General features: G+C 45.2%; 2 protein-coding genes and 2 pseudogenes across 7 annotated transcripts; 3 read left to right on the top strand and 1 right to left on the bottom strand.

Moving 5' to 3' along the window:
* The first annotated feature begins 5783 nt into the window (after positions 1 to 5783).
* On the top strand, positions 5784 to 6421 carry LOC104663198 (annotated as a pseudogene).
* Positions 6422 to 15213: 8792 nt separating this feature from the next.
* On the bottom strand, positions 15214 to 19816 carry HMGB3 (high mobility group box 3). 2 transcript variants are annotated; one of them, XM_010364315.2, is made up of 5 exons: positions 19732 to 19816; positions 17373 to 17527; positions 16939 to 17078; positions 15849 to 16023; positions 15214 to 15369 (listed from the first exon to the last, which is right to left on the bottom strand). In XM_010364315.2, the coding sequence occupies exons 2-5, from the start codon at positions 17520 to 17522 to the stop codon at positions 15232 to 15234; spliced, it is 603 nt and encodes a 200-aa protein (XP_010362617.1). In that variant the 5' UTR covers positions 17523 to 17527; positions 19732 to 19816; the 3' UTR covers positions 15214 to 15231. The 2 variants fall into 2 exon arrangements, with proteins under 2 accessions (XP_010362617.1, XP_030790044.1); XM_030934184.1 differs by lacking the exon at positions 19732 to 19816 and adding an exon at positions 18492 to 18591.
* A 27175-nt stretch (positions 19817 to 46991) lies between these two features.
* Positions 46992 to 47085, top strand: LOC115898849 (annotated as a pseudogene).
* A 57609-nt stretch (positions 47086 to 104694) lies between these two features.
* On the top strand, positions 104695 to 229644 carry CD99L2 (CD99 molecule like 2). 5 transcript variants are annotated; one of them, XM_010364316.2, is made up of 11 exons: positions 104695 to 104988; positions 171210 to 171272; positions 185406 to 185480; positions 186548 to 186622; positions 199993 to 200061; positions 200190 to 200273; positions 201709 to 201774; positions 218116 to 218154; positions 219598 to 219717; positions 225489 to 225554; positions 226817 to 229644. In XM_010364316.2, exons 1-11 carry the CDS (start codon positions 104922 to 104924, stop codon positions 226879 to 226881), a joined length of 789 nt encoding a protein of 262 aa, XP_010362618.1. In that variant the 5' UTR covers positions 104695 to 104921; the 3' UTR covers positions 226882 to 229644. The 5 variants fall into 5 exon arrangements, with proteins under 5 accessions (XP_010362618.1, XP_030789603.1, XP_010362620.1 ...); XM_010364317.2 differs by lacking the exon at positions 104695 to 104988 and adding an exon at positions 130162 to 130232; XM_030933742.1 differs by lacking the exon at positions 104695 to 104988 and adding an exon at positions 137622 to 137677.
* The last annotated feature ends 359 nt before the right edge of the window (positions 229645 to 230003 follow it).

The following is a 230003-nucleotide window of genomic DNA, read 5'->3' as shown; positions in this document are numbered from 1 at the left end:
TATTTGAGAAGTGTCCTGTTGCCCTCATTAGGTTTAATTACAAAATTTGATCACGGTCCATATTGTATTCTCTAAACGTTGCTCTAGAATTGTCAGTGTTAATGAAGTGGGCCATGGGTGTCTGGAGGCAACCCTGAAAACTGTATCAAAAGTTTGACATCTTTCAAACATTTTTAAAATGGAAAGGCCCTTCCGTGTTCTCCTCACCTCTGTGCACTTTGCTGTTGTGTGGTTGACACGGCATGTTAAAAGATGGTTTCTTGGCTTTTTTTTAAATTTGTAGGTGGTGTGTTAACTATGGTTATTGGCTAGCTTAGAATTCAATCTGAGTTTTTCAACTTATATCGCTATCTAGTTTTGTAAAAAGAAACCAAACAACGAGAAAAAACTCTGATGCTCCTTGCTCGGCGTTGGAGGCTGTGGAGGAAGATTCACTTTGGAGAGGCTAAGCTCCAGGGTGTGTCACTGTTTAGTGTGACCTTTGGACCTTCTGTTGACCTTTCTGGCAGGGGCATCCATTTAGCTTCAGGTTTTTTGTCTTTGTTTTGTATATAGTGACAAGCATTCTGCTGCAATCTTAGCTGTGGCAGAGAGGTCAGCCTGGAATGAGAATTTTTTTTTAAGTGCATAGTTTTTAACTGTTTGTTTTTAACAAACTGTAGAACTCTTCCTTGTCAGCAAAGCAAAGCTCACACTCCGCTCAATGATAGTTCAACAGAAACCCTGCTGTACTAACATGCTTATGGCAACGTTCTGTTATTTTTTTTTTTTTTGTATGTTTGTTTTTATTTTTTTAGAATGCTGAAATGTTGTTGAGTTACGATAAAACAGTATTACATTTTTAAAACTGTTCTCTATTATAACAGTCAATTTCTGACTCAGCAGTGAACAAACCCCCACTCCATTGTATTTGGAGACTGGCCTCGCTATAAATGTGGTAGCTTCTTTTATTACTCAGTGGCCAGCTCACTTAGGGCTGAGATGGAGAGGGCTACTTGAAGCTACTGTGTGGTTTTGTTTGTGTCTGAGTGGCATTCAGATGAAGTCTGGAGGAAGCTGAGGAGCTGGCTAAAAAAGGACATGGCAAGGGTCCCCCCCCAAAGTAGCCTTCCAAGGTAATTTTTAGGAAGGTGGGGTGTGTGTACGGAACAGGGCTATAGGGTTTTAACTGTTCGCCTGCCCCAACTCACCCCTATTTTGTGGGGCCAACATTATTGCTAAACCCAATTTTTCAGAGTGGTGGTTGTCTGTGTCAAAAATGTCAGGCCTGGATTTTTTTCCTGTTCACGCCCCTATTCCCCCCCTACCCCCGTGTCGTTGCTCACTGCACATACCACATTATTTGTGGTGCCCAACATTTGGGATCTTGAGCCTGCTGCTGGTCTCCTGGATGCCAGTGAGGGTATGTGGGATGGGGTGGTGGGGGTTGTCCCTGCCCCCCCCCCCGTCCCCCTCCCCCCCCGTCCCCCCCCCTAGACAGTGGGTCCCGGTCCGGACCAGTACCTCCATTTTTTGTCCTCCTACTACTCCTTTCGAAACAAACAAAACACCCAGGAAAGATTACGCTCCATCTGGCCCACCTGACTATGGGCAGGTGCTAATGCGAATCAAACATTTGTAAGCACTAAATGTATCATGAAAAGTTGAATGGCCTACTCATAAAGTTTAGCTCATTCACTGGAAGTGTAGATTGATGTTCAATGTTAAACTGAAACTGGAAGAAAGACTGTTCGTTGTGTGTCATAGATATTTATAGTGGGTACCTTAAGTTAACAATTTTTAATCCAGGTGTGTGCGTGTCGGGGAGATTGGCCACAGTAGTGCAATGTGTGACACTATGTTTTGCCAGGCCTGTTATATGTATATACAATCATTACTTCTTGTAGCAATGAAAGCATCAGTACTTGTTGTGGTACGTTGCACTGCCCACGCATTAATATCTTGGGTGTCTGTTTATGTTTGAGCTTCGTGAGACACGCAGGAGTGTTTTGTGGTATTAATTTTAAGAGAAAGCAGCTTTTTCTTAAAATTTTTCATCTGTTCAGACATAACTTGACACTGTCTGGACCGGGCGGTGACCTCTCCACCCTGTCGGGTCCTGGATGAGTACAAGTTATGGTCATGGTCACAGCCTGAATCTCTAGTATTCAATAGAACTCTGCCCTCTCCCCATCAGAAAACTGTGCTTGTCCTGAAGGTGTGCTCTAGTTCTGGAAAATGACCACTAATTTATAAATAAACAATATCGGTTCACTCGTCTGGTTCTGAGGTTTTGCCCAGAAGCACTTGTTCCAGAATTGCCCCTCCTGCTTCAGCCATGTCCTTGTCACTTGGCATTCTAAGCTAAAGCTTTAGCTTCCCAATTCGTGATGTCTACTCGCGCCAAAGATATCGCCGAGCTGTTTTCCCCCCGCCCCGCCTCAAATATGCCCCAGAGATAACCAACCCTGTGTCAGAAGGAGTGATTTGTTACGTGTGTCCCTGTCTTATATTAGATGTACCCAAGCAGGGAACGGGCAAAAGGATGGAAGGGGGTGGGTGGGACCCTTTTGGTGCTTACCAAAAGTAAGCTAAAAGCAGAAGTGGGGAAGGAGGAAGTCATGTACCAAAGGATTCTTTGCTTAGGCCAACATGACGTTTTAAAGAGGCCGTCAAGTTTGAGGCGCCCACTTGTCCATAGCTGATGCAGCAAGATCACTACTCAACGGGTTCACACTGTCCAAAGATTGCTCCTCTAATGGATAAGCCTGTTTCTCTGAGATGCGGTAAGTTGCCATGATGTTACCTAAGGCTTAGGCTTAGCTTGATTTCTGGGCCCACTATATGTGTTCTTAAGGTGCCAACCTGTTCCTTTTTTTTTTTTTTTTTTTCTTTCCTCCATTTAAAAGAATAGTACCTACTCCCTCTAACCACCTCACCCCATTCTTGAATGACGTTTTATCCTTCAGAACAAGGCTGTGATGTAGTGACCATTGTCTGTGTCTGTGTGTCTGTTCTTGTCACAAATGTATTTGGGGACGTTGGATGCATTCGTTTTCTGTAATAAAGTTTCTTATCACTACTCTTCCCAAAAATATGCAGTGGCTGTGTCTTGCAATCTGTTTGGATCTAACCGTCTGTCGTTTTGTTGATTATCAAGGTTTTAGAAGTACAAACTTTGTGGTAACCATAGATCTGAACTGCTAACATTTAGTGGAATGATACCATCAAAATGACGCAAGTGTTAAGGACTCCAGAGCCCCAAGATCAACCTCCTGGCCAGAGGCATAAGGAGGAGTTGGCTCTGAAGCCCTGGACCAGGATAAATAGGCAATTTGCAGGATGCTGACGAGCTACTTGATAAAGTGGTTGAGTACTTGTAATCAGCCAGCCCTGACCACCAGGGCACCTCGAGGCCAAGGGTCTGAGCTTAGTTGGCTGACTCAGCCATGCCCAACAAGGAGTTCTGGATGAGAGCCACGGGGACTGCTTGCTGTTCTTGGCTCCCAGTTCAGTTTTCTGTGGGCCCAAGGCTACCTGGGAAGGAAAGGCCATTGAGCCAGCTTGGTAGCCCCAAGCTTCCCTTACTGCTTCAACCAGAGCAGCCTCCCCTGCTGTTTTATATGTGGGGCATCCTACAATTTCAGCTTTCAAAAGAAGCTGGGATACCATATCAATAGAAGGGAAAAAGATCATCTCAATAAACACAAAAACCTTGACAAACACTGTAGAAGGGAACTTCCTCAACCTGAGAAAGGACGTTTAGGAAAACCCATGGATTTATTCATCATTGTATTAGAAGTTCTAGCCAGGGCAATTAGGCAAGAGAAAAAGAGAAAGCATCCAGACTGAAATTGAGAAGACAAAACTATGTCTAAATGTAGATGATATGATCTTGTATACAGATAACCGTAAAGAATCTCCAAATAAAACTGCTAAAAAATGAATTCATCAGCTGTGGTATACAAGATTAACATACAAAAACTAGTAGTGCTATATACCAGTCCCCAAACAATGATAACTAGAAACACTTCTCTTAAATATCTACAGAACATCAAAAGATAAAATCACGTAGGATAACAATATAAGTGCAAAACTTACATAGGGAAAAGTACAAAATATTAAAGACTTAAGGAAATAGACATTCCATGTTCATGAATGGGAAGGGTTAATATTGTTGAGATGGCAATACTGAAATTGATCTAATGCAATCCTGTCAGAATCCCAGCTGGCTTCCTCTAGTAGAAATCAGGCTGATTCTAAATTTCATATAGCAATTCAAGAGATGCAGGAGATACCCAGATCAATCTTGAAAACAGTTGGAGGATTCACATTTCTTGATTTCAAAACTATTAAAACTTTTTTTTTTTTTTGGAGACAAGAGTCCTGTCTCTGTTCCCAGGCCCTGTTGTGCAAGTGGCAACAATCAATAACTCATGCAAGCCTCAACCACCCAGGCTCAAGGGATCCTTCACCTCATCCTCCCAGGTAACTGGGACTACAAGTGTGCACCACTGCACCTGGCTAATTTATTTATTTATTTATTTATTTATTTTTAGAGACAGGGTCTCACTATGTTGTCCAGGCTGGTCACAAACTTCTGAACTCAATTGATCCTCCTGCCTCGACCTCCCAAAGTGTAGTGATTACCACACACCTGTGAGCCACTACACCTGGCCTGATTTGAAAACTTGCAACAAAGCCAGGTGCGGTGGCTCACGCCTGTAATCCCAGCACTTTGGGAGGCCAAGGCAGGTGGCTCACTTAGGGTCAAGTGTTTGAGACCAGCCTGGCCAACATGATGAAACCCCATCTCTACTAAAAAAAAAAAAAAAAAAAAAAAAAAAAAAAAAAAATTCCGGGCATGGTGGTGCGTGCCTGTAGTTCCAGCTACTCTGGCCAGAGGCTGAGGCAGGAGAATCGCTTGAACCCAGGAGGCGGAGGTTGTGGTGAGCCAAGACTATGGCCACTGCACTCCAACCTGGGCAACAGAGTGAGTGAGACTCTGTCTCAAAAAACCAAAACCAAAACTTACAACAAGTCTACAGTTATCAAGACGGTGTAGTACCAGCATAAGGGCAGACATATAGGCCAATACAACTGTGAGTCCAGAAATGAACCCAGACATTTGTGGCCAACTGATTTTTCAATAGAGATAAAAATAACATTCAATGGGGGAAATAATTTTCAACAAATGATGTTGGGACAACTGGATATCCATGTGCAAAGGAATGAATTTTGACCCTTCCGTCACAGTGCATTCAAAAATCAATTCAAAATAGATTAAAGATCCAAATGTAAGAGCTACAACTATAACATTCTTAGTAGGAAACATAAGAGTGAATTTCATGACCGTGGATTTGGCAATGGTTTCTTAGGACACCAGAAGCACATGCAACTAAAGCAAACAATAGATAAATTGAACTTCATTAAAATTAAAACAAAAACTTTTGTGCTTCAAACAGTACCACCAGGAAAGTGAAAAGACAACTTTTACAGAATGGGGGAAAATATTTGCACATCGTATATCCTATAGCGATCTAATATTCAAAATATATAAGGAACGATTACAACTCAGCAATAAAAAGACAACCCACTTTAAAAAATGAGCCAAATATCTTAACAGATATTTCTCAAAAAAAGATGTATAAATGGCCAATAAACACATGAAAAGATCCTCAGCATCATTAGTCATCAAGAAATTTAAATCAAGACTATAATAAGATACTGCTGAACACCCACTAGGATGGTTATAATAATGATAAAAAAGGGAGCTCTTTCCTTTCGCTGCTGCGACTACAGCCATGAGTATGCTCAGGCTTCAGAAGAGGCTACCCTGTAGTGTCCACCGCTGTGGCAAGAAGAAGGTCTGGTTGGACCCCAGTAAGACCAATGAAATCGCCAATGCCAACTTCCATTAGCAGATCCGGAAACTGATCAAAGATGGGCTGATCATCCCCAAGCCTGTGACGGTCCATTCCCGGGCTTGATGGCAGAAAAACACCTTGGCAGAAAAACGCCAGAAAAACACCTTGGCAGAAAAACCCCAGAAAAACACCTGCCCTTGGAAGGGCAGGCATATAAGCATAGATAAGCAAAAGGGTACAGCCAATGCCCGAATGCCAGAGAAGGTCATGTGGATGAAGAGAATGAGGATTCTGGGCTGGCTCTCAGAAGTAAACCGTAATCTAAGAAGATTGATCATACAATGTTCCAAGCCTGTACCTGAAGGTGCCGGGCAATGTGTTCACAAACAAGCGGATTCCTCTGAAACAGCACAAGCTGAAGGCAGGACAAGGCCCACAAAGAAGCTCCTGGCTGACCAGGCTGAGGCCCACTGGCCTAAGAACCAAGAAGCACGGAGCTCAGTGAAGAGCGCCTCCAGGCCAAAAGGAGGGACATCATAAAGAGTTTGTCCCAGGAGGAAGACACCAAGAAATAAAAGCTCCCCTTTTGTCTGTTCATACTGGCCTCCGTGATTACATAGATCAGCCATTAAAATTAAACAAGCCTTTATCTGCTTGCCAAAAAAAAAAAAAAAAAAAAGATAAAAAAGGAAAATAACTAGTATTGGTGAGGATGTAGAGAAATTACAGTCCTGGTACATTGGAGGTGGGAATGTAAAATGGTGCAGTCGCTATGGGAAACAGCTTGGAGATTTCTCAATAAGTTAAACATAGAATTACCATATGACTCATCAGTTCCACTCCTAGGTATACACCCAAAATAACTGAAAGCAGGTATTCGAACAAATACTTGTACATGAATATTCATGTACATTATATTAATTATTAAGTTATTATATTATTGTATTATTATGTGAGACGGAGTCTCACTCTTGTCACCCCGGCTGGAATGCAGTGGCGTGACTTGGCTCAACGCAACCTCCGCCCTTTCCATGTTCAAGCGATCTCCTGCCTCAGCCACTGGATGCGGACTACACGTGACCTGCCACATCCCTTCAATTTCTTGTATTTGTAGAGATGACAGGTTTCTCACAGTTGGTCTAGGGTGTCTTGACTCTGACCTCAGGTTATCCCCTGCCTGGCCTCCACAGTGCTGGATTAACGGTGTGAATCCACAAGCCTGGTGCATGCTACATTATTATTTTTTTTTTTTTTTTTTGAGCAGAGTATCGCTCTGTCCCCAGCTGGATGTCAGTGCTAACTCAGTCTCACAGCAAAACTACTGCCTCCCGGGTCCACCATTTGGCCTCCAGATCCTCTGGAATAGCTGAAGCTACAGGCGCCCCACCACCGCCGGCTAATTTTTTGTTTTGGTATTTTTAGTAGAGACGTTTCACTCACATGTTGCCAGGATAGTCTCAATCTCCTGACCTCGTGATCTGCCCACCTCAGCCTCCCAAAGTGTTGGGATTACAGGCGTGAGCCACTGCGCCTGGCTCATGTACATAATTCTTAATAGCCAAAAAGTGGAAACAACCCAAATGTCCATCAAATGATGAGTGGATAAAATGTGGTATATCCATATGAAGAAATATTGTTCAGCCATAAAAAGGAATGAAGTATTGATACCTGCTACAGCATAGATGAACTTTGAAATAATTATGCTAAAGAAGCCAGTCACAAAAAATCACATATTGCATGATTCCATTTATATGAAATGTCCATAGTAGGTACATCTATACAGAAAGAAAATAGGCCGGGCGCAGTGGCTCACACCTGTAATCCCAGCACTTTGGGAGGCAGAGGTGGGCAGTGAAACCCCGTCTCTACTAAAAATACAAAAATTAGCTAGATGTGGTGGTGTGCGCCTGTAGTCCCAGCTACTTGGGAGGCTGAGGCAGGAGAATTGCTTGAACCTGGGAGGCGGAGGTGCAGTGAGCCAAGACTGAGCCACTGCACTCCAGCCTGGTGACAAAGCGAGACTCTGCCTCAAAAACAAAAAACAAAAAACAAAAAACAAAAACAGATTAGTGGTTACCTAGGGCTTGGAGTTATTGGGGGGAAATGGAAAGTGAATTGGGGGGAAATGGAGAGTGACTGCTAATAGGTACAGAGTTTTTTGGTAGATAATAAAATGTTCCATAATTAGTGGTAATGGTTTACAACTCTGAAGTTTCTAAAAATTTTACATTTTTAAATTAAATTAATTTTTTTTTTTTTGATGTGGGGTCTTGCTCTGTCACCCAGGCTGGTAGTCAGGGGCATGATCTGTGGCTCAACTGCAACCCCACATCCCCGATTCACAAGCTACTTTTCCTGCCTAGCTTCCAAGTAGCTGGGACTATAGGCATGTACCACATTGCCTGGCTAGTTTTTGTATTTTTAGTAGAGACAGGGTTTCACCATGTTGGCCAGGCTGGTCTCGAACTCCTGACCTCAAGTGATCCGCCCACCTCGGCCTCCCAAAGTGCTAGGATTACAGGCGTGAGCCACCACACCCAGTCTCATTTATTTATTTATTTATTTATTTATTTATTTATTTATTTATTTGAGACAGAGTCTCACTCTCTCTCCTAGTCAGGAGTGCAGTGGTTTGATCTTGGCTCACTGCAACCTGTGCCTGCCGAGTTCAAGTGATTCTGCTGCCTCAGCCTCCCATGTGGCTGGGATTACGGGCACCCGCCACCATGACAAGCTAATTTTTGTAGTTTTAGTAGTGACGGTGTTTTACCATATTGGCCAGGCTGGTCTCAAACTCCTGACCTCAAGTGATCCACCTGCCTTGGCCTCCCAGAGTGCTGAGATTACAGGCATGAGTCACCGAATCTGGCCTAATAATTGTACACTTTAAATGGGTGAATTTTATGGAATGTGAATTATGTGTTGCCTTGTAAAAAAAAAAAAAAATTATGGAGATGGAGACCTGACTCTAGTGTGAGGGGATGGGGAGAGTAGATCTAGAGTGGGACAAACCACTTTTTTATTCAGTTATTACTCCTGAGTTTATTTCATCTCTCGCACGCGCGTGCCGTTTCCTCCCCTTCGTGTTTTAGGAGCAGAAGACGGTGGCTGTTTGCTTGTTCTTGTTTTTGTGTTTGTTTCTGAGAAAGGATCTTGCTGTCACTTAGGCTGGAGTACATGGCACAATCACAGGTTACTGCAGCCTCAGCCTCCTGGGCTCAGGAGATCCTCCCACCTCAGCCTCCTGAGTAGCTAGGATTACACGCATGAACCATCATGCCTGGCTAATTTTTTTACTTTTTTGTAGAGATGGGGTCTTACTCTGTTGCCTAGGCTGGTCATGAACTCCTAGGCTCAAATGATCCTCCTGTCTTGGCCTCCCGAAGTGCTGGGGTTGATGGCCTGGTTTTGTTTTCAAGATGGCCGAGACTTTAGGAGTTGTGATCAGTGAGGACATTACCTGTACGTTGCCAGGCCAGGCCTCTTCTTTGAACTCCAGACCCAGAGATCCAATTGCCTCTTTGACATACCACCTGGATGGCCCATTGGCACCTCTAACGCCACATGTTTAAACCTAAGCTCATCATCTTCATCTTTTTCCAAATGTTTTCTTCACCCCAGCCTGGCTCTTCTTTTTCTCATCCTTCATAGTCAGTTCCCAAATCCTGCCAATTGTGTTTCCTAAAATATCATGCATCTACCCCTCTCATTCATGCTGTCAATGTAGGTGAATCTCTCATCTGTAAATTCTCCCATGCTTTCCATCTTTTCTTTCTTTCTTCTTTCTTTCCTTCCTTCCTTCCTTTCTTCCTCCTTCCTTCCTTCCTTCCTTCCTTCCTCCTTTCCTTCCTTCCTTCCTTCCTTCCTTCCTTCCTTCCTTCCTCCTTCCTTCTTTCTTTTCTTCCTTCCTTCTCTCTCTCGTCTCTTCTCTCTCTCTCTTCTCTCTCTCCCTCCTTCTTTCTTTTATGAGATGGAGTCTGTTCTGTCTGTGCTGTCACGAGGCTGGAGTGTCTGGGTGATCGTCGGCTCACTGCAGCCTCTCCTCCCGGCCCGGGTTCAAGCTATTCTCCGCCTCACAGCCTCCTGAGTAGCTGGGAGTACAGGGCACCCCCACACCATGCCCGCTAATTTTTGTTATTTGTAGTAGTAGCGACTGGGGTTTCAATCATCACCATGTTGGCCAGGCTGGTCTGAAACTCCTGACCTTAGGTGATCTGCCCGCCTTGGCCTCCCAAACTGCTGGGATTACAGGTGTGAGCCATTGCGCCTGGCCGGGCTCCCATGCTTTCTTATTTACTTATTATTTTCTTTTTCATTACTTCTTGTTCTTCTTCTTTTTTTTTTTTTGCCCCGTCTTATGCTTTCTTAGGGATAGACTAGAACTTGCATTTTCAGGCTTTTATCCTCCGTGGGAATCTCTGGCTTAGATGCATGCCCTGGTGACATCTGTTATGGTGCCATCTTACCAGGATGTCACAACTGGAGACATACTGTAGCTCAGGTCCTTACTACTGTCATTTGTCCAGATGAATATAACAGCTTCCCAAGTGATTTCCCTGTTTTCCCCTTTCCCTAGTCTATTCCCAGAACTAGTATAGCTACTGACAGTTGGTGCTCAAGAAATATTTATTGAATAGGTGATTAAATGAGTGAATAAATAGGGACAGATCAGGGGAAAGAAAGTTCAGCAGTTGTAGACCATGCAGGGCATTATAGGCCATCTTAAGAATTTTGAACTTTCCTATGATCAACGGAAAGCATTTATTTAAGAATTGTCATATGGGGGGATGTGAGGAGTGGTGGGTAGTGATGTGATCATTATGTATTGTAGTTAATTACTCTGGTAGCTGTGAGGATAATTGATTAGAAGACATGGGGAGGGGCAAGAGTGGAAGCAGGCTGTCAGGATAAGCCCACTGCTGCAAAGGACAATCCTCATTCTAAGTGACTTAAAGCAATAAAAGGTTTACTTCTCACTGATGTTACAGTCCAATAGGAAATTTGGCAGGCAGCCTTTTACATTGTGATTTAGGGATCCCAGCTCCTTCCATTTTGTTGTGCCACCATCTTCAACCCATGTCCTTCACGCCACTGTAGAATGGGTTTTAGGGCCAGCCCCAGAAATGTCATTATATCACTCTTGCCCACATCCCATGGTCCCCACCTGAATTGCAAGAGCAGTTTGGAGATGTGGTCATTCTGTGTGCTTAGGGAGAGAATGAAATGGATTTGTGAACACATAGCATTGTTTCTGCCATTCAGGGAGATGGGATTGGGGTATTTGTGGGAGTCTAGATGAGAGATGCTGGGGCTCGTGTAAGAATGGCAACGTTGAGGATATAGAAAAGTAGACAGATTCAAGAGATACGAGGCTTATTCATCCCACGTAACAGCAACTTACCCACCTCCCACCCCCGGCTTCTGGTAGCCACCATTCTATTATCTGCTTCTATGTATTTAAAAAAAAATACTCCATATATAAGTGGGATCATGCGGTATTTGCCTTTCTGTGCCCAGCTTATTTCACTTAACATAATGCCCTCTAATTTCATTCACATTGTTGCAAAGGACAGAATTTTCTTTTTTTAAAGACTGGATAATACTCCATTGTGTATATTTACCACATTTTTTTTTCTTTTTTTTTTTGAGATGAGTCCCTCTCTCTCTGTCAACCCATAGTTGCTGGGATTACAAGGCTGAGCAACCGCACCCAAGCATATTTCTGAAAAAGGTCCGTTCATTGATCAAGGGACACTTAGGCTGATTCCATGTCTTGGTTATTGTGAATACTGCTGCAATGAACATGGGAGTGCAGGCATCCCTACCAGGTACTGACTTATTTCCCTTGGGTATATGCCTAGAAGTGGGATTGCTGGGTTATGTGATTTAGCTGCATTTTTAATTTTTTGAGGAAGCGCCATGCCGTTTTCCATCCATCACTGCTGTGCCAATTTACATTCCCATCAACAATGTACAAGGGTTCCCTTTCTCCACCCTTGCCAGTACTTGTTTCTTGTTTTTTTTTTTTTTTTTTTTTTTTTGAAAATAGCGATCCTAAGAATTTCGAGGTGATATCTCATTGAGGTTGCAAAGGTTCCCGTTTCTCCACGCTCTTACCAATACTTGTTATCTCTTGTCTTTTTGATAATAGCTATCCTAACAGGTGTGAGGTGATAGGTTGCATTGTGTAGGATGAATATGTCTAGAGAGCAGCTAACATACAGTATAGGACTATAGTTAATAATATTGTATTATTTACTGGAATTTTGTCAAGAGAGTAGATTTTAGGTGTTCTTACCAGGGAAAAAAGTTAACTATGTGAGATGATGGATACGTTAATTGGCTTAAGTGTAGGTGATCATTTAACTAAGTATATGTGTATCAGAACATCATGTTGTGTACCTTAAATATATACAATAATAATAAAATTTTTAAAAAGTTATTCACACTGCAGAAAGAAAAAAAAGGCAAGAGAGCATTTAGGAAATAAGGATTGCTAGAACTTGGTGGGGGATTGGATGTGGGGGATTAGGAAGAAGGAGAAGTTAAAAATGAGTCCAGGCCAGGCACGGTGGCTAACACCTGTAATCCCAGCACTTTGGGAGGCCGAGGTGGGTGGATTACCTGAGGTTTGGAGTTCGAGACCAGCCTGACCAACATAGAGAAACCCCCATCTCTAGTAAAAATACAAAATTAGCTGGGCGTGGTGGTGCATGCCTGTAGTCCCAGCTACTCTGCAGGTTGAGGCAGAGGAATTGCTTGAACCTGGGAGGCGGATGTTGTGGTGAGCCGAGATGGAGCCATTGCACTCCAGCCTGAGCAACAAGAGCAAAACTCTGTCTCAAAAAACAAAAAACAACAACAACAACAACAAACAACAAAGATCTCGTTTTCCCCTCACTGGAGAGTCTTCAAAAGATAAAGCCCTGGAAGGGCACTGTGGCTCACACCTGTAATCCCAGCACTTTGGAAGGCCGAGGGGGGAGGATTGCTTGAGCACAGGAGTTTGAGAACAGCCTGGGCAACATAGGCAAGACCAGCTCACAAATACAAAAAACAAACAACAAAAATAGTTGGGGCATGGGTGGCATGCCCTGTGTCCCACTACTTTGGAGACTGGGTGAGAGAAGGACTTGAGAGCCCCGGAGATCAGACTGCAGTGAGCATGGTCACACCACTGTTGCTCGAGCCCTTTTTGACAGACGTGAACTCTTAGCAAAACAAAACAAAACAAAACAAAACAAAAAAACGGAAAAAGAAAAAAGAGCCAAGAGGAGAAGGTTTGAGAGGGGATCATCTCCAGGCTGCGCAGTGTTCATAAAGAGTAGCGGGTCCAAGTTCACACTTCTCCAGAGGGAAAGGTTTGTAACTTGGAATCACAGACCATTTGTGCTGTCAGTCGAAGCAGATCTCCCTTTCCCTCTTAAGACTTGATTTGAATGTGCATTTTCAGGCTATTTCCCACGAGTTTCCCTCTAGGGAAATCTCCTGCTTCTACATCCTGGTATGATCCGTCTGCTATGGTACAATCTTATGAGGGTGTCAGAGCTAGAAATTTCCCTGTAGGGAAATTAAATCCCTTGGGCTAGAAGGGGGATTCCCCCTTCCACACTCACACTTTTGTTTCTAAACTGGGAGCATTTGTGGAAAAGCTCAAATAACCTTTCTGTTATTGGCCCCGGGCCCCAGTTGGTTTTGTCAATGCACATAGGAAATATGAGATGCACATTTTTCTAGGCTGCGTATTTTGTTCCAGGCCTGTGGTGAGTTTTTGTTTGAAAAGTCTTTTGGAAGCATGTCAGCGGCGATACTGTGGCAATGTTGAATACAAAATTTGACAGTTCCCATTGCAAGATGTGTAGAACATATGATGCTTTTGTCCTCTCTCCAAACCCTCACTAGTTTACATGAAAAAGGGCTGATATTTCAGTGATGAAACATTAGCAGAAGGCTGAAATATGTCACTTAAAAATACTGGGCTAGCCATGATTTTTTTTAATCCTCTTTGGCTGTAGCTGCTTTTAATTTCTGTGTCAATAACTCTCTTCTGCATATATTTAATTTATTAAATAAAAGAAGCTGATTGAGGAGCATAATCCCCAAAGCGTCTACCTCAATTTAGATATTGAAGATCATCCTAAGACTAAGAGGCCCCACAGGATTGTAGAATAAACATCAAGTAGCACAGTGCCTATAAAGCAGGAAGAGCAAGAATATGGATTCCCCTTCCTCATGCTGCTTGTACCCCAAACTCCCAATTCCAGGAAAGAGAACGTCTGGGTTCTAGAGAGGTTAAGTGACTTGTCTAAGGTTACACAGATAGCTGGGAGTAGAGCTAGGATTCAAACTGATACCCATTGACTCCAAAGCCTGTGAACGATGTCTATAGAGTTCATACTACGTGCCAAGCCTCCCACTGGAAGCTAAGGATATGGAAATCGTGGCATTGTGTCATGATCCTGGCCCTCAAGGAATTCATAGACTGCTGCAGTGAAATAGACAATTAAAACACAGTGTGATAATTGTGCTGATAGAAGTCAGCCAAGGCTGGGTGCAGTGGCTCACGCCTGTAATCCCAGTAGTTTGGGAGACTGAGGTGGGCGGATCACGAGGTCAGGAGTTCGAGATTAGCCTGGCCAACATGGTGAAACCCCGTCTCTACAAAAAATACAAAAATTAGCCAGCGTGGTGCATGCAACCTGTATCCCCAGCTATCGGGAAGGGCTGAGGCAGAAAAATCACTTGAACCTGGAGGCGGAGGTTGCAGGTGACTGAGATTGTGTCCATTTTGCCTCCAGCCTGGGCAAGCAAGAGTGAAACTCTGTCTCAAAACAAACAAACAAACAAACAAAAAGTCAGCCAAGGCTCCTAGATAGTAACTAGATAGTAAGGAAGTGGAACAATTTATGCAGTGCCCCATTAGGGAAGTCTTCCTGGAGGAGGAGATGCCTGAGCTATTTGTTAAAGGTAGAAGGGTTAGCCAAATGAAGAACAATGGGAAGAGCACACACAAAGACATAGGAGAAACACAGTGTGTACTGGGAAAGTCCAAGTAGTCTCCTTTCTTGGGAACTATATTAGTTATTTATTGCTGCGTGACAAATTACTCCACATTTTAGTGACTTAAATAATATGTATTATCTTACAGCTGTGTGTGTGTGTCAGAAATCCACTGCTTCACTGGATCCTTTGGTTTGAGGTCTTCACAAGACTGTAATCAAGGTATTGGCCAGGGTTGCTGTCATCTCAAAGCTTGACTGGAGGAGGATTGCTTCAAGCTCACTCACATGATTGTAGGCAGCGTTCAGTTTCTTTCTTTAGAGATGAGTCAATTACGGCGCTCCCCTACTCTAAGTATTCACAAGGAGACAGATCAACAGTTTCTTTATTCATCCTCCTCCTCCTCCTCCTCCTCTTCTTCCTCCTCCTCTTCTTCATCTTCCTCTTCCACCTTTTTCCGGGCAACTTTAGCAGGACCCTTTGCACCATCAAACTTTCCTTTTGACTTATAGTCGGCAACATCCTAGAGGAACAGGGACACATTTCAAATGAGTATGCGGCTGTTTTAACAGAAAGTAGAAACATGCAGTCTTCATCTCAGGTAAGAGGACAGGAATTGAAATCAAGTTAAGACAGTGCTGCTACCATATATATTTCAAGTATGTTTCCATATATGAATTCGGTTCTTAGCCATTCGAATTTAGAAGTTAATGGGTGTTCAAGTGTCCTTCAAGTTACATTAGTAGCACTATCAAATCCTGTTACCATTTTTTTTTCTCTTAAAGAGTAAGCAAAATTTTTCAAGCCTGAAGTTGTTCCCAAAACAAAGACCTGTCAAAAAAAAAAAGCATGAACACGAGCACCCATAGCTACCTTGCAGGGGGATGGGCCCTTGAGTGCTATGCTAAGTACTCAGCCCAGCAAAGCTGCAACATGCCCTGCAACCTACTGATACCAGAGCCACTGCCTGTTCACCAGTCCAGGCTACCAGCCCCACCTTACCTTCTCATACTTCTCCTTCAGCTTTGCTGCCTTAGTGATGTAAGGCTGCTTTTCACTGTCATTTAAATTATTCCACATCTCACCCAGCTTTTTTGCCACGTCTCCAATAGAGATGCCGGGGTTTGTGGATTTGATCTTGGGACGGAATTCTGAACAGAACAGGAAGAATCCAGACCTTGGAAGAATTACATAAATTACATGAGAAACCACAAAAATGTGAGTTTAAGTTGAAATCCCACATTCCTGAGTATCACTCCCTCCTACCACTATGACTTCTCCCTAAAGTGAAGTAATCTATGATACCATATACAATGCTACAAAGTTGTAGGTTCTCAAATGTATAAGGTTAGAAAAATATATGGTGCTAGGCCAGGCGCAGTGGCTCACGCTTGTAATTCCAGCACTTTGGGAGGCCGAGGTGGGCGGATCACCTGAGGTTGGGAGTTTCAGACCAGCCTGACCAACATGGAGAAACCGTGTCTCTGCTAAAAATATTAAAAAATTAGCCGGGCATGGTGGTGCATGCCTGTAATCCCAGCTACTCAGGAGGCTGAGGCAGGAGAATCACTTGAACCCAGGAGGCGGAGGTCGCAGTGAGCCGAGATCACACCTTGCACTCCAGCCTCAGCAACAAGAGCGAAACTGCATCTCAAATACATACATACATATATATGTATATATATCTGTGTGTGTATATGTGTATATAATATATATGCGTATATATATGCGCATAGAGAGAGAGAGAGAGAGTACTATCTCAGTCCCTCAGTTACTGGGAAAGGCGTAAAGAACATACTTCAAGGACCCTGACAACCAAAACTGGGGTGTCTCCTTCACAATGGAAAGGCCAATAGACAACCACTGTGAATGTGCACGCACAGCCCACAAACACCTCAGTCTTAACCACAGACAATGCTGGCGTTGCATCGTAAAGCCCAAGTACAGAATGGTTTGCAGAGGTATCGCCATCTTTTAAGTATCTTTTAAAAAATATTTCATTTTGAAATAAAATATAGGACGACCAAAAAACCAAATCCTCCAAGCAGAAGAAAAGGTATTAATTGTTATCCTGAATCCTATAGTCACTTACGGTGGCCTTTTGGGAGCATTAGGATCCTTCTTCTTCTTGCCTCCCTTAGCTGGTCCATAATCCTTCATTTCCCGGTCATAGCGCACTTTATCTGCCTTTGCCATTTCATCAAATTTAGATTTCTCTTTCCCGGACATCGTCTGCAAAGAACAGGACTTGTTAAATCCCTCGATGCAGTGACACATACCTATTCAGTTTCTTGTGATTTAAGTGGCAGTTGCTAGAACCACTTGCAAAAGGGGGTAGGTAAAGGCCTGAAACCTGTGCAGGGCCTTAAAAAAATAAAAGCATACACACAAAATTCTTAAGCAAAATGATTCTAAGTGAAAGTAAAAGAGGCAGCAAGCAGCCATCTGGGAGAAACTCTGAAGGTAAGTAACCCCAAAGTGAGAAACCCCACTAAGACTACTTTGAAAGGTACAAAAGAAAAATACCTTCCACCTCTCAGAGCACTTCTTGGAAAATTCTGCAAAGTTCACAGGGACCTCCGGGTTTTTCTTCTTATGTTCTTCTCTGCACGTCTGCACAAAGAAGGCATAAGCAGACATCTTGCCCTTTGGTTTCTTCGGGTCACCTTTAGCCATCCTGACTGTGACAGAAGAGAAACAAAGAAATACAATGAGGAAAAGGAAGGAGGAATTGACAAGAACTACAAGATGTACCAAAGGCAGAGCAAAATTGAAACTACACTTGCTGTTAGGAAGTCCCCTTCCCCCAGTGCCCGACACCAGTGGCAGAAGGCAGAGTGGGAAAGAAATCAGCTTCACCGTCGCTTGTCATTTAACTTTTGACCAGCACGAAGCGCGCTGGTTTGCGAGTTACTTCTCAAGAGCGATCAAGTTCTCCAAATGGAGCCGACCTAAGTAGGGTACTCAGCGTTACGTTTACAGAACTGCTACGTTTTGGAAACTACAATCACCAAGTGGAAAGGGCACGGAGAGGACACATTTGGTGGGGGTGATAGAAGCTTGAAATCTATGACTTAAGACTCTCTGGTCATCTGCTGTTACGCAATTAAAAACAACAACTATTACCACTGCTGAACACAAGGCCAAAGCAGAATTATATAGAGGGGATATCTGAAATCGTCACTATTGTTGATGCGTTTTGGCTTATTAAAAAATGGCTTGACAACACGGGAGATCTGGAAAGTGAGCAGGTACCCCGTACTATTACTTCCATTCATCACTTCATCACTATCTAAAGGGGGAGGGTGTATCAAAAGGGCTAGTCGTGCTCATCTGTAACCCAGAACGCAGGTCCAGCCCAGAACACTTTCTCCAAAGTTTCCAAATAAAAATGCAGCTGCGGCATGTCATCGTCCCTGTCCCACCCCCCAGCTTCCCGCCATCTTTTCCTTTTCCCACACCCAAGGTCATCATGTAAAACTAAAGCGCTCCCCTTGGCAGCAGCCGCCCGCGAGGCTGCCCAACAGAGCCCCGCAGCGGCGGCCCGGGCGGGGCGGGGCGGGACCGGGAGCCGGGCAGTCCCGGCCGGCAGCAGGCAGCCCGCCTCGGCCCCCGTGCCGGGTCACCGGGACACCCGTAATTCACCTTCCATTTTGTCAAAAGCCTCCTGATGAAAGAAAGTGCCCCTGAAATCCGCCGCTGTCATCCCCGGGGAACGCGCGGGGCCGGGGGCGGCGGCGGTGGTGGCGCGCGGGGGGTGTGCGGCCGGGCCGGCGGCAGCCGCGGCACTGGTGGCGGCGTCCGCCGCGCCTCGGAGTCCCACTCGCTAAAATGGCTGATCCGCGCGCGGCCGGCGCGGGCGGCGGCGACGGCTGCGAACAAAGCGGCCCGGGCCCCGCCGCCGCCGCCCGCCCGTCGGCCCCCACCCCGCCCCGCCCCGCCCCGCCCGGGCCGCCCGGGGGCTCGGGGACCCGGGGCCGGACCTCCCCGCCCCCCGGCGCGGGGCGCACTCCTCGGGATAACAAAGGCGCCCGTGCAGCCATGACGCTCGGCCGCTCCAGGGCCCGCGGCGGCGCCCCCGGACCTCCGCGCCGCCCGCCCCTGGCCGCGGGCGCCGGGGCCGAGGCCGGAGCCCGCCGGGCGCCCCGCCGCCCGCCTCCCCTGCCCTCGCCGGAGGCCAGCGCCGTGCCAGCCATGTTAGCGGCGGCGGCGGCGCCCGGCGGGCGGGAGGCGAGTGCGGGGCGGCCGGCCCGCGCCCCCCCGGGCCGCCGGGCGCTCCGCGACGGCCATGTTAACGCAGAGCCAGCGGCGTAGCCTGCGGGCCCGTGCGGCGCCGGGCCGAGCCCGGGAGCGAAGTTTGCCCGCGCGGCGGCCCCCGGCCGCGGCGGGCACCTGCCGCCCTCCCCCCAGCGGAGTCCGTCGCGGGCCGGGAAGCTCCCGGCCCCCTTCCCGCTGCCGCCGCCCAGCGCCGGGACGCGCGCCGCCCGAGCCCATGAGCCCACAGCCCGGAGCCCGCAGCCACCCCTCTGCTCGCCCCGCCGCCGCAGCCGCAGCTGCCCGAACATCTGGCCTCGGGGGCCCTGGGTTCCCGGCTGCGGCCCCTGGGGCCGCCACGGGCTGGCGCCCGCCAAGGGGACCGACCCCTGAAAGCGGGGAGCTTGGGGAACGCGTTGGAAAAGTTGAAACACCTGAATTGCTTCTTCCTTCCCGGCCGCCTAGCAAGAGGGAAGGTGGAGGGGGCGGGAAGGGAGCGGGGAATAGAGGCAGGGGGAGGCAGCGGCAGGGCGCGCTCGCGGCGGCGCGGGCCGGAAAGTTGTGCGGGCGCTGCGGCTGCGGCGGCGGCGGCGGCGGCGGCGGCGGCGGGAGCTGGCGGTGCGAGACGTACCTGTATTGTTCGCTAGTCTGGGCAGCGCAAGGCACGACGCGCGGCTCAGCGCTCCCCAGCCTCGCGCTAGCTGCCTCCACGAGAGCCGCCTGATTGGCCAGCGGGCTCTGCCGTTTAAAACAGCCTCCTCGCCTGGCCATTGGCTGCGGGCCTCATGCATATTAAGCAGGCGCGGACGCCCATTGGGCGCGGCTGCTGGGATCATTCATTCAAACAGAACGACCCGCGGGCGCCGGCTACGGAGGCCAAACAGGGAAAGACCTAGTCTCGCCTGCCCGCCCCGCCCACCTCGCCAGCCCCCTCCGCGGACAGAGCTGGGATCGCCAAGGGCTTTGAAGAGGTGGCCCTGCGATTCCCGGAGGCCTCGGCCTCTGGCGTGGGAAGGTGAAGTCCAGCGCCTTTGCGCTGCCCTCTGCTCCCGCCGCACCGCGGCCTGGGCGCCCCTGGCCTCCAGTCAGCTCCCCTGCCCGGGGAAACACCTCTGGGCCCACCACGGAGGGACGATGGTAGACCACCTCTACCCGGTTCGGCTGCGGCGCCGCGAGAGAAACGCGGCTGCAGCTCGCTCCTCGATGCCTGGCGGAGGGCAGCTGCTTCCTCGCCAAGACCTCGGGATTTGGCCCTCGGATCCCGCTGCCCACCCGAAAGGCACCTGATTCCGCTTCTGCGGATCGTGCTCAACTAGGCTCTTTCCACTAAATGCCAGAAAGTCTTTATTTGCGCCCGAAATTGCGGAACCGACGGGCTAAAGGAGGAAAACAAAATTTGGCAAGAGCAGAGAATTTGTGAGAAATTGTAGTTTTGTGGGCAAAGAATAATACTTTTCTTCTTACCCTCTTCTCTGCCTCGGTTCAGGCCCTCATTCCCTCTACTCTCCTGACACACCCTAGAGCGAAGAATTAAAGCTTCGGGAATGAATGAGTGAGTGAATGAATGAATGAATGGGATTTGACTTGATCTCCACTTTGCCACTAGCTGGTGGTATGACCTTGAGCTAGTCACTTCTTTGGGGATTCAGGCAATGTTTTTCAAAGTGTAAGAGCCGCAGTGTCACTTCTGTAAGGGATGTTCTGAAATTAGTGGGGCCTGTGCCTGGATGACTGGCAGGTGTTGCTGGAATTCAATAAGAGGAAGAAACGGCCAGGGATACTAAATATCCTACATTGCATAGGACAGTCCCACGCAAGGAAGAAATATTCCACTTCAAATGCAAGTATCAACCCTATTTGGAAAGAAAGTATCTGAAGGCCCTTGCCTGGAAAGAATGAAAGGGTGAGAAACAGAGCAGTTTAAAGATTGAAGGTTGGAGAAAATAATGCAAAGGAAGAGATGTCATGAGTTTGGTTTTTCTTTTCTTTGAAAGGCCAAGAAATCCAGCTATTTATGAGTCCTATATTCAGAAATAAGCCCCACCAGAACATGAATTTTCCAAATGCTGCTTCCAGAAACCATGGCTGAGTTTGAGGTGTCCAAAGGATCTGGCCTCACGGGGCACCTGCCTCTTCACCCCTAATCCCCTCTTGCCAACTCCTCTGAGCCTCCCAGCCAAGCCTGAGCCCCTGCAGCTGGTGCTGTTGGCTCCCATCATCAGGGTTCCAATCCAGAGTAAAAGGCAAAGATAGAGGCCAAGCGCCGTGGCTCATGCCTGTAATTCCAGTACTTTGGGAGGCTGAGGCAGGGGGATCACGAGGTCAGGAGTTCGAGACCAGCCTGGCCAATCTGATGAAGCCCAGTCTCTATTAAAAATACAAAAAAAAATTAGCCAGGTGTGGTGATGCGCGCCTGTAGTTCCAGCTACTCAGGAGGCTGAGGCAGGAGAATCGCTTTAACATGGGAGGTGGAGGTTGCAGTGAGCCAAGATCATGCTATTGCACTCCAGCCTGGGCAACAGAGCAAGACTCCGTCAAAAACAGAAAGGCAAAGATAGTGCTGCTTTTGACAAGAGCAGGCAGGTATTACATCACTAACCCAGGTCCCCACTACAGACTCAGGAGTTCAGAGATCTTAAGGCCACCTCATCCATCCCTCTATCCTGTTAAAACCAACTGAGTAGTTGCCTGCCTTCTGCTTGCATACCACCAGTCATAGGGAGCTTACCATCTTCCTTCATGGCAGTTCCTTCCATCTTCAGCCACCTCTGAGCCTTAAGGTCAACATTGCCACACAGGGTAATCCCTCACCCTTCAAAGAGTTCATGGCAGGCCAGGCCTTTTCTCCAGACAGCCCCTCCCTGCTCCTTCTACAACCAGGTTCCCAGGGCCTGACCTGCCCGAGCCACTCCCTCTTCCCCTGTCTCCACAAGGCCTAGAGGGGAGCAGGGTTTCCACAAGCGATCTGACCAATACTTGCCCTCTGCCAGAGCACTCTAGACTCAAGGTTGCCAGGCCTTTCTAGACCAGGGATTCAAGCTGGGGTCCAGCTACTGCGCAGCAACTGCCCACGGTGGCAAGTGACGCTTGGCACAGTTGGCAGGCACCATGGTGGGGGAATCAGGGTGGTGCGCCCTTGGATGGATGACGAGGGTCACACAAGCCCATGCCAACTCACAAGCAGCACATGTATGCTCGTACTCATGTATGGGTACACCCAGGGCTTTCCCAGAGGTAGTGGCTTCAAGGGCAAACCAGAGAAATAAGAGCATCTCCCAACCCAAACTGGCACCCGGATACCACCCTCAAGACCCATGGTTCCCCGCCCCACTGCCCCAAAGCTGCCCATTGATCATCTATTTCTCCCCACATACTTCGAATGATGAAAGGATTGCGCTTACGCGCAGGAAGTATTTCCATCCTTTGCATAGGAAGTATTTCGATCTCTGCTCTCAAGAAAGCTACCTCTTATATGGAGTTGAAGCACTTGGCCTGAAGCTAAACTCCAAACTGGTCATTGTCAGAACATGAACTCATAGAACATGACTATGACATCGCTGAGTGACAGAGATCCAAGATGCCTCCCTGCTCCTCCCCATCCCCCCAGCCGCCTACCCACCAATGGAGGTTCCTCACAGCCAGATTTTCTCCTTAATACCCGCCTATGTGCGGCAACATGCCTGAGCAGGGCCTGTGGCGTGGGCTCCTGCCTCAGCAGAAACTTTCATGTACACGTATTGCATGTCTACTAATAAGTAACAGAAGGGAGATGAGATGGAGTGGGAGGTAAGGCTGGAAGAAAGGGACAAGATAGAGGCTTTGGGCTCTGTCACTGACTTCCTGGTATGCCTTTTCACATGTCACCTGAGGGCTCCGAGCTTCAGTGTCCTCTATCAAAGGTGATTCCACCTGCCTCATCCACCCAGACCACTGCCAGTCTTGGTGGTGAGGGAGACTGAATGAAAACAGTCTGCTTGTCACCAAAGGCCAACCAGGAGAGGCCTAAAGACTAGTTTGGAAGGTAAAAAAATAAAAAAAAGAAAGAAAAGAAAAAGTGACAAAAAGCCAGGGATGCCTGGGCACACCCTGGACTCAGGGAGCCCAAGGCAGGCTGCCTCCTCTGCAGCAAAGCTCAATGCCCGTTGGCTTCAGGGTACCTCCAGCAGCAGCACCCAGGTCAGCGTGCAAGGGCTTGAGGGAAGGAAGGATACTCTAGGCCTCTGCCCTGGCCCTACCTGGAAACAGGCAAAGTCCATCCACATAGGAGAACCTCAAACCAGAATCCCTTAAGCTGCTTGGCTGCCTAGAGAAGTTAGGAAAACATTAGAAGTAAATAAGAAATGGGATGAAGTGTGGCAAACGCTATTTAAAGAGGTTTTCAGTTCCTGTCAGTTCAAGGCCCCTAAAAGACTAAGGGAAATCCTCATCGTTCAACAAAGATGAAACCCTGGTCCCCTGGCCCACCCCCTACCCACTCCACCCACCCTCCCATAGTCCCCAAAGTCTTCATTTGGGTACCTTGGGCCAGCCCAGCCTCCTTTTAAGAATCATGCCTGGCCAGGCACGGTGGGTCATGTCTGTAATCCCAGCACTTTGGGAGGCCGAGGTGGATGGATCACCTGAGGTCAAGAGTTCGAGACCAGCCTGGCCAACATGGCAAAACCCCATCTCTACTAAAAATACAAAAATTAGCTGGGCGTGGTGGCAGGCACCTGTAATCCTGGCTACTCAGGAGGCTGAGGCAGAGAATTGCTTGAACCCAGGAGGCAGAGGTTGCAGTGAGCCCAGATCGCACCACTGCACTCCAGCTTGTATGACAGAGTGAGATTCCATCGCAGGGGGCGGGGGGAGGAATCACACCTATAATCCCAGCACTTTGGGAGGCCAAGGCAGGAGGATCACCTGAGGCCAGGAGTTTGAGACCAGCCTGGGAAACATAGTGAGACCCCCATCTAAAAAAATCAATGGAAGTGTAGCCAGAGTAGATATGGGGGGGTAGGGGTGGAATGGGATTGTTGAATAATTTAAAATATATTAAGGGAAGCCAGATGTAGTGGCACCCACTTGTAGTCTCAGCTACTTGACAGGCTGAAGTGGGAGGACTGGTTGAGCCCAGGAGCTCGAGACCAGCCTGGGCAACAAGTGTGATCTCATCTCAAATATATATCTACATATATGTGTGTGTGTGTGTATATATGTATATATGTATATTTTTATATGTGTATATATTTATATGTGTATATATTTTTATATGTGTATATATTTGTATATTTTTATATGTGTGTATATATTTTTTATATATGTATATATATTTATATGTGTGTGTGTGTATATATATGTGTGTATATATATATCCCAGATGCAGTGGCTTACATCTGTAATCCCAGCAGTTTGGGAGGCTGAAGCAGGAGGATCACTTGAGGCCAGGAGTTCCAGACCAGCCTGGGCAATATGGTGAGACCTTGTCTCAAAACAAAGAAATAGTCTGGACGAGGTGGCTCATGCCTGTAATCCCAGCACTTTGGGAGGCCGAGGTGGGGAGGCTGAAGCACGAGAATCGCTTGAACCCAGGAGGCGGAGGTTGCAGTGAGCCGAGATCATGCCACTGCACTCCAGCCTGGGGTAGAGTGAGACTCTGTCTCCAAAAACAAACAAGCAAAACAACAACAACAACAACAACAAAAACCGAAGAAATAAAATAAAATTGTGTATATAAGTATTAAGGGAACTTGCTGTGAAGACCCTACAATGAAACAAGATTTTTCGATATGGCACCTAGGAACCTTTGTAAATTCGGAGTCCTTGTAAGTGCAGATCTTCAGGGATAGGGAGTCTTGACTGGCTTCCAGGCCTTCTCAGGAACCCTGCCGCACACTGCTTAGCCTCCTGTGAACTACTTCACCACCAGGTGCCTCCCCTCGCCCCTCCCTGTTACCACACCCCTGGTCCCCTCCCCTCCCCAGCTGCTCTTGGGTGGAAATTGCATTCCAGCTCTACTTGTTTTTCCCGTAGAGGGGAAAACCTTCTCAGAGGTGGTTCTCTGTTAGAATGGATCCGTAGAGCTGCACCGCTGGGAAGACTTTTCCAGGCCCTCCAACCCAGCCTCCTCGTGGCACAGAAGGCCCAGCGGCCTGGAGATTTGCCCAAGTCCCCACATGGGTCAGTGGCTGAGCCAGGGCGGGAACTCTGGTCTCTTGACCTTTACTAAGTGCCACACTTGTCCTCTCTTGATAGCTTAGCTCCACTGTGGGTGCCGCGGCCTTTGGTGAGCTGGCAAGAGCAGCCAGCGCCCTCCAGAAGAGGTTTTCTGGTTCCAAACAGCGGCGAGAGAGACCCGCGGGGAACCCGGCGGCTGAAACCGGCCTCCACTACCTCTCCTGCCCACATCGCACAGTTCAGGCCGCAGGTACCTAGAGCACCGACGGCGCCTCGGGCCCCAGGCGGCGCGCCCACCACTACGCCGGGCTACCTTTTTTTTTTTTTTTTTTTTTTTTTTTTTTTTTTTTGAGACGGAGTCTTGCTCTGTCACCCAGGCTGGAGTGCAATGGTGCGATCTCGGCTCGTTGCAACCTCCGCCTCCCAAGTTCAAGCGATTCTCCTGCCTCAGTCTCTCGAGTAGCCACCACGTCCAGCTAATTTTTGTATTTTTAGTAGAGACGGGATTTCACCATATTGACCAGGCTGGTTTGAACTCCCAGCCTCGTGATCCGCCCGCCTCGGCCTCTCAAAGCGCTGGGATTACAGGTGTGAGCCACCGCGCCCGGCCTAATTTTTGTATTTTTAGTGGAGACGGAGTTTCGCCATGTTGGCCAGGCTGGTCTCGAACTCCTGACCTCAGGTGATCCACCCACTTCGGCCTCCTAAAGTGCCAGGATTACAGGCGTGAGCTACGGCGCCGGACCAGGCGTCTGCATTTCACCAGATGGCTGCAAGTCCGCTGCCGCTCCCGACTTCCCTCACCCCCTCCCCACCAGACCCCCAAGGCGGCCGGGACGGTGGGAAAGGAGCCACCGGGGCGGCTCCCTCCCACAGCACTGCTCTTGCCCAGGGGTGGGACAAACAGGCCGCCGAGTCCGCATGAGAAAGGAGCCCGCGGAAGCCAGGGCTGATCAGAATGACGCAGGCCTCTTTAGCAGCACCAGCGCCACCACGTCCCTGCTCCGGGCTCCTTTCATATTGAATGAAAAGCGGGAAGTGGGTCAGTGACCAAAGGATTTCCTACTTTTTACTCTCCACGCCAGTGCCTTGTGGGAATACAATCCTAATCTACAAAAAGCCCATCAAGGGCCAGTGACGTGCCAGGCCGGCCGGGGCCTGTGGGGAAGATGGAGATGAAACTGAAGGGCCCTTGACCTTCTAGGCACCGGTCTCCCTCAGAGGAGGGGAAGGGAGCAGAAGGGAGGGGACGCTCCAATGGGATTATCTCCCACCGGCCACCGCATTACCGAACAGCCCTGCCTTGTCCCGCCTTGAAGTCTTCGCCATGCTGCTGGGTTACCCAGTCTAGATTCTCACCTCCAAGCCCCATCCCATCAAGAAGGCCTGCACATGCAGCAGGCTGTAGTCCCCACCCTCCACCCACACAAAGTTTCCCACTGGCTAGTGACTGAGGCCCTTCTGTGTCTACCCCGTGTAATGTGTAAAGGTACAAGCCACTCTCTAAATGGGATTGCAGTTGCCATTATTATTATTATTATTATTTTTTTTTTTTTTTTTTTTTTTTTTTTTTTTTGAGACAGAGTCTCGCTCTTGTTGCCCAGGCTGGAGTGCAATAGCAGCAATCTTTGCTCACTGCAACCTCCGCCTCCCGGGTTCAAGCGATTCTCCCGTCTCAGCCTCCCAAGTAGCTGAGATTATGGAAGTGTGCCACCACGCCTGGCTAATTTTTATATTTTCAGTAGAGGCAGGGTTTCCCCACGTTGACCAGGCTCGTCTCAAACTCCTGACCTCAAGTGATCCGCCTGCCTCAGCTTCCCAAAGTGGTGGGATTACAGGCATGAGCCACCGCGCCCGGATTATTTTTTTTTTTTTGAGATGGAGTTTCACTCTTGTTGCCCAGGCTGGAGTGCAATGGTATGATCTTGGCTCACTTCAACCGCTTGCTTCCTGGGTTCAAGCGATTCTCCTGCCTCAGCCTCCTGGGTAGCTGGGACTACAGGCACCTGCCACCATGCCCAGTTCATTTCGTATTTTTCGGAGAGACAGGGTTTCTCCATGTTGGTCAGGCTAGTCTCGAACTCTGGACCTCCGGTGATCCACCCACCTCGGCCTCCCAAAGTGCTGGGATTACAGGTGTGAACCACCATGCCTGGCCTGCAGTTGCCATTTTTAATTCTTTTTTTTTTTGAGATGGAGTCTCACACTGTCCCCCAGGCTGGAATGCAGTGTCGTAATCTCGGTTCACTGCAACCTCTGCCTCCCGGGTTCAAGCAATTCTTCTGCCTCAGCCTCCAGAATAGCTGAGATTACAGGCGCCCACCACCACGCCCGGCTAATTTTTTTTTTTTTTGTATTTTTAGTAGAGACAGGATTTCACCATGTTAGTCAGGCTGGTCTCGAACTCCTAACCTCGTGATCTGCAACAGTTGCCATTTTTAAAATGCTCCTCATTCCCTCTTTCTGGGCCTGATTCCTGTTTTTGTTTCCTTTTTTTGGAGAAGGAGTCTCCCTCTGTCTCCCATGCTGGAGTGCAATGGCATGATCTCACTCACTGCAACCTTCACCTCCTGGGTTCAAGTGATTCTCCTGCCTTAGCCCCCCGAGTAGCTGGGATTACAGGCATCCGCCACCACCCTAATACTTTTTGTATTTTTAGTAGAGATGGGGTTTCTCCATGTTGGTCAGGCTGGTCTTGAACTCCTGACCTCAGCTGATCCACCGCCTCGGCCTCCCAAAGTGCTGGGATTACAGGCATGAGCCACTGTGCTCCACCTGGGCCTGATTGTTATCATTAAAAGGGGAGCAGGAGCTGCTCTCTGGGGTCTCTTACAGCATCAACATTCCTTTTTTTTTTTTTTTTTTTTTTGAGATGGAGTCTGGCTCTGTCACCCAGGATAGAGTGCAGGGGTGCGATCTCAGCTCACCGCAACCTCCACCTCCCAGGTTCAAGCAATTCTCCTGCCTCAGCCTCCTGAGCAGCTGGGATTACAGGTGCCCACCACCACGCCAGGCTAATTTTTGTATTTTTAGTAGAGTTGGGGTTTCACCATGTTGGCCAGGCTGGTCTCGAACTCCTGACCTCAGGTGATCCACCCGCCTCGGCCTCCCAAAGTGCTGGGATTACAGGTGTGAGACACTGCGCCGGCTGCATCAACATTCTTCACATTGCTGGTGGGGCTTCACAAAAGTACCCCCAAGGCAACATGCTAGTCCTGCCTCCGCCCACCTCCCTCCTCCCCCCCACCAAAATAAACTCCACAAACAGCAAACAAGTCTGAAAGGTGGCCTTGCAAAGGTCCTTTATATGTGACTCTAAAAAGGATGGCATTTGTCATGACCATGAGTGTCAGTCCTTCTTCCCCAATTTCACTCTGCCCTGGACACAGTAGTCAGACGGGTCCTGCTAAATCAAACCTTGTCCCTCCTCAGGGGGCTGGGATGAAGGAAGTCCGGAGTGGACCCGGGGCACAGCTATCTGGTGAAATGCAGATGCCTCGCCCTGGGGCCCGAGGTGCTCTGGGGACACAGAGGCAGGGCTCAGGACACTTTGGGGGCTCCCCATCTCCTCAGGGGAAGCCCCCATCTTTCCAGTGGCCCTCAAGGGTTTGCACAGGTTGCCCTCCCCTCTCCGCCACCCCCCAGCACACACACGTGATTCTATCTCTCCTCACCCTGCTGTCAACCTCACTCAGGAACAGCCACCTCAGGACCTTGCTACCTACCTTGCTGCTTGCTCTGCCCTCTACCTGGGTCACTCTCCCACACATCTACCAGGATCCTGCCCTCACCTCCCTTCCATCTTTGCTCAAATGTGTCACCTTCCCTGAGCACCCTACTGCGAATCGAAATCCCCAGCTCCACATTGCCTGCCTCTCTTTTGCTTGCTTGGTTTTTCCACACCCAATTCACGCCCGCTATGGTACAGCACCTTCACACTGGCTCCCCAGGAGACAGTGAGCGCCATGAGGGCAAGGACCTCAGTCTGCTGTTTTTCACTGTGTCCCCCTATGTGGCACAAAACAGGCATTCCATTATAATTTGTTGAACAAGTGACCGTGTTTTCCATTGACCTTGACCACTCCTTTACCATGTTCTAAGTAGGCCTCAAGGCAAGAGGACTTCCACAGATTCCCAAGGCAGACTCCCCACCCTCAAGAAACTTGCAATGGACGGAGGGCAGACACACCTGCAATGGAGTGTGCATGGAATAAATGCCAATGCCAAATAGAGGGACAAGCAGGCAGAGCCAGCAAAGGCTGAGAGGAAGGCTTTATGTCTGATTGTGGGTGGCGTGGGGTCCGGAAAGGCTTTATGAACAAAAGAGGTAATTTTGAAATGGATGCAGAGAGTTAGTGAGGTTTCCATGGGCAGTAAATGAGCCAATTACCCCAGGCTGTGGGCAAGTTTACTGTGAACTGGTGGGAGGACCTGAAGGCTGGGATGTCAGGGGAGGGGTGCAGTGAGAGCTGCTCTGGGGACATAGAGGTGGGGCACAGCCTGGACAGACCAAGGCTGTTGATGGCAGAGGTTGTCATCCACTGCTTCTCACCAGCAGGCAATGGGAAGCCATGACAGGATTTTTCTTTGAGAGAGAGGATCTCAGGCTGGGCGTGGTGGTTCATGCCTGTAATCCCAGGACTTTGGGAGGCTGAAGTGGGTGGATCACTTGAGGTCAGGAGTTGGAGACCAGCCTGGCCAACATGGTAAAACTCTGTCTCTACCAAAAATACAAAAGTTAGTTGGGTGTGGTGGCATGCGCCTGTAATCCCAGGTACTCAGGAGGCTCAGGCATGAGAATCGTTTGAACCCGGGAGGCAGAGGTTGCAGTGAGCCAAGATCACATCACTGCACTCCAGCCTGGGTGACAGAGCAAGACTCTAACTCAAAAATAAATAAATACACCAACAAATAGAAATAATAAAAAGGTGGCCAGGCGCCGTGGCTCACACCTGTAATCCCAGCACTTTGGGAGGCCGAGGCGGGCGGATCACCTGAGGTTGGGAGTTCGAGACCAGCCTGAACAACATGGAGAAACTGTCTCTACTAAAAATACAAAATTAGCCAGGCGTGGTGGTGCATGCCTGTAATCCCAGCCACTTGGGAGGCTGAGGTAGGAGAATCGCTTGAACCCGGGAGGTGGAGGTTGTGGTGAGCAGAGATCGTGTCATTGCACTCCAGCCTGGGCAACAAGAGCGAAACTCCATCTCAAAGTAATAATAATAATAATAATAATAATAATAATAAAGAGACAGGATATCACTGTGTTGCCCAGCCTGCAGTGCAGTGGTATGATCATAGCTCACTGCAGCCTCCCACTCTCAGGCTCAAGAGATCCTCCCCCCGCATAGCTGGGGCCACAGGTATGCCCCGGCTTTGTTTTTTTGTTTGTTTGTTTTTTGTTTTTTTAAATCAGCTGAATTTAAGACTCTTCTTTTTTTTAACTTTGAAGTTTAGGGGTACATGTGTAGCTTTGTTACATAGGTAAACTTGTGTCATGAGGGTTTGTTGTACAGATTATTTCATCACTGAGGAATTAAGCCTAGTACCCATTACTTATTTTTCCTGTTTCTCTCCCTCCTCCCGCTCTCCACCCTCCAGTAGGCCCCAGTGTGGGCTGTTTCCCACTTTGTGTCCATGTGTTCTCATCATTTAGCTCCCACTTACATGTGAGAACCTGCAGAGTTTGGTTTTTGGTTCCTGTGTTAGTTTGCTAAGGATAAGGGCCTCCAGCTCCGTCTACGTCCCTGCGAAGGACAAGATCTCATTCTTGTCTGTGGCTGTATAGTATTCCATTGTGTATAGGTACCACATTTTCTTTTCTTTCTTTTCTTTTTTTTTTTTTTTTTTTTTTTTTTGAGACAGAGTCTCACTCTTTCGCCCAGGCTGGAGTGCAGTGGCGAATTCTCGGCTCACTGCAAGCTCCACCTCCCGGGTTCACACCATTCTCCTGCCTCAGCCTCCCGAGTAGCTGGGACTACAGGCGCCCGCCACCTCGCCCAGCTAATTTTTTGTATTTTTCAGTAGAGACGGGGTTTCAGCGTGTTAGCCAGGATGGTCTCGTTCTCCTGACCTCGTGATCCACCTGCCTCGGCCTCCCAGAGTGCTGAGATTACAGGCGTGAGCCACTGCGCCCGGCCCATGACGGGATTTTGAGTAAGGATGTGACCCAGTCAAGACTATATTTGAGAAAGCTCTCCCTGCTGCTGTAGGGGATGGGCCAGAGGCAGAGAGATCCTTTAGGAGAGGTTGCAGGCCAAAGCTGGTGTGGGCTTAGATTTGGGATATTGGTAGTGAGGGTGGGGAAAAGTAACTGAATTTGTGCCCCACCTACCCTCCCAGTCACCCTCCAGCCAATAGCAAGCATGACCTTTCTTCAAATTGTAATTCTGAGCATCATGTCAGTTTTCCAATGGCTTCTCCTCTCACTGCGGTAAGGACCCCAGACACGGCCCTTCCCGTCTCTGTAGCCTCTTATTCACTTTTTTTTTTTTTTTTTTTCTTGAGATGGAGTCTCGCTCTGCCACCCAGGCTGGAGTACAGTGGTGCGATCTCGGCTCACTGCAACCTCTGCCTCCTGGGTTCAAGCGATTCTCCTGCCTGAGCTTCCCAAGTAGCTGGGATTACAGGTGGGTGTCACCATGGCCAGCTAATTTTGTATTTTTTGTAAAGACAGGATTTTGCCGTGTTGGACAGGCTGGTCTCGAACTGCTGACCTCAGGTGATCCACCTGCCTCGGCCTCCCAAAGTGCTGGAATTACAGCACGTGGCCTCTTTTTCACTTTTTTTTTTTTTTTTTTTTTTTTTTTGAGACTGAGTCTCACTCTGCCTCTAGGCTGAAATGCAGTGGCACAATCTCAGCTCACTGCTACCTCCACCTCTTTGGTTCAAGCAGTTCTCCCACCTCAACCTCCCGAGTAGCTGGAATTACACCATGCCCAGCTAATTCTTGTATTTTTAGTAGAGACAGGGTTTCACCATGTTGGCCAGGATGGCCTTGATCTCTTGACCTCCTGATCCTCCCGCCTTAGCTTCCCAAAGTGCTGGGATTACAGGCATGAACCACCGCACCCAGCCTCTTTTTCACTCTAAATACCAACTCGGCCTTCTCTCCTTTCCCTCACTGGGGGTGCATACCTGCTATTCCCACTGCCTCAGAGCCTCTCCCTCCTCTCTTATGCCTAAACAAGTACCACTCACCCTCCGGACCTCAGCCCAGTCCCCAACACCTTCCTTGGGAGACTCCCCGACTTCTGGCCTACATTTTCCTTTCTCCTTCTGGTCCTCTTTGTGGTGCTTCTCACAGCCACAGCCACAGCCACAGCCACTGTCTCACGTGGGCTTCCTTGCAACTAGCACAGGAGTGTCTCACGTGGGCTTCCTTGCAACTAGCACAGGGCCTGGGGCCCAGGACACACCAGGAAACGTGGGCTTCCTTGCAACTAGCACAGGGCCTGGGGCCCAGGAGACACCAGGAAACATCTGCTGAATGAAGACCTGAGCAAGTAAAGGAAAGCCTGTGTTCTTGGATACTAGGCGTGGAGGGCACACCCTCTCAGAAGGAGGCAAGCACTTTGTGGGCTGTTTCAGCCAAACAAGGAAGAGGACCTGGCTGAGGAGATGGGGAATGAGGAAAAGAGAGGACTTAATTCAGTCAAGCAGTGGATTCACTGCATATCCATCTCCTTCCTAGAGGGAGTGCCCCCTTTGGCTGCCACAGGGCCCAGCTGGGGACCTGGAGGGAGGAGGGTTCCAGGATCACCCTCCTCTTTATTTCTAAGCACTAGAATCCTATGACTGATATGCAGTGCTAGCCAGGGCTTTGACTTGCAAAGGGAGCACTAAAGTCCGGAAGAGCACTGCCTGTAGGTCAGGCGGGCGTGGTGAGGAAGTGCAGTAGTTGGCTCCATATCCTGTCACTTGCCAGCTATGTGACTTTGGCAAGTGACTTCACCTCTCTCCACCCCAGTATCTTCTTCTTCTTCTTTTTTTTTTTTTTTTTTTGAGCTGGAGTCTTGCTCTTGTCGACCAGGCTGGAGTGCAGTGGCATGATCTTGGCTCACTGCAACCTCCACCTCCTGGGTTCCAGCTATTCTCCTGCCTCAGCCTCCCAAGTAACTGGTACTACAGGTGTGTGCCACCATGCCCAGATAATTTTTGTATTTTTAGTAAAGACGAGGTTTCACTATGTTGGCCAGGCTGGTCTCGAACTCCTGACCTCAAGTGATCCATCCATCTCAGCCTCCCAAAGTGCTGGGATTACAGGCATGAGCCACCGCGCCTGGCTAGTTTTTCCATTTCCACAATGAACCTTGTAATAGTACCTACCTCATAAACGATGGGGATTAAATAAATTAATACACATGAAGTATTTAGACCAATGTTTGGCACAAAAATAAGTGCCCAAGAAGGGTTCACTGTTCTAACAAAGTCATCTTTGGTTTCACTCTTAATTCTTCAGACAGTGCAGAAGAGCAGCCGCTGAAGGCAAATCCAAACCTCAGTGGCACAAGCTTTGAACTGTGCTTTCAACCAAGAGAGTTGCCTTTGCTGGGAATTGCATCTGTCTGTGACCTGAGCTATAGAATCAAGGCACTATGGCTGCGTGCATCTGAACACACACACCCACACCCACACCCACACCCACGCTAGCCCTACTTCAACAAATATTCATGCTGCAACACCTGGTGGTGTGCCGGTCCTGTGTAACCTGTCCTGTGCGGGAAGCGAGGAGGGGGCACTTGGGCCATAGTGCTGCCAGGGTCTGGCAGCAGCTCTTCCAGAGCAAGGACTGAGTTCCATTCATCTCTCAACAGCTCCACCTCCACAGTGCCCAGCCCAAGGCCTGGCACAAAGTACAAGCTGGGTGAGTGCTTGCTGTGTGGGAGAGTTTTGTCTCCAGCAAAACGGACCTGCATTTGGGAAGTGGACAGGTGGGGGTCACCTGCATCCTTGCATTCTGGCTGGACAGGTGATATCACTCCATGAAGTATCTGGCAAATAGCTATGCTGCCAAAACCAAACCAAGAAAGGTACAGTAGAAAGGCTAGTAACCCAGGAGCCATAGGATGTGGCTCTGCTCTCTGCTTTTCTACAGCTTCAAGAGGCTTTGGCAAATTCCTGAGCTTCACTGGTCCTCAGTTTCCCGTTCTGTACAGTCAGCGAGTCTCACTAGATACTGGATCATCTCCAGGGCCCTTTCTTGTACTAATAGCCACTGGAGCATAAGCTCCTTAAAAGAGGGCAGAAATTTTATTTTGTTTTGATTTGATTTTCCTCCTGATGTTTCCCAGATGCCTTGAAGAAAGTCCATTGTATATGGACTTTGCTGAATGAATGGTTGCTGTGAATAGTTGCTGAATGAATGGCTAAAGATGCTGTGATTCTAGGTATGGTTTGTTTTTGTTTGGGGGTTTTTGGTTTTCTTGAGATTAGGTCTCACTCTCTCACTCAGGCTGAAAGTGTAGTGGTGTGATCACAGCTCACTGCAACCTCAAACTCCTGGGCCCAAGTGATCTTCCTACCTCAGGATCTGGGACTACAGGGGCATGACACCACACCTGGCTAATTTGAAAAGATATGTTTGTATTCATAAACAGATCCCCTTTGTTTGGTAATCATCTTTTCTAGCGATTCTGGACAGCTTGGTGTCAGATTCACTGTGCCTCTCAGATCAGCCTGCCTCAAGATGTTTCAAGTAAAAATCTTGCTTTTAAACATGATTTATCTAGATTATCATCTCAACTTTCCATTTACTTTTGGTTATGTTTTTACCTGGTCTGCATGATTCACTGGTTATCAGAGAAAAGGACAATCAGATAAAATGATAAGATTAAGGAACTATAAACAGAAACAGCAAATGGCCCAATTCAAAGCAGAGAACATGATGTGAATGGTAATGATGCCACCTTGCATTTTGTTCCTTAACAGTTTGCCTGGTGCTTGCGTATCTACTGTCTGACTTGCACCCCCTAATGATCATGTGGGATGTTTTGGCATATTTCGGAAAAACTGAAACCCAGAGGAGGCAACTGTTTTGTCCAAGTATACCAGGCCATCTGTGAGAAAACTGGAACTCTGCCTGTCTTTTTATTTTTATTCTTTTGAGACAGGATCTCACTCTTTTGCTCAGGCAGGAGTGCAGTGGTGCAATCATAGCTCACAGCAGCCTCGAGCTCCTGAGTTCCAGTGATCCTCGCCTCTCAGTCTTTGTAACAGGCTTTACTGCCTGGTTGTTTTCAGTGAGCAAACAAACAAGGAGAGGGTTGGATGCACAGAGGGCATTTCCGGTGTCAGTGACCATTCAGGACTCTTCTGCCTGCAGACAGCCAGAGAAAAGGGCAGCAAAGGTGAAAGGGCCTGAGGGCAATTGCTGAAGTCATCAGTTACGTGACCTGCCACTACCTCACCTCAGTGTGTCCCAAACTAAATTCCCCAACCTCAGCCCCTGCACCCATATCCGTGCTTAGAGAATGGCACCATCATCCCCGCAACATCCCGCCTGGCTCTTCCCTCTCCCTCACTTTCCGTATCCAGGCTACCAGCAAATCCTAAACATGTCCGAATCCATCTGCTCCTCCCCACCTCTCACTACCAAGCAGTGATCATCTATCTGTCTCTCCCTTAACTGGTCTCCCTGCTCAGCCATCTCCTATCATCTGGAGGGAACTTTTTATTTTTAAAAATTTTTTATTATTTTTAATTTTTTTGTGGTGACAGGGTATCCCTTTGCTGCTCAGTTTGGCCTCAAATCGCCTGGCTTCAAGCGATCCACCCACCTTGGCCTCCCAAAGTGCTGAGATTACAGGTATGAGCCCCCACACCTGGCTAAATTTTTATGAATGCACATTTTTCTGTCTTGTTTAAAATTCTGGCCTGGCGCAGTGGTTCACGCCTGTAATCCCAGCACTTTGGGAGGCCGAGGCGGGTGGATCACCTGAGGTCAGGAGTCCGAGACCAGCCTGGCCAACATGGTGATTGTCTCTACTAAAAATACAAAAATTAGCCGGGTATGGTGGCCAGCGCTTGTAGTCTCAGCTACTTGGGAGGCTGAGGCAAGAGAATCGCTTGAACCCAGGAGGCAGAGGTTGCAGTGAGCTGAGATCACACCATTGCATTCCAACATGGGCAACAAGAGTGAAACTCCATCTCAAAAAATAAAATAAATTAAAATAAAATAAAATCCTCATGACTCTTCATTACCTTGAGAGAAAGCCGCAGAAAGACCCTTCAAGGCAGGGCACAGTGGCTCATGCCTGTAATCTCAGCATTAGGAGGCTAAGGTGAGATGATCACTTGAGCCCAGGAGTTCAAGACCAGCCTGGGCAACATGGCAAAACCTCATGTCCACAAAAAATAAAATAATTAGCTAAGTGTGGTGGTACATGCTTATAGTCCTGGCTCCTTGGAGGCTGAGGCGGGAGGATCACTTGAGCCTGGAAGATTGAGGCTGCAGTGAGCTATGATTGCACCACTGCACTCCAGTCAGGGCAACAGAGTGAGACATTGTCTCAGGAAATTAAAAAAAAAACCTCCAAGATTCAGTTCCAGCCAGGTTCCTGCCACCAACCTCCCTCGCCCACCAATTGCATACACAGATTTCATGATCCCTCTCAGCACTTCTCCAAGCATTTTGCTCACACTATTCCTGAGGACCAGAATGCCCTTTCTCCTTTATCTCTATGGAGATTCTGCTTACTCTTCAGTCTCAAACAGCATCTTCCTCCTGAGGCCTCCTTGATGCCAATGCCTGCCTTAGATTGAAATGAGCCAGCACAGCAACACAGCGCTTGATTGGCAGCTCTGCAAGAGCCCAGAGCTGAGGGCGGGCTGGGCATTCCAGGTGGTTTGGTACCTGCGGGGCTCTTCCACCAGACCTGGAGCGCCCCCAGGGTGGGAATTCCCTCCCAGAGCTCTGTAGACCACCCATTGCCCTGCAGAGGGTTTGTTCCTTACTAGGAACTCCCAGTAAAATTGGAAGAGAATTAAATTAGCTTGCCGGTGTTCGGGGATGAGGGGCAGCATCATTTGGTACTAAGTACAGCAACCCAAAAACTCTGAGGGAAAAAAAGGATGAAGAGAGAGAAAGAAAGATCCGCAGTGGCCTTGCTGCTGCTGCTGCTGCTGCCGCTGCTGCGGTAGCCTCTGGAAAGTGTCTCTCACCAGCTTTCTGCCTTTAATCTTCAGAACTGGGTGATGCTGGCCCGGGCGCGGTGGCTCACGCCTGTAATTCCAGCACTTTGGGAGGTCAAGGTGGGCGGATCATGAGGTCAGGAAATCAAAACCATCCTGGCCAACTTGGTGAAACCCCATCTCTACTAAAAATACAAAAATTAGCTGGGCGTGGTGGCACGGGCCTGTAGTCCCAGCTACTCAGGAGGCTGGGCACCAGAATTTCTTGAACCCGGGAGGCAGAGGTTGCAGTGAGCCAAGATAGCACCATTGCACTTTGGCCTGGTGACAGAGCGAGACTTGGTCTCAAAAAAAAAAAAACTGGTTGATGCTAATGATGATGATAAGTTAAGGATTCCACAGAAATCCAGCTTCTGGAACACTTGATTGGGGGATCTGGAGGAAAGTGAGTACCAAATCAGGCATCGCCCTCTCTCCTCTGGATCTTGCTCCACTAATGTGACACTTGATTATATGATGAGCTAGGATATGTTGCTAGTTAATTTAAATAGTCAAGGTTGGTTTTCAAATCAGCTCTTAACATGCCAGAGTGTTGAGACTCTATAAATCATATAACTTTCCAAGTGGAAGGACCATTAGCATCTAATGTAAACTTTTCCTTTTCTAGATGGGGAACTGAGTTCCAGGGAGGGCCAGGCGTTGGCTCAAGGTCACATGAATGTTAGTGGCGGAGCTGGGCCCAGAACCCAGGGCTCCTGCCTCATGGCCCAGGGCTCTGCCCACTGCACCACACTGCCTGCCTCTTTCACCAAAATGAAAACTGGAAAACTTCGGAGCAAACTCCAAACTCCTTGATGCCAATGCCAGCCTTAGATTGAAATGAGCCACCACATCAACACAGCGTTTGATTGGCAAGCATGCTGGTGTGTTAGTTGTGAGCTGTGTTGGTTGTGAGCTATATTTATACAGCATCAGGGGAAAAGGAGGCACATCATTCTCTAGGAAAGGAAATAAAGAAAGTGGATGTACATGGCAAGATAGTTCACTTAAGCCTGAGAGAAGTATAAGTGATCTCCCACCATCTCACCTGTCTCCTACCCCAGCAAAGCCACTCCATAAAGGTGGTGCCATTCCTGTTGACCTGAGTGTATGAACTGACCTTTGGAATATACCACTCTGGCCCTCCCTCCAAATGGCAAGGGTGGGGACAGACTTCTCAGGCCCCGCTGATGGATCTTGTTTTACCCAAGCCTCTATTTTTGCTTTGTTTTGGAGAGATGGGGTCTCACTTTGTTGTCCAGGCTGGTCTCCAACTCCTAGGCTCAAGTGATCCTCCCACCTCAACCTCCCAAACTTCTGGGATTATGGGTGTGAACCACAGCACCTGGCCTCCCAAACCTCTTGATTATTATTATTATTATTTTTTTTTTTTTTTTTTTTTTTGAGACGGAGTCTCACTCTGTCGCCCAGGCTGGAGTGCAGTGGCCGGATCTCAGCTCACTGCAAGCTCCGCCTCCTGGGTTTACACCATTCTCCTGCCTCAGCCTCCCGAGTAGCTGGGACTACAGGCGCCGCCACCTCGCCCGGCTAGTTTTTTTTGTATTTTTTAGTAGAGACGGGTTTCACCGTGTTCGCCAGGATGGTCTCGATCTCCTGACCTCGTGATCCGCCCGTCTCGGCCTCCCAAAGTGCTGGGATTACAGGCTTGAGCCACCGCGCCCGGCCACCTCTTGATTATTTTGTATCCAGATGAGTACCCCACCAACTGCACTTCACCTCCAGAAACTCAGAATGGTACGACAGCCTTGCAGAATGAGACTTTGAGCAGGCTGGAATATAACTGAGTTCTGGTGAGGATACCTGCTGATGGGGGTACATCCTAGTGGGCATACAGTCTTGCTGTCATATTGTCTTGAGAGCTTTGAATACAAAATTGTACGAGGGCATGTGGTGGGTGCAGAGGTCAAAAGCACAGGCTTCCAGCCTTCGCAACATAGTGAGATCCTGCCTCTGCAAAAGATGAAAAAATTAGCTGGGTGTGGTGGTGCACATTGTAGCTGTAGTTCCAGCTACTCAGGAGGCTGAGGTGGGAGGATTACTTGAGCCCAACAGGTCAAAGCTGCAGTGAGCCATGATTACACGATTGCACTCCAGCCTGGGCAACAGAGCAGAGACCCTGTCAAAAAAAACAAAAATTAAAAAAAAAAAATGAAAACACACAGGCTTTGGAGTCAGAGAGACCTGGGTTTATGCCTCAACTCTGTCTGTTCCTAGCTGAGCACCCTTGGGCTGGTTGCTGACCCTCTCTGTATCTCAGTTTCCTCACGGGTAAAATGGGTCTAATAATACCCACTTCATAGGATTATTGTGACAATTGTAGGGAAAAAGTGTGGAGTGCACTGTATGGAGGTCCAGGCACATAGGAAGCATTCAATAAATGTGATTGTCCTAGAAAGGTGAATAACGGGCAATGTCTTTTTTTTTTTTTTAGATGGAGTCTAGCTTTGTCGCCCAGGCTGGAGTGCCATGGCGAGATCTTGGCTCACTGCAACCTCTGCCTCCCAGGTTCAAGCGAGTCTCCTGCCTCAGCCTCCTGAGTAGCTGGGACTACAGGCGCCCGCCACCAGGCCCAGCTAATTTTTTGTGTTTTTGGTAGAAATGGGGTTTCACTATGTTGGCCAGGCTGGTCTCGAACTCCTGACCTCGAGATCCACCCCCTCAGCCTCGCAAAGTGCTGGGATTACAGGCGTGAGCCACCACACCTGGCCCAACGGGTGATCTTTCATTCTATTTCTTTCTTTTTTTCTTTTTTTTGGAGGTAGAGTGTCTGAAAAATTTCTATTTCTTTATACTATTTGATACTAATTAAGGAATTACTTTTATGACCAGAAAAAACAGAGTATAAAGGGAGAAAAAAAAAAAACTATGCAACAAAGCATTTTTCAAATAGATCCTAGAAGGTACAAGTACCTGTGAGGTAATTCCGAGGATCTGGGAGTTCTCACAGATGTTATCCCCACTATCAGGGGGTGGACAGGATGTTGCCAGGTCACAGGGCAAAGGAAAGAGCTTAAGCTGGGAAGCCGGTACCAAAACCTGTGGTCCTAACCTGTGCCCTGGGGCCAGCATTTGGTGTTTCTCTTTATATTGCCCTGTGGTTATGCATGGTACATGCTATCTTCTGGCAGGAAAGCCAACCAAAGCAAAACGAAAACCAACTCATAATTTCCACTAGACTTTTTGTTGTTGTTGTTGTTGTTGTTGTTGTTGTTGAGACAGGGTCTCAATCTGTTGCCCAGACTAGAGTGTGGTGGTGCAATCTCGGCTCACTGCAGCCTCCACCTAGGTTCAAGCAATTCTTGTGCCTCAGCTTCCCAAGTAGCTGGAACTACAGGTGCATACCACCATGCCTGGCTAACTTTTGTATTTTTAGTAGAGACAGGTTTTTGCCATGTTGGCCAGGCTGGTCTCAAACTTCTGTCCTCAAGTGATCTGTTCGCCCCAGTCACCCAAAGTGCTGGGATTACAGGGATGAACTGCTATAGTGCTGTGCCCAGCCTCCACTAGACTTTAACAGAAATAAAAACATCTCAGCTCAGGCAGGGCTCTCAAATCTACAATCTTTCATGATGAAGGAGCCAAGTTTGGGTTCCCTATTCCTGAGTCAAATAAAAAGTAATGCTGAACTTTTCAGGTTTTTTTTTTTTTTTTTTTTTTTTTTTTTGAGACAGAGTCTCACTCTGTTGTCCAGGCTAGAGTGCAGTGGTGAGATCTCGGCTCACTGCAACCTCTGCCTCCCAGGTTTGAGCAATTCTCTGCCTCAGCCTCCCGAGTAGCTGGGATTACCAGCACCTGCCACCACGCCCAGCTAATTTTTTATTTTTAGTAGAGACAGGGGTTTCACCATTTTGGCCAGGCTGGTCTTGAACTCCTGACCTCGTGATCCACCCATGTTGACCTCCCAAAGTGCTGGGATTACCTCCAAACAAAAATAAAAAGAAACAGAATAAATAGAATAAAAGAAGGCACCTGGCCTTCTTTTAGGTTCTTTAAGACATGAGAATGTAGAGAAAGCTACTGAGATAGGAATTATCTGGGGGAAAGGGGATCTTAGAACCTTATTTTTGAAAGGGCCTGTGGTAGGCTACAAATTGGTCCCCCAATAGAGATCCACATTCTAATCACCAAAACCTGTGAGTGTTAACTTACTTGTTTTTTTTCCCTCTCTCTCTTATTACCCACGAGAATGTTAATTTAAATGGCAAAAATAAATAAATAAATAAATAAATGAGATTTATGTAGATGTGATCATGTTTAGGATTTTGAGATGGGGACACTATTCTGGATTATCTGGGTAGGTCCTAAATGCAACCCCATATATCCTTATGAGGGAGGCAGAGAAAGATTTGATGCACAGATGAGAAGGTGATGTGAAGCTGGAGCAGAGACAGATTTGAAGACGCTAGTCTTAAAGATTGGAGTGATGTGTCCTTAAGCCAAGAAATGCAGGAAGTTGCCAGAGCTGGAAGAGACAAGGAATGGATTCTGCCTTAGAGCTTCCAGAGGAAACAGGGCCCTGCCAGCACCTTGGTTTCAACCCAGTGATACTGATTTTAGACTTCCGGCCTCCAGAACTGTGAAAGACTAAATATTCCTGTTGTTCAAAGACCCCTAGTTTGTACTGCTTTGTTATGGCAGCCCAGGAAACTAACACAGAGTCCTTAGAGTTCATCTAGTCCAAGGTATGGGTTTTTTTGTTTGTTTGTTTTGAGACAGGCTCTCCCTCTGTTGCCCAGGCTGAAGTACAGTGATGCAGTCATGGCTCACTGAAGCCTCAACCTCCCAGCCTCAAGCAATCCTCCCACCTCAGCCTCTCAAGTAGCTGGGACCACAGATGGGCACCACCATGCCCAGCTAATTTTGTTTTGTTTTTAGTAAAGACAGGGTCCCAGTATGTTACCCAGGCTGGTCTCAAACTCCTGGGCTCAAGCAACCCTCATCGGCCTCCCAAAGTGTTGGGATTACAGGCATGAACCACCATGCTCAATCTCGAATGATTTTCTTAGCACCAAAATCAATTACTTTTCAAATGAAATTCTTGCCTATAGAAACAACAGAGGAGTGATGATTGAAAAAGGAGGTCCAGATCCCCACCTGCTAAATCCCCTCGATGGTGGCTCTTGAAGCACCTCCCAGGACCTTCCACCAACAGAGTGTGAAAACACTTGTCTAGTTCCAACCTCATTGTACAGATGAATAACTTGAGCCTCTAGGGGCTGAGTGATTGGCTGAAGGCCTCCCTTAGCAGGCAGCAAGGGACATTTATGGGGAGGAAAGCAAGGCAAGTTACTCCCGCCTGCTCTCTCATCTTCCCTTGCCTGGTTTGGCCAAATCCATGTCTCCCAAGCAAACAACTAAGAATATGTTGCTGTCTCTAGATGAATTTTGTTTTTAGCACTAGTTTAAGTTTTGAACAGGGACTGCCAACTGTGTCAAATATGGTGAGTCTCAAATGAAATATTTGCTCATGAAGAGCACAGACCTGGAGCAGGCTGTTAAGCCATCTTCGGAGATGAAAAACTATTGCCCGATTCCTCACCTCTATTTGCAAATTGAGTCTCGTGGGTGTGACTGCAACAGTGGGTGTGAGGAGGTGGGCAGGAATGAACAGCAAAGTTAAGCAGCTGTCGGTGAACCCTGAAATATGAATCCCTAAGTGGATCAAGAAGAGCCCAGACAAGAGCACAGCTGAATGCCACATCACATTTTTCTTGTTTTTGTTAGATTTTAAAACATTTAAGGTCAGTTCTGCTAAAAGGCCTTTGTGGAGGATAAAACAAAGGTTACAATAAAATATTACTCCCCTTTTCTCTCTGGCCTTGGTACTAACAGACAAGACATTAAAAGTCAGGTTCTCTTTCCTTCCCAAGCATAGTCAACACAGGATGGCATTTTCTTCCTCCTTCCTTCCTTCCCAAGCATAGTCAACACAGGATGGCATTTTCTCCTTCCTTCCTTCCTTCCTTCCTTCCTTCCTTCCTTCCTTCCTTCCTTCCTTCCTTCCTTCCTTCCTTCCTTCCTTCCTTCCTTCCTTCCTTCCTTCCTTCCTTTCTTTCTTTCTTTCTTTCTTTCTTTCTTTCTTTCTTTCTTTCTTTCTTTCTTTCTTTCTCTTTGAGATGGAGTCTCACTCTGTCACCCAGGCTGGAGTGCAATGGTGTGATCTTGGCTCACTGCAACCTCCACCTCCCGAGTTCAAGCCATTCTCGTGCCTCAGCCTCCGGAGTAGCTGGGATTACAGGCGTGTGCCATCATGTCTGGCTAATTTTTTTATTTTTAGTGGAGATGGGGTTTCACCATGTTGGCCAGGCTGGTCTTGAACTCCTGACCTCAGATAATCCTCATGCCTTAGCCTGCCAAAGTGCTGGGATTACAGACATGAGTCACCGTACCCGATAGGACGGCATTTTCAAAGGGAACTTTACAAGGAGCTATGAGCAGCCCAATGGGGCATTAAACAAACAAGATCCAAACCCTCTCCAGGGGTTAAAAATGGCTGACCATTTACCAAGCTGATTCAGAATTCATGACCGTTTAGATGCCTGTTTCCAGGGCCACTGGACTCATCCCTGCTACTTAACCAAGTGACATTGAGAGAAGTATTGAATCTGGAATCTGGAAAGAGGAAGGCCAGGGTATGTTCCGAGAATGAATAAAATAATGGGAAGCCTAACCAAGACCAGTGGGTGAGCCAACAATGCCAGCTGCCTGCTCAAGGCTGCTGGGAGGGAACACTCAGTGCAGCAGATGGAACACAACTGGCAGGCAACAGCAAATGGCATTGGTGTGGCTTCCTTTGTTCCTTGGTGTTGCTAGGGAGTATGTCCTCTCTCCACTCTGGAGGCCACATGGTTCCACCCTCCCCAAACAGTAGGGAAGGATGAAGGTCCCTAGCTGCCACCCACTGCTGCTACAACTGAAGGAACAATGTGTCTTTTTTATTTATTATTTATTTATTTATATTTATTTATTTATTTATTTTTTGAGACAGGGTATGGCTCTGTTGCCCACACTGGAGTGCAGTGGCACCATCATGGCTCACTGCAGCCTCCACCTCCTGGGTTCAAGAGATCCTCCCACCTCAGCCTCCTGGGTAGCTGGGACTTCAGGCATGGACTGCCATGCCCGGATTTTTTTTTTTTTTTTTTTTTTTTTTCCGAGATGGAGTCTTGCTCTGTTGCCTAGGCTGGAGTGCAGTGGCACGATCTCTGCTCACTGCAACCTCCACCTCCCAAGTTCAAGCGATTCTCCTGTCTCAGCCTCTGGAGTAGCTGGAACTATAGTCGCTCACCACCACTCCCAGCTAATTTTTATATATTTAGTAGAAATGGGGTTTCACCATCTTGACCAGGCTGGTCTCGAACTCCTGACCTCAGGTGATCCACCCACCTCACCCTCCCAAAGTGCTGGGATTACAGGTGTGTGCCACAATGCCCGGCCTATGCCCAGATAATTTTTAATTTTTTTTTTTTTTTTTTTGTAGATACAAGTTGTTACCTGCTATGTTGCCCAGGCTGGGGGACAATATGTCTTCACGCAAAACACACCAGGCACTTCCAGAGGTGGCCAGCTTTCCCCAGAAAGGACCTCTCACAGACTTTTTCTTTCCATTTTTTTTGTTTGTTTGTTTGTTTGTTTGGCTTTCGGGTAATGTTGCTTCTCAATTCATGATATCACCATCATTGGTCTGTGAGATTCTTCTCTGGCTGAATCAATCTATCCATCTCTCCAGTCCTTTTAATTACTGTTTTCCACTCCAATTCTCCTCCCCTCAGTGGCAGCCACTCAAGTGTGTGCTCTGTCAAACTGTGTAGAGGTGTGTGTGTGTGTGTGTGTGTGTGTGTGTGTGTGTGTGTGTTTTCAGTAAACATAAGAGGTAGCAGCCTGGAGACTGTGTTCAGTCTCTTACTGGGTGCTTTTCCACTGAGCCCTGAGTGTGTTAACTGTCCATGCTGCTGTGTGCTCCTGAGTTGCTTGTAACCACTCACTTGCTTCTCTTTTTCCCCAGTGGTGGACACCTGGATTGCCTCCAATTCTGTCTTAGCACAAGCACTGTACAATAAACATCCTTGCATGGGTCCCTATAGCAAGCTCAAGATGGACCCCCAAAGGTATCAAGTCCTAATGCTTGGAGCCTGTGAATGGTGCCTTATACGGAAAAAGGGTCTTCACAGATGTGATCATGTTGAGGATTTTGAGATGGGGAGATTATCCTTGGTTTTCAGGGTGGGCTGGAAATGAAGTCACATGTTGTATTGGTTTCCTGTGGTTGCTGTATCAAAGTACTGTACCACAAATGTGGTGACTTAAAACAACAGAAATCTACTCTCTCACTGTTCTGGAGGCCAGAAGTCTGAAATCAAGGTGTCAGTAGGGCCACAGTGCCTCCGAATCCCTTCCTTGCCTCTTCCGGATTCTAGTGGACTCAGGTGTTCCTTTGTGGCAGCATCACTCCAACCTCTGCCTCATCTTCACATGGCCTTCCCTGTCTCTCCGTCCTTTTGTCCTCTTATAAGGACAGCAGAAATTGGATTAAGGGCCCCTCCTACTCCAGTATGACCTTATGTTAACGAATTACATCTTCAAAGACCCTATTTCCAAATAAGGTCACTTTCTGAGGTTCTAAGTGAATGTGAATTTGGGGGGACACTGTTCAGCCCACTACTATTGTATCCTTATAAAAGAGAGGCAGAGGTAGATTGGACACTCACACAGAGAAGGCAGAGTGAAGAGGGAACAGAGAAAGATTTGAAGATGCTGGCCTTGAACATCAAAGTGATGCAGCTGCAGACCAGGGAAGGCTGGCAGTCACCAGAAGCTGGAAGAAGCAAGGAGTGGAGATTCCCCAGAACCTCCTGAAAGAGCATGGCCCTGCTGACACCTGGGGTTCAGCCGAAGGATACTGATTTTGGACCTCTTGACTCCAGAAGTATCAGAGAATACATTTCTGTTGTTTTGAGCCATTGAGTTAGTGATACTTTGTTACAGCAGCCACAAGAAACTCAGTCCCTTTGTGGACCTGCAGGATAATTTCTTGAGGTTATGCCCAGGAATGGGCTTACTGGGACACTGTGGGCACAGACACGATTTGGCTAAGTGCTACTAGGTGGCTCTCCAAAGCGCCTGCATCCATCTAGCAGGACTACCAGCAGCGACACACAATGGTTCCTCTTTCTGCTTATTCTAGCCAACACTTGGCATCATACAGCTGATTTTTGCCAGTCTGACATGTGTGTATCCTATGTTGTCATTTGCATTTCTCCGATTACTAATGAATCTGGGATCCGAGCATCTCTTCACATACTTATTTGCCAGCCTTTTCAGTTTCTTCTCCTGAGAATTGCCTATGCATATGCTTTGCTCACTTTCCTGTGGGGTCTTTTTCTTGTTGTTTTGCAGAATGTTCTTGTATATTTTATCCATTAATCTCCTGTTGCTTTTAAACAGCAAATATCTTCTCCCCATCTGTTGTCTGTCTGTTAATTCTATCTGTGCTGTCCTTTATGAAAGGAATCCTTAATTTTGCTGTAATCAAACCTAATTTGAGTGCTCATTTCAGCAGTGCATATACTAAAGTTGGAACTATATAGATAAGATTAGCATGGCCCCTGCACAAGTTCACGAAGTGTTCCATATAATTAAAACAAATAAAATACAATAGCAAATCTAATTCAAGGCTGACAACGGAAGGGTGGATGGGTCGGGGACTATTGCGGAAACAGAGTAAGTGCTACTGTGTGTGTGTGTGTGTGTGTGTGTGTGTGTGTGTGTGTGCTATGCATGCGTGCAACCTCTAACTGAATGTCAACCCCCAGGGATGGGTCCATTGCCCAAACTTTAGGCTTAACTGCTCCCCTGCTCCCTGCACTAACACATACAGTTCAGTACAGCAGTTCTCAGACATCCCTATGCACTAGAATCACCCCAAAGGCTTGCTAAAACCCAGATTCCTGGGTGCCACCCCCAGAGTTGCTGAGTCAGCAAATCTGGAGTGGGGGGCCCAAGGATCTGTGTCACCGATAAGCTCCCAGTGACACTGATGTTAGTGGCCCAGGGGATCACTTGGATAACCACTCTAGAGTACACAGGGAATGCCAGCATGTTGCTGAGGCTCTGAAGAAATAGAAAGTATGGCTGCTTGTCAGCTGGCCAAGCAGCACCAGGAAGTGTGAGGAAGACAGGAAAGTCATTTGTAATCACTGAATGCCAGTGCTAAAATGCACCCCTGGGGCCACAAAGGCCACAATATTTGACAGAGGTCAAAAATAAGACCCAAAGGGCGTCAGTTGCCTGACCAAGGTCACACAATTAAGTGGTGGCTGAGATCCAGTGTGGTGGCTCATACCTGTAATCCCACACTTTGGGAGGCTGAGGTGGGAGGATTCCTTGAGCCCAGGACTTTGGGACCAGCCTGGGCAACATAGGGAGACCCCATCAATCAATCAACCATTCAATCAATGATGGCCAAGGCCAGACTGCCTGGTATCAATGCCATTTTCTCTTCACATTCCCCACCCTAGTTCTCCTGAGGGACACATGCGTGCCCCTCCACCGCTTGAGGACTTGCTTTGAAATGGTGGGGGGGTGCCCTTGACAGTCACCCAGTAGTATTTCCCACCAGCATAACCTTTATCACAGCTTGTCCAACAGAAAGAAGCCAAGCAGTACCTAGAATGCATTCGTGTGACATGCAGCCCTGCCATCCCTCATTCCTTCCTTTTTGGGCATTCTGAGCAGCACTGGGGACCATTGGGTGTGTATAGGAAGGGAGCGTGGACTGGCGGATGGGGAGGCGTAGACCGATCCGCCCTAACACCCCGGAAGATTCTATCCCTCCTTGGTTCTGTCACTCACACTGGCAGTAGGGCTTCCTGGGGCCAGGACAAGGGGTTCCTCCTCATGCCCACTGGCCCTGCATTTGGGACCCAATGCCTCTCCCCACCCCCTAGGCAGGAGGGCAGGAGAGCAGGAGGGGAAGGGGACTTGATCCTGGCCTCCTCCTCCATCTGGCAAAGGAGATAGCATATTTTCTGGGCTGGCAGTGAAGAAGAGGGAAGGCTAAAGCCAGGGGAAGCAATCCCTACGCTATGCAGCTCAGCTAGGGGACAGGGCCCCTCCAAGAGAGGAGACTGGCTGGGGAGGAAGGGAAATAGAGAGAGGAGTCGGAGCCTTGAACTCCTGGGCTTCAGTGATCCTCCTGGCTCAGCCTCCCGAGTACCTGGGACTAGAGACACACACAACCGTGCATGGCTAATTTTTTTTTTTTTTTTTTTTTTTTGAGAGATGAGGTTACACTATGTTGCCCAGGCTGGTCTCCAACTCTTAGCCTCAAGTGATCCTTCCATCTCAGCTTCCCAAAGCACTGGGAATACAGGCATGAGCCATGGCACCCAGCCTTTCCACCCCACCTTGCATTCTTCCTCTTACCTTTCAGTTCTGGAAGTCCAGCCTCTCCACTTTTCAGCAAAACATCAGCAGGCTGGGGAGATTGGCAGGGCATTCAGAGACCCCAGTGCCATGGGTTGCCTACCATGCCAATCAGACCTTCCACTACTCACTGGGCCACTGGGCATCCAATTGCACCAAGCCCCACTGGCCTTGGGGCCGCAGAGTGGAGTCAGGCATAGGCCCTGCCAGCTGGGCTCAGGCCTCAGTGCTTGGCCACTGTCAAAGGGCTACTTCGAAACTTTACCCTCACTGTGGATCTTTCCGAGGCCTTTGCATCAAATATCGGGGAATGGGCCAAGGAAAAGGGGCAGGAGGACATGGCCGGGAGTGACCCTTAAGCCCTTTGGCCTGCCAGCCTCTAGTCTCTTAGGCTGCCCTGGCTGTCCACGGCCTCAGCAGCTGCCACCACCACCTGTCCCTGAGCTCACAGGATCTCATGTATGACCTCACATGTTCCTCACAGGCTTTCATTCCTTCATCCAAATGCATTTATTGAGTCCTCACAATTAGCCAGGCACTGAGCTGAGCCCTGGGGTCTTCATAGGCCCTGCCCACAGGATGCTGCTATGAACCAACCCCTCCTTTCCACAGTGGGGATGGTGCTGGCACCACTCCAGCATTCCTGAGTTTCCCCACGCCCCGGCTCTGGCTCCCCCAGTGCTGCTTTTACCAGATTTCCTGGGAGCTGGCTCTGGGCAGTCTCTCTTTCAAAAAGCTGTCAGCTCAACTGGACCTCTGGCCTTCGGCATATGCTCCAATCCCAGCCAGAGAGGAGGGCATTGCCCTTCCCCTGCCAGCAAGTCCTCCAGCCCTGCCAAAAGCCCCACCTTGAACCCCAGGTCCCCACACATGTGCCCTTCCCTCCTCACTACCCTAGCTACTGCCACACACCAACTCTACCCACTCCCAGCTGGCTACATGTCCACACCTTGCCATGCCCTCATCTCCCCCCAGGCCTCAAGTGTCTGGCCAGGCCCTGTCCTTGCCCCCTGCCCCAGACCTAGCCCTCTGACCCATCATCTTGCTAGCAGCTCACGCTGCTCGCCACTTGCTGTCTCCTTGGCTTCCAGATTTTCCTCCTCCCTCCCTGGCTACTGCTTCTCCTGGTCTCATTCAGACTCATCCTCCTTAACCTATTCCTCACGAGTTGACATCCAAATACCAAATGATGGGGAGGATGTGGGGACATAGGAACCCTCAGACACTGCCGGTGGGAATGTAACATGGTGCAGCTGCTATGGAAAACAGTTCGGTTGCTCAAAAGGTTGAACATTTAATTACCACATGACCCAGCAATTCCATTCCAGAGTATATACCCAAAAGAACTGAAAACAGGGATTCAGGAGTTGTATACCAAAACAGGAACTGCACACAAATTTCATTCAGCATTATTCACAATAGCCAGAAGGTGGAAACAATGCAAATGTCTATCAACAGGTGAATGAATAAGCAAAAGGTAGTCTAGCCATACAATGGAACATTATTCAGCCATAAGAAGAATGAAGGCCAGGTGCAGTGGCTGCTTGTAAACCCAGAGCTTTGGGAGGCCAAGACAGGAGGATCACTCAAGTCCAGGAGCTTGAGATCACCTTGAGCAACCTAGTAAGACCCCATCTCTACAAAAACATTTTTTTTTTTTTTTGAGATGGAGTTTCGCTGTTGTCGCCCAAGCTGGAGCGCAGTGGCACGATCTCGGCTCACCACAACCTCTGCCTCCCGGATTCAATCACTTCTCCTGCCTCAGCCTCTTGAGTAGCTGGGATTACAGGCATGCGCCACCACGCCCAGCTAATTTTCTTTGTATTTTTAGTAAAGATGGCGTTTCACCATGGTGACCAGGCTGGACTTGAACTCCTGACCTCGTGATCTGCCTGTCTTGGCCTTCCAAAGTGCTAGGATTACAGGTGTGAGCTACTGCGCTCGGCCTTACAAAAACATTTTTGAAAATATTAAATAAATAAAATTAGCTGGGCATCATGGTATGTGCCTGTAGTCCCAGCTACTCAGGAGGCTGAGGTGGGAGGATCACTCTAGCCCAAGAGTTTGAGGCTGCAATGAGCTATGATCACACCACTGCACTCCAGCTTAGGCAACAGAGCGAGGCCCTGTCTCAAAAACAGAGAAGAAGAAGAAGGAAGTACCAACTCATGCTACAACATGGATAGGGCTTGAAAACATTACACTAAGTGAAAGAAGCCACATGAAAGGACAAATATGGTCTGATTCCATTTCTATGAAATGTACAGAATGGGGACTCCATAGAGATGGAAAGTAGATGAATGGGTGCCAGGGACTGGGAGAGTGAGAATGGGAAGTGACTGCTTCATGGGTACAGGGTCTCTTTTTGGGATAATGGAAAAGTTCTGGAACTAGATAGAGGTGATGGTTGCACAACATTGTAACTGTACTAAATGTCATTGAATTTTACACATTGAAATGCTAAATTTCTTATGTGTATTTTACCACACACACACACACAAAAGCCAGCATTTGTTCCCTTTTGTCCTTGGCCATTCTACACTCTTACTCTGCCTTCAGAGTCCAGCTCCATTCTTAGTGCCACTCCTACAACCTTGTCTCCTGTCCCCACAAGGCCAGGCTAGCTTTCCTCTGCTCCCCTCTGTCCTCTGCCCTTCCATCCTGCTCTTAGCGGCCTGGGGCGTGGTCCAGTTTCTTTCTGCATCCCCAGTGCCTGAAATAGACCTGAAATACAACAGGCGCTTATGTCTATTTGGCCCAAAAGTGAATGAACAAATGAGTCACGTCCTAATCCTTCGTGTTCAGATGGGGAAAGTAAGGGCCAGCGGAGGGGAAGTGACTTACCCAAGGTCTCAGGCTGGCCAGTGTTAGACTGGAGACTAGAAGTCTTGGCCCCAGCCGCTCCACAGGAACCTCTTCTATCCTAACATATCCCTGCCTTCTCACTCCTCAGCATCTTTTCCAGCCTGCCTGCCCTCAAGGGTTCCCATCTCTTGTCCCTGGCTGCTTCTGGGGCCTTGAACCAAATGAGCTCTGGGGGCTTGGCAGTCTGGAAACCCTGAAGTCAGTATGCCCTCCTCACATGACCCCACTTGCTTCTGGTGATTGCACACAAAGGAAACCTGCAGAACCCAAAGGCAACTGGGGAATAGCCCCTGGCACCAGTAAAGCCAAGCCATTCCTCAGACAATGCTCCCTCCATGGGAAAACTGCTGGAAACAGGTGGAAAGGGAAGCCTGACAGTGTCTGCTATCCATTTGGCTCTTAAGGACTGAGTGACCTGTCTCTGCCCAATGCTTTTAGCATCACTCATGCTGCTGCAGGCATGCTCCATTCTGTCCCCAGTGGGAGGAGGCTAGCAGGCAAAACACTGCCTGATGTTTGTGAAGTTCGCAGAGCACAACTGTGCACCAGCACCACTGTGCTCTAGTCTTCCCTCGTTTGCAGAAATGACACAGGTATTGAAACTCACAGAGAGGTCCCAGGAGCAGGCTGGAGGATGAGGACCTCTAAGGGCAAACAGGAACAGGTCGTGGAATGGCCAGAGTTCAACCCAAGGGTGGGTAGAAGGCCAACCTGGACCTCTCAGGCCATCTCGTTCTCCGTAGGAGAGAGCAAGGTGGGAACAACAAAGAAAACAACAAAGAAAAGAATTCTGGAGGCTGGGCGCAGTGGCTCATGCCTGTGATCCCGGGATTTTTGGAGGTTGGGTTGGAGGATTGCTTGAGCTCAGGAGACTAGCCTGGGCAACATGGGGAAACCCTGTTTCTACAAAAAAAAGAAAAAAAATTGCCGGACATGGTGATGCATGCCTGTAGTCACAGCTACTCGGGAGGGTGAGGTGGCAGGATCACCTGAGGCTAGGAGCTTGAGGCTACGCTGAGCTGTGTTCACGCCACTGCACTCCAGCCTGGGTGACAGAGGGAGACTGCATCTCAAAAAAAAAAAAAAAAAGAAAAAGAAAGAAAGAAAATAAAAACCCAGGAATTCCAGGAGGTGCCAAAGAGCCAATCTCATGTCACTTTGCAAAACTATCTGACTTTACCGCTGCATTTCTTCTTCTCCAGGGCCACTGCGCCCCAGGTGTGCTCAGCCCCTGAGGAAGGAGCCCTGGCCCAGGAGTCCATGGGCAGCCCCTCCTCGTCACTGTGCCAAGAGGGAGTGACGTGGGTTTCTGTGCTTCGGCTCACATGTCGTGGGGAAGCAGAGGGAAAGCCAGCAACAGGTCAGAGCTGTGGCTGTGTGTCCAAGGAAGCCCCCCACTCTAGCCTCTCTACTCAGGGCGACAGGAGAGCTCTGAGGGGCCATGCGTGAAGTGCTGGGGCCACTTTACTGACAGCTAGAGGAGCCCACAGGGCTTGAAAGACTCCTGCAGTTCTCCCACAAACCTAAATTCCACTATTAGAGATGTGATCCTTTGAGTTGAACGTTGCCCTCTTTCCTCTGTTTTTTTTTTTTGTTTGTTTGTTTATTTTTGTTTTTGTTTTTGTTTTTTTGAGACAGGGTCTCACTCTGTCACCCAAACTGGAGTGCAGAGACATGATCTAGGTTCACTGTAACCTCTGCCTCCTGGGCTCAAGAGATCTTCCCACCTCAGCCTCCCGAGTAGCTGGGAATACAGGTGCACACCACCATGCCCAGCTAATTTTTTATATCTTTTTTGGTAGAGATGGGGTCTCACCATGTTGCCCAGGTTGGTCTCAAACTCCTGGGTTCAAGTGATCCACCCACCTTGGTCTCCCAAAGTGCTAGGATTACAGACATGAGCTGCTGCACCTGGCCCCTTCCTCCTTTTAAGCTCTATAGTAATATTTCTAATAATGCTTGGCATTTGTACAACATTAGACACCCCTCCTTCATGCTGTCATTGCTCTAGTACCTGGAGGTAGGCAGGGCAGGGATTATGAATCTTACTTTAGAGAAACCAAGGTCCAGAGAGGGCAATGGACTCGCACTAAGGGACCCAGCTAGCCCAGTACTCTTGACCTTGGACTTATCTGTCTCTATCCGTGCAGTCCACAACTGATTGTAACATCTTCTTTCCCCAATACAGGAACAAGCACACAACTAACTCCAAAACAAACCCTTTCTTGGTGGGCTAGAATCTGCATGGAAGCAACTGGGTTTAGAGTTTAGAGTCCAAACCACAATTCATTCAGCTAGCCTACAAACATCTTCTGGAATACCTCTTGTGAGCTGGGTCCCAGGCTAGGTACTTGAGGACTGTGGGGTGGCTAATAATGGCTTCTAATCCCTGAATCCTGTGAGTGCTAGTTTACATAACAAAAAGGTCACTGTGGATGTGGTTAAATTAAAGACCTTGATATGGGGAGATTGTCTTGGATGATCTAAGTGGGCCTTAGATGCTATCACATGTATCCCCATAAACAGGGAGATTTGATGACACATACATACACAGAGCAGAGGACCATGTGAAGATGGAGGCAGAGATTGGAGTGATGTGGCCACAAGCCAAGGAATGCATGGACCCACCAAAGCTGGGAGAGGCAGGAAGGAGTCACTTCTAAAGCCTCCAGAGGAAGTGAGGTCCTCCAACACCTTGATTTTGGACTTCTGCCCCCAGAACTAGGAGAGAATAAATTTCTGTCATTTTTCGGCACTAAGTTTGTGGTAATTTGTCACAGTAGCTACAAGAACAAGGACCAGACTCTACCCTTGAGGAACACCTAGTGAGTTAATCTGACAAATGCCACATCGGGGGCATGAGTGCCCGAATGTAGTCCCTCTTTCATGATCCAGGAATACTATCCTGGGACCAGGGGGATTCTGAAAGGACAGCATCTGCTTTTAACACATGAGAAACCCAAAGCTGACTCTCCCCCGGGTGGAGATCTGGATTTCCTGTAACAGAGCTTCTGGCCCTGCCCCCTACCTTCCACTCAGGTTTCAAGATCACAGGTGAGTATAAAGAACAGATTGATTACCATTCCCAGGGACATTTGCCAGTTAACAGGTGCTAAAGTCTCAGGTCAAAGAACTGAGCCTAATGAAGAAAATTCAGGTCCCTGAAATTCTCTCATCATCAACGTAGCTGAGATGGACCATAATCAAGAGCGATGAGGTAAGGGGCTCACTCCCCACTCCATTCTTCCATGGGTTGTCCAGTGTTGCTTGGGATGGAGAGAGGGAGGCTGGATGTGGTGGCTCATGCCTGTAATATGAGCACTTTGTGAAGCCAAGGTGGGAAGATTGCTTGAGTGCAGGAGTTCAAAACCAGCCTGGGCTCCAGGTGGGCCAGCACCTCCCCACTGGCCAATTCCTGGTCACCCGGAACACACACACACACACACACACACGCACACACTGGCTTGTGTACCCCAGGGGCTCTTCCCTTTAGCTCCATGAAGCCTGCCAGCTTTGAACTGGGGGAAGGGAAAGAAGGGAGCCTAGGTGAAAGCCAGATAGCTTTGCGGGTGATGGAGGTAGAAGTGGGGACTTGGGCTCTTTTCTCAGTTCCCTTCCAGGTAAAAGGGGATTACTGTGGCAGTGGTCCAAAGCTACAACAGCCAGAAGCTTGTAAGGGTTCTTGGAGCCAGCCTCCTGTGCAGCCTAGCAGCCGTGGCAGAGGCTACTGGTCGAGTAATAATCAGAACAATGGTTCCCAGTTACTTGCTCCTCACTATGTACTCATTAATGTACTGAGTAGTTAGCAGGTGTTTTTTGTTTTTTGTTTTTTTTTTTTTTTTGAGGCAGAGTCTCACTCTGTCGCCGGGGCTGGAGTGCAGTGGCCGGATCTCAGCTCACTGCAAGCTCCGCCTCCCGGATTTATGCCATTCTCCTGCCTCAGCCTCCCGAGTAGCTGGGACTACAGGCGCCCGCCACCTCGCCCGGCTAGTTTTTTGTATTTTTTAGTAGAGACGGGGTTTCACCGTGTTAGCCAGGATGGTCTCGATCTCCTGACCTCATGATCCGCCCGTCTCGGCCTCCCAAAGTGCTGGGATTACAGGCTTGAGCCACCGCGCCCGGCCTGGTGTTTTTTTTTTAATTTAAATTTTTTTTTTTTTTTTTTAATAAGACAGGGCCTCATTCATTGCCCAGGCTGGAGTGTAGTGGCGCGATCCTGGCTCACTGCAACACCTGCCTCCCCAGTTCAAGCGATTCTCCTGCCTCAGCCTCCCCAGTAGCTGCGATTACAGGCGTCAGCTACTACGCAGAGCTAATTTTTGTATTTTTAGTAGAGATGGGGTTTCAACAAGTTGGCCAGGCTGGTCTCAAACTCCTAACCTCAGATGATCCGCCCGCCTTGGCTTCGCAAACTGTTGGGATTACAGGCGTGAGCCACCATGCCCGGCCTGCAGGTGTTATTTCTTTGGTGATTTCTATTATCATCCCCATTTTACAGATGGGGAACCTGAGGCACAGAGAAGCTAGGTAACATCTCCAAGGTCATACTACTAGGCAGGGGTAGGAGGCTGCCAGCTCCAACCAGAAAGCTCCTTGAACAAGAAAGCTCCTAAAACTCCTGAAGCTCCAACCAGAAAACCAACAGGCCAGCAGACTAGCTAACCATCCTTCCCGCATCAAGATGTCACCAGCTGGAGTTGACTGGGGAGGTGGAAGGGAAGCAGAAGTCCTCATCCTCACGACTCTGTCCCTTTCCCTGAAGTGAAAGAGCAGGCACCAGTCTCCCACGAGCCCTTGCTGGTTTCAGAGAGTCTTTTCTCCTTCCTGCTGAGGGACACCTGGAAGCTGGGCAGAGGGGAAAGCCTCTGGGCCACAAGAACTGAGGACAATAAAAAGGTCAGTAGTGGGCCCCCTGGCAGAAAGGAGACTGAGGGGCAAGGAGCCAAGTGTTGCGTACAGAGAGTGGTGTCTGGTTGAAGGTGGGTTGGGAAGTAGGGAGGGAAGAAAGCCCAGAAGGACTTGTCTTGAAGATTTAAGTTTCTTACCAACCTGAACTGCACTACTGGAGTGGTAGAGTCCAGACCAATGGCCAAAAACATGGGCTCTGGGGCCAGAGAGTCTGGCCCAGCTCCATCACTTACTAGCAATATGACCTTGGGCACGGCACTTCAACTCTCTAAGTTTGGTTCCTTGGCCATAAAAGTGGGGTGCCCCTAACATCTACTGCAGGAGACTGCAGTGAAAATCAGGGATGGTGGATGTGACACCCTCAGGGCAGCGCCTGCCCCGTACTAGATGCCCCATTGCGATTAGCTGCTATTACTCTTTGGTCCTAACCTCAGTTGCTGTGGACAGCTGAATACTGTCTCCTAAAAGATGTCCATGTCCCAATCCCCAGAACCCATGAATATATATGTGATCTTATATGACAAAAAGGACTGTGCAGATGTGATTAAGTTAAGGATCTTGAGAAGAGGAGAGTGTCCTGTATTATCCAAGTGGGACCACACTAATCACAATGGTCTTAAATAGGGAAGAGGGAGGTAGGAGGTCAGAGAGAAGATGTGATGACACCAGGCAAGCAGAGTTCAAAGTGATGCAGCACTAACCAAAGAATGCAGGTGGCCTCTACAAGCTGGAAAGACAAAGGAATAGATTCTTCCCTGGAGCCTCCAGAAGAAACACAGCCCTGCTGACTAACACCTTTACTTTAGCCCAGTGAAACCCATTTCAGACTTCTGACCTCCAGAGCTATAAGGTAATGTACGTGTGTCGCTTAAAGCCACTAAGTTTGTAGCGGTTTGTTCAACCAGTGATAGGAAGCTAATACAGTTGCTTTCCTATAGGTGCGAGCCTTTCCAGCTGAGCCCGTTACTTTCCCAAGCCTGATGTCCTCCTTCCCCTTGGGGTGCTTCCCTTCCTGTGCAGATTTCTGTCCCAGGGCCTGACAGTTTGGGGAACTGATGAGGTGTGATTCCCGGACCAGCAGCATCAGCATCACGTGGGGACTTGTAAGAAACATGAATGCTCCGGCCCCATCCCAGACCTACTGAATCAGAAACTCTGGTCTGACACCCAGAAATCTGCATTTGAACAAGCCCTCCATGGGATGTTGATGCATACTCAAGTTTGACAACTACTGAGCTCATTTATTTGCATGTCTGCCTCCCTCTCTATAGAGCAGGTAGGGATTACTGCTGCCCAGGGTCACCCTTGGCCAGGAGAGGGACCTCCCTCTATATGTCTGAGTATCTCTGTCCCAGCAACTCTTGGGCCACATTGCCATTCTCTGCTTGTATCTTTCCCACTAGACTGTGAGTTCTGCCGGGGCAGAGGCTGTTTGTTGTTGTTGTTGTTTGTTTTGTTTTGTTTTTGAGACAGAATCTCGCTCTATCGCCAGGCTGGAGTGCAGTGGTACGATCTTGGCTCACTGCAACCTCTGTTTCCCGGGTTCAAGCAGTTCTCCTGCCTCAGCCTCCTGAGTAGCTGGGATTACAGGCACGTGCTACCACGCCCAGCTAATTTTTGTATTTTTAGTAGAGACGGAGTTTCACCACGTTGGTCAGGCTGGTCTCGAACTCCTGACCTCGTGATCCGCCCACCTTGGCCTCCTAAAGTGCTTGGATTACAGGCATGAGCCAGTGCGCCCGGCCTGAGGCTGTGTTTTCTTGTTCAAGGTTGTATGTATTCTCAGCATCTGAGTGCTTAGTAAATGCTCAGTCAAGAGTATCTTACTGACTGAATGAATGAACGAAAGGTGTTCCCCTGCTGCTAGAGAGACACATGTGCCTAGCTGCTCCTGTATTTCCTGTCACCTGGCAGTGAGATTTAAAGGCCTGGTCAAAGGAGTGTGTATTTTTTTTTTTTTTTTTTTTTTTTGAGGCAGAGTCTCACTCTGTCGCCGGGGCTGGAGTGCAGTGGCCGGATCTCAGCTCACTGCAAGCTCCGCCTCCCGGGTTTACTGCCATTCTCCTGCCTCAGCCTCCCGAGTAGCTGGGACTACAGGCGCCCGCCACTTCGCCCGGCTAGTTTTTGTATTTTTAGTAGAGACGGGGTTTCACCGTGTTAGCCAGGATGGTCTCGATCTCCTGACCTCGTGATCCGCCCGTCTCGGCCTCCCAAAGTGCTGGGATTACAGGCTTGAGCCACCGCGCCCGGCCGAGTGTGTATTTTTTAAACACTCTTTAGGTGTTGTGTTGTGTTTTGTTTTGTTTTTAAAAAAAAACAACTCCATCCTGTTCCCCTTTTAACAGAGGGACCAACTTTTCTGCCTCATGGCTTTGTGAACACCATATTCTTCACCCAGATTACTGAATCTGCCTGCTTCCCAGCTTATGAGGACACCCAGGTGGTCCAGCAAGGATAGCCACAGTGACTGTGGAGAGAAGCATAACTGGAATAGTGATCATGCCTCTAGGTTGCATGCAAGACCAGAGCAATCACAGCAAACCAAGGTCAGGGCCAGAGCTGCTACTTCACCTTATATCCCCGTGGCACCTGTCCAGGGCCTCTCACTGGGGTCCTGCTGGGAAATGTGCATTGAATCGAATTGACAGTAATTACCACTGGCTTCAGGACCGGCACAGTGAGAGTTGGCCCTGTCTGCTGGGCCCTCCCCTGCAGCTCTCCTCGGGACCTGGGAACACCCTGAGCTCCACCCCTACGCTGTACAGATCAATGAATCGACTGCCCAAGTAAGCTAAGTGGGTTATGACATGGCTTTCAAAGTCAACAACAAATTATCACTGACTGCTAACAGTCTGTAAAGCACACACTTATGAAGAAGACAGCCAGATTAATCCAACAGGACCCGAAGCAGCCTGTTGCTTCCAAGGCTGGCCTGTGATCTCTGTTGTGCTGGGTCCCCTGCCTTACTCCAGATGTGCTAGGTTAAAAGGCCTATGGTGCTTCGAGTGCTTCTGATGAGGAGCCTGGAGGATAGTGTCATGCAGGAGCCAGAAAGAGGACCAGGCTCTCGGGGCCAGCCCTCTGCTCAGGCTCCAGCCACAGCTGGCATGAGCACTCCAAGCAGGTAAGCAGACCTCTACCAGAGTTCTGAGCCTTCACAGGATGGTGGAGGCAGAACAGTTAGGGGCCAGCTCCAGGCTCTAGACAGAGTGTCACATGTACTCATGGATGACATGACTATTCTTGTTGCTGTCGCCATACACCGCTACATTGCTTCTAGGAATGGCTTCATCTTCTCTTCACTGCCTAGGTAGGAGTTGGGATAGAGCGGCATCATCAATAACTGATTCTGGGCCACTGTAGGGTGCTCCCTTTAGGAAAACTGGGACATGCACCACTGGGGTCCAGTGATATGAAAGTGGGTAATCCTGTTGAAATTGTCAATGGTAGAAAGGAAAGTTTGAGATGGGAATTACACGCAACCCTTCAGGAACATCTGAATCCTCAGAGCCTCCTGCAAATCATGGTTGCCTGCGTGGAGGAGAGGGTGTTTAAAGACCGTTAGAGAAATCCATAGGGTTGAATAGGGCCCATATGGATGAGCAGGTGACCAGCTCAGGCTTCCTTCAGGTAGGGGAGGTTGGGGATCTTCAAGCTAGATGATCTCCCAGGTAATTCCAGCATTTGCTGGAGCTTACAGAAAACAGTCAATCCAGCAATCCCAGCAGGTTACTGGCCAGGACCAGCCATGGATCCTACTCTGCCAGGGTGAGCTACTGTCCAGGACATGATCTTGCTTGTCTCCCCTCCTTCCTTCCCCCCTTCCCTTTGCCTCCTGTCCTGGCTCTTCTTTTTCTGCCCCACACTCCCACCACCTCAACTGTCTAACACCCAGGTCTCTGCCAGGGACCCCACATTGTCTGCCACTTGGAGAGCTCCCTGCTTCTTCTGACCTTGATGAGTTTTCCCCTGTACAGTGCCTCTTCTGATTTCTGGACCTTCATCTACCCGGTGCAGAGGCTTCTCTTTGAGATCCCACTGTCACCTCCACATAAAAAAAAAACCCTCCCTTCAGCTCCCTCTGCCTTCCCCCTCACCCAGCAGCTCTCTCCCAGTCTCTCTTAGTCTCTGCCTAAGGCCTCTCCATCCTGACTTCAGACATTTGGTCTCTAAGTGCCACAGCATGGAGAGGTGTTCCCTGACCTTGGCCATCCTGTGGCTTGTTTCCTCTTCTGCCCCTACCGTAGTTCCTATACCCATTCCCCCTCCCTGGCCTCCCACAACAGCCTCCTCCTAACCGGTCTCTGCCTCCAGTCTTTTCCCTCCTCTGTCTGCTCCCACCTCCCCCTTGAACACTCACTGGATCACTAGAGCCTCTAAATCAAGTGCGAATTTGATCTGCTTGCTCCAGCTCACAGTCTTCACAGCTCCAGTCCCCACAGGGCCCGGTACTGATCCAGATTCCTTACTTCTCCAGGATCTGCCCAAGCCTCTGCCGTAGTCAGCAGCAGCCTCTGGGTGTCTGTGAGCCCCAGTCTGAGAAGCTCTGACCCAGTTTAAACTCCTCACTCTCCGGGGAGGGGAGGGGCAGGGGTGGAAACAAAGTCCAGGGCTCTCTCCTCATCCCATGTCACTTGCGACCCTTTCCTGACACTATGGCCACACACACAGTGCTCTGCTCATTGCTCAGAAAAGGCACAAATTTCTCCTTGCCACTCCCTTTGCCTGGGCCAGACAGAGGGAGCAGGCCAAGGTTATGGAGCAGGGTGGTGTCGGGTTCAGGCAAACACAACAGGCACAGTCAGTCTTTGGCAGCGCCAGGACAGGGTGCTTCAGCAGGTACAGCTGGCAGGTTCAGTAGGGCCATAGCTGAGATGGCCTTTGTGGCAAGGAGATTAGTGGCCATATGGGGAAATTGAGCAAAAAAATAAATACGTTGAGGATTATAAGAACCAGATTTCTTGGCAGGGATGGGGAGGGAAGTGTAAATATGGAAGAGTGGCGTGCAAGAATCAGCTCTGGTTGTTGGATTCAAATGGCAGGAATTGGTGTGAATTCCCAGCTTTAGATAGATAGCTGTTTTTCCCTGTGTCCTCACATTACGGAAGGCGTAAGGGAGCTCTCTGAGGCCTCTTCTTTTTTTTTCTTTTTTCTTTTTTTGTTGAGACGGAGTCTCGCTCTGTCACCCAGGTTGGAGTGCGGTGGCATGATCTCAGCTCACTGCAACCTCTGCCTCCCAGGTTCAAGGAATTCCCCTGTCTCAGCCTCCTGAGTAGCTGGGATTACAGGTGCACACCACCATGCCCGGCTAATTTTTGTATTTTTAGTGGAGATGGGGTTTCACCAAGTTTGCAAGGCTGGTCTCAAACACCTAACCTCGTGATCCACCCACCTTAGCCTCCCAAAGTGCTGGGATTACAGGCGTGAGCCATGGCACCCATCCGGGGGGCCTTTTCTTATGTAGGCATTAATCTCACTCATGAGGGCCCCATCCTCATGACCTAATCACCTCCCCAAGGCCCCACCTCATAATACCATCACCTTGTGTGTAGCAAATTTCAGCACAGGAATTTGGGAGAGGAACATACAGATTCAATCTATAGTAGTGTGTGTGCATGTGCATGATTATACATCCATCTGTTTCCTAGTTCTGTCCACTGAGAGGGCCTAGAAGCAATGACACCCTGGAGGCAACGAGTACACCCAGCACCCAGATCTTAGTTTCTGAATAATATCGTCCACTGAAAGGAACCAGGTTTCTTAAGAGAAATGGTTGATTCCCTGGACAGTGAAGTTACAACATGAACCTGAAACATCCTGTGCTGCCAAGAAAGTAATGATGTGTTCAAAGAACGATGGGACCATGACAAAAGGGGCTTCCACTGACCAAGTCTGGGACAATATGAGCATCAAAATAAATAACGAATTGCATATAAACCATGGAATAGGAGTTCATGAGCTCATGCCAATATAAACAAACAGGCAAACAAATGCGAGAGAAGGGAAGGCCCTTCCTACAGCAGCTAATAAATGTAGAAGGAACGATAGCATGAGAAAATAATAATTTGGCAACCATAACGATAATAACTAATTCAGGCAGGAATTATCAATAGATGCTAAAACTAGTGGGTGAAAGTTTAATGAGGAACAGATATTTATACAATCCTAACATACCTCCCCCTGATGCTTATTGACTATTTATAAATTAATAAGTACAAAAGTCCTGCTAATTCACATCACAGTGGAAAGATCTGACAAATAACACTTTAATCAAGTGATCAAAGTTAACGTTATCAGTAATGATAGCATTATCATTACTCTGTATCATTACTCCATATTACATTAATCCATATTATATGCCACCTGATAAGGTGTACTGAGAACACATCACTCCCAAGGTATTCCAGAGGGAACATCAAGCAAACCCAAACTGAGGGACATTCTATACAAGACTTGGCCTGTACTCTTCAACAATGTCAAGGTCATAAAGAACAAGGGAAGACTGAGTAACTATTCCAGATTGCAGTAGACCAAAGAGACAGGACAACTACATGCAACATATGATCTGGGATAGGATCCTGGACCAAAAAGAAAACCAAGGAAAAAAAAGTTGCTGCTGCTGATGATGATGTTGATGATGATGATGATGATGATGATGTTGATGATGACGATAATGATGATGACGGCAAAGATTTTTGTTTGTTTGTTGTTTTCACTACAAAGAGCATTAATTATTTGGACAATCAGGGAAATTTAAGTAAAATCTATGGATTAGGTAATAATGTTAAATGTTAATTTCCTGATTCTCATTGGTGTACTACAGTTTTGTAGGAGAGTGTCTTTAATGTTAGAACACACACTCAACTATTTAGGGGTAATGGAGTGTATGTCAGCAACTTACTTTCAAATGGTTTGGTAAAAATAATAGTGAGAGAGACAGAGCAGGAGAGATAGAACCATAAGACACATGTGGTAAAATGTTAACAATTGGGAATCTACGGGAAGGTTAAAGAGGTAAAGAGTCCTTTTTGTTTTGTTTTGTTTTGCTTTGTTTTGAGACAGTGTCTCACACTGCCACAGGCTGGGAAGCAGTGGTGCAATCATAACTCACTGCAGCCACCACCTCCTGGGCTTAAGCGATCCTCCCACCTCAGCCTCCTGACTAGTTGGGATTACAGGCACATGCCACCACAGCTGGCTAATTTTTATTTTATTTTATTTTATTTTTAGTAGAGATGTGGTCTCATTATGTTGCCTAGGCTGGTCTCAAATTCCTGTCCTCTAGTGATCCTCCCACCTCAGCCTGCCAAAGTGCTGGAATGGCAGGCATGAACTACCACACCCAGCCAGTAATGAGTTCTTTGTACTATTCTCACAACTTTTCTATAAGTTTAAAATCATTCCAAATCAAAACTTGTTTTTAAAAAGTATGAACTCAGGTCTCCCGCACCACTTCCTTTCTTTTCCTTTCTTGTAAAATACACAAGAAATAGACTTGTATGTTTTATTTATCTATTTATAATGTGGGCCACATATGTAATTATTATTATTATTTTTTTAAGAGCTGAAGTCACACCTGGCTGTCCAGGCTGGAGTACACTGGCTATGCACAGGTGCCATCATAACATACTATAGCCTCAAACTCCTGGGTTCAAGCCATTCTCCTACTTCAGCCTCCCAAGTAGCTGGGAATACAGGTGTGCGCCAGCACAACCTCATGTTTAGGTAACACTTGCAAAGCTATGTTTGGCTTTAGATGAATGAACGCCAGGCACACTGACTTACAGTCACACTTTGGTTGTCCTTCTAACTGCGTATTATTCTTGATCCCTCAACTTGTTCCTCAAACTTTACTTTCTAGAAATGAGAGCCATCCTTAATGCCAAAGCTCCTTTTTCGTGGAGGCTGTCACAAGGCCAGGCCCCACTGCCTGGAGTGTTCTTACCTGCCCCACTTGGGTGGCACCCACAGGGTTGCCCAACTCAGGCCTTACATGGTGAAGAGAATAATGGCCCCCAAAGATGTCCATGTCCTAATTCCTGGAACCTGTGAGTGTGTTACCTTAAACGGCAAAAGAGACCCAGCAGATGTGATTAAGTTAAGGATTTTAAGATGAGAGAATTATCCTGGATTATTTGAGCCAGCCCCCTATAATTACAAATGGTCCTTATAAGAGGGAGGCAGGAGGGTAAGAGTCAGAGAAGAAGATGTGATGGTGGAAGCAGAGGGAGAAGTGATGTGGCCACAAGCCAAGGGATGTAGCCAGCTTCTAGAAGGCATAAAAGGCAAGAAAACTCATTCTCCCCTAGAGCCTCCAAAAGGAATGCAGCCCTGTCTTAACTTTAGTCCAGTGAGACCCATCCGAAATTCCTGACTTCTAGAACTGTAAAATAATAAATTGGTGGCCGGGCACAGTGACTCACACCTGTAATCCCAAAACTTTGGAAGGCCGAGGTGGGAGGATTGTTTGAGCCCAGGAGTTCGAGACCAGCCTGGACAACATAGCAAGGCCCTTGCCCTACAAAAATAACAAAATAATTAGCTAGGCTTGGTGGCATGCACCTAGGTATGGTCCCAGCTACTCGGGAGGCTGAGGTGGGAGGATTGCTTGAGTTTGGGAGGTCGAGGCTGCAGTGAACTGTGACGGCTCCAGTGCACTTTAGCCTGAATGACAGAATGAGACCCTGTCTCAAAAAACAAACCAAAGAAAGTAATAAATTGGAGTTGTCTTGAAACCACTAAACTTGTGGCAATTCCTTACAGCAGCGGCAGGAAACCAATGCACCTTGTTTCCTCCACTCTGTCGAATGTGGAGCTCCCCAGGGCCTGAACCATGTCTTGTCATGTCCCCATCCCTTGCAGGGCCTCTTCGCCTAAACCGTGACCCCTAGTTGGCACTCAGGAAAAGTTTGTTTGAATTCACTCAGCCGGGAGAGGCATTGAGGGCAGGGGGCCATGACAAATATTCAAGGCCTCTCACCCTTCTCTGAAGGAGTCGGGTTTCCTATGGATGTTCGCTTTCTATTCTGTCTGCCTAAGACTGGTCTTGCTTGGCTGTGGTCGCACCACCAGCTGCGGGGATGGTAAATGTGTCTGCTGGGGGTTGGGGTGAGGGGCATTTTAATGCCTGAGAAAGGAATCCCAGGCCCAAAGACTCTGCTCAGGAAGCGTCTGGAAGCCTCCTTACCCTAGCTCCCAGCTGTGCAGGGAGAGATGCTCTTACAATGCCAGGAGGGCAGGGCAAAAGCTGAGAGCTCTGGGACCCTCAAGTCTAGAGCCCAACGACTGGATCCAGCTGGTGCCTACACAGACGGCAGGACCCCAGGTCACGGAGCTTTTCACTCTCCAGAACTGGGGAGGGGAAGAAAGGGGACACCTTACATCCCTGTGTGCATCAGAATATGGGGTAAGGCATAGTTTAAAAGGCGTATTTAGTGATGGAAATGTTCTGAGCAGTGATTGTGGTGATGGTTGCACAACTCCATACATTTTCTAAACATTACTGAATTATACACCTGCAATTTATGGTATCTACATTATACCTCGATAAATCTGTTAAAAAAAAATAAAAAGAAAGCATTATAGTATCTCTTTAGAAAACCCATAAAGAGAGCTGTATTTTCCCAGCGTAAACCACGGGAGGTAAAGTTTGCATTCATATTTTCGTCTGCTGAGGTGTGAGTTTAGAAAGGTGGGGCCCCTTGGCAGCCCACCAGGGACTGGCTGGGGCAGACACTCTGGGGGAGCTCATAGCTCTCCTTTGTGTACAGATGCCACCTTTCTGCCCTCAGGGAGCTCTCAGTAGGGATGGAGAGAAAGTGCAAACAAATACCTGAATGCCCGGGATGCCCAGGAGTGACAAGGATCTGTGTGACCAGGGGAAGCAGACCAGGTACCGGGGACTCCAGAGTAGGGAGAGGAACTGGCAGGAGATGGAGTTCCCGGACTTCAGCCTCTGTGCCCCACCCCCAACCAACCCCCTCCTGCCAGCTGTCTCCCCCTGCGCCTTCCCTCCAGCCTTGCTTCAGCTCAATCCATTACCTTCTGTTTACAGCCTCTTCAGACAGTTTTCCTTGGCTTGATGCCAAGCCAATTTGAATTAATTTTCCAAGCATGACCCTGTGAGTCACTATATTAAATGCCTTCCACATAGTTCTCACTGCTGCACACACACGGTGCATTGGCCAACCATCTGCAATGACAATGAGGTGCCCAGCCCCACGGAGTGGTGCCCAGCACGAGCAACAACATTCCCAAGAGTGGCCCTGGTACAGGCCAGGTGCAGAAAGATCTTCCAGGGCTCCTTGGAAATAAAGTGAGGTGGGCCAACTAAGGAAGGACTGTCCAACAATCAGCTTTCTTTCATTTCAACAGCCTTATTGAGATATAATTCACGTAGCACACAGTCAACCATTTGAGGTGTACAATTTAATGGTTTGTAGTATATTAACGGAGCTGTGCGACCATCACCAGCCAATTTTAGATATTTTTGTCACTCCCCAAAGAAACCTCATACCCTTTAAACTATTTTCCTCCTACGTCCCTCTCCCCCTGACCCTAAGCAGCCAGTAACCTACTTTCTGTCTCTATAGATTTTCCTACTCTGGACTTTCATTTGAATGGAAGTATATGATATGTGGACTTTATTGGTCAGCTTTTCAAAAGGAAAATTGCCAAAGGACTGCAGAACAGCATTTTGGGAGTAGGTGGCTTCCTCCATATTGAGAGGAAGGTGGGCAGAAAAGGGAGAGGCTCTCACCCCATCTTTGCAGGAGTATTTCCAGGTGGGATGTGAAAGGGGTAGCCCTCCACTAGGTGTGAGCCGGTCCCATCCAGCCACAGCCTACCCTTTCCCTCCCACCCTGGGAAAACCTCAAGTTCCTGTGCCCACAGAAACCTACCCTTTCTTGTGCCTTTAACGTATCCCCCAGGCCGGTCTCTCATGGAGCTGCTATCCCAAAAGGAGAGGGAGAGAAGGAGAGCTGCCTGTTCAATTTTCAGGAGGAGCTAGAGGGAGCCCGGTTTTCTTTCGCACCCCAGGAGAAGAGGAGCACACACACACAACATATACACAGGTGCACGCACGTGCAGGCAGCCAGCCTGCCAAAGAGCGGCTCCCCCACCTGCTTACACAGTTCATTTCCTAAAGGGTGCCTGCCACCACAGGAATTTACTGTCGGCCTCTTTCTTTCTCCTTGCTGAAGCAAATTGGCCTTTCTCCAGTTCACAAGAGCATCACAGAGAATGCTGGCAGCCTCCCTGCAGAGTCATCACCTGACTCGCTGTGTAATCCATAAAACCCGAGCTTCTCAAGGTTGGAGGCTTGGAGGCTGTCTGGCCCAGACTGCTACACGCAGCACGACACCACCAAGGGCTCCTCCAGGCTCTGCTTGAACAGCTCTCCCCTCCTCACCACCTCTTGAGGCAGCCCCTTGCCTCCTGGTAAAGCCCTGTAGGAAATTCCCTGCTACCGTGAGCTGAAGCCTGTTTCCCTATAACAACCTTCTTTTGTTCCCATTTTTACTGCCCAGACTTGGAGAGAAAGTTGAATTCCTTCTCTCTTTTATAGCCCTTAAGGAATTTAAGACAGATACTAGCCCACCTCAAGAGTCTTCTCTTGTCCAGCTAAGAATAGCAACCACACCACAACCGTACTTATATAAGCACAGCGTATATTTATTGTACAACACACACACACACACATATAAAATGGAAGAATCAGCTAAGAATCTCCTTGAGCTGCTGTCTGTGTAGGCTAGAGAACCAGGAAAGTCAATGATGTAATTCAGTGTGAGTCTGAAGGGCCAGGAACCAGGAGCACTGATGTCTGAAGACAGGCAAAGATGGATGTCCCAGCTCAAGCAGGGAGAGCAAATTCACCTTTCTTCTGCCTTTTTGTTCTCTTAGAGTCCTCCACAGATTGGCTGATGCCTACTCACAGTGGGGAGGGAGGCTCTTCTTTACTGAGTCTACCAAATCATATGCTAATCTCTTCTGGAAACATTCTCATAGTTACAGTCAGAAATAATGTTTGACCAGATATCTGGGCATTGTTTAGCCCAGTCAAGTTGGCACATACAATTAACCATCAGAGACACCTGTGCTTTTGGTGTCATACCTAAGAAACCATTGCCTAATTCAAGGTCATGAAGATAGACACCTACATTTTCTTCTAAGAATTGTAGCGTTTTAGCTCTTACATTAAGGTCTGTGATCCATCTTGAGTTAATGTTTGTATATGATGTGAAGGAGGAGGTCCAAATTCATTCTTTTGCATGTGAATGTCCAGTTTTCCCAAAACCATTTGCTGAAAAGACTATTCCTTCTCCCATTGAATTGTTGTGGCACACTTGTGGAAAAGCAATTGACCATAGCTGTAAGGTTTTGTTTCTGGAATCTCAATTCTACTCCATTGGATAGACATCCATTGACCTATATGTCTATCCTTATGCCAGAATCCTGCACATGCAATTTTTTATTCAGGGTTATAAAGACAATGTAACTGCAAGGAAGTATTCGCCACAAGACATAGTCTTTGAAGCAGAAATGTTTTTATTTATTTGTTTATTTATTTGTTTGTGGGTTTGTTTGTTTGTTTATTTTTTGAGACAGAGTCTTGCCCTGTCACCCAGGCTGGAGCGCAGTGGTGCAATCTTGGCTCCCTGCAGCCTCCACCTCCTAGGTTCAAGTGATTCTCCTGCCTTAGCTACACGAGTAGCTAGGGTTACAGGTGTGCGCCACCACATCCAGCTAATTTTTGTACTTTTAGTAGACACACGGTTTCACCATGATGGCCAGGCTGGTCTTGAATGCCTGACCTCAAGTGATCTACTCCTCTCAACCTCCCAAAATGCTGGGATTACAGGTGTGAGCCACCGTGCCCAGCCAGAAATGTTTTTAATTTTGATGAAGTTCAATTTATTTATTTTTTCTTTGGTTTATCATATTTTTGTTTCCATATGAAGGAAAATATTGCCAAGGTCGCAAAGATTTACCCCTATGTTTTCTTCTAAGAATTTTATAGTTTTAAAAGTTGTAGCTCTCATATTTAAGTCTTGGATCCATTTTGAGTTAATGGCAAGGATGGCTGGTTTGATTTACATTCTGTTGGGTGCAATGTCTTAATCCCCTAAGGGCTTCTGAAGATGAAGTTCAGTCAGAGCTTCTTTTGCTACAACTTCATCAAGAGATTTGGGGAAAGCAACATATCATCAGCAGGTCCTGAGGAGCCTCCTGCCCCACCCCCACACCTTTGGAGGGAGAGACTGAGCATGGGCAACTTTTTTTTTTTTTGAGACAGTGTCTTGCTCTGTCACCTAGACTGTAATGCAGTGACACAAGTATGGCTCACTGCAGCCTCAAACTCCTGGGATCAAACAACCCTCCAACAACAGCCTCCCAAGTAGCTAGGACTACAGGCACACACCACCATGCCTGGCTATTTTATGTTTTTGCAGAAGCAGCATCTCACTATGCTGCCCAGACTCGTCCCAAAGTGATCCTCTGGCCTCAACCTCCCAAAGTGTTGGGATTATAGGCATGAGCCATCATACTTGGCTGAGCACAGAGATTGTTTTTTTTTTTTTTTTTTTTTTTTTTGAGACAGAGTCTCACTCTGTTGCCCAGGCTGGAGTGCAGTGGCGTGATCTCAGCTCACTGCAACCTCTTCATCCCTGGCTCAAGCGATTTGCATGCCTCAGCCTCCGGAATAGCTGGGATTACAGGTGTGTGCCACCACACTCAGCAGAATTTTTCTATTTTTTAGTAGAGACGGGGTTTCGCTGTGTTGGCCAGGCTAGTCTCGAACGCCTAGTCTCAAGTGATCCACCCACCTTGGCCTCCGAAAGTGCTGGGATTACAGGCGTGAGCCACTGTGCCCAGCCAACATAGGGATTTTTAACCACTTCTCCCCCTTTCAAATGAAGAGACCTAGGTTCTGGCCAAAGGTCACACAGTCGGCAGGTTCACAGGTGAATTCCAATCCATGTTTTCTGATTCCAAATTTCATGTTCCTTCTTTTTTTTTTTTTTCTTTTGAGACGGAGTCTCGCTCTGTCGCCCAGGCTGGAGTGCAGTGGCTGGATCTCAGCTCACTGCAAGCTCCGCCTCCCAGGTTTACGTCATTCTCCTGCCTCAACCTCCTGAGTAGCTGGGACTACAGGCGCCCGCCACATCGCCCGGCTAGTTTTTTGTAGTTTTTTTTAGTAGAGACGGGGTTTCACCGTGTTAGCCAGGATGGTCTCGATCTCCTGACCTCATGATCCGCCCGTCTCGGCCTCCCAAAGTGCTGGGATTACAGGCTTGAGCCACCGCGCCCGGCCTCATGTTCCTTCTATTCTGCCACAATGCCTGCCTACAATGAAACAAGCAAAAATCAGCCGGGGACAGAAAGCCAGACCAGTGGGGCAAGAAGGAAAGATGGTGAGTTCACAGCAGATAACTCAATGAGTATCTGTTAGCAGTGAAGGATTGGACATAGGAGAATTTCTGGGTCTTTTAGAAGAACAGGAGTAACATTTGCTGCAGTGTGGGTAGTTTCTGTGAAAGGGCGGCAGAGCAAGACTCCGTCTCAAAAAAAAAAAAAAAAAAAAAAAAAAAAAAAAAAAAAAAAAGAAGGCCCTGTGAAGAAAAATAAAGGAACTGAGATGATTTCACCTACTCCAAAGGCCTCAGAGTAAATTAATGGTGCTTTTCCAGGATATGGATGTTCTATTCAGAAGCTATCGTACACTTGCCCTGAGACGCAAACAAGAGCAAATAACATGGCCTTCCATCATAGTAGGAGAGATTTAAATTAGCCCCTAAGAAAAGTGGAATTGTTAATTAAGAAGATTCTTTAGTGATGTCCTTGAAACAGTCCATCCACTGGGACCCTTTTAGACTGCCCTTCATCCTCTCCTGAGGCAGGGACCCAGTCAGCCTTGGGCCCATGGTTACCAAGCATGTTGGATGTGCAAAGCAGTGCCCTGGAACTGGAAGCGGTGGAGAGGCTACGTCACACAGGAAAGCGGATTTTTCCTTGTGGTATCTCCAAATGGGAGGATCCTCTACAGAAGACGTAGAATAACTAGGTTGTGAAGTCTCTTCTTTCTTTTCCTTTATTTTACTTTTTTGAGAGAAGATTTCATTTCCATCACCTAAGTTGGAGTACAGTGGTGCAATCATGGCTCACTGCAGTCTCAACCTCCCAGGTTCAAATGATCCTTCCACCTCAGCCTCCTGAGTAGTTAGGACTACAGGCGTGTGCCACCATGCCTGGTTAATTTTTGTATTTATTGTAGAGATGGGATTTTGCCATGCTGCCTAGGCTGGTTTCAAACTCCTGGACTCAAGCCATCCTCCCACCTTGGCCTCCCAAAGTGCTGAGATTATAGGTGCCTGGACCTCTTCCTTCTCTTTTAATTCTCACTGGTAGTCTTCTGAGAGATTCTGTATTAAATATTCTCTCTAAAAAGGAACTGTGGCCGGGCGCGGTGGCTCGTGCCTGTAATCCCAGCACTTTGGGAGGCCGAGGTGGGTGGATCACCTGACATCAGGAGTTCGAAACCATCCTGGCCAACGTGGTGAAACCCCATCTCTACTAAAAATACAAAAAACTAGCCGGGCGATGTGGCGGGTGCCTGTAGACCCAGCTACTCAGGAGGCTGAGGCGGGAGAATGGCGTGAACCCGGGAGGTGGAGGTTGCAGTGAGCTGAGATTGCATCATTGCACTCCAGCCTGGGCGACAAGAGTGAAACTTGGTCTCAAAAAAATAAAAATAAAATAAATAAAAAAGAACTGCACTGTGGTAGGCTGGATAACAGCCCCCCAAGATGGTCTTGTCCTTATCCCTGAAACCTGTGAATATGTGACCTTACATAGGGATAGATGTGATTAAGTTAATGATCTCGAGATGAGATTATTTTGGATTTTCCAGGTGGGCCCAATGTCATCACAAGGGTCCTTTGAAGAGGTGGGCAGGAGGTCAGAGTTGGAGATTTGAAAATGTTGTGCTGCTGGCTTTGAAGATGGAGGAAAGAGCCATGAGCCAAGAAATGCAGGTGGCCTCTGAAAGCTACAAAAAGGCAAGGAAATAGATTGTTCCCTAGGCCTCCAGCAGGAATGCAGCCTTGTTGACACCCTCATTTTAAGATTTCTGCGCCAGGTGCGGTGGCACTTTGGGAGGCCGAGGCCGGTGGATCACAAGGTCAGGAGTTCAAGACCAGCCTGGCTGAGATGGTGAAACCCTGTCTCTACTAAAAATACAAAAATTAGCCGGGCATGGTGGTGGGCGCCTGTAATCTCAGCTGCTCGGGAGGCTGAGGCAGGAGAATGGCGTGAACCCAGGAGGCAGAGGTTGCAGTGAGCCGAGATTGCACCACTGCACTCCAACCTGGGAGACAGAGTGAGACTCTGTCTAAAAAAAAAGAAAAAAAGAAAAAGAAAAAAAAATCTGATAGCCAGAACTGTAGGGTAATACGTTTGTGTTGTTTGAAGTCACTAAATTTGTGGTAATTAGCTACAGCAACAATAGGAAACTGATACATCCATTAAGCTAAAGGCCAGTCTTAGCATTATAGAACAAAACAGACTATGGATAAATACCAATTATCTTAAAGAACAAAGTACAGGTTATTTAGGAAACTCAGGTTTACTTGGAGACTTAGGTTTACTTGTTGTATATCAGTTGAATTCCAGTGATCATTCAAAACTATGGGTGGAACTAACCCAACATAATTAAACAAAACAACCATGTAATAACAAGATAGCTGAGTGTGAGGCCCTCATATAAGTTTAGTAGAATAGGAACTATATATTATATGAGTATACATGTAAGAATAGCACGAATCCATGGCATATTTTTGGACACCTTTATTGAGATATAATTCACATTCTATACCATTCACCAATTTAAAGTAAGTAATTCAATGGTTTTGAGTATATTCAGAGTTGTGCAACCATTACCACAGACAATTTGATTTCATTTTATTTATCTTTTATCTAAAATCAGGATCTTGCTCTGTTACCCAGGCTGGAGTGTAGTGGCTCAGTCACAGGTCATGACAACCCCAAACTCCTGGGCTCAAGCAATCCTCCCACCTCAGCCTCCTGAGTAGCTGAGACTACAGGCACATGACGCCATGCCTGGCTAATTCTTAAAACTTTTTTGTAGACATAGGGTCTTACTACGTTGCCCAGGCTGGTCTTGAACTCCTGGGGCCAAGCCATCCTTCTGTCTCGGCCTCCCAAATTGCTGGGATTACAGGTGCGAGCCACTGCACCCAGCCCTGAAGATGTCTGCTTCTCATCCTGATGTCCTAGCTAAGAGAAGGAAAAGAAATACAATTGACGCTGGATGGGAGGGACTGTCAGCTTTGCTCCAAAGCTGCAAGATATTGCCAAGACTGGAAGGTGTTCTGGGTTGAATCACATTCCCTAAAAAATATGGTAATGTCCTAACCCCTGGTGCCTGTCAGTGTGCCCTTATTTGGAAATAGAGTCTTTGCAGATATAATCAAGTTAAGGTAAGGTCATACTGGAGTAGGGTAGGCCCTAAATCCAATGTCTGGTGTCCTTGTGAAAAAGCCATGTAGCCGAGTGGCTCATGCCTGTAATCCCAATGCTTTGGGAGGCCAAAGCAGGAGGATTGCTTGAGCCCAGGAATTCAAGATCAGCCTGGGTAACATAGCAAGACTGTCTCCACCAAAAAAGAAAAATTTAAGGCCATGTAAAGACACAAGGACAGAGACACATAAGGAGAAGGCCATGTGAAGACAAAGACAGAGATTGAAGTGATGCATCTACAAGTTAAGGAATGCCAGGAATTGCCAGAAGCCACCAGAAGCTAGGAGAGAGGCCTGGAACAGATCCTTCCCTAGAACCTTTAGAGGGAGCACGGCCCTTGGTGACTGTTTGGTAAACTAATAAGCAAATACAGTCAGCCCTTCATATCCTTGGATTCTGCATCTGTGGATTCAACCAACCTCAGTGTGAAAATACTTGGGGAAGCTGGGCACGGTGGCTCACGCCTGTAATCCCAGCACTTTGGGAGGCCGAGGCGGGTGGATCACCTGAGGTCAGGAGTTCGAGACCAGCCTGGCCAACCTGGTGAAACTCCGTCTGTACTAAAAATACAAAAAATTAGCCAGGTATGGTGGCAGACGTCTGTAATCCCAGTTCCTCAGGAGGCTGAGGCAGGAGAATCACTTGAACCCAGGAGGCAGAGGTTGCAGTGAGCCAAGATCGAGCCATTGCACTCCAGCCTGGGCAACAAGAGCAAAACTCCACCTCAAAAAAAAAGCAAAGAAAAGAAAAGAAAATATTTGGGGAAAAAAACACAATGAAAAATAACAATACAACAGTAAAACTACTACAAATTTAAAAATCAATACAGTATGACAGCTTTTTGCATAGCATTTATATTGCATTACTTATTATATCTAGACATAATTTAAAGTATAAAGGAGGATGTTCATCGGCTACACACAAATATTACACTGGGCTGGGGATGGTGGCTCACACCTATAATTCCAACACTTAGGGAGGGTGGGGTGGGCAGATTGTTTGAGCCCAGGAGTTTGAGACCAGCCTGGGCAATATGGTGAAACCCCGTCTCTACAAAAATCAGCCAGGTGTAGTGGCATGCGCCTGAAGTCCCAGCTACTCAGAAGGCTGAGGTGGCAGAATCGCTTGAGCCCAGGAGGCAGAGCTTGTAGTGAGCCGAGATCGCACCACGGCACTCCAGCCTGAACAACAGAGCAATACTTTGAAAAAAAAAAAAAAAAAAAAACACCATTTTATATAAGGGAATTGAGTATCGTTGGATGCTGGCATCTGCAGGGGGGTCCCAAAACCAATCCCCCATGGATACAGAAGGATGACTGTATAGCTCAGACTTTAAGCCAAGCACAGTTGAGGGCACAGGGTAGAAACCCATAAAGGCCTGATGATTGCTGGGCAAGCCAAAAGCTACCTAGGAAAGAGCCAGCAAGGCCCCTGCCAAGGTGAGATCACAAAGCAGGGTGGGAAAATGTATGTCTTCCTGGCTACAAGGCAGAATGTCTAAGGCCCATAGGCCTTTGTTTCTTCCCTCCTCACTTTCTGATCCACTAATAACTCTCAGAGCCTGTAGATGGTCCAGACATGAAAGAGGTGAGAGCTAAGGGGTTCCCCTGGAATTCTTTTTATTTTATGTGATTCCACTTCCCTTGAGGTCTCACTTTAATTTTTCACCCAACACTCCGAGGTTCCTCTAAATTAGCAGGACTTGTTTGAAAATAACTGAAGAACAGATAAGTACTTGAACTAAATCACTAAATCAGGACATTTCAGTCATTTCTTGGAGTAGACCCTGCAGAGTAGATTTGTTAAGACAGTGAACATGTACCCCTTTTAACCATGTTCTGCCCTTTCAGATGCCCAGGCAGAGTTGGGGAGGGCAAGCTCTGCCCACAACTCTAGGCTAAGGGAGCAGGATCCTCTATACTGGGCAAACTGGTCTGCCAGGACTGAACAGTGTGGCCCTCTGCACGCCTTCTGTTATTCCATGGAACATTCCAGCAAGTTCCAGAGCAGGCAGAGCATTGCACATAACAGAGCTCAGTCAGACCAGTGGACTGTCCTTAGCAAGGAGCAAATGGACATGAAATGCCCTGTTCCTGAGCGCATACCTGTGATTGCCATGCCTTTTTGAAGCCGATCACATCAGGAATGTTTTATTTGTTCCCTACAGTTGCTATAACAAATTACTAACAACTTGGTGGCTTAAAAAAACACATATTTATTCTCTCACATTTCTGGAAGTCAGAAGTCCAAAATCAGTTTCACTGGCTCCAAACCAAGGTGTGTGCTCGGCTGCCCACCCTCAGGAGGCTCTAGAGGATAATCATTTTCCTGGTTTTTTCAGCATCTACAGCTGCATTCTTGGCATTCCTTGGCTCATGGGTCCTTCCTCCATCTTCAAAGCCAGCAGCAGCGCATCATGCTTCAGTGGTCACATGGCCCTTCTCCTCTGTGTGCAATGTCCCTCTGTCTCTCTCTCTCTCTATTTTTGGGGGCTTGGGGGTGGAGGGACAGTGTCTCCCTCTGTTGCCCAGGCTGGAGTGCAGTGGCACGATCTCGGCTCACTGCAACCTCTGCCTCCCGAGTTCAAGCAACTCTCCCTCCTCAGCCTCCTGTGTAGCTGGGATTACAGGCGCGCACCACCACGCCTGGTTAATTTTTGTATTTTTAGTAGAGACGAGGTTTCACCATGTTGGCCAGGCTGGTCTGGAACTCCTGACCTTGTGATCCACCTACCTCTGCCTCCCAAAGTGCTGGGATTACAGGCGTGAGCCACAGAGCCTGGCCCCCTCTGTCTCTCTCTTATGAGGACACTTGTGATTTTATTTAGGGCCCATCCAGATAATCCAAGATAATCTCCCCGTGTCAAGATCCATAACTAAATCCCATCTGCAAAGTCTTTTTTGCCATATAAGATCGCATTCACAGGCTCTGAGAATCAGGATGTGGCCATCTTTGCAGACCATTATTCAACTTCCCACAGGAGTAGAGGTGAAACTGTCTGCCTGTGGGTTTGGAATCTACATTGACCAACCCAAACCTTCTGCCCCAAATGGCAATGAAAGAGGCTTCAGGATCCCTCAAGAGACTCTTTTATTGCTGGTCTGAATTACAATGACACCAGTTCCCATTGTGCCCAGGTAAACAGGGAGCACCGCTCCTGAGATCAACAGCAGCCACCAACCACTGGTGTTGTGGACACCTAGACCTCAGGTCAGCAGCATATTCCCTGATTACTGCTTCTTGTTAATATGTCACCTGCTTTTGCTTGCTGATGTATCATGGCACTTTCCAGCCTTCATATGTATGGTAGAGCCCGTTTCAGACACAGCAGAGTGAACCACATCCACTACCCCAAGGAATGCCCTGTCTCAATGCCTACATTTCTTCCAAGGGCATAGTGGCATGCCAGCCCACCAACTGGTCCCCCTAACAACCCTCCTGATCCCTCACTGCCCCAGAATGAACTTCCCAACGCCCATGTCTCCCTACATCACACCCTGATAAGCCCTTCAGTGGCTCCCCATGGCTGACAGCAGGATCAAGTTCTATGGTCCCCACTTGGTTTCAGGGCATTCCATGATCAGGCCCTGTAGATGGGTCAGCCCCATCTTCAACAATACCTCCTTTCTCTACCTACAGCTTTTACTCCCTCCTCCCTGGACTACTTTTGCCTCCTGAAACAAACCATGCAACTGCTACCTTGGTGCGCTTGTTTGTTTGTTTGTGTGTTTATTTTAAATAGAGAATGGGCTCTTGCCATGTTGCCTAGGCTGGTCTCAAACTCCTGGGCTTAGGCGATCCTCCTGCCTTTGCCTCTCAAAGTGCTGGGATTACAAGCATAAGCCACTGTGCCCAGTCTTTTGTGCCTTTGCTGATGACAGTCTCTCAGCCTGGAATGCCTGCATTCTCTTCTGAAATTCTTCAAATGCACTTAGCTTTCAAGGCTTCACTTATTCAAGAGCAGTGAGGAGACAGTTTGTGCCTGCTGGGCATCAGGCTCGCTAAAGCACATACAGCATCTCCTTTAGTCATCACAACAGCCCTACAAAGTAGGAAAAGCTAGTCCTGTTTTCCTCCAGATATGAAAACTAAAACACTGAGATGGAAGGAGATTTGTTCACAGTCACCTAGTGAATAAGTGATGAATTCTGTGGTCAGCTCAATAATGATCCCCAAAGATGTCCAGGTCCTAAGCCCCAGAACTTGTGAGTGTTACCTTATATGCCAAAAGTAACTGTCACATGCGATTGAGTTAAGGGTCTTGAGATGGGGAGAGTATCTTGGATTATCCAGGTCGACTCTAAATGCAATCACATGTGTCCCTTATAAAAGTGGGGCATAGAGAGATTAGACACAAAAGAGAAGATGTGAGAATAGAAGCAAGAGCTTGGAGTGCTGCAAGGAAGGGGCCATGAGCCAAGGAATGCAGCCAGCCTCTAGAAGTTGGAAAAGGCACAGAAACTGATTCTCTCCTGGAGTCTCTAGGAGGCCTGCAACCCTGCCCATGCATTGATTTTAGCCCAGTGAGACCAATTTTGGACTTCTGACTTTCAGAACTGGAAGAGAATAAAAATGAGTGTTATCTTAAGCCACTATGTTTGTAGCAGTTTGTTACAATGGCCAAAGGAAACTAGTACCAAGAAAGAATGTGAGTTTAAATATCTCTGACACCAGAACTCATGTTCATTCTTCTCTCTGTGCAGCTTCCCAAGGGCCACTTCCTCTAGGACAGTTTCCCTCACCACCCCCTCCAAAAGCAATTCTTTCCTTCTCTGTCCTTGCACTTCTGTGTATCTGTTATTCGCTTTCAAGGCCTGCCTGACCCATGCCATTCCCTCAGGGTTGGGACTGGGTGGTGCATGCATCTATGACCCCAGCAACTGCACAGAGGTTTCAAATGCATGCATGAAGGAATTCATGTATGTATAGCTACATACAGCCCAAGGGGGTTGTAGGGGTTGTTTGGGCCCTATGCCCTGACACCAAGGTTATTTAAGAGGTGTCTATTCCTAACACACAGGGAAACCTCATATCAAGGTGCTATATATATATTTATTTTTGAGACAAGGTGTTGCTTTGTTGCCAAGGCTGGAATACAGTGGTGCCATCATTACTCACTGCAGCTTCTACCTCCCAGGCTTAAGCAATCCTCTACCTTCAGTCTCCTGAGTAGCTGGGACTACAGGTGTGTGCCATCATGCCCAGCTAATTTTTTGTAGAGGTAGGGTCTCGCTATGTTGCCCAGGCTGGTGTTGAACTCCTGATCCTCTTGCTTGGGCTTCTCAAAGTTCTGGGATTACAGGCATAAGCCCAGCCTGGATGCAATATATATATATGTGTGTGTGTGTATATATATATGTGTGTGTGTATGTGTATATGTGTGTGTATATATATATGTGAGAGTGTGTGTGTGTGTATATATATATATATATATATATATTTTTTTTTTTTTTTTTTTTTTTTTTTTTGAGACAAGTTCTCACTCTGTCACCCAGGCTGGAGTGCTGTGGCACCACCATGCCTAGCTAATTTTTGTATTTTTTTTGTTGTAGAGATGAGGTCTCACTATGTTGCCCAGGCTGGCCTTGGACTCCTGAGCTTAAGCAATCTGCCCACCTCAGCCTCTCAAAGTGCTGTGATTACAGGCGTGAGACATTGTGCCCAGTCAATCATTTTAAAATTGAGATAAAACTCACCTAATACAAAATTTAACATTTTAATCCACTCTACAACATGAATGAACTTTGTTTTTTGTTTTTGTTTTTATTTTATTTTGTTTTTAAGACAGGGTCTTGGGGTCAGGTGTGGTGGCTCATGCCTGTAATCCCGGCACTTTGGGAGGCCGAGGTGGGCAGATCACGAGGTCAAGAGATCGAAAGCATTCTGGCCAACATGGTGAAACCCCATCTCTACTAAAAATATAAAAATTAGCTAGGCGTGGTGGTGTGCACATGTAGTCCCAACTACTCGGGAGGCTGAGGCAGGAGAATCGCTTGAACCCGGGAGGTGGAGGTTGCAGTGAGCCGAGATCACGCCACTGCACTCCAGCCTGGTGACAGAGTGAGATTCCCTCTCAAAAAAAAAAAAAAAAAAGAGATAGGGTCTTGCTCTGTCACCCATGCTGGAGTACAGTGGTGCCATCTCTGCTCACTGTAGCCTTGATGTCCCAGGTTCAAACAATCCTCCCATCTCAACCTCCCAAGTAGGTAGGACCACAGGTGCGTGCCATCATACCCAGGTAATTTTTTGTCTATTTGTTTGTTTTTGTAGAGATGAGGTTTCGCCATATTGCCCAGTCTGGTCTCAAACTCCTGAGCTCAAGCGATCCACTCCCCTCAACCTCCTAACGTTCTGGGATTACAGGAGTGAGCCACCACACTTGGCCTACAAATGAACTTTGAAAACATTATGCTAAGTGAAATAAACCAGACACAAAAGGACAAATATTGTTTGATTCCACTTATATAAAGTACCTAGAATAGTCAAAATCATTCAGAGAGCAAATAGAATAGAAATCTCCAGTGGGGTCTGGGGGCAGTGATTCACACCTGTAATCCCAGCACTTTGGGAGGCCAAGGCAGGCGGCTCACCTGAGGTCAGGAGTTCGAGACCAACCTGACCAACATGGCAAAACCCCATCTCTACTAAAAATACAAAAATTAGCTGGGTGTGATGGCGCACACCCGTAATCCCAGCTACTCAGGAGGCTGAGGCAGGAGAATCACTTGAACCCTGGAGGTAGAGGTTGCAGTGAGCTGAGATAGCACCGCTGCACTCCAACCTGGGTGACAGAGTGAGATGCCATCTCAAAAAAAAAAAAAAAAAAAAAAAGTCTCCAGGGGCTGGGGGAAGGGAGTAATAGTGAGTATTTAATGGGTATGGAGTTGCAGTATAGGATGATGAGAAAATTCTAGAGATGGATGGTGGTGACGGTTGCACAATATTATGAATGTATTTAATGTCAATGAATCATATACTTAAAAATGGTCAAAATAATAACTTTTATGATAGATATAGTGACAATAATATGTTTAAAAAAGACATTTACCACTTAACCATTTTAAAATGTACTACCCATGGTTTTTAGTACATTAACGGAGTTGGGCAATCACCATTATAAAATCAATTGTAGAATATTTTCTTCACCCTACAAGAAACCGTGCACCCATTAAGGAGTCATTCTTCCTCCCTCTCCCCCAGCCCTGGCAGCCATTCATCTGCTTTCTGTCTCTGTGGATTTGCCCATTCTGCACATTTCATATACATAGAATCATATAACATGTGTCTGATTATGTGTCATACCTTCTGTGTCTGGCATTTTCAATTTAGCCTAATGTTTTCAAGGTTCATCCATGTTGTAGCACAGATCAGTATTTCATTTCTTTTAATGGCTGAATAATATTCCATTGTATGACTGGACCACATTTTGTTTATCCATCCATTGCTTGATGGACATTTGGGTTGCTCCCACTTTGGCTATTATGAATGATGCTGCTATGATCATTTGTGTACAAGTATTCCCGTGAACATGAGTTTTTATTTCTCATGGGTATATATCTAGAAATGGAATTTGCTGGCTCACATGGTAACTATGTTTATCAAGACACAACTTGCAGTAGAATCCAGCGCATCAACTCTGAGTCTCTGAGCTGTTGGAGGACATAGACAGCCTAGAAAACAGAAGGGCAAAGGCAATTGAAAGAATCTCCTTTTTAGCTCATACTTCCGTTTTTCTCCCACCCGAAAGTGGGTCTGTTATTGAGTCACAAAATTGACAAGTTTGAGTTTGAGCACCCCTCTTGAGTTGTGAAATCACCCCAAGAGTAGGATTTCAGTTGGCAGATGGGTGGTCAACTGGTACATCTGGAGTTGACTTTGTCTATTATCTTTCTAATCATCCCTTTAGTCTAGAAAGCCTTTGCCTTTAGAACTGTTGGGCCAAAATCTAAAATCAGCTTGTGGCAGTGCTGTCTCTCAGCCTCCTGGTATGTGAGAATTTGTCCATACTTGATACACAAATAACTATTTTGCTATTGACTGTTCCTCAGCCTGATCTATTCAAGTGAATCTCTTTGAAGACATGCCACCTACAGATCACGGTATTTCAACAACATTTGAACTCTTTCCAAGTATAATCTGTAACAATTTCTTCATTTTCACAATATTTGCCCTTTGAAACAGGCCCCAAGCTTGTGCGTTTAAAGCGGGGAGTGGGATTTAGAGAATGTCAAGCAAGCGAAATGGTTTAGGTTGGTTCGTTCTGTTCTGTGCCCATGAATAGCACTTGATTCATGGACCACAAGTGGAATGTTGAACAGGATAGGCTCGTCATGGGGTACAGTAGAATTAGACTCAGCATACTCTCCAGACTTTCTCTCTCTGACCAGATGGGCAAGCCAAACCTCAAATAAGCACAAATCCTCGGATAACAGTTTATACTTCCAAACAGCCCACAGGAAATGGGACCCTTGATAAGAGAAGCAGCTTCACTTGTAAATTACAAGCATTCACTTACTAACATTTAAATTGACAATTATCGCAGCTTCAAATGCTGGGCTCCATTGGAAAGCAAGTCAAGTTGTTCATCTGTTGGGTTGATGGCTGATCCCTTCTGTGGTTTGCTTACAAGTGAAAACCCTGCTGCTTGTTGGAACCCATTCTGCTTGATTTGGACTTGGCAGAAGTACCCGGTACAAAGGAAAAGACTTTTTAGCAGGGAGAACAGGATGGCAGGTGTGGCCCCCAGGGGGCCACTGAAAAGCCACAGCAGGGTAAGCCACACTGCCCGCAACTCTGTGATGGCACTGAGTCCATGTGAAGGCAGGAGGCCTGGTTTATGTTGCCACTGCCTTCCTGTGTGACCTCGGACAAGTTGTTCCCCATTTCTGGGCCTCAGTCCCTTCCTCTGTAAACACGGGGGCTGAAGCAGATGACACCGAGGGAGGCCCCTGCTCTATTGTGCTGTGCTTGGAAAGCCTCTTGTGTAGCTCTCAATGCAGATCTGATGAAGAACCTGCAAGGACATGGATTACATTTCATTTTCTTTTTCTTTTTCTTTTTTTCTTTTCTTTTCTTTTTTTTTTTTTTTTTTTTTTGAGACAGAGTCTTGCTCTGTTGCCCAAGCTTGAGTACGGTGGCACTATCTTGGTTCACTACAACCTCCGCCTCCTGGGTTCAAGTGATTCTCTTGCCTCAGTCTCATGAGTAGGTGGGATTACAGGCGCCCGCCATCACGCCCGGCTAATTTTGTTTTGTATTTTTAGTAGGGACGGGGTTTGCCCATGTTGGTCAGGCTGGTCTCAAACTCCTGACTTCGTGATCCACCCACCTCAGCCTCCCAAAGTGCTGGGATTACAGGTGTGAGTCACCGCGGCCAACAGCATTTCATTTTCAAGAGATGAAGGGGTGTGTTGAGAAATGTACTTTGGAATTGTGTTGTCTGGAAAGGATAGGCTAGGCCCCAATTCAGCAGCTAGACCCTGGCCTTGATCTATATAGAATCTTAGAAATTGTTTCAGTATGTATGCTTTCCCCATTCATGCTGTTTCTAAAGACATGGTGACTCCTTTTCTTGATAACTAAAAGCTCCTGGCATAAGCTCTCTCAGTCTCACTCTCTGAGCTCTGGATCACAGGGTGAGTGTGGAAAGGTGGGCAGAAAAATCTGTGTATGGTTCCGTTCAGCCCTAGGTGAGACGTGGCAGACCCTCAAAGGTATGTCTCAAATTTGGGCTACACAAGGGACCTGCCAAACCCTCTTTTTGCTTTTCCCTAGCGGTTTTGGAACCCAAACTTTCCGTATTATGTTGGCTCAAACCTCATATGGGAGGTGAGTCATGGGGCCTCTAGGTTGAAAAGGACCTCAAAGGGAGACTAGGCTGGATATCTTGAAGAATGGGAACTCCCTTCCTACAGAGGCAGCTCCTCCATCTTGAGGTTGTTCTGTCCCTTAGGAAGTTCCCGAATCCAGCCAGGAAGGCATGGTGGCTCATGCCTGTAATCCCAGCACTTTGGAAGGCCAAGGCGGGGAGGATCACCTGAGGCCAGCAGTTAGAGACCAGCCTGGGCAACATAGTAAGACTCATCTCTACAAAAATATGAAATTTAATATGAATTTTGTATGAAATTTAACAAAAATAAAAATTAAAAAAATTAGCTGAGTGGGGTGGCATGTATCTATCATTCTAGTTACTTGGGGGGCTAAGGCAGGAGGATTGCTTGAATCCAAAAGTTTGAGTCTACAGTGAGCTATGATCATACCACTACACTCCAGCCTGGGTGACAGGGTGAGACTCTGTCTCTCTTAAAACAAGAAAGTTCCAGAGTCCATCACCCCATAGCTTTCCCCCTTTATCCTTATTTTCATAAGTTGAGGCCACAAAATACAGATCAAATTCCCCAGGAGCTCCCTCCAGGAGTCTCCCTCATCACTCCTTTCCTTTTTACCCCTTAAAGTCATCTTTTTCTCTAGTCCAAACACTCACCAAGATTATTCATTGTATGAAAATTCCAACTTCCATAGGTCAGGTGCAGTGGCTCACACCTATAATCCTAGCACTTTGGGAGGCCGAGGCAGGCAGATCACTAGAGGTCAGGAGTTCAAGACCAGCCTGGCCAACATGGTGAAACCACATCTCTACTAAAAACACAAAAATTAACCGGGCGTGGTGGTGCACGCCTGTAGTCCCAGCTATTCTGGAGGCTGAGGCAGTAGAATCGCTTGAACCTGGGAGGCGGAGGTTGCAGTGAGCCGAGATCACACCACTGCACTCCAGCCTGAGTGACAGAGTGAGACTCTATCTCCAAAAAAAAAAAAAAAAAGAAAAGAAAAGAAAGAAAGAAAAAAGAAAAGAACATTCTAACTTCCCTTTAACATCTTGATCACTGGTTCCTGAAGCAAATCCAGCCTGTCAATGTCTCTCAGAGAGGCTACTGATACCCAGAACAGGACATGCATCCAGACACTGTGAGCTGACCAGGAAATAGTAGGATTATCACCTCTGTCTGTCAAGAACAGAATAAGCTCCTCAGAGGGTATAGGGGTAAAAGATGTCCAGAACTTTCTGTTGTGATTCAGGAAGCATCTCTAACTATCTTAGCCTGTTTTCTGTTGTTTATAACAGAATACCCCAAACTGGGTAATTTATAAGGAAAAGGAATTTATTTCTTACAGTTGTGGAGGCTGAAATGTCCAAGGTTGAGGGGCTGCATCTGGTGAGGGCGTTCTTGCTGGTGGGAATTCTGCAGAGTACTGAGGTGACAAAGGACATCACATGTCGAGGGGGCTGAGCATGCTTACTCAGGTCTCTCTTCCTTTTCTTATAAAGCCACCAGTTCCACTCCTGTGATAACCCATTAATCCATTAAACCATGAATGGATTAGTCCACTCATGAGGGCAGAACCTTCATGACACGATCATCTCTTAAAGGCCGCACTTCACAATACTGCCACACTGGGGACTGTATTTCAACATGAGTTTTGGAGAGCAAAAGTCCTGAAACCAGAGTAATAAACCAGATGTCTCTTATTGTGCCTCCTTCTCTTCCCACCTACTTAGCCAACATAATAACAGTTAAAACAAAACAATACGAAAGGCTATCACTTGTTGAGAGCTTACTATGTGCCAGGCACTGTTCTGTGCACTTTCCGTGTGTATCAATGTGTTTCCTTTACACAAAAACCTTAAGATGTAAGTGCTATTATTTTGCCCATTTTGTAGATCAGGACACTGAGGACCAGAGAGGCGAGGTGACTTGCCCAAGTTTAAACAACCTGGCTGGCTCCAGAGTCCATGCTCTCTACATCTATGACTGGATGACACCTTCTATACACTGAATGAATGACTGTGTGCCTGTAGTCTCTCATTAGCAATAAGCAATACCAGGTCCCAATATTGGCTTCAGGAACCCCGTTCCCTATGCTTTGGGTCCATTAATGCAAGGTCCCGTAATACATAGAGGCAGAGGTCCTGCCCTGGCATCAGGAACGCTAAAGGTCGGGGATTCTCATCCTGGCCCTCTACTGGTCCTCTTGAATGGAGCCCAGAACAATAAGCAGCCCTGTTGGGTTGGCTTGGTCTACCAGCCTTGATTTCAAGGCTAAGGCAGGGTGGAGGATGCAAAAACCCACCCTGTAAAGATCCTCTGGATGAAGGATCTTTATGGCCCCTTCCCACTGACCTGGCCATTGTAAAAAGGATCTGGGGAGCTTTGCCTATTTATAGATATGGTAGAGACCTGGCGAATAGCTCCTTAGACACATTCTGCCAGGACTCACCAGGACAACACAGCTGTTGGGAGTTGGGGACTGCTTGAACCCTTTTTCTGAAGCAGAGTGACTGAGGAACCTATTCTCCCTTTTCTAACTATAAGCCCTGGAGCACACATCTGTCTACCTGAGAGGCAGTTAAGAACAGGGGTATGGAAGCCAGGCTTCCTGGGTTCACATCCTGGTGCTGCCACTCACCGGCTGAGTGACCTTGAGCAGGCTACTTAACTATGCCTCAGTTTCCCCAGCTGTAAAATAGATATTAAAATAGCACCTATCTTAGTCAGCTGAGGCTGCTATAATAAGATATCATAGATTGGGTTGCTTAAACAACAGCAATCTCACACAGTTCTGCAGGCTGGGAAGTCCAAGATCAGGGTGCTGGCAAATTCAGTTTCTGGTGAGAGGTCTCTTTCTGGCTTGCAGACGGCCACCTTCTTGCTGTATCCTCACATATCGACAAGAGAGAGAGAACCCTAGTGTTTTTTATCCTTATAAGGGCACCAGTCCCATCATGGGAGCCCCGCCTTCATGAACTAATTACCTCTCAGAGGCCCCACCTCCTAATACCATCACATTGAGGGTTAGGGTTTTCTTGTTTTTGTTTTTTTTGTTTGTTTGTTTTTGAGACGGAGTCTCACTCTGTCACCCAGGCTGGAGTGCAGTGGTGCGATCTTGGCTCACTGCAACCTCTGCCTCCTAGGTTCAAGCGATTCCCCTGCCTCAGCCTCCTGAGCAGCTGGGATTACAGGCACGTGCCACCACACCCGGCTAATTTTTGTATTTTTAGTAGAGAGGGGGTTTCACCATGTTGGTCAGACTGGTCTCAAACTCCTGACCTCGTGCCCCGCCCACCTCGGTCTCCCAAAGTGCTGGGATTATAGGCGTGAACTACCACACCTGGTGGGGGTTAGGGTTTCAACATAGGAATTTGGTGGGGGGACACAAACATTCAGTCCATAACACTATCTTATAGGGTTTTATGAGAATTGAGGAGTTAATGCCTGTAAAATACTTGCTCAGTGTCTGGTACTGAGTTTTATTGAGATATAATTCACATATCATATAATTCACACACACACACACACACACACACATATATATATATATATATATTTGTTTTGTTTTGTTTTGAGACAGGATATCACTCTGTTGCCTAGGGTGCACTGCAGTAGTGCAATCATGGCTCACTGCAGCCTCAAACTCCTGGGCTCAAGCAATCCTCCCACCTCAGTTTCCTGAGTAGCTGGGACTATACGTATGAGCCACCATGCCTGGCAAACTTTTTAATTGATTTTTTGTGCAGATGGGGGTCTCACTATGTTGCCCAGGTTGGTCTTGAACTCCTTAGGCTCAAGAAGTTCTCCTGCCTTGGCCTCTCAAAGTGCTGGGATTACAGGTGTGTGCCACCACACCCAGCCATTCACTCCTTTAAAATATACAATTCAGTGGTTTTTATATATTTACAAGGTTGTACAACCATCACCATCTAATTCAAAAACATTTTCTTCACTCACAAAAGAAATCCTGCTCCTCTTTGCCATCACCTACCAACCCTCCTCCCGCTAGCCCTAGGCAACCACTTATCTACTTTCTGTCTCTATGGATTTGTCTATTCCGAACATTTTGTATAAACAGAATCATATAATATGTGGTCTTTTCTGTCTGGCTTCTTTCACTTAGCATCATGTTTTCAATGTTAATTGATTTTATAGCATGTATCCGTACTTTAATTTTTTATGATTGAAAAATATTGCATTTTATGAGTAGACCACATTTTGATTATTCATCCATTGATGGACATTTGTGTTATTTCCACTTTGGCTATTAGGAATAAAGTTGCTGTGAACATTCATGTACAAGTCATTGTGTGGATATGTGCTTGCTTTTTTCTTTCTTTCTTTTCTTTTTTTTTTTTTTGTTTTTGTTTTTTTAGACAGGGTTTTACTTTGTCACCCCTCACTGTAGCCTCAACCTCCCAGGCTCAGGTGATCCTCCCACCTCAGCCTCCCAAGTAGCCAGGACCACAGGTGCGCACTACCACACTCAGCTAATTTTTCATATTTTTTGTAGAGACAGGATGTTGCCATGTTACCCAGGCTGGTCTTGAACCTGGCTGCTAGGCCAAGGCAGGTGGATTGCTCCTAGGCTCAAACAATCCACCTGCCTTGGCCCCTCAAAGTGCTAGGATTAGGCCAGGTGTGGTGACCCACACCTGTAATCCCAGCAGTTTGGGAGGCCAAGGTGAGCAGACCACTTGAGGTCATAAGTTCAAGACCAGCCCGGCCAACATAGCAAAAATCCCTCTCTACTAAAAATACAAAAAATTAGCCAAGCATGGTGGTGCACGCCTGTAATCCCAGCTACTCAGGAGGCTGAGCCTGGAGAATCGCTTGAACCCGGGAGGTGGAGGTTGCAGTGAGCCGAGATCACGCCACTGCACTCCAGCTTGAGCAACACAGCAAGACTCTGTCTCAAAAAAAAAAAAAAAAAAGTGCTAGGATTACAGGCATGAGCCACTGCACCCGGCCTGAACATGTGCTTTCAATTAATTCTCTTGGGTATATACTTAGGTGTGGAATTGCTGAGTCATATGGTAACTCTATAGTTAACTTGTTGAACAACCCCCAAATTGTTTTCCATGGTAGCTGCACCATTTTACACTCCTATCAGCACTGTATGATTTTCCACATCCCCACCAATGCTTATTAGTATCTGCCTTTTTGATTACCGCCTCCCTGGTGGCTGTGAAGTGGGATCTCATTGTGAACTAATTGCTTCACTTTAGAGAGTATTTATTGGTTTCATACTGGGTCTAGGTCCAAAAGTGAGAGAGAGCTGGGGAGACAAGGCTTTGGAGAGGAGATAAGTCTTTCAGGATTTGTTGTGAGTGGTCAGAGATAGAGGGAGGGGAGGTGTCCAGGAGGGGAGAATTGCCCAGACTGAGTGTTAGAGGCATCGATGCACCCACTGCATTTTGGAAATGAACAAGTTTGTACCATATACACAGTATCAGAGGTGTAGGAGGCATGCCAAAGGCTGAGACTTGGGTTGCCTGGATGGCAACACTCAGTGGCTTGGTTTTATTTTGAAGATGAGTTGCCATTTATGAGCTGAGGCGTGAAAAGAAGAAATCTATTTTAGGATGACCACTCTGATTGCCATGTGGAGCCCGGGTTGGTGGGTGCAGCAATGAAGGCAGTGGGACCAGAGAGCAGCTGGACAAGGGTCCAGTAATTCCCATTCGAGATGGAGACAGCAGGAGCCAGGTGGAGGTGGTGGCGGCAATGAAGAGTGGGGGGGGGGGGGGGTCCAAAAAGACACAGTAAGCAGACTGAGCAGATCCTCAAGTGGAATACTCTCACTTAGTTCTCTCCCAATCTTTCACTGCAGAAAGATAGTCTTGGAAAAATTGAAAAGTCAGAGTTTCTAAAGGAAAATTCCCACAGGTGATGAGGACGGGGGGTGGGGGACAGGGCACTGCTCATTCCCCCTTACTCTGGGCCCAGGGCCACCCAGCATGCTGGACTCTGATGGAAAGAGTGGAGGTGACAGAGGAAAGAGAGATTCCTGTGCCGGGGGCACCAAATATTCTCCTCTCCACGAAGCCAGCTTTGGCAATGTTCATTTTCCACCAATCATATGCATGGCTCCTAAAGAGAAATGCAAGGTACGATGTGTCCCTGACTTCCAGAGTCTTCCTCTTGAGATAAAATCAACATCAAGATATATTGGAAAAATAATAGAAAATAGAAATGCTCACACAAGGGGATCACAGATGATTCCTTGCTACATTTGTCCTCCAAAGGCTTCAAGAAAGAAGTTCATCTTGATCCAGGGCTCAGGGGACATTCGCATGTGGGTGCCAGGATGGAAAGGCTTAAGAGATAGTACAACAGGCAATGGAAATCACATAGCAAAGGCAAGAAGGCAGAAAGGCATGAAGCCCACTCAGAAAACAGTGAGGTCACCTATTAGGCCACATGTACTGAGGTAGGAAGAGCTCGGCATTGAATGCCAGGCCAAGGCATGTGGCCTGATCCTGTAGGCAATGGGGAGATAGGGGATATTATGTCAAAAAAGGAAATGATCAAGGTGATGGACACTCTAAAGGGCGAGGTACCACTCAGCCAGCAGGGGAAATCAATCTGCCTTCTGATGACAGACACGCAAGTGAGCAATTCTGGGGCTCTAACAGAGACCAGCCACAGAGTGCATGAAGGTACAAGATGGCAAATGTCACCCTCAAGGCCTTGTTATATCTGGACGGGGGCCAAAAAGAAGCATCAGAAAGTGGAGACCTGAGATCAGAAATGGTCTGGATATAGAGGATGATAGCGCTAGAAGAGCCAGGCGTGGTGGCGCACGCCTTAGTCCCAGCTACTCAGGAGGCTTAAACAAGAGGATAGCTTGAGCCTGGGAGTTTGAGGCTGCAGTGAGCTATGATCATGCCACTGCACTCCAGCCTGGGTGAGAGAGCAAGACCCTGTCTCTAAAATAATAATAATAATAATAATAATAATAATAATAATAATAATAATAATAAATAGGCTGGACACGGTAGCTTATGCCTGTAATCCCAGCAACTGGGGATGGCGAGGCAGGAGGATCACTTGAGCCCAAGCGTTTGAGACCAGCCTGAGCAACATAGCTGGGCCTGGTGGCGCGTGCCTCTAGTCCCAGCTACCCTGGAGGCTGAGGTAGGAAAATCAGTTGAGCCCAGGAGGTCAATGATGCAGTGAGCCATGACCACACCACTGCACTCCAGCCTCGACCACAGTAAGATCCTGTCTCAATAAATGAATAAACGAATGAGTGAATGAAGGAGAAGAAATAAACGGAGATGGACAAGTATGCAGGAATCTCTTTCTTTTTAGGACTCTGCCAATGCATAAAAAAAAGTGTGAAAGCCAGATTCAAGGGAGACTGTGAAGAGAGGTTTCAGGGAGCCTGTCACCAGTAAGGCTGGCCTCCAAAGTCCTTCCAGTGCATTCCAGAGGCATTCACCAGAGGGAAGGCGAGGCACAAGAGATGTGCTATGGGCCAAGCAAGTGGTGAAAACTAAGAGTCTACCTGACTGCCCTGAATCTGGAGAGGGCAGTCTTCCATTTTCTTTTCTAAAATGCTTTCCTTAGGAGGTAACATCTTTTAAGTTTTTTTTGATTGTGGTAAAATACACATAGCATAATATTTATCATTTTAATCATCCATAAGTATACAGTTCAGTGGCATTAATTAAATCCTCAATGTTGTATACTCATAACCACAATCTTTATCCAAATCTTTACCCCAACCTTATACTCATTAAATAATAATAACTCATCCCCAACCTTTATTATCACCCCCAATCTTATTCTCAATAAATAATAAGTTTTTCCCCCTTCCTCCCATCTCACAGTAACCTTTATTCTACTTTCTGTCTCTAAGAATTTGCCTGTTCTGAGTATCTCGTGTAAGTGGAATCATAAACTACTTGTCCTTGAGTGTCTGGCTTATCCCACTAAGCATGTTTTCAGGAGTCATTTATGTTGTAGCATATATCAAAATTTCTTTCCTTTTCATTGCTGAATAATATTTCATTGTGTGTATATACCACATTTTGTTTATCCATTCACCTGTCAATGGACACTGGAGTTGCTTCCACGTTTTGGCTATTGTAAATAATGCTGCTATGAACATGCCCTGCTTTCAATTATTTTGGATATATACACAGAAGAGGCATTGCTAGTAATTGTTTAATTCTTTGATAAACCACCATATTGTTTTCCATAGCAACTGTACCACTTTACATTCCCGCCAGAAATGCATGAGGGTTCAAACTCCTCCACATTCTTGCCAACACTTGTTATTTTCCAGTTCTTTTAAAATTATAGTCATCCCAAGGCTGGGCATGGTGGCTCACGCCTGTAATTCCAGCACTTTGGGAGACTGAGAGGGTGTGGATCACCTGAGGTCAGGAGTTCGAGACCAGCCTGACCAACATGGTGAAACCCCGTTTCTACTTAAAAAAAAAAAAAAAAAAAAAAATAGCCGGGCATGGTGGTGGGCTCCTATAAGCCCAGATACTCAGAGGCTGAGGCAGGAGAATCTCTTGAACCTGGGAGGCAGACGTTGCAGTGAGCCGAGATCATGGCACTGCACTCCAGCCTGGGTGAGAACAGCAAGACTCTGTCTCAAAATAATAATAATTTTTAAAAAAGCATAGCCTTTCCAGTAGGGGTGAAGTAGTAGCTGATTGTGGTTTTGATTTGCACTTCCCTCATGATTAGTTATGTTGACCCTCATGTGCTTGTTGGCCATTTATGTCTTATTGGGAGAAATGTCTATTCCAGTCTTTTGTCCCTTTTTAAATTTTTTTGTAGAGACAGAGTCTCACTATGTTGCCCAGGCTGGTCTTGAACTCCTGGCCTCAAGCAGTCCTCCCACCTTGGCCTCCCAAAGTGCTGAGATTAAAGGTGTGAGCCACTGTGCCCAGCCTGTCCATTTTTTAATTGGAATTTTTCGTTGTTGAGTTATAGAAGTTCTTCATATTAATCCCTCATTAAATATATGATTTGCAAATATTTTCTCCCATTTTGTAGCTTGTTGCCTTTTCACTCTGTTGATAACATCCTTGATAGCACCCTCTTAAATTAAATTAAATTAAATTTTCATTTTTTAGAGATAAAAAATAAAAACAGGGTCTCGCAGCCGGGTGCAGTGGCTCACGCCTGTAATCCCAGCACTTTGGGAGGCCGAGGTGGGTGGATCACCTGAGGTCAGGAGTTCAGGACCAGCCTGACCAACATGGAGAAACCCCGTCTCTACTAAAAATACAAAAAGTAGCCGGGGTGGTGGCACATGCCTGTAATCCCAGCTACTCGGGAGGCTGAGGCAGGAGAATCGCTTGAACCCGGGAGGCGGAGGTTGTGGTGAGCCAAGATAGCGCCGTTGCACTCCAACCTGGGCAACAAGAGCGAAACTCCATCTGGAAAAAAAAAAAAAAAAGCAGGGTCTCGCTCTGTTGCCCAGGCTGGATTGCAGTGGTGCAATCGTGGCTCACTACAGCCTTGAATTCCTGGGCTCAGGCCATCCTCCCATCTCAGCCTCCTGAGTAGCTAGGAGATATGGTTTGGATGTTTGTTCCTTCCAAATCTCATGTTGAAATGTGATGCCCAATGTTGAAGGTGGGTCCTGGTGGGAGGTGATTTGATCATGGGGACAGATCCTCATAGATGACTTAGCACCATCCCCTTGGTGATAAATGAGTTCTTGCTCAGTTCACACAAAATTTGGTTGTTTAAAAGTCTGGTACCTCCCCCTCACCTCCTTCTCACCCTGTGATATGCCTGCTCCTGCTTTGCCTTATGCCATGACTGTAAGCTTCCTGAGGCCCTCAGAAGAAGCCAAGCAGATGTTGGTGCCATGCTTGTACAACCTGCAGAGCCATGAACCAATTAAAGTTCTTGTCTTTATAAATTACCCTGCCTCAGGTATTCCTTTATAGTAATACAAGAACAGCATAGTACACTGAGACTACAGGTGTGCACTGCAACACTCAACTAATTTTTAAAATTATTTTTAGGGATGGGGTCTCACTATGTTGTCCAGGCTCATCTTGAACTTCTGGCCTCAAGTAATCCTCCTGCCTCAGCCTCTTAAGTAGCTGGGATTACAGGCACAAGCCACCACACTTAACAATAGTATCTTTGATGTACACAAATTTTCAATTTTGATGAAATCCAATTTATCTATTTTTTTTCTTTTCTTGCTTGTACTTTTTTGGTGTCATATCCATAAGCTTGTTGTTAAATCCAATGTCATAAAGATTTTCCTCAATATTTGATTCTAAGAGTTTTATGGTTTTAGCTCTTAAGTTCAGGTCTTTGATCCATTTCGAATTCCATTTTGTATGCAGTGTAAGATAAGGTTCATGTGGGTTTTTTTTTTACGTCCTCTTTTTGTTTCTGTCTTATGAGAAGTAAGGGGATGAAATGATCCAGTACTAGGCATTGGTTCCAAAGTCACTAAAGAACTAGTTAAGGGGGGCACTGGTCTCATGGCATGAGAGTGGGCCTCAGCTTTTTCATTTGTAGGCTGGGAATAGTACTGCCCCCTGGAGTGGGATGAATAATGTCCCCTAAAATTCATGTCCATCAGGAACCTCAGAATGTGACCTTATTAGGAGACAGGATCTTTGCTGATGTACTTAAAAATCTTGAAATGAGATCATACTTGATTTAGCGTGGTCCTGGTGACTTTATCAGAAGGCCAAGTGAAGACAGAGGCAGAGATTGGAGTGATGCAGCAACAAGGGTAGACATGCCAAGGATTGCCTGACAGCAGAAGCTGGAGGAGGCAGGGAAGGATTCTATCCTAGAGGAAGCATGGTCCTGGTGGCACTTTGATTTTGGACTTTCAGCCTCCAAAACTGTGAGAGAATAAATTTCTGTTGTTTTAAGCCTCTACATTTGTGGTAATTTGTTGCAGCAACCATAGGAAACTAATATACCCCCTCATGGAGTACTGAAATTATTATCATTATTATTTTTGAGACAGAGTCTCACTCCGTTGCCCAGGCTGGAGTGCAATGGTGCGATCTAGGCTCACTGCAACCTCTGCCTACCAGGTTCAAGCGATTCTCCTGCCTCAGCCTCCCAAGTAATTGGGATTCCAGGCGCCCACCACCATGCCTGGCTAATTTTTGTATCTTTAGTAGAGACAGGGTTTCACCATGTTGGTCAGGCTGGTCTCGAACTCCTGACCTCAGATGATCCACCCACCTCGGCTTCCCAAAGTACTGGGATTACAGGTGTGAGCCACTGCACCTGACCGAAGTATTGAAATTATTAAGTATGAGATTTGTCAAGTGTTTATCACAGTGTTGGGCACATTGCCCAGAGCTTCTCAGGTCTCACTCACAGCTGCCAACATCCATGACACAAAGCGGACCCAGCCATCACGTGCCAGTGTGCCCTCCCCAGCCCCACAAGTTCTCTGAGGTCTTGTTGGCTTAAACAGGTGCCTGGCACATCTGTCTCTCTACTAGAGAGAGTGGGGTTGACTGCACTTGAGTTTGAGCCTGGGGTTGGCCGCTGACTTGCCAGGTGACCTGGCTAAAGTCAGTTTCCTTCTCTGAATATTACTGCATCTGTAAGATTGTAGTAATGATAGAAATGGTGCCATCCTCCATGGGTTGCCAGGAGGACTTGACAAGGTAATGCAGATGACAGTGCTTGATACTGTGATCATCAGAGAACTTGGAACCTTAGAGATAGTCTTATCCAACCAACTCAGTTTGCAGAATTAAAAAAAACAAGGCCCATAGAAGAAGAGTGACTTGCCCACAGCCACGAAGTGATCTACTAATACCTCCCCTGCCCCACTGACATCCAAATGAGGGAGGGAAAGTGCCTCAACTGCTGAACACTGGAACCCACAGATCCACCCCCAGTAGTACTTCCCCAAGCTCCAGAGAGGCAGCCCTAGAAGAGAGTGGGTTTCCAGCAGTCAAGCTGAAGAAAGTATTTCAGGCAGTAGAGATTGATCAACCATGCCCACTGTTGCTGAAAGATCTAGTAACAAGAGGACCGAGAGTGGACAAAGGTAGGGGCCAGCAAACTTTTTCTGTAGAGGACTAGATAGTGAATATTCAGCTTTGAGGGCCATACAATCTGTTGCCTCTCCTCGACTCTGACCTGGTAGCACACAAGCAGTTATAGACAGTATGTAAATGAGTGGGTGTGGCTTTGTGCCAATAACACTCTTATGGAAACTGAAACCTTTTTTGTTTGTTTTGTTGATAAGGGTCTCACTCTGCTGTCCAGCCTGGAGTGTAGTGGTGTGATCGTGGCTCACTGCAGTCTTGACCTCCGGGGCTCAAGTCATTCTCCTGCCTCAGCCTCCCAAGTAGCTGGGACTACAGGTGCATGCCACCATGCCTGGCTAACTTTTTATTTTTTGTAGAGATGAGATCTTGCTATGTTGCCTAGGCTAGTGTGGAATTCCTGGGCTCAAGTGATCCTCCCACCTTGGCCTCTCAACTTAAATACTAAATAATGTCACATCATTTTCATGTGTCACAAAATATTCTTCGTTTTTCTTTTTCTCAACTATTCTTTGTTTAGGGATCACATGAAAACAGGCAGTGGACGGGACTTGGCCCACTGGCCTCAGTTTGCCCAACCATGGTCTCAGCTTTTAGATGGATAGAAATGCCTTATCCTATCCCAGGCCAAGTACATTGAAAACTTGGAGAGTAGGGCCCTGGCAAACATAGTTTTCAAAGCTTCCCTGATACCCAGCAATTTGTGTGTATACCCAAGAGAAATGAAAACACATGTCCAACAATAAGCTTGCATGTACATCCATGTTCATAGCAGCATTATTCACAATAGCCCCAAACTGGAAACAACCCAAATGTCTATCTACTGATGAATGCATAAACAGAATGTGGTATTATTATACAATTGAATAGTATTCAGCCATAAAAGACATGAAATTCTGATACATGGTAGAACATGAACGAGCCTCAGAAACATTACGCTCAGCGAAAGAAGCCAGACACAAAAGGCCACATAGTATATGGTTCCATTTATACAAAATGTCCACAATAGGCAAAATCAATAAAGACAGAAAGATTAGTGGTTGCCCAGGGCTGGAGGAGGATTAATGTGGAGTGACTGCTTAATGCGTCTGGGATTTCCTTTTGGGACGATGGGAATGTTATAGAACTAGATGGAGGTGATAGTTGCACAGTATTGCAAATGTGGTAAATGCCACTAAATTGTACACTTTTAAAGGGTTAATTTTACGTTACATGAATTTTACCTCAATTTAAAGGGGGAAAAAAAAGCTTCCTCAAAGATTCTGTCATGCTGCTACAGTTGAGAAACAGGACCAGTGTGAGGAGACAGCAAATTGCAAAGCAAGTTGAACTCACATCTGGATTCAAAGCTCAGTGTTAAGGTGGACTCAGCATAGGATCTGCGAGGGTAGAAGGGATGGGTCCTGAGCCTCTCCTAGGCTGGGAACAGTATGTTCTTTTATGGCATGAGGGAAAAACTGGGGCCAGTCAGGTGAAGGAAGGAAGGGAAGTTATTCCAGACAGGTGGAATAGTGGGGTCAGGGAGGTGACGATTGGGGGTCGGGAGGCAGTGCAGAAGGGAAGCTGGAAAGAGTTAAGGAGTTATATAGGGAGGCAGGGGCCTGATCAGATCATGTGGGCTGTGCAGACCATGAATAGAAATTTGGATTTACTGTGAGTGAGATGGAAGGCCTGGGACATGAGACTGGAGGGTTTTAAGCAAGGGAGCAACATGATCTGATTTACTTTTTAAGAAGCTTCCTGTGGTTGCTGGCTAAAAAACTGGGCTGGAGGAGGCTGCTGTGCAGTTATTCAGGGCAGGGATGAGTGTACACATTCAAGACTTTAGGAGACAGAGTTCTCAGGATTTGGTAGCGGAGTGGGTGAGATCAGGGCAGGGGGGCAAATCTGCCTCCCAGGTTTGGGGCCCTAGCAACTGGGAGATTGGTGGTGCCATTTACTAAGACAGGGGAGCACTTGTGGGAGGAGCAGAGTGGTTTGGGGGCTGGCAATGGGCAGTTCTGTTTTGGACATCGTAATGTGTCTGCAAAAGTTATTTTTGAACAAAATGTTATTGCTGTTAATTGGATGCCGCATTCCACATTTGTGTTCCGAAACATTTTCCAGGAGGTTTCTTGGGCTGCTCCAATTACATGAAAAGACAATTCAAAGAGACCAAATGTTGGTTTCTGTGGTTTGAGTCACCTGAGTGCTTACTTAGGGGAGACTTCACTAGGTAAGTTAAATACAGCCCTATTCTGCATTTGGGAGGTAAATGTTAAGTCCTGTTCCTACAGAGGTCAGGATTTGGAGAAGAAAATACTGCCTCGGAAATATTACAGAGACATATGTTATTTCTTGCCAAGTGCTTATGCAAATTCCATATTAACTCGACTGAGCACTAGAAAGAAATTTACAGAGCAGTCTCTTACATTAGGAAAACATGCAGGTATAAGGTTTTGCCCTGCCTGACTTGACACGCACAGGCTTCCTGAAGATGGATGGGTGTTCTGCATTTAGATTTCCAAGGAAGAGGACGCCTTCCCATGATAATGAGCCTTGAAACGAAGTTGTGACCTACCGGCCTTCGGCATCGTCTTCTTTTCTTTTGGGATCATAGTCACCATGGCCATCATTGCCAATATCATCACCATCGTGTGGTTGTTGGCGGGTTAAGAAAACTCCTCAAACCACCAATGGGAATCCTAACAGGAATCAAAAAAGATGAGATGATTTGTTTCTCATTGAAATTTGTTGCATTACATTACAGAGGGCCCCCTTTGGGAGTGAGCAACTCTGCTGCATGTAAGATGGAGGGATTGGTGGTGGTGGTGGTGGTGGTGGTAGGGGGGTGTCACTCTGCAGAAACACGGCAATGGAAGATGACCCTGCTGTCTGTGAAGCCACTGCTCCTGACCCACCACACTGGGCTGTTTCTGGGACAAGCAGGCAGAGCAGAAGAGTCTCCATGCCACCTCACCCTTCCTCCTGAGCCCAGTCAAAGCATTCCCGGGACTTCTGCACTGCCTCCTCCCTCTCCTCCCCCACCCCTGTCTCTTCTCCACTCTCCCCAGCTTTTCACACTAATGGCTCCTGTCACCTAGAGCATCATTTTCTGGGTTCTGTACAACAGAGTCCTGAGACTCCATGGAGAAATGAAACCATGGAATGTCAACCTGACCTTATCACCCGGCAGCACCACCCCATCTCCAGTTAAAACTCCTGGGGGTTCATGGTCGCCTTTGAGTAGAATCCAATCTTCACCTGGTCTACAAGTCCTGTGTGACCTGGTTCCTCTCATTTCAGTGGTTCTCTCAGAACACGCTGCCGTCTGCAGGCCAAACCGTTACTTCTTTGAGTCAGCTCTACGCTGACCGTGCACTGGGAGAGGGGCCGTACCTCTGTGTTCTCATCACACTGTGTGCTCAACTCTTTAACCATCTGCATCAGACAGAATAATAATTGCCTATCATCTGTCTCCAGCCTTGGACTTTCTTTTCGTCTCAGCCCTGAGAATTGGGCCAGGCCTACACACCTAGCCCCTCTTTTCTATGACAATTGCTACCTCCACCACGTCCACACCAGGAATCCAAACTCCTCTCTCCAGCCCCACAGTCCCCAGCCTCTCTCCCTATATGATGCCAGTAGCACTCCTGTAGACCAGTTCCCTGTCGCTGCTGCTTCATGCTTAAAAGCCTTCAGTGGCTCCTCCTCTGTTCTCAGAACCAAATCTTTGCTCATTAGCATGGCATTCAAAGCCTTGCCTGTCCTTGCCATACTATCAAATCCAAGAGAGGAGAGAATAAGAAGGCTGTGGAGAGGCGGAGGAGACTAAGGGATAATGTGCTTACAACTCAAAAAGTATCAGAGGAAACATTGTTTTAGAATGCATTTTTAGGGCTTCTGTTTACATATGGGGTGTGTTCCAAAAATGCCTATGTATCTGGGCCTGGGTGGGCTGAATATTGTTGGGATAGCCAGTGGTTCCCAGACTTGTGAATTTCACCAATGAGTAGATTTCTTTTTTCTTTAGTTTGGGGACGGTTAGGGTTGCCAACTTCTTTGCAAAGTAAGCATATTAAACAAAACACTACTATCTTTTCATGAAATAAAAGGACTTTTGTATACCAAAACAAGTTCATGATTTCAAGATAAAGGTCAATACTCTAGCCTTAAGGGGGGAAACTTGCCACGACAACCTCATTTTTTTTTTTTTTTTTTTTTCCTCCTGGGACTGGTGAAACTTGACTGTGAAGTCAGGCATTTGGGAAAATTGCTGTAGAGCCTGGTGCGCCCCTCCCTGCAGCCAGTCGGGGCTGTTTGCATGTCCATTGAGATGTAAGTGAGTCTTTGTCTCTTAATTGCCCCGCACGGTGGGGAGTGAGGTGGGAAGGGAGGGTGTGCTGTCCCTTTGTACCCAGCCAGGGCTCTCCAACAGGTTTGGTTAGAGGGATTAAATTCCAAGGCTGTGAGAGGGTAGAGGAAGCCCTGAGCACCAGCAGAGCTGCTTTGGGTCCCACAGCACAGAGGGTGACCTTGAGTTGGGGCAAAGCCTTTGTCCCTGCCCTCATTCCCATGTGGACTCCCTCTTGGCTCTGGCCCCTAAGGATCAGTGGCGGGGTGGATATTAAGGAAGGGGTGCTGTCAGCATGGACAGTGGTGCTCACCTGATGGGCATCTTCAGCAGTGGTGGGGGTGGTGGCAAGGCCCTTCCACAGCTGATTTTGATCATGGGTGAGGGAGGCCACCCAGGGACTCAGCTGATTTGGAATTTATTATTATTTTGTGTTTTTCTGTGCTCTACACATTCAGAGAACATTCTCTAGTAATGTATTACAGAAACAATTCCTCAAAGTATAGTCCTTGGGGAATTTGGAACACAGTCCCATGGATACCTAGCTGGCCCACATAATCCTATTTACCTGAGATTGGTGTAAACCCACCCAGCCCTATATGTGTGCCTCTCCTGTTCTCCCAGGCCACCCTGGTGGCTGTTTGTCCATGCCACACTTCTCTGCTTGGGCCACAGCTTGGGAAAGGTGGACATTTTTAGGAGAGAATCTTGTCAGGCCAAATGGTTTTCCAATTGGTGGCATTTTTCGGGGTATGAGAAGTTCAGGGAGGAACTCGGTGCAGCAAGAGGGTGGGAATAAGGAAGTGGTATGTAGATGAGGCAGGCTTGGGCAAGAGTGGGTCCCTGAACCCATGTGCATTGGTAGTGGGGAGTATATACGATGTGTGGGGGCAGGGAACACAGATAATGGCTTTGACAATTTTTTTAATAATTTTTTTTTTCTCCTGGGAAATACACTTCCAAACTAAGTTGGGGAGGTGCTCCCAGATCATGGTTTTTATTTTTATTTTTATTTTTTATTTTTTTTTTGAGAAGGAGTCTCGCTCTGTCACCCAGGCTGGAGTGCAGTGGCCAGATCTCAGCTCACTGCAAACTCCGCCTCCCGGGTTTACGCCATTCTCCTGCCTCAGCCTCCCGAGTAGCTGGGACTACAGGCGCCCGCCACCTCGCCCAGCTAGTTTTTTGTATTTTTTTAGTAGAGACGGGGTTTCACCGTGTTAGCCAGGATGGTCTCGATCTCCTGACCTCGTGATCCGCCCGCCTCGGCCTCCCAAAGTGCTGGGATTACAGGCTTGAGCCACCGTGCCCGGCCAGATCATGGTTTTTAAGTGTACAATTTCCTGTATGTAAATCAACTGCACGTTCAATTGCAATTCAGCAGGATAGCAGTACCTGACTGAGAGGCTCACTAAGTTCCCAGCAGGTCTTCAGTCTGGCAGGCAAATCAGCCCTCTCTGACTCACATTAACCTAACTTACAAGAGACTGAGAGACAGACCAGGACCAAGATAAGTTATTTTACAAAGGGAGAGGTATCTGGTAGGATAATCGATCTCAGACATTTGCAATATTTTGATTAAGGAAGAACTATTTGTGAGTATCTTTTGGCCACCATGATAAACATTGTCCTTTTCTTTTGGTTCTTATTCCTGTGTCAGAGCAGGTCATCTATGCTCATTTCGCGCTTTAGAGGAGCACACTCTTAAGGTCCTGTATCATCGCCTGCTAATGTTCATCGTTGTCATGGTTCAATCTGCTAGAAATGAGATCAGCAAACTTTTTCTGTAAAGGGTTAGACAGTAAATATTTTAGGCTTTGTGGGCCCTATGGTCTCTATCACAACTGTTCAACTCCACTGCGGTAGCACAAAAGCCACCATAGGGAATACAGAAATCAGTGGGCATGGCTGTGTTCTCATAAACTTCATGAACCCTGAAATTTGAATTTTCTATCACTTTCTTATTGTCTTAATTTAATTTAATGCATTGGTACTGGAAGGGGGAGGGCAGTGGGCGGGATAAGGGCGTGATAGGGGCGTCTCCATAGGTGCGGCCAGGTAAGTCTCGGTCTCTTCGGATTGACGTCACCTGGCGCATGCTCGGTTGATCTGCATCGTCCTGGGCGCGGGCTGCAGTTTCCCGCGCGCGGGTAAGTTGGTGATGAAGAACCCGGAAACAACAGGTACTGCTCCATCTTGTTCACCTTCCTCCATTTTGTCCCTTCTCGCTCACCCAAACACTTATGTCATAACATTCTTTTGATTTTTTTCAACCATTTAAAAATGCAACTACTACTTTTAGCTGGAAGGCTGTACAAACAGCTGGGAATAGGATTTAGCCCATGGGGTGTAGTTTGAGAACTACTCTTGAGCTAGAAGATAGCTCAAGCTAGAAGATACAATGCATATGGCATTGTAGCACATTTAGCAGCTAGAGTTTCAGTTGCGTGTGACTGTCCACTGCATATTGATTGACATGGCCTCAAACTTAGAGGTTTCATGCTTCTCACCTCCTCAGTGTAGATGAGTGTGTATGCATCAGGGTTTACCCATCAGATCCTGAGACTCCTAAAGACCAGAAAATCTAGTGCCCTCCTGGTACAGATGGTACCACCAGGGCCTATGGAATGGCTCAGGGCACTTAGTAGCAAAGGTGGGGCATGCCCACAGCCTGGAATAGACAGTAACCTCCTCCTGACCTCACAGTGGTCACTATTTCCTTAGTCGTTACTAGATTAACCAGTCCCTGCCCTCTGTCACTGTGTGCAGGCTGTTCACTTTTCACCATCTTGTTTAATCCTTAGCACAACCTTGTTGGGTTTAGCCAGGATTTGTACCCGGTCTGGCTCTACAGCACATATTCTTAGCCATTCATCAGCTGGGGTTCCTAGTGGTACCCTCCCCCTTTGACACATGAGACTAGACCTGGCTAACTCCCCAGCTTCAAGGAACCTCCATTTTGCTGCTTTTCCCTCGTTAATTATTAGGTGATACATATGGCATTGTGAGGAATAAATATTAAGGGTAAAATGCCTGGAATATGCCATGGTATAGTCCATGTTCAATAACTACCAGCTATTTCTGTTAATTCTCCAGCTAGAATGGAATAATGTTCCATTCATAGAGTAATTAATGCCCTGAACCTGGGAAGATCCACTCCTTATATGCTGTTTTGTTTCTGCAGCCCTAAGATTCAGGGCAATGGATGTAAGCCACACGGGAGAGTTTGGCTTCAACTCAGGGAGACCCCAGACCCCACTGTTCCTTAGGGGTTGGTGGGAGTCACTGAGGGGGGTGCCTATGGCAGCAAAGGCTGGGTTGGGGGCACAGGAAAGCTGCCTAATGGATATTGAGGGGAGGTGGTAGTAGCCGCCCTCCAAGGAGGATGTGGCCCTGGGCAGCCCGTGCCGCATAATGGCAGGGACAGGCTCACGCCGCCACTCCGGAGAGTAGCAGCGCTTCCTCTTTGTCTTGGAGAGCCGGTTGCAGCTGGGGGCATTTCTAGGGAGCGTTCCCACGAACTGAGGCAGCCGGCGTTTTGCTGGTCGGCACAGTATCGGAATCTGATTTCTTAGGGTCTGGGAGACGGACTCCGTTTGCGGGGGTTCATGGGAAAGGACTGCAGCGCGTTTGTCGGTCATTAAGCACGTTTTTCAGATCGACTCTGCAGATATGAACTTGCACTTTCAGCGCATTCATCACAGCCTCGGGAGAGCTGACCCAGTCCCTACCCCTAGTCTCCCGAGCCCGCGGCGCTTCGGCTCCGGGACGCCCCCCACCCTCCCTTCTCGCCCACCTGGGCGCCCCCGTCCTCGTTTCCTCGAGACGTGTCACTGTTTATCTACCGCAGCCAGTCACGAAAACGGTCCTTTTCTTCAGTCTCCGGTCAGGGTTCCACTATGGCCTCCTGCAGGGAACGGCGGGTGGGGACAGAGTGCGGGGCTCCATGACGGACGGTGTCTGGAGGGGCCCCGAGGGAACAACCCTTCACCGGGAGAACACCAAGGCCAGAAGGGGAAGAGCCCTGCTCAAGGTCACCCGGGAGGAAATCGGTGCCCACCGGCGCTGCCGCCTCCTGCTCTCCGGCACTGGTGACTCACTGCTCCAGGTCTGCGGGGCCACCTCCGAGACTTCGGTCTCGAGGACCGGGGTGGGACAGGGTCTGCGGACCGCGCGCTGCCGCTGGGCCCAGCCCAACCCAACCCAACCCAACCCAACCCAACCCAACCACCCAACCCAGAATTCCCCACCCACCTGGAGCCGGCGGGCCACGCCCCTCGCCCGGAGCCCCGCCTCCAGACCTCGGCCCCGCCCCCGATAGTGCAGCCTCGCCCCGCCCCCCCGACCTAATCCCAGCCGGGGCGCCCTCAGGCGCCGGCTCTCTAGCGCGCCCGACCTCCACTCTCCCGGGGCCGCGCCGCGCGCGCGCCGGCTTTGGGCGGGACCCTGCAGAGGCGGCGGGGCTCCTCCTCCCGCTGCTCCTCGGCCTCCCCTTCGGGCGCTCTCGCGCTAACTGTGCTCCTCCGGGGCCCTCCGCCTGCTCCCAGCCATGGTGGCCTGGCGCTCAGCGTTCCTTGTCTGCCTCGCTTTCTCCTTGGCCACCCTGGTCCAGAGAGGTAAGGCGGGCGGGGGGCGCGCGGGGTCCCCGCCCTGTGGGCCCAGGGGTCGCTCTGCGCATGAGCGGCACGGTCCCCGCCTTGCGGGCCTGCGGTGGCTGCCACCGGCTGGCCCGGCTGTCCGAGGCGGAGCGGCGGGGGTCTGAGTCCCGGGCCCGTGGGGGTTGACTCCGCCGCGGTCGGAGTAGCCGGAGAGGTGGGCTGACGCTGGACTGGAAACAGCGGATGGGTCCCCTAAAATCCTGAACGAGCAGGTGTCACCACTGGTGACAACAGCTGTCTCCAGGAGTTTACCTTTGAGAAAACCTTAAAGAGAGCAGTCATTTTCGAAATTTGCTGCGAGGTCACCGACAGCGGAAGCACCTAGGTGGATTCCTAGCTCCTTTTGTCGGGATCACAGCGGGCATGGGGTGTGGGGGTGGGTCAGCGAGGTGTAGGTCTAACCAGCTCTCTAGGTGCTTCTGCCGTCCGCTTCAGTTTTTGAGACTTTGGTCATGTTTTGCCAAGGAACAGGAGAGAGAAATCCTGCTGAATCAAGGAAGCACGTTTTCTTAGACCCTTTGCTGCTCAAAATGTGGTCCAGGGCCCAGCCGCATAGGCATCACCTGGGAGCTTGTAAGAACTGCAGCATCTCACGCCCCGCCCCCGACCTACTGAGTGATTCTGCATTTCAACTAGATCCGTGGGTAATTCTCTGGCACATTCAAGTTTGAGAAGCATCTTATTAGAATAAATGCAGTCTGTGGTTAAAAATAGGGTCTTAAACATGTACCAACAGAATCTTCTTACACTTATTTATATCCTATGTCCCCATCAGAAAAAGGGATTAAGGGAAACACTGTAATTGAACATGAATTATGCTCCGAGCTTCCTGACAATAGAAGTGAACCCAGCTGGCGGAAAATATATGAGCTCAGGACACACACACACACACACACACACACACACACACACACACACACTTTGTCCTAGTACTGAGTTCTAGTAAGATTTATGTCACATAAAGGAACACTGGAAAACAGTGGATGGTACTAGCCAAGCCACTTTTGCAAAAGATGCAGAAATGTTTTTCATGTGGGCAACCCACCTGGAGTTGATTCACGAAGAGCCACTTAACATTCTACAGAGGTGCCAGGCTCTGTTCTAGGAACTGATGATGCGGTAGTGAACAAAACTGACATTGTCTTCATAGAGCTTACGTCCTGGTCCGGGCAGAAAACAAGCCCAGCATCGAAATCTAGATATATTGTCAGTGCTATGGAGAAAAATAAAGGAAGTTATAGGGGTAAAGAGTTGTTGAATTTTCTTTTTCATTTTCCCTTTAGGATAAAATTTTTATTTTGTTTACAATGCATTTGTGGGAAAAAGTATGATCATTTGATTGACTTGCATCTAATGACATGGAAATCTTGAAAGTGGAAGCACAAAAAAAGTTAGAAAAATGATACTCCCTTCAAAGCTGTCTTCTGAAAGTCTTCAACATTCTGTGCACATTGAGAAGGTGGGGAATAGAAATGATTGGGTCTTGCCGGCACGGTGGCTCAAGCCTGTAATCCCAGCACTTTGGGAGGCCGAGGTGGGTGGATCATGAGGTCGGGAGATCAAGACCATCCTGGCTAACACGGTGAAACCCTGTCTCTACTAAAAATACAAAAAATTAGCCAGGCGTGTTGGCGGGCACCTGTAGTCCCAGCTACTCGGGAGGCTGAGGCAGGAGAATGGCATGAACCCGGGAGGCGGAGCTTGCAGTGATCTGCAATTGCGCCACTGCACTCCAGCCTGGGCGACACAGCAAGACTCCGTCTCAAAAAAAAAAAGAAAAAAAGAAAAAAAGATTGGGTCTCAGATTTGCACGTTACAATTGTTGATTTAAGAGGTGGAGAGGAGACAGAACCAATACATCTGTTTTACAGATGAGGAAACAGAGGTACAGAGAGATGAAGTAACTTGCTTTAGGTCACACAGCAATTGCCAGAATTATGATTTGATGCAAGGTTTGTCCGACTGCACAGTCACTGCCTTTAAGCCCTAGGCATATGCCCTTGCACCTGGAGGTACCCCACTTCGACCACTTAGGGACTATGGGAAAATGAGTTCCCCGAATTTGTTTGCTCATCCATATGATGCCTGACAATCACAAAGGTGTTTTGAGGGGACCAGGCTTAGATCTGCAGCCTTGCTACCAGCTACCACTCCATCTCCTGAGTGCTTCCTATGTGCCAGGCACTTCACATATATTGCTTTAAATTGCCTCGACCATTTTGCAGACTAGATATTATCATTGGCTTTCAGATGAGGGGACCCTGGTCACATAGTTCAGAAGACATAGAGCCAGGATTCAACCCAGATAAGACTGCTACCCAGCGATCTTTTATTGTTTAAATTAAAAAACCCAAAACAGAATAAGCTTTGGTTTCAAGATAAGGGCCCAGTTTTCTGGATTTTTTTTTTTTTGTGAGATGGAGTCTTGCTCTGTTGCCCAGGCTAGAGTGCAGTGGCGCGATCTCGGCTCACTGCAAGCTCCGCTTCCCGGGTTCACTCCATTCTCTTGCCTCAACCTCCCAAGTAGCTGGGACTACAGGTGCCCACCACCACACCCAGCTAATTTTTTGTATTTTTAGTAGAGACGGGGTTTCACCGTGTTAGTCAGGATGGTCTCTATCTCCTGACCTCATGATCCACCTGCCTTGGCCTCCCAAAGTGCTGGGATTACAGGTGTGAGCCACCGCGCCTGGCCAACAGTTTTCTGGATCTTTTGTCCAAAATAAGATAATATGATTTTGCATTGGCGGTCTTCTCCGGGATCCTGGTAGTCTCAGAGCTGCTGCATCAAAATGACAAACACAAAGCAAGTGCCTCAGGCACCAGTTGACTCTCCTTGAGCCCTGGAGTGGCGTTTTGTGTAGGCCTGCTGAGAGCCACTTTATTCTTGGTCCTGGTCTTCAGTAGTGGGATGTGGCTGAGAAATGCTGGCAGACCTCAGAAAGCATGCAGAAGCAGCTCTTCATAATCTGAGAAATCCTTCCAGGCTCTAGCAAGTAGCAAGTAGAGGCTGACTTTAGGCTCCCAGGGGTTTAAAGGGCGATTAACAAGTTATATTTGTTCTAATTACAGAGGGCTTTTCAGTCTGCTGTGTATTTTACCAGTTCCAAAAAGTCCTCTGAGGACAGATATGCTGCCTGTATGTGCCTCCAGAAATGGGAAGCTGTTCTTTTGAGCAGCAGGGAGAAGACTGTCAGTGATGTGGACGGGTAGTAATCTTAACAAGAGCTTCATTTCTGGAACACCTATAGGCCAGGCTCTCAGTGCCTCGCCGCATTACCCTGACCTGTGGCACTGTGACCCATATCACCTCCTGATGTCCATAGTGGCCCTTTTACATAGAGTCTTAAAGGCAACTTGTTGGTAACCCACTTCTCAGATGAAAAATATGGGGCCAGAGAGGTTTAGGAACTTAATCAAGATAATGCTTAGCTGAATTGGATTTGAACTCAGGTTTATCTGCATAACCAGAGCAGAAGGCATGAACACAGATACCTTCAGGGATCAGGCAGGTAATAGGAATGTGAGAAGTGGTCAAGAATAAGCATGATGGAGGGGCTGAGCACAGTGGCTCATGCCTGTAATCTCAGCACTTTGGGAGGCTGAGTTGGCCAGATTACTTGAGCTCAGGAGTTGGAGACCAGCCTGGGTAACATAACAAGAGCCCCATCTCTACAAAAAATACAAAAATTAGCCAGGCGTGGTGGCGTGTGCCTGTAGTCCCAGCTACTCGGAGGGCTGAGGATTGCTTGAGCCTGGGAGGCAGAGGTTGCAATGAGCCAAGATCGTACCATTGCGCTTCAGCCTGGGTGACAGAGTGAGACCCTGTCTCAAACGAAACAAAACAAACACACACATACAAAACAAAAGAATAAAAGAATAAACGTAATGAGCATGTTGGCAAGCCACCAAGTGCCTGCTCCCTTAAAGACAGGTCCAGCTTACACATGGAGTATAGGCTTTAAAGCACACCTGCCCAGTGCTGCTGTGACTCTGTCCCATGCGCCTAACTGCTCAGTGCTACGGTTCCTCATCTGTGAAATAGGGATAACAACACTATCTACCTCATGGGGTGGTTATTAGGATTAAATGAGTAGAAACGTATAAAGCATTTAGCACAGCACCTGGCTCCAAGTGAGCAAGACATTCCAAGCCACATTTTACAAATAAGTGAAGGAAACCTTGAAAGGCATCATTTGTACAAAATGTCCAGAGTTGGCAAATCCGTAGAGACAGAAAGTAGATTAGTGGTTGCCAGCAGCTGGGATGAAGGGGGATGGGGAGTGTGTGCTTAATGGGCAAGGGGTTTCTGTTTGGGATGATGACAATGTTCTGGAACTAGGTAGAGGTTATGATTGCAAAATATGTGAATGTACTAAAAACCATGAATTGTACACTTTAAAAGGCTGAATTGTGGCCGGGCGCAGTGGCTCATGCCTGTAATCCCAGCTTGTTGGGAGGCTGAGGCGGGTGGATCAACTGAGGTCAGGAGTTCAATACCAGCCTGGCCAACATGGCAAAACCCCATCTCTACTGAAAATACAAAAATTAGCCAGGCATGGTGGTACATGCCTGTAGTCCCAGCTACTTGGGAGGCTAAAGCATGAGAATTGCTTGAATCTGGGAGGCAGAGGCTGCAGTGAGCTGACATCATGCCACTGCACTCCAGTCTGGGCGACAGAGCGAGATTCTGTCTCAAAACAAAACAAAAAAGGGCTGAGTTGTATAGGAACTATATTTTCAGTTAAAAATTCACTGGGTACTGACTTGTACACTTTAAAAGGGTGAATTGTATAGGAATTACATTGCCATTTGAAAAAATTCACTGTATAATCCAAGCAGAATAAGTGTGAGAAGTGGCAACATGTTACCCCTGGGTTGGGGTTGTTTTCTTTTCTTTTTTTTTTTTTTGAGACGGAGTCTTGCTCTGTCGCCTGGGCTGGAGTGCAGTGGCCGGATCTCAGCTCACTGCAAGCTCCGCCTCCCGGGTTTACGCCATTCTCCTGCCTCAGCCTCCGGAGTAGCTGGGACTACAGGCACCCGCCACCTCGCCCGGCTAGTTTTTTGTATTTTTAGTAGAGACGGGGTTTCATCGTGTTAGCCAGGATGGTCTCGATCTCCTGACCTCATGATCCGCCCGTCTCGGCCTCCCAGAGTGCTGGGATTACAGGCTTGAGCCACCGCGCCCGGCCTGGGGTTGTTTTCAAGGTCCTAGAGCTTGGTTCGGGGGGCATAAGAGCAAAGTGGGCCCCATGTGCTGGCAGTGCTGAGATGCCAGGCTGAGATCCAGGTAGAAGCCTCATGGGCTGACTTAGGGTATTGGACTGAGCCAGATGGGCCACAAAGGCATCTGCAGGGTTGGCCCAGAGATGCTTAACCCTGCCTGCTCGAGTTCAGGAATGGTCCATGCAACAGTGGCATGATGGGGAGAGGGGAACTTCCCTTTCCTACATGGCTCCAGGGTCACCATTATGGGTGCTAGTCAGTTGCTGCACTGGTCTGGCAGAAGGTCTGGGGACTCTGCCTGTTAGTCTTACCTGCTTTGACTGGTTTTCAGTCTTTTCCTTGCTGTCACAGGTCACATCTCTATCCCTTGCATTACTTTGGACACAGGGTATCTCAAATGTGTTGTTTGTTTCTTTGTTTTTTTGAGATGGAGTCTTGCTCTGTCGCCCAGGCTGGAGTACAATAATGCGATCTCACCGCAACCTCCACCTCCCAGGTGCAAGAGATTCTCCTGCCTCAGCCTGCTGAGTAGCTGGGATTACAGGAGCCCGCCACCACACCCGGCTAATTTTTTTGTACTTTTAGTAGAGACGGGGTTTTGCCATGTTGCCCAGGCTGGTCTCAAACTCCTGACCTCAGGTGTTCCACCTGCCTTGGCCTTCCAAAGTGCTGAGATTACAGGCGTGAACCACCACGCCCAGCCCGTGTTTTTAAACACGTGCACAGAAACTATCCAGGAATCAGCATCAGTAGGCATTGAGGAAGGGCATGAAGTTGCCTTCAGTGGAGATGATGCTGATTAGGCCCATTTTGGCTGCTCAGAAGGGAGTGTTGGGAGGAGCTGGGTTTCATTCTTGTGCGTTCAGGAAAGATACCTTCCAGATACATCGATTTTCCTGTTCTGTTCTTTTCCCCACCTGGTGTTTCGCTTTTTCTGCTGTGTGTTCACTCTTAGGTGTTTTTTTTTTTTTTCGTCGAGATGGAGTTTCAGTCTTGTTGCCCAGGCTGGAGTGCCATGGCGCGATATTGGCTCACTGCAACCTCTGCCTCCTGGATTCAAGCAGTTCTCCTGCCTCAGCCTCCCAAGTAGCTGGAACTACAGGCATGCGCCACTACACCCGGCTAATTTTGTATTTTTAGTGGAGACAGGGTTTCTCCATGTTGGTCAGGCTGGTCTCAAACTCCCGACCTCAGGTGATCCGCCTGCCTCAGCCTCCCAAAGTGCTGGGATTACAGGTGTGAGCCACCACGCCTGGCTCACTCTTAGGTTTTGTACTTTGCACGTTATTCCTCTTCTGCTCTTGGGTGCCTGGGAGGACTGGCTCAAGGGGTTCCTGTCCCCCAATCCAGACTGGGCCCTCCCTGAGGCTAGGTCCACTGACTGGTGAATGTTGGTTTGCATGTAAAAGCTTCACTTCATCATAGACACCTATCAAGAATGGGCCAGAAAATCTTTCACGTAGGCACATCTTCTACATGGAGTGGGGTGGGAAGCTGCAGTAGAAAGAATAGTAATGAGCCCCCAAAGATGTCCACATCCTGATCTCTGGAACCTGTGAGTATGTTAGGCTCCATGGCAAGGGAAATTCAGTAAGGTAGCAGATGGAATTCAGGCTGCCAATCAGCTGACCTTAAAATAATATTAGCCTGGATTATCCAGGTGGGCCCAATGTAATCACCTGGGTCCTTTAAATACAGAAGAGGGAGGTAGAAGAGGCGGGGATTAGAGCCATGTCATATGCGAAGGACTCGCCCCGCCATTGCTAGCTCTGAAGATGGAGCAAGGGGCCAGGAAGGAGCCAAGGACCGCACAGCCTCTAGAAGCTGGAAAAGACAGGGAACAGATTTTTCTCTGAAGTCTCCAGAAGGAACACAGCCCTGCCCACACCTTGAGTTTAGCCCATGAGACCTGGGTTGGACTTTTATCTCTAAAACTGAGACAATAAATGTGTATTGTTTTAAACTGTTGAATACAGTATATTTTGTTATAACTAAAACAGGATGCTAATAAGAAGCTAAGAGTTAGATACTAGCATCCTCTTCCTTCTTTGGAAAACTAGTATGTGATGTTTCCTTACATTGTTTCAGTTTTACCATTTTTAAATCAATCCCTAGAATGCTCTAAGTTCAGTATTTTAAAATAAATGTGCAGAAAATTGGGTTGTAGTGATGTTTTTGGTGCAGCAATGACTGTTTAGAAGCATCTCTGAGGACCCAGGAAGGTAGCTGGATTTCTGGTGTTTGCATTTGATTCCAAACTGCTTTACAAGGAGATGGGAGTCTGTACTTCTGCTTTGGAGCATGGCCCATGCTGCAGGTCACCTGCAGTGGGGGTCACTGGCTGTCTCCAGAGGCCTTTCCCACCCTTCTCCTCCAGTCCTGATGGCCGCACTTGAAGCAGAATGCAGCCTGGGGCCAGCAGACAGAGGGTTTCTGATTTGTGCAGGCCACACTTGCCCCTTCGCTGAGGAGGAGGAGGAGTGTGCTGCCGGCCCGCCTTTCTCCTGGCCGCCCTTACCAGTGCTGTGGCTTCAGCTAATTGTGTCGATTCCCTGTCTCTCAAGTTGGGGATAGGAGTCGGGGTGTGGGGAGAGGACCAGACAGGAATGGGTGCACCTGAATCCCCCACTCCCGCTTCAACCAGTGTTGTTTTTTGTTTGTTGGTTTGTTTCTTGAAAGCAAGTTTATTTTTATTTTATTTACTTATATTATTATTTTTTTTGAGACGGAGTTTTGCTCTTGTCGCCCAGGCTGGAGTGCAGTGGCACAATCTCGGCTCACTGCAACCTCTGCCTCCCGGGTTCAAGTGATTCTCCTGCCTCAGCCTCCTGAGGAGCTGGGATTATAGGCGCCCGCCACCTCGCCCAGCTAATTTTTGTATTTTTAGTAGAGATGGGATTTCACCATGTTGGCCAGGCTGGTCTTGAACTCCTGACCTCAGGTGATCCACCTGCCATGGCCTCACAAAGTGCTGGGATTACAGGCGTGAGCCACCGTGCCCAGCCTGAAAGCAAGTTTAAAAGAATGAAAGAATAGCTACTCCATAGGCAGAACAACTCCACTTCAACCAGTTTTGAGCTTTGTTTTTATTAGTTTTCTACCTTGGGCTTCTCACAAGATGTCAGAATGTTCTGCTGCTTTACAGCAGAAGTATCTTTGAAAACTGCTGTAGTTGAATCCTACAGATACAACACCCCTGTTCAGTGAACATCTGTGTAGAGGACAGGCTAGAAAACATCTAGCTGTCATTGTTAGGTGGTTGTATTTGGGATTATTTTCTAAATTAGAGGTGATACTCTCCACAGGAAGTATTACTGCAGTGTGGAATTTATTTCCACCAAAATAGTGCCCAGGGCACAGCCTGGGCTCATTTTGACATTCTACTTTTTCTTTTTTTTGTTTTTTTATTGCTGCTTCAGCTAGCCTGGGATGGTATAACTATATTCAGTATTTCTTTCAGCCTAAGGGCAGTGTGGGGGAAAAAAAATCTGAGATGTGAATGGCACTTGAGATACTAAGGAAACCCATGGGCTAACCCCAAGGAGGCCAGAGGACAAAGAAGCCCTTTAATGAAGCTCATACCACTCAGTGGCCTGGGGCACAGAGAGTGGATCTGAAGGGCAGATGGCAGGCGGCAGGCCTCATCCTGAATGAGCAGCCAGGACCCATGTGGGGGCACTGTGGGTAAAACAGAGCAGGGTAAAACATGCACCTGCCCTCAAGGAGATTAAAGTCCAGACAGACCTGGAAGCAACTATACATAGTCACATGTATCTTAAAAGACACACAAGGATTCCATTGTTGCTGTAGTGCTATCTGCCAAGAAGACACTTGCCCCCTTTCTCCCAGGTTGAAAGCTGTTGCTGTCGCCTATTGCCGCATAATGAACCTCCACACATTAGTGGCTTGAAACAACTGTTTTACTATGCTCTTAGACTCCATAGGTTGGGAATTAGGATAATGCAGCAAGGATGGCTGTCTCTGCTCTACTGTATCTAGGACCTCAGCTAGGAGGACTCAAATGGCTGGGGGCTAGAGTCATTCGGAGGTTTTTTTTCACTCACATGTCATAAAGGATGGGCTTAGCTGGGGTTGTCCACTGGAACACCCACACGTGGCCTCTCTGATTTGAGCTTCCTTATAGCAAGGAAACTGTATTTGAACTTCTTACATAGCCCCTTTACGTTCTAAGCGTGAGTATTCCAGTAGACAAAGTAGAAGACAGATGGGCCTTTTAAAAAAAAAACCTTTTAAAAACTGTGGTAAAATACACATAACATTTACCATTTTAACCATTTTAAAGCACACAGTTCAGTGGCATTAAATACATTTTTTGTGTGTGTGATCATCACCATTCCCCCTCCCCTAACCCCTGGCGCCCACTCATCTGCTTCCTATCTGGATTTGCCTATTCTGGACATTTCATAGCAACGGAATCAGATAATATTTGTCTTTTTGAGATTGGCTTGTTTCACTTAGCATGATGTTTTCTGGGTTCCTCCCTGTTGCAGCGTGGATCAGTACTCCATTTCTTCTTATTCAACTTACGGTTGAATAGTATTCTATTGTACGGGTAGACCGTGTTTTGCTTGTCCAGCCATCAGCTGATGGACGTTTGGGTTGTTTCCACCCTTTGGCTGTTGTGAGTAGTGCTGCTGTGGACATTCGTGTACAAGTCTTTGTTTGAGCAGCTGTTTTCAATTCTTTGGGATATATGCCTAGATCATGGTCTTTTATGATTTGGCCTCAGAAGTCACTAGCATGACTTTCATTGAATTCTATAGGTTATGAGTCAGTTGAGGGTAGTCTAGATTCAAAGTGAGAACATATATCCTACCTCTTAAGGGAAGAGTGCCAAATAATTCTTAGCCATCATTTGAAACTGCCACACAAATCTCAGATTTTTGGGTCCTGCTGAAATATTGCTCCCTCTCTGGAGCATATCCCAGTTCTCCTAGTTGGGAGTAACTGCTTGTAGCTCTATTGTGATGGCAACTTCTCTCACCTCTCTAGTTCTTTATGAAATAATCACCATGAGGTATATTTGTTAGTGTCCAGTTAGTAGCCTGGCTCCGTGTGTGCCTCTTCATTTTCTGTTCCTTCCCGTGATGCCATGCTGCTGTTGTCAGCAGTCGGGTTCTCTCTCTGAGTGGGGGATGGATCAGCTGATTCTGAGAGCCCTTCAGCACTGATGTTCTGTGGGCTCCAAGTGCTCTTATTTGTACAGGCTTTCTCCATGAGGGAGGCCTCCTTCTGACAGCACAGTGCCTGCTGTGTAGCCTTGGAGGAGCTTGCTGAGTGTAGGTCTCGAGGAGTTTGGATTAACTCTCAAGGTGGGGCAGCCTGGGGATTTGCCCTTCTTCACCTTGAAGAAGAGTCCCTGAGGGCTGAGTTTTTTTGTTTTTTTGTTTTTGTTTTTGTTTTTGGAAACGGAGTTTCGCTCTTGTCGCCCAGGCTGAAGTGCAGTGGCGCACTCTCAGCTCACTGCAACCTCTGCCTCCTGGGCTCAAGGGATTCTCCTGCCTCAGCCTCCTGAATAGCTGCGATTACAGGCATGCGCCACCATGCCTGGCTAATTTTTGTATTAATAGTAGAGACATGGTTTCACCATATTGGCCAGGCTGATCTACAACTCCTGACCTCAGTTGATCCACCTGCCTTGGCCTTCCAAAGTGCTGGGATCACAGGCATGAGCCACCACACCTGGCATGTTTTTTTTTTTTTTTTTTTTTTTTTTTTTGAAACAGGTTCTCACTCTGTCACCTAAGCTAGAGTACAGTTGCACCATCATGGGTCAATGCCACCCCAACCCTTAGGCTCAGGGGATCCTCCCACCTCAGCCTCCCATGTAGCTGGGACCGCAAACATGTGATACCATGCCCAACTAATTTTTTTATTTATTTGTAGAGACAGAATCTCAAACTCCTGGGCTCAAGTGATCCTCCCGCCTCACCTCCCAAAGTGTTGGGATTACAGGTGTGAGCCGTGGCGCCTGGCCTGAGTACTCTCCTAGATAGAGACTACTGAGCAGAGTTTCTCAACCATGGCACTGTTGACCTTTGGACCAGATAATTTTTCTGCAAGGGATGAGGTGGGTGGGTGTCCTTGTGTTGGAGGATGTTTAGCAGCATCCTTGGCTTGCCCACTAGATGCGGGTAGTACTCCCCTCCCTAGTCTTGTCAACCAAAAATAACTCCAGACATTGCCCAGAGTCCCTTAGGGAGTGGGGGGTGGTGAATCACCCCTTGTTGAGAACCACGACTGTAAAGACAGATACAACCATGCCTTGCTTAACAATGGAGAGACATTCTGAGAAATGTCATGTGATCTCATTGTGTGAACGTCATGGAGTGTACTCACATAAGCATAGATGGTATAGCCTACTACATGCCCCTAGGCTACAAACCTGTGCAGCCATGTGACTGTACTGAATACTGTAGGCAGTTGTAATACAAAGGCAAGCATTCATGCATCTAAACATAGAAAAGGTAGTGTGTTGTGCTAACATGTTATGATGGCTACCATGTCACTAAGCGATAAGAATAACTGGGAATTTGGGGCCCCAGTTATAATCTTATGGGACCACTATCGTATATGCAGCCCATCATTTGACTGAAATATATTGCTATGTGGCCCCATGACTATATATTCTTTGTAATATCGCTCTGTTTTCAGTATTCTTCATGAGTCACTAAAGTTTTCTGCCATCATCACATTGCCCAGGACAGACATGTTGGAATAAATCAGATCACAGCCAGTCTTGCACATTGGTATCAGCTCAGACAGTTCTGTTTTTTTCTTTCTTCTCTACAGGGCAAGTTCTAAGCTCAGGCAACTCTAGAAACATACCTTAGACTCCTTGATGAGCTTTCAGGTCACCCTAGTGAGACCATATGCATCACCAATTTGTGTAGTTAGTTATTTTCTGCATAGACTTCCACAGATGGCTCATCTCATCTCTTTTATGTTCACCCTTATTAGTTTCCATTTTAGATGGCGACCTTGTCTTTTTAATGCATTTAATGATTTTCTGCGAACCAGTGAAAAAGAATAAACAGCAAAATGAGCCAAAGATTTGACCAGGCAATTCATGTAGGTAGAAATCAAATTGGACAATAAACATATAAAAAGATGATCAGCTTCATTAGTAATCGGAGAGATGCAAATTAAACTATAATAAGATAACATTACATACCCTCCGGTAGGCTAAAAATTGTAATAAAGTCTGACATACCAAATGTGTACACAGTTACAAGAGTAATACGTACTCTTTGTAGTAAACATGGGAAATGTGGAGAAGTGTAGAAAAAACACAAACCTCGTTACCCAGGGATAACCACTATTAGCATGTTAGAATACAGTATGTCAATAATTTTTTCTATGTTGAAATATGTATTTCACATTATTGGCATCAAACTGTATATAGTTTTCACCAGTATTGTGAAATATAACAGATATAGAAAAACATGCAAAGCCTATATGTACAGTTAACTTTTTTTTTTTTTTTTTTTTTTGTAGACGTGGAGTCTCGTGTTGTCCAGGCTTGTCTGAATTCCTGGCCTCAAGCGATATTCCTGTCTCAGCCTCCTAAAGTACTGGGATTATAGGCACGAGCCACTGCACCCAGCCATATATGTACAGTTTAACAAAAATGTGTAAAATGAAAACCTGTGTCACCACGGACCAGGTCAAGAAATAGAATATTGACAACACTTATACAGACCCCTGTGTGCCCCTCCCAGTCACAGCCCCCTCCCTCCCTGTAGAGGTAGCCACCCCCCCCCGACTTTTGTGCAGTCATTTTCTCCCTTTACTTTATACTCTGCCACCTATGTATGTAGCCCTAAATCGTATAGTTTTGTTTTACCTGTCTTCTAACCTTGTAGAAATGTGATTACACCATGTGTAATCTGTTTTGTCTTTCTCCCAACATTATTGTCGATCTGTTGTGTGTCACTGTAGTTCATTTGTTTTCATTGCTATGTGTTATTCCACTGTTTGTCTACATCACAAGTTGTTTCTTAATCTATTCTCTTATTGATGAACATTTGGATAATTTCCAGTTTGGGGCCATTTTAAGTAGTGCTGCCAGGAGCATTCTTATGCAGGTGCGCAAAAGTTTCTCTAGGGCAGAGGTTCTCACACTGTGCTCTGAGGACCCTTGTGGGGGCCTGTGAGACTTCTTCAGGGGGTCTACAAGGTCCAACTACATTTATTGATTGATTGATTGGTTGATTGGGATGGAGTCTCACTCTGTTGCCAGGCTGGAGTGCAGTGGTGCATTTTCAGCTCACTGCAACCTCCACCTCCCAGGCTCAAGTGATTGATCCTCCCCTTTCAACCTCTGCAGTAGCTGGGACCACAGGTACATGCTAGCATGCCTGGCCAATTTTTTTGTATTTTTGGTAGAGATGGGGTTACACCATGTTACCCAGGCTAGTCTTGAACTCCAAGCTCAAGCAATCCACCCACCTCAACTTCCCAAACTGCTGGGATTATAAGTGTGAGACACTGCCCAGCCCAACTACTTACATATTAATACTAGGATGTTAACTGCCTTTTCCATTCTCCTCTCACGAGTATGCAGTGGCATTGTTTAGAGACTATGTGACATGCAGTATCATCACCCAGATGGCTAATGGAATGTGTGTTTGTATCTTATGGATTACAAATGCCTGTTTTAATTTCTAATATGATAAATATCAATAGCAGTCACTGATATACATAAAAGCTCTTTGAGGTCCTCAATAATTTTGAGTGTATGTAAAGTCTTTCAGGCCAAAAAGTTTGAAAATTACTGCTCTAGGGTTACATCTAGAAGTGAATTTCCTGAGTTATGCAGTATTTGGAACTTGAATTTTATGAGGTGGTACTAAACTGTCTTCCAAAATGGTTGTACCAATTTATATTCCTACCAGCAGCGTAGAAAAGTTGCTGTTGTGCCAGCCTCACCAACGCTTGGTACTGTCAGACTTGACTATGATATTTAGCCTACTGGGGCTTTTTATATTATTGTAATGGTTTCGTTTGCATCTTTCTGGTTACTAATGAGGTTGAACATCTTTTCCTATGTTTATCTTCCAGTTTGGTTTCCTCTTTTAGGAATTGCCCGCTTGTCTTTGGCTCATTTTCCTGTTTACTCTTTCTCTACTGATACTCACTCATGATTCGTTTCCTCATGTGCTTGGTGGTTTGTTTATTTATTTATTTTTTTGGCTGTGTACTGCTTATTGTAATTGAAATATATATCTGGGGAATCTTTGAAGTCTAGGGTAAATTTGCCTTCTTCCAGAGAAGAATTTGTGTTTGGTTTTTGTCAGGTGCCTTGTGTGATTAGTCTGGGACTACCTTAAACAAAGTTTCTACCATTTTCACTTTGTTTTGCCATCATCAAGGCAGCCTTTCTTGCAGTCCTCTGGGGGTAGAATTTGGGAGGGGCATATTTGTTTCTGAGTCGCCCTTGCCCCAAGGGTGTAACACTTTGGGGTCCCAGCTTAATATGAGAATAATTTTCTGTTACATTCCTTTAATGGCCATGGGCCTGCTCTTTAGTCCCCTTTGCCTCCCTTGGAAGATTGTCAAAACCTAAGTCAAAATTTGTCTAGATTGGCAGATGCCCTCAGAGCCTGTGGCTGCATGTGCATGGACTCCTACCTCCCTGGATTTTCCACTGTCTTTTAGGGGTTGTCATGTTTTGTTTGTTTGTTTGTTTGTTTTTTGAGATGGGGTTTTATTCTCATTGCCCAGGCTGGAGTGCGATGGCGTGATCTTGGCTCACTGCAACCTCTGCCTCCCAGCTTCAAGCAGTTCTCCTGCCTCAGCTTCCCGAGTAGCTGGGATTACAGGCATGCACCACCACACCCGGCTAATTTTGTATTTTTAGTAGAGACGGGGTTTCTCCCTGTTGGTCAGGCTGGTCTTGAACTCCCGACCTCAGGTGATCTGCCCGCCTCAGCCTCCCAAAGTGCTGGGATTACAGGCATGAACCACCATGCATGGCCTGTCATAGTTGTTTTTTGCCAACTTGTCAGTTCTTCAACACTTCTAAACGTTTTAAAATGATATTTTAGAATCAACCATTTTAGTTGTTTGTAATGGGAATATTGGTCCAAATAATCTATTCTCCCATTACTAGAAACACAAATTGATATATCTTTGTTTATATAACCTTATATTGTGAGTATCTTATGTGTTATAGTTAAAACATGTTTTGAATATAGTTTTTTTAAAATTTTTTGAGATGGCGTCTGACTCTGTTGCCAGGCTGGAGTGCAGTGCCATGGTCTCGGCTCACTGCAACCTCTGCCTCCCGGGTTCAAGTGATTTCTGGCTAATTTTTAGTATTTTTAGTAGAGACAGGGTTTCACCATGTTGGCCAGGCTGGTCTTGAACTCCTGACCTCAAGTGATCAGCCTGCCTTGGCCTCCCAAAGTGCTAGGATTACAGACATGAGCCACTGCATCCAGCCTGAATATAATTTTTGATGAATATTTAGGTTGATTCTAGGTCTTTGCTGTTATAAATAACATTTCATTAAATATCTTTGTATGTAATATTTGGATGAACATTATTTCTAGTTACAGAGTGAGAGGGAGAGGTGGGAGAGAGAGGGTCTAAACCTTAGTGCTCAGTTAATGTTAACTCTTGTCACCCATTATTACCCGTACACATGGGATGGCTGAAGGACACGTGGAACCATCCTGCCTAATGGCCTTGGTCTTTTCCCTGGAGGAGGAGACAAGGTCTTGTGCTGAGTGTATGAGGAGCCAGGTAGAGAGTTAAGACTGGAAAGAGTACTGTTAGGGACAAAGGGAGCCAATTAAGGAAATGTTGATTGTCAAGGCACCCCAAGGGCCTGGCTTGACTCACACACCCTGAGCTGGCACCTGTGCCAGTGCTAATCAGGACAGTGGTACAAGACTTTCTCCTGCAGTGTGGCACCACCCCAGAATACAGCAAGGCTGCCTGGTGGCAGGATCACCATTCCTGGTCAGTTCCCTCCAAGAACTCTTAATTAAGTGCTGCGTATACATTAGGCATCTTGCTTGGTGCTGGACCAGTGGTGATGCAGGCACTGGCTATGTTTCAGGGAGCTCCTGGTCCAGTGGGATTGGGGGAGTGGGTTCTCTTATCAAAGTTGAGGATTGGCAGGGCAGGGGCAGAGCACTGTGACAGGTATTGCTGGCTCTGGCTACAGTCTCTGTGGTGACCTAGCTGGGACTGTGCCAGGTGGCAAAGGAGGTAGAGCCCATTGAAGCTTCGAGGATGATCAGAAAGGATTACTGAGGGTGGCCTGGCAGCCTCTGCGAGCCTGCTGGGATATAGGTTGGGCCAGGATTGGGAAGATAGAGCCAAGGTCACAGAGTGGGATTTCCAAGGCGGGACAGTTTCTTGTCCAGTGTGGGATGAAGTGAAATGAGAGCCTTTAGTGAAATGAGAGCATGAAGGACACTGGAGAGGAGGAAGGAGGTCAAGGGACCAAGGGCAGGATGACTTGGGGTGGAGAGAGAACCCAGCCACAGCCAGGCGGCTCCCTCTCACTCGCTCTAGCTCCCTCTCGCTAGAAGGGAAGGTACTGGAAGTCAGGAGAGGACAGCCTTAGGAAGCAGGTCAACAGCCAGGTGACTGCAGCCCTCCAGCGTTGAAGTACTGACAAGATTCTAAGAACATCCGTGACAGAACCTAGGAGATGGGAAATCCAGAGAGGTAACTAGAGAATGAGAGTGGGTTTCTTGGAAGGCCCCAATCTTCTCTGTAGAAGAGAAAATAGTGGTAGAAAGTCACAAAGGGACTTGCCCCAAGTCACAGATGCGTCCTTTATATCCACTGCCTCTAAACTACAGAAGGCTTTTTTGTGTAGAGGATTAATTTCCTTTCTCCTCCCACATGTTAAAACAGTTCCATTTTCTTTTACACACTATACGATTCACCTGTTAAAATACACAACTTGGTGGTTTCTACTATATTCAAAGCTGTGCAACCGTCACTCTCATTGTCCAATTTTAGAACATTTTATTACCCTAAAAAGAAACCCTTTACCAGCCCCTCTCCATTCCCCACCTTCCCCCTGGCCCTCAGCAGCTACTAATCTACTTTCAGCCTCTATGGATTTCCCTGTTCTGGGCATTCATATAAGTGGAATGATATAATATCTGGCCTTTTGTGTCTGCCTTCTTTTACTTGGCATGATATTGTCAAGGCCCATCCACATCGTAGCATGGATCAGATATTCATTCCTTTTTATGGTCAAATAATATTCCATTTTATGGGTAGACCACATGGTGTTTATCTGTTCCCCAGCTGATGGACATTCAGGTTGTTTCTACTTTGCAGCTGCTATGAATAGTGCTGCTGTGAACAGTTATGTACAGGTGTTTGTGTGGACTTAGGTTCTTAATTCTCTTGGGTGGAGTTGCGAAGTCACATGGTAATGCTATGTTTAACTTTGTAAGGAACTGTCAGACTATTTTACAAAGTTGCTGTGTCATTTTACCATCCCACCAGCAGTGTAGGAAGTTTCCAGTTTCTCTATGTCCTTGCCAACACTTGTTATTTTCTGTTTCATTTTTTATTTTAGTCATCCTGGTAGGTGTGAAGTGGTAACTCATGATGGGTTTGGGTTTGATTTGCATTTCCCTAGTGACTAATGAAGTTGGGTGTCTTTTTTTTTTTTTTTTTTTTTTTTTTTTTTTTGGAGACGGGGTGTTGCTCTGTCACCCAGGTTGGAGTGCAGTGGCACCATCAAGGCTCACTGCAGCCTCCACCTCCCAGGCTCAACCAATCTTCCCACCTTAGCCTCCTGAGTAGCTGGGGCTACAGGTGTGTATCACCATGCCCAGCTTTTTTGTTTTTTTTTTTTTTAGTTTTTGTAGAGACAGGGTTTCGCCATGTTGCACAGGCTGGTCTTGAACTCCTGGGCTCAAGTGATCCTCCTGTCTTGGCCTCCCAAAGTGCTGGAATTACAAGTGTGAGCCACCACACCTGGCTTGGGCATCCTCTTATGTGCTCATTAGATCATGTGTTCTGGAATAAAATTCTGTTAAGGCAAAGGGCACTAAACCGGGAACCAGGAGGCCCTGGCCCTACCCTGAATCACAGTGAGTGAGTCCTTCATGTTTCTTGTTAGATTTATCTGTTGCCAGGTAATTTATGGTATATCATTCCTTTATAAATGAATCTTACCATTCTCATCTTCCTACTTGAGAGCAGGGACCTTATTGATCAAAGTCAACACTTCTGCTGTATGTTTTCAATTGCCACCTTCTCCCTTTTCTTAATTCTTTCCATTCACCTAAAAAGCTAAAGTTTTCCTTCATCCTGAACATCTCTCTTTCCTCTGCCTCCCTTTTAATAAGCTAGTGCCTTATCTCCTTTCTCCTTTAGGCCTCCACTCCCTGCCTTTCTACCTTACCTGCCTTCAATTCTCAGTCAAACTGGAGTGTGACTTCTGTCATTTGCCCCTCTTGTCTACTGAAAGGTTTCTCTAAGGCCCCCAGGGTACCTGTATTTTTTAGGTTGATTATTGAAGTAGCAGGTCCCAAATAATTGATACCAGTGACCTCTCTGAGGAGTGGAATTGGAAGGAAGGGGTGACTTCACTCTTTGCTGTAGAGTTGTTATTTGGGAGGATGTATATAAGAAAGTCCTTGAATTAGCTTGGTAGAGAGCAGGCAATGGTAGTAGCGTGGCATAGAACTGCTTATTTAGAGTTGGTAGCAGGAAATGTCTACATTAGTGATATCCAAATAATGGACCCTAGTGACCTTTGAATTGACATTGGGGTCAAGCATTGTATGCAAACAGTCAATGATGTAGCTGGGTCATATGTGTACTGCAATTTTAAAAATGTATTTAGATGCTGCTTTGATTAATAAATTGCAGAAATTTTAGAATCTGATAGGGGCAGGCCTTTAAAAAATTACTCTTGTTTTGAAATTTATTTTGCCATGCATTTTATTCATATATAGTTTAGAGTCAAGTTTTTAAAAAAAGTCCATTGGGATTTTGATTGGAGTTGCATTGACTAGGTGAGAGCCTTAGGAAAATCAACATTTTTTTCCTTTTTTTTTCTTTTCTTTCTTTCTTTTTTTTTTTTTTTTATAGTATTAAGTTTTCCTATTCAAACTCAAGGTCTCTATTTAGTTCTATTGTCTTTGTGTTTATGACATTTTTTCAAGTTTATTTTTCACATTGCTTGTTAGACTTATTCTCAAGTGCTTTATGGTATATATTCCTGTTGTGAATGGGACATTTTTCCCCCATGATGTTTTCACGTTTTCTTTCCTTTTTTTTTGGAGGCAGAGTTTTCCCCTTGTTTCCCAGGCTAGAGTGCACTGGTACGATCTTGGCTCACTGCAACCTCTGCCTCCTGGGTTCAAGTGATTATCCTGTCTCAGCCTCCTGAGTAGCTGGGATTACAGGCATGCACCACCATGCCCAGCTAATTTTTTTGTTTTTAGTAGAGACGGGGTTTCGCCATGTTGGTCAGGCTAGTCTTGAACTCCTGACCTCAGGTGATCCGCCTGCCTCGGCCTCCCAAAGTGCTGGGATTACTGCGCCTGGCCCCTTACTATGTTTTCTAAGTGATGATTGTTGGTGTCTGAGAAAGCTACTGGGGTGTGTGTGTGTGTGTGTGTGTGTGTGTGTGTGTATGTGTTTGAGATAAGGTCTTACTCTGTTGCTCAGGCTGGAGTGCCTAGCATTCTTGGTTAGCCACTTTACCTAACAATCTTTTTATTTTTATTTCTCCTAGTTTTATTGTTTTGTATATTTTTAGTGTTGTTTTCTTTTTTTGAGACATGGACTCACTGTTGCCCAGGCTGGAATGCAGTGGTGCGATCACAGCTCACTGCAGCCTCAAACTCCTGGCCTCAAGCAATTCTCCTGTCATAGCCTTCTGAGTAGGTGGGACTACAGGTGCATGCCACCACACCTGGCTAATTTTTAAATTTTATGTAGAAACGGGCTCTTGTTATGCCCAGGCTGGTCTTAAACTCCTGGCCTCAAGTGATCCTCCTGCCTCAGTCTTTCAAAGTGCTGGAATTATAGGTATGAGCCACCATGCCTGGCCTCTCCTAGTTTTGCTCTTGATTCTGTTGGCATTTCCAGGTATATAACCATATTATCTGCAAATAGTGATGACTTTGCATCTTCCAATGTTTTTCCCTTTATAATCTCTTACCTGGTTCTCTTATCTGATTCTACTGGCTATTAAATAATAGTGGTACTAATAGTCTCTTTGCTTGTTCTTGACTTTGGTTTGTGATATGTATTTTTATCACATTAAGGATAAATCCTGACTCCTATTTTTACTAAGGATTTGTCTTTTTAAAAAATCAGAATTGGATGCCAAATTTTATCAAGTGGTCCTTTGGTGTCTCCCAAGGTCTGTCTGCTTCTATTTAACCTATTAATGTGGTAAATTCTATCAATAGTTTTTCTGTATTTTCTTTCTTTTTTTAGAGACAGGGTCTCGCTATGTTGCCCAGGCTGGTTTCGATCACCTGGGCTCAAACAGTCCTCCTGCATTGGCCTCCCAAAGTACTGGGAATATAGGCGTAAGCCACCATGCCTGACTATGTATGATTTTTACATCAGTATTCAAAAGTGAGATTATACTGTAGTATAGTTTTTCTGTACTACCTTTTCCAGCTGTCACTAAAAGAAATGGGTAGTTTTTCTTATTTCTCTGCTCTGGAAAATTGGAACAGGAGAGAAATTATCTGTCTTTTGAGGATTGGCATAATTCTTTTGTGGACTGAGCCTGGTTGATTCTTTTAGAGGGGTAATTCAAAGACAGCTTTCCTGTTCTTCCCCGTGGCATTTTCTCTGTTTAGATTTTGTCTTTCTTCCTGACTAAATTTTGAAAATGTATATATTTCTATGATGATAACCATTTCATCTAGTTGAATATAAGTTCCATAAAGACAGGATTTAAAAAATCTGTTTTGTTCACTGCTGTATTCCCAGGACCTAGAACAGGATAAGGCACATGCTAGGTGTTTGTAAATACTTGTCAAATGAATGAAAGAAGGAATCAATGAATAAAGCTAGATTTTTCCCATTCATGAGCATGGAGCTGTATAAAGCTTTGTCTTACCATTATTTTGATTTGCTTTGTATTAGTAGTTACTATTTTCTCATTCCTAATTTATGTCAGCACTTTTTTTCCCTTGGTTAGGTTAGTGAGGTGATCTCTTTTGGTGAACATTTTTAAAAGAAACTAGGCAGAAGGAGCAAGTCACCTATTAGAAGAAAAGAACTCAGGTTCACTTCACCCTTCTTCATGACAATAATTTGATGCCAGAAGATATTGGGGTAATGTCTCTACTAACTTAGAGGGCAAAAGTGTGTGATCTAAGTTGTCATTCTCATGGAGAGGCAACACAGAAGCATTCTGAAAAATGTAAGGCTTCCTGTACACACGTGTTCATAACAGCTTTATTCCTAATTTCCAAACACTGGAATCAGCCTACATGTCTCATACTATGGAATACAACTCAGTAATAAAAAAGAACTGTTGACACCACAGCAACCTGGATGGATCTCAAATGCATCATGCCACATGAACAAAAGCAGTCTTAGAAGAATTCTGTATTAGTCTGTTTTCATGCTGCTGATAAAGACATACCTGAGGCTGGGCAATTTACAAAAGAAAGAGGTTTAATGGACTTACAGTTCCACATGCCTGGGGAGTCCTCACAAGTCATGGCAGAAGGCAAGGAGGAGCAAGTCACATCTTACGTGGATGGTGGCAGGCAAAGAGAGAGCTTGTGCAAGGAAACTCCTTCTCATAAAACTGTCAGATCTCATGAGACTTATTCACCATCATGAGAACAGCACAGAAAAGACCTGCCCCAATGATTCAGTTACCTCCCACTGGGTCCCTCCCATATCACATGGGAATTCAAGATGAGATTTGGGTGGGGACACAGCCAAACCATATCAAACAAGTACCACATGATTCTAATGTGACATTCTTGGAGTAACACTATTATAGGGATGGAGAACAGAGTAGTGGTTTTCAGAGGTTAGGGACAGGTGTGGGGGAAAGAGGAGGTGAGAGAGAGGTAGGTACCCTTATAAAAGGGCAGTACAAGGGATCCCTGTGAGGATGAAACTGTTCTTTATATTGACTGTGGTGGTGGTTACATAACTCACTCATGTGATAAAGTTGTATAGAACTTAATGAGGACACACAAATGAGTGCAAGTAAAATTGGGGAAATTTTGAATAAGATGTGTGGCTATATCGATGTCAGCATCCTGATTGTGATAGTGTACGATAATTTTGCATAGCGTGATATTTGGGTAAAGTAAACTGAGCTAAGTGTACAAGGGATCTCTTTGTATTATTTCTTATACCTGTCTGTGAATCTGTAATTATCTTAATAAAAATTTCAATTAAATCATGTAATGCTTTAGGAATTACATGTCACTCAGCAACCCTCCTGGAGACATCTACTTAATAGTATAAAACAGCCAAGCAAGAGGGTTGTACTCAGAAAAGGGGAGGCCAAGAAAAGGGGAGGCCACTCAGAAAGAGGTGGCAGTAAACACTGAAGTATTTAAATAGATCTCAAGATAATTGATCAGATAGAGAGAGATGCCTGGCAGGAAGGCCTGGGTTCAGAGCTTGGGAGCCACTCTGAGTTTGGGGACCTAGTTTGTGGAGGGGAGCTAAAATAAAAACTAAAATCAGGCCGGGTGCGGTGGCTCACACCTGTAATCCCAGCACTTTGGGAGGCCGAGGCGGGCGGATCACTAGGTCAGAAGATCAAGACCATCCTGGCAAACATGGTGAAACCCCGTCTCTACTAAAAATACAAAACAATTAGCCGGGTGTGCTGGTGGGCGCCTGTAGTCCCAGCTACTCGGGAGGCTGAGGCAGGAGAATGGCATGAACCCGGGGGGTGGGGCGGAGCTTGCAGTGAGCGGACATCATGCCACTGCACTCCAGCCTGGGTGACAAAGCAAGACTGTCTCAAAAAAAAAAAAAAAAAACAAAAAACTAAAATCATAGGAACAGGTAGAATCACTCTGGGAGGATGGGGGAACATGAAAGATTTCTATTTTTCTGGGGAACACCAAAGTTGAAGAGCTAGACAGAGCCAGATCAGTGAAGGCCACTAAGTAGGAGCGATGAGTGAGTGAGTGAGATAGGACAAGATTCAGAGGAGGAAAATGTTGCGGAGATTCAGGACAAAGTGTTTCAAGGAAGGTTGCCCAGTGACATCAAAGCCAGTAGAGGAGTCAGAAGAATGAGGCCTCAAGCCTGCCAGATGCAAACCTGGGTGTGGCATTTCCCCGAAGGCTCCCTCTCCTGCAATATTCCCCCTGCCTGCCACCCCCCCCTCCCATTTGGTGGATGGCGCCATCCTTCTAGCCTGTATGCTAGGGGACTCACGTAGGTCATCTCACAACCCTCTAACCCCTGCAGCCCCTCTGAACTCTTCCCACTGTCCTTTCTCAGCTGCCTTCCTCTTTTCCTGTGGCCATTCCTTGTCACACACTCTGTTCCCACTCTCCCAATTTCTCCTTCCTCACTAGCATCTTCCTGTTCTGAGAGTGATGGGCTACTAAGCCACTAAGACCTGACTCAGGAGGTTTCCTCTGCCTGAAGGCCATCTCCCTCTGCTCCCAGAGAATGGCTGCTTACCTCTCTAAGCCTAGCTCCAATGCTGCCTACTCCCTAAAAGCCTGCAGGCAGAGCTAGTGGCTGCTGCTGGCATCGGGTAGCACCTCACATGTGAGGCTCTCACAGTCCCATTTGTTTAAATGTCTCTGCCACTAGACAGAGGCCAAGAACTCTGGTTTTCTAATCTTTCTGTCTCCTCTAGTACCTGGTACTCCATAGGTCTTTGGCTTATGGTGACTAAATGGTCCCATGCTGACTTCCTGGTTCTGTAATCCTATGAAAAACATTCACTGCAGGATTTCCTTCGAAATGAAATCTCCTTAGGTCATTGGAAATAGGATTGAATTTGCAGAAATTTGAATCACAGCAGCAGGTTCAGAACTGGTGTTCAAGCAGGGCACCCTTGTCCCTGGAAGGTACATCCTGTTTCATATTTGGGTAGTCAGACTTAGGCCCTGGTTGGAGGCCAGGTGTATTTATAGTGAGACAGGCATGTGACTCACCTCTTCCCCATCTCATGCTCTGGGTGCCCAGCTCCTTCTCATTCCTCTTCTCACTTCCTGTTATGCAGACCAGCCTCAGTTTTAGATGGTAGACTCCAACCTGATTCCCTGCAGTGTCTTACTAGAATCATCTTTATGCTACCTTCCCTGTGAATGTAGGATCCTGAAATGGACTTTTCATTTTTTATGACTTTAAAAAAAATTGAGATACAATTCACATCCCATACAATTAACCGTTTTAAAGTGTACAATTCAATGGCATTTAGTGCGTTCACAAGACTGTGTGTCTGTCGCCAGCTCTGAAACACTTTCATCACTGCAAAAAGAGACCCTGGATCTATTAAGCAGTCACTCCATATTTGTCCCACCTCACAACCCTGGGCAACCGCGAATTTACTTCTAGTCTGGATGGATTTGCCTATCCTGGACATTTTGTGTAAATGGACTCATACTGTATGTGGCTTTTTGCAACTGATCGTTTCGCTTAGCATCATGTTTTCAAGGCTTATCCAGGTTGTGGCATGGATCAATGCGTCTTTGTTCCTTTTTGTGACTGGATTATATTCCATTGCATGGATGTACCACTCCCACTAGAACTCTGCTCTCTGAGGTCATCAGCTGCAGCCACCTTGTTCAAGGATGTTTCTCAGGGCTGAGATCAGAGCTGGGCATCTGTTCTTGCTTGTCAGTAACCAGCTGTTGGATAAATGAATGGAGGCTGCTGGTTTTTTCCCAGTGTCTGGTAACGCTTGGTGATATTCCTCAATGGAGAGCTGGCTGGGAGGATGGGAGTGGACACAGGTAGAGGGGGAAGACTGCATGCTGGAGCTGTAGATGGTGAGTGACCAGGTTGGGTCCAACTGAGCAGGGACCGCTTCTTGGTGCCAGGCCTGCTCAGGCCACTGGCCCCTCCTCTACTGCTTGCTGAGCTTTGCTCCTTCCCATACCTTTTCTTGTTACTATTTGCATTTTAAACAATACCCTATTTAGAAATTAATAGAGGGAGAATTGATGTCTTTTTGATGTTGGGTCCCTCTAGCCACAATCTAGTATGTCTTTTCATTTGTTCAGATCTTCTTTTGTGTACTTCGGTAGCGGTTTGTTTGTTTGTTTGTTTGTTTGTTTTGGTTTTTAAACTGCTCCTTGCAGAGCAGGGCTGCCTCATAGGCAGTGTGCCCAGAGCAGCCTTCAGTAGTGTTGTAAATATTTTTCCACTCATATCTAGTATAGTTCTTTTTTTTATATGTTGAAGTATACTTTACACACAGGAAAACTTTCTGATATTAAGATCTTCAGTAGTCATCTTTGGTAGTGTTTTAAAATTTTGTTTGCTCAGTTCTGGTATGTTTCCTGAACATCTTTTTAATGCGGTATAATTCACATACAGTAAAATGCTAAGATATTAAGATCTTTAAGTTCAGTCAGTTTCAATGAGTGCATATCAAGACAGAACATTTTCTGTCACTCCCAGAATATTCCCTCATGGCACTTCCCCACCTTGCCCCCAGCCCCAGCAACCGCTGATCTGTTTATGAGTGTTTGTTTGTTTGTTTTTGTTTGAGACAGGGTCTCACTGTGTCACCCAGGCTGGAGTACAGTGGCACAATCACAGCTCACTGCAGCCTTGACCTCCCGGGCTCCAGCAATCCTTCCACCTCAGCCTCCCAAGTAGCTGGGACCATAGGCATGTACCACCATGACTGGCTGATTTTTAACTTTTTTGTAGAGACAGGGTCTCCCTACATTGCCCAGGCTTGCCTTGAACTCCTGGGTTCAAGTGATTCTCCTAACTCGGCCTCCCAAAGTGCTGGGATGACAGGTGAGCCGTTGTGCCCAGCCTGATCTGATGTTTATACCATAGGTTAATTTTATCTCTTCTAGAATTTCCTAGAATTGAAACTATAAATTATTTCCTTTTTTGTTTCTAGCTCTTTCATGCAGCATATTGTTTTCAAGATTCAGCCGTACCATATGTATTAGCATTCCTTTTCACTGCTGAACAGTTTTCCATTATGTGCATCTGTTCTATTTATCTGTTCTCCTGTTGATGGACACTTGGGTTGTTTTCACTTTAGAGCTATTACAAATCAAGCTGCTGTGAATATTTGTGTCCAAGGCTTTTTGTGGGTATGTTTTCATTTCTCTTAGATGGAACCTAGGAGTGGGATTGCTGACTCATGGGGTGTGAATATGTTTAACTTTTTCTAAGAAACAGTTAGAGTTTTCCAAAGTGGTTGTACCATTTTCTACTCCTACCAGTACTGTATGAGTTTCAGTTCCTTTGCATTGTATCCAATATTTGCTGGTGTTCAGCTCCTCCGGCTTTGATTTTTCTGTCATTCCAATCTTATCAACCTTCAGTCTAAATCTGTGGATGCCCTCCCTACCTGCCTCCTGTTTCTAGTGCTTTCATGAATATAGTCACTTGTAGGCTGCTTTTCTGATATTTTCCAGGGGTTTTGAGAGATAGAGGATATAAATATGAGTGCTTGAGCAAGAGGTCAGAGAATATTTTTAGTTATCTGAGTAATCTCTGGTGTGGGGTTACAGCTTCAAGCTGAACTTCAAAAAAGGGCCAACTGTTCCCTGTCTTGTCATTCTCTTCCTTTCTGCATTTTCAAAGCAGCAAATAGCAAAAATGATTTCTGTGTCTTCTAAGCCTTCTGATAAAGGAATATAAACCTTTCGGCCCAAGCCTTACTGCACATCCAAGAATAAGTTATTTAAAAGGAAATGGGACTGTTGACATTTCCCACAATTTTATATGTTAAAAATCCTTGTGTGTGTGGGAGGCATAGGGATTGTTTCCCTAGTTCCCGTAGATGCTCAGCCCTCAGCCAGTGTGCCAGATGGGTGCGAGTGCTACTGTCACTCCTTGCATTCCCCCTCTTCTCACAAGTGTGTGTGCACAGTTCTGCTTGTCCCTTATTCAGGAAAATAACTGCTTGCTGCCTTTTCTTCCCGCCTGGAGCAAGGCGGGCTCTCCCAAGAGAGTTAGGGATTCTGGGGCTGCTAGGATGCGGGGTGCAGTGCAGTGGGGTGAGACAGTGGCTCGGGCTGTCACAGCCCCTGTTAAAGGAGGGTGTAGGAGGTGGAGCCTTTCTGGTGGCAGCAGTTCCTGAGCCTGGGAGGAGGGAGGAATATGTGATGAGGACATCCTTTGTGACCAGGCATTAAAATATTGAACATGAGACCTGTAGTTCTGTGGTTTGATGCATTGATTAGTATGATACCTCCACAGAGCAGGGTGACAAATTTGCAACCTCTGCCTCCCTGGCTAAGCGATTCTTCTGCTTCAGCCTCCTAAGAAGCTGGGATTACAGGCACGTGCCACCATGCCCAGCTCATTTTTGTACAAACTGCTTCCTGGCAATTTAGTACCATGAAGACATTGTGACTTGTTTGCTCCAACCTCTGGAAGTATGGCTCAAATCCTGTGCACTCTGTAATTCGTCCGCCTGTCTTTGGCTGTCTGTTAGTCCATCAGAGCTGTATTGGAAGGAACATAAACATGCTTTCACAGAGGGACATGCCAACCTGGGAGGGAAGCCCAGGCAGTAGGCTTGCTGACTTTGAACATCTCCTTTAAGCAGAACTTAGCACATAGCCAGAGAGGGTGGAGTTGGGGTGGGCAGAGCAGGGAAGAAACCTAATTATGCAAATTTTGATCTTAAAGCTTTATTCGTATGTTTCCTGGCAGGCTGTTCTTTAATCTCAAGAGCAAGATTGCTCAGAATTACCATATATTCTAGTTAATTGCATTAAAATTATAGCAAAGGTTGTTTTTGCTATAATCAAGAGTGATTCTGATTAATACTTATGAAATCAAATGCCTCACCAGTGGTGGGGATGAGAACAACCTTGCCAGTCAGCTATTCCCTCCTCGTCTTCCCTCCCCAGGCTTCCCTCCCCAGTCTCCCCTCCCCATCTTCCTCCAAAAGGCCAAAGATACAGACATGTTTGAAAGAGTGTTTTCTTAAAACTACTTGCTTATATGGATAGTCATTTTTAAAGAACACTTCCCAAAGAGGGAGTCTGATTATTTTCTTCTCTCTTTAGTACAAAGGTTGTAAAATAGCTCTTTATTGAGGAAGGCAAAGAGAGGGCCTGAGCAGACGCCTTGGCTGGCAACAGTGACACAAGCACATGCTGTCTTCTCCTGACTGGCTAGCTGTGGCCTGACAGCCATTCAGGGCACTCTGAAGGGTGTTTTCTGTCGAATCAGTAGAGCACCTTGGGAAGATCCAGAAGAAATCTGGAGAAGACACAATAAGACATATACAGAAAACATTAGAATTACATACAAATATGAGATAGAAACAAAATGGAAATGAACTAGAGAGCAAGGTATGTCCAAAGTGCTTAGTGGAGGGACCAGGGTGATGGCAGTGGGCCTGAAGGAAATGACTGGATGCAAGAGGGATTTGTTAGGTCGAATTGACTGGCCTCACTGATGGATTGGATGTGGGTGGTGAAGGGAAGGAGTTGTCATGGGTAATGCCCAGGTTTCTGGCTTGAGGAGCAGTGGTGCCATTTCCTCAGATGGCAATGATTTGTACAGGTCTCCCTGCATACATGGGAGTTAGATGCTGAGAAGTGAACTTACAAGGTGAGATTTCCAGAAGGTTCCTTTGGAGGTTCTTAGACTGGATACAGAACCTAGACATTCCTACTAGTGATGAGAGAAACAGACTCACAAGGAAAGGCATTTCACAGGGACCATCATCAGGACAAGCTCATTTTCAGAAAATACTAAACTTATTATCCAGGAAAGTCTCATTCACTTGCCTTGACCATGAGAGAAACTATTGAAGAGCAGAGAATTTGGCAGATTGCAAAAGAGAACATCACAGAAATCTGATTAAGTATCATAGTCATCTTTGTTTATTGATTCTGATGTAACTCAATTTTAGTCATCTTCTGCCACAAGGCCATCACAAGTATGCTTCCATGGATTCTATTCAAAGGATTGGAGTCTTCACAGGAAACCACCTACATCCCTGAGCCTCTGTCCTCTTAAAACCCAGGCTGATAGCAACAGAAAGTTAAACACCACATGTTCTCACTCATATATGGAAGCTAAATAAAGTTAATCTCGTAGAAGTAGAAAGTGGATCCGAGGATACTAGAGGCTGGGAAGGGTAGGGGGAAGGGGGCAGTTAGGAAGAGATGTGTTAAAGGATACAAAATTACAGCTAGATAGGAAGAATAAGTCTAGTGTTCTATACTATATTAGGATGACTGCAGTTAACAAGAATATATGTTTCGTGTGTGTGTGTGTGTGTGTGTGTGTGTGTGACAAGAGTCTCACTCTGTCGCCCAGGCTGGAGTGCAGAGATCTTGGCTCACTGCAACCTCTGCCTCCCAGGCTAAGCGATTCTTCTGCTTCAACTTCCTGAGTAGCTGGGATTACAAGCATGTGCCACCATGCCTGGCTAATTTTTGTAGTTTTAGTAGAGATGGGGTTTCACCATGTTGGCCAAGCTGGTCTTGAGCTCCTGATCTCAAGTGATCTGCCCGCCTTGGCCTCTCAAAGTGTTGGGATTATAGGCATGAGCCACTACCCAGCCAAGAATATATGGTTTTAAATAACTAGAAGGAGGATATTGAATGTTACCAACATGAAGAAATGATAAATGTTTGAGATGATGGATATGCTAATTACACTAATGTGGGCACCATACATTATATTATTATTATTATTATTATTTTTAAGATGGAGTCTCGCTCTGTCGCCTAGGCTGGAGTGCAATGGCACGATCTGTGCTGACTGCAAGCTCCGCCTCCCGGGCTCAAGCTATTCTCCTGCCTCAGCCTCCCAAGTAGCTGGGATTACAGGCATGTGCTACCACGCCCGGCTAATTTTTGTAGTTTTTTTTTTTTTTTTTTTTTTTTTTGAGATGGAGTCTCGCTCTGTCACCCAGGCTGGAGTGCGGTGGCGCGATCTTGGCTCACTACAACCTCCACCTCCTGGGTTCAAGCGATTCTCCTGCCTCAGCCTCCCGAGTAGCTAGGATTATAGGCGCGTGCCACCTTGCCCAGCTAATTTTTTGTATTTTTGGTAGAGACGGCGTTTCACTGTGTTAGCCAGGATGGTCTTGATCTCCTGACCTTGTGATCCACCCATCTTCGCCTCCCAAAGTGCTGGGATTAAAGGCGTGAGCCACCGTCCTGGCCATGTAGTTTTAGTAGAGACAGGGTTTCACCATGTTGGCCAGGCTGGTCTTGAACTCCCAACCTCAAGTGATCCACCCGCCTCAGCCTCCCAAAGTGCTGGGATTACAGGCGTGAGCCACTGCACCCAGCCCACATTATATTACTATATGTATCAGAACATCACAATATGCCCCATGAATATGTACTACAGTTAATTACTTTGAGGCAAGGTCTCAATCTGTTGCCCAGGCTGGAGTACAGTGGGGAGATCTCAGCTCACTACAACCTTTGCTTCCCAAGCTCAAGTGGTCCTCCTGTCTCAGCCTCCCAAGTAGTTGAAACTACAGGTGTGTCCCACCACACCTGGCTAAGTTTTGTATTTTTGGTACAGACAGGGTTTTACCACGTAGCCCAGGCTGGTCTTGAACTCCTGGACTCGAGTGATCTGCCTGCCCTATCCTCCCAAAGTGCTGGAATTACAGGTGTGAGCCACCACCTCCAGCTGTGTACAGTTATTATTTGTCAATTAAAAAATAAAAGTAAAAAAGGAATGTCTTCAGTAAACATACAGTAATAAGGGAAGTGTTTTTGCACATTAAAACAACAACAGCAGCAACGACAACAACAAAACAGGAGGATTAGTAGGATGAAATAGGTCCCAGGAGCTACCTGGATTTTTTTTCCTTTTGATTTTTAAATTTTAGAACATTTTGGATTTATAGAAGATTGTGAAAATAGCAGAGTGTTCTCATGTGCTACACACCCAGTTTCCCCTATTCAAAAAACTTTATAAAAATTGATGTATCATTGTACATATTGTGGGGGTACCTGTGATACTCTGATACATGTATATAATGTGTAATGATCAAATCAAGGTAATTAGAATAGCCACCACCTCACACATTTATCATTTCTTTGTGTTGAGAACATTATAATTCTTCTCATCTAGCTATTTTGAAATATACAATAAATTCTTGTTAACTAGAGTCACTCTACTGTGTTATGTAATACTAGAACTTAAGCTTTCTAACTGTATTTTTGCACCCATTTAAAAGTTTATTTATTTATTTTTTTAATGGAGACAGGGTCTTGTTATTTTGCTTAGGCTGTTCTTGAACTCCTGTCCTCAAGCAATCCTTCTGCCTTGGCCTCCCAAAGTATTGAGATTACAGGCATGAGCCACTGCACCCAGCCTTTTTGTACCCATTATCTGGCCTCTTTATCCTTCTCTTATTATTGACATTGCAAATTAGTATAGTACATTTATCACAATCAATAAACTAGTATTGATACACTGTTATTAAAGTCCATGTTTTATTCAGAGTTCCGTAGGTTTTTCCTGTGTGTGTGTGTGTGTGTGTGTGTGTGTGTGTGTGTGTGTGTGTGTGTGTGTGTTCCAGGATCCTATCCCCTACCTGGGCATTTTGCATCTGAGAATTGCTGGGCTGAATGGTCAAGAATTCCAAGACCACAGTTTCCCATGTCTTTGGGTTCTCTGCAGGCTGATAGTTGAAGGTTTCCTAAAATTGGTTTTTTATTTTGTTTTGTCTTTTGAGACGGTCTCACTCTGTTGCCCAGGCTGGAGTGCAGTGGCACAATCATGACTCACCACAGCCTCCACCACCCCTGGGCTTAAGCGATTCTCCCACTTCAGCTCCAGAGTAGCAGGGACTACAGGAGTGCATCACCACGCCCAGCCAATTTTTGTATTTTTTGTAGAGATGGGTTTTTACTACGTTGGCCAGGCTGGTCTCGAACTTCTGGCCTCAAGTAATCCTCCTGTCTTGACCTCCCAAAGTGTTGGGATGACAGGTGTGAGCCACCACACCTGGCCCCCTAAATTAGGTTTTTAAAAATACCACTACCCAAACTTCAGTATAGTTTTCATCTTCTTTTTCCTGTTGCTATTGCATCTGATGGAGTTTGAGGTGACTCAATGATTCCATTTCCAAGTAGGTCCATGGAAAAGTGTGCTGTTGCTGGGGATGGAGAGAGTCATCACTTCCTGAAGGCCTCTTGTGCAGTCGCCGTGATGGGCCACGCCTTGTTTGCCCTCCTAGTCTAACCCTCTTGGCTCTCTGATGCAGAAAGTGGAGTTCATCTCACGTCTCAGGTCACCATGGAAGGTGTGCAAGACCCCTCTGTCATTTTAAACATTATTTATTTATCTATCTGTTTATCCATCTATGTAGTCTATCTAATTTGTCAGTCAATCAATCGTAGCTCACTGCAGCCTTGAACTCTCTGAGCCTCTCAAGTAGCTAGAACTACAGGCATACCCCACCCCACCATGCCTGGCTAATTTTTAAATTTTTATAGAGATGGGATCTCACTATGTTGCCCAGGCTGGTCTCAAACTCTTGGCCTCAAGAGATCCTCCCACCTGGGCCTCCCAAAGTGTTAGGATTATAGGCATGTACCACAATGCATGGCCTCACTTTGGCTTGTATTAGTTTATATTCCCCTTTATCCTCCATCTATACTTTTTCCCCCGTCCTCATTAAGCATCACTCTTTTTTTCCTCCCAGTTTTTTCCTGTGGTGAAATACACATATGCAAAATTTACTATTTTTTCTGAGACAGAGTCTCGCTCTATCTCCCAGGCTGGAAGTACAGTAGCATGATCTTGACCAACTGCAGCCTCTGCCTCCTGGGCTCAAGCGATTCTCCTGCCTCTGCTTTTCAAGTAGCTGAGACCGCAGGTGTGCACCACCACACCCAGTTAATTTTTCTATTTTTTATGGGGATGGGGTTTCATGTTGCCCAGGCAGGTAAATTTACTATTTTAACAGTTTTTAAGTCTACAACTCCATGGTATTAAGTACATTCGCATGGTTGTGAAGCACCTGTTCTTTATGTCATTAAATATGCACATATCCTTGTGAAATATGTAGAGTGCAAGTGTGCTTTTTATGAATAGTATTGTGCTGATCTGTTTCCTACTGTTTGCACTCAGAACCGTGTTTTCAAGATCTCTTCATGTTGCTTTATCTGCTTTGTTGCTTCCAATTGTCCTAGGGTGTGACACCCAAGGTATCTCTAGTTCCCTGTTCCACAGTCAGTGCAGCAGCAAGCATCCTTCTCCATGTGCCCAGGAGCAGAGTGTCACATCATGGGGCACACCCCAAGTGCTGCCAGGTGGCTTCTAGGATGACTGCTGGATCATACTCCCACCAACAGGGCCCATGGGCTTCCATATTTCCACATTCTTCCCAAATCCATTCATCTCTTGAATTTTTGCGTTCATGGTAGATGTGAAAAGGTATCTTGTTGTGCTAAGCAGCCGTGATAAATGTTGCACATCTGCAGTGTCATGCACAGTGCTTTGTGCATGTATGGATGCCTTGTTATCTTCTGGCCTGGGAGGGAATCTTTAGTTTGGTCAAATGAAGATGTCATTTGTTACCTGTCATCCTCCTTCCCAAGCTGTGTTCTTCCTGCTTTAAGAACCTTCTCTCAAGCTCCTAGCTTCCAGGAAGCCTGTCGAATTAACTTACCTACTCTACTCCTTACTCTTGATTATTCCAGAATGCTTAGGTAATGTTTGCTTGTACAGCTTTCCTAGGGCTGCTGTAACAAAGTATCACAAACTGGGTGGCTGAAAACAACAGAAATGTATTGTCTCCCAACTCTGGAGGCTAGAAGTCTAAGATCAAGGTGTTTGGAGGGCCATTCTCTCCCTAAAGGCTCTAAGTAGAAGAATCTTGTCTCTCCCTGCTGCTGGTAGTGACCATCAGTCCCTGGCATTCCTCAGCTTGCAGCTGCATCACTTTAATTTCTGTGTCTCCATCTTCACATGGAATTCTCTCCTGAGTCTGTTTCCAAGTTTGTGTCTTCTTATAAGAACACCTCTTGTTGGATTAGGGCCCACTTTCATCCATTATAACCTCATCTTAATTTGACTATATCTGCAAAGACCATTCGTCCAAATAAGATCACATTCATAGGTTTTGGTTGGGTATGAATTTGGGAGGGCACTATTCAACCCAGTACAGTGATACAGGCAGATTTCACTGCAGCAAATAGAAGCATACAAAAACAAACAAACAAACAAACAAACAAAAAACGCCAAAAGAAAGGATGCTCATGCCCCCATCATGAGCCAGCCTGGAAGTTTATGTGGCTGTTCCTCTTGGAGCCACTGCTACAAGATCCACATGGAAAGTGAAACAGATGGCAAATGAATTCTTCCTCCTTGACTTGCTGCCTTTGATTGCTTTGTGCCTTAGTCTTCTCATCTGAAAATAGGAGTGTGATCATCCTACCTTTACATGACTAGTGCAGTAATTTACAAGAGTAGCAAATTAAGTTCCTTGGGGACAGAGTTGACCCCTACTGGAAGCCCCTCCCTGTGGTTTGGGTTCAAGTAACCAAAAGATGTTTTCCTCAGGTAAATAAAAGGCTCTGGTGGTTGGACTGCCATCGTTTGTCACCTTACCTCACACAAATGCCCTGCAAGAACAATAATCGACAGAACCATGGTGTAATGTTCACAAATGCCAGCTTGTAGCAAAGGCATAATAACATACTAAGGTGTGAATTGTGGGCCATAATTAAGGCCTTTGTCAGTCATATTGCCCAATTAGAATATACATAATTGTAAGTAGGATCACTCTTTTAAGAATAAGTGATTGTTGAAAGTGTGACATTAAAGGTTTAACAGAACAGGATATAGAATGAATTCCAAATGGATACTGCAAATCTGTTCAGAACAAAGTTGGGCACCTGGTTGGTGGGTTCCTTCCTTCCTTCCTTCCTTCCTTCCTTCCTTCCTTCCTTCCTTCCTTCCTTCCTTCCTTCCTTCTTTCCTCCCTCCCTCCCTCCCTCTCTCCCTCTCTCTTTTTCTCTCTTTCTCACCTAGTTTCTTTTAAATAGATGCCAACTGCTCTGTCTACTTCTCTGGGGCAGGGGATGTAATTGTTCATGCTATTCCCCAGGCCCAGGATGGTGGCTGGCATAGAGTAGAGCTCAGCAAAGCCTTGTTGACAGAACAGATGAACACATACATAGAAGAAAGGGACCAGCAGTCTCCTAGGGCTGCTATAACAAATCACATACAGGCTTAAAGCAACACCCATATATTCCCTTGCATTCTGGAGGTTAGAAGGCTGACAAGAGTGTCACTGGCTAAACTCAAAGTGTCAGCATGGCTGTGCTCCTTTTGGAGGTTCTGAGAGTGAATCCATTTCCTTGCATTTTCCAGTGTCTGGAGACCTGGATACTGCCTCCGTTCCTTGGCTTGGACCCACATTACTCTGATGACACTGACTCTGGCCCTCCCTAATCCCTGTTTCATTTATAGGGACCCTCGTGATTACCTTGGGCCCACCCAGGTAATCCAGAGTAATGTCTCCATCTCAGGATCCTTAATCACATCTGGCAGTCACTTTTGCTACATGAAGTGACAAGAGTCACAGGCTCTGGGGGTTAGAATGGGAATGTCCTTGAGAAATTCTGCCTACCACAGGGGTATTGGATGCTATTACCTTTGTATTATATCAGTGCTTTTTAAAGAGTTTTATTGCTTTTAAATGTAAACATAATAAGTTCTCAGGAAATAAGAAAATAGATGTCATCTATGGACAATTACCATTATTGCCTGAATTTCAGAACTTACTATTGGGATTTGACTTCTTCCTGGTTTAGTCTTAGGAGGGTGTATGTGTCCAGGAATTTATCCATTTCTTCTAGATTTTCTAGTTTATTTGCATAGAGGTGTTTATAGTACTCTGTCTCTCTTTCTCTTTTTTTTTTTTTTTTTTTTTGAGACAGAGTCTCTCTCTGTTGTCCAGGCTGGAGTGCAGTGGAGTCATCTTGGCTCACTGAAACCTCTGCATCCCAGTTTTAAGCTATTCTCCTGCCTCAGCCTCCTGAGTAGCTGAGATTACAGACACCTGCCACTACGCCCAGCTAATTTTTTGTATTTTTTTTTTAGTAGAGATTTGGGTTTCACCATGTTGTCCAGGCTGGTCTTGAACTCCTGACCTTGTGATTTGCCTGCCTCAGCCTCCCAAAGTGCTGGGATTGTAGGCGTGAGCCACTGCGCCCAGCTAGGTGTTTATAGTATTCTCTGATAGTAGTTTGTATTTCTGTGGGATCAATGGTGATATCCCCTTTATCATTTTTTTATTGCCCAGCACCATTTATTAAAGAGACTATCCTTTCCCCAGTCCATGTTCTTGGTGCTGTAAATATGTGGATATATTTCTGTGTATCTATTCTGTTCCATTGGTCTATGTGTCTGTTTTTACACCAATACCATGCTGTTTTGGTTACTATAGCCTTGTAATATATTTTGAAGTCAGATAGTGTAATACCTCCAGCTTTGTTCTTTTTGCTCAGGATTGCTTTGGCTGTTTGGGCTCCTTGTTGGTTTCATACAAATTTTGGGATTGTTTTTTCTATTTCTGTGAAAAATGGCATTGGTATTTTGATAGCAATTACATTGAATCTGTGTATTGCTTTGGGCAGTATGGTCATCTTAATGATATTCATTTTTTCAGTCCATGAGCATGAAATGTCTTTCCATTTGTATACTCTTCGATTTCTTTCATCAGTGTTTTGTAGTTTTACTTTTGGAGATCTTTCACCTCCTTGGTTAAATTTATTTTACTTTTTTGGTAACTATTGCAAATAGAATTACCTTCTTGATTTCTTTTTTGGTTGTTTCATTATTTGTGTATAGAAATGCTACTGATTTTTGTGTGTTGATTTTTGTATCCTGAGACTTTACTGAATTTATCAGCTTTAAAAGTTGTTTTGGTGAAGTCTTTCAGTGTTTCTAAATGTAAGATATGTCATCTGCAAAGAGGAACAATTTGACTTTTTCTTTTCCAATATAGATGCCTTTTATTTCTTTCTGTAGCCTGATTTTTCTGACTAGGACTTCCGGTGCTATGTTGAATAGAAGTGGTAAAAGTGGCCATCTTTGTCTTGTTTGAGTTCTTAGAGGAAATGCTTTCAGCTTTTCCTCATTCAGTATGATGTTAGCTGTGGGTTTGTCAATATGGCTGTTAGTATTTTGACATATGTTTCTTCTATGCCTAGTTTGAGTTTTTACCATGAAGGGATATTACATTTTATTAAATGCTTTTTCTATGTCTATTGAGATGATCATGTGGTTTTTGTTTTTCATCCTGTTGATGTATCACATTTATTGACTTGTGTATGTTAAACCATCCTTGCATCCCTGGCATAAGTTCCACTTGATCATGGTGTATTTTTTTTTGATGTGCTATTGAATTCAGTTTGATATTATTTTGTTGAGGATTTTGTATCTTTGTTCATCAGGGATATTGGCCTGTAGTTTTCTTTTTGTATTGTGTCCTTTACTGATTTGGTATCAGGGTAGTGCTGGCCTCATAGAATAATTTAGGGAGAATTTCCTTCTCCTCAATTTTTTGGAATAGTTTGAGGAGGATTACTATCAGTTCTTTTTTATGTCTTTTAGAATTCTGTAGTGAATTTATCCTGTCCTGGGCTTTTCTCTGTTGGGAGACTTTTTATTATTTTTATTATTATTATTTAAGATGGAGTTTTGCTGCCGGGCATGGTGGCTTATGCCTATAATCCCAGCACTTTGGGAGGTTGAGGCAGGTGGATCACTTGAGGTCAGGAGTTCAAGACCAGCCTGGCCAACATGGTGAAACCCTGTCTCTACTAAAAATACAAAAAATTAGCCAGGAGTGGTGGTGCACACCTGTAATCCCAACTACTTGGGAGGCTGAGGCAGGAGAATCGCCTAAACCTGGAAGGCGGAGATTGTAGGGAGCTGAGATTGCGTCACTGCATTCCAGCCCGGGCAACAAGAGTGAAACTCCATCTCAAAAAAAAAAAAAAAAAAAAAAAAAAAAAAAACAAAGACAGAGTTTCGCTGTTGTTGCCTGGGCTGGAGTACAGTGGCATGATCTCGGCTCACTGCAACCTCCACCTCCCTGGTTCAAGCGATTCCCCTGCCTCAGCCTCCCGAGTTAGCTGGGATTATAGCTGTGTGCCACCGCGCCTGGCTAATTTTTATATTTTTAGTAGAGATGGGGTTTCACCATCTTGGCCAGGCTGGTCTCAAGCTCCTGACCTCGTGATCCACCCACCTCGGCCTCCCAAAGTGCTGGGATTACAGGTGTCAGCCCCTGCACCTGGCCAAGACTTTTTATTATTGTTTCATTCTCATTACTTGTTATTGGTCTGTTCAGATTTTCTGTTTCTTCCTGATTCAATCTTGGTAGGTTGTATGTTTCTAGAAATTTATTCATTTCCTCTAGGTTTTCCAGTTTGTTAGTGTATAATTGTTCGTAATAGTCTCTGATAATCTTTTGTATTTCTGTGGCATCAGTTGTAATGTCCCCTTTTTCAGTTCTGATTTTGTTTACTTGGGTCTTCTCTCTTCTTCTTGGTTAGCCTAGCTGTTTTGGTTAGCCAGCAAAACTGGTTTATCAATTTTGTTTCTTTTTAAGGAACCAACTTTTTGTTTCATTGATCCTTTGTATTTTAATCTTTGTTTCATTTAGTTCTGCTCTGATCTTTCTTTCCTTCTTTCTTTCCTTCTTTCTTTCCTTCTTTCTTTCCTTCCTTCCTTCCTTCCTTCCTTCCTTCCTTCCTTCCTTCCTTCCTTCCTTCCTTCCTTCCTTCCTTCCTTCCTTCCTTCTTTCTTTCTTTCTTTCTTTCTTTCTTTCTTTCTTTCTCTCTTTCTGCTAATTTTGGGGTTGGATTATTCTTTTCTAGTTCCTTGAGGTGTATTGTTAGACTAATTATTTGAAATCTTTCTACTTTTTGATGTAGGTGTTTGTTGCCATAAATGTCCCTCTTAGTACTGCTTTTGCTACATTCCACAGGTTTTGGTATGTTGTGTTTCCATTTTCATTAGTTTCAAGAGTTTTTTGATTTCCGTCTTAACTTCTTCATTGATACTCATTGGTCACTCAGGAGCATATTGTTTAATTTCCATGCATTGGCATAGTTTCCAAAGTTCTTCTTGTTATTGATTTCTAGTTTTATTCCATTGTGGTCTGAGAAGATATTTGATATGATTTTAATTTAAAAAAAATTCACTGACTTGTTTTGTGGCCTAACATATGGTCTGCCTTGCAGAATGTTCCATGTGTTGATGAGAAGAATGTGCATTCTGCTGTTGTTAGATAAAATCTTCTGTAACTGTGTATTAGGTCCATCTGATCTAAAGTCCAGTTTAAATCCAATTTTTATTTTGTTTTTCTGTCTAGATGATCTAACTCTGAGAGTGGAGTGTTGAAGTCCTCCACCATTATTGTATTTGAGTCTCTCTCTGTCTCTCCCTTTCTTTAGAGCTAGTCATATTTGCTTTTTGAATCTCGGTGCTCCAGTGTTATGTGCATGTATATTTAGAGTCATTATTTCTTCTTGCTGAATTAATCCCTTTAGCATTATACAATGACCTTCTTTGTCTTTTTAAAATTATTTTTGTCTTAACGTGCATTTAACTGATATACGTTTACCTCATGTAAGTATAGCTACTTCTGCTCACTTTTGGATTCCATTTGCATGGAGTATCTTTTTCCACGCCTTTACTTTCAGTCTATATGTGTCTTTACAGGTAAAGTGCACTTCTTATAGGCAGCACATAGTTGGATGATGTCTTTTAATCCATCAGCCAGTCTATATTTTTTAAAGTGGAGAATTTAATCCATTTACATTCAAGTTTATTGATATCTGAGGTTTCGTCTCTGTGAAATTTCAACTTGTTTTCTAGTTGTTTTGTATGTTGTTTGCCCCTTTTTTCTCTTATTGTTTGCCATTGTGGTTTGCTGGCTATCTGTAGTGGTACAATTTGAGTCCTTTGTCTTTCTCATTTGTGTGTTTGCCTTACTATTGAGTTTTCTACTTTTGTGCGTTCTCATGATTGGAAATGTTGTCCTTTCACTTTCCGGTTTAGGACTCTCTTGAGCATTTCTTATTAGACCAGTCTCATATCAATGAATACCCTCTGCTTTTGCTTGTCTGGGAAGGACTTTATTTCTCCTTCATTTTATGAAGAATGATTTTGATGGATAGTATCCTTGGATGGCAGATTTTTTTTCTTTCAGCATTTTGAACATATCATGCCATTCTCTCCTGGCCTGTAATTTTACTGCTGTTAGTCTGATGGGGGTTCCTTTATAGGTGATTAGATGCTTTTCTTTGCTGTTTTTATGAGTTGCTCTTTAAATTTGACTTCAGACGTTCTGATATAATGTGCCATTGAAAAGACCTTTTTGCATCATGTTTGTTTGGGGATCACTGGATCTCCTGGATCTGGATATGTGTATTCCCTACTAGGCATGGGAAGTTTTCATCTATTATTTTATTAGTTTTTCAACACCTTTCATTCTCTCTTCACCTTCTGGGATAATGATAATTTGTAAATTTGCTCACTTTATGATTGCCCATATATTATGAAGGCTTTGCTCATTCTTTTTTTTCTTTTTTCTTTTTTTTTTTGAGACGGAGTCTTGCTGTGTCGCCCAGGCTGGAGTGCATTGGCGCGATCTCGGCTCACTGCAAGCTCCGCCTCCCGGGTTCCCGCCATTCTCCTGCCTCAGCCTCCGAGTAGCTGGGACTACAGGCGCCCGCCACCGCCCCCGGCTAGTTTTTTGTATTTTTAGTAGAGACGGGGTTTCACCATGTTAGCCAGGAGGGTCTCGATCTCCTGACCTCGTGATCCACCCGCCTATCTTTTTTCTTTATTTTTTTCCAACTGGGTTATCTCAAAAGACCTGTCTTCAAGTTCTGAGATTCTTTCTTCTGTTTGAGCTAATCTATTGTTGAAGATTTTGAATGTATTTTGTAACTCATTCAATGAATTCTTCGCTTCCAGAATTTCTGTTTAGTTCATTTTTATATCTATCTCTGTGGTAAATTTCTCATTCATATCCTGAATTGTTTTTACTGATTTCTTTGTAATGATTTTTGGAATTCTTTTGTATCTCACTGAACTTCTTTAGAATTGATAATTTGAATTCTTTTTCTGGGATTTCATGAATTTCTTTTTTATTGGGGTTTCCTTTTGGAGAATTATGGTGTTCCTTTGGAAGTATCATACTTCCCTTTCATTTTCATGTTTTCTGTGTCTTTACATTGATGTCTGATCTGTTTTCTCTCACTATGGTTTGTTTTCTAGAGTTTTATAGAAATGGGATCACACAGCATGTAGTCTTTATTATTATTATTATTTTGGCCTGGCTTCGGTCACTCAGCATAATTATTCTGAGATTCATTCATGTCATTGTGTATGTCCATCATTCATTTCCTTTCCTCTCAGATGAGGAATGCCTCCTCTGGAACATTTTGGTGTTACTGAAAAATGCTGGGCCAGGTGACTTCATGTAACAGGCATGCTGAGTGCCCAGTTGGCATGTCGTACACCTGGCCTTGCCTTAGGTGCTGTGGCCTCAAGCCTCTCAGACCTCCTTTCTGTAGAGAAGTTAGCCATGAATGGAAGTTAGAATATTCTGTTTGCCAAGAACCACCACAGGAATGTGATGTGATACACAGGAGGAAATTGTCCTCTGTCTGGTGGGGTGGGCTGAGGCTTCCTAGAGGATATGATGTTCAATTTAGGCAATAACTATCCTTGGCCATAAAATACAAAGAAGGATGCTTCAGACCCAGGAAATGGCAGGTGCCAAAGTGTGGACAAGGTATGTCCTTCAGGGAATCACCACAGTCAGGGCATACAGAATGTGTGCAGTGGGGAATGAGGGAAGAATTTAAAAGTGGCAGGTCAGGGCCAGACTGGGGAGGGACTTGTGTGCCAGGCCTATGAGTTTGGATTTAAGTGACTGTATGAGTTTCCTGGGGCTGCCATTACAATGTACCACAAATGGTGTGATTCAAAACAACAAAGGTGTATTCTCCCACAGTTCTGGAGCCTAGAATTCAGAGATCAAGGTGTTAGCAGGGCACAGTCTCTCTGATAGCTGTATGGGAGAGTCCTTTCTTGCCCCCCTAGCTGCTGGTAGTTGCCAGCAATCCTTGGTGTTCCTTGGCCTGCAGCTACATCACTTCAATCTCTGTCTCCATGTTCACATGGAATTCTCCCCTGTGTGCCTCTATCTTCTGCTCTTCTTATAAGGACACCAGTGATATGGTTTGGATTTGTGTCCTCAGTCAAATCTCATGTCTCATTGTAATCCTCAGCATTGGAGGAGGGACCTGGTAAGAGGTGATTTGATCATGGGGGCGGATTTCCCCCTCATTGTTCTCATGATAGTGAGTGAGTTATCATGAGATCTCATGGTTTAAAAGTGTGGCACTTCCCCACTCACTTTCTCCCTCCTGCTCCACCATGTGAAGATGTGCCTGCTTCCCCTTCACCTTCCACCATGACTGTAAGTTTCCTGAGGCCTCCCCAGCCATACTTCCTGCATAGCCTATGAAACTGTGAATCAGTTTAACCTCTTTTCTTCATAAATTATGTAGTCTCAGGTAGTTCTTTATAGCAAGGCAAGAATGGACTAATACAACCAGCCACACTGGATATGGGACCCACTCCACTCCAGTATGACCTCACCTTAACTCATTACATCTGCAATGACCCTATTTCCAAATAAAGTCACATTCACAGGTACCAGGTGTTCAGATTTGAACATTTCCTTCTGGGAGACACAGTACAAACCACAGCAATAACCAGTCATGCACCAGTCAGTAGCGATTGTGCATGGCAGCAGGTGTTACTTCCATCTTACATATGGAGAGCACAGAGCAGCAAAGTCACTTCCTCACAATTGCTCAGGGTCCTGGCAGAGAGGCAGATGTCTTCTCTAGGCCATCTGTCTTTTTCCATGGGTCCCCTTTCCTCCCTCATTGTACCAGCTGCAGTGAACCACCAGGGGCAGGGGGCAGCAGGCAGCCACAGGGAGCCATTAAGGCTATGTTAGTTTCCTCGAGCTACTGTCATGAAGTGCCGCATGATGGGGGGCATCTGCAGCAGGTATGTATAATCTCATGATTCTGGAAGCTGGAAGTCTAAAGTCAAGGTGTTGGCAAGGTTGGTTCCTTCTGAGGGTTGTGAGACAGAATCTGTTCCAGGCCACTCTTCTGAGCTTATGGGTATCTATCTTCTCTCTGTGTCTCTTCACGTTGTCTTCTCTCTGTGTTTGTGTGTGTTCAAATGCCCCCTTTTTGTGAAGATACCAGTCATAATGAATTAGAGCCCACCCTAATGACTTCATTTTAACTTGATTACCTCTGTTAAGACCCTCTCTCCAAATATGGTCATTCTAAGTTAATAGGAGTTAGGATTTCAATGTATGAATTGAGAGGGGGCACAATTCAGACCATAACAAAAATATAAGGCATCACTCTTTGCCTATGCTAAGGAAAGACTTTGTGGATTAGCTGCCAACAAGACCCCAGCCAACCAGCCCCCAGGGAATTCCTAAGCAGTTTTGCATCTTGTTATGGGTAGCAATAATTAAATGATCCAAAGTGGAGGTAGAGAGAGTAGGCAGGTAAAACAGACAGGATAATTTCAGATTAAATTATTTCAAGAGTGGCTTGCTATTGGGAAAAGCACTTGGTGGGCTGCTTGTTTGATGAGCAGAGTGAAAGTTCAAATGTGCATTTTCTGGGCCCAGGCTCTGGGCTCAGGACTAGAACAAGAAAGAGGACTGGTCACCTCACTGTCCCCATGGGCTCCTGTTATGTGGGGGCTGCAAGAGCCAAGCTGATGAAATTACACCTGGTGTTTTGATGATGTGGAGGGGACACATCAGAGAAGGGCTCCCAAAGGAGGTGCATCTTGCCTATCTGACTGTAACTTCATAGCTCCTTAGCCATTCTCTGCTACTTGGATTTTTCTCCTTTTTTTTTTTTTTTTTTTGTCATATCATACTGGAACATCTCTCAGGCATATCCTTCTCAGGTATGTCCCTGGGATTGGCCCTTCATGGTAGTAGCAGTGATTGCCAGATGGGGGACTGAACACAGATTTGTTGTTACCCTTGAATGGTTTGAACATGGTGCACTGGATTGTTCCAGCTAAATGCGGCTTGCATTGCTGCTTGTGCTGTAGAAAAGGCTTATCACTTCTGAAGTTAGTCTTCCCAAGGGAGTTTCGTTGTACTTTTATATCATTAAAGAGATTATAGTCCCAGACCTGTGCCAACCAGCTGAGTGACCTTGAGAAGACCCCTTCTTGCTAGGGCTATTTTGGCAGAGCTGTAAACTAAGAGAACTGACTGGCCTTGACTGCTGGAGCCCCTTGAAGCCCCTAGGGGAAGGGAAGGACTGTGCATGCTTATTGAACACTGTGCTTTACCTGTGCCAGCTCATTGAGTCCGCACAAGAGTCTGATGCAGCAGGGACTGTTTTATCATCTTCATTTTACAGGCAAGGAAACTGAGGTGCCCAGCAGGGAAGTGGGTGGGTGGGGGGTTTGAGGCATGACTGTCACCCAGATGATCTGATTTTAGCACGTGTGCTCTTTGCTGCCCCACCACCACACAGCATGGATGTCAGACCAGGTTACAGTGTTCAGAGCTCTTCTTCCTAAATAATTTCCAAATATGTGTGGGTAAAACTTTTCAATTTCTTGGCTTCATCCTATACACATATCATTTCACTTTTACTGGAGTATGTCTAGGTGCACTTATGTGTGTTCTTGTGTCTGTCTGAAGGTGCAAGTCTGGGTGACATGGCCTAAAGTGGCTGTGAATGGTGGGGGTAGTAGTCCCCTGTACACCTCCCTGAGGACTGGGAGTCAAGAGGGGTCAGTGATAAGCAGCAGGAATGTGTGGCATGAATGGATTTCAGAAACTGCTGTGGTGATTGCTTATTGTATTTTACTGTCAAAAGTAGTCATTCCACTCCTACGTGTAGACCCAAGAAAACTGAAAACCCGTCTGTACATGTTCACAGAGCACTATGTATAATTATAGCAAAAAGTGAAAGAAAACCCCAAATGACCATCACCTCATGGATGGATGAACAAAATTTTGTCTGCTCATTCAGCGGACTGTTATTCAGCCATAAGAAGAAGGAAATTCGGATCCATGCTCCAACATGGATGCAGCTTGAAGACATGCTGAGTGAAAGAAGCCAGTCATGGAAGACCACATATTGGATGATTCCATTCATCTGAGATGTCCAGAGCAGGCAAATCCATAGAGACAGAAAGGAGATTAGTGGTGCTGGGGGATGGGAGAGGGATGATGAGGAGGATGGACTGCTTAATGAGTCCGGGTTTTCCCTTTGGGGTGATGGAAATGTTTTGGAAAATGATAGGTGATAGTTACACAACATTGTGAATATACTAGAAATCGCTGAATTTCACACTTTCAACAAAGCTGTTCAAAAAGAAAAGGAGTCTGAGGTGCCCAAGCAGAATTAGTGAAGGGAAGAGATGGGAGGAGTCTTCCAGGCAGAGGGAACCCCAAGGGCCCTGAGGCGGGATAGAGCCTGCTGAGGTTTAGCAACCAAGTGAAGTCCAGAGGTTCAGGGTGTGATGGGGAGCTATCATCCTGTGCTGAGCCATTGTCCTTACAGGTTTGGAAAACAACCACAGCTCCCCAACTGGCCTCCTACAAACAAGTCTCCACACAACAGAGTGAACTTCTAAAAATGTCATTTTGACCAAATGCACTTATATAACTCCTGAGTTGGCCCCTTTTAGTGTAAGTTTGCCACACTGGCACACCTTCCTTAACTACCCAGCATAAAGTGGGTTTTCACTCTGGAGTAACGACGTGGAGAAGAGTTCTTTCATCTAAGCGGTAGTGAACAATTTAAATGCTTGAAACAGTAAAACAGATAATGGTTATTGGCTGTTGTGGTCAGTAGACTAATGCTGCCTCCCTGCTCAGAGGTCTACATCCTAATGTCTAGGACCTGTGAATATGTGACGTTACATGGCAAAAGGGGCTTTCAAATAGGGCTAAGTTATGGATCTTAAGATGGGAAATTGTCCCGGATTATCCAAGTGGGCCCAATGCGATCACAGGGGGCCTGATATGTCAAAGAGGGAAGCAGATGTGATGGTAGAAGCAGGGTTTGGAGTGATGTGCTTTGAAAATGGAGAAAGAGCCGTGAGCTAAGTAAGGAATGCGGGTGACCTCCAGAAGCTGGCAAAGGCAAGGAAATGGATTGGAAGCTTCAGAAGGAACACAGCCTGCTGATGCCCTGGTTTTAGCCCAAGGCCATCCATTTTAGACTTCTGATCTCTGGAACTGCATGGTAATAAAATTGTCCTGTTTTGAGCCACTATGTGGGAATTTGTTATAGCATCAACAGAAAATACAGCTGTCTCATCATAGCACTTTACTTTTAGAGCACCTTAGGGGCAGGCATGTGTGGTGGAATTAGACCTGTCCAATTGCATGACCCCATGCTGCTGCATCTATCTGAGCCTCAGCTCCTCATTGGTGAAAGAGGCTGCTCATCAGCACCATGCCAGCTCACAAAGCACTAAGGTGTTGATGCCATGCATCTGACATGGCAGCTGCTCCTTGCTAGGTCTTCAATAAGTGGATGTTGTCCTACATTATCTAATCCAATCCCTTCCTTCTACAGAATGGGAAAATGGAGGAAGAAGATGGGAGCAACTTGCCCAAGTTCGAAGACACAGAACCAAGCGAAGAATCCAGATGTCTTGACTTGGAGGGGAGGGCTCTCACATTTGGTTAGAAAATACTCATGGTAGGCCGGGTGCGATGGCTCACACCTGTAATCCTAGCACTTTGGGAGGCCGAGGCAGGCGGATTACCTGAGGTCAGGAGTTCAAGACCAGCCTGACCAACATGGTGAAACCCTGTCTCTACTAAAAATACAAAAAATTAACTCGGTGCAGTGGCACGTGCCTGTAATACCAGCTTCTTGGGAGGCTGAGGCAGGGGAATCGCTTGAACCCCGGAGGCAGAGGTTGTGGTGAGCCGAGATCGCGCCACTGCACTCCAGCCTGGGTGACAGAGCAAGACTTTGTCTCAAAAAAAAAAAAAAAAAGAAAAGAAAAAAAATACTCCTGGTTAGAGAGTTTCTTCAGTCCTGGATTGGCTGTGATATGAGAAACACGTCACTTCTTAGGCAGCATCTGTACAGTGTTGTTGCACCTGGGGCTCGACCCATCAGTGGCCTGTGCAAATAGTTGAGTTGCAACTAGCATATTTAATGAGATAAAATGGAATAGGAAATATTAGTCCTTCACACAAATAAGATTATCCTTTGTTGCAACATTTGTTTCTATGGAGTATCACTTTGTTGTAATGTGTTTCTGTCACTTTGTTGCAACATTTATCTCTGTGAAAATCACTGTGTTAGGCCGGGCGCGGTGGCTCAAGCCTGTAATCCCAGCACTTTGGGAGGCCGAGACGGGCGGATCGCGAGGTCAGGAGATCGAGACCATCCTGGCTAACACGGTGAAACCCCGTCTCTACTAAAAATACAAAAAAAAACTAGCTGGGCGATGTGGCGGGTGCCTGTAGTCCCAGCTACTCCGGAGGCTGAGGCAGGAGAATGGCGTGAACCTGGGAGGCGGAGCTTGCAGTGAGCTGAGATCCGGCCACTGCACTCCAGCCCGGGCAACAGAGCAAGACTCCGTCTCAAAAAAAAAAAAAAAAGAAAATCACTTTGTTGCAACATGAGTAGCCCTCTGGTATAATATTTGTTTCTATGTGCACGTCTGCTGGTGCCTACATGTTCCAGGTAGGGATGGAAAATTTGGGATCCCTGTCAGGGGCATGTGTTCTGTGAAACTGGGGGATAAACGTGGTCTACTAAGTTGCTGGGCTCTTAGTGGTGAGCATGGCCACTGCTGAGCTGGCCTTAATGGTGAGGTACCTGCTGCCAAACCTGGCTTGGTTCATGTCTTAAGGGACACATGTAGGCTGGAATGTGGCTTAGAAAGTAGGCAAGCTAGATTCCACGTTAGGACACACAGGAGACTTTCTTTGGGCTCCTCCTGCTTCCCTCTCCAACCTGATCAGGCATGTTCAACAATCTAGACTTGCAGGATATGTCATTTCTAGTTTTTTGCTTTGTTTTGTTGTTTTAATTGGCTTGTTGTATCCTCAGAACATCTATATTCTTGGCATACCTTCCCCACTGGGCTTGTAAACAGGCACAAGTACAGAGTGGAAAAGGGGAAAGGTCAGCTGAATAGCTGTAATTTTATTTTGCATAGTATTAAATGCTTATTTAATTTATATTCTGTAGAAATGGCTTAGGGATTTAGTTGGCCAAATCAAGCAGATGTGGGCCTAGTAATGTTCCTTGAAGTTGTCATATATCCTATCTCCCATTTTCTACAGATGCAGGAATCAGTGGGTTCTTACTCACTTGGAAAATTTGTGGTGTGGGATGAGCCAGACTGATTGCCTGCTTCAGTGACAAGCTGGCTTCAGAAGGTTATGGAGCAGGATGTACTGATATCCAAGGTCTAGCTCATTCTGTGTTTTGTTTTGTATAGTTTCAATTTGAGACAGAGTCAACCTCTGTCTCCCAGGCTGGAGCGCAGTGGTGCACTCATGGCTCACTGCAGCCTCAACCTCCTGGGCTCAAGCAATCCTCCCACCTCAGCCTCCCGAGTAGCTGGGACTACAGGTGTATGCCACCACACCTGGCTAATTTTAAAAAAACTTTTTGTAGAGATGGAGTCTCACCCTGTCACCCTGGCTGGCTCAAGCAATCTTCCTGCCTCAGCCTCCCAAGTAACTGGGACTACAGGCATGTACTACCACACCCAGCTAATTTTTAATTTTTTAAAAATTTTTATATGGACAAGGTCTCACCATGTGTTTCAGGCTGGTCTCAGACTCCTGGGGCTCAAGCAATCATCCTGCCTTGGCCTCCCAATGTGCCAAGATTACAGTCATGAGCCACGCTGCCTGGCCTCATTCTGGTTTTGACGCTGCTCACCAGATTGCTTAGTCAGTGTTTACAAAGCACCACAGAAGTGCTAACGGCTGTTGGGGCTTCGTCGCCTGACTGTGTACACAGGTGTTGAATTTGAGTGTGATTGTTGATAGAGGCCACAGTCTGCCATTAGGTATATTTGGGAAGGGAATTTGAGCAAGCTGTTTCCTGGCAGTATGACGCACATGGACAAGTTCATGGAGAAAAGTTGCACAAGTCAAAGGGAGGAAGTTTGAAGTGGAGTTTGTGGCGGGGAGACAAGATCTCCTGGTGCAGGTAGCCAGTGACCTTTAGCACAGGATTCACATGTCTAAAGGATCATACGACAACAGGGGACAAACTTATTCTTTGTAGTGCCAGGGTAATCCACTGGCCAGTTTTGGGGTCAACACAAAAACTTTCCAAAAACGTGACTCTTCGAATGAATGCATGCACTTCCAAAGCACATGGCTGGGTCCCCAGCCCAGTGAATTCTGAGGGGGAGGAGGTTTCTGAGGTTGGTCAGCTCATCCTCCCTGGCTGAGAACTGCTATTATACACTGGAGATTACTTTGCTGCATTTTAGGGATGGTCTATTAGATGATATTTCAGATTCTGTCCGAAGTTAACATGCCTTGTGATAATTGGCTTTGTTTTTCTGAAGTTTGATTTTTAAAAAGCATCACTTGCTGTTTTTTTAATTAATTATGCAAAAAGAACCCACATAATACTCACCATCTTAGATGATTTCTAAGTGTATAGTTAGTAGTGTTAAGGATATTCACATTGTTGTACAACCCATCTCCATGACTTTTTTATCTTGCAAAACTGAACCTCTAATCATTAAGCAATTTCCCATCTCCCACTCTCCCCAGCCCCTGGCAGTCATCATGCTGCTATCTATCTCTGTGCATTTGACTACTCTAGGGACCTCATAAAATGGGAATATAGTATTTGCCTTCTTGTGATTGACTTATTACACTTAGCATAATGTTTTCAAGGTTCATCCATATTGTTAACCACTTGCTGTTATTTTATTTCTTCTTTTCTGCATTTTCTAAGATTTTCACAGTGGACACACATTATTTGAAAACAAATAATATAATTTATGTAATACTGTGGGGGGTATAGTACAAGGGGGGCCTGCAGGCCATAGTTAGGCATGTGGAACTTATATTCAGTGCAGTGAGGAGGTCTTTGGGAGTTTTGAGCAGGGAAGTGATGTGCCTTGAAGTTTGTTTAAAAAGGAAAAAGGAGGACTCCCTGCCTGCTGTGTGGAGAATGGATTGGATGGAGCATAGACCTGGAAGGAGCAGGAGGATGGTGTTTGTGGTTGTACAGGGGGAAAGATGATCGCTGCCTGGCTTGGTAGTGGCAGTGGAAAAGTGGTGGGCTTTGTGCATGTGGTGGAGGTGGAACTGACAGTTCTTGGTGACAGGGTGGCTGTGGAGAATGAAGGAGAAGATGTCAGGACAGTGTACAACTTTGTGGCTTGGACAACGCAGTGGGTGGCTGTGTCATTCAGTGAAACTGAATGAGTTTAGGGAACTCAGGAAAAGGGTCTAGGTTGGAGAGGCAGGCCTTGGCAGTTGGTTTTGTGGATTCTGAGTGGGAGCTGGCTGTGGGACATTGAGGAGTGATTCGAGAGGGAGCAAGCAGGTACAACAAGGATAGATAGTCATTTTATGAGTTTGGTTATGAAGGAGTGGGAGAGAAAGCAGTATCAATATGGGGATGTACAGTCAAAAGAGGGTTTTCTAGTTAAAATGGGAGAGATTTGAGCATGTTTAAAAATAGATGGAATGATACTTCCCAAATTGAACTACAGATTCAACACAATCCCTATCAGAATCCCAGCTGTCTTTTTGCAGAAATTGACAAGCTGATCCTAAAATTCATACAGAAATTTAAGGGACCCAAAATAGCCAAACAAACTTGAAAAACAAGCACAAAGTTGGTAGACTCACACTTCCCAATGTCAAAACTTGCTACAACACAACAGTAGTTAAGACTGGGTATTGCTAGCACAAGGATAGCTGGATGAGGATTACTAGCACAAGGAAAGACAGAGTCCAATTCAGGACATGCTTTCTTGGAGGTGCTATGGAAATCTCTCCTGGATAGCAGGACCTGCAGGATTGGAATTGAGGACAAAGGCCTGGGTTGGGGATACATGGGAGGAGATGCCTTGTGCTCAGTGCCTTTCTCCCTCTGCATTGGCCTGGCCAGATGGCAAGACTGAAAATCTTGATGATTTCTGAGATCCTGTTCCACTCTGCCTGGCTCTGATTTGGAAATGTTCATCCATGCAACACCAACTAGACATAGATTCTTACCTGACCTAAGAAAGTACACAGGATCCATTGGTGTTTATGCTGCCTTCAGGGGAAGGCAATACCATGTGCATTTGTTATTAATCAACAGACTGATTTGGGGTGGCCTTGTCCAGATCACTTACATTCTTGTGCCTCAGTTTCCCAAACTATGTCACATCAGTAGAATCTAAAGGCTCATCAAACACTGGGTGAGTTTAGAGTGTGGCTTTGTTCTCTCTTCATCCATTAAGCTTTTGAACATTTTAATGAGTCTCTTATGAGCCATTTACTCATGCATATTTATTGAAGACCTTCTACTTACTAGTAGATTCTACTTAATACCAAATTTAATGATAATATTAGTTAACATTTGAGGAATTCCTATGTCACATATTGTGCTAAATGCTTTATATATAATGATTATTTGATCCTAACATTGACTCAATAGGGTCTATTGTTATCTCCATTTTATAGCTGAGGAAAGTGAGGTATAGCGCTGTCAAGTCCCTTGCACAAGGTGTTTCTCCTGCTAAGTGGCAGAGCTGGTGTCTGCATCCTGCCTGTTTGGCTCCAAAGCTGGTCACCAGCGCTGATATCCTCATGTGTTGCCCTAGAACAGCCTTTGACCAGAGTTTGGAAACCTTGGCCCCAATTCTGTGTATGATACCAGCAGTGTCACCTTTTGCAAAGGATGTAGTATCTTTTATTTTTATTTTTAAATTATTTTTATTATTTGTTATTTTTTGAGATAGGGTCTCGCACTGTCGCCTAGGCTGGAGTGCAGTGGCACAATCTTGGCTCACTGCAACCCCCGCCTTCCGGGTTCAAGCGATTCTCCTGCCTTAGCCTCCCAAGTAGCTGGGATTATAGGCACGTGCCACCATGCCTGGCTATTTTTTTGTATTTTTAGTAGAGACAGGGTTTCGCCATGTTGCCCTGGCTGGTCTTGAACTCCTGAGCTCAGGTAATCTGCCCGCCTCAGTCTCCCAAAGTGCTAGGATTACAGGCACGAGCCACCACACCCAGTTAACAAAGCACTTAGTATCTTGCACTGCTTCACAGACACTGTGGCCCTGAGAGCAATGTGCCACTTGTCATAGGGCTATCATGGGACCCTAAGCCTCGTGACACATCATGACAGCACCTTATTTGTCTTTGCTAGTTTTATTTCTATCATGCCATCCACCTTATACCATGGGAGGAGGAGTAATCAGGTATGACACTTTCATTTTACGTATGGGGAACAGGTCACTCCTATGGGATCAAGTGATTGCTCTAGGACCCCCAGTCAGTGAGTGGCAGGCAGTCTGGGACAAGACCTTGCATCTTCTGGCTTTGGGGCAGTTTCTGTGTCTGCTACCTAATGATTAACCACTGTGGCTCTTGGGCTGATCTCTGATCTCTGACATCTGATCTCTGAGGTCCGAGGAACAGTATATGGAGACACACTACACCATTTTTTAAAAATTGAGGCATCATTCACAAAACATAAAATTCAGCATTTTAAAGCCTATGACTCTGTGTTTAATATACTCATTATGTTGTGCAACTATCAGCACTATCTAGTTCTAGAAAACATTTCACAACCCGAAAAAGAAACCCCATGCCCTTTAGCCTCTAGCAGTCAGTCTTCATTCCCTTCACTCCCTAGCCCCTGGCGCCCACTCCATTTTTCTTTTGCTAAGTAGTTCCCTAACTCTCAGCTCTGACTTCTTGGAAAAGGTTATCCTTGCAGGCATCTGAAGCACATTTGGGATTTCCTCGTGAACAACTGTTGTAGTAGACATTTACGTTTCTGTGTGAAAAGGAAGATTGAAATTGGCCTTACGATTACAAACTCACCAACAAAGTGACTTACACAATTTATTTAAAAAAAAAAAATTCCTCCCCTGCATTTAAATTAAGCAACCTTCTACATACGGACGCTTAGATACTTCCTGGGAATATGTAAAAGCACTTTAGGACTTTTACACATGGCGCTTGCATCTCAGTGACCCCTTATTTAGCATGTTTTCCTTCCCATAGTGGGTAACTAGAGGAGGCGTGCCCTGTCAGTGCCGGGGTCAGACTTCTTATGGCCACTGCAGGTGGATTGGTGGCGGTGGCTGTTGTGGACTGAAATGCTTCATGTCATTATTGTCCTCTCTGGGAGTGATTTAAATTTATTCATGAAATTATTTGGAGCTCAGGTGGCAATAGCTAAATCCATTTAGTAATCAGAATAAGAGGAAAGCCATTTTCATGTTCACTTGCAATGCTGCAGTGCTTAGCAAGCCCAGAGGATATTAATTACTCAGCATGCTTTGAGGTGTGAAAGCATAAATTCATCAAGACAAATGTGTTCAAATCTAGACTGAGGTAACAAGAGTTAAAGTGGTGCAAACATTCAGGGAAACTGGGGACTAACAACTAGCATTTTTGGTTTGGCCCCACCCTCTCTAGCACAAGGTGGGAGAGGGATACCTACTTGTTTGTGTTAAGGGAGAGAAGTTGTTTTCACCAAAGAGACATTTGTAAAATTGGCCATACATACCAGTGAGTTTGTCGCATAGATTTTCCACAAGCAGTGTCCAGGAATGTTTCCATGGTAGACAGGGAGGTGGGAAGTTGTTTTTCTGACCTGCAGGCTTTCCTTTGATTAATCACCCCCCTGCCGGAGGGCAGGGGAAAGGCAAGACTTTACAAGCAGCTGCATCAGGTGAGGTCTTTATCATATGATGGTGAAACATTCTTATTAAACGGCTTGTATCAAGTTGAATCAAGCTGTGCTCCCCACCCGTCCATTAGCAGACTCAATCTACTGGGACTGATTTGAGTGTTACTCCTTGAACCCAAGTGATCTAGAGGCTTGTGCCACAGTCACATTTGCTGGGTCACGATTCAATCGCTCAGGTCCAACTTTGATTCTGGTCCATCTTATAGTGGACCTTGTTTGCATTTGTTAATGGTCTCACCATTGATCAAGTAGGTTTCCTTTTTGATAAATAGCTCTGTTCCCTTGAAGTTGTGGTGTAGATACAGGCACTAGCCCAGATGACAAGCAGGTGAGTGGCGTCCTGGCTTTCTTGGACAAATGTAGGGATAGTGTGAGTACTTAGATGCCATTAAGGCAGAGAAATGGAAAATCCTGAGATGATGCATCTATGATTTACCAGACTAAGATGTCCCTGGTATGCTTTCTTACTCATCCACAGAAAAGGGTCAGGATTTTATTATTTATCATCATTATTATTATTATTATTATTATTTTGAGACAGAGTCTCGCTGCATTGCCCAGGCTGGAGTGCAGTGGCATGATCTTGGCTCACTGCAACCTCTGCCTCCTGGGTTCAAGCGATTCTCCTGCCTCAGTCTCCCAAGTAGCTGGGATTACGGGTATATTTTCAGTAGAGATGGGGTTTCACTATGTTGGCCAGGCTGGTCTTGAACTCCTGACCTTGTGATCTGCCTGCCTCGGCCTCCCAAAGTGTTGGGATTACAGGCGTGAGCCACCATGTCCAGCCCAGAAAAGGGTCAGGATTTTAAAATTAAAAAACCGATGCAGTTTAGGTGAGTATTCATTCACTTAGAATTTATACTGGCCCATCTTCCCCCCAAATTGTAAACTGCTTACATGTACAAAGGAAACAGGTATAGCATAGAAACCGTCCTTAGAGAGCAGGGGAGATAGATGTAACTGGCCACTTGAGAGGTGCCAATCTCCCTGCTGGAATCCCTACTTTGTGTCTGAAATCTTTGGCAGCCAGGGGTCCCAGTTGCCTCTACAGTTATTAATCCAGCAGCAGGCAGCAGGCACATTCCTCTGCAGAAATGCTTGCTCTTGGCATGAAATCCAAATGGATTTTGTCATAAAGTAATATCAGGTACTGTCTCCTGGTGACAGAGTTTTGATAATCAAAATGAACACACCTTTAGGAAATGCTTTCTTGCTGCCGGGTCTGTGTGTGGTGTTGGCATGGAGATTACCAAGTGCCAGTCCCTGCTTCAGGCAGCTCACTGTCTAGAGCAGCACTGTCCTATGGAACTGTCTGTGATGATGGAAATGTTCTTTATCTGTGTTGTCAAACGCAGTAGTTACCAGCTGCATATGGCTATGAAGTGTTGAAATGTGGCTAGTGCAGTAAAGGAGCAGAATTTTTAAAAATTATCGAACGCTAATTTTAATTTAAACGGCCACATGTGGCTAGTGGCTACCATGTTAAGTGGGGCGAGTCTAGAGAGAGGACACACAAAAACACTTAACTGGAATGGCTGTGCTTTCAGGATGAACTCAGTGGAGTGGATAGCAGCAACAGAGGAGGGAATGATTAATCAAATCCAAATGAAAGGCTCCTTAAGGGGCCCATCAGATGGTCTCTCTCAAGGATCAGACGTTTCAATCAGGTATTGGTAGGTGCTGGATCACAGCCAGTTCAGGGTGGCATTCTCTAACAAGGGCAGCTGTGCCTTGTTTTACAGCCTTTATTGAAGTGCACCCTTAGCCTTAGCTTTAGATGCCAGTCCTGTTGGGTCAAATTGCAACTTGAGGTCAAGCTTGTGTGCCTTCCCAAAGGGACAAAATCTACTCCAGGACAGACTTTGGCTGTTGGAGTGTCTGTGGGTAGAAACAGCACTTTTCTTATGAAATTAATCTTCTCAAGGACATGCGCAAGTCCATGGGCAACATTTCCAAAGGACATTTTCAGACAAGTATTACCAGCTCATTACGTGCTTTTTACATTAAAAGGAATTCTTGGTGGCCCTCTGCAGTGGAAGTAATTTTCTGCTGAATACTTGAATACTGGCTGCCCAGATACGGGGATTGGGGGTTGTGGATTGAGCCTGTGGTGAATCAGCTGTTTCTAATGCGTGTTGGTGCCAGAGGGTTAGTCTGTGTCACTAACACAGAGGATTGTGGTCTGCCTGCATCCAAAACTGAGCTCAGTTAATAGATTGCATAGAAGGGGTATAGAACATGACACTGTTTTGCCCCTTTTGAGGTGCATTATATCTCCTGAGAATATTTCTTCTGAACTTGATTTTAGCAGCTGTGCTTGCTTGTGGGCTTAGAAGACATCTTAATAGCTCAGGATCTAGATTGAAATTGGTTTTATCCACAGATAGTTTGAGTCTGTTGAATCCAAGGTCAACAAGGGATGGGTACATAGCACAACACTGTGTTATGTTCCTCTTAGCATATTTACCTGATGACTTGTAGCAGGATATATCAGCAAGCGGTAGGGGCAATGGCTGAGGCTAAAAACGTCTTATTATTGTGTAAGATGTAATTTCAGGGAACCTATTTTTGCAATTCTTGGGTGAGGAAGCAGAGATAGAGATTTGAAGGAAGACCCAGTGAGATGGTAGGTTTATGGCTTTGGAGGGATTGATGCAGAACTTTTAGGAGAAATACACGTACATGGATCGAAAACAAAAAGGCAGAGAAGAGTTTAAATTAATTGTAAAATGCTCCCTCTCCCTTCCCCTGACCATTATTCTCATTCCCTAAACATAGCTACTGTTACCAGTTTCCCTGTGTAAACTTCCAGAAGATGTTTGTGGATATAGATATGGATACACACACACAAATGGAAAAATTCTTCTCTGCACTTTGCTTTATTTATTAGTGTATTGTGGAGATCTCTCGCGTGTCACTATTATAGGCTTATCTCATTCTTTTTAACAGCTGCACAATCATGAATTGTATGGAAGAACCGTATTTCATTTCACCATTCATCTTTGCTGAACACTTGGGCTGTTTCCATTTCTTTTTCCTGTTATAAGCATCCTTGTCTATACTTCTTTGGGTACATGTTTCTAGTATTTTTCTGTAACAGGTACCTAGAAATGGAACTGCTGGGTTGAAGTATTTGCATATTTTAATTTTTTAATGTTGAAATAATTATAAACTTTCAGAAAATTGGCAAGTACAGTGCAAGGAACTTTTTTTTTTTCCCACCAAGCCACTTGAGAGTAAACTGGTTACCTAATGCCTTATCACCCCCACCCCCAATATATTAGAGTGCATTTCCTACAAATAAGGACATCTTCTTACATATCTACAATGCAGCCATTGAATCAGGACACTAACCTTGATACATTATTGCCACTTAATCCTCAGACCCCATCCAAGTTTTAACAGTTGTCCCAATAATGTCTATTATTAATACACAGAGTTCTTGACTGGGTGCGGTGGCTTATACCTGTAATCCCAGCACTTTGGGAGGCTGAGGCAGGCAGATTGCTTGAGCTCAGAAGTTTGAGACCAGCCTGGGCAACATAGTGAGACCCCATCTCTACAAAAAATACAAAAAAGTTAGGCATGGTGGCATGTGTCTGTATTCCTAGCTACTTGGGAGGCTGAGGTGAAAAGATTGCTTGAACCCAGGAGGTTGAGGCTGCAGGAGCCATGATTGCACCACTGCAATCCAATCTGGGTGACAGAGCCAGACCCTGTCTCAAAATAAAAAAAGAGTTTATATATGTTGTTTACCTAAATTTTCTAGATTTATCACGTTTTCTGTATGGGTATGTGTTCTCCCCACCCCACGTCCGTGTGTGTGTGTGTGTATGAATTTCCTGAACCATTTCAGAATCAGTTGCAAACATTAGATCCCTTTCCTTCTTTTCTTTCTTTCTTTCTCTTCCTTCCTTCTTTCCTTCCTTCCTTCCTTCCTTCTTTCTTTCTTTTTTTTCTTTCTTCTTTTCTTTTCTTTTTTTGTTTTGTTTTTGAGGTAGGGTCTCCCTCTGGCACCCAGGATAGAGTGCAATGGCATTGTCAAGGCTCAGTGCAGCCTCAACCTCCCAGGCTCAAGTGATCCCCCAACCTCAGCCTCCAGAGTAGCTGGGAGTACAAGCATGTGCCTCCATGCCCAGCTAATTTTTTTTTTGTTTTTTGAGATGGGGTCTTACTCTGTTGCCCAGGCTGGAGTGTGGTAGTATGATCATAGCTCACTGAAGCTTTGACCTCCTGGGCTCAAGTGATCCTCCCATCTTAGCCTCCAGAGTAGCTGGGACTACAGGCATGCACCATCACACCCAGCTAGTTTTTTTGATTCTTAGTAGAGACGAGGTCTCACTATGTGGCCTTGGCTGGTCTTGAACTCCTGGGCTCAAGGAGTCCTTCCACCTCAGCCTCTCAAAGTGCTGGGGTTATAAGCATGAGCTACCATACCTGGTAGCTAATTTTAAAATTTTGTTGTTGTTGTTGTTGTTGTTGTTGAGACGGAGTCTCCCTATGTTACCCGGGCTGGTCTTGAACTCCTGGGCTCAAGCAGTCCTCCTGCTTCAGCCTCCCAAAGTGCTGGGATTACAGGCATGAGCTACTGCACCAAGCCTATACCTGTTACCTCTTGATACTTCAGTATGCAATTTCTAAAAACAAGGATACCCTCCTCCTGACGACAGTATTTCCATCGAGACCAGAAATTGACAGTGATCAGTATTATCATCTATCTGGTCTAGAGACCTAATTTAACTTTGCTGATTGTCCCAATAATGGCCTTTATAGGTTCAGGATCCAATCCAAGATCACCTGTTGGATTTAGCTGTTATAATTTCCCTAATCTCAAGGATTGCAAGCTCTCACTACTTTCTTGTTCAGTGCTGATTTTGCCTCATGGGTTTTGTTCATTTTATGATTTACAGTGGAAAGGCGGGTCTGATCCCAGTTATTCCCTCATAGCAAGAAGCAAAAGTCTACGTTAGAATTTTGGAAGCCAGGTTATTAACTGCCATAGCTTTTATTTACTGGTATATTATGTGCTTTATTTCCATAAAATATTGCTCTTTTCCTGCTTTGAGCTTTGGGTCTTGAATTTTATTTTATATTAATATCATGTCTGTTTCCTTCCTGTTAGTGTTTGCCTGGTATATATTTCTTCATTCTCTACATTTTTTTTTTTTTGCCGTTTTGTTTTAAATGTATATTTTATCAGTAGCCTATAGTTAGATATCTTTTCATCTTATTTGTCTTTTAATGGGAGTTTTAGCCTATTTACACCCCCCTTTTTTGTTTTTTTACTGATATGATTATACATATTCCTATGTTAAAGTTCATGTTTTCCGCTGGGCATGGTGGCTCACGCCTGTAGTCCCAAAACTTTGGAAGGCCAAGGCGGGAGGATTGCTTGAGACTAGGAGTTGGAGACCACCAACCTGGGCAACATAGTGAGATTCCATCTCTACAAAAAAAACCCCAAAAAGTTTGTTTTCTATTTAACATAGTCCTTGCTTCTTCTTCTTCTTCTTTTTTTATTTTTACCTCTGGTGACTTTTGGGTTGACTTCAGTTTTGGTTGTTCCTGTTGTCCTTTTATTTTTTTCCCCTTAAATGGTTTCAAGGTTGTATATGCCATATCTCTTCATTTAGCAGTTGCCCCTAATTGGTTTTGCTATAGGAAATGGATTTTTTAAAGTTTTATTTTGGAACAGTTAGGTATACAGAAAAATTGCAAAACTAGGACAGAGTTCCCATATGCTTCATATCCAGTTTTCCCTATTAACATTTTAGTAGGATGCATTTGTCACAGTTGATAAACCAGTATAGATGTACTGTTATTAACTAAAGTCTATACTTTATTCAGATTTCCTCAGTTTCTATCTAAAGTCCTCTTCTGTTCCAGAATCCAATCCAGGATCCAATCTAATCCACATGACTGTTAGTCATTACATCTTCTTAAGCTTCTCAGGCTATGCCAGTTTCTCAAACTCTGGTTTTAATGACCTTGATGATCTTGAAGATTGGTCAGGTATTTTGTACAGCACACCCCAGTCAGGATTTATCTGATGTTTTTCTCATGATTAGACTGGAGTTACGGGGTTTTGAAAGAAAGACCACAGAGGCAAAGTGCCATGCGCATCACATCCTGTCACATTATATCAAGGGAACATACTGTCAACAGGACTCATCATTGTACCTGTTGACCTTGGTCACCTGGCTTAGGTAGTGTTTGTCAGGTTTCTCCTCTGTAAAGACTAAAGCTTTTTTATTCCCGCTTTATCATACTGTAATCTTTGGAAGGAAGTTACTATGTGTGGCCAATACGTAGGGAGTGGGGAATTGTGCTTCACCTCCAGGAGAGACAGATATCTACAGAAATGAATTTGAATTATTCTGTATGAGAGATTTGTCTATTCTCTCTCTTTTGTTTATTTATGTAATCACTTATTCATTCAGCATGGACTCGTGTATACTTATTTTATACTTTGGGTTATAACCGAATAGTATTTTATTTCGTTCTTCAAATTGTTCCAGCTATATCCGTCCTGAAAAAAGTCTTTAAAAATTTGTTCTAGCCATAGCCACCGGGAGCTCTTTCAGTTGATTCCTGTGCCCCTTTGACAGATACCAATTGATGTGATTTTTAAAAATACTTGCAGGCCGGGTGCGGTGGCTCACGCCTGTAATCCCAGCACTTTGGGAGGCTGAGGTGGGTGGATCACTAGAGGTCAGGAGTTTGAGACCAGCCTGGCCAACATGGTGAAACCCTGTCTCTACTAAAAATACAAAAACTAACCGCGCATGGTGTTGGGCACCTGTAATCCCAGCTACTCGGGAGGCCGAGACAGGAGAATTGCTTGAATCTGGGAGGCGGAGGTTGCAGTGAGCCAAGATTGTGCCATGGCACTCCAGCCTGGGCGACAAGAACAAAACTCCCCCTCAGAAAACAAAACAAAACAAACAAACTAAAAAACTTCCTTACTTCCTGGCACCTCAAGATGCTTCAAGATTCAAGCTCATCTTATATATTTTCTGTCACAGTCAAATCAGTCAAGGAGCCCTGGTTCCCTTTATTGGAGAGTAGGATTAGAGACGAAGACCTGGGTGCTAGATGTGCTCACTGCTACAGGGTGTTGTTGTCTCCAGCCCTCTCAGTTGACAGAGCAAGGGAATATGTCTTTATACTAACCCATATATATACTCATGTCTAAAAATATTTCTGTATATAGCTATCTGTATATAGTCATGTGCCACGTGGTGATATTTTGGTTGACAGACCACATATACAATGTGGGTCTTATAAAATTATAATACTTTATTTTTACTGTGCCTTTTCTGTGTTTAGATACACAAATACCAAGGTGTTACAGTTGCCTATAGTATTCAGTACAGTCACATGCTGTACAGGTTTCTAGTCTAGGAGAAATAGGCTCTACCATACAGCCTAGGTTTGTAGTAGGCTACACCATCTAGATTTGTGTAAGGACACCCTATGATGTTTGCACAACAAAATGGTAGAAGTCTAACAAATACTTCTCAGAACATATCCCCATTGCTAAGCAACACATGACTATATGTTAATATTAAGCTAGGCCAGGGGTGGTGGCTCACACCTGTAATCCCAGCACTTTGGGAGGCTGAGGCGGGCAGATCACCTGAGGTTAGGAGTTCGAGACCTGCCTGACCAACATGGAGAAACCCTGTCTCTACCAAAAATACAAAATTAGCTGGGTGTGGTGGCGGGCGCCTGTAATCCCACCTACTTGAGAGGCTGAGGCAGGAGAATCACTTGAATCTGGTGAGCTGAGATTGCGCTATTGCACTCCAGCCTGGGCAACGAGTGAAACTCCATCTCAGAAAAAAAAAAAAAAAAAAAAATTAAGCTAAATATGATTTCGTGCTTAGCTTAAAGTCTCCTACTCTAATCCATTTTTATATGGGTCATTTTAGCCTGCCTCTGTTATTTGTAACCTCTCTCTCATAGTGAGAAACCTGGCTCCCACCATCCCCTATCCATTTACTTATTTGGTCAATTCCAGTATGCATGCATAATGGTTTGCTTGAGAACTGATAAGCTATACACCCTTATGACAAACTACATGCGCATCTAGAGGGAACATTAGCTATCAAGTTCAGTGGGACACTGGGTTGGGCAGATGGGTCCACTTGTGAGGACAAATTCTGTTGTGAAAACGTTTTCCCCAGAGCTTCTTCAGTTATGTGTGATTAGTCAGAGCCTCTAGTCTAGGTGGGGTGCTGGGGATCAGAGAGAAGGCACCCTGGATTGACAAAATATAGAGTAGCCTTTGTGAGACCTGGGGTGGGGTGGGAGAACTTGGCCCCTCATCAGTGGAGCTGTGGGCTCCAATGACCCCTCTTACTTCTCTATGGAGAAGGTTTGCTGTGAGATCTTACTTCATGTTCCAAACACCTGAGCCTTCAACATTCTTGTGGACTGAAGCTTGGGGTTTTGTTTTGTTTTTATTTTTTAATTTTTATTTTTGATGGGAATAGATAGGTTGAGGAAGGCTATCAGCTCAGTATATCTTTGGGTGGCTGTGACAGATTTCCCTTTTGTGGAGTTAAATTCATGACACTGTCTAAAGGGCCATGACCATTTCAGGAGAGAATTTCAGTGTTATTTTGTTTCATACAAAGATAAATTTTTAAATCTTTGTTTTGTTATCATTGATTTTTACAGACAGGGCCTCACTCTGTCGCCCATGCTAGAGAGCAATACACAGTCATAACTCACTGTAACCTCAAACTTCTAACCTCCAGTGATCCTCCTTCCTCAGCCTTCCAAGTAATTGGGACTACAGGCATGCACCACCATGCCTGGCTAATAAAAATCATTTTTAACATTTATTTTTAATTGACAAATAATCTTTGTATATATTTATAGGGTACAATGTGATGTTTTGGTCTGTGTATATATTGTAGTAAGATTCATTCAAACTAACTACTGTGTCCATTATCTCACAAGCTTATTTTGTTGTAGTGAGAATGGTAAAAGTCTATTAGCAATTAAAAAATATATAATACATTATTATTAATTGTGGTCACTATGCAGTGCAGTAGGTTGCTAAAACTTAATTCCTCTTGTCTAACTGAAGCTTCGTATTCTTTAATCAACACTTTCCCTTTCCCCATACCTCTCCCTCCCCTCAGCCTCTGGTTAGCTACCTTTCTACTGTTTCTGTGAGATCAACTTTTTTAGATTCCACATCTAAGTGAGATCATACAATATTTGTATTTCTGTGCGTGGCTTATTTCACTTGGCATAATGTCCTTCAGTTCCATCCACGTTGTCATGAATGACAGAATTTCCTTTTTTTTTTTTTTTTTTGAGGCGGAGTCTCGCTCTGTCGCCCGGACTGGAGTGCAGTGGCCGGATCTCAGCTCACTGCAAGCTCCGCCTCCCAGGGTTACGCCATTCTCCTGCCTCAGCCTCCCGAGTAGTTGGGACTACAGGCGCCCGCCACCTCGCCCGGCTATTTTTTTGTATTTTTTAGTAGAGACGGGGTTTCACCATGTTAGCCAGGATGGTCTCGATCTCCTGACCTGGTGATCCGCCCGTCTCGGCCTCCCAAAGTGCTGAGATTACAGGCGAGAGCCACCACGCCTGGCCTTCCTTTGGATATTAATGCATGCACAGAACTGGGATTGATTTCTGAATTATATGATAATTTTATTTTTTGTTTTTTTGAGGAACCTCCATACCATTCTCCGAAATGACTATACTAATTTACATTCCTAACAATATGTGCAAGTGTTCCCTTTTCTCCATATCCTCACCAACAAATATAATTTGTCTTCTTGATAATAGCCGTTCTAACAGATGTAAGATGACATCACATTTTTGTTTGTTTGTTTTTGTTTTTGTTTTGTTTTGTTTTTTGAGACGGTGTCTCACTCTGTCACCAGGCTGGAGTGCAGTGGTGAGATCTCAGCTCACTGCAACCTCTGTGTCTCTGGTTCAAGAGATTCTCCTGTCTCAGCCTCCCGAGTAGCTGGGACTACAGGCACGTGTCACCGCGCCCAGCTAATTTTTATATTTTTAGTAGAGACGAGGTTTCACCAGGTTGGCCAGGATGGTCTCAATCTCTTGACCTCGTGATCTGCCTGCCTTAGCCTCCCAAAGTGCTAGGATTACAGGCATGAGCCACCATGCTCGGCCCCCATTTTGGTTTTAATTTGTGTTTCCCTGATGATTAGAGATATTGAGCATTTTTTCATATACCCGTTGGCCATTCATATCTCTTCTTTTGAGAAGCTCCTTTGCCTTTGCCCATTTTTAACTGGGTTATTTGTTTTCTTGCTATTGAGTTGAATTCCTTATATATTTTGGATATTAACCCCTTTTCAGACGTATGGTTTGCAAATATTTTCTCCTAATCCATGGGTTGTCTTTCTACTCTGTTGTTTCCTTTGCTGTGCAGAAAGTTTTTAGTTTCATTCAGTCTCATTTGTCTACTTTCACTTTTGTTGCCTGTGCTTTTGGAGTCTTATCTAGGAAGTGGTTGCCCAGACTAATGTTGTGGAACTTTTTCCCTGTGTTTTTTTCTAGTAGCTTTGCAGTTTCAGGTCTTGCGTTTAAGTCTTTTATTCATTTTGAGTTAATTTTTGTATATGGTATGAGATAGGGGTCCAATTTCATTCTTCCGCATGTAGATATCCAGTTTCCCTGCATCATTTACTGAAGAGACTGTCCTTGTTGGAGATCAATTAACTGTAAATATTTGATTTGATTTTGGTGCTTTCTATCCTGTTCCATTAGTTGATGTGTCTGTTTTTATGCCAGTACCATGCTGTTTTGATTACAATAGCTTTACAATATATTTTGAAATCAAGAAGTGTGATGCCTCCAGCTTTGCACATTTTGCTCAAGATTGCTTTGGCTATTGGGGGTCATTTCTGGTTCCATACAAATTTTAGAATTGTTTTTTCCATTTCTGTGAAAAATGACATTGGAATTTTGATTAAAAATTATATCGTATCTGTAGATCACTTTGGTCAGTATAGACATTTTAACAATATTCTTCTAATACATGAACATGGAATATATTTTCATTTGTCTTCTTAATTTTTCATCATTGTTTTATAGTTTTCAAGGTACAGGTTAGGAGGTATGGGTCTTTTACCTCCTTGGTTAAGTTTACTACTCAGTAGACTGAAGTCTATTAATATTTGCTCTGTATATTTAGGTGCTTCAATGTTGGGTGTGTATATATTTACAATTGTTATACTTTCTGAATGAATTGACCCCTTTAGCATATAATGACCTCCTTTGTCTCCTTTTACAGTTTTTGACTTTAAAAATCTATTTTTTTTTTTTTTTTACTTTTATTTTCAGTTCAGGGATACATGTGCAGGTTTGTCATATAGGTAAACTTGTATCATGGGGGTTTGTTGTACAGATTATTTCCTCACCTGGGTAATAAGCCTAGCACCCATTGGTTATTTTTCCTCATCCTCTCCCTCCTCCTACCCTCTGCCCTCCAATAGGCCCCAGTATGTGTTGTTCCCGTCTATGTGTTCATGTGTTCTCATCATTTAGTCCCACTTATAAGTGAGAGCATGTGGTACTTGGTTTTCTGTTCCTATATTAGTTTGCTAACAATACTGACCTCTATTTTGTCTGATATAAGTATAGCTACCACCACTCACTTTGGGTTTTTATTTGCATGGAATATCTTTTGTTATTCCTTTACTTTCTAAAGGGAAATGACCATTTCTAGGGGGTATTTCATTATTACTTTATTTTATGCAAAGATAGTTTAATTTTTTTTTTTTTAACTTTTAGGATCTGGGGACTTTGATGATTTTAACCTGAAGGATGCAGTGGAAGAGACTTCCTCAATAAAGCGTGAGTAGTAGATCAAACAAACTATTAAAAACAAACAATAGTGATTAATGTGTATCGTCCACTCAGAATATATGCACAAGAAAAACAATATATTTTACTTCATCAGATGAAATATGGATAGTGGCTGGGCACGGTGGCTCATGCCTGTAATCCCAGCACTTTGGGAGGCCAAGGTGGGAGGATCACTTGAGGTCGGGAGTTTGAGACCAGCCTGGCCAACCTGGTGAAACCCCGTCTCTACTAAAAATACAAAATTAGCCGGGTGTGTTGGTGCATGCCTGTAATCCCAGCTACTCGGGAGGCTGAGGCAGGAGAATTGCTTGAACCCGGGAGGTGGAGGTTGCAGTGAGCCGAGATTGAACCATTGCACTCCAGCCTGGATGATGAAGCGAGATCTCTGTCTCAAAAAAAAAAAAAAAAAGGAAAAAAAAAAGAAAGAAAAGAAATGGATAGTTATATTATTTAAAATAAAATTCAAATATTTAAATCCTTTGTTAAAAATACCTAACAGTGTGTGATAACTGATATATCATTTTCTGTAGCTCAAGTCATAGCCCCTACTGGTGTGACATACCAGCAATGGCCTCCAGGGGCTGTCTTCCTTAACTCAGAAAAAAAGTTACTTTGAAGTGAATAAAAGATTTGTTTCCCCTTTTAGATTGATTTTATAATGGCTTTTTTTTTTTGTTTATTTTTGAGACAGAGTCTTGCTCTGTTGCCCAAGCTGGAATGCAGTGGCACCATCTTAGCTTTACTATAGCCATAGTAGGCTCAAGTGATCCTCCCATCCCAGCCTTCCAAGTAGCTGGGACTATAGGTGTGTGCTACCACATCTGGCTAATTTTTAATTTTTTTTTGTGGAGACAGAATCTCACTGTGTTGCCCAAGCTGGTCTTGAACTCCTGGCCTTAAGTAATTCTCCCACTTTGCCCTCCCAAAATGCTGAGATGATGAGCATTAGCCACCACACCTAGTCATGGCTTTTCTTAAAATGGAGTCTGTGTAGTTTCTCAAATGCTAAGCTTTGTTATCGATTTTCCTTTTTTTTCTTTCATTTTTTAACTTTATTTATTTATTTATTTATTTATTTGTTTGTTTGTTTGTTTTGGAGACAGAGTCTCGCTCTGTCACCCAGGCTGGAGTGCAGTAGTGCAATCTCGGCTCACTGCAACCTGCCCCTCCCGGGTTCAAGCAATTCTTCTGCCTCAGCCTCCCGAGTAGCTGGGACTACAGGCGCATACCGCCATGCCCAGCTAATTTTTTGTATTTTAGTAGAGGGGATTTCACCATGTTGCCCAGGCTGGTCTCAAACCCCTGAGCTCAGGCAATCCGCCCACCTCGGCCTCCCAAAGTGCTGGGATTACAGGTGTGAGCCACAACGCCCGGCCTCCTTAAACCATTCTTTCAAAAAATGATAACTACTTATAAAGTAAAGCCAAGGTCTCTGTTGACCCTTCTCCCTTCTACTTCCATGAGAACTACTGTAGTCAGTTTGGGGCATGTTGATCCCAATTAGTTTTCAATGCTGTTATGTACATCTGTAGATAGAAATTGGTGTTTTTTTTGTTTTTTAATGTTACAGATGTGAGACTCTTTCATTTAATGTATATTGAAGTCCTTAGAGAACATGTCTATGTTGGTTTTTTTCCAGCTGCCTTAGGAAAGTACCACAAACTGGATGGCTTAAAACAACAGAACTTTATTCTCTCACAGTTCTGGATGCTAGAAGTTCTACATCAGGTTGTTGGTTGGGCCACATTCTCTCTGAAGGCTCTAGGGAAGAATCTTTCCTTGACTTTCCCCACTTCTGGTGGCTCTAGGTGTTCCTTGGTTTGTGGTTGTGTCACTCCAATCTCTGCCTCTGTTGTCACACGGTGTTCCCCTTTCTGTGTCTCTCTTCTTTCTCTCACAAAGATGCTTGTTAGTGGGCTGAAGGCCCACCTAGATAATCCAGGATGATCTCATCTTGAGATCTTTCACTTAATTACATCTGCAGAGATCCTTTTTCCAAATAAGGAAATATATATTGATAGGTATATAATGTATACACACATACATATTTGTGTGCATACACACACACACATACACACACACACACACACACACACTCTCCTTATTCGTTTTACCACTGCATGGTATACCATAGTATGCATTCAGTAAATGTCTGAGTGCCAGCTGTGTTATCAGTTACTGTTTTAGGCTTTGGGGCTACAGCCATGAACAAGTCACACACAAACCAAACCTTGTGGAACCAGCGTTCCAGTGGTGTGGATTTGGCCATGACCCATATTGCCATTTCCTTACTGGCAGAAACGTGGTTTATTTCCTTTTTATGCAATTACAAATAGGGCTACAGCGGACATTCTTGTCCATGTTCTTTGTGCCCAAGTGGAGTGTGACTGCTAGGACCAAAGATATGTGTATTTTATATTATAAAAAACTCTGCCAAATTGCTCTCCAAAGTGGATTTGCCATTTTGCACTATTACTGATGTTGTTATAATAGTACCTGTTTTCCCAGACCCACGCCAACACTGAATTTTATCAATAAAAAATATTTTACCAATATGATGGGCAAAATAACATCTCATTGCTTATTATGCATTCTCCTGATTGTAGTCATATGGAGCATCATATATTTACTGGCCATTTGCATTTGCCTCTTTGGTAAATTTTCACATTCTTCCCCCATTTTTCTGCCAGATTGCTTGCCTTTTAAAAATGGGTTTATTAAGATCTCTTTGTATTATATATTGAGTTGAGAAAGTCAAGGGCTTTGGAGTCAGACTTCTTGGGTCGAAACCTTACCTCTGCCACTTGTGAACTCTCACCTTGGGTAAGTCACCTGACTTGTCTGCACCTCAGTTTCCTTATCTCTTACATGAAGATAATAAGAAGCCCTGCCTCCTAGGATCATTGTAAGGATGACATGGGAGGAGCCATGTGAAGCACTCAGCACAGTCCTTGGAACAAGGTGAGTGCTCAGTAAGCATTAGCCTTACTGTTGTTCTTTGACTGACTTGATTGGAAGGACTGACTGTGGCTGGACCTCTGGTGTAAGAGTCAAGCAGACCTAAATCGAGTGACAGACCCAACACAATTCCTGACAAAATCCCAGATGGATTTTTTGCAGAAGTGGATAAGCTGACCCTAAAATTCATATGGAAATTCAAAGGACTCAGAATAGCCAAAGCAATCTTGAAAAATAAGAAAAAGATGGAGAACTTACACTTATCAATTGTAGCACTGACTATGTGACCAAAATTATCAAGATAGTAGACTACTGTCTAGAGATCAATGGAATAGAACTGCGAGTCTAGAAGTAAACCCTTAGATCTATGGTCAGTTGATTTTTGACAAAGGTACCAAGACCTATTCAAATGAAAAGAACAGTCTTCAACAAATATTGCTTAGGACCATAGGATATCCACATGCAAAAGAATGAAGTTGGACCATTACCTCACACCATACACAAAAGTTAACTCCAAATTGATCATAGACCTAGAAGTATAAATCTCTTAGAAGTTAATTTTTGTGTACGGTATGAGGTGAGCAGTTTGGGCATTATCAGGTCTTTCCTGGGCATTCATGCTGTCCTCTGCATGCAGGTGGCCTCTAAGATCCTCAGGAAAATAAATACACTTAATGTATTAGCAATGATGGTTTTAATGAAATCATTTAACATCTCCAAAACAAACAGGACCAAAAATCAAAACAAATTTGATAAGTATAAATAGACTTTCAATAAATGTGTTAACTTCTTGATGGGAACTTTTTAAATCTCAGCATATCATACCTCCAATCGACAGGGACTTTTTAATATATAAAAATCCCTTTTTGAGTCTTGTGCTGGCCCATCTGATCTTCCTCATCAGCACCCATTAGCCAGTGTGTCTGGGAACCTCTAGAACCACCTGTATGTGATGTATGTGGTTGAATGACAGCCCACAAGACCACATCATGCTGCCACCCTTTTTTCTATCTTAGCTTATATTTCTCATAACTGAGGTTTCAAAGAGATAGGCCTCTCCACCTCACCTTGGTCCAGATACTTATCTTGCAGAGAATGTTCTTCTCTGCACGTTGTGCATTCCTCTGCTTGTTTTAAAAATCCCTGAACCACCTAGGCCAGAGATCGTATCATAAATGGCCTTTATTTATTTATTCACCAATGTTTTTTTGAGTGCCGGCTTGCTGCTAGGTGCTAGACCTAACAATGTGGAAGAGGTCACTGACCTTGTGAATTGTTTTCTCTGGAAGGAGACATTCAGTACCTAAAATATTTTCAGATATTGCTGAGTACTCTCAACCAAATTCAAGAGGGTGATGGGATAGCAAGGGCCCAAGATTAGGGGCAGCTACTTTAAATTAAGTGGTGAAGGCATCTCTGAGGAGAGGTAATGTGCAAGGAAATGAGGAAGGAGTCTTCGAGGCCAAGAGATCAGTTGAAGAGTTCTGAGGCAGAAAAGAGCCAGGCTTACTCTGTGGCCCGGAAGGCAGCCTGTGTGGCTGGAGTTTGGAGAATGCTGGAGAAAAGACAGAGAAGTTGTCAGGGGACAGATCATGCAGGATCTTACTAGTATATTCACAGGGTTGCACAACCATCACTACAGTCTGTTTTAGAACACTTTTATTACTTCAAAAAGAAACACTGTATCCTTTACCTGTCACTTCCCAATCCCCCAATTCTTCTTGTTTCTACCCCTCACCCCCAAGCAACCACTCATTTCTTTCTGTCTCCATGGACTTCCCTATTCTGAATATTTCATATCAATGGAATCATTCAATATGTGGATTTTATGTTTATCTGCTTTCACTTAGTGTAATGTTTTCAAGGCTCATCCATGTTGCTTTCAGAGTCCTCCACCACTGTCACCATCTCTTCTTTTCTCTCTGTGTGTGTAATCATCTCATGGGGGAACACACTTCCGATTCTGCCAAATAAAACTTCTTATGAATGTCCCCATTCCCTGGGAATACCATGGGCCCTGTATTAGTCCATTTGTGCTGCTATAACAAAATGCCTTTGACTAGATAATTTATAAATAACAGAAATATATTGCTCATAGCTCTGGAGGCTGGGAAGTCCAATATCAAGGTGCTGGCATATACAGTGTCTGGTGAGGGCTGCTTTCTGCTTCATAAATGGTGCCTTTTAGCTGTGTTCTCACATGGCAGAAGGGGCAAAAGGGCTGCCTCAAACCTCTTTTATTGGGGCACTAGTCCCATTTGTGAGAATGGTGCCCTTTGTGACCTAATCACCTCCCCAAAGTCCTCACCTTTTAATACCATCAGTGTCAGGATTAAGTTTCAACATGAATTTGGGGCTGGGTCGGGGGTACATATACATTCAGACCAAGCAGTTACCATTATTAAACCACACCTGGGGGAACCCACCCTGTTTTGTTTACTGTTTCGGTACAGCACAATATTACAGAGAATCACTCCTGGTCAGAGTGCCATATTGGGGGAAGCATTTGCTGAGCAGCTAAGAATTTTTTCTGAGTTTGTCATTTTGAGAAAGTCTTCACAGAAATGGGTCTCTTTATTTTAGGAGCTAACTGTTTTGATGAAGTTGACCTACTATTCTTAGTCCTTGATAAGTAGACTCTTCTCATCTCAATTACGAATAAGAAATCCCATTTAAAGACTTACAACACGAAAATCTGTAGTTAATAGTTTCTAAAAATGTGCATAAATTGAAGCTTTTGTTCTACATCAATGCAGGCTCAGGCTGTGGCAAAACAACTGATTTCACATGCATGTAGGCACTGCTCTCTCTTGAATGGCACCTGCAGATCTTCAGAGAAATGAGACTTTTCCAGAAACTGGGCATTGCAGGGCAGAACTGCACAAGTAATCAAGACTGTGTGGAACTATTTGGTACTGTAATTAAGACTGTGTGGTACTGGCATCACATAGGTCAATGGGACAGAATTGAGAATCTGAAAATAGACCTTTATATTTATGGTCAGTTAATTTTCTTTAAGACAGATAAACAAATACTTTTACATAAGAGTTGTTTGAGTCATGCAAATTTTAAACTAATATTTACATAAGTGGCAATTGCTTTTCTGGAACTTGCTCAAGTAATGGTTTCAGTAATTCCTCTTTTGTACTTATCTATATCATAATATAATTATTATTATTATTGTTATTATTATTTTTGAGACAGAGTCTCGCTCTGTCACCCAGGCTGGAGTGCAGTGGCCGGATCTCAGCTCACTGCAAGCTCTGCCTCCCGGGTTCACGCCATTCTCCTGCCTCAGCCTCCTGAGTAGCTGGGACTACAGGTGCCCGCCACCTCGCCCGGCTAGTTTTTTGTATTTTTTAGTAGAGACGGGGTTTCACTGTGTTAGCCAGGATGGTCTCGATCTCCTGACCTCGTGATTCACCCGTCTCGGCCTCCCAGAGTGCTGGGATTACAGGCTTGAGCCACCGCGCCCGGCCACCTATCTATATCATAATATAATTATATATAAATAAACTCATTTGGACAAGTTGTACTCTTGCATTTTACTGGTACAAAGTCAAATGGAAATTAGAGACAAAATTATCTCTAAACTGATGATGAGATAGATTAAATATATACATACATACACACACATAATGACTACAGATTATCACATGTGGTTCTGTTACCATACATATCCATCCACTGGGGTGTGTGGTCTTCACAGTGAGGTGTGAGTTAGGGTACCCAAAATCTTCCTAAGGAGTAGTGTGCAAACATTATCATTTTAAGGGAAAGACTTCCCGTATTCTCAACTTCCGAATATAGTTTTTACTAAAACAGAACTGCAACAACCCCCTTGCTATGGTTTGAAAGTTTTTCCCCTCCAAAATTCATGTTGACATTTAATTCCCAATGTAACAGTATTGACAGGCAAGGTGGTCTTCCTCCTCCTCCTCCTCCTCCTCCTCCTCCTCCTCCTCCTCCTCCTCCTCCTCCTCCTCCTCCTCCTCCTCCTCCTCCTCCTCCTCCTCCTCCTCTTCTTCTTCTTCTTCTTCTTCTTCTTCTTCTTCTTCTTCTTCTTCTTCTTCTTCTTCTTCTTCTTCTTCTTCTTCTTCTTCTTCTTCTTCTTCTTCCGCTTCCTCTTCCTCTTCCTCTTCCTCTTCCTCTCCTCCTCCTCTTCCTCCTCCTTCTTTCTTCTTCTTCCTTCTCCTTCTTTCTTCTTTCTTCTTCTTTCTTCTCCTCCTTCCTCTCCTTCCTCTCCTTCCTCTCCTCCTCCTCCTTTTTTCTAAAAATGAGAGGGCCTCGCTATGTTGCCTAGGCTAGACTTGAACTCCTAGGTTCAAGTGATCCTCCCACGTCCGCCTCCTGAGTAAGAGGTGATTGGGTCATGAGGGTTCTGTCCTCATGAATGAATTAACCCATTCATGGATTAATAGGTGAATGGATTAGTAGGTTATCATGGGAGTGGGACTGGTGGCTTTATAAGAAGGGAAAGAGAGACCTGAGCTAGCAACCAGCCCCACTTGGCATGTGATATCCGGTGCCACCTGGAGACTCTGCAGAGAGTCCCCACCTGCAAGAAGGCCCTCACTCACAAAATACAGCACCTCAACCTTGGACTTCTCAGCCTCTATGACTGTAAGAAATAAATTCCTCTTTTTTATAAATTACCCAGTTTCAGCTGGGCGCAGTGGCTCACGCCTGTAATTCCAGCACTTTGGGAGGGTGAGGCAGGTGGATGACTTGGGATCAGGAGTTTGAGACCAGCCTGGCCAACATGGTGAAACCCCGTCTCTACTAAAAATACAAAAATTAGCTGGGCATGGTGGCACATGTCTGTAATCCCAGCTACTTGGGAGGCTGAGGCAGGAGAATCACTTGAACCTGGGAGGCGGAGGTTGCAGTGAGCCAAGATTGCGCCACTGCACACCAGCCTGAGCGACAGAGTGAGATTCCACCTCAAAAATAAATAAATAAATAAATAAATAAATAAATAAATAAATAACCAACCAACCAACCAATCAACCAACCCAGTTTCAGGTATTCCGTTATAAGCAACAGAAAAAAGACTAAGACATTGTATTAGTCCGTTCTCATGCTGCTAATAAAGACATACCTGAGACTGGGTAATTTATAAAGGAAAGAGTTAATTGACTCATAGTTCAGCATGGCTGGGGAGGCCTCAGGAAACTTAGGCATGGTGGAAGGAGAAACAAACATGTCCTTCATATGGAAGCAGCAAGGAGAAGTGCAGAGTGAAGGGGGAGAAAATCTCCTTATAAAACCATCCAATCTTGTGAGAACTCACTATCACAAGAACAGCATGAGGGTAACCGCCCCCATGATTTAATTACCTCCCACTGGGTCCCTCCCATGACATGTGGGGATTATGAGAACTACAATTCAAGATAAGATCTGGGTGAGAACACAGCCAAACCATATCAGACATCCTTCTTTTAAAAAATAATTTATTGAGGTAAAATCATACAATGTAAAATTAACCTTTTTATTTTTAAAATTTATTGTGTATATTTGAGGTATATAACATGATATTGTGAGATGCATATACAACTTGATAAATAGTTAACCCTAGTGAAGCAAGTTAATATATCCATCATTTCACATAATTACCCATTTTACTGTTTGACAAGAACAGCAATATTTCATTTAGCAAAAATTCCAAATACAATACAATGTTATTAGCTATAGTCTACATGTTTTACATTAGATCGCTAGACTTGTTCATCTTATATATCTGCCACTTTGTATCTTTTCCCTTACCTATCGAGCAGTTTCTCTCTATTCTTTTATCCTCCCAACCCCAAATAACCACCAACCTACTTTCTGTATCTGTGAATTCATCCTGGATATTTTATATAAATGGAACTGGACAGCATGTAGCCTTTTGTGCCTGGCTTCTTTTGTGTAGCGTAATGTGTTGGAGGCACTTCCATGTTGTAGCATGTATCAGTACTTCATTCCTTTTTATGGCTAAGTAATACTCCATTGTGTAGACATACCACAATTTTGTTTATCCACTCATCAGTTGATGGACATTTGGTTGTTTCCACCTCTTGGCTTGTGAATAATGTTACTGTGAACATGCTATATACATGTACTTGTTTGGATACCTGTTTTAAATTCTTTTTGATATATACCTAGGAGTAGAATTTCTGGTTACTGTGGTCATTCTGTTTAACTTTTTGAGGAACTGCCAAATTGTTTTCCACGGTGGCTGAAGCATTTTACATTCCCATCAGTAATGTATGAGGGTCCCAATGTATCTGCATCCTTGCCAACTTGTTTTTTTTTTTTTTTTTTGATGAAAGCCATCCTGGTGGGTGTGAGGTGGGACCTCATTGTGGTTTTCATTTGCATTTCCCTAAAGACTAATGACTAATGATCTCTTTGTACATTTATCATACATATGATTTGCAAATTTTCTCCTATTTTGTAGGTTGTCTTTTCACTTTCTTGATAACGTTCTTAGATGCACAAAAATTTTAAATTTTGGTTAATGTGTAATTTATCTGTTTTTTCTTTTGTTGCCCATGCTTTGCATGTCATTGCTAGGTATCCATTGCCAAATCAAAGGTCATGAAGATTTACCCATATGTTTTCTTCTAAGAGTGGTTTTAGTTCTTGTATTTAGATGTTTGGTCCATTTGAGTTAATTTTTGTATATGGTGAGAAGTATGGGTCCAGTTTCATTAGCCTATGGTTATCCAGCTGTCTGAGCACCATTTGTTGAAAAGACTGTCCTTTCTCCATTGAATGGTGTTGGCATCCTGTTGAAAATCAATTGACCATAAATATGAGGGTTTACTTCTAGACTCTCAATCCTGTAACAATGATCTATATGTGTATTCTTAAGCTAGTTCCACAGTATTTTGGTTACTGTAGCTTTGTAGTAAGTTTTGAAATTGAGAGGTGTGACTCCTTCTGTTTTGCTCTTTTTTTAAAGATTGATTTGGCTATTTAGGGTCCCACGCAATTCCATATGGATATTAGGATTAGCTTGTCCATTTCTGCACAAAAGGCAATTGGTATTTTGATGGAGATTGCACAGGATCTGCAGATTAATTTGGAAAATATTGCCACTTTAACAGTATTGAGTCTTGTAATCTATGGATGTAGGATTTCATTCCATTAATTTAGGTCTTTAATTTTTTAACAGGGTATTGTAACTTTTAGTGTACATTATACTTCCTTGGTTAAATTTATTTCTAACAGTTTTATTCTTTTTATTGCTATTATAAATGAAATTGTTTTCTTCTTTTGCTCTTTGTATTGATCATTGCTAGTGTATAGAAATACAGCTGATTTTCATGTATTGATCTTATATCTTACAACTTTGCTGAACTCATTAGCTTTAATAGTTTTTTAAAAATAATTGGTGTGGATTCTTTAGGGTTTTCTATATATGAAATCATAGCATCTGTGAATAGAGGTAGTTGGACTTCTTCCTTTCTAATCTCAGAGAGTTTCTTTCTTTTTCTTAACTAATTGCTGTAGTTAGAACTTCCATTACAGTGTTGAATAGGAGTGGTTAAGTGCTGATTCTAGGAAGAAAGCTTTCAGTCTTTCACCTTTAAGTATGCTGTCAGTTGCAGATTTTTCACAGATGCCCTTTATGAGGTTGAGGAAATTCCCTTTTATTTCTAGGAAGTTAACAGATGAGGCCAAAATAAACCATCTAAATGCTTTTAAAAATCCAATAGCTTAATTATCATTAAAAAGCACATAGAGATTAGACTCGATGGAGTAAGCAGAGCAAAATGGGAAATTCTCTTCTATTCCTAATTTATTGAGTGTTTTTATCATGAAATAGTGGTTGACTTTTGTTAAATGCCTTTTCTGCATCTATGGAGGTAATCCTGGTTTTTTTTTTCTCCTTCCATTCTATTAATATGGGATAGTACATTGATTGATTTTACTATGTTGAACTACCTTTACATTCCTGAGATAAACCCTTCTTGGTCATGGTCAGTCCTAATATGGTGCTAGTTTTGGTTTGCTAGTATTTTATTGAGGATTTTTGCCTCTACATTCGTAAGAGGATTTTTACCTCTACGTTCATAACTATATTCTGTAGTTTTTGTGTGTATTTGTCTGACTTTGGTATTAACATACTACTGGCCTCATAGAATGAGTTAGGAAGTGTTCCCTTCTCTTGGTTTGTTTGTTTATTTACTTATTTGAAGAGTTTGAGGTTAATTGGTGTTGATTCCTTTTTAAATGTTTGGTAGAATTCAGCAATTAAGACTTCTGGTTCCAGAATTTTATTTGTGGGAAGTTTTTGGTTACTGACTCAATCTCTTGCTATAAGTCTAGTCAGATTTTCTATTTCTTCTTGGGTCAGTTTAGCTAGTTGTGTTTTAATAGGAAGTTATCTGTTTCATCTAGGTTATTGAATTTATTTGGATTATAATTGTTAAAGATACTCCTTTATAATTTTTTTTTTTCTCTAAGGTTGGTAATAATGTCCTCTCATTCCTGAAATTAGCAATTTGGGTCTTCTCTCTTTATCTTGGTAGGTCTGCTACAGTTTATCAATTTTGTTGATCTTAAGAGATCTTTCCTCTTTTGTTCTTTATTTTTCTCTTCTCTCTTTCATTTTATTTCTGCTATAATCTTTGGTGTTTTCTTCCTCTGCCTGCTTTAGGTTTAGTTTGCTCTTCTTTTTCTAGTTATTCTTTAAAATTGTTGTGTAGGTTTTATTTTATAATAATGAACTTAACTCTGCAATCCAGCTAGACGTGGAAGGGAATAAGGAAAATATGGAACCCAAAGAGCTGCAGTGAGTGCACAAAGATTATAGGATATTGAGAGCAAATGGGATTGAGGGGTGCTCTCTTGAGCTACAGAAGAAATAGTCTGGTGGTTAAGATAAAACAGGTCAAATTTATTAGAGTTGTCCACATTTGGCAATGGTGATCTTCTTGCTGGTCTTGCCATTCCTAGACCCAAAGTGCTCCATGGCTTCTGTGGCATTCATGGCCTCTTTGACCTTGCCAAAGACCACATACCTGCCATTCAACCACTCAGTCTTGGCAGTGGAGATGAAAAACTGGGAACCATTTGTATTCGATCTACCATTTGCTGCGGGCAAGATGTCAGGACCTGTATGCTTCAGATTGAAGCATCAAGTTTCTCCTGGTAGTTAGATTTGCCACCATTACTGTTATGGCATGTGAAGTCACCACCCTAGCACATAAACCCTGTGCTAGGAAAGCAAGAACCCTTATAACCAAATCCTTTCTCTCCAGTGCTCAGAGCATGAAAGTTTCCTGCTGTCTTTGGAACTTGTCTGCAAACGGTTTGAAGACCTGACCCAAGGACTCACCCTAGACAGCGACGATGTCGAAGAACACAGTGGACTTGACCAGGGTTGACGGTGGCAGTGTCTGCAAAGCCTTCTTTTTCTAGTTTATTAATGTGAAAGTTTAGGTTATCAATTTGAGATCTTTCTTTTTTTGATGTAAGCGTTTACAGCTATAAATTTCCCTCTGAGCACTGCTTTCAGTGTAACACACAAGTTTTGGTATGTTGTGTTTTCATTTTCATTGATCTCAAAGTATTTCATAATGTCCCTTGTGTTTTTTTTTTGACCTATTTGTTGTTTAGGAGTGTGCTCTTTAATTTCCATGTAATTGTGAATTTTCCAAATACCCTTCTGAAACTGATCTCTACTTTCATTCTGTTGTGCTGAAGAACATAATTTGTATGGCTTCAGTCTTTTTAAGTTTATTGAGATTTATTTTGTAACCTACATATGGTCTACCTTGAAGAATGTTTCACATGCGCTTGAGTAGAATGTGTATTTTGTTGTTGGGTGGTATGTTCTATAGGTGTCTGTTAGGTCTAGTTAGTTTATAAAGTTGTTCAAGTCATATATATGTATCTGCCTAATTGTTTCTTCTGTGATTGAAAAGAAGATATTGAAATTTCCAACTATTATTGTTAAATCATCTGTTCTCTTCAATTTTGTAATTTTTTGCTTCATGTATTTTGGGGCTCTGTTGTTAGCTGTATATATATTTAAAATTATTATGTCTTCCTCTTGGATTGATCCTTTCATCATTATAAATAATTATAAATTGTCACTCTTTGACTCCATTAACAAGTTTTGTTATAATGTAAATCTTATCTGATATTAGTATAGCTACTCCAGCTCTCTTATGGTTATTGTTTGCATAGTATATCTTCTTCCATCCTTTTACTTTCAACTTATGTTTTTTAGAGATGAGGTCTTGCTTTGTTGCCCAGCCTGGAGTGCAGTGGCTATTCACAGGCATAATCATAGTGCACTAGAGCCTCAAACTTATGGGCTTAAGCAGTCCTCCTCCCTGATACTCCCAAGTGGCTAGGACTATAGGCACATGACAGTACACCTGACCTCAACTGATTTCTATTTTTGCTGTTTGTTTTCTGAATAGTCAATAATTATTGAGTACTTGCTGTATTCAAAGCTAAACCTGTTTCACCTTTTCCTTTCCCATTCCTTAAATTGTTTTCTCTGATATTTCCACTAGTGAGAATATGTACAACATAGTCTTGATGTTTATGAAAAGAAACTATTGGAAAAACCTCATGCACATTGTATAATTCTTGTGAAAGTTATCTACAATTTTAAAGGAATATGGTTGAGTTCAAAGACCTAATATTTCCAATAGTAACCACACTTATATAAAATATTGTGTGCATATGTTGTAACCACTTTCAGTTTATGAAATACTCCCATATTCCACTAAGAATGTAACCTTAGTCTCTCCCTCAGCAGGATTATTAATGTTTAAAGTGCCAGGTTGATAGTTGTGGAACCAAGGCTTGGAGCCCTTGAGGATCATGCTCAGGCTGTGGAACTCCCTGGAGCATGTGTCATCTCCAGCAGATCTGGGCACAAGCCCAGGTTCACTAATCACCAGGTCACATGTGAGACCATGTCCACCTTACCACCCTCAGCCTCCAAAGAAAAGTGAGCTGAACTCATCTCATTTAAACCTATATCATTTTGTCATCCTTTTCAGTATGATTCTCTGGAGCTCCTAGATAGAGGGGCCTCAAGGACCAAGACAAGGATATTCTACTCACAATGTGACTTCCCCAAGTCATAAAGTAGCTGCTGTGTTTTGTTACTAAATGTGCTCCCCTTGCTGTCCTCCCTCTCCCTTTTAGAGCCATGGGATCACACCACCACCACCACCACAACCAATAGGCCAGGAATCACCAGAGCTCCAGCAAAACCTCCAGGTAATGTGGCTGCCTTAAGGAGGCCAGTGAGGAAGGGCCCTCTGGAGTTCCCTCTGGGGTAGCATGCAAGTGAACTACCTATAGTTTTAAGACCCATGTTTGCAGAAACAACCAAGGCATCCATGTGAACACTGAGTTTAACTTAATGGAGTGCATACCTGGCTGATCACTATGCCTTCTGTGTTTTTTATGAAAAGTCCTGCCTGGGAAAATTTCAAGAGGAAAATGCATTTGGACTTCTTCCCCTTTTTAGCCATTTCATTTTCTAAAATCAAGGAAAATGTAATTGTTTAGGTTTTGTGAAGCTGATCAAGCGTTTTCTTTAGGCAGATGGAACATTTTGGAATGGCATTTATTTTACAGTGCCATCTTTCAGTAAAGGATTTTGGGACCTGGTTCTTCTTAACAACTCTTTCCTGTTGTCACTTGATCCTTTCTTCAGATGGGCCATTTTACCATTTAGATATCTTCACTGATGTAAAGAAAAACGTGACTGTGTGGCTGGCTTCCCAGTCATTGCTCCCATCCAGCAACTTGTTACCAGTGGTCGGGGGCATGATAATATGTTCTGTGCAGTAGAAAGCTACCTTTCTTCTGAAGGGACAGTGATGATCCAAGAAAGTCACTGCTGCTTTATGATTTGCCCTCATTTCTTCACATTTCCACATTCAAAGGGGTGCTTCATGACCACATGACCTCTCCCTTTTGGTTGTCCTGTTTATGGACTCTGTGCACTTGGTTTTGAATTTTGGGTGAATACCTACAATCAGTGAGTATATTGTTAAAATGGTCTGACTGCTAGCCTAAGCAGAGCATACCTACGAATATAAATTAATTGAAAAACTGGTGGTATTCTGCAAAGTCAGAAAGTAGTAACTTTTTCTATCCTGCAGATATTTTCATTGTCAATGTCTGTACACAGAATCGGATTCCAATATAACTCTCTTTGTCTTAACCCATTGTTGGTACTGATCAGTTGAACCCATGGACATTTTGCTTATTTTGGAATCTTATACCCAGTTGTTAATCAGTTGGCTGTTTCCTTTATGTTTTGGGGCCCACTGAAGGTAGTGGATTTGACTTGGCTGATGCTTTCGATGATCAAGATAATGGCCGCAGGAAACCGGGTATAGGAGGAAGAGGTAAGTCCTTGCTGGTTGAAACTACTACAGGATTCTGTCTCATTAATTACAACTTCCCACAGAGCCAGAGTCAGTCTGGGCTTGGCAGAGCTGGAGGCACTTGAAGCCAGTGGAGAACCCTATAACAGTAGTTCTCAAACCTTTTTTGTTTCAGGACTCCCCAAATCATTGAGATCTCAAGAGATTTTTGTTTATGTGGGTCACGTTTACCAATACTCATCATCTTAGAATTTAAAACTGAAAGACTTTATTAATCTAAAATGAACAACATTAAACCCATACATTTAACATAAATAACCTTTTTATGAGAAATAACTATGCTTGACGAGACAAAAATTTGTATTGAGAGCGACATGATGTTACATTTTTGCAGATTTCTCTCATGTCTGGCTGGATGGAAGCAGCTGGATTTTCACAGGCACTTTATTCCATGGTGTGATGTTGTTTTGGTTGAAGTATGTGAAGGAAATCTGGCCTCACACCATACTCAGGGGGGAAAGGGAGGAATATTTTCACAGACTTTTGAGATCTTTGTGGATAATCTTGGATAGGACACCAAAACTTGGCCCCAACAAAAGCGGTTGTTTCTTACAGGTTAAGCGTAGTGTGGAGTGTGAAACTCTATCAGTACACTTTCCACACTTGGTTCCGTGGGACTCTCTTGTCCTTTCAATGGATCTTTTACCCATTCATGGTTTTGTAACATTGCATGTTGGTCATTTGGAAAATATTAGTGCCCTGAGGTTTTTCGAGCTTCCAAGTAATGCCATGCGTCATTGTGTAAAACTGAAAGTCATATTTGTTCATATCATCACCCATCTCATTTCAAAAAAAATGTATTGGGGAAACTGTTAAACTCACAGTGGTAGAGAAAGATGTTTTTGAAGTTCTAACATTTCCTTGAAATCTTAATCATTGGCAACTAGTACCATGAGTGGCTTTCTTTAAATTGACAGGCTCGTTCATTTTCAAGAAAACATCTAACAGATATTCAAGTTGACAAAACCATAGTTGGTTTTTAAAAAACTTTAAATATTGATTAAGTACTCTTCAAATCACTTTTTCAAGGAAAAAAATCTTTGAGAGGAATGGCTCATACTGCTCAGAATGGAAATAATCACATAAGTTGTTTTTTTCATGTCAACTTTTGTACTTACGTGTGCCACATAAATGCTTGAAATGTACTTCCTGTTTTGTTAGAGAATATTAAAAGGTCATGCTCTAATATAATTAAAAAATTTTCAACTTCCTCATGTTAGTTTTCCAGTGTTGCTGAACATACTATCATAAACTTAATAGCTAAAACAGTGTTCAATTATTTTCTAGGTTTCCTTGCACTGCTGAAGTTCAGTCATTTAAGTGTCAAAACTTTTTTGACAAAACGACCCTTGATTCTCAACTTTCTCTTTACCTACTTTTTAAAAATTAAACTTTCATATTTAGATAATCATAGATTCATGTGTAGTTGTAAGAAATAATAGAGAAGGACCCCTTGTACCCTTCACCCAGTTTCCCCTAATAGCAGCATCTTGAAAATTGTACTCTACTGTCATAGCCATATATTGACAGATATAATCTATGCATTTATTCAAATTTCCTAGTTTTGTTTACACTCACATGTGTTTGTTTCTTCTCTGCACTTTTATCACGTGTGTAGGTTTGTGTGTCTATCATCACAGTCAGATACAAACAGTTCCATCACCATAAGTATGCCATGATTACATTTTATAACCACACCCACCTTCCTACAATTTTATTTCCCCTTCCCCATCCCTTTCCTAATCTCTGGCAACCATTGATCTATTTTCCATTTGTAAAATGTTGTCATTTCATGACATTCAGTTTTGGGGGAGGCAAAAAGAAAAGTTGTATTTCAAAAATGTTATGTAAATATAATTATAAAGTAGGCAACCCTTTGGAATTGGCCTTTTCCATGTATAATTCGGTTGGCATCCATTCATATTGTTGGGTGTATCAGTTGCTCATTCATTCTTATTGCCAAGGAGTATTCCATGGGATGGATGTACCACAGTTTGTTTACTTGATGTATTGAAGCCAGTTTTGGCTTTTTTGAACAAGGCTGCTGTAAACTCTCATGTATAGTATTTTTGTGTGAACATAAATTTCTTTTTCTTTATGAATAAATGCCTAAGAGTGCAATGACTGGATCACATGGTTGTTACATGTTTAGTTTTATAAGAAATGATCAGTTTTCCATGAAGGTTGTAATATTTTGCAATCCCTAAAGCATTGTGTCAGTGCCATTTTCTCTGTATTTTCACCAGTATTTGGGCTATCACTATTTCCGTTTTAGTCATTTTATAAGTGTGTGGTAATATCTTATTGTGGTTTAGTTTGCATTTCTCTGGGTAATGATACTGAACACCTTTTCATGTATTCGTTTGCCATCCATATATCCTATTCAGTGGAATGTCTGTTCATGTCTTTGGTCCATTTTCTAATTAGATTTTTTGTTTTTCTTACTACTGAGTTTGAGAGTTCTTAAATATTGTAGACATTTGTCCTTAGTCAGATATATGGTTTGCAAATACTTTCTTCCATTCTGTAGCTTGTCTTTTCATCCTCTTAACAGAGTCTTTTGCAGAAGTTTTAGATATTTAAATGTCCAGTTTGTCAATTTTTCCTTTTATCGATTGTACTTTTTTTTTTTTTTGCCCAAGACAGGGTCTCACTCTGTTTCCCAGGCTGCAGTGCAGTGGCATGATCATGGTTCACTGCAGCCTTGACCTTACGGGCTCAAGTGATCCTCCCACCTCAGCTTCCCAAGTAGCTGGGACTATAGTTGTGCACTACCACACTTGGCTAATTTTTGTATTTTTTGCAGAGATAAGGTCTCACTATGCTGCCCAGGCTGGTCTTGAACTCTGGGCTCAAGGCATCTACCCACCTTAGCCCCCAAAGTGCTAGGATTACAGGCATGAACCACTGCACTCAACCTGGATCGTGCTTTTGATGCCAAATCTAAGAACAAGATGTTTGTCTATACCTAGGTTTTATAGATTTTCTCCTGTGTTTTTTTTCCTGAAACTTCTCTTGCTTGCCCGTGAATGTCTAATTGTTCTAGGACCATTTGTTAAAAAGACTATCTGCCCGTTGAATTGCTTTTGAGCCTTAAAAAAATCGTTTGGAATATAACTGTTTTTGTTGCACTTGGTATCCTTATATTTTGTTGAGGATTTTTGCATCTATATTACTAACAGAAATAGGTTTGTAGTTTTTCTTGTGATGTCTTTGTCTGGTTTTGATATCAGTACACTACTGATTTCATTGGCTTATTTAGGTAGTGTTGTCTCCTCTTATTTTCTGGAAGGGTTGCTGAAGAATTGCTGTTAATTATTTAAATATTTTATAGAATTTATTAGTGAAGGCATATGACTGGGCTTTTCTTTTGGGGAAGTTTTTTGTATTATTAGTTCTATCTATTATAGATCTATTCAGATTTTCTATTTCCTTTTTAAAATTCTTATTTATTTATTTTTTTGATGCTTTATACCTTCCGAGAATCTTCTCTAGTAACAAACTGTGGAAATGACCCCTGAAAGTAGAATCTCAAGTCTCTTCTATTACAGTCACCTTCGTGGGCGTGAAGTGGTGTCTTATTGTCTTACTGTGGTTTTGATGTGCATTTCCCTAATGCTAATGAAATCAAGCATCTTTTCATGTGCTTTATTGAATATAGCTTATGTTTTTTGGAAAAATGTCTATTCAAATCCTTTGTCCATTTTAAATTGGGTTATTGTGTTTTTATTGGTGAGTTTCAGTTTTATTTTTATTTTGTTTTATTTAATTTAATAGAGACAGGGTCTCACCATGCTGCCTAAGCTGGTATTGCACTTGTGGGCTCAGGTGATGCTCCTGCCTCGGCCTCCCAAAGTGCTGGGATTACAGGCATGAGCCACCACACCTGGCCAGATTTTCTCTTTCTTCTTGGGTCAACTTCAGTAGTTTGTATCTTTCTAGGAGTTTGTCCATTTCATCTGGGCTGTCCAATTTATTGGCATACTTCTGTCAATGATATTCCCTTAAAATCCTTTTTATTTCTATTAGGTCATTAGTGATATCCTCTCTTTCATTTCTGATTTCAGTAATGAGTCTTCTGTCCTTTTCTTTGTCAGTCTTGCTAAAGGTTTGTCAATTTTGTTGATCTTTTCAAAAACCATATTTGGTTTTTATAGACTTTATTGTTCTTCTGTTACTTATTTCATTTGTTTCTACTAGAGATGGGGTTTCACTATGTTGGCCAGGCTGGTCTCTTGGTCAGGCTGTTCTCAAACTCCTGACCTTATTATCTGCCCACCATGATCTCCCAAAGTGCTGGGATTACAGGCATGGGCCACCGTGCCTGGCGAGATCTTTGTTTTTTGTTGAGGTTGGCATTTATTGCTATAAAGTTCTCTCTCAGGACTGCTTTTGCTGCATCTCATACGTTTTGGTATGTTGTGTTTCATTTTTATTTGTGTCAAGAATTTTTTTGATTTCCCTTTTGATTTCTTCTTTGACCCATTGTTTGTTCAGGAGAATGTTGTTTAATTTCTACACATTTGTGAATTTTCCAATTCTCTGTTAACTTCTAGTTTTGTACCATCATGGGTGGAAAAGACACTTGATTTGATTTCAGCCTTGTTAAATTTATCAAGACCTTTTCTGTGACCTAACATGTGACCTGTCCTGGAGAATGTTCCATGTGTGCTTGAAAAGAATGTGTATTCTGCTGCTGTTGGATAGAATGTTTTGTGTATGTCTGTTAGGTCCATTTGGTCTAGAGTGTTGTCCTGGCCCACTGTTTCCTTATTGATTTTCCTGTCTGGATGACCTGTCCATTGTTGAAAATGTAATATTTTCATCTTCTTAACCGGGTCTTTTGCAGAGGAAATGTTTTAATTTTCACAAGGCAGATGTATCAATTTTTCTTTTTATGGAACGTGGCTTTGTTGTCAATTGTGTGAACTCTTTACCAAACTCTCAGTCCCAAAGATCTTTTTATGTTTTCTTTTGAAGTTTCATAACTTTATATTTAAGTAAAGATGATCATCCATTTTGAGCTCATTTTTAATAAGGTGTGCGGATTAGATTGAGATTCATTGTTTTTACCTATTGATGCCCAGTTACTCCAGCACCATTTGTTCAAAAGGCTATGCTTTATCAAATTGCTTTTGTACCTTTATCAAGAACCACTTGAGTGTATTTGGGGTCTTTTTGTGCTCTTCATTCTGTTCAATTGATCTGTGTGTCTGTCCCTCAGCCACTGTTCTGATTACTATAACTATAAATTCAGCTTTAATATTGGTTAGAGTGATTTGTTCCACTTTATTCTGCTTTGTCAAGTTCTTTTAAGGCTCTTCTAGGGCCTGTGCCTTTCCATATAATTTTAGATTAAGTTTGTCTTTGCCTAGTCTAGAAAAAAATCTTACTGGGATTATGATAGGATGTGTATTAAACATAGATCCATTTTGGGACAGTTGACATTTTTACTTTGTGGAGTATTCTAATCCATGAATACAGTATGTCTCTCAACTGATTTATGTCTTCTTTGATGTCTTTTCTTGAGAACACTGTAATTTTCTGTACGTTTAAATATTTTCTTTTCTAGCCGGGCGTGGTGGCTTACGCCTGTAATCCCAGCACTTTGGGAGGCCGAGGCGGGCAGATCACGAGGTCAGGAGTTCAAGACCAGCCTGACCAACATGGTGAAACCCAGTCTCTAATAAAAATTTAAAAATTAGTGGGGCGTGGTGGCACGCACCTGTAATCCCACCTACTCAGGAGGCTGAGGCAGGAGAATCGCTTGAACTTAGAAGGTGGAGTTTGCAGTGAGCCGAGATCACGCTATTGCACTCCAGCCTGGGCGACAAAGTGAGTCTCTGTCTCAGAAAAAAAAAAAAAGGCCAGGTGTGGTGGCTCACGCCTGTAATCCCAGCACTTTGGGAGGCTGAGGTGGGCAGATCATGAGGTCAGGAGATTGAGACCATCCTGGCTGACACCGTGAAGCCCCATCTCTACTAAAAATATAAAAAATTAGCCAGGCGTGGTGGTGGGCGCCTGTAGTCCCAGCTACTCGGGAGGCTGAGGCAGGAGAATGGCGTGAATCTGGGAGGCAGAGCTTGCAGTGAGCCAAGATCGTGCCACTGCACTCCAGCCTGGGGGACAGAGGCAGACTCCATCTCAAAAAAAAATTGTCTTTTCTTTTTTTTGAGACTGAGTCTTGCTCTGCTGCCCAGGCTGGAGTGCAGTGGCATGATCTCATCTCATTGCAGCCTCCACCTCCCCAGCTCAAGCAAGATTCTCCTACCTCAGCCTCCCGAGTAGCTGGGACTACAGGCACGTACCACCACACCTGGCTAATTTTTGTATTTTTAGTAAAGATGGGGTTTCACCATGTTGTCCAGGTTTCAAACTCCTGAGCTCAGGTGATCTGCCCACTTTGTCCTCTTAAAGTGCTGGCATTATGGGCGTGAGCCACTGTCCCATCCTAAATATTTTCTTTGGAGCAATTGTGAATGGCAGTGTCTTTTTAATTTTGGGTTTAATATGTTCACTGCTATTATATGTGATCGATATTATTGATCTTGTATCCTGAGACCTTGCTGAACTCACTTATTAGTTATAGGAATTTTTTGTAGATTTCTTGGAATTTTCTATGTACCCGATCATGTCATCTGCAAATAGAAACATATATAGTTCTTCCTTTCCAATCTGTATATATTTTTTCATGTTGCAATGCTAGACATTTCAGTACCATGTTAAATAAGAGTGGTAAGAGTGATGTCCTTGCTCTGTTTCAGACCTTAGAGAAAGAGCGTTTAGTCTTTCACCATTAAGTCTGATGATAGCTATATGTGTTTTCTAGATGTTCTTTATGAAGTTGAGATAGTTCCCCTTTATTTCTAATTTGCTGAAAGTATTTTTTTTTTCCATAAATGGGTGTTAGATTTTTTTCATGTCCATTGATATGATTTGTCTTCTTTGGCCTGTTGACAGGGTGGATTACATTGATTGATTTTCAACTATTAATCCAGCTTGCCTGACTGGAATAAATTCCATTTTTCATACTGTTTAATTCTCTTTATGCATTCTATTATGTTTGCCAATATTTTGTTGACGATTTGGCATGTAAATTGGTGAGAAACATTAGTGTGTGTGTGTGTGTGTGTGTGTATATATATATATATATATATTTTTTTTTTTTAATATGGTCTTGATATGGTTTGGCTCTGTGTCCCCACCCAAATCTCATCTCGAATTGTAATCCCCAGGTGTCTAGGGAGTGACCTGGTGGAAGGTGATTGGATGATAGGGATGGTTCCCCATGCTGTTCTCATGATAGTGAGTGAGTTCTCACGAGAGCTGATGATTTTTAAAGTGTTTGGCAGTTCCCGCTTTGCTCCTCTCTCTCTCCTGCCACCTTGTGAAGATGCCTATCTCCCCTTTGCCTTCCACTATAATTGTAAATTTTCTGAGGCCTCCCTAGCCATGAGGAACTGTAAGTCAATTAAACCTCTTTTCTTTATAAATTTTCCTGTCTCAGGCAGTATCTTTATATCAGTGTGAAAATGGACTAATACAGGTCTTTATCTGTGTTTGTTACCAGGGTAATACTGGCCTTACAAAATGAATGGGGAAGAAATTTCCTTCTGTCTCCTTTCTGGAAGAGATTGTATACAATTGGTGTTAATTCCTTTTTAAATGTTTGGTAGAATTCTCCAGGTAAATCACCAAGTCCTGGAGGTTTCTTTTTTTTAGGAGACTTTAAATTGAATTAATTAATGGTTATAGGAATATTCAGGTTGTGTAGTTCATCTAGGTTGAGGTTTGTTTTTGTTGTTGTTGTTGTTGTTGTTGTTGTTGTTTTGAGACGAAGTTTCACTTTTGTTGCCCAAGCTGGAGTGCAAAGGCGTGATCTCGGCTCACCACAACCTCCGCCTCCCAGGTTCAAGTGAATCTCCTGCCTCAGCCTCCCGAGTAGCTGGGATTACAGGCATGCACCACCACACCCGGCTAATTTTATATTTTTAGTAGAGACGGGGTTTCTCCATGTTGGTCAGGCTGATCTCGAACTCCAGACTCAGGTGATCCACCCACCTCGGCCTCCCAAAGTACTGGGATTACAGGTGTGAGCCTCCATGCCTGGCTGAGTTTTTTATTATTGTGGTAAGCATACATATAAAATTTACTGTTTTAACCATTTTTAAGTTGTATAATTCAGTGGTACTTAGTAGACATTTGCCCCTCCTTTAGTATTTCCTGGGCATTGGATCCGGGACCCCCTGCAAATACCAAAATCCTTTGATGCTCAATTCTCTGATATGAAATGGCATAGTATTTGCATATAACCTACACATATCCTCCCATATAGTTTAAACCATTTCCAGATTACTTATAATACCTAATACAGTATAATGCTGTATGGTTATTATACTGTATTTTTAAAATTTATATATTTTTATAGTTGTATTATTTTTTGTTTTTTGTTCTTTGAATATTTTGATCCATGGTTGGTCAAACACATGGTTCTGGATGCGGAACCTATGGATAAGGAGGATCATCAGTATTCACAATGTTGTGCAGCTATTACCATGATCATTTCCAAAAGCTTTTCATCAGCCCAGTTAGAATCCCTATGCCCATACAACAGTAACTCCTCATTTCTCCTTACTCCTAGCCCCTGGTAACCTCTATTATTCTTTCTGTCTCTAAGAATTTGCCCATTCTAGGTACCTCTTATAAGCAGAATTGCACAAGATTTGTTCTTTTGTGTCTGGTTTATTTCACTTAATGTAATGTTTTCCAGGTTTTTCCGTGTTGCAGCATGTACCAGAGTTTCTTTCTTTTAAGGCTGAATAATATTGCATTATATGTATATACCATATTTTGTTTATCCATTTATATGTTGATGGCCATTTGTGTGGTTTCCACCCTTTGGCTGTTGTGAATAATGCTGTTAGGAACATTGGCGTACAGATATCTGTTAGAGTCCTGCTTTCAATTCATTTGGGTATGGACCTAGAAGTGGAATTGCTGGATCATATGGGAACTCTGTTTCACATTTTGAGGAAGTGCCAAACTGTTTTCCACAGCAGCTGCACCATTTTACATTCCCACCAGCAATATACCAGGGTTGCAATTTCTTCATGTCCACACCAATACTTTTAATTTTTCATTTTTCTTTTAATAATAGCCATCCTAATGGGTGCAAACTGGTACCTCATTGCAGTTTTTATTTGGTATCCCTAATGACTAATGACACTGAGCATCTTTTCATGTGCTTATTGGTCATTTGTATATCTTATTTGAAGATATGTCTATTCAAGTCCTTTGCCCATTTTAAAACCGTTTTTTTGTTTGTTTGTTTTTGTTTTTTCTTTTCTTTTTTTTTTTTTGAGACAGGGTCTTGCTTTGTCACCCAGTCTGGAGTGCAGTGGTATGATCTCAGCTTACTGCAACCTCCACCTCCGGGCTCAAGTAATCCTCCTACTTCAGCCTCCTGAGGGGATGGGACTACAGGTGTGCCACCACACCTGTCTAATTTGTGTGTGTGTGTGTGTGTGTGTGTGTGTGTGTGTGTGTTTGTGTGTTTTTTTTTTGGTGGAGATAGGATTTCACCATGTTGTCCAGGCTGGTCTTGAACTTCTGGACTCGAGTAATCCACCCGCCTCAGCCTCCCAAAGTTCTGGGATTACAAGCATGAGCCACTTTGCCTAGCCTTAAAATCAGGGTTTTTGTTGTTGTTGATTTGTATAAGTTCTTTATATAGTGTGGATATTAATCCCTTATTGGATATAAGATTTGTAAATATTTGTAAAAAAAAGATAACTCTTTTTACTCTCTTGAGGTTATCCTTTAATGCACAAAAGTTTTTCATTTTAGACTGGGCGTGGTGGCACATGCCTGTAATCCCAGCACTTTGGGATGCCAAAGCAGGTGGATGGCTTGAGCCCAGGAGTTTGAGGCCAGCCTTGCCAACATGGGGCAACCCTGTCTGTACAAAAAATACAAAAATTAGATGCGCATGGTGGCGCAAGCCTGTAGTCCCAGCTACTCAGGAGGCTAAGATAAGAGGATCACTTGAGTCTGGAAGGTGGAGGTTGCAGTGAGTGGCATGATTGTGCCACTGTGCTCCAGCCAGCTTGGTTGACAGAGTGAGACCCTGTCTCAAACATTTTGGAATTTTGATGAAGATCAATTTATTTATTTTGTTTTTGTTGTTGATGTTGCCTTGCTTTTGGTATCATATCCAGGAAATCATCATCAAATCCAGTATCATGAAACTTTTTTGTAATGTTTTCTCCTGAGAGTTTTATAGTTTTAGCTTTTATATTTAGTTCTTTGAACTATTTCTTTTTTTCATGCCACCATGTCTGAGAATCTTCTATCTATTTTGAGTTAATTTTTGTATATAGTATAGGTCAGGGTCCAAAGTCATTCCTTTGCATGTGGATATCCAATTTTCCCAGCACCATTAGTTGAAAAGACTGTCCTTTCCCCCATCTAATGGTCTTGACATACTATTGAGAATCTAGTGACCAAGGGTTTATATCTGGGTTTGCTTTCTTCCTTCCTTCCTCCTTTCCCTTCCCTTTTCCTTTCCTTTCTCCCCTTTCCCTCCCTCCCTCCCTTCCTCCCTTCCTCCCTCCCTTCCTTCCTCCCTCCCTCCCTCCCTCCCTTCCCCTCCTTCCCTCCCTCCCTTCCCCTCCCTTCCCCTCCCTCCCTCCCTCCCTTCCTCTCCCTCCCTCCCTCCCTCCTCCTCCTCCTTCTTCTCCTTTTTTTTTTTTTTTTTTTGACAGGGTCTCACTCTGTCTGTCGCCCAGGCTGGAGTACAGTGGTGTGATCATGGGTCACTCCAGCCTCCACCTGGGCTGAAGCAATCTTTCCATCTCAGCCTCTCAAGTAGCTGGAACCACAGGTGCATGCCACCACACCTGGCTAATTTTTTTGTATTTTTTGTAGAGATGGCATTTCACAATGTTGCCAGACTGATCTTGAGCTCCTGGGCTCAAGCAGTCTACCTGCCTCAGCCTCCCAAAGTACTGCAATTACAGGCATGAGCCACTGCACCCGGCCTATTTCTGGGCTTCCTATTATATTTCATGGGTTTGTATGTCTGTTCTTGATGTCAGTACTGCACGTGTTGTGATATTTGTAGTTTTGTAGTAAATTTAAAAATCAGGAAGTGTGAATCTTCTATGTTCTTTTTCTAGATTGTTTTGGCTGTTTGAGGTTCCTTGAAATTCCGTGTGAATTTTAGGATGAATTTGTCTATTTCTGCAACAAATGTCATTGGGATTTTGGTAGGGATTCCATTGGATCTGTAGATTGCTTTAGATAGTATGCATTGCCATTTTAACAATTTAGCATCTTCTAATCCATGAACACAGGATTAGGTTGTATTTTGGTAGTTGGTGTTTTTTGAGAAATTGGTCCGTTTCTTCCAAGTTGTCAAATATGTGAGCTAAAAAAGTTCATATTAGTCCATTATTATTCTTTTACTGGTTGCAAGATCTATAATGTCCCATTTCAGTCCTTTTATTGGCATATCATCTTTTTTAACTTTTATGTTTGTTACTAAGGCTAGAGGTTTATCCCTTTTTACTATATAAATAAGCTTTCGGTTTTATTGATTTTTTTTTAGTATTGCATTCCTATTTTCAATGTCATGGATCTCTGCTCTTGTGTTTATTATTTCTATCTGCTTGCTTTGGTTTTGTTTTTCTAGTATCTAGCTAGCTTCTTTTTCTAGCATCTCGAATTAGTAACTTAGATTATTGATTTGAGGCTTTTCTTGATATCTAACTTGTGCATTGAGTACTATAAACTTCTCTCTGCACTGCTTTAGATCCCATGTATTTTGCTATGTTGTGTTTTCATTTTCACACAGTTCTATGTATTTTTGAAAATTTCCTTTGAAACTTTTCCTTTGACCCTTGTTTTATTTAGAAGTATGTTGTTTAATATCCAAATGTTTAGAGATTTTCTTGTTTTCTATTGTTTCTTCTCTGTTTCTAATTTGAATTAAGTATAATCAATGATACCTCTCTGCATAATTTCAATACTTTTAACTTTGTTGAAGTTTATTTCCTGGTTCATCATATGATCTCAGGCGAATATTCTGTGAGTGGTTAAATAATTGTTTACTCTGCTGTGATTGGCTGGTGTGTCCTGTTGTGCCGATTAAATCCCATTGGTTGATTATTGTTCACTTCTTCAATATCCTTGTAGATTTTCTGTCTAGTAGTTCTACCAATTGCTGAGAGTGGAGTGTTGAAGTCCCCAACTATAAATGTGCGTTTGCTTATTTCTCCTTTTAGCTCTATCAGGTTTTACTTAATGTATCTAGACACTCTATTGTTAGGTGCACACACATTCAGGATGGTTATGTCTTCCTGGTAGATTGGTCCTTTTATCATTTTGTAATATCCCTCTTTATTCCATCTGAGAACTGTTGGGTCATGACTTGACTTACTGTATTGTTTTTGTACTTTCTTTGCAGAAGATTCAGACCTGCATTTCTTTGATCCACAGACAACACCGAAGGTCTATCGAAAAATGATAGGCAATACATTTTAAATGTCCCTAGGCAGTTTGGATATCACATTATTGCTCTGTAAAACTCATTTAGGTTTTTTCCCCACATACATTGCTGTTTCTCTCCCAGGTACTTGCTGTATATAGCACTATCTTTGACTTTTCCATCTATTAACTTCAATAGTGGGAACAGTTACAGCACAGTCTTCTGAAGTTCAAGAAAAGAATCAATTGGAAAACGCATGAATGCCATCTGTGTAATTGGTGTGAAAGAAGTCCATATTTGAAAGGAATCTGGTTGAGCCCAGAGACCTAACGTTTATAACAGTAACCACAGTTATATAAAATTATATATATGTGTGTTGTAACCACTTGCTGTGTATAAGATACTAACATAATTCACTGGGAATGCCACCTCAATCTGTCCATCCCTGGGCAGGATTAGCTATAGTTCAAGTGCCAAGTTGACAATGGTAGAACCAAGGCTTGGAGCTCTCAAGCACTTGTGCTCAAACTCTAGAACTCCTCGGTCCATGTGGTCGTCTCCTGCAGATCTGGGCTCAAGTCCCAGCTTTACCACTTACCTGGCCACGTGTGGGACTATGTCTGCCTCATCACCCCCATCCCCTGAAGAAAAGTGAACAGAACCCACGTCATTGAAGCCTTTTATATCTCTTTGTCATCCATCTCAAAGTGATTCTCTAGAGGTCCTATAGGAGCCTCAAGGACCAAGACAAGAATATTCATGATGTAACTTCCCTGAGACATGAATGGCTGCTACATTTTGTTTCTAAATGTGCTCCCTTTACTGTCCTCTCTTCCTCTTTTAGAGAAATGGAACCAGGTAACCACCACGACCAAGAGGCCAGTAACCACCAGAGCTCCAGCAAATACTTTAGGTAAGGAGGCCGCTCTGAGGAGAGCAGTAAGGGAAGGATCCCATGGGGCTCCCTCTGAGACAGGATCCCAATGAGCTACCCATAGATGAACTAATTGAGTATTTCTTTTATTTTGGGATCCCATGAAGGAAATGATTTTGACTTGGCTGATGCCTTGGATGATCGAAATGATCGAGATGATGGCCGCAGGAAACCGATTGCTGGAGGAGGAGGTAAGTCCCACCTGGTCTGGTTCTGTCTCATTAATTACATCATCCCACAGAGACACAGCCAGCCTGGGCCTGGCAGAGCTGGAGGCACTTCAAGCCACTAGAGAACCCTATCATGGTGGTACTCAAACTTGTTTGGTCTCGGGCCTCCCGAAATCATTGAGATCTCAAGAGATTGTGCTTATGTGGGTCACATTTATCAATACTCATCATCTTAGAATTTAAAACTGAAAGACTTTATTAATCTAAAATGAACAACATTAAACCCATACATTTAACATAAATAACCTTTTTATGAGAAATAACTATGCTTGCAAGACAAAAACTTGTATTGAGGAGAGCGACATGATGTTACATTTTTGCAGATTTCTCTCATGTCTGGCTGGATGGAAGCAGCTGGATTTTCACAGGCACTTTATTCCATGGTGTGATGTTGTTTTGGTTGAAGTATGTGAAGGAAATCTGGCCTCACACCCATACTCAGGGGGGAAAGGGAGGAATATTTTCACAGACTTTTGAGATCTTTGTGGATAATCTTGGATAGGACACCAAAACTTGGCCCCAACAAAAGCGGTTGTTTCTTACAGGTTAAGCGTAGTGTGGAGTGTGAAACTCTATCAGTACACTTTCCACACTTGGTTCCGTGGGACTCTCTTGTCCTTTCAATGGATCTTTTACTCGTTCATAAATTTTCTGCTTCCTTGTATCAGTTTCCTTGCTGCATAACAAAAATCAGAAACTCTGAGTTAAGACAACACCCATTTATTATCTTACTGTTTCCTTTGGTCTGGAGTTGAGGAACAGCTAAGCTGAGTGTTCTGCTCAGGAGCTCATATAGCTGCAGTCAAGGCGTTGGTGAGGGCTGGGGTCTCGTCTGAGGTTGGGTTCCCTTCCAAGCTCAATTGGTTGTTGACAGTGCATTCCCTTGCAGCTATAGAAATAATGACTGCTTGCTGCTTTAAGACCAGCAGGAGAATGACCGACAGAGGGGTTGGTAGGGGGAGAAAGGAGGAGAGACTGAATGACTCTGTTGCTTCTCATGTCTGAGCTCAGAGAAGGCCTGAACCTGCTTTTGAGGATATCACCTGATTAAGTCATGCCCATCTAGGATAATCTCTTTTTTGATTAATGCAAAGTCAAATTGATTTGGTACCTTAATTACCTCTGCAGAGTCCCTTCACCTTTGGCATGTAATCTAACCTAATCACGGGAGTGGTAGCCATCCTATCCATGGTTCCACTCATACTCAGAGTGGTGGGACATTATGCGGGACATGTACACCAGTGGAAGGGGGTCTGGGAGGGCCTCTTAGAATTTCATGAAGGGCATTCTTAAGTGGAATTGGCAATCATTTTCTGAATCCTGGGCAACATTAACACAAGTTTCTTGTTGCTGATTTTTTTTCTTGTCATTGAAATGTATGTTTTATTTTCTCCAGGTTTTTCAGACAAGGATCTTGAAGACATAGTAGGGGGCGGAGAATACAAACCTGACAAGGGTAAAGGTAGGAGCATTGATTTGTGCCAACACAACCCTTATTCTGGTGCAAAAGGTGATTATGCAGCAACCAGATTAATTGAGCCTCTGGGAAATGAGTGGTAGTTCCCAGACATCCCAGCCTGCCAATTGGGGTTCATTCAGAATGATGTGAGTGATGCAGTTCAAGGGGGGGGATTTATAAGCCATCTTGGAAAAGCCCCACATTTCCCCTGATGTTCCTTAAGCAGCAGTGCTGATAGGTTCAAGTTTCATACTGGCTGAAGCCTATTTGCCCAGGCAACATCACCAATGACAATAACTGGGGGCCAGTGGACTCTGAAAACAGCCCTCTCAACCTCGAGAGACTCACTCACTCTTGGGATGGGAGGAGCAAACTCATCATGACAAGCATTTTTTTTAAGAGACCCATAGCAAGTCAGATATCTTTTAAAATACCTTTTTAGTTTGAAATGGTTCTCACAAGAAGTTGTAAAGATAGTTCTAGAGAGTTCCTGTGTACACTTCACCTAGCTTCTCCTTACATAACCTCAGTCATTGTCAAAACCAGGAAGTCAACACTAGTACGGTACTGTTAAATCAGCTATAGACCTTGTTGAGATTGCATCAGATTTTGCACGCATTCAGATGTGCGTGTGTGAGCGAGTATGGGTAGGTCTATAAAAATGTTATGTGTGTAGATCTGAGTAACCATTACCATAATTAGGAGGCAGAACTGTTCCATCACCACAAAGAAGTTCCCTCATGTTACCCCAGAATAGTCATGTCCTCCCCAAGGTCAGATCGTATTAATTCCCCAAGTGACCAAAGATTTCAACCTTTTATCATAGTATACATCAAGTATGAAGTATGAAGGGAATATTAGCCAGATTTGTTGATGTGGCAAGACAAGCTAGTGATTGTAACTTGTGGTTGTAACCCGTTGTGATTGTAACTTGTGATTGTAATCTGTTGTGATAGCAACATGTTACGATGGTAAGTTGTGGTAACTCTGGTTGTAACCTGTTACAATGGCAAATTGCTGTTACACCCGGTTATAACTGTGACAAGTTATGGGTGTATCTGGTTGTAACTCTGATATACTCCCCACAGTCTTGGCTGTGGTTACTAGTGTTTTCTTTTTTCTCGCAAGAATGGTGTGCCTTTCATACGGGAATAGTGTTCTCTTCTGATTAAAGGATACCATAGTTAAATTTGTCCTTCGAAACACCTTTCCAGACAGAGTCATCTCTACTAAAAAGCACAAAAAGCCTCTAAATGAAACCCACAGGTGTCAGGAGAACATGGAACATTTAAAGGGCAAATCCAGCAAATTGGCCAATTACTCCTGGGTGATAAGTGGTATTTCCAGATGGTGAAATGAGAGCAGTAGGCACACATGTAAGCACACACATGAATGAAAGTCTGAATGGCATGTCAGGGGCTTTTCCTTATTAAAAGTGCATGTTTTAGCAAGGAAGAAGTGTTCAGAAATTCTTTAATTAGGCTCATATTTGAACTTCTCTTGTAAAGAATAATCAATTGTTAGCTTAAGTTATACCCTCTGCCATTATAGGTGTCAGGAAAAGAAGATAAAGGGAGTCATGGAAAAAAGGACAAGTGTGAAACTGAAACATGGTTATGATAAGCACACCATGGAATTCTCAGATACTGTCCTTTACACAAAAATATGCTAATGCAGTGAGCAAAGGTAAAATATCACATTTCAATAAATTATGATCTTCAGCATAAAATGAATCCTAATTAATGCATTTTTCAGGCTTGGGTCTTAGGCACATAGATTCAGCTATACTTTTAGAGTATATTTTCAAAATAATACATTATTTGTTATGGACTTTTTTCTCAAGAAGACCTCTTACTGACCCTGTAGAAGCCCCACATTTTGCCTGTAGGTGACGATGACAGTCTTTTATCAACAGGTCCTATTGCCTTTCTCTAAGAAGGTGATGGCCTATAAGCCCTCCTCCTCCACCCTTATTTCCTTCCTGCCCAGCCTGGGCAGGACTCTGATTGTCTCCCATTTCTACCAACAGACTGCTTTCCATAGCACTTTGAGAAATTTGAGGCCAGTGTTTCAACTCCTCATGGCCCCCTTGCCATGTATACCCTAGAGTATGCAAGCTCTAGGTTCCCAGTGGTTCCCAGTGGTTTCCTGATGGTCACAGCCCTCTGTCCTGTGTGGCCTCTGTAGCATTTGACTTTGATGATCACCTTCTCCTTAACATTCTTTCTTCCTGGGCCCTTTCTCACTCATTGACTGGTCTCATTCATGAGTCTCATTCACTGCTTCTTTCTGAACACTGTTGGCTCTTGGATTTATTTCCTTGGTGTCCAATTCTGTATGTCATTCTTTTTCACTGGGTAAGAGAATGGCATTAGAAATCAAGATTTGAGTATTCATTGCCTAGTGGTATATCACTGCTTCTAGACTGTCTAAGCAGACAGAGATAGGAAATAGGAAATATATGTATATATACTAACCCATGTGTCTTACTTCAGGCTGTTATGACAAATTACCAAGACTGGGTGATAATTAAGCAACAGACATTTGTTTCTCACAGTTCTAGAGGCTGGGAAGTCCAAGATCAAGTCACTGATAGATCCAGTATCTAGTGAGGATCTGCATCCTGTTTTGGAGATGGCTGTCTTCTTGTTGTATCCCTGATTGGTGGATAGGACAGAGTAGGGAGAAAGCTCTGGTGTCTCTTCTTATAAGGGTTCTAATCCTATCATGAGGGGTTGGCCTTCATGACCTAATTAACTCCCAAAGACCCCACCTCCTAATATCATCACATTGGAGGTTAGGACTTCAACGAAATATGACCTTGAGAAGGGATACAAATGTTCAATACATAACACCATATATACACACATATCCAAATACTTTCTTTTAACCATCAGCAGGTATATAACCTAAACATAACTTCATACTTATATCTCCAACTGTAATCCAGTGCCAGAAGGATTATTTTGATCTTCCTTTCTTGCTTACCTATAACTTTCCTCTCTGACAGTGAGACATCTAGCTGCTACTACGTGTCATCTATTTACTATCTTACTCAATTCAGGTATACACATATAGAGCATCAGAATTGCTAACTCATACCCCCAGGAGAAACAACTTTACCAACTAGAGTCCAGTGTTTATGTTCAGTTTCTTTTGTCTTTACCTTACAGTTTCCAGTCAAAATACTGTTTTTCAAAGTTACTTAGGTCGATTCCTTTACCTTCCTCATCCATTCAGTACAGTTATGCCACCCATTTATAATGGAGTTAGATTCATTTGTCATAGTCTCCTTTCCATCCTGGGAGTCCCTCACCCACCTGGTTGATGTTTTGTTCTTTTGCTTGTAGGCATTAAAGTTCACTCTTTGTAACATATAGTTCTATGGGTTTTGGCAAATGCATAGAGTCACATGTCCACCCCCCAAGTACCATACAGAGCAGTTTCCTCACCATACAAGGACTTCTGTATATGCCCTTGATAGTTAGCCACTCCCCCTTCCCTCAACCCTAATCTATTTTCTATTAGTGCAACCACTTATTTGTTTATTTCTCTATAGTTTTACCTTATCCAGGATGCCATACAATATATAGGCTTTTCAGACTAGCTTCTTTCACTTAGCAATATGCATTTAAAGTTCTTTCGTGTTTTTTCATAGCTTGGTAGTTTGTTCTTTTTAGCATTGAACAATATCCCATTGTATGGATGTACCACTTTGTTTATCCATTCACCTGCTGAAGGACATCTTGGTTGTTTCCAGTCTGGGGTGAATATGAATAAAGCTGCCATAAACATTTTTTTTTTGAGATAGGATCTCACTGTGTTGCCCAGCCTGGAGTGCAATAATGCAAACACAGTTCACTGAAGCATTGACCTCCTGATCTCAAGCAATCCTTCCACCTCAGCCTCCTGAGTATCTGGGACCACAGATACACACCACCATACTTGACTGACTATTAAAATTTTTGTGGGGATGGGATCTTGCTATGTTGCCCAGGGTGGTCTCGAGCTCCTGGGCTCAGGTGATTCTCCTGCCTTGGCCTCCCAATATGCTGTTAAACAGGTGTGAGCCACTGCGCCCAGCTATAAACTTTTTTTTTTTTTTTTGAGACAGAGTCTCGCTCAGTCGCCAGGGCTGGAGTGCAGTGGTGCGATCTCGGCTCACTGCAAGCTCCGCCTCCCAGGTTCACGCCATTCTCCTGCCTCAGCCTGCCTAGTAGCTGGGACTACAGGCACCCGCCACCGCGCCTGGCTAATTTGTTTTTTGTATTTTTAGTAGAGACGGGGTTTCACCGTGTTAGCCAGGATGGTCTCAATCTCCTGACCTCGTGATCCGCCCGCCTTGGCCTCCCAAAGTGCTGGGATTACAGGCGTGAGCCACCATGTCCGGCCAACATTTTTAAACATTACATACAGGTTTCTGTGTAGACATACATATAATACTTTATACTTTTGTTCTGTGAGCAACACTATGAAGAAAATAAAAAGACAAGCCACAGATTTGGAGAAACTATTTGCAAAATCATATACCTGATAAAGGACTTGTATTCAGATGATATAAAGAATTCATAGGCCAGGCGCAGTGGCTCAGGCCTGTAATCCCAGCACTTCGGGAGGCCGATGCAGGCAGATCACGAGGTCAGGAGATCGAGACCATCCTGGCTAACACGGTGAAACCCCGTCTCTACTAAAAATACAAAAAATTAGCCGGGCGCTGTGGCGGGTGCCTGTAGTCCCAGCCACTCGGGAGGCTGAGGCAGGAGAATGGCGTGAACCCGGGAGGTGGAGGTTGCAGTGAGCTGAGATCACGCCACTGCACTCCAGCCTGGGTGACAGAGCGAGACTCTGTCTCAAAAAATAAATAAATAAATAAATTCATAAAAGTCAACAGTAAGAACTCAACCCCAATTTTTAAATGGGCAAAAAATATGAACAGACTTCACCAAAGAAGAATATAAAATAGGAAAATAACATATTCAATGTCATTTCTCACTAGGGAAATACAAATGAAAACAAGATACCACTACACACCGGTTAGAATGTCTAAAATCCAAAAAGCTGATAATATCAATTGCTGATGAGGATGCAGAGCAATAAGAATGCTCATTCATTGTTTGTGAGAATGCAAAATGGTACTGCCACTTTGGAAGAGAGCTTGACAGTTTCTTGTAAGTTCAACATAGACTTGCCATATGACCTAGCAGTCATATACTACTGCTGGTGTTTGCTCTGGCTGAACAATCTGCCGACAGACTTGGGGAAGGGAAAAATGAGAGCAGCCTTGGGTAAAAATGCCACGGACTCAAGCTGTTTTTACTGAAATCAAATTGCTTCCCTGAAATGACTAACTTTTTGTCCAGGTTTATAGTTGCTTTTTGAAGAGAGGATTTGTTGATCTCCTCACTGTCTCATGCCAGAAGTCTTTCCCCTGGTATCTTGTAAATCTAGATTATTCTTTCTCTTTATCTCCCCTCAAGCCCAGGCCATCTTCACCCTCCCTTGGGATGACCAGCTAAGTGGTTAAGAGTAGTGACCTTAACCTCTTAACTGGTATCTTTGCTCCAGTTTGTCCTCCTTGCAGCTGCAAGAGAGAACCATCAAGAACATGAATCTGACCCTGTCGTTCCTCTGTTTAAAAAATACTGTGTAACAATGAAAAGACACAGTCCAATTAAAAAATGAGCATAGGATTTGAACAGACACATCACAAAGGAAGTTACATGATGTTCAAAATAATTTATGTATGTTGAACCAATCTTGCATCCCAGGGATAAAGCCTACTTGATCGTGTTGGATTAGCTTTTTGATGTGCTGCTGGATTCAATTTGCTGGTATTTTGTTGAGGATTTTTGCATCTATGTTCATCAATGATATTGACCTGACGTTTTCTTTTTGTATTGTGTCCTGCTACAGTAACCAAAACAGCATGGTACTGGTACAAAAACAGACACATAGACCAGTGGAACAGAATAGAGAACATACAAAAAACGCCACAGACCTACAACCATCTGATCTTCAACAAAATTGACAAAACAAGCAGTGGGGAAAGGACTCCTTTTTAAAAAAATTATTATTATACTTTAAGTTCTAGGGTACATGTGCACAACGTGCAGGTTTGTTACATTCGTATACATGTGCCATGTTGGTGTGCTGCACCCGTTAACTCGTCATTTACTTTAGGTGTATCTCCTAGTGCTATCCCTCCCCCCTCCTCCCACCCTACAACAGGCCCCAGTGTGTGATGTTCCCCACCCTGTGTCCAAGTGATCTCATTGTTCAGTTCCCACCTATGAGTGAGAACATGCGGTGTTTGGTTTTCTGTCCTTGTGATAGTTTGCTCAGAATGATAGTTTCCAGCTTTATCCATGTTGCTACAAAGGACATTAACTCATCCTTTTTTCTGGTTGTATAGTATTCCACGGTGTATATGTGCCACATTTTCTTAATCCAGTCTATCATTGATGGACATTTGGGTTGGTTAGGACTCTTTATTCAATAAATGGTGCTGGGATAACTGGCTGGCCATATGCAGAAGATTGAAGCTGGACCCCTACCTTTTTGCTGTATACAAGAATCAACTCAAGATGGATTAAAGACTTAAATGTAAAACCCAAATCTGTGAAAACCCTGAAGACAAGTTAGGCAGTACTATTCTGGACATAGGACCTGACAAAATCTTCATGACAAAGATGCCAAAAGCAATTGCAACAAAACCAAAAATTGACACATGGGACCTAATCAAACTAAAGAGCTTCTGCACAGCAAAAGAAACTTTCAACAGAGTAAACAGACAACCTATAGAATGTGAGAAAATGTTTCCAAACTATGCATCCAACAAAGGTCTAATATCCAGAATCTATAAGGAACTTAAACAAATTTACTAGCCAAGAACAAACCATCCCATTAAACAGTGGGCAAAAGACATGAACAGACATTTCTAAAAAGAATACATACATGCGGCCAGCAAGCATATGAAAAAAAGCTTAACATCACCAATCATTAGAGAAATGCAAATCAAAACCACAATGAGATACCTTCTCACACCAGTCAGAATGGCTGTTATCAAAAAGTCAAAAAATAACAAATGCTGGTAAGGTTGTGGAGAAAGGGGAACACTTATGCACTACTGGTGGGAATGTAAATCAGTTCATCCAGTGTTGAAAAAAGTTTGGTGATTTCTCAAAGAACTTAAAACAGAATTACCATTTGACCCAGCAATCCCATTATTTAGTATATACCCAAACATAAATTGCTGTATCATAAAGACAAATGCATGTGTATGTTCACTGCAGCACTACTCACAGTAGCAAAGACACGGAACCAACCTAAGTGCCCATCAACGGAGGACTGGAGGAAGAAAAGGTGGTGCGTCTACACCATGAAATACTACACAGCCATAAAAAAATGAGATCATGTCCTATGTAACAACATAGATGGAGCTGGAGGCCATTATCCTCAGCAAACTAACTCAGGAACAGAAAATCAGATACCACATGTTCTCACTTATAAGTGGGAGCTCAATGATGAGAACACATAGACACATGGAGGGGAACAACACACACTGGGGCCTATCAGGGGGTGGAGGGTGGGAGGAGGGAGAGGATCAGGAAAAATAACTAATGAATACTAGGCTTAATACCTGGATGATGAAATAATCTGTACAACAAACCCCCATGACACACAATTTACCTGTATAGCAAACCTGCACATGTATCCCTGAACCTAAAATTAAAAACAAGCAAGCAAACAAACAAAAAAACAAAATCATTATTCTTTGGCAAAATACAAATTAAACCACAATGAGATACCACAACACATCCTCCAGAATAACTAAAATTTAAAAGGTAGTATCAAATGTTGATGAAGATGTGGAGTGACTGCAATTCTCATACATCATTGGTAGGGATGTAAAGTTTCTTCTAAAACTACCATAGACCTACCTAGTGACCCAGCAATTTCATTCCCTATTCAAGAGAAATGGGAGCTATGTTCTGCCCCCTTCCAACAACAACGGAAAAAAGACTTATAAAAGAATGCTCATTGCTTGATCTACGATAGCAAAAAACAAAAACAAAACCTGGAGACACCCAGGTATCAATAGGAGAATTGATCGAGAAACCGTGATACGTTTATATGTTTATACAATGGGAAGAGCTACTGATACGACAGCATGGATAAATGTCAAAAACAACATGCTGAGTAAAAGAGGCCAATGAAAAAAGAGTACATATTATATGAGCCCAATTATATGAACTTCCACTACAGACAAAAGTAAGCTATAATGATAGAAATGAGACCTGTGGCTGCGGGAGTTAGGTGTGTGAATAAGATCAATTGGGCATCACTTTCTGGGGTGATGGTTCTGCTCTGTGTCTTGAATAGGGGTCTCGGTTTCATAGTTGTGTGCATCTGTCAAAAGTTATCCACTGGTACCTGGAAGAATTATGTGTTTCACTATATGTACATTTTACCTTAAAAAAGGAATCATAAGCGAATGTAAAATGCTAGGTAACGATAGGTTGAGGTATACTGATGTCTGTAACTTTGAAATGTGTCACAAAAATAAGATCGATGGACAAGAGGGATGGCAGACAAGATAAACTGAGTGATGCAAAATGTTAATTACAAGTCTACGTGCTGGGAATGTGGATGTTCACTGCACGAAGTTTTAAATTTTTTTGTATGTTTGAAATTTTTCTTAACTAGATGTTGGTGAAAAAAATTAAAGAAGCAGGAACAACAACAAAAGCCTCTTTAGTGGTTCCCCACTGCTTACAAGATAAGTTCAAGCCCCTTAGTCTGCTGACATGTTCTTTCTGCCCTAGACCACCAGGTTCCTGTCATCTCCAAACATGGAGAAAGGCCAGTAGGTACATATGCCAGTGCCTGCACGTGACGTTCCTCGGTCTAAACTGCCTGCCTTCCACCATGTGAATTCCCACTCACCCTTGAGCAAGTGCTAAGTTACCCATTGCTGGAGATCCCCTCCTCTCAGGAGGCTGCCCGCATCTGTGGTCCCGTCTCCCTGCCCACTCTCGGCTCTGCAGCACAGCTTCCATCTCCTGCCCCTGGGCTCTCCTAGAGCTTCTGTCATTCTGCTGGTACAGGATAGCACATGTCATTCTCAACCACGGCGGGTGGTGTTTATCTTTTTAGCTTCTTCTAGACTGGGCTTCCTGTGTATCCCTGACACCTCCATGCAAGTTTGCTGGCATGAGGACTGCGGAGCAAACACTCAGCTTTGCTTTCTGCCTTCCCTGTCACACCTCCCTGTGAAGGCTAGAGTGATACTTTTGATTGGCGAAGCCAGGGTGAGCCTGCTGATCCTCTGGGCCACATTACTGGTAGGATCGTGGCATGACCTGCTGCTTTCTCCTGGAACCCCAAAGGAGCGCGAGAGCCAGGGCCCACCGTGTTGCTAGCTAGGGAAGTGTGCACTCTGATAGTAGGTGAGCCCTGTGTCTGCTCTATCAGCCCAGTTTTCCCTCACATGAGCTCTGGGATGATTTTCGTGAGAAGGGAGAGGGGAGAGAAGTAACAGGTAACTTCCGTGTGGCCTCAAGCCATGTCCTCTAACTAGTACACAGAAGCCCTGCCCTTGAGGGCGCTGCTGTACTTCAGCCTCTTCATCAAGCAGATGCCTTACCTTTGGTCTTTCTCTGGCTCCTTGCGTCTGTTCTCAGTTGGTAAAGAACCTGGAGGGGAGGAGGAGCTGGGAGGGGTGTTATTCACATTCCCAGATCCCCCTCACTGGCCTGTTGGTCAGAAAACTCTTGATAAATTAACACAAGGAACCAAATGGGGACAAGGGCACTGCTGGCTGGGGAAAGAGGCCATTTGCTGCTTTCCTTTCTCCCTATCCCCAGAGGAGAGTCTTCCTTCTGTGTTCCTTAAGGATCCCCTGGGCAGTGTCTGCTCCATTGCTCTGGCTCGGTGTTTTACCCTCTCCTTCGTTATCTGTAGACCTTTCCCAAGCTTCTGAGTCTGCTCAAAGCTAGAGTTTTAGTGATAGCTCTTTCAAGAGGTACTACTTGGAGCCTTGGGTGGTACGAAATGGATGTCTTCACGGTGAGCCTTGTGTCTGCTCCAAGTGCAAACCCTCCATGCATTGCAGAGAACACCATAAAGAGAGGAGCACTACCTGAACTTCTCCTTCGGGGTCTAAAGGTGAAACTTGCTTTGCAGCACCCAGCATTTTACTGTACTGATTCCTTTCTTTGGATCACCACCTCCTGGATTTAGCAGCCCATATGCTGGGCTCACTCAGCTATACACTGCTTGTTCATAACTACTGTGGGTTCACAGGGCTGAAACACTGCCTCATTTTTCTTAATCAGAAAAAAATTATTTTGAAAATGTTAGAATCAAATTGGGCACATTTTTACCCCAAGATGGCATTTCTTTAAGGCCAAAGCATGCAGTTCTTAAACACTGAGGCAAGACTAAAAACCCCTCTTTCTAAAGAGATACAGACATTCTGTTACCGATGTGTCTGGGTTGCATACATAGGCTATCTGGAGATGTCCCCAAGTGTGAAGTGTGAACACCCTCACTTAGAGTTCACAGGGTTAAAGGGGACGGTACTGACTATGGTCAGTTGGTTGACTGTAACTTTGAGTATTAGTTCCCTCCAAGTGTAGCCTGTTGATCCCCGTTTTTTTGTTTGTTTTTTATACTTTAAGTTGTGGGATACATGTGCAGAACGTGCAGGTTTGATACATAGGTATACACGTGCCGTGGTAGTTTGCTGCACCCATCAATCCATCACCTACATTAGGGATTTCTCCTAATGCTATCTCTCCCTAGCCCCCCACCCCCAGACAGGCCCCGGTGTGTGATGTTCCCCTCCCTGTGCCCATGTGTTCTCATTGTTCAGCACAGTGTCAAAGTTTATCTACGTTGTAGCATGCACCAGCATTTCCTTCCTTTTTATGGCTGAATGTTCCGTTGTGTGGCTAGACCACATTTTGTCTATCCATTGACCCTCTTGGGTTTTTGAAGAAAACATTTCTCTTCCATTTTCACTGTGTTTACAGTCATTGTCTTCAAGTATCTGGGCCCTCTCATGATCCCTTTCTGTTATGGACTAAATGTTTGTGTCTCCTGAAAATTCATGTGTTGAAACCCTAACCCCCAATAGGATGTATTTGGAGGGTGGGGCCTTTGGGTTACATGAAGTCTTGAAGGTGGGGTCTTTGTGATGGGATTAGTTCTAAGAAGAGATACCTGAGAGTTCTCTTCTTTGGACCTATTTCCACATTCATTTCAGCTTTCATAATATGTAAAGAAACAGGATGTTTCAGATGTGAGGAACAGCTCCCCGGCTCTGGTGTTCTATGATGTGAAGAGACCCACTTGCTCCCTCAGACTCCCCTTCCTCAAACACATATCTGGGAACACGGCTTTTCTCCCAGATGACCACCTTGCTGGTATCTCGGGAGCCTGACATAAGACAAGGAGAGTTTTAAGGGTCTGTATCAGATTGGAAGGGGATACCCATTGTATTACCTAGAGGGAGGGCATTCTCATCCCTGTGGTGGGGGATGGATAAAATCTGGGCCTTGGAGACTTTCTGGAACAGTGAGGAGTACCCTTCCCAGTGGCTAGCATAGGCAGCCATGTGTTGGTAGATTTTTCAGTTCACTTTGACTTGGTAACGATGGGGCATTTGAAGCAAGTTTTTTCTTCTCTTTGTTTATTCATTTTTTAAAAAGTTGTTTTTATTTTGTACTTTGGCCATTTTTTTAGATAATGAAAATACATTTCTAAAATATCTAAAAGCCCTTGCTGTGTCTATTAGAAGAGTCTAGAACACTTATAGATGTCTTGAAATACTTGAACATCTCCCCCTAGCAGTTATAATCTTCCTACCATTACGTTACTCTCCATGCCCTTGGCAACCAGGTGAGTCAGGCACTCACTGTGAGCCCAGGTTGTGCTGCTGTCAGAGAAGAGCAGCTCCATGTGGTTTATCCCCGCCTCCTGCAGATGTATGGCTGTGTAGGAATCAAGGCTGCCATGTATGTGTATAGCAGTGTCTTTTGTCTCTGAGATGCCGAGGGTCTGACACTTTCATTGACCGCAGGGCTTATTCATAACTTTCTCACTGAGGTCATGCCTCCTTTCTACAGGGCCTCTGTAGCTGGGCCTCTGTAGCTGTGATGGTTGCTATAGCTAGAGAGGTTCCTATAGCTATGAGACCTGCTATGGCGGTGGTCACTGTTGCTACAGTGACGTTCCCTGTTGCTATGGTGTGGCTATAGCGACAGCAGCAGTCCCTAGAATTATGGCAGTCCGTACAGCTACCTATATGCATAGGTATCTATACTCAAAGCAAATTGCAGCATGTGATGCACTGTGCAGGGAGGTTTCTGGTGTACTAGAAAGCTACTGTAGTCCCTTTGGCATATAACTGTGAACTCAGAAGGCAGGTGGGAATACAAAACATACTGAACCTGAAGAGTCTGCCAGTGACCTGTGAAATAGCCTCTTTGAGTTCTCTCTCCAGTTGTGGGAAAGAGGGGTGGATAGATTTGCATGGGGCTTGCAGAGTTAAAACTTCTTAAAATTTACATGAAAAGCACTTGTTGTTTCATGATCCAGGAAGAATCACTAGTTCATATTTCTGACTGCATGCTTGGAATACTTTTTCTATGCATAAGCATATGTTTGTAAATATTTGTGATTTTTTTTTTAAATAAAATGGGATCATGCTATCCTGAAACCATTTTTTAAATTCAATAATACACTGAATATCATTCTCTGTCATTAAAGGGTATTCTAAAATATGATATCAATGGTTACATTATATTATGATATACCATAATTTATTTAACCAGGACCCTATTTTTGTATAGAGATTCCCCCCAGCTTTTTGCTACTCTACACAGTGCTGTGATGAACATTGTCTAGCCAAATGTGCACAACCCTAATTGTTTCTGTCAGATAACTTCCTAGAAGTCAAATGGCTGGGTCACAGAAAGCAGACACTTCTAAAGATGTGACGCTTTGAGTGGTACTGCTGAATGGTATTGCATTAAGGTTGTGCCAACCTCCATTTCCACCACTAGTAAGTAAACAGGTGCCTGTTTTCTCAAATTATCACCTCCACTGGGTATTATAGTTTTGTTATCTTTGCAGATTTGTTCAGAGCAAAATGCTATCCTGTTTAAATATGCATTTCTTTGAATCTAAAAGGAGGTGAAACACTTTTTCAATATCTTATTAGACACTCTTAAAATATTTTGTGAATTGCCTGTTTGTGTCCTTTGCCCATTTTTTTCTTTTTTTTTACTGGGGTCTGCATATTTTCTCATTTCTGCTTATTTCTGCATATTTTCTCATATATTTTAAGGACTCCTTTTACATTAGAGATTAGGAAGCCCTTGTATATTCCATAAACATTTATTCATTCATCAGTTGATGAACCTTTGGGTTGTTTATAGCTTTTATGAATACTGCGATGAACATGTGTGTGCAAATGTTTATGTGGACATATGTTTTCAGTTATGTTGGGTATATACCTAGAAGTGGAATTGTTAGGTCATGCTGTAACTCCGTGTTTAACTTCTTAAGAAGCAACCAAACTGTTGTCCATAGCAGCTGCACCATTTTACATGCCTGCTAGCAATGTTCAGGGGTTCCAATTTCTTCACATCCTTACCAACACTCCTTCCTTTCTTCCCTTCTCTCCCTTCCCCTTGTCTTCTTTCCTTTTGCTTTTTTTGGATTACAGTTATCCTAGTGGATATGAGATGGTGTCTCATTATGGTTTTGGTTTGCATTTCCCCAATGACCAGCAGTGTTGAGCGTCTTTTCATGTGTTTATTGGCCATTTGTATGTCTCTTTGGAGAACCATCTATTCACTTCCTTTGCCCATTTTTAGATTGAATGATTTGCCTTTTTATTATTGAGCTGAAGGGGTTCTTTATATATTCTCAATACCAGCTCCTTATCAGATATGTATTTTGCAAGTATTTTCTCCTATTCTGTGGGTTGTCATTCTACTTTCTTGATGATGTCCTTTGAAGCACACAGGTTTTTAATTTTGACAAAGCCCAATTTAGTTTTACTTTTGTTGCTTGCACTTTTAGTACTGAAGTTTTTACTTCTGATCGAATCTTTTCCGTTTTGAGTTTCCCGCTTTAGGATCATATTTAGAAATCATTTTTATCCCAAGATAATAGAAATTCCTTACCTCTAAATTTTTCTGTAGTGCTTTATGCCTTCATCCACATTACCTTTACTGGGAACTGATCTTCATGGATGGCATTGGGTTGGATAATTTAATGTTATGCCTGTGACTCATCACCAACACCATCTTTTGCACAGTGTGCATTTTGTAGAGTAACTGGGTTCAGTCTGTGCCTAGAGGAAGTAAGCAGAGCTCAGTAGCCCAACATGGCTCAAAGCCATGACCTCGGCTTGGCTAGCTGCAGTGGCCTGTGTGATTGACTTCAGGCTCATGTAGTGAGAAAGGAAAGAAGGATCTAAGATGACTGGCCGTTTTTTCTTCCACATGTTTCTTAGCCTCACAGTAGTTTCCGTTCACATGCCCATCTGAGAAGACTTGCCCACAGGATGGGATCACTTTTTTTGAGGAGGAAGAGAAGCACATTTTTGTCATCTTATTAGGATAAGACCTCCTACAATCACAAATGGTCAGATAGGAACTGCTGGAGCTGTGGACTATTGAGCTTTGAGTCTTTTTGAAAGGCTGGGAGAGTCACCCTTCTCTCCATTTGTCCCTGGGGGGAAATTAGGAAGGGATTCGACGTGTTGATGTTTCTTATCACAGCCTGTTGCTCAGCAGTCTCGTGATGTTTAAGTTGCTGGGAATCCTTGTGGCCAAGTACTCCTAAGGGAAAGGAGGCCTGAGAACACTGTTTCCTTCTGCCTTGAGGTGAGAGAATAGGTTGAATAACTCAGAGTCCAGAAAAATAGAAGTCTAGTGACATGAACACATGAGCAGAGGGCGCCGTCACAACAGCCACCTCCCGCAGAGCGGAGGGGACCTCTCTGTTGATCTGGCTGCACACAGTGACCCCCATCTTCCTGTTTGTTATGCTTTCTCCAACAGCAATGATTGTGTGTGTTTAGTTTTTAGTTTTTGTTTTTTAATGCTGTGTTAATAACCGTTCATATCCAATCAGGGACCTTTATACAATACATGGAGCTCAAGGATGCAGCCTTAGGTGGGAACATAACAAACCTCATTTTTCCCCAAGAATCTTGTTTTTTAACGGGCTTTATTTTTTAGAGCAGTTTCAGTTTCACAGAAAAATAGAGAGGAAGGTACAGAGAGTTCTCATATTCCCTCATCCCCACGTGTGCACAGCCTCCCCAGCTATCAATACCGCACCCCCCCAACCCTGACAGAGTGGTACATTTTTACAATCCATGAACCTCCATTCCTCCTGACTCTGATTGGTGAAGGAAACGTTGGAGCTCATTTGCCTTCACTATCCCAGGGCGGTTTCCCCTGAGAACCCCGGGCTCTGGGAACACAGTCTCCCTCCATTAATGAGCATTCGGCCCTGAGAAGAGGGTGGGATGAATGGTGAACTCAATGCTAATTAAGGTACTGAAATGGCACCAGTGGCTTCTCAGGGAGTAGCTATCTGGGGAAGGGTTGTGCGCGTGTATGTGCGTGTGTGCATTTAACTCTCTGCAGTTCTATTGTGTGTGATTTGTGTGACCACCACCATAGTCAGTATACAGAACAGTCTGTCACCACAAGGTTGCTTCCTGTTGCTCATTTATAATCATAGCTAACTCCCTCCCTCCCAGCTCTCACCAGCCTCTGCCAGCATTCATCTGTTCTCCATCTCTGTGATACTTTAGATCCTTTTGAATTTCAAAAGAGTGGATAAGGGATTGTGAGCCTACATTTGTTTATGTTCCAAGAGCGACTTCAGCTGTAGTTGAGGCAATGGCTACATCAGAGACCCGTGGTGGTGGCATTCAGAGTCAGGCTGTCCCGGCACAGCACCCCACACCCCGACTTATGGTGAGGCCACTATGTGCAGCTGCACCGCTGGTAGCAAAGAGGTGAAATAGAATCCTGTGCCTGAAGAGTCCGGCGTGCAAGGCCTGCTCAGGGCAAGGTGGCTGCCATTTTCATAATAAAAAGTTCCACCTGGTGGCCTGGGCTTTGCAGGTGGTAGGCATAAGAAAGCAGGCCTCACTGCAGTCCAGTAGAAGCCTACGGGTGATCCATTGGTTGGGGTCTTGTCGCATAGGTGGGATTGGAAGGGCTGGCACTGCCATCCATCTCACGGAGGCCTGAGCTTGAGCCTGGGCTGACTGGTCGCTGGCACTAAGTGCTTTTGTCTTTTTTCCAGGTGATGGCCGGTACGGCAGCAATGACGACCCTGGATCTGGTGGGTTTCTGAATCCTGAGGCTCCTGTTGGCCATGTGAAAGGAAAATGAATCTCAGGACCCCAAAAGCACTAAGCCAAGGGAAAAGTCAATCTAGAAACTGTATCAGGCAAACGTGCCTCCTATTCTGTTCCTAAATAAGACAGCTCCAAAATGGAAAAAGCTGCATACCTCCTTCACAATTTGCCTACAGGGAAATTTCTTATGGGCCTCAATATCTTTACCCTGAAACAGTTCTGTGAATTTCACCCTGGCTGATCTTTACAGAGGGAGACAGAGCCGCCCCTCTGCTCCCCTGAGACAAATGCAGATTTGATTGCTTCCTCTGCCCAATTGCTTATGTAAAAATGCAGATTCACTGAGCCAGATGAAATTGTGTATTCAGTGAAAGGCTGGTCAAGGACTCAAAAGAATGCAACCTTTTGTCTCTTATCTCCCTATGACCTGGAAGCACCCCACCTCCACCCCTGCTTTGAGTTGTCCCGCCTTTCTGGACCAAACCAATGTACATCTTACACATATTGATTGATGTCTCATGTCTCCCTAAATGTATAAAACCAGCTGTGCCCCAGCTGCCTTGGCACATGTCGTCAGGACCTCCTGAGGCCGTAGCATGGGTGCATCGTTAACCTTGGCAAAATAAAGTGTCCTTTTTTTTTTTTTTCTCGCTCTGTTGCCCAGGCTGGAGTGCAGTGACCGGATCTCAGCTCACTGCAAGCTCTGCCTCCCGGGTTCACGCCACTCTCCTGCCTCAGCCTCCCAAGTAGCTGGGACTCCAGGCACCCACCACCATGCCTGGCTAATTTTTTTTTTTTTTTTGGTAGAGATGGGGTTTCACCATATTAGCCAGGATGGTCTCAATCTCCTGACCTCGTGATCCGCCCGCCTCAGCCTCCCAAAGTGCTGGATTACAGGCGTGAGCCACCGTGCCTGGCCTGGCAAAATAAACTTTCTAAATTGATTGAGGCCTGTCTCAGATATTTCATAGCAACTAAGAGGAGACACAGTGCTGGCCCACTCTGGTCTCAGAGTTGGCCATCCCCCTGAACGTTTCCAATAGATAATCGTGAGGCCAATAGAGGGGTGTAGCCATTTGAAGGAATGAAGCATGAAGATTGGGGTGCCGGGGGAAGTAGCCCAGTGGGAAGCCTGCAGGGCCTCAGTCACAGAAAGCACTGCACCATTTCCATGTCTCCCTTTCAAGCTCCTCAAAAGTCAAGTCCTTACAGAAAATGAGAAGTCCTAGGCAAATCCAAGGGGCACCATGTCTTTGTAATGCGTTAGTTAGATCTGTGTGGCATGGCCCTCTCCTGCTGGCTTGGGGGTTGTGGGCATCTAAATGAACTTAGTTTGGTGCTAGAGGAGAAGCAGGCTCCCGGGCTGCTCCCTAGGGTGCTTTGGCTCTGACCTCACCTGTCCTTATTTCTCCCCCTTCTTCATACAGGCATGGTGGCAGAGACCGGCACCATTGCCGGGGTGGCCAGCGCCCTGGCCATGGCCCTCATTGGTGCCGTCTCCAGCTACATCTCCTACCAGCAGAAGAAGTTCTGCTTCAGCATTCAGCGTAAGTGCAGCCGCCCCTCATGGCTGGGAACCAGCTGGCAAGGCCTTTGGAGGGAAAGGGTCCAGGACAGATCCAGATCCCTCCACAGCCTGCCTCAGCCCCACTCCCAAGCAGACTTCCTGGGACGGGGGTGGAGGCTACAGTTTTGGAAATCCCTGGGGACAGATCTAGGCTGAATTAAAGTGTAAACCAGCCTGCAAGAGCAGATGGGGCTGGCCCGGATGACCTTCACCTTCCCAGGGCCCCAGCTCCCAGGGGTACTTCTGTGGGGACAGAGCTCAGTGACCATTGTGATGTTTCCTTCACGTAGAATGGGAGGGACCCTGGACTGCACCCATAGCTTCAGACCTCAGCCAAGGGGATGGGGGCCTTTGGAGGCCCTACGTCAGCAGCTCCCTCCCATGCTGCTGGCTCCCTCAGGAGCAGAGGGCAGCGGTTCCTGGGGGTTTGCAAACCACGGCCCTTACTGCTCTGGCAGTGCCCCCGTCACATCCTGAGAAGTCACTGCCTGGTGCTCTTCCCCCCCACGAGCCACACACTAAACTAAATGGAATCATGAATTGCTCCAAAGAAGTAGGAATGTGAGAGAAAGAATGACGTGGTTCTCCCCACCACCCTTTACTAGGTTTTTAAAAGACAGTTTTCATCTCATGCTGTAGCTGTGAGTCTGCAAGTCATGGATTAATGGAATAGTTACGAATGGAATCCTGTCTTCACCCATCGGCGCCCCACATCAGCGAGCCCTGTGGGGATGCTGTTGCGGGAACAAGAAGACCTCGCTCGTCCCTTTTATAAGCACAGATTGATGCTCTGTCACTGTTTGCTGAGTGGAGCATGTCTCCAGTTCAAGGCTGGAGATTTTCAGTTCAAGCGACAGAATGTGACTCAGCTGTAGCTTGTCTCTTTCCACTCCTTGGCCCCTTTGATGCAATGGGAAGCTTAGAGACAGCCCACGTGGCTCTTTCCCTACCCTTGCTGTGGTCCTCTGCCCTTAAATCTAGCCTGAACTGAGCTTCCCAGAAAACTAACCTGGGTCCCAAGATGCTTTGCTGAAGTCTCCAACTGCTTATTCATCTGACCGTCGTATTTGTTTACTTTACTCTTGTAGAACATTCTTGACCAGGGCGACACACACAGCATGCACAGCAGTACGATAGGAGCACATTGACATGTCAGTGCACAGCCTGCAAACCTGTTCATGGCCACTCTGCTTGAGATCCCACTGACCCACCGTGGATCAGGAAGCTTGACTGTAGAGTGGCGTGAGCAGGGAATGGGTCAGACAGAGTCCAGGGCTGGGGACTGGATGGTTTTTAGAGTTATCCCTTACCCTCAAATCAAAAGTCAAGGAATCTCTAACTGGTGAAAAAGATGGGAATCCAGCCTTCTAAATGCGTGGACACTGATATTTAGAAGGAGACACTGGGCGAGAGGATCGAGTTGCACTTAGTGTGGCGGGGGCAGTTTTGCATCAGCCTCCTGGGCTGTGCCTGGAACAAGGAGCCCAGGGCAACCAGGTACATAGTCACAGCCCTTGATCTCTGACCTTGTTCTTACTGCATTTGGCAAAAAAGTAGAAGCCGCCTAATACAGGGGGTTTCTGTCCAAGAGGCCCCAAGGCTGTCCTCTGTGGGCTCTCCCCCCGGCAGGTGGATTGGAATGAGATGGGAATTCTGGGACACATGGCCTTCCCCGTGGTCAGGGATCCTCATTTGAAACTGCTTTTTGGGCTGGGATCTCTCCATACTCGTCTCCCCTCCCTGTTTTAGGGGAGGGAGCAAGGACCTGGCCAGGGACACTTCGGGAGAACAACTGAGAGCATCCTGCTTGCCAGGAGAGGAGTCAAGACTTTGGATAAGCATCCAGGTGCTCAAGATGGTCTCTTGGGAAAAGATAAAAGCCCAGATTTGGATTAAACCAGGCCTGTAGGAAAAAGTTAGAACTGACTGAGAGAAAAGTATCTTTCCTGTATGATTGATTAAATTAGTTGGTAACTAAAACGACATTGAACAAATACGTATTATTAAAATAAATCCTACACCCAGAGATGCCCTCCAAGTGGAGGCCACAGTGGCAGGGGAGGTCCTGGCGGCTGGCTGGAGGGCTCCTCCCGTCTGGCCCTTTGCTGGAGGGCTCCTCCCGTCTGGCCCTTTGCTGGAGGGCTCCTCCCGTTTGGCCCTTTGCTGGAGGCTCCTCCCGTCTGGCCCTTTGCTTTTTTGGCTGGAAGCAGCATGTCAGATACATTTTGGCGTTGATTTTCTGATGATGTCCCCTTCTCGGTGGTTGGGGCGGCAAGGAGGTTTGCTTCGTAGCAACAGAGTAGTTGTGAGCTCTTGGAACAAAAAGGCTAATGCCCCGGGAGCCAAAAGGGCTCACTGGTGAAGTTTGCCAAAGCTGTATGAGTTCACTGGGGCTGCCAGAACAAGAGTCACAAACTGAGTGGCTCAAAACAATAGAAGCTGATTCTCTCCCAGTTCCAAGGGACTCCGGGTGTTCCCTGGCTTGTGGCTGTATCACTCCAATCTCGCTTTATATCCTCAATCCAGAATGACCTCATCTTAACATCCTTAACTTAATTACACCTGCAAAGACCCTGTCCCTAAATAAGGCCACGTTCACAGGTTCCAGGAATGAGGACTCGCAGATCTTTTTTGGCATGGGGCGGGGCATCCTTCACTATAGCATCATTAGCCTAATGGTGAGATGCGACAGTCCAGTTTTCAAATCCATGCCCATTACAAAACTGGGTGAGATGGCCAGGCCAAAGGATGGCTTTGAGACTTTAAAAAGCATGCTGGGTAAAAGAAACTACTTAAACTCCAGGTCTGCAGTTCCTAGTAAGAGCAGGTTCCCAGGCATTGTGCGCTTGCCCCCCACCTGCCATTGCCTCTCTTCCGGGCTCTGCACGTGGGTGAAAAGCCAGCCCTGTAACTCGGCCTGGCAAGGGCAGGGCCATGGATGGGGAGAGTTCTTGGGCTGAGCAGACAGGGTGGCCGGCCTGGGCCCTCTCCTGCTGGGCCCTCAGTTTCCCCATCATGGGTATCTCAACTTCCTTCCTGCTCTGGAATTAAAGTCAGAGGCTGGCTCGAGGCTGCTCAGGTGTCAGTAGGAACAGAGAGAGAAAAATAGGTTGATTTCCAAAGCACAAAGTGAACATCTTGATTGTATCTGTCTTATTAAAATGGAAGGAAAATACGTTATTTTCATGCTTATTTCCTAAAACGGGCCAGTGTGAAGTTTTGCGAAGTGAATCAGCAGGCAAAGCGGGGCAGCTCCCAGGCACCCCGTCGGCCCAGTGTGTCCATCTTGGATTTCACTGCCCTTCCCCTCCGACCTTCCTTCTCCCATGGCACCTTCCTGTGTGGCTGTCTCCCCAAGCTAGAGGCTGGGAGTCCTCCTGTCCCCCCACCTCATGTCAGTGCATTCCCCCAGTCCTGGGATTTGTGCCACCTGCGTAGGTCTCCTCTTGAGCCACACCTCCCCATCACCATTGCCATGGCCCCTGCCAGGACAGAGCCAAGGTCTTCCCCTCATCTTCCATCCAGAAGGTTCCATAGACCTTTGTGCCTGTCCAGTCTCCTCCACACCTCACTCTCCTCCAGGGGGACCTGTTTTAAAATGCATGGATCCCCCCTTATGCTTCCTGCTGCCCTCAAGGTCCTGGCTGAGCCCCTGAGTTTGGCATTGGAAGCCCTTCATGGTTTGGTCCCAACCACATCCTTTCCCCCTCCATAGGCCTCCCATAGGCCTTTCACTTCCCGAGGGCGCCATGTGCTCTCCATCCCAGGTCTCCGCTGTTCCCCCTCCTGACCTAGCTCCTCTCGCCCGGCAGGCCTGGAGCCGCTTCTCCCAGTCTGTGGTCCCACAGCGCCCCCTGCTGACCTCACCTGGTGCTCATGGGGCGGGATTGGGCCGGTTGGTTACCGTGTCTGCGACTCCCAGCTCGCCTTGCCGCCTCAGTGATCAGGAGTCTCTGGACCGTCCATTCCGTGGTGGGGCTGCGTGTACATCATGTCCCTGGCACCTGGCCCGGGTCAGAATCAGGAGGGGTCCCGCAGACGTTTGTGGGGTGGCTGAGCACACTGAGAAGCTGGGGGTTGGGCCTCCTGTCCCCACTCTTTCCCTTGAGTCTCAGGCACTGCCACATGGAGATGGCGGTAGAGGGGGCAGGGGTGCAGAACACGAAGCCCTGGGGAGACAGCAGGAGGTGGCTGCGAGGAAGGCCTGTCCCCACCACTGCTGGGGACCCTTGGCTTCCCTTGCCTTTGCTCTCAGTGTGGAAAGCCCGCATGTTTGCTGTCGGGAGCGCTCTTACTCCAGGGTTCTAAGCTTTGTGTCTTGCCCTCAGATGCAGCAGAAGGTCAAGGTAACGCTGCTTTGCCTTCCTCACCTTCCTTTTGCTTCAGCCTTCATGCTTACTCATTTGCCCCTGCTCTTGGCGCTTCCTTGCCACTCTTCTCCCTCCTGCTTCCCTCGCACTCACCAACGTGGCTGTAACTGGGACTATCTTTAGCTTGCCCTGATGCGTGTGAGAGGATGCCACCTGCCAGGCGCTGTGTCCCCAGGCTGGATGTTGCGGGAGCTGGCGGAGAGTTGAGGTGCCGTGGTGAGGGCTCACTTGTCCACTGGTGGTCGTGCCTGGGGAGCACATAGAGAGCCACCCACAGGCAGGAAACGATCCAGCGCCCACTGGGTTGGCAGCTGGTGGTGATCACGAGGCTCAGGGTGTGTCTCTTGGCCTCCACCTGTCAGCTGGGAAGGTGCACCTGGGGCAGCTTCCACTGCACTCATCACCTGCCCCGCTCTGCGTGGGGCCGGCCACACCTGCCAAAGAGCAGTGCCCGCATTTGTCACAGACCCATTTGGCTCCCACCTCAAGTCCAGCAGTCGCCGGGGCAGGCAGGTGGCGGGCATACTTGCTTAGGCAAGGAGCCTGTAGCCCAGGACGATGGCTTGGGTTGCACTGGTGCCTGGTCGGTCAGTCAGTCGGTTGGTTGGAACCATGCCCCGGTTTTCCCACAGACCCAGGGCTGAAGGGTTCCAGTCCCTGTGCTATGCAGGGATGAGACACAGACTCGACTCTGCAAGCAGCAGCAGGAGTGGGGTCCACTCTAAGAACTTGAACACTGGCGCTTGCTGGCTGAAGGGGATGCTTGGTACCGTCCCCAAATCCCTCTTGTAAATAGGTGTGGAGAAAGCCTAGATAACCAACTAGACTGAAGCAGCTGTTGGTGGGCCAGCCCCTCCAAGCTCGGGTGGACACAGCAGTTATTCCTGCTGCTGGGAGAAGCCAGTTGGCCTCTCTGCACAGGTATTGCTGGGAGGCTGCATGTGGGCAGGAGGCTTTGCTGCATCTCCACGGTGCCCTGCATCCATCAATCACTCATAGCGATTGGCTCCCTGGCCCCTGGGCCGCACATGGACCTGTGGATGGTGCTGAGCCCTGCCATCGGGCACCCCCTCCACTGGGCGGAGCTGCCGTCTTGGCGTGGTGGCGGCTGCCCTGTGGGGATGGAGTGCCAGAAGCCTTTGCTGCATGTTACTGTTATTTCTGAGGACGACGATGAGAACTCCTGGGCAGTGAATTCCTGGACAAACAGTTTTCATCTGGATAAGGATGTTCAGGTGGCCCAGGTTGCAGGCTTTTGAGCTCCCTGGGGCAGCTGTGCTGCTTTTTTAGCTGCAGAGGACTTGGTCAGGCATTCTCAGTCACCGTTGGGGACCCGCAGGTCCTGTGCGCGTCACTAACTCTGCCCTTTCCCCTTTTGCAGAGGGTCTCAACGCAGACTACGTGAAGGGAGAGAACCTGGAAGCCGTGGTGTGTGAGGAGCCCCAAGGTGAGGACTTTGTACTCAGTGTCCCTTGCTGACACTTTCCTAGTTGGCCCCAGCGCTGAGCAGAACTGTGCTAGAGAAGCAGGGAAGCACAGAGACCTCTGCTTCTAGAATGTCCGGCCAGAGCAAAAGCCCACCCTGATCAGCCTGCCTCCCAGTTTTCATGAGCCCAAAGATGCTGGGGTGACAACCAGGGCCATCTGCTGCCATGCCGTTGACTTCTGGGCATTGCTGCTGCTCAGCCCCTGCCCTTGATTCGTCTGAGCCAGAGCCCCAGGCACCTCTGCTCCCCATCAGCAAAAACAATTACATGCTGAACAGAGCCATGGGGAAGCTTTTAACCTAGACCTAGAACTTTTCCCTTTGCAAATTGTCACAGGCAAGAGGGAACTTGGTTAAAACCCAGACCCTATTGTCAACACCCGTGCCCCTCCCTCCCCCTTCTGTGGTCATCAAGCACTTTCTGGATTCAGGAGCTGTTGGCAATTTGAGGTCGCATGAGATCAGGCCACAGGCCTAGAGTGCGCAACTGCTCGAGGTAGATATGACCTGTGCCCACGGGATGCCAATGAGGAGGTCCAGAAAGGCTTGCTGAGGTCGGGGAGCAGGCCGGCTTCCCAGCAGCCGAGGCCTGGAGGCGCAGGCGGGGAGACTAGGACAGCTCAGGCAAGTGTTGCCACTGGAACTACAGTGCAGTAGCTGCAGGGACTAGGCCTGGGAGACCAGGAGGAGCTCAGCCTGTGTGGTGTGTACTGGGGAGCCGGGTGCCCTACAGCACTGCTGAAGACGGGTGGCAGTGCTGCACCAAATTAACTAAAATAGGCCTGGGTTCAGATGTGGAAAAATGGATTCCACTGTCGCATCCACTGTCGTGAGCTTTGCCGCAGTTAGCCACCATGAGGCCAACATCTGTGTGGACAGGTACTACGTTGAGCACTTTATTTAAAATAGTTCTTCCAGCAGTGCTGGCAGGAGTATGCTCATTTTTTAGGTAAGGAGATGGAGGCTGAGCTGTTTCCAGGGCCTGTCCAGCTTTCTCTTTATCTCCCCTTGACCCGCCCAAAACTACTCCCAGGCTCAGGATAGTCCTGACTGGGGACAGGGAGTGGGTCCCAGAGGGAAAGTTGCACAGGCAGGGCTAAGCAGTCCCCCACAGGATACAAAGGGGAACCTAGTTCTGTTCCCAGCACCTGCTTGCTGCTGTATTTGCTGCTTCTGTGCAAGACAGAGCAGAATTCCTTCTCACGGGCCTCTTCTTCCCCTAGTGAAATACTCCGCGTTGCACACGCAGTCTGCAGAGCCGCCGCCACCCGAAGCAGCCCGGATCTGAGGGCCCTGTCCAGCTGTAGGCGTGCACAGTGGTGCCACCGCTTGTCACCCGGCTCCCCACTTCTCCCCACCCTTCATTTGGACCCACAGCTGCTGTGCTGCTCTGTGTCATCGGCTCCTTGTTGCTCTAAGTTTTCCGGAGGAGCTCTGGGTGTTTGGGAGTTTGGTTTCTCTGCCCTGCCACAGGTGCTCTGAGACTTGGTGCCGAAATTCAAGAGCCAGCTCTGATAGAAAGCCAGCACCAGCCTCGGGAACTGCTGAGCCACCAACTCCCAAAGCCAGCCTGCCTCCAGCTTTACTGAGCACAGGATGTGGGGGCCAAGAGGATGCTGGGGCTGGATGACATGTATGCTTAGGGGACAAGAGTTTGAACCCATGGGACTGTGACCCCTGCACACTGGAGTGGCTCATTGTGGCAGGTTTCTGCCAATAGCCCCTGACGGTGACCTCAAGGAGCTGCAGGTGGGGAGTTCAGCCTGCACCCACTTCACTTGGAGCCCCTGCAAGGAGCGAACCAGTCAGCACCAAGTAACACCACACACACGCAGTACCCAGGGTGATGGTTTCACTTCGGTCTTCCCCATCCCGGGTTTTATGTTGCTGGGCTTCCAGAGAGCCGGTCCAAGTGGAGACTTTCAGTTATTTAAGTGCAGACATGTATCTCATGATAGTCCTGCCCTGAGAGTTTAGAAATCCTCTGGCTAAGTATGAAGCAATTCATAGGCCTGTTTCCCATCTGATTCCACAGGGGACTGGATGTGGCCTTAGGGTTGACATGATAAAGGTCTTTAGGAATCAGTTCCGCGTTGGAGATGGGTTTTATCCCGTGTTGGGGAGACGTGCTCGCCCTCCACCCTGTATCTGTTCCTATTTGGTAGCAAGAGCTACCGATGTCAAGAGCGAGCATGAAAGCCAGAATCATGCTTGTTGTTTGCTTAACAATGTAATTGGGGGCGCCAGGGGAGGAGAGGGGAAAGGCATGCTGGCTCGGTTTAGTGAAACACACGTGACTTTGTAGCTCTGTGGTCAGCCTGCTTGTCTGTTCTGAGGGAGAGTGTGTGGGAACCCATGCTCACCGTGGCAAACACAGGAACCCCATGACTAGCCCCTCACCTGGCATGGAGCTGCCTGGTTTGGGCTGGAGCAGAGCTGGTTTCCTGGAATGTTCCTTTGGCCCACATGTGGTTCTGTCCCGGTGAGCTCTGTTGTCAGAGGCTCACGGGACAGAACCACATGCTAGGGTCTAGGGCCCCTGTCTACTGATAATCAGTTTGCCATGTCAGAAAGCACTTCTGAAAGCAGGTATGAGTCACCGGACAGGCAGGATCTTACAAAACTCACGGGCCTCTTTGGTGTGCAGGATGGCCCCACGTGTTCCACAGGCTGTCCACTAAGCGGGATTGTCTGCTGAGCGGGATGAGCCAACTCCAGTTTCTTAAGGAAACCACTGGAATCTGTAGCCCCCACATGCATCTGTCTAATGCATGCCTCGTGTCTGTTTTGCAAACATGCCTGTAGTGGAGGGTAGTCAGTTGTAGCACTGTGTCTCAAGGCTGCCTCGTGAGGCCATTCCCAGCGCATGCCTGTGGGCTCCTTACCACCCCTTTTCCTGCTCAGCCCTTTAATCCCTGACAGACCTGGGCTGTGTGGCTGAAGGGGGACCTGCAGCACTGCAGAAATGTCTCTGCGTGGTGCCATGAAGGAAAGAAACCTTGGCCTGGTCTCAAGAAGCTTCCAATGCTTCAGGAAGTTAGTGAGGGTGGAGCGGCTTGCAGGATTGGCCTGTTTCCAGGGCCTCCCACACTTATTGGCCAGATTGTGAATTTTGTCAGGCTTGTCCCTCCCTGACACCGAGTACATCAAGAGCTGATGGCCCCACCCTCTGGCTGGTGCTGGGCTGGAGGTGGCTATGGGGGATTTTGGCATGCATGGCCTGTCGCCACCTGGACAGCGTGACCTCAGGGGTTGTCCACCTTACCTTTATGGTGAGGCCTGTCGCCACCTGGACAGCGTGACCTCAGGGGTTGTCCACCTTACCTTTATGGTGAGGCCTGTCGGATGGCAAAGTCCTTGAAACCCTAGAGCTGTGATGTAGAATATGTACTGTCTGTGAAACCATGTTCGCAGGAGCACTGACTGCAGTTGAGAGAGACCCATTTTGCTCTCCCTTACCCACCCGGGTGCTTTCTGCACAAAGCCTGGAGCCTGGCACTCAGGCCCACCGGTGGCGGCTCCTAGTGACTGGACATGCCTGGAAGACCCCTCAGCCTTCTGTTTGCAGAACGTTCATTTCAGGAGCTTCTCCGTCCCACGGACATCTTACACTTGCTCGACACTGCCACGTGCAGAAGCCTCGCGGGCTCTAGTCACCATGTGTCTATCTGAAGCTTGAACTGGCCAGCATGGGCCTGTCCCAGGTGAGAGGGGAGACACAGTGGACTGGAAGGACTGGTTGAAAGTGGCTCATTTCTATCAGCTTAATTTGGCAGAGAAAATTTGTAACAACTCTTGAGCGCATGCTGGGTGAAGTCACAGCTCAAGGAAAGATAAAGATGGGCAGAAGGAGGTGTGGGTGGCTTCTGGGGTGGAACCCAGAGGGGAGGCTCTGGGACAGTGGCTGGGGTTCAGTGCCGGGGCCCTGAGGAAGAAATGGAGACTGATCTCCAAATTCTAGAATTCCCTGTACATCTGTTCATGTGCTTGTGTCCAGGTGCGAGTTGTAAACTGTCTCGTGTTTGCATTAAATAAAATGGCACCAAGCAGATCCTTGTCTTCTGATGGTGTTAAGGCACGCCCTTGGTCAAGTGCTGCTACTTTTCCCTAAAGTAATTTATGATGCAGAGCTGACCACCCCCCCCCCCCCCCCCCCCGGCCCCAGCCGAAGGTTTTTCTCTAGAAGCTTGCATTTACCCTTCAGTGACTAGCTCAGTGTCAGGACTTCCAAGAGTGGCTCCTCACTGTACAAGCAGCTAAGGCGATGTGGAGCGACCAATGTCCTGGGGTTAGAGAGGGCAGAGGCAGGAGCAGAGTGCTGCGGGGCCGCTCCCAGGCTACATGGGTTGCCGAGTCCAGGGCTGCCCACTTGGGGTCTGGAAGCAGCAGAGTCCCAGGCTCGCAAATCCC

Source organism: Rhinopithecus roxellana, chromosome 7 (assembly GCF_007565055.1).
Source record: "Rhinopithecus roxellana isolate Shanxi Qingling chromosome 7, ASM756505v1, whole genome shotgun sequence".
NCBI lineage: Eukaryota > Metazoa > Chordata > Mammalia > Primates > Cercopithecidae > Rhinopithecus > Rhinopithecus roxellana.
This window is presented reverse-complemented; position numbering and strand designations above follow the sequence as displayed.

What these genes read in the sequence shown, in the direction of transcription:
- CD99L2 (XM_010364316.2), top strand. Translation starts at nt 104,922, where the DNA reads ATGGTGGCCTGGCGCTCAGCGTTCCTTGTCTGCCTCGCTTTCTCCTTG. An exon ending in AGCTCCAGCAAAACCTCCAG is followed by an intron (nt 185,481 to 186,547) that starts GTAATGTGGCTG and finishes GGCCCACTGAAG; the next exon opens with GTAGTGGATTTGACTTGGCT. An exon ending in ACCGGGTATAGGAGGAAGAG is followed by an intron (nt 186,623 to 199,992) that starts GTAAGTCCTTGC and finishes TTCCTCTTTTAG; the next exon opens with AGAAATGGAACCAGGTAACC.
- HMGB3 (XM_030934184.1), bottom strand. Translation starts at nt 18,552, where the DNA reads ATGACAGCGGCGGATTTCAGGGGCACTTTCTTTCATCAGGAGGCTTTT. An exon ending in GGCTTTTGACAAAATGGAAG is followed by an intron (nt 17,528 to 18,491) that starts GTGAATTACGGG and finishes CTTCTGTCACAG; the next exon opens with TCAGGATGGCTAAAGGTGAC. An exon ending in AGTGCTCTGAGAGGTGGAAG is followed by an intron (nt 17,079 to 17,372) that starts GTATTTTTCTTT and finishes TGTTCTTTGCAG; the next exon opens with ACGATGTCCGGGAAAGAGAA.